The following is a 279,293-nucleotide window of genomic DNA, read 5'->3' on the forward strand; positions in this document are numbered from 1 at the left end:
ACAAGCTAGATGCCCAGCCAGAGGGGATCGGTTTTAAAAATTACTGTATGTCCAGGGAATTTCAAACAGCCAAATCCTGTTGCTGAAATGTGATGTGGCAGGAAAATGTGCATGCTCAGCCCGCATCCCACAAACAAGTGAAGTAGGTTCCACAAGAGTGTACCTGGTTCTGGGTTTTGAAAAATGAGAAACAGAAAAAAAGGAGTTAGGTAGAGCAAAACGCCAACCCTGGGGATCAGATGATGGGTGATTTTTAACTTTATTTATGGGACCTTTTGGTTGTCTTGAACTTTTCTATGATCATCAGAATATCGTGAGGGATGGAGAGGGGGGCATTCTGGGAGGGATGTGAGCAGAGTGGCAGGGGGGCATGTAGGGCAGGGGCTGCGAGGAGCTGGAGGCATGGCAAGGCCCACGCCCTGGAGGACTCTAGGGCCTTGTTGACCGAGGATCTCCTCAGGTCCTCCGTGATGCCTGGCTCAGAGCCAGCCCACAGGGTTCGGTTATTATTCAGCAGGTGTTCACTGGGCCCCTACAGCATGCCAGGCGCTGTGTCAGGCCCCGGGAATCACCCTGGCAGAGGAAGCCAGAGGATTTCAGGGGAGGTGGGAATCAGCATGGGCTAGGAGGGTTGGGAGAGGCTCCCTGGAGGAGGTGACCCAAGCTGGGGCTGGAAGGACGAAACCTGGCTTTGCATCCCCACCTCTGCCCCATTATACCCCTCCAAGGTCTCCACCTGCCAGCACAGGTCTGTCTGGATACTGACACAGCCTAGAGGCAGGTCAGTTTCAATGCAGTCATCTGGCATGGGCCTTACCCAGGTCTTCCTATCGGCCCAGCGCCCAGGGTAGAAAAGCCACACCCTGTCAGGGACCCCAGGCCCTGCCCACCTCTGGTGAGGCTCAGGTACAGCCTATAATGACTGCCCCAACTACTGAACCACTGGTCCAAATCCTGCCTCTGCCACTTATAGCTTGTGACTCTGAACCTCAGTCTCTTCTTTTTTATGATTGTAAAGCTGGTACAATAATTTCTAACTTGAGGGCAGTGCCCATAGGGCACCCTGTACACAGGTGGCACTCAGCAGGTGGAGGCTGTTAACGCTGTCACAGTTCTTGGTACCAAGTCTGGGGATCTGGATTCTAACGCAGTTCTGCCACTAGCTTGCTTGGGACCTCGGGACATCCTCCTGTTTCTCCAAGCCTCAGTTTTTTCAACCCGAGGAGAAAAGTGAGGTAACAGCTTGCTCCCGGGCTTGCTCCAAGATGAATGGCAAAATGTGGAAAGACCTCAGGAGTCCCCTCCTGCCCCTGGCTGAGGATCTGGCCAGGCTGTTGCCCAAATGAATCCTCCGCCCTGTTCCAGGGCGCTCCCCGCATATGACCCTCGGGCCATCGCCCAGAAAGCCAGGTGCAGAGACGGGCCTTGTATAACGTGAGCTCCGGGCACCTAGCTGATCATTCCACAGGGGTCGGCCCCTGGCGGATCGGCCTGGAGGGTGAGGCCTTTGTCACTGGACAGCTGGCCCAAGACATGTTCAGGAATGACGTTCCTGGTCCCAGGTGTTGCTGCTCCAGGATTGGAGTCCCCAGGAGCTGGGCAGAGGCCAAGCCCAGGGAGGGCCGTCCCCTCCCTAAAGGCTGTGGTAGCCAGGGGGATGCTACAGCCCACAGGCCTCCCGAGGGAGGTTTCAGCTCCTGGTGCCACTCCCAGTCTCCACTGTTGTGGGCAGCCTAGGTCCCAGGACCCATGACTCCGCCCCTCACCTGCTGCCTGTGAGCCCTTTGTTGTTTCTAGAGAATTTTGCCAGATTCCTATGACTGGTTCATTTCTCACAACAGCCTGGCTGGGATCTCAGCTAGGGGCAACCTTCCCTGTGAAGGGAAATCTGAAGGCCCATTTTACAGATGAAGAAACTGAGATTCCAAGAGATTTATTTGAGACCTGTCCAGTTAGTATAGGGTAAAGTTGGGACGGCAAGGCCAATCTTCAAACTCCAGAACACCTGTTCTCCCCTCCACCCACCTTGCTCCCCCCAGGTGCCAGGTCAGCTCCTTTCAACCCTGCTAAAGGCCCCTAACACATGTAGGTACCACCCCAGCACTGCCAGGGGTTGCTGAGCTCTGCTGAGCTGTCCAAGGTCCTGGCCAAGCCCAGTCCTGCCCTGCAGCTTTCTCCGGTCCTTCCCTGGCTGCCACCTCTTCTGACCTCCTAGATATTGAAGAAGTGGGAACAGGTGAAGCTGGGCCTGCCCAGGGCCCCCATCCCTGCAGTGCCTGGACTCCCTGTGGGCCCTTGGATACCACACTTCAACTCTCAAAGCTTTGGTTTCCTTTTCTGAAAAATGGGTGCAACGTAGGGCAGGCCAGGAGGTGATTCATATTCGATAAACTTCCAGAGATATCCCGGCCACCTCCTCAGGGCCAAGCACAGCCAGTGACGTAGAGGGGCTTGGCACTGGCCCCGCCCTTGAGGGTACGGGTCCCAGCTACACACAATGGCTACACACTGCTGAGCACAGGGGGACACAGGCTGGGGGCTCACAGGGGACCTCTCATCCCTCTTGGGGACAGAGAAGGGGAGGTGCTCAGACAGTGCCTGGTGACAAGGGCAGAGGAAGGAGGGCATTGGGGAGGAAGGGCCAAGTAAGCAAAGGCCTAGAGGCAGGAACCAAAGGCAACCCTGGGGTGGAGGAAGGCGGGGCTCAGACAGAGGAAGAGACAGAGGTGGCACCCCTCCCAGCACACCTGTAAGCCCAGAGCTGAGCCCAGGGAAGGGCGGGCAGAGCCTGGCCAGATCCCTCAGCAGTGAATGATGTGAAAAGGGGACAGGGGGATGGTGAAGAGGGGCCCTGCAGACAGAACACCCAGGGCTCCATGACTCACAGGTAATAGTAAGTCACAGGCACTTTACATATGTGCCCTTGTTCAATCCTCACAACTCGTGCACCAGCTCAGGGTGGAGTGGGGGGCGATGGTGGTAGGAAGTGAGACACAGTGGGGCCCACAGGCTGCCAGTATCCCCCTCCAGCGAGCTTGTGATTTCCTCAATGTCCCCGAGTTCTGCATCCCCCTCCGAAAAACAGGTGAAAGTACCGCCTGCCTCCTGGGGTGCTGGTGGGGTCAGGTGAAGCACAGACTTCAGTGGGCCCTGAAAACCGGGCCCCTGGGGACACTTGGCTCTACTGCTCGAGCTCACCGGACCTCTCCAGGCGGCTCTGGCCATCGCTGGATGCCCTGCCGTCTAAGAGGTGCTCCACCCCGATAACCCTGCCCAAAAGCAGGTTGGGCGCCAGGACATGTGTGACCCCATTTCTCACAAGAACCCCACTGAGGGCCCAGGTGCCATGGCCAGTAGTGGGAGCACCGGGTTCAAGTCAGGCTGTCTGACCCCAGAGCCGGGTCAATGGTGGTGCCGGAGGCGAACATGAAGAAAGAAGGTAGAAAGCGGGGTTTGCTCCTGTGACCCAGGAAAGGACCGAGAGAGAGAGAGAGAGAGAGAGATCCTGGCCCAGACCCAGCCCTCTGCCGCTCCCACCCACACCAGGAAGCCTGTGGGAGGCTCGGATAAGATGCTTGGGACACAGGCCTGGTCCTGGCACAGGTGTCCTGGCCAGGACCATGCAGAGAGCAGGGCCCCCAGGCTGGTCCAGACCCTGGGCAGTAGAGAGCTGGGAGGTGAAGGCACCAGGCACCAGCTCAGAGCGGGCACCTCCTTCAAAGGCAGCAGGACCTGAAAGCTGGGCATCCGCGTGCCCACCTCCTGCCCCTCACTCCTGTGTCTGGTGGCTCCCCCAGTCCTGGCCACCTGCTCCTGAATCCAAGCCCCCCATCCTCATGGCCTTCCCTGGGCTCCCTGCTCCCCACACTGCAGTCAGGGCACCTCCCCTGCTTGGGAGCCTCAGTGGCTCCCTAATGCTATTTAGTCTGCATTCTGTGGAGGAGGGGGTGGGGAGACCTCTGCCCATCCCTCTCAGGACTCGGTTCCCCAGGCACCCCACCCTTCCTGGGCCCACCATGGTACTGTAACTGCTCTGCCCTCTACTCGCTACCACGGCCAGCGACAGGGTCCTGAGCCTGGGAACGCCGGCTGGGATCAAGAGGCAGGGGGGCATCTGAGCAGGCCTGGAGGCCAGCAGCCGGTGAGGCTGGGGCTTCCTGCCACCCTCCCATCACCCTATTTCTCTCCACTGGAAGTCCCCCTCTCCGGTCACCCCTCACCCGCGAGAGGCTGTGCTGGAGAGGAGAGCACAGTCCGAGGTGTCAGACAGGCCTGGGCCTGCCACTGGCATCCTGGGCAGGGCGCTTGACCTGTTCCCTCACCTGTAAAACGAGAGTAAAGATACCTGCCTCGTTAGGTTGTTCCGGTCACGTGGGGTAAGGGCTGTGACTCGCAGCACGTGCACATCAGTGACGGGCCCCAGGAGACGCGGCCCCAACCCCTCCTTGATCACTGGTGTCCCCATGCTGTTCACTGCCGGACACGCAGCTCTAGCAGGTCCTCAGCAGACACACTGTGCACCAGGTGTATTAGGCAGAGAAGCCCCGGGAAGCACTCCCGCTTTTGCTGATGCCTGAAAGCCCCACCCTGGGCAGCTGTTGGCAAAAGGCAGAGTCCCCGGGAGGTATTGCGGTGGGGGCGGGGTGCCAGCCTCCCACGCAGATGGCCCCCCCACGCCCCTCCCTCGGGAAGGAAGCTTCTCCCCCGCATTCCTGAAAAGGCCCTCATGCCTCTACTTGTAGGTCCCCCAAGCCCATTGCTCCCCACTTCCCCAGGGACCTGTTCCATCTCTGAGGTCTTCTTACCTGTCAGAAGGTTCTTCCTTCCGTTGAGCTCGTTGCTTCTTCCCCCCTTGTTCCCCACCCATCTCCGGGACTGCACTCTCAGCTCCCTCCAGGATGGCCCTGAGAAGCCCTAGGGCCATCAGCAGAACTCCCTGTGTCCGCTCCTCCCAGACTCAGCCCCATCCCGCAGCTGTCCCTCGGCTAACCTGGCCACATACCCCCTGCTCATCTTGGTCCGCTTCTCTGGACGAGCCCCAGGCTTTCCCTTCCCACAAGCTGTGGCACCCAGACCAGCACTGAGACCAAATGCAGCTCTTGGACGGGCATGGGGCGAGGGAAGAAGCCAGCAAAGTACTGTTGTGCTGCGGCGGCGGCAGTCATTCACACCCTAGTCTGAATGTTTCCAGCCCTTTCCTAACAGCAGTTTTGATCAGAATCCTCAAAGTAGGGAGAGAGCTCAGTGCCCTTCTATTCCAACCTCACCCTATTCCTGTACTGTACAAAGAGGAAAGTAAGGACAAATTGGGAAAGAAACATAGGAGAGGGGAAACTCTGTCCTCAGATTAGAGGGAAGGATAAACAGTTTCTGAAGAGGAGGGTCAAGGGTGGAGGGGAGGGAGCTGAAAACAGACTTTTGTGACTTCTCCATCCAGGGTGGTTGATGCCGGAGGCCACGGGGCTGCTGATAAATCTTACTGATCTAATCCACCAGGATAACCCCCTATTTCAACTTATTTTATTTTAAAGTGAGGCTGGCGCTGTTGGTGACCTGGCCAAAAGGCGCACTGCAACTGCGCAGATCTTCATGACCCCAGCCTCCACGTGCTTCCATCTCTGACGATGCTCTGCACATGGCCAAGGGGCAGAGAAAGATGCATGTGCGTGTGCCCCAGGCCAACACCCCAGTGAAACATCCCTCATTCAGCATCCCTCCTGACTCCCATTCCCAGGCTTCCCAACACCACCCTGCTGCTGCAGTCCATCACAGATATGACAAAGGCTGCTGTGTTTGAGCACACACATTATGCTTTTAATTCTCGTGATCACCTGGAAAAGTGGCATTATTATTTCCAGTTTACAAATGACAGACTGGGGCTGAGAGAAAGGACTTGCCCAAGGTCACACCTTGAGTCCCTGGTAGGGCTGGAGTGATACCAGTTCTGGCACCATTCCATCCCTGGCCGCTGGCTCTCTGTTGCTGCCTGGGGCCAGAGGGGCGGCACAGAAACAGCTCAAGCCTTAAACCTTCCACTGTGTGCTCTGAGCAGACATCACTAATCAATGGCAGTGCTCTTTCTTCTTAGCCAGAATGCCACCTCAGAATCCTTACACAGGGCTCCAGGCAGCCACTGTGAAGTGTTGGCCCTACAAACATCATCTACCTGCCTTTCCCAAAGGACCCGCTGGACCCGCTGAGCTCCTCCCTGCCCACGGCCTCGGCCGGCAGCTCTGCCCTTCCCTGTGTAACAGAGGCAGTCGCTTCCCTACAGGGTGGGGTCTGGAGCTGATCCGGGACTCACCATGGTCCAGCAGAGCTCCCCAACCCTCCACCGTGCCCTATCCCCAGAGACGTGGCCCCTCTCCACAGCTCTCTGGAGCCTCTACCTCCCCACCCAGAAGATGGCCAGTCTTCGTACCCCACGGAGCCACAGAAACTGCCCCCGGCCTAAGCCCAAAGCTGCAGCCCTTCCCAAAGCCCCTCTCCAGGGCTGCCCCTCCAGCTCTGCCTCGTTCAGGGACCCCTCTAGCCAGTACCTCCTTTTCTACATCTTCAGGCAGCCCCAGTGGACCAGCACCTCTCTACCTGCATTTATACCTTCTCATGTCTCCTGACCTAAGAAATAAGACCTCTGTCCCTCCCATATCACCCTCCGGCCACTGCCCATCTCCTTCGTCTTCTCGACCAAGTTTCCTAAAAAGGCCTCCACACATGCTGCCTCTGCTTCCCTGGCTCCCCCGCCCTCTTCTTAGGCCAGACAGGGTCACCAGCGGCCTCCTGGTGTCCATCCCTGTTCTGCTCACCCCCAGCCATCTGGGCCTTTCCCCCTGCTCTCAGGACAAAGTCCAGCCACCTGGCCACGGCCCTTGTGTCTGCATGTCCTAGGCCCGGGCACATCTCCAGTCTTGTTCGATGCCCCACCCCACCCTACTCTCCAAATACACCTACCAACTTCCTTCTCATTGGCTCTGGGATTCCATGCTAGCTTAGCCCTCTGCCCCTGGTTAAAAACAAAAACACAAACAAAACCCACAAAGCTATTGCTTATCTAGAACTGCCATGTGCCAGGCGTTGTGCTAAGCATGGGTTAGCCAATCCCATCCTCCACCCTCCCATATTTATTCATTAACTCCAAAACTATTTACTGAGCACCTACTTTGTACCACACCCTGTTGCAAACACTAGGGTTCAGAGGTGAACTGTGATGTAGGTATTATTGTTCCAACTGAACAGGTGTGGAAACTGAGGCTCAGAGAGGCTAACTGACCCGCCTGGGCTCACGCAGCCGTGAGGTGGGCTCCACATCTGGCACCCACACACCCCTCCACGCCATGGTCTTCCTGTGGGTCCCCCACTCCAAGTCAGCCCCAGAACCCTGACCAACCCCCACCTCCCGCCTTCTTCAGTTGCCCCTGGAGCCCAGCACCCACAGTGCTTTGTTCTCCTCCCCCGGAGCCCCCTCCCCCTCCCTCCTGCCAGGCCACCAGCCTAGCTGCTGCCTTCCCTGGGAGCCGCTGCCGAGCCGTCAGCCCCTTCCGGCGCCCCGAGGCAGCCAGAGGCAGTGAAGGCGGCAGCCTTGGCACGCACCCGCCTCCGGCCGCTCCCCACGTGGTCTCAGGCACAGACACCAGGCCCGCAGGATGGGAACCCAGCCCCAGGCCCACAGCTTCAGAAGGCAGGGGAGGGTCAGAGCTGGGGAGTCCAGCCCTCCCCATTACAAATCAGGACACCGAGGCTGGGGATCAACCAGGCCTCCTTTGAAATTGTCTAAATTAGTTAAACCAACCCATCAGGGCTTCCCTGGTGGCGCAGTGGTTAAGAATCCACCTGCCAATGCAGGGGACACGGGTTCGAGCCCTGGTCTGGGAAGATCCCACGTGCCACGGAGCAACTAAGCCCGGGCGCCACAGCTACTGACCCTGCGCTCTGGAGCCCGCGAGCCACAACTACTGAAGCCCGTGCGCCTAGAGCCCGTGCTCCGCAACAAGAGAAGCCACCGCAACGAGAAGCCCGCGCACCACAACCAAGAGTAGCCCCTGCTCTCCGCAGCTAGAGAAATCCTTTGCACAACAACAAAGACCCAAAGCAGCCAAAAATAAATGAATTGATTAATTTTTAAAAATATATATATATTGATAAAAAGTTCAACGCATCAGAGTGAGAATCAGATGTCTGGAGCAGGTAGTTCCCTCTACTGGAAGGCTTTTCATTCAACTCCTCACCGGCCCCTCAGAATGCAGCGAGAACAGCCCTTTCCCCAGAGGAGGGCCCTGACCGTCAGCCGCCTCAAAGCCCTCTCAGCGCTCACAGCACTCACCCCGGATGCCAGCCAACACCAGCCCAGATGGGCCCCTGATGGCTAAGGAAGCTGAGGGGTGGGAGACGGGGCCTCCTGGGCTCCATGTTAGTCCACCTGGCAGGCGGCTTCTCCCCACGCGTGGACACCTGGCCGGCCCTCCAGGACGGCTGTGTCTGGCCCCCAGAGGCAGCTGAGGGCTGCACAGGGGGACACCTGATTTCACAGAGACACCAAGGGCCTCAGGAAACTGTCCCTTGCCCTTGGCTTCAAGGTGAGGATAAGAGAGCCCAGCCCTGGCTCCAGGCTCACCTCCGTGGAGACCTTCCTGGTTCTCTGAGCCTTCACTTCCCCCTCTGCCAAACTGATTCTGATTCTTCCTGGTCAGCCTGGTGACAGGTGAAAGGAGGTGATGGGCACGGACCACTGCCCTTCCCCATCCTCCTGCTGCCCTCTTTTCACAGTGAAAAAGTTCTGAGCGGCAGGAGGGCCCCTGGAGACAGCAAATGCAGCCGACCCGCCCTGTCTGGGGCCTCCCTCTGCCACTTCAGGGCCCCTGAGGATACCTGCTGAGACAGGGGTCTCGGGCTGCCACACTGGCCGGGAAGCAGCGAGGGGGAAGGGTGTCTGCAACAGGAAGCATGCCTGGGGAGCGAAAGGATAAAGGCTATAATCTGGGAGGGCAGTGAGTTGAAGGAAGGGTTGAGAAACAAGCATGCGGAGGGAGAGACCCACATAGCCCTGTGGCCGTCAGTACCCACCCCGCCGTCCCACTTCCAGGTTCCGGGTCTACCTGTTCTGGCTTCAGATTCACGGGAGAGGATCCCATTGGGCCGCAGTTGGGTCAGGTGTTCAGCCTGGACCAATCAGTTATAACGGGGGCGGAGTCTCATAGCACAGAGTAGGTCTGGCTGATCCCAGAGAGGGGAGGAGCTGTGAGCCGGGCGGCCGCTCACAGGTGGTTTCTCAGTTACAGGTGGGAGGTTGCCAGGCTCCCGGGACAAGATGTCCCTCAGTAGTGCACCCCAGCACCCTTGGACCAGCCCCAAGGCCCTGTGGTGGGAGGGAGACAGGCGTCTTCCAGGAAAAAAGGAGGGAGAGGAGTGGGACAGGGGCCCAGTGGTAAGGATCCTCAGGGAAGGTGGGCAGACTTCAGGGCATGCGGCAGGACAAGCAGGACGACCTCCCTATTTGGGGCAATAAGACTGGTAATGAGGGCCAGGCGGTGATCCCAGAGAGGGAGGGAGTGGATGAGGGACAGAGTTAGGAGGGGAAACGCATGATCCAAGTCACTGGGGGCAGGTGGAGGGAAAGGAGGCCACTGGCCAGGGCTCCGGGACGCACGATAGTGCCTGCTGGGCCACATGGAGGCTCACGGGAGGGAAGCCAGCGAAGGGGAGGACGAAGAGTTGTTTGAAACATCATGAGCCCGAGGTTCTGGGCCCACTCAGGAGAGCAGGGGAGAGGGTGGTGGCCCACTCAGGGCAGACAGGCTTAGGGGTCACTGGCACGACAGATGTGGCCTGTGAAGTCAGGAGAGTGGTCAGGACCTCCTGGAAGAGACCTAGAAAAGGACGGAGACCGGGGCTGAGTCCTGAGGACCCCAGCATCCAAGAGAGGAGTGCAGGGAGAGGAGCCGGCAGAGAAAACGGGGAGGAGCTGCTGGGGAAGTGGGCGAGCAGAGGATGAACCCCAGTCTGAGAGGGACGGTCAGGAGGCCCCAGGAAGAGAACTTGGATTCAACAACCAGAAAGTCATAAGAGACCCTGAGGACAGGACCCCCACAGGGGCTGGGGTGATGGAAGTGAGAAGGCGAGACACCCCCTCTGGACAGGGCATCTCACTGAACCCCTGCTTCTCCATACTTGGGAGCAATTCTCCGTTATGTTGAGAACAATGACCCCAATGTCCATCATGGGCAGAGATTTCTTTGGCTAGAAGGAGCCAGTGTCTGCTCCTTCTAATAGAATAGCTGCATTCTATTCCCAGCCTCCTCCCCACCCCCAGCAAAGGTTATCCCCATTTTACAGATGGGAAAACAAGTGGAAGCAGCTTACCTAAGGGCACACAGCACATCAGAGGCAGAGCTGGCACCAGGACTAGGGACCCGGGTGCCAAGCCCAGCACTCTCTCTTCCTGCCTCTGTCCATGCTCCAAAAGATGTTACGAGTGAAAGTCATGGCCCTGAGGCAGAGTGGGGAGCTCTGGCTAGGCTTCCCCTCCCCAGACGTCTGCCCCTCCATCTAGGGGCCCGATCCGGGCCTCTGCTTGACCATGATGCCTTCTCTCGATCTCCCTGGTGAGGCCAGGAAAAGCCCCGTCCTGCAAGTACTCCCACCTCATGGCGAGGCCCCATAGGTAAGAGGCCTGTGAGGCCTGGGATGGCCTGGTTGACGCCTACCCTGCTCGGTCACCTGTGTCTAGACTCCAGGGAACAGCCTCCACACACTAGCAACTTCAGGAAGGAGGCATGAGGGCAGATGGGTTCTCAGATTCCAGTGGTGGCATGGCTTCCTGGGGCCAGGTTCAGATCCTGGCTCTGTCACTTGCTACCTGAGTGACCTTGGGCAGGTCTGGACCCCATGTGAGAGCCTTAGTTTCCTCATCTGTAAAATGGCCTTTATATACCATCTCCCAGGGCCACTGTAAGGCTCGATTTGCCCTTCCAACAGGTGCCCGGCACAGAGAGGGAGGAGCCCCATTTATGTTGGATGTTGTCCAGAAAGACCCAGCCAGAGAGAGAAAGATGGACCCAGGGAGGATCTGCCCTCACGTAGCTGACGGGAGAGAGCACACGGGAACGCACACACGCTGATACAACAGTGAGCCGGGGGTGGTGGGACCTCCAGGGTCCCCGTGTTTCCCATAAACACGATCCAGTACTTCCCACTTCCTTGCCTTTGCCTGTGCCCTTGCTTGGTGTGCCTGGGTCGTACTCGTCCTTCTAGGTCCGTATCTGCATCCTCTGGCCTGACTTGTCTTAACCTGGAGCTGGTCACATTGTCCCTCTCTTTAACATCGGTCACTGAGGGACTTCCCTGGTGGTCCAGTGGTTAAGACTCCACACTTCCACTGCAGGGGGCGCGGGTTCAATCTCTGGTCAGGGGACTAAGATCTGCCTGCTGCACGATGCAGCCAAAATAATAATAATAATAATAAATAAATACATTTTAAAAATCCATCGGTCATTGGTACCACTCAGACGGCCCCTTGGAAGATCGTGTTCGAAACATCCAGCCACCCGTGAGCCCAGGAGGCCCGAGGAAGCCAAGGGGACCCCCTACCGCTCTCCCCTGGCACCGAGGGAGGGCGGGCAGGACTGGGCAGCCACGAGCAGGAAGCTGGGTGTTTACATTGCAAACAGAGGCTGAGGGGAGATTGGGCTGTGGCAGGGAGGTGCAGACGCCCAGGTGCCAAGCTGCATGTTTGCCCTGGTCCCAGGGGCTCTCAGTGCCCCCAGCAGCCCCGCGTGCAGCGTGCACCACGTGTGGGTGGAGGGCCACGCTCTATCTCCACGCTGTTGGGGAAGCAGCCCGCGTGTGCTGTCCCTCCCCGCACCCAGCCCCGCCCCAGCCTCATCAGGCCCCACTTCCTGCGCCTGGAGTGGCCTCCTGCCTCCAGCATCAACCCTCTGACCCGCTGTCAACACCCTGCCCGGGCAAACTTCACTCCCTCCCTCATCTCTTTAACAGGCAGCCCTCATGCCAAGCCCTGTGTTTGAGCTGGGCTCCCGCCCAGGGGGAAACAGGAGCCGGGTGAAGAAGCCAGGAGCCCACTGGCTCAGACCCTCAACCCTGCCACTCACCAGCTGGGTGACCTCGCCCAAATCAGTGCGCTGCTCTGGGCCTCTTTTCTTTGGCTGTAAAATGGGACAATGCCACTCATAACCTCCACCTCGTAGCACGATCACAAGTATTTAATAAGTCAGGACAGGTAAAGTGTTTAGAAAGCGCCTGGCACAGCACGAGCTCAGCAGACGTCACCGCTGGTACCGCCGCGGTCATCATCGGTGCTGGCAACCGTGGGTCCAGAGGAGGGGGCAACGGTTCTTTATACTCATTACCTCCATCCTCGTGAAAGCCCTGCTAGGTGGCCATCGTCAGACCCATAAAATAGAAGAGGGAAGCGAGGTTACGCCAAAGCCACCAGGTGTGTGTGTGTGTGGAGCCTGGATTGACCCAGGCAGCCCGATGGAAACCACTGAGCAGGGACTTCCCTGGTTGTCCAGTGGGTAAGACTCCGCGCTCCCAATGCAGGGGGCCCGGGTTCGATCCCTGGTCAGGGAACTAGATCCCGCATGCATGCGGGATCAACAAAGAAGTCCACGTGCTGCAACTAAAAGATCCCACATGCCAAAACTAAAGATCCCGCATGCAGCAACTAAGACCTGGCGCAGCCAAAATAAATAAATATTTAAAAAAAAAAAAAAACTACTGGCAGGAGTTGGGGAGAAACGTGCAGGGCTATGTCAGACTCCCAGGGCTCCCCAGGAGCCAACCCCTGTGTCCATGTGCCCCAGGAGGCCAGCAGCCCTGCAGCCACATCTCAGGTGGGGCCAGGGCAGCCCTCCCTCCCACCCACCCGCCCAGCGGCCCCCTCTTCCTCAAAGAGTTCTTCAAGCTTCCCCTTCCCGAGGCTGCAGCCCCACAGGGCGCCCTCCAGGGCCTTCCTCCTAGGCTGGCGGAAGGCGATCTGCACCAAGGTCACGTCCGCATCATTCACACAGGGCAAGTGGGGCGGAAAGCGGCCTCGAGAAATTTCTGTCCTCTCCCAGAGCCCCCTTCCAGGGGTCTCCTGCCCAGAAATCCCCTTAGGCCCGTCTTGCATCCCCTCAAATGTCTGGAGCCCAGGCGCCAGCAGGATGGCGTCTCGTGAACAAACAACAGTCCTGGTAGAAGCCCAGGCACCTGCTGGCCAAGGCTGCCCCGAGGTGGGGAGTGGCCAGGACCAGCCTCGCTCCCTGTCTGCGTGCTGAGAGCCAGGGGTCAGGCAGACATGGGTTCAAGTGCTGACTCCATCACGTAAGAGCTGGGTGGCCTTGGTCATGTCAGTTAACCTCTCTGAGCCTCTTGGCAAGGATGAAATGGGAAAAGGTCCAGGAGGTATCTAGGAGCTTGGCACACAGTAGGAGCTGAATTAATGTCAGTCTCATTTACACTTCCCTCCTGGAACTTGTGAAGAGTTGGGAAAAGATGTTCAGTCACTCATTTATGCTCCCTTCCTCTCTCTCTTTCTCTGTCTCTTTCATACACACACACACACACACACACACACACACACACACACACACACACACACACACACACACACACACACACACACCAGTTCCCTCCATGCTGGGGAAGACACAGGGTCAGTGTCCATTAAGTGGCTTCCACTACCAAGGCCCTGAGACACTGCGAGGCCACACACAGGCCTGGATCCACCCGGCAGGAGGGGGGGGACACACTGGCTCCTGTGAGCCCCTGGAGAGGCTTGGGTTCAGGTGGGAGCAGGGTGAGGTGCTGAGATCCTAGAAGAGAAAAACCTTGGGACCCAGGGGTGCCTCACAGCCAGAGGCCAGCACGCTAGCACAGGGGGTGACCTGGGTAGGTCTTTCCCGCTTCTGGGCCTCAGACTTCCTTCAATGCAACAGCAAGAGCCCCCTGGCTGGCCACCAGGGATGGTTACCAGGTTAAATACTGGTACTAAAACCCTGACACTCCACCACAATACATGGGGCCCTTCATGCACAACCCCAACATTTAACAGTGGGTCTGCAGGGGAAAAGCCTGACGTGTAGCCTTGCTAATTTCCGTGGTGTAGATCTCCCACAGCTGTCCGTTTCAAGCTACTAACCTACACACCCAGACGGGAAGGGTCGTGTGCCGATGGCCCTCGGGAGCGGATGAGAGCCGTCACGACACCACAGCTTCCCTTTCGTCTCCTTCTCCCACCGCCCCCCCTTCTGCCGCACTAGCCATGCTTCTAATCTCCACATACACCAGGTGTGTTCCTGCCCCAGGGCCCTTGCACTTATCATTGTGTCCTCTGCCTGGAACGTTCCTCCTCCAGTTGTGGCACAGCTGGCCATGTCTTGCTTTCCAAGTCTCAGCTCAAATGTCACCTCCTCCAGGTAGCCTGCCCTGACCACCTGGGTAATATTGCTCCCTTGCCCGACCCACACACCCCTGACTCTCTCCGATTTCCTGCTGTTTTATTTCCCTCATGGCACTTGACTCTATTTGAAAGTGTGGCGCACGTTTTATCCGTCACGTGCATTTATCTGTCTATCGTCTGTCTCACCTACCAGTGTTTGCTGTCAGAGCCGGGCCTCATCTGCTGGGTCACGGCTGGGTCCCTGGTGTTTAGCACGCAGTAGGTGCTCAGACACTATTAACGTGAATGAATGTGTGAATGGTGAATGAACGAATGAAGGTCGGAACCTACCTGCCCTGATGACCCTGGGCCCTGCCTGGCCCGCTGCGCCCTCCGCCGTCCCCCAAGCACCCTCCCCCACCCAGCAGCGGCTCTAATTGGCGGAGGCCCCTTGACGGTACCCCATTGTGGAACCTGTGATTCCCAGCTCCGGCCTCTCCCCCCACCCCAAATCTCCCTCTTCAGCAGAAAGACAGACCCCGGCCCTATTGTGCGGTTCCTGCTGACAGGGATGACCTCACCGGGGGCCTCCTGAGATGGGGCCCAGGGAGGGGCGGGCCCAGGTTGGGAAAGCCTGGAGGCCTGTGGCCTGGGACAAAGGGCCAGAGGGGAGTGAAGCCCTTCCTGAGAGAGAGGGTTGCCAGGGGAAAGACAAGGGCGCTTTTCATTAGGGGAAATGATTGCTGGTAGTGGTGGGAGTTAATCCACAAGAAAGGACGCCGAGGGGAGGCTGGGCGGAGAGGCCGTGAGCCTGAGGGGCTTTGGGGACACAGAGAGACAGGCAGACAGACCTGGGCCTGAAACCTGCTCATTGTGTGGCCTTGGACCAGGGGCCTCCTCACCCTGGGCCTGTATCTTCATGTATAAAGTGGACAAACTTTACACATGGTGACCCTGCATGGGGTTGTTACAGGCCTGTATTGGATGCCAGCTGTCAGGTGGCAGGCACACAGTAAGTGCTCAATAAACAGTCATCGCCCCCCACCCTCTTCCCTGGACTCTCCTCATTCCTCACCTTCCCATCTCCCGGACTCAGCTGACCGTCCCCCAAGCTGCTCACCTAGGAACCCAGAGCTTGGCAGTCCCCCTCCCCCAGGGCCGCCAGGCTGGGCCAGGTCCCCAGCACAACTCCTGCTCCAGGCTCCTGAGCTCAGGACCAGGCGGTCCCAGAAGAACCTTCATTTTCACGGGCGAGCCCAGAGCCGGCCCGTCTGGTCTCTGCACCGGAACCTCTGCCTCGGGGCCCTGTCATCACCCCAGCCCTGAGCACCCTCCCTGCGTGGTCACCCTACCTGAGGATCCCTAGCAAAGGAGCACCTACCCCACAGGGCCTGGGGAGCCCTGGTGGTGTGCTTCCCGTCCCTGGGAAGGGGGACAGTGCGGGGTCGGGACCTCTGTGGGATGGAGAGACCAAGCCTGCTGGGGGAAGAGCACGGCGCTTGCTGGGGCAGAGTGCGATGTCTGGTCCAACCTTCTGACTCCTTGCTATGAATAACAAACATTTTCATCAAATTCTATCAGCACTGTGTCATTTTCAAGAGCAAGATTTTCCGGATTGAAGCGCCGTATGTTAACTTAGTTTCTTGGCCAGGCTTCTATCCAGTGAGGTTAACCTGTTTCTAGCTTATTATTATTATTATTATTTTGCAGTACGCGGGCCTCTCACTGCTGTGACCTCTCCCGTTGCGGAGCACAGGCTCCGGACGCGCAGGCTCAGCGGCCATGGCTCACGGGCCCAGCCGCTCCGCGGCACGTGGGATCTTCCCGGACCGGGGCACGAACCCGCGTCCCCTGCATCGGCAGGCGGACTCCCAACCACTGCGCCACCAGGGAAGCCCCTAGTTTATTATTTTTACTTTCATTTTATGGAACTCGTTTTCATTGGGATCAATGTTTTCCCATGTGACGTTTGCACTGACAATTTCATCTTCCCAACAGCTTTTCAGCCGTGTCACACTTTGTCCCTCATAGCTTGTGCCACTGTGGGTTTTCCTTTGTGGTAATTTTTTTTCCACCAAGTTCAATGTTTCAGAGACACATGTTGCACGTTCTGAAATTGGTTGAGGTTTGATTCTTCCATCAATCCCTAAATCAATAAGTTTTTCTGTGTCGGGGTTTGAGTTGGGGTTGTTTATTCTTCCAGTGAGATTTCTCCTGCACTGGGTAGAGGGCTTGGGGTTTGTGTTGACTCCTGGCAGCAAAAAGCTTTAGAGATGGGTGCACATGGTAGGGTTGACACACCCTGAGGGGCAAAGTGCCCTGTGCCTGAAGGTGGCCCTGGTCCTTGACAGCAGAATCGGGATGGGGAAAACTTCCATGGGAAATGACAGCCCGATTCAGACAGGACTACTAATCCAGACCCTTTAGAAATGAAGGTTCAGGTCACTCCACCGCCCGCAGGGCACCACAACCAGCTGACATGCTGGTCCTCTCTGCCTCAGGTCCCAGATTATCGCTGTGGCAGGCAGTTTCTCCAAAGGCCCCCACGATCCCCCTGAGTGCGGGTGGGACCTGGGACTTGATTCTAACCCATGGACTATGGCAAAGGTGATGGATGTCACTTCTACGATGAGGTTACACAAGCCCAAGATTATGAGTCTGGTCTTGCTAGCAGACCCCCACCCCTGCTGGTTCTGATGCCGTTGCTGTCATGTTGTGAGAAGCCCACGTGGCAAGGAACTGAGGGTGGCCTCCAGCAAGGAACTGTGTGGAACCAACTACCAAGTGTGCTTGGGAGTAAATCCTTCCCCGGCTGAACCTTCAGGTGCTGGACCGACAGCTTGATTGTAGCCTTGTAAGAGTCTCTGAAGCTGGGGGGACCCAGCTAAGCTCTACCCAGACTCCTGACCCACAGAAACAAAGAAATAATCAATATGTTTGCTTTAAGCCACGAAGTATTGTAAAGGTTTATTACAGACAATTAATATATCAGGCAAACATAATAATGATAAGAAGTAGTAATAGTAGTAAGATATATTTATTTTACTGAGCACCTACTATGTGCCAGGCACCATTTTAAGTGTTTCCCATGCATTGTCTTATTTATTCCTCAAATTCACCATAACCATTTTATAGTTACCATTCACAGATGAAAAAACAGAGAGGTTAACATGATAGAGCAAGGCCCAAATCCCAGAGCCTGGCTGTGTGCTAAGGTGAGTAGCCCAGGGGCAACCACCTGGGTCCCTTTTTCCTCCCAGATCCATCCCTTGTCCACACCCTTTTCCTCCTTGGATACAGACACCCTTTATCTTGTCACAAACATGATCATATGGACACAAATGCACCTATGATATCATTCTGCAGACATATTTCCCAGAAACATAATATCAATTTTACCTGAACTTTTAATAAGCATTTAATTCCTTCAACTGTCTGGTGGTCCATTTGCAGGGGAAACTGAGCTACCTGGCTTCCTGAAGATTCTTCAGGAGACTCTCACTTCACCGCCGTACAGGAAATAGATTCAATTAGAAAAATCTATTGCTAATTTGAAAGCTCTGATTCTATAATTTCCTACAGGGAAGACATGTAAATTGCGTGTTACTTAACACCCTTTCATGGCAGGTGAGTTCCATGGGGGGCAATTATAATCCGCTCTCCACTCCTCTTACAGATTCCTGACAAGGGGGGGAAGAGGGAGGAGGGAAAAGGAGGAGGAGGGAGAACAGAAAATATTTTGAAGGCTGGTCTCTAACGGGCTTTAGGAACTGCTAAGCTGGAAGGGCCTGGGTGAGGCCAGCTGGTTTGGTGCCCACCTGATCACCCATCCCTGGGTCAGAGTCCCCAGGTCCTCTGGCCTTTCCCTAACTATCTGGACCTGGAAGATCACTGGGGTCGGGGTGGGAGCAGGGTGGGGGAGTGCAGCCAGGACACTCAGCTCTACACTCCAGTTTCTGTCACCAGCTGTGTGGCATGCAGCTGTCCCTTTACCCCCCGGCCCTGGTCTCCACCTGTGCAACGGGGAAAGTTAATACTCCCCAAGCTGAGCTGTCGGGAACCCCAAACCCAATATCGAGTGTGAAATTAAAAGGGGGGCTTTGCAAACTACAATGCACTGTCCTTCGTGAAGGGTGCTAATATTGGGAGTCAGACCTTGAAGCACCCACTCAGGGTCTGATTTCCATCCTCTTCCCCACCTCCACGAACCGCCAAGAAGGTCTTTCTATAGTTGGACCCAAATATTTCTGGCTAAGGGGTTTTTCAAGATAAGCCTGTCTCTTTCCGTACAGTGTGTATCTGGCATCCCCCTTCCACCCACACACTCTCTCTCTCTCTCTCTCTCTCTCTCTCTCTCACACACACACACACACACACACACACACACACAAGTGTGGGTAGAGGTCTCTGGAAGAATCTTCAGGAAGCCAAGACCACAGAGGGCCTCTAGGCTGGAGAGCTGGGTGTGGAGTGCGGGATGGAAGGACCTAATTTTTACTCCCTCCCTCCCTCCCTTCCTCCCCCCCTCCTTTCCTCCCCTCCCCCCTCCCCTCCTTCCTTCAATTCTTTTTATATTCACCCATTACCTACTCAAACACGTGATTTTATACATTTAAACATTTATTCATTTTAAACAAACGAGACCTGGGGCCCAGGGCTCCTCCTTTCTCCCCTTCCCCTCCTCCCCGCCCCGACCGGAGCCCTCCTTTCTGACCCTCTGACCCGCCTCAATCCATCCTTCAGGTCACAACATTTGAGCACCTTCCCCAGACAGACGCCGGGCTGGGCGCCGAGGAAGGGTCGCTTCTACCTGGAGTCGCCCCCTGAGCTGGGCCTTGAAGAATGCACAAAAGTCCTCTGCTCCCCGCAAGGAGCTGTGAGCAGACCCACCCCGAAAACCAATACCCTGCCACGGGGCGCCCTAACAACCCGCCGCAAGCAGCCAGACTTCCACGGGCCTGCGGGCGGGGGCGGGCGCCACCTGCTGGGCACAGGTGAGAAGTGCGCCCGGTGCCCGCTTTTGGCCTTGGTCCCAGAATGAGGCGGTTGTCAGCGCCGGGCAGGTTTGTCCTGGGCTCCCCTTGCGGGGGAGGTGGGACGCTGCATCTTCCTCCCCACAAGTTTCTCCAAACAGCTGCTCCGTGTGGTTTTCGTAGATGGGAAGTTTTTTACACGTCAGAGGTGTGTCAGACACTATAAATCTTCATTAACTCCCCAAATGTGTACCAAGGGCCAGCCCCTGTGATCGGCACCGGTGACGTAGTGACCTGTGGGCTCTGAGGGCAGGAGGCCGAGATTAAACAATTCGTTACTCAGGAGCCATTTAATTACAAGCATAATCATGTTCAGTGGGGAAGGAGAGAGTGCAACATTGCTTCAGCTGCCCTCCAGGAGTTCTGCAACGTAGGAAGGATGTGACCAATATTTTACAAATGAGGCTCAGAGAGGTGGAGGGGCTCCCCCAACGTCACACAGCAGGAGGAGATGGAGCTCAGATAGGGAGCTAGGTCTGCCAGGCCCCAGGAGGTGGGAGGCTGCTGGGTCCCTGCAGATCCACTGCCGAGCTGCAGGAACAACCCCCAACTCCCTCCCTTACAAGGTCCCAGGGAGCAGCTATTTCTCCAAAGGCCAGTTTCGGCGGGCTTCCGCCATTGCTAGGAATCAGACCAGACCCCCTACAAGAGCCGCCCTTCTCCATCTAACGGGATCAGCAGACAGAACACCAAATCATCAAACGTCATCTGCCAGAGACCGTCTTCCCCACCCTTACCAAACCCCTTCTCCCTGAATGAGCCCACCATCCTTCAGGAGAGAAGAGGCCCTGCAGTAAGACGTGCCGGTCCCTGGGGCACCTGGGAATTACTGTCTCCTCCCGGCCTCAGTTTCCCTCCAGTCTAGGTTGATCTGAAGTATTAGAATCCTCTTCACCCACCTCCCTCATTAGCGCGTGCAGAGATGCACAGACCCTTCAGCGGTGCTGGGCGTCCTCAGTTTCCCCAAGGTGACCTGTCTTTGGGACACTAAAACCAAGATTGTTTGGAGACTGTGAAGGCAAGCAGGACTCCCTGGCCACGTGGCAGCTCAGGGATCTGCAGCCAGGACAGGCCCACTTCCCTTGGGGACACCAATGCAACACAATGGCAGCTGAGGGGCTCCGTGGACCGGACCCTGGGGGGGGGTCCCCTCCGTCTCCAAGTTTTGGCCCCTCCCTGTATCTGCAGCGGCTCCTGGAGCCGGTATCCTAAGGCCCCTTGTGGGTAAATCGTGCACTTTTATAAACGTGGTGGAAGAGGGGCTGGAACCCAGCTCTCGTTCTGGCACCGCTGTTTTAGGAGTCACTGGGGCGGTTACCTACCCCATCCATGGTGTCCCATCTCATCATCGGTCAGTGAGGATGCTGACAGGCCCTGTCTCCTAGACGGTGGAAGGATCAGTGCAGATGACCCTCTACACAGAGGGCAGAGCACGGGGGCGCCATTGGCACACAAGAAGAGTTGACCTGATGGTGAGTGTTGCCTAGGCCTCCCTGAATGTGGAGTGAAGAACGCTGGCTGTGCACACACCAATCCCCTCACCAGTACTTGGCCCGCTTACACCCATTATGTCACTTTACCCTCAGAAAACCCCTGCCCCCAATGCCATTTTTCAACTGAGGAAACGGAGGCCCAAAGAGGGCTATTCCCAGCGTCACGCTGTGCTGGGGCCGCACTGCATACACACCAGGCAGGTCTGGAACCAAACCCTGGTCTCCGGGGAATGTCAGCCTTAACTCCTCAGGGGAGCAGCCTGGACCCTGGACCCTGGACCCTGGACCCTGGTCCTTGTAGAAAATCACAGACCCCTTTCTCCCCATCACAGCCGGCACCTCCCCATTTTAGCCACAGGGGGGCAGCAGCGACCCAGCCATCTCAGGGCTGCGCAGTGGGGCTGCTCTCCCATCCTTGCTGGCCCAGGACCCGTGGCCAGTGGGAAGGGGCCCCCAGGAATTGTGGCACGGCCAAGCACAGAGAGAGAAGTATACAGTTCTGTTCACTCTACAAAGTTTTTCAAACACTCATAATTAGTTGTCAGCATTTAGAAATCAGATTTCATACCCAAATCCAGAGTTTTAGGCTTTCTTGAAAACCAGAGAATCAGGCAGCCAGAACTGGTGCCCACAAGTTCCTGCTGGACTGGATGGCTTCATCCCCTTCAACACCACTGTCCCCTCCGCCATCACATTTTTGCGGCCCTTGGGCCTCAGAAGACATCTGCATTTGAGACCAGGAGGGCTCCCTGGCAGCCGTGCCCTGCGAAGCGGGGTTTCTCAACCGTCACACCATTGGCATTTCGCATCAGATAATTCTTCGTTGTCTCGGGGCTGCCCTGCACATGGAAGGATGTCAGCAGCACCCCCAGGTTACGACGACCAAAAACATCTCCAGACATCGCCAGATGTCCCCTATGCTACTGCTGTGAGCTATCATGAGTTGCCTACACACACATACAATCAATGAACACTCCCGGAGCCCCTCTGGGCAGGCCCCAGAGCTGCAGGGCTATCCCAGGCATTGAGCTGGACCAACACCTTTCCATCCTCCTAAAGCTGGGGCCTTGGGGGTGGGAGAGACATACACACAGAAATTGCAGCAGAGTGTGACTAATGGTGGCATAGAGGGGCACTCGGCTTGGGGTGGGGGGCACTGAGCAAACCCCTGACCTGAGCAGGAGGCCAGAGCACCATTGTTCCATGATCCAGGCAGAGGTACCAGCTTAGAGCACAGGAGAGAAGCAACAGGGACGTGCCCATAGTTCAGCATAGCTAGGGATGTGCATGGGCTAGAGTGACCCTGATAGTTCTGGGGGGCAGCCTCCCTGACCCAGAACCTTCTCCTGACACACACACACACACACACACACACACACACACACACACACACACACTCACACATACACACACTCACATACACACACACATACACACATACATACACACACATACACACATACACACACATACACACACACCATCACTGCAGGTGACCCCCTCAGCTCCAGCTCACTGACGGCCTAGCACCTTGCCCCAAACCCCTCATATGCCCTGAGCTCCAGGCCAGTCTGGGTCCTGTCCCCCCATAAGGGGACACCATAAATCTGATGGAGGAGCTGGCCTCCCATGGTTCTAGCCCTTCCCTTGTGTCCTAGCCCCCAGGGGAATGCTGCAGAGGTGCAGGGCTGGATCCTATAGCAACAGCTTCCAACAAGCTACCAAATCCCAGCCCCTGGGGCCTAAGGCTGGCCTTTGGGAGCCCAGCTAGGGTCTTCCAGGCTACAGACTCCACATTCCCTAGTGAAAGAGGGGGAGGGGGCAAGGAGTTCTGGGAGGTCCCTTTGCTGGGCCCAGACTGGGGAAACTCAGTGGCCTGGCCATCACGTCCAAGGCCAAGCCGGGAGGTCAAGACCTGGACCCGATCATGGCTGAGGTGTCAGGTAAGGGGACGGACGGATGGATGGTCAGACCACATGCTCCCCCACGGCCCAGGGCTAGAAGGGGAGGTCCACTCGGCCCCAGAGAAATGAGACATAGGCTGTGGATGAGAGCACGGAAGCTCAGAGAAGCCAAGCAATGCAGACGAGGGCACACAGCAAAGAAAATGTTGGTCCCGAGCCAGAACTCCGGTGGGCCCGGCAATGCCAGCTCTAGCCTTCACCATGAGCCCATTTTTTTTATTGGGCCATTTACTTTTTCTTATTGGTTCTCAGGTATTCCGGATGTATTCTGCATAATAGCCCTTTGTTCGTTATATATGTTGCAAACATCTTCTACTACATTTCTTTTCAATCTATAGTCTTTTGATTTTTAAAAAATTTTCATTTTAATGTAGTCAAACATATAAACTTTACTTTTCGACTCAAAATCATAAAGACAACCTCTCTTATTTATTGTCTTCTTACGTAAGCTATCTATTATATGTTAGTGTTAACACGTCAGACCTGATATGGTGTGAGACAGGGACCCAATTTCACTTCTGTTTCCTATGGATACCCAATTACCCAGTGCCATTTCTCGATGTTCTGAAATGCCAGCTTTGCCATAAATCAGGTTTCCACATATGCATGGCTTTGTTTCTGGCTACGTTAGTTACGTTGATCTGTTTGTCTATGTAACAGCACCTTACCTCTCAATTTTTATGTTATATTATGATATCTGATAGAACCGGTCTTTCCCTTGTTCATCTTCAGGAAAGTCTTGGCTACCCCTAGACATTTTTGCTTCTACATTTTAAAAACAGCTTTTCAAAAAGGCAAAAATGTTCTTGGCGTTTTGACTGAAATTGCATTGAACGTGCATATGGTAATTTGGGGAGGATTGAGTCTAAAATATTGAGTCTTCTTATCCATGAACATGACATATCTCTGCATTTATTTAGATTTTCTTTAAAATCTTACCATATAGTTTATAATTTTCTCTGTAAGGTGTTATCACATCCTTTGCTAGATTAATTCCTAGGTAGTTTATTACTATTTTTTTTTACTATTGCTAAATGGCATCTTTTTCTTTTTCAAAATTTTAAAAATTTTTATACAATTTTTAAAGGTTACTTTCCATTTACAGTTATTACAAAATATTGGTTATATTCCTTGAGCTTATTCTTACACCCAATAGTTTATACCTCCCACTATCCCACCCCTGTATTCCCCCCAATGGGTAAGCACTCGTTCGTTCTCTATATCTACAAGTCTGCTTCTTTTTTGTTATATTCACTAGTTTGGTTGGTTGGGTTTTTTTAGATTCCACATGTAAGTGATATACAGTATTTGTGTTTCTCTGACTTATTTCACTTAGCATAATGCCCTCCAAGTTCCATCCATGTTGCTGCAAATGGCAAAATTCGTTCTTTTTTATGGCTGAGTAGTATTCCGCCATATGTGGTATATATACCACATCTTCTTTATCCATTCATCTGTCGATGGACACTTACGTTGCTTCCATACCTTGGCTATTGTAAATACTGCTGCTATGAATGTTGTGGTGCATGTATCTTTTCAAGTTAGTGTTTTGGGGTTTTTTTCAGATATATACCCAGGAGTGGAATTGCTGGGTCATATGGTAGTTCTATTTTTATTTGGGATTGGGGAGGGTAAGCCTCCATAGTGTTTTGCACAGTGGCTCACGAATTTACATTCCCACCAACAGTCCACAAGGGTTCCCTTTTCTCTGCATCCTCGAATGGCAACTTTTTTAGATTGCTTTTTCTAACAGATGGTTGATGGTGTATAAAAATACAGTTGGCTTTTTTGTGTTCTTATACACTGAACAAAATTTCTAGACACTTAATTCTAATAATTTATTGGTAGATTCTTTTGAATTTTCTGAGTAGATGATCATATTACCTATTTCTAGTATTAGTTTCATTTCTTCTTTTCAATCTTTATGTCTTTTATTTATTCTTCTTATATTACAACCCTGGCTACAAGCTAACTTCATGTTGAAAAGAATTAGCATCACTGATTTGTTTCTGGTCTTAAAGGTAATACTTCCATTATTTCATTATTATGTATCATGTCATTTACATCCATTTCCCTTTATCAAGTTAAGGACATTCCTTTCAATTCCTGGTTTGGAAAGAATTTTTATAATGAATGAATGTTAAGTCTTACTGAATAATTTTTTTATCTAATGAAATAATCATATATTTTTCCTTTAAACTGTTAATGTGATGAATTATGTTCATTACTTTCCTAATAATAAGCCAACCTTACCTTCATAAGATAAACACAACTTAAACATGATGTCCTATATTTTTCAATTATTATTGCTGAATTCACTATGCTAACATTTTAAAAGAATTTTTGGATCTATGTTCATGAGTGAAATGAACTTGAGAAGTTTTTTAGTGTACTGCCTTTATCTGATTATCAATCTTAGCTAAACCGATACAGTAAGTTGAAGAGTGTGGACTGTGTTTCTCCACTCCAGAGGAGAAATTTGGGTAAAGCTTGAAGTGGTCTGTTCTTTGACTGCTCAACAGAATTCACCTATAAAGCCACCAGGAGCTGGTGTTTTCTGTATAGGAAGGTTTTAAACTACTAATTTAATTTATTTAATAATTATGGAAACATTCAGGTTTTCTATTACTTCTTGAGTCAATTTTGATAAGTTGTATTTTTCTAGGAATTTGTCAATATCATTTGCAACTTCAAATAAATAAGGTCATTTATAATATTTTTATAGTATCCATTTAGTCTGTGCTTTGTCTATAATCACTCCTTTTCTTTCATTCTTAATACTGACTATGTGTGCTTTTTCTTTTAATTAATCTTGTAAGATATTTGTGTAACATTTTTATTCTTTTCAAAGAATCATCTTTTGTCCTCAGTCATCTTCCTCTCTGTTTGTTTTCTATTTCATTAATTTCTGTGCTTATAATCATTTGATTTCTTCTACTACCTTTGGGTTTATTCTACTGTTCTTATTCTAACTCTTTAAGTTAGATACTTAGCTTATTAGTTTTGACCATTTCTTATTTGCCAATACAAGCACATAAGGTTATAAACTCTTCTGCAAATACCGCTTTGGTGGCATCTCACAAGTCTTGATGCAAATATTGTTATTGGTCAGTACTAAGTATTTTCTAATTTTGGTTATGACTTCTTTCTTGGCCTGTGAGTCATTTAGGTATCTGTTTTCAAGTTTCCAAAAGTATGAGCTTTTTTTCGTTATCTTTTTGGTTATCAACATCTAACTTATTTGGATTATGATCAGAGAATAGAGTCTGTGTACACATTGTGCCAGATGCGGTGATTACCGCTCAGGATCCCTGCAGGAATGAAGAACTTACTCCGCCAGCTGCTAAGGGAGCTACCCAGACGTTGGCCCTCAGCTGTCAGCCTTTGGAGAGCGGTTGCATGGGCTAAAGAAATCGCCCTGCCCAACTGAGGTCATGCCTCCTTCAGGGGGCAGCCTGCATCTAATCAATGTGGGCGAATAAAGGCCTGGGCCCTTCCCCCAACCCAAGAACTCAGAAGGACCATCCGAGCTCCAGAGCTCTCCAGGGAGTTGGTTAAGGCTTCCGTTGATACTGCACTGTGGCTAAATGCCTCCTCCTGTACAAGCCTGCTTCTTCCCCTCCTTCCCACGGATGCCGATCCCAAGAGTGCTCCCTAATAAATTTCCTGCACCCTAATCTCCTTCTCAGAGTCAAGTTCCCAGGAGATTCAAACTGCCTCCCTAATCTTTGAAATTTGTTGAGGTTAGCTTTACAGTCTAGCATCTTCTCTAAACTTCCTGTGCATCCTTGAAAACAATGCGACTGGGGTACCACAGTCTACATATGTCGATTATATTGAACTTGTAACTGTGCTCCTCAAATGTCCTGTATCTTCACTGAGATGACCTAAAAAATACCCCATGATGAGGTGGATATGTCTCTACTCCTGTCCTTCCCATGTTCGTTTATATTTTTGCAGCTATGATATCAGTTATGTATAAATTGAGAACTGTTGAACTTCCCGGCAAATTGAACTTTCCATCATTTACTGACCACCTTATCTCTAAGCATGCTTTTCTCCACAAAACTCTATTTCTGTCTTATGAATACAGCCACAGCAGCTTTCTTTGTGTTAGTATTTGCCTAGTGTATTTTTGCTACACTTGGACTTTCAACAATTCTGGGTCCTTATGTGTGAGGTTTATCTCCTGTTAGAGAACATAATCTGGATGTTTTTAGAATCCAGTCTGAAAATCTTCTTTTAACTGAAGAGTTTGGTCCTTTTACATGTATTACTGATAGTTTATATTCTAGATGAAAGTCTATAGTCTTCCAATGTATTTTCTATTCATTCCAGATTTTCCTGCCCCCAACCTCTTCTTTACCTTCCTTTCAATCATTTGAGACTTTTATCATCTTTTTCTTATCTGAATTTTTCCAATTGTTTGGAAATTGTACATGCTATTACTATTTATTCGTACTCACCCTAGCCCTTCTAACACTGGGCACGTAACTAATAACGTCTAAACTTAATCAATATGTTTGCCCTCTTCTCGAGTACTTGAAGGAATTTGAAAACTTTAATTTTGACCATCCCCTGCAAAATTATATGGTGTTGTTCAGTATTTTAGTAGCAGCCTGTACTTCTCCTACCATAAATGAGACATTATTGTTGTGGAGTCATACAGTTCTTTTTGTTTGTTTGTTTGTTTCCAAATATTTGCCCATATCTTTGCCCATTTTTCCTTCTTATGTATCTGGCCTTTCCTCTGGAATAATTTTTATTCTGCCTGAAGTACATTACATTTAGAATTTTCTTTAGTGAGGCCTTTCAGTAGTAGGATCACACTGCTTTTACTTGTCTGCATATGTCTTAATTTCTCCCTTACTCTTTTTTTTTTTTTTTTTTTTTTGTGGTACGCGGGCCTCTCACTGTTGTGGCCTCTCCCGTTGCAGAGCACAGGCTCCGGACTCGCAAGCTCAGCGGCCGTGGCTCACAGGCCCAGCTGCTCCGCAGCATGTGGGATCTTCCGGACTGGGGCACAAACCCGTGTCCCCTGCATCAGCAGGAGGACTCTCAACCACTGGGCCACCAGGGAAGCCCTCTCCCTTACTCTTAAAGGATAGTATAGAGCTCTAAGCTGACGGGTTTTTTCTCAGCACATAGAAGATATAATCCCACCATCTCCTGGCTTCCATTGAAGACAGTGAGAAGTCAGCTGTCACTCCAACAACAGACCCTTTGGTGATCATCTTTTTTTCTCTGGTGCTCTTAGTCTCTTCTCTCTGATGTTCCACAGTCTTACTATCATGTGTCTAGACAGGAATTTCTTTTTATTTACCTTACTTGGGATTCACTAGGCTTCCTGAATCTGAAGTTTTGTATCTATAACAATTTTACCAAATTGCCAGGCATATGTCCTCATATATTGCCTGTCCCTCCATCCTATCATCTCCTTCTAGAACTCTGAATAGATGTACCCTAGGCCTTGTCACTCTATTCTTCTGGATAATTCCTGTGACTGATGGGTTTACTAATCCTGTCTTTGGCTGTAGCTAATCTGTCGTTCAACCTGTCTGTTGAGTTTCAAATTATAAGTCTTATATTTCTCATTCCCGTCAGTTTTCTTGGGTTCATTTTTGAATCTGGTTGCTCATGACAGTCTCTTATTCTCTGCTCATGCTGTCAAATTTCTCTTTTATTTCTTTAGAAACACAAAAATAGCTGTTTAAACTTGTTTTAGTCTGCATAGGATAATTTCAAATCTCAAGTCTTAAAGGATCTGTTTCTACTACTTCTTGTTCCTGCTGGTTGTCTTTTTCTCCTTGTGAAGTTTATTATTTTTCACTGTGAGCTGCTCCCTTTCTCTGGAACTGTATTTGTGGACATTCTAGAAGGCTGACACTTATTAGTTGAATTCTTCAAAGGAGGCGTAGAGTTTGCTTCTGCCAGTTGACTGGGGACACAACCAAGCAGGGGCCATTTTAAATTCTCCAGTTGAGTTTGTTTGAACCACACAAGCAGTGTGAATTCAAACTGAAAAGCATGTGAGGACCAGCTTGTGGTTGCAAATTCTCAAGTGAGATTTTTTTTTTCCTCTCAACCCAATGTCAAGGTCAGAACAGGCAGGTTTCCTTTCTGTTCTCTTCTGCAGGATGAGATTTACTTTTCATTCTTTCCTTACCCTCTGGACATAGCCCTTTGGACTCTAACTTTGAAGGGAGTCTCCCATGAAATCCTCCCCTTGAGTGGTGTCCCGTGTTTATCTCCTGTTCCTTGCATCCATCTCACACAACTACAGAAACAGAAGGTCAAAGGCTCCCACCTCCACTTCATTTCAGACATCCATCATTTCCCTACTTTCCTGCCAACTCAGCAATGTGTCAGAAATAAGTTAAAAAAATATTTTATCCAGCCTGTTAATTATAACCAGGGGAGCTGTTAAAGGGATCTAATCTGGCTGAGTGCCAGGAACAGAAGTTCTCTCTGAGAACTTTCCAGAACTTGCTTTGGCCTTAAGCCTGTTTGCCACTGTTAACACACACTACCTCATCCCGTGATTACCCGTAGGCTTGTTTTTGTGGTTGTGGTTTTGGTTGTGTTGTTTTCCCCTCGAGACCATGGGCTCCTCAAGGACCAGGAGGAAGGGGAGTCCAGTGTTCTCACTGGATGAAATAACGAAGGCACCAGAGAAACGTGTGCTGGAAGTTGAATGAATGAATGAACAAACCAGTCCTCATTACGACGCCCACCCTGCTTCATCTGCACCATCTATTAATTTCAAGTCCAACCAGCGCCTTGACTTACACTTTCTCTTAGGTGTCGGGAGAAAGGATGGTAATTGTGCAAGACATTTGCACGTCACTCACTGTTCATCACAGCTGCACCCTGGTGCTTAGAACCGCACTTCAACCAGGATATGGTCACAGAAAGCTTCAAAACTAACCAATTAAAAAAAAAAAAGGTTTCGTGCCACAAAATGAAAATACTTCTTGCCAGCTGGAATCAAACCAACCAAATGTGGGACCTGTGGGTTTCAGTAACCCTAACCAGAAGGCCCAACCCATGGGCATCAGAGCCTGGCAGGGAATAAGCTGGCCTGTCTGACAGCATGGATGTCTCAGCCCTCGTCTTTCTTAAAATGGAACTAATCCTGATACCTAAATATACATGGGTCTTTCAAAACCTTGCTGCTTCTCCCACCTACCTTCACACTTCTGACTCAAGGGGGAAAAATAACCCACCAGCAATTCATCTTCTTCAAAGGCTGCCACAAGCTTATATTTTTTCTCTTTTCACAGCTGAGTTATTTCTGATCTCGGTCCTGGCAAAAAGCAACATAGAGCAACCGTGGCTGGGAGACTTCTGGAAGCTGTGCCAAGCCAAACAGTGTCTCAGAGTCCACATCGGACCCGCCAGCCTCGCCAAAGTGTATTTTAACTTGACGGAAAAACACCTTGAAATGCTCGCGATGTAAAACCGGTGAAAATGAGGGTCAGAAAGGAGACGCTCCCAAGTTGTAATGTGAGGCGGTCTCTCGGCCCCTGAACACGTGGCCTCGGGGCTTGCGAAGAATCATGAAAACACGAGCGCTAGGGAGGCCCCAGAGGCTCCAGGGACAGCAAAGTTCAGAGGTAAAAGGCAGGCTTGTGAGTCGGACAAAACCAGGTTTGCGGGCTTCCCGACCTCTCCTCAGCTTCGTGACCCTGAGCTAGTCACTTCCCCAGTCTCCATTTTCTGAACCTAAGAGAGAGGTGATGCTAATATACCTACCTCATAAGGTTGTCGTGACAGTCAAATAAAAGTATATACGTAATTATATATAATCACAGTGGTTATCGAGTTCAGAGCAGACTGAGTGTTCGTCGTACGACAGATGCTGCATTTTTACTGTGTATCGACACTTGTGAGATGGTGATCATGATGGTGGGGGACAAGAAATTGAACTGAGAGGGAAACAGACACGTTCAAAGTTATTTTTAGAAGCAGGGGCAGGGACTTCCCTGGTGGCACAGTAGATAAGACTCTGCCCTTCCTAATTTCTTTTTTTTTTTTTTTTTTTTGCCGTATGCGGGCCTCTCACTGTTGTGGGCTCTCCCGTTGCGGAGCATAGACTCCGGACACGCAGGCTCAGCAGCCATGGCTCACGGGCCCAGCCGCTCCGCGGCATGTGGGATCTTCCCAGACCTGGGCACGAACCCTTGTCCCCTGCATCGGCAGGCGGACTCTCAACCACTGCGCCACCAGGGAAGCCCCAAGACTCTGCCCTTCCATTGCAGGGGGCAAGGGTTTGATCCCTGGTTGGGGAAATAAGATCCCCACATGCCATGAGGCCAAAAAATTAATTAATTTAAAAAAAACTGTATGGGCAGAAGCAGAATGACAGCCCAGGAGAGCTAAGGAACTCTCATACCTCCATTTACACCTTTGTTCTTTTGCTCTACTTTCTAGAATATTTCTTCAAACTTATAAGATTGGAAGGGTTCAAATTTATAAAATTTACAGATTTCCAATCCTGCATTTTTTTCACATTGCCCATTTCTAATATTGTGGTCATACTTTTCCTAATACTTACTATTAGGTAAATATCTAACCTGGTCTCATGCTCACTAAGTGCCCTCATATATACCTTCTGGTTTCTGTTTTAGATCGACTTTGTGAGGTAATGTAGGTATACCCATTGCGCAGATGAAGAAACTGAGGCACAGAGAAACAAAATGACTTGTCCAATGCCAGGAAGTCCGTAGGGATTTGAAGTCAAACCTCCCGGCTTGAGATCTGCCTCCCTTGTGGGAAAGCAACCCCGCTTTTCTCTTCTAAATAATCAAGTTCACATTTGCTGAGGTCTGCTCCTGTGCTCACTCAGGGGACTCAGCAAGGAATTGGACACACTCCTTTTCTTGAGGAAGCTCACAGGCTAATGGGCCAGAGAGACACTAAGGAAATAAACAGGGGGCTTCCAATAGAGATGACAGATTCAACAGCTGCATCAAATTTTTCCCTCTTCATACCTTATTAAAAATATAGCAAAGGGATTTTCAAAAGCCAGAAACCAAAGAGAATGGAAAGGATGGGGGAGGAGACAGCAACAACTACATTCAGGTGAGGAAACTGAATGCTAAGCTGGTCGTGAGGCACGTTAAGACCAACTGGACTTCATGATGAATCCCCAGAGGGCTTGGGGCCCGGCAGTGCCAGGAAGTGAGTGGGGCTCAGCTAAAATGAGGAAGAGGACGCGTCGGTCATCTGTTCAAGGAATAGTTAATAAAACAGAGTCTTCTCCTCAATTCCAGGCCACCAAGGACAAGCCTCCACAACCACTCCTTGGCAGAAGCCTGGGCTTTACACGCTTGTTATGGGGGTGGGGCTGGGGGGGGCGTAGGACAGAGGCCCTCTGGACAGGTATATACAGGATTTGGAGAATCCTCTCATTTTCCCACCCATGTCCTAGAGCACTAGCAGCCTGGCCCTCACTCTCCAAGCAAGAGATTGGGAGAGACTTCTCTGGGGAATTTGACCAGACCAAGAGGAAACGTCTTTAGATACAGGTACTAACATTTCCCAAACTGAATATCCCAGACACATGACTCAGAGAAGCTCACATCACCAGATCCCACCCACACACTCAGGAAGACCAGCCAGCTCCTAGTCCCACAGGCAGACAACCAAAGACAATCAGACGCGGAAGGAGAGCAAGGCACATGAGCAGTGAAGACAGACAACAAACAGAGAAAAGCAACTTGGAAGAAATAGAGACTATTTGAGGGGAGAAAAACTTGGATAAAAAAGCTACCAGTGACATTCTTTGAGAAAGAAGAGAAGAACATATGGTATCCATGAAACAAGAACAGGACACTACCAAAAAAGGAACATTCAGAGAATTTAAAAAGAGCTCTTGGACAGTGTCTTCAGCAACTGGTGGTGGGAAAGCTGCAGAGCCACATGTGAATCACTGCAGTTAGAACACACCCTCACACCACACACAGAAGTAAACTCAAAATGGCTTAAAGACTTAAATATAAGATGTGACACCATAAAACTCCTAGAAGAGAACATACGCAAAACATTCTCTGACATAAATCATACCAATGGTTTCTTAGGTCAGTCTCCCAAGGCAATAGAAATAAAAGCAAGAATAAACAAATGGGCCCTAATCAAACTTACAAGCTTTTGCACAGCAAAGGAAACCATAAACAAAATGAAAAGACAACTGGAATTGGAGAGAAAATATTTGCATACAATGTGGCTGACAAGGGATTAATTTCCAAAATATTCAAACAGCTCATTCAACTCAATATCAAAAAAACAAACAACCCAATCAAAAAATGGATAGGCAGAAGACCTAAATAGACATTTCTCCAAAGAATACATACAGATGGCCAATAGGCACATAAAAAGATGTTCAACACTGCTAATTATTAGAAAAATGCAAATCAGACCCACAACGAGGTATCACCTCACACTGGCCAGAATGGCCATCATTAAAAAGTCTACAAATAAAAATGCTGGAGGCAGGCTTCCCTGGTGGCGCAGTGGTTGAGAGGCCGCCTGCCGATGCCGGGGACACGGGTTCTTGCCCCGGTCCAGGAGGATACCACATGCCGCGGAGCGGCTGGGCCTGTGAGCCATGGTTGCTGAGCGTGCGCGTCTGGAACCTGTGCTCCGCAACGGGAGAGGCCACCACAGTGAGAGGCCCGCATACCGCAAAAAAAAAAAAAAAATGCTGGAGAGGGTGTGGAGAAAAGGGAACCCTCCTACACTGTTGGTGGGAATGTAAATTGGTGCAGCCACTATGGAAAACAGCATGGAGGGTCCTCAAAAAGCTAAAACTAGAGTTGCCATGTGATCCAGCAATCCCACTCCTGGGCATATATCTGGAGAAAACTGTAATTCGAAAAGATACATGCACCCAATATTCATAGCAGCACTATTTACAATAACCAAGACATGGAAGCAACCTAACTGTCCATCGACAGGTGAATGGATAAAGAAGATGTGGTGTATGTATACAATGAAATACTACTCAGCCATAAAAAAGAACGGAATAATGCCATTTGCAGCAACATGGATGGACCTAGAGATTATCATACTAAGTGAAGTAAGTCAGAAAGAGAAAGACAAATACCATATGATATCACTTATATGTGGAATCTAAAATATGACACAAATGAACTTGTTGATGAAACAGAAACAGACTCACGTACATAGAAAACAAACTTATGGTTACCAAAGGGGAGAGGGAGTGGGGGGCGGATAAATTAGGAGTTTGGGATTAGCAGATCTAAACTACTGTGCATAAAATAGATAAACAACAAGGTCCTATTGTATGGCACAGGGAACTACATTCAATATCCTGTAATAAACCATAAAGGAAAAGAATACGGAAAAGAATATGTATTCTACATATATGTATAACTGAATCACTTTGCTGTACACTGGAAACTAATACAACATTGTAAATCAACGATACTTCAATTTAAAAAAAGAACTCTTGAAAATTAAAATATAGCAGAGATTTAAACACTCAAGGAGAAGAGGTGGATTATAAATTTGAAGGAATATTCTAGAAAGTAGAGCAAAAGAACAAATATGCAGCCAGTATAGGAGGTGTGATGGTTCATTTCATGTGTCAACTTGAGTGGATCACAGGGTGCCCAATATTTGGCTAAACATTATTTCTGTGTCTGTGAGGGTGTTTCCAAGATGAGATTAGTATTTGAATCTGTAGACTGAGTAAAGCACGTTGCTCTTCCCAATGGGGGTGGGTCTCATCTAATCCTCTGAGGGCCTGAATAGAACAAAAAGGTGGAGGAAGGGAGAATTTGCTCTCTCTGCCTAACTGCTGGAGCTGAGTTATCAATCTTCTCCCATCCTTGGACTGGAACTTACACCGTCAGCCTCTGGCGCTACATCACTGGCTTTCCTGGGTCTCCAACTTGCAGACAGTAGATTGTGCAACTTAGCCTCTATAATTTCATGAGTATAAATAGATAGATGGATAGATAGACAGACAGATATAGAACCAACAAGATGTACAGATATAGATATAGATGTAGAACCAATAGGATATAGAGAAAGAGATAAAATAAAGATAGATCCCCTTGGTTCTCTTTCTCTGGAGAACCCTGACTAACACAGGAGGAAAAACAGTGCAGGAGTCCAAGAAGAATGACATCCAATTAACAGAAGTTCCAGAAACAGACCAGAGAAAATGGTGGGAAGGAACTCATCAACATTTCGGAGAATTTTTTTAAACAAAAGGGTCTAGATGTATAGATTACAAGGACCCACTAAGTAACCCCCTGGGCAAAGCATGAAAATAGACTCATACCAGGGCACATCGTCATGAAACTTGAGATGCCTGGACAAACAGAAGATCCCACAAGCATACAAGGTAAGGAAGAGGGTCACACATGAGGGTCCAAGATAGCTTTAGACTTCTCGACAACACCAGCAGCTAGCAGGCACAGGAGCAATGCCTGTGAGATGCAGAAGGAGAAGTATTCCTGGTGGTCCAGTGGTAAAGAATCCGCCTTCCAATGCAAGGGACGCAGGTTCGATCCCTTGTCGTGGAACTAAGATCCCACATGCCACAGGGCAACTAAGCCTGCGCTCCACAACTGCTGAGCTCGTGCGCCTATGGGAGAGCCTGCATGCCACAAACTACAGGGCCCATGCGCTCTGGAGCCCGCGCGCCACAACTAGGTAGAAAAAACCCACATGCGACAACTAGAGAGAAGCCTGCACAGTGCAGTGAAGAGCCCGCATGCCTCAACAAAGATCTCACGTGCCGCAACTAAGACCCACGCAGCCAAAAAAGAAAACGAAAAAGAAAGAAGTATTCCCAAGCTAGATTTCTTTACCCAGACAAGCTATCAATCCAACGTGAGGATAAAGTGAAACTATTTGTAGACATGCAAAGTCTTGAAACATTTACAGTCCATCCTCATTTTTCACGGACCCCTTGTTTGCAAATTCAGCTACTCACTAAAATGTATCTGCAACCTCAGCATCGATACTTGTGGTGCATTTATGGTCATTCACAGACATGCACAGAGTAGCAAAAAAATTGGGGCTCTGACTCAGCACTCACACTGTAAACGTGTCCTTTTTGCAATCTATTTAGCGCCACATTTCTCACTTTTTGTGCTTTCTGCTGGTGGTTTCGCTGTTTAAAGTGGTTCCAAGCAGAGTGCGTAAGGGTTGTCTAGTGTTCCGAAGTGCAAGAAAACTGGGAGGTGCCCTGATGGAGAAAATCCGTGTGTCAGATGAGCTTCGTTCAGGCATGCGTCACAGGGCTGCTGGCCGTGAGTTCAACGTTAGTGAATGAGCAACACGTTAAATATGGTGTCTTTAAACAGAAAATACAGATAAAGCACCCAGAAAGCAAGGTTAGGGGTTGATCAGTTGATGAAAATGCTGTGGGAGTTCCCTGGTGGTCTAGTGGTTAGGATTCCAGGCTTTCACTGCCACGGCCTGAGTTCAATCGCTGGTCGAGGAGCTGAGATCCCGCAAATCGCGTGGGATGCTGGGACCACAGACTCGCAGGAACCTAACCTCGTATTTCCCCTGGGAGCAATAGCTCAGTATTGTCTAGTTCAGTGTTTGCAGTGACTTCATAGAATGTAACTCCCTCGAATAATGAGAACGGACTGTACTTTCCTTATACTCTTTCCCAGGACATTACTTGTCAAGATACTTCACCAGAATATGGGGGTAAATCAAGAAAGAGGAAAGGGACTTCCCTGGCGGTCCAGTGGTTAAGACTCCATGCTGCCACTGCAGGGGGCACAGGTTCGATCCCTGGTTGGAGAACTAAGATCCCATATGCCATGCAGTGAGGCCAAATAGATAAATTGTTTAAAAAAAAAAAGAGGAAAATATAGGATACAGGAAACTGGAAGAGGCAAGATGAATCCCCAGGACCGCAGCCTGGCCCCAGCCTGGGGAGCTACAGCTCACCAAGCCCAGGCTCCAGGAGTGGAGAAGGCCTGGTGCATCCGACAGTCCTGTGAGGCAAGTTCCGGACTGAATTAGCAACAGCTGCATAGAAAACTAAACAAAGGAGGGCTTCCCTGGTGACGCAGTGGTTGAGACTCTGCCTGACAATGCAGGGGACACGGGTTCGAGCCCTGGTCTGGGAAGATCCCACGTGCCGTGGAGCAACTGGGCCCGTGAGCCACAACTACTGAGCCTGCGCGTCTGGAGCCTGTGCTCCGCAACAAGAGAGGCCGTGATAATGAGAGGCCCGCGCACCGTGATGAAGAGTGGCCCCCTGCTTGCCGCAACTAGAGAAAGCCCTCGCACAGAAACGAAGACCCAACACAGCTAAAAATTAATTAATTTTTTAAAAAAAACTAAGCAAAGGAGAAACAACACAATTATTAGCTGGGATGGGGTAGCACTGAGCCTCAAAGGTTGTCACAGGTATGGCCTTTGCTTCATCTTAACACTTGTGAGCATGTGCTCTATTGAGCCCTGTTTGAAGCAAGCATTTTACATGAATGAACTCATTTTTTTAATTTTATTTTTTTATTTTTATACAAGTTTTAAAGGTTACACTCCATTTACAGTTATTACAAAAGATTTGCTATATTCCTTATGTTGTACAATACATTCCTGTAACCTCTCTTACACCCAATAGTTTGTACCTCCCACTCTCCACCCCATGTTGCCCCTCCCCCCCACACTGGTAACCACTAGCTTGTTCTCTATATCTGTGAGTCTGCTTCTTTGTTTTTTCGGTTTTTTTGCGGTACGCAGGCCTCTCACTGTTGTGGCCTCTCCCATTGCGGAGCACAGGCTCTGGACGCGCAGGCCCAGTGGCCACGGCTCACAGGCCCTGCTGCTCCGTGGCATGTGGGATCCTCCCAGACCAGGGCATGAACCCACGTCCCCTGCATCGGCAGGCAGACTCTCAACCACTGCGCCACCAGGGAAGCCTTGCTTCTTTGTTATACTCATCAGTTTGTTGTATTTTTTAGATTCCACATATAAGTGATATACAGTATTTGTTTTTCCCTGCCTGACTTATTTCACTTAGCATAATACCCTCCAAGTCCTTCCATGTTGCTGCAAAACGCAAAATTGTGTTCTTTTTTATGGCTGCATAATATTTCACTGTGTGTGTGTGAGTGTGTGTGTGTGTACACACACCACATCTTCTTTATCCACTCATCTGTTGATGGACACTTAGGGTGCTTCCATATCTTGGCAATTGTAAATGATGCTGCTGTGAACACTGGGGTGCGTGTATCTTCTCAAATTCGTGTTTTTGGTATTTTCGGATATATACCCTGCAGTGCAATTGCTGGGTCATATGGTAGTTCTATTTTTAGTTTTTTGAGAAACCTCCGTATTGTTTTCCACAGTGGCTGCACCAATTTACATTCCCACCAACACTGAACGAAGTTTCCCTTTTCTCCACCGCCTCGCCAACATGTGTTATTTGTGTTCTATTTGATGATGGCTGTTCTGACAGGTGTGAGGTGACATCTCACTGTGGTTTTGATTTGCTTTTCCCTAATAATTAGTGATGTTGAGCCTCTTTTCATGTGCCTGTTGGCCACCTGCATCTCCTCTTTGGAAAATTGTCTATTCCGTTCTTCTGCCCACTTTTTAATTGGGTGAACTAACTCATTTAAAGCTGCAGCCCAGCAAGGCCTGGTGGATGGCTATCAACCAGGAGGCTGGGTAACTTGTCTAGGATCACACAGCTAGTAAGTGGTGGAAGGAAGATTGGAACCCGGGCGGGCGGCTCCAGAGGCCATGCCCTTAATTACTGAAAACAAAGGTGGCCAGCGTTCTAAGACTATACGCAGAGGTCTGAGGACATGGGAAGGTGTGTGTAGCGGGGGTGAGGTGGGGAACGGCGAACTCCTCGCCTTCCAGAGTAAGTCAGCCGATAAAGCTGAAACTACAGAAATCAAGATGCAGTTCCAAAGGCAGGGCGGTAAAAACCAAAATCATTAGTTAAAGGAGGTGAAAGAGTTACCTCTGGGAAGGGTCTATGGGAAAGAGTGGGGGACAGCGGCAGGAAACTGCTGTTTTTCTTAACAAACCTTGTAGAACTGTTTGCCCGTATAAGTCTGATAAAAATAAAAGCTAAAAATAAAGGAAAGAAATAAACAACATCCCCCTGATCCTAGACAGAGCCTGCCAGCCAGTGCTGCCAGGGCAGGGCCTGGGCAGGGAGTCTTGTTTCCCCTGTGACTCTGCCTTTGACCTGGTAGACACCCCCCGACCCTCTACAATCACCAGGGCCATTTCCACCGGGTGAGTTATGGCCCCGGATTGGTTGAAGGTTCCTGCTGAGACCCCATCTGCATCAACCCTCCAGCTCATTCAGGGGCTGCTGGTATTGACATCTCATCTCAGAACCACGCTTCCTGAAAGAAGCCGGGCTGCCAAGGGCTGTCACCACACACACTAATGACACAGACACAGGCTGACACATGGGCTCTCCAGAGACACTCCCAGCACCTGAGGTCACAGGGACAAAGTAGAATCCATCCGGGAGGTTGCCTCAGGCATGCGGAAAACCTCTATCGCATCTCATGCCCCCAGCCCAGCCCAGATGGGGCTCCCTGCCCCTTTCTCCTGATGCTCCAACACTGACTCATAGCTGTGGGTGGCAGCTTTACTGAAGATTCCCAGCTGGCAGCCCCCTGATCAATGAGGGTGAGTATTAGACGCCTGCTGCATACACATCCCCACCTCTTCTTCTAAGTGTCAAACTCAACAACCAAAGGTGCTGCTGGCCACACAATTCCCTTCCTCCAGGGAATTCCAGACCCTAAAGGAACACTTTTGTTCCCTCGGGGCTGTGACAACCATGTTTCTGCTAATCTGTCCCTTAGCCCCAAGGGGACACTCAGTTAATGGAATTAATGCTTCTAGCCTCTTTCACAGGGCTCTTATGAGGGCCAAATGAATCACGCAGGCTGGGGTATTTGGGGAAACAGAAGGGTGAGAAATCCAAAAAATATTTTGAGAAACATAAGCAATCAGCCCTCTAGGATGTTAAAATAGATGATTACGCCCTGGATTAAATAGCAGAGCAGGCACGGATGAAACGGAATGGCGGGAGAGAAGCTTTCTCATGTAAGAGAATTTAAGATATGATAAAGTTGTCTTGAGCAGACAAAGAACAATGGAAGCGGTAGCACCTAAAAAAATCAGTTTAGATGTATTCTTCCCATCTTTCACGGATGCTGGCAACAAAAATGGCTTATAAAGCAAAGCAAATCTTAGGAAGACTGGCCAAAAATATAAATGAATATTGACCAGATCTCTGGAGGAATGGGATGTTTCCAAGCTTTTAAAATTTGGGGGTATTTTTTTACAAGGAGAGGGGAAAGGATTGGACTATATAAAGACAAAAAAATCTTCTGTATCACAGAAAAAGTTAGCAGGGAGAAAAATGAACCAACAAAGGGTTAATAACAGTAATCTGTTGAGGGGGAAAGAACTATACCCACTGGTAAGGAAGGCCTTAAACCAACAGGGTTTTTATTTTCTTTTATTTTTTGGGAACTTGACAGAATGATACCAAATTTCATCTGGAAAAATAAACACGTGAGACCAGCCAGGGAAATTCTAAGGAAAAACAAAACTAATGAAGGAGAGCTGGCTTTACCAGATGTTAAAACGTATTATGAAAGTACAATAATTTTTTAAGTTTAGTACTAGAAAAGAAGTCAACACTCAATCCAACCCAGAGTACAGAAATCTGTGGGAATTCAGCACATGGAAAAAAAGGAGGCATTTCATATCAGAGGGAAGAGACCTATTAATCAAAGCAGGGCATTGAGATAACTGGGTAGTCACCCATCTGGAAAAAATAAAATTGAATCCCTACCTCACCCCTTATACCAAAATAAATTCCAGATGGATCCAAGATTTAAACAAAAAATATTGAACCATAAAAATTCTAAAAGAAAACATAAGTGAAGTTATTTATAATCTTGGAAAGGAAAGCTCTTTCTAAGCAGGATACCCAGAAGCCATAAGAAAATTCATTTGAGGAAATAAATGAGTGAGAAATCCAAAGAGATGAGGAATAATCCCTCTTTGATATTAGAATCCATGATTAATGGAGAGCAGAGAAACACTCTTTCCTATATAAAATAACTCAAACCATAACGGCAGTGTCTTCTCCAACGAATGAATGTTGAATAAATGTGAGACCGTGTGAGGAAAAATACAAGCTTAAATCCATTTCCATATACTGAAGAATAAATTATTTATAAAGCAAATCAAATCCTAGAAGGACTGGCCAAAAATATAAGTAATATTGACCAAGTCTCTGGAGGGATGAGAACCTTCCAGACTTTAAAATGATTGAGGAAATCAAAAAAGAAAGGAGAACTGATTCAACTGTTTTAAAAAATATATGTTCTGTACCCCCCAAAAATCAAAGTTTAAAAAATATGACTTACATACAATTTTTAAATGTCTAGGTGAAAAAACAGTATAAGCAAAGTCATGACAGAAACCAAACAGGCTCATACAAGTGAGAAAAAGACTTAAAACTATCAGAAAAACAGGCAAAAGCTGTATATGAAAAAGAAATTCACAGAAAAAAGAATTTAAAATGAACAATAACTGTATGAAAAATTTCAACCTTGCTCATAATTTAAGGAATGTAAGTAAAAGCAATAAAATACCCTTTTTTTACCTATCAAATCGGCCAAAATTTTAAAGTTTGAAAATACCTAAGTTTATAGAGAAATAGTCATTCTCAAACACTGTTAGTGGGAGTATAAAATGATCTACCCCATTCCTTTTCGTGGCTGTATAATACTGTGTGTGGATGTCGAAAAGTTTAGTTAACAAGTCACCATTTACAGACATTTAGAGTTGCTGGTTCTTTTTTCTTACGGTTTTAGGTATAAAAATCAGTACCGTGGTGAACATCTTTGTACATACACCTTTGCATACATATGTGAATATATTTGTAGGAGTAATTCTAGGCAATGAGATTGCTCATTGAATGGACCTTTGCATTAAAAGTTTTGAGAGATATGGCCAAACTCTTGGCCTTCCCACGAGGTTACAGCAATTTACACTGGGATCAATTTGTGTGTGTCCCTGTACCTTTTCCAGCAGCAAAATTATAACAGCAATATTGTTTTGTTAAGTATGTTTTTTAAAAAAAAAAAAAAAAAAAGAAAGTGAGGAACAGGGCAGGAATGGACAGGAATTAACAAATTGTGGTACAAAAGTTTAAAATGTTTCTTAGTTCTGCCTTTGCCATTTACCTGACGTATCCCTTCCCCACTCTGAGCTTCAGTTTCCCCATCTGCAAAATAAGAGGAATAAAATGGATTGACCCTGGGGCTTCCCTGGTGGCACAGTGGTTATGAATCCGCCTGCCAGTGCAGGGGACACGGGTTCAAGCCCTGGTCCGGGAAGATCCCACATGCCGCGGAGCAACTAAGCCCGTGCGCCACAACTACTGAGCCTGCGCTCTACAGCCCACGAGCCACAACTACTGAGCCCTTGTGCCACAACTACTGAAGCCCGCGGGCCTAGAGCCCGTGCTCCGCAACAAGAGAAGCCACCGCAATGAGAAGCCTGCGCACCACAAAAAAGAGTAGCCCCTGCTTGCCGCAGCTAGAGAAAGCCCGCACGCAGCAACAAAGACCCAACGCAGCCAAAAATAAATTAGTTAATAAATAAATATATTTTTTAAAAAATGAATTGACCCTTCTTCAACCTACTCACCTAATAACAAAGAGTGAATGGGTCTTACCTGTGAGTGTCGGGGTGGCAGCAGCAGGTGAGAGGCCATCCCTGCCCACCCTTCCCTCCCACACACCAGAGACACAGATATATCAGGGGCTCCAGCATGGCCCAGCCCAGGCAGACAAGACTGGGTCTCATTCCCCGACCGTGGCTGGGGAAGGTTGGGAAGCCAGCTTCTACTCTGTTGGAGCAGTCATTGTTTTTCTGTCAGGATGCAGAAAGCTGGACCTCAGGGCTGCCTCTCCTGGTGTCTTAGGTGTGGGCCATTGACTTGGTCACAGCCCTTGCTCAAAGACCAGCAGTAGCTCCCCACTGCCTGCAGGAGTAAAGCTAAGCCTCTTACTGCGTCTGGCCTTGAGGCTTCAGATTCTGGCTCCACCTCCCTCTATGGTCTGGCCAGACACATGGTCTCCGATTCCCAAACTGAGCCCTGAATATACACCTTATCTGGGGACTTTCCCTCCTCCTGTGCTTTGTTCACCTGCAAAGTTCTCCCATGCATCTCTAACGACTTCCTTTGCACAATTGTTTTGCTCATAATCAGCAGTGTGTAATCCAAGGGCATCGGGTCCACAGGGAAATTCCACAAGCCTTTATCACAGCTTTCTGGCTTGATGAATCTCAGGAAAAAAAGCATGCATATTCCAAACAGTGCATAGTATAATTAAGATCAAGACTGGGGATGTTTAGATATACGGAAAAAAGACTGGGAGGAAACTACACCACAATGCTCTCATCTCCAGTACCTTCATCAGGGTAACACGGATGATGAAGGTGATGATGACAGCTTACACAGACTGGGTGCTCGCGCCACACCAAGCAGCACCCTAAACCTTTAACAGGTCCTTCTTTATTCATTTTTATATTTTTCAAGGTCTCCACCATTGACATGTATGACTTTTATAGTCAGAAAAACAACTGCTGTTTCTTAGCTCATTAGAGTTAAGTCATAATAGATACAGAATTATTTTCATACAGTTGAATTATTCTCATCCATTCAGGACTCAGATGGATGAGGTCAGAACACCACCATCCCCTTCCCCATGGCCCCCTCCTCTGCTGCTCACTCCCCCCACCCCTGCAGTCTCCCAGGAAACTGGGCCCTCTAAGTGCCCATGGCCAGAGGCACCAAGCTAGAACCGGTTCCCAGGAGTCCCCTCCCCTGGCCTGTTCAAGTTTCCATGGCTACCTGGCGGCAGGTGGTGGTTAAGAGTCTAGACCCTGGAAATCAGACCAGCCCTGACCCTGCTCTATGCACCCCCCGCGTGAACTTGGCCGACTTGACTCCTTCCTCCGTGCCTGTGTCCCGGTTGTAAAGTGGCCATCACAGTAGTGCCACCTCCTTTGTGGACGAGAATGAAATGGGATGAGGGCAGAAGAGTGCCTAACCCAAGGTCTGGCGCACAGTAGGCGCTCACTACATAGGTGCTCTGGTCGTACTAATTATTACTATTTGTCACTAATTTGCTGGGGCTGCCCGAAGGCAGCAGACAGGCAGTCCCCTCAAATAAGTACTTATTTAGGAGCTCTCTGAACAGAGGCCTAGAAAACCATAATCTTGACGATAAATAGTCTCCACGAGCTGGGCAAAGTCTGACACCGCTGTGTGTGGCGTCGTGGCGGGGAGGATCCGGCGCAGAGAAGGGTTTAAGCCTCGGACAATGGGCGCCGTCTGAACTAACCAGGGCCGCTTCTTTGAGTCGTGAGAAGAGCTATTTTCTTGTTTAAAGCCTTAAAGAGCTATTAGGTTGGGCAAATCACTGGTAGAACAGCTGGAAACTTAAGTAGCAATTTAAACAGCCCATTGCCCTTCCAGCCGGGGGTGGAATGCGAGCCGCCGGCCGGCCAGTCTCCGGCCCTACATTGTCTGAACTAAGAGGATTGAGCCGGGACCTCTCCGCAGGCTCTGAATGCGGCCCTGAGCTTTATTTAGCAAATCCACAATTTCTACCCCACCCCCTCCTCTTTTTTTTTTTTTTTTTTTTAAGTGAGCAGACCGAACTCTAATTTTCCCTTTTCTCTCCCAAGCCCGTTGAATCGGCCCATTCTTTCATTATCTGGAACTAATGAAGGCCTTGCAGAGTCCCCGCCCGGGAATAGGCCTGTATGTAAAACATGTTTCATTGATCAACTTCAAAAAGTCTTCGGCGGGGTAGGGGGTGACGGGGGAGGGTCTCCCGGCCGCTTGGCAGGGGAGGGGGCGGCGCAGAAGCTGAGTGACAGCGCGGGAGGAGGGGCCGCGCAGAAAGTGTTTCTGTCCCCGTGATCCGTGTGTTTGTTTTGTGGCCGGCGATTCTGCCGGCGCCGGGGCGCCCGAAGCCCCACCGTTCACCCGCAGTGGACTTGGAAAGGAGGGCTGGGTTGCTTTAAATGTTTTATTTTATTTTTCTTAATCTCCCCACAAATAAAAATTGGGGCCAACCAAGCAGAGCTCTGGCCCTAGAGCAGTGCCCCCAGGGAAGTGTGGCCACTGGCTTTAAGCTTCCCTTAACATCCGTTCCAGCAACATCCCAAGGCCCTGAGAGCCGGTGGCGGGGTTGGGGGGACGGGACGTGGTGGGGGCTTAGCACCCAGACAGGATCAGGCGTGTCGGGCCCACCCGGGTGGGAGCGGACAGTCTGAGCAGGAAGGCACCACAGCCCAAGGACAGTTGAAGCCCTTCCTTCAACAGATATTTAGTGAGCACCTACTACGTGCCAGGCGCCTCTACTGATTGATTTTATTTTTAAGGGGTTTTTTTTTTTAATTGCAAAAGCAGTGAATGCCAATTGCAAAACAACTCCATGACACGTGACGGATACACAGGAAGAAGTAAAGGTTCCCAGTGGCACCTCCCAATCCCACTCCCTGGAGGAAACTGCTGTTCACATTTGGATGTCACTTTTTGAGACTTTAAAGGTACACACACAAACAGAAAGGGGTTTTTAGTTGCTGTGCTTTCGCAAACGCAGGATCACAGATCTTGTTTTCAAACTTGCTTTTGTCACAATGTAGCTGGAACGTTTTTTTCCGAGATGCTCTTGAATGGCTGCATATCACTATTCTGTTGTGTTTGTTCCATAATTTACTCCACCCTTCCCCTACTGAAAGGCATTTGGGTTGTTTTCAAGTTTTCCTTGTTACTAATGATTGTATCCTGAGCATCCTTGAATAGCTATCTCCATCCATGAGCAAATATTTCTGCAGAGCTTCCTGGATGGGCAATTGTTGATCAAAGGTAGTTTTGCATTTTAGTTTGTTTTTCCTTTTTATACAATACATGGAGTGATGTGTGTAATATGCACTAATCTTTATTCAGCTCAGTACATTTGACACAGGTATATATCTCTGTAGTCCCACCCAGACCAAAATATAGAACATTTCAGCACCCCAGCATGCTCCCGTGTGTGCCCTCCCACTCAATCCCCCACCCTAGAGGTAAGGAAAGAGCATTCGAAATTTTGACGGCGAAGCCTTCCGTAAGCTCTGCTCCAACTTACCTCCCACCATAGTGTCCAAGGCTATCTCCCGACAGCCTCTCCAGCATGGGTGTTACTGATCTTTGTCTGTTTTTGCCAATCCCATTGACCTAGTTGGCCCCTTTGATAGGAGTGAAGCTACACTTTTTTTTTTTTTTTCTGGAAATACTGTGTCCTTTAGGAGTTCCTCCTCTGTCAATTGCCTATTCACATCCTTTGCCCATTTACTCTAGTCCATTAAGAATTCATTCTCTTGGCCACAAGGAGCTTGGGATTGGTCTGAGCCCCTTCCCCTCCCTACACCCCGCTTCTGAACTCCTCACTTCACCTCTCCAAGCCTCGGTTTTGCCATCTGTAAAATGAGGATAGTCACGCCTTCCTGGCAAGGGTGTTTTGTGAATGAAGCAAGGTTGTGAACAGCTGGCTGGTTTTAAGAACTTAGTGAATGGTACCCACAGAAAGCGTGACCAACCCTAGTCCTCATTGCATTCTCCCAGCTCTTTCTCCGGTTTCAAAGGGGAGCCCCTGGAATTGGATTTCTGTTACCTAAGGCAAGGGAGGAGCAGGTATTAGAGGCTCTGGGGTCCACAGTGGTGAGGCCCCCAAGGTTTACTTGAAACCAGTTTTTCAAATCCTTGGAATCAGGAAGGGTCTAGGCTGTTTCTCAAAGAGTGTTGCAAAGAATCTTAACAGTTGCTGCATGACTAATATAAAGGAGGTGAGGGAATGTGATCAAATCAATGTGGGGCACACCGGGCCAAGCAAAGACATGGGACGGCTCTGCTGCAGGATCTCCCAGAGACTTCAATATGCTAAGAGCTGGGACAACTCTCCAAGAGGATGGGGTGTATGTACAGTGAGGTAGTTCCCAAGTGGATTTGACCCTGGGCTCCCAGAGTAGCAGGCTTTTGCTCTAAGAGAAAGCCACCTGCAGGGAAGACTCTGGGTGGGGTGAAACAAATGCCGTAACCCTATTCACAGCGTCGCACCCAGGCCAGAGGGATCTTTCTAGAACACAAATCTGCCATGTCATTCCCTTGCCTTGAACCCTCCCGTGGTGCCCCACCGCCTCCAGGATAAACTCATAGCCTGGGCAACCTGACTGGCCTCCCTCTGCTCCACACCTTTGCCTCCAGGCCTACCAAACTTGTTGCAGTTTCCTCTGCTTCCCAGGATGTTTTGCCCCTGTTCCTCTATTTGGAAAGCTCTTTGTGTGCCAGCCACCTGTTGGACTCCTATTCATCCTACAAAAACCTACTTACCTCTTCTGTGAAATTTTACCCTCACACATGCCCTTGCCTCACCCAACCAGACCTGCTGAGTTGATGTCTACCCCCCTCTTATCTTAAAATAGCACCTTGTACAGATCTCAGATGTCTCTCTGAGAAGTAACTATCTACTCACTTCTATCCCCGACTGGACTCTAAGCTCCTGCTAGGTAGAAGCTGTGCCCAGAATAGCACTCTGCATATAATGGGTGCTTTGTGAATGTTTGTTGAATGCCTGAGAGCATGTCGCTCTAACACAATGTCACCCAAACAAAAGCAGTGGTTTGATGGTAATTACAGGACTTTCTTCTCACTGAGTTCTATGGGATTGATTATTCAGGACCAGAATCCCAAAGAGGAAGTTAACGCCCAGTCATTGGTTTGGCAGGGAAAGCACTGCCCAAAATGCCACTGTCTCTTAAGCTCAGGTGAGGTGGCATCCTTCAGCAAGTCCTTCCTGGGTACACCATGATGGCAGAGAACAGCATCGCTTCCCCTAACCCCCATGCCCTTGGAGGGTGGCATTCTTCTTGCTCTTCTAGGCCTAGTGTCAATGTCACCTCCTCCAAGAAGCCCTCCTGGAGACACACAGGAGGTTCTCAGCATAGTTTTCCTTTATTCTTCCTTCTCTCCTAGAGCAGACATCTGCTGTGCCTGCAATCTGGCTAGGGCATCTCCTTTGGAAACTCCCCAACCTCTTGTAGCCTACAGTCTAGTGGGCTCATCAGAGCAGGCATCCAAACCACCCCAGCCAAGGTGGGCACACTACCCTAGCTTGACCCACTGGACTCACTCCTGGGAACTTGAACCTTGACTCAGGGACAGAGACTCATTGAAGCTGATTCATCCTGGACTTGGAGAGCATAGCCCCAGCTCCTGCTACCTGAATCCCGAAGCTGCCTTGGTCCTGTTTCTTCTGAGGCTACGTTTTAGGTTGTCCTTTCTTTTTTTCAGTAAGGTAGCCACCTCTTTCCAATAGAGCTTGTGTGGTTTAAGTTATCCAGAGCCCCCTTCTGTCCCAACCAACAAACTCTGAGCCATGCTCCTCATTCTGCCAAGCTAGCACTCCCTACACTTTGCTCTATATATGTCTCTTGACTGTTACTTTACCCTAAAGTTTATATCAGGTTTTTTTTGTTTGTTTTTTGTTTTTGTGGTACGCGGGTCTCTCACTGCTGTGGCCTCTCCCGTTGTGGAGCACAGGCTCCGGACGCGCAGGCTCAGTGGCCATGGCTCACGGGCCCAGCCGCTCCGCGGCATGTGGGATCCTCCCGGACCAGGGCACAAACCCGTGTCCCCTGCATCGGCAGGCGGACTCTCAACCACTGCGCCACCAGGGAAGCCCAAGAGCTTCTTATTCTCATTTTACATACGGGGAAGCTGAAACTCAGAGAGACTGAGGAACTTCCCTGAGGACACACAGCTGGTTACATAGCTGTGTCCACTCAGGTCTAAAAGCAGTTTGTGTGGTCGGTTGCAGGAGACTTGCAGTACAGCAAAGAGGAACAAGGGTGGATATGAGAGGCAGGGCCCTCTGGCTGGAATCTTGCCTGCTTCCTGCGGAATTCATGTGCCAGGGTCTCCCTCTCCAGCCTGAGCTTGTCATGAGCAGGGGCCAGGTCTCTTCCTGTGTCCCTAGTGTCCAGCACCAGGAGTCATTGCTTAGTAAATTCTTTTCTTTCTTTCATTTTGTTTGTGTTTTTTTGTTGTTGTTTTGTTTGTGTGTTTGTTTGTTTTGGCCATGCCACGTGACTTGCGGGATCTTAGTTCCCTCACCAGGGATCGAACCCAGGCCCTCAACAGTGAAAGCGTGGAGTCCTAACCACTGGACCACCAGGGAATCCCCAGTAAATTTCTTTCTAAAGGAAATAACTCCTCCTTTGTCTCTTTTGGGCAATAGCACAGCAACTAAATAACTCTTTTCCTTTCTCTAACAATTTAGGTGGGACCAAGGCAAGTCTACAGCAGGGGGTACTTTCTTTTCTTGGACTCAGGTTCTCCACCTACAAAACAGAGGTTATGAGACATGTGACCTCAGCCTCTGAGGGTCAAACAAAATGATGGGTGTGAATGAGTCTGGGAAAGTCCTGCACAAATGCCCATTGTCAATACCGCCCTGCTTTGCCCAGGGATGCTAGCTATCAAAGAGCATTGCTGACCTTGGGGCAGAGCCAGAGAGCCCAAACTCCCTGGTCAAGCTCTTTCTCTCTCGGGCCAGTGTCCCTCACTCCCCCAACAGTCCTAGAAGATAAGGGTGTCAGGCAAGAAAACCACAATGGCTCATTGTGCGTGGGAGCTGCGTCCGTCTGCAGCCTGGTGTGGGTGGCTGTGAGGAGACCTTTATCATGGTGACACAAGCCCTTCCTCCTTTGTGTTGGGGACATTCTTGGAGTTGAACTAGACTAGGTCTAGGTCCAGAGAAGGGCTGGCATGTTCCACTGAAATGGCAAACTGGGTCAAGTCCCCAGAGGATGGGAAAGCCCTGGGTCTCTGGGCCAAGAGCCCTTGACTTCTTTCGGGATCCTGGGAGACCCTCTCTGGGATGTCGCTGACCAGCATCATCGCCTCCTGACTGTCTGTTATCTCTGCCACCAATTAGCCCATGAGAAAATGTGTGAGGGGATTCCAGGCAAATGTCTCCACTGCCATGCCTATTTTCAGTGCCTTCCCTGCCAGACCACTTGCTGGGCACTGAGAACAGAAGGGAGGGAAGAGAACAAGTGACCCCCTAACTCATTCACGGAGCCCCCGCTCTGTACCTAGTATTAAGGCTCCCGCCCTGTCTGCAGCCGTGAATCCCTTGCCTGGTTTCCTGATGGTTCTGCCTCCTTGGAGGACTGTGTTGGGCTTAGGTTTTAGAGATGCTTGCAGCTCAGGCAGGTGGCCTCCGTGGGCAGTGTCACTGGGAAGAATGCCAGGTAGTGACCCTAAAGGGCTGAGGAGATTGAGGAGGTGGAGAGGGGTCCACAGATTCAAGAGATACTTAAGAGGTGAAGTTGATAGTACACGGTAACACCTTTCTGAGAAGCAATTTGGCAATGGGTATAAGAAGACAAAAACTGTTGGTTCCCTTCTACCCCGTTACTCCACCTCTGTGGATTTTTTGCAAAGCAATGATCAGAGAAGCAAGCAAAGGTTTAGGTACAAGGATGTTCCACTCAGTGCCGTTTATAACAGCAAAAAATTAGAATCAGCTTAGACTGGTTAAATAAATTATGTTGAAACTCTGCAATGGAATACTACATAGCTTATTAAAAAGTCAATCCTAAAAGAAGATGTAATTCTTATTAATTTGAATGAGATGAGAGAAGGCAGGTTGCAGAGCTGAATGTGTTGAATAAAACTTGAAAAGTATGCTGAACAAAAGAAGTCAGACAAAAGAGTACGTCATTAGGCGTGATTCCATTCATATAAAGTTTTAGAATAGGAAAAATTAATCCATAGGCAGAGACATCAGATCAGTGATTGCCTGAGCTGGAGGGGGGTTTGGGGCAATTGATAAGAATAGCAAGTGGAAATTTGGGGAGTGCTGTAAATGTTCTCTACCTTGATTTGTGGTGGAAGTTACACAGTTGTGTGCATCTGTCAAAACTCATTCAATGGTGCAGCAACTGTGGAAAACAGTACGGCAGTTTCTCAAAAAATTAAACATAGAATTACAATATGATTCAGCAATTCCACTTATAGGTATACAGTCCAAAGAGCTGAAGTTAGGGACTCGAACCCATAATTCTATACTGATGTCACAGCAGCATTATTCACAATAGTCAAAAGTGGAAACCCAAATGTCCATCCACAGATGAATAGATAAACAAAATGTGATCTGTACATGGAATAGAATATCATTCAGCCTTATATAGGAATAAAATTGTGATACATATTACAACAGGGGGTGAACTTTGAAAAAATTGTGCTAAGTGAAATAAGCTAGACACAAAAGGACCGATATTGTATAATCCCACTTATATGAGGTACCAAATCCATAGAGACAGAAAGTATGAATGGTGGTTCCCAGGGGCTGGGGAGAGGGGAGAATTGGGAGTTAAGAGTTCAATGGGTACAGAGTTACAGTTGGGGATGATGAAAGCATTCTGGAGATGGATGGTGGTGATAGATGTACAACAATGTGAATGGACTTAATGAATGTCACTGAACTGCACACTTGAAAATGGCTAAAATGGTAAATTTTATGTTATGTGTATTTTACCACTAACAAAACTTTTTTAAAAACTCAATGAACCATGCGCTTAAAATGGTGCATTTTGTTGTATGTAAAGTATGCCTCTATAAAAATAATTAAAGGAAAATTTAAAAACAAACATAGAGGTCAGAAAAATGTGCTGTATGTGTAACATGATCTTAATTTTATAAATAAAATTTAAATTTTAAATTAAAATTAAAAAGATAAAATTCTGTGTGTATGCTCATAGAAAAAAGGCTGGAAGGAAATACAGCAGAAAGTTAATTGTCACCCTTTCAGGACTTGTTTTCTGTATTGAGCAGATATGACTTTTCAAATTGGAAAAGATGTTAATTTTTGTCTAAGGCGTTCTTGCACAAATCAGCCTTCGCAGGGCATGTGGTGAGGGCACACTCGGGCCTGCATTTGGGGCACACGCCCCGCATTCCTACCCGCCCCCCCACCTCCACGTGCCCATGATGCTTGTTAAGTCATCCTGGTGCAGGGGACTTGGAATAAGCTCCACTGTAGCTTAAAAAAAAAAAGATTCTAAGAGCTTTTGGAGATCAGGTCCACTCCATGACTCTCTAAGACAGACTTCCAACCACTCTCCCACACCCCCGCTCCCATCTTGGCACCTTTGATATTCAGGTCCTGATACAGGTACCAGCTCTGGGAGATCCTGGCTGATCGCCCCCATCTGCACGGCCCCCGCACCTCTCCATCAGCTGATCCTACCGCCCTCTTCAGTTCTCTGCACTGCCTTCTTCACCACCTTAGGCTTTTCTTTCTTGTTTCTTATTGTCTGCGCCCTTGAATGGGCTGTGAGCTCCCCGAAGGCAGAGAATGTCTGGCCTACTCACTGCTGTATCCCCAACACCTAGAACAGAGTCTGGCATGAAGAAGTTGCTCAGTAAACATCCTCTGAATGAATGAACTGCCTGGCTGCTATGGGTGGCAATGCCCACTCTGTGCCCAGCACTATACACGTGTGATCTTATGAGATTCACATGCCTACTCTGTGAGGTAGGCATGCTAAGCTCAACTTTAAGGGTGAAGATACTGAGTCACAGAGAGGTGCAGTGTCTTGCCCAAGGCCACAGAGCAGGTAAGTGGCAGAGCATGGATTTAGGTCCCGATTTGCCAAGCCTCTGTTCTGTCCCTCTACCCCATCACTGAGCACCTAAAACTACAGGACAGAGGGAGGATCAGGGAAGCCTGGACAGGGAATCAAGAGCACACAGCTGCTCTCATCCTGATTCTGATTGGCTGGGTGACCAAGGGTAATACTTTCCATTCATTCATTCATTCATTCATTCCTGGCTCTGCTGTATGACCTTGGGCGAGTCACTTAACCGCTCTGTGTTACGTTCCACACCTGTAAATGAGGATAATAACACCTACCTCATGGGGTGGTTGTAAGATTTCATGAATTAATATATGTAGTGTTTAGAACAAGGCCTGGCACACCTATTTGTAAATGGTGTCATATCATGGGGACACCCCCCAACCCTGTGCTTTGATTCAGCAGGACGATTTTGTTTGGAAGAGACAGAAGCCAGCACAACTGTCTTAAGAGCAGAAGGGATCACGCAGCCAGCCTTGAACACTGTCAGGTGTCTCCTTTCCCTCCCCTCTTTTTCTCTTCCCTCTCTCTCTTCTCTTTCCTTCCCCATATCTTCCCTCTGCTTCTCTCTGACTGATCCATTCTCTCAGGCCAGCTGTCCACGCCATGATAGAACCACAGCGACAGGCAATTCTGACATCCGTCCTTACTGCCCCATGCCCACATAGGAAAGTAGACACACTCCACCAGCCCCACTTAGAGAATCCCAGGGAAGACATCTGATTGGCTAGGCTTAGTCACATGCCCTTGCCTGGACCAATTGGCCAGGGGCCATGAAATACAATGAATGGCCAAGCCAGCGCCACCTGTTCACCACTGAAGCCTTGGGTTGAGGTCTGGAAGGGAGACTCGGTGACCAGGAAGTCTAACTAACCTTCACACCGCAACATCTGACCTAAGTGAAAGACAGATCTACTAACCAAAAGATCTGCTAAGTTCCAGGTTTCAAAGCTGAACCGGTGCCCCTGGTGGGGGGGATCACGCAGGATCAAGGGCCCCAGGTCACCCATTCTGGGCACCTGAGGATGGCAGTCCTGCTGGCTGGCCCAGCTTCCCCTCGGGGCAGAGGATGGAGGTGTCCAGGAGAAAGTGGGCAGCTGGATTCACTCCCCAAGGCCCTGAGCAAGAGGTGGGCTGTGAGGACAGAGCTCCTGAGCCTTGAGTGTGGTCTGCCAGGCACAGGGATGGGGAAGGGCATTGTGAGAGAAGGGAACGGAGTGAGCTGTGGCTCAGAGGTGTGAGGCAGCATGGAGCAGAGGGGAAGCGTGGGGCTTTACCAGGCAGAGGGTGGACCCATCTCTCACGGTCCCGAGTGGACTTTGTCCTGTAGGCAGCAAGGACGGGAGAGGTCAGGTCTGTCTTTGAGCACCGACTCCAGCTACCCTGGTGGGTATGGGTTTGAGCCTCTGTGGAGTCATGTGGGTGAGAGCTGGTGTCATCTCAACCAAGTCAGCGGCCCAGGGAATGGAGAGGAGAGCTTATGTGGCATTGACACGGCTTGGTGGGTGGGGAGGGGAGGGGGCGAGATGCCAGCCCCAAGGCAGGGGGCCCTCAGAGGAGCAGGCTTGGGCAGAAGGAGCTGAGGGCCCAGCTGGTGAGTTTGAGGTGCCTGAGGGGCTCCGGTGGACGCGTCCATGGGGCAGCAGACCTGCGGGGCTGTGCTGAGGCTTCCGCCTCTGTGAAGCCGGGATGTCTCCAGGATTCACTTGCAGCTTTTGCTGTGGATGTGTCTATGGCCTTGCTGCTTGAGTCAGTTCCACACATACACCCCTGAGGGGATGGGTAGGGGTACGTGTGTGTGTCACGTCCTTCCCGCTTCCCACTTCTACACAGCCCCTCCCAGTATCCCAGAGTGAAGTATTGCCATGCTAGATGGGTTGGGGGGGGTGGACCTCTTAGAAAGATGGGGAGCATAAAACTGGGTAGTACCTCAAATCAAACATATGAATTGCGAACGGTTACAATTTGGCCACTATGTGAAGACCACTCTTCTCAATATCAAAACCAAAAAAGTAACACTTTGTGATTACAGGTAGGAGCACCCTAACTCCCTTCAAGTGGGTTTTATTAGCCGTAATGGCTTGGAGCATGTCTTTGGGAGTCGCACAGACCTGGGTTCGGATCCCACGTCTGCCACTGGCTGGCTCTGTGGTCCCAGCAAGTGGCTTGTGGGTCTCCGTTTTTTCAGGTGTAAGGTGGGGGCGGTAGCAGTTTCTACCTCTCAGGATAAATGATGTAACGCACAGGACGTCTGAGCACAGTGTCGGGTACACAGGGACACTCCATACGTGGTACCTGTTGTTATAATTGGGGAAAGAGGCAGGCGGTAGGTCAGAATCCCTTGAGTGCTGAATCTCAGGAGGGTTGTTTCAGAGGAGTCTGGAACGTGAGCTGGAGATGTCCAGGGCTCCTGGGGACTGAGACCCTCATTTGACAAGTAGGGGCTTGAACCAAGGAACCTGACCTGTGGGGCCCATGGTCACCCAGCGATCACAAAAAAACAAACTAGCCTTGGAGGTCTTTGTGAGCAAACACGAAGCAGTATTATTACGAAGGTTCATTTTCAATAAGAGGATGACAGAAGCATCTAAAATCACCAAGATCAAGCCTTCACATCCCTGTAATGACATTTCATGCCTGCAGAGAACTTTATTTTCTCAAAGAAATTTCTGTTTTTAAAGAACAACTGTCTTTAATCAAGAGAATTCTTCCTGAAGAAATAAAAAAAAAGTAAGTTCTTCTTATGCTGAAGACTGGGGTCAGCAGGCTGGAGTCGGGGTGGCAGTGGCTGTGTGCCTGGAAGGAACAGAAGCGCTCCTTTCCTCCTCTCCCCTCTGCTGCTCCTCAGACCTCTGTGAGGTGTCAGCAGGGGGACCCAAAGGGCCCCAGAGGACAGTGGTCCTGCTGGCCAACTCAGAGGCACAGAGGATGGAGGTGCCCAGGAGAGAGTGGGCAGCTGGATTCATTCCCCAAGGTCGCATCAAATAGCCAAAGAATCTTTACCGCTCCCTGGAATAATACGAATTCTCAGTTAAGTGATGTCTGTCTTGCTTCTTTGTCCGTTCATTCATTTATTCAACAATCATTTCTTAGGCCCCAGCTGGGAGCTGTGACTCCAGACGTGGATCAGCTGTGAGCCCCACTTTCGGGAACCCCCAGTCTGGGAAGAAACGATGTGAAACCCAGGGTGAGCTGGACTCTGATGGGGAAGCCCCAGGGTCTGTCGGAGCCCGGGGGAGACCCTACACCCTGCCTGGAGGCAGGGGTGGGCAGAAGAGGAGGGGTGAGCCTCGTGAAGGAGGGAAGTAAGGGCGATCCTGGCAGAGGGAGGCACGTGGGCAAAGGCTTGGAGGTGTGAAAGCAAGGTGTCTGTGAGGCCATCTTTGCCAGTGGTTTGTCAAGGAGAGGACTGCCGGGGAGGGCAAAGGGTGTCCCACAAAATGTTCACAGGTTGTTTGGAAAGTGATGGGGAGCCATGGAATGTTCCCTCCCAAAGTGACTGTCTGATTCATGCCTGGGCCTCCACTCGCTTAGCTCAGTTTCCAGAGGCTGCGAGACATCCCTGGCTGGAGTCCAGACAAACGGGATCTCACCCCACCAGCCCATCCTGGCTGCACAGACACCACAGTCTCAGTGAGCAGCTGTCCTCCATGCCACCGTCACCCACGTGCAGCACTTAACAGTTTGCGAGGTGCTTGGAGGATATCCACTCCTAGGCCCCCACCTTCTCTCCCTCACACCTTGCACGTGGTTTTGTCCATTTCGGAAACCTCCTACTCATACTTGGTGCCCAATTCTAGGGTCATGTGCCCTGGGAGGCCTTCCTGACCACCCCTGGGGCAGAAGTGACCACCTCTTTCTCTGCCACTTCCTTCAGTGCATACCTGGGGGGCTTCTGAGTGTGTGTCTCCAGCCCCCTCCTCCTCTGCTCCCTGACTCCTAAGCCCAGACCATGATCTCCTCCTGGAAGGAACCACTTTTTCTCTGCACACCCTGAAGGGGCAGGCTAGGGACTGGACTTGGTGTGAGTGAGTGAGTACTGCCTCCGGGATCTGGGGGGTCACAGTCTAACAGGCCACCACCCTGCTTCCATTTCCTCCTTGATCTGGGGGGACAGAGCCTGGAAGAAGAATCCCCTGCTACTGTCAAGCTTGGGAGGCACCTGGCCAGGGGTGAGGGGCCCCCTGACGAACAAGCACATTAAAGGGCATTGTTTCTAGTTGGTTAGAGCCCCTGAAAGGACCTGCCCTCCTGCCCCAACTCACCTTTCTTGTCCTGTTACCTAACGCACAAGAACTTTCTCCCCCAGAAACCCGAAGCCACGCCACTGGGAGGAGGGCAAAATAAAGCCTGACAGCAGGGTCTCCCACATTGAGCCACCAGCTGGAGCAACCACATGGAAGGAAGTGTCTGGCGTGATGGGGGGTAAGGCTGGCCTTCTCTGCACGTGGGGGACCCCTTGCCTCAGCCAGCAGGCCAGTGCCAAGCTGTTTGTGATATGAAGTCAGATTGGGAGCAAGGTGGCTGGACAGATTCAACTTTCCAGGGCTGCGGAGACTGCCTACAGAAGGTTGTGTGAGTGTGTGTGTGGTCACGTGTCTGTGTGTGAGAGGCTGCGTGCTTGAAGTGTGTGTGACGGTATGTGCCTGTGAGGATGTATATGAGTGTGTGTATGAGTGAGAGCATGTATGCCTGAGGGTGTGTGTTGGAGGGTGTATGTGAGTGTGTGTGTGTGTGTGTGTGTGTGTGTGTGTGTTGGGGGCAGGATGGGAGCTGGTGGGGAGAGGAAAGTTGGGTGTGGACTGGTGCAAGCAGAGTGGACAAAAAGAGGAAAGTCTTGTCTTTCAGGCAGGCCTGGAGAGCAGGAGAAGAAAAAAGGAGCTCTTATTGGTGGTTGTCAAGGAGATGGGCCTTGGGGTTTGCTGAACTTTCTTCCCTTAAAGCGTCCTGCCTGGGGCTGAGAAGGGCCATTTATTTCCAGCCTCACCTCCCAGGCGGGGGTCTCAGGTCTGAGTCCCAAAGGAGTCAGGTGTAGACTCCAGGCCAGGCCAGAGCAATTCTTGGGTGGAAAGACCTGAGGCTTGCTCTGCCTGCCCCCAGCCCACCATCCCGTGGGCTCTGGCACTCGGAGGCCCTAGGCCTTGCATTCTGGGGCTGGGGCGTGGCGGGGGGGGGGGGCGGTGGTGGTGGGCATCAAACTTTGCTGGGTAAGAGGTCAGCCCCGAGATGGGCTGCGCTGGCCAGGACTGACCGCAAAGCAGACACGGAGTTTTCCTGGCGTCCCTCCAGACGTGGATCCTGCGGCAGTCCTACGACAAGCACGTTTACAGGCCATTGTCCTTTGGGGAGTGGCAAATAGTTCATTTGTGGGTTTTTTGTTTGTTTTTTTAACATCTTTATTGGAATATAATTGCTTTACAATGTTTTGAACGTAAATTTTTAAACCGATCGTCAGGATTTTTTCCTGTCTGGCTTCTTCGCCGCTGCATTGCCAGAGACTGGCACACAGTAGGTGCTCAATAAACATTACCGAATGGACAAACGGGCAATTCTAATGTGAGCGATTTGCGTTTCTTTCACTACAAATGGATGCCGCTGGGCCTTTCTCGACCTCCGAGGGAGGGTTGGCAGGCCCCCTCCTCGTGTGTGTGTGTGTGTGTGTGTGTGTGTGTGTGTGTGTGTGTGTGTGTGTTAGCGCGCGCGCGCGCTGGTGGGTTGATGGGTACTGCCCCCAAAGGAGCGGCCACCCTCGACGACAGGGGCTGGGGGGCGCGGGTGGGGGGGGCGGTGATCCAGGGACAGAGGGAGGGAGAAGCTTCAGAGGCAGCTCCAGCCTGGCCTAGACCGCGTACCCCACGGTCGAGCGATCCGGCCCCTAGCCCCCACCTGCCGCCCGCCCCGAGGGGAGGGGGCGCCCCCAGATGCCCGGTCCGACCCCCCCCGCCCCGCCCCGCCCCTCCCTTCCCCTCCCCCCGCTGCCTGGGGGCCTGCCCCCATTGGCCGGCCTCTCACGGAGCCCTGCCCCCGGCAGCAGCGGGCCAATGAGCGCGCGGCTGTCAGCTCGTCAGCCGCGCCGGCTCGGAGACTGTGAGCCCGAGCGTTGGCCGCGGAACCAGCAGCTACGAGCGCTCGCCGAGCGGCCGGTCGGCGGGGTCCTCGCGCCCCGCACGCCCGCACGCACGGCCCGGCCCGCAGTGAGCATGGGCGCGGCGGCCGTGCGCTGGCACTTGTGTGTGCTGCTCGTCCTGGGCGCGCGCGGGCGGCTGGCGGGGGGCAGCGGGCTCCCAGGTAAGCCCTGAGCCGGTGGGCGGCGGGCGCTCGGCGGCGGCGGCGGCAGGGTCCCGGCCGGGCCCCCAGCCCCGCGCCGTCGGGAGGGCCACAGCCCGCGCGGCCCCGCGCCCCGCCCTGCCTTTTTGCAAAGTAACTTCTGCGGCCGGCGCGGGGCGCCCCTCCCCGCAGCCCGGGCGGAGCGAGGCTCCCGGAGCCCGGCGGGGCCGCAGCATGGGGCGGGGTGGGCTGAAGCCCCGTGGGTGGGGGGAGTGTGAGGGCGGGAGGAAGAAAGAAAGCACGACGGCCCGCCGAGGGCCCCCCTTCGTCCCCCGCTCCCCGCCTGAAGGCGGGAGGGAGTGGGGACCCCGGAGCCAGACGGGCTCTCCCCCAGGGGAGACGGGAGCGCGGGCGGCAGGAGGCCCAGAGGGGAGACCCGGAGGAGGTGAGCAAGGGGAAAAGGACGGACGCAGAGAGAAAGAGAAGGGGGAGGTGTTAGATGGAGAGACAGACGGACAGAAAAGGAGGCACACAAAAGGACACAGGAAAAAAAACCCAGAGAAAGACAGACTGGAAGAGTGGAGACCAGAAAGACCAAAGAGGGAAAGGAGGGAACCGAAGGGAGTAAGGAGGCAAATGAGTAGCAGGAAGGAAAAGGCTCAGAAGAGGGAGGTGTGAGGGCAGGACTAAGGGATGGGAAGGAAGAGAGAGGAGGAGAGGTGCAAGCGGAGAGGCACCGGAGAAAGAGGGGGGAGGACTGGGGGAGGGAGGAGGCAGCGAGACAGAGGGAAAGAGAGGAGGATGGAGATGGCTGGAAAGCCATGGACAGATGGACAGACAGGAGGGGGAGGGCTGAGGGAAGACACAGACGAAAGGAGATGCATGGGAACCAGAGGGAGGGGAGCCCAGACATCGGACACGGTGAGGGGGTCCAGGAGAGAGAGGCAGGAGACACAGGAGAAGGGAACCAGCATCGAGCATCAGGCATGGGACATGGTTAGGGCAGGCAGCAGAGGCGAGGTGGGAGCTCCCCACGGATTTCGCAGGGACCCCGGCACTCCACCCCTTCCCCTCCTGCTCCCTCGGGTGTCTGGAGGGGGCTGTCCCGCAGAGCTGAAGACACATCCTCTCCTCCCACATCTGCCCCTGTCCCATAGAGGAGCTTCCTTCCTTTCCCTCCTTGAAGGGAGGGGAGAGACCCTGCTGCGCTCTCCCTGGCTTCTCTGAGCTCCCCTGGCTGCTGCGTGGGGCTCCCTGAGGTCTGCGTTTGGTGGCAGGAGGTCTATTCCTGGGAGTTACACCCTGAGTGAGGATGCCGGGCCATTTAAACTATTCCACAATTGGAGCCGAGCTGTCTTTCCTGTGGCCCCAAGGGAAACTGGGCCCTACTGCCACACCCCCACGTGTCTGTGGGTGTCTCTCCTGGGCTTTGAGGTCCCTCAGCCCTGTTTGATTGTTCCTGTATGCGCCTGTCTCCCTCTGTCTTGGTCTCTCTGCTGTGTCTGTCTGCACTCCCCAGCCCCAGCCCCACCCCATGGAAGCCTTGTGCTATGAAACCACTAATGTCAAACAAGCACCTGTGATGGGAGGACTGGGCTGGGCTGTCCAGGCCAGGACTGTGGCCAGGGAACCTGCAAGAACCCATGGCCTGTGTTTCCTCTCCCTCTGTCCTCGAACTCGCGTGCCCTCTCCCCAGCACTCACTGAAAGACATGTTTAAAAGGTGTGTTGGAAGGTTGCCCCCACTGCCTCCTGGCTAACATCCATCCATTTCCATCCCACGAAGACACGTACCTACGTGTGAGACTGGGGGCACAAGGGGCTCCAGAGCCCCAGGCAGTTTACCTCCCTCATCACCGTGCACTGACCCTTGGGAAGTGGGAAGAGCTGTATCTGTGATCCATTGCCCCTGCTGGTCCTGTCTCAGAAGCGGCCCCAGTCCTCTCCCCCTAGAAGGGTGCCCATTGACCCCCTCTGGTCTCTGGCTTCCTGCCCTTGAGGCTGTGCCACCCCTCTCGGGGGTCCCTCTGGGGTCGCTTCTCCAGAGGGGGATGTTCTGCTGGCCCGATGTTCCTGCTGGCCCCTGGCCATGTGATGGCTGGCTCTGGTCTCCTACACAGACTGCCTCCTGGCCCCCGTTCCACCTTCCTCTGGGCAGCTGTAGAGGATGGGCTGCTCACCTGAGCAGATACGACCACCCTGAGAAGGGATGCCACCTTGTGCGTGTGTGTGTGTGTGTGTGCGCGCTTGTGTGTGTGCGTGTGCGCGCACGTGTATGTGCGTGCACGAGCATGCAGGGAGGTGATTCTGTTGTGTTTCTTTTTGATGCCTCTCTTCTTTTAGGGGCAGACTGGGGCCTTGGGGACTAGGGCACGGGGGAAGAGTCCTGGGCGGGGGGCAGTGGTTCTCTCACAGAGGCCCCCATGCAGATTTAGAGCCCAGAGGCTATTCAGGGGAATAATTCAGAGTGGACAGTCTTGAGGGCCAGACAGGCTAGGGAGTGGCCAGAGGGGTGAAGAGAGGAGGACATTCCAGGACTTCCCCAGGCTTGCCCCTGGGGGACTGCCCTCAGGGTGGCTACTGAGAGTTCCTTGTGCTCCCCTCTGGGTCCTTCTGTCTGTCTGTCATCCATCTGTATTCTGTTCTTGGCTGGCTGGAAGCAACACGGCATGTAGCAAAGCTCTGGACCTGCTTCCCTGAGGCGGAGTCCAGGCTCTGCTCCTAATGAGCTACCGACCTGCAACAGGCTTCTCTGGGCCTCAGTTTCCTCATTTATAACCCAAGGAATGAACCTAGGTTACAGCTACGGTTTTCTGGCTGTGTTGTTCCGTGCTCTGAGGGTCCTCTCCCTGTCTGAGCTGCGGGGCGGGGGGAGGTGTATACACAGATACACAGGATCTATTCTATGTTATTTGCCCAACAGCTGTTCCAACTGAAGGTGTATACGGGTTGTTGCGGGCAGGAGGTGGGGAGTGCCAGGAACCCTCACAACCTAACTTTAACTTGGGTTTGGAAGTTGGAATAAGAGAACCAGGACTGAACCTAGATTTCCAGGGTGGGGAGGCTGGGGAGACCGGAACCGTTCCTTGAGGCCCGTTAGCCCCGTCGAGGGTATGGGTCTGTGGAGGCCAGGTGAAGAATCCTTTATTTCCACAGCCTAGGGGCTGGGTGGGGCCCCCGTTCAGATCTCCTTCGCGGGCCTGCTGGCCTCTGCTTCGTGGCCTCTGCTCGGTGCGCCGTGCTAGCCTCCATTTCCCCATCTGTAACCCAAAGGGGATGGATTTAAATTCCTCCGAGGACGCTTCTGGCTCTAAATTCTAGAATAAGGAGAGTGGAGGAGGGATGGAGAGATGCTTTGTGAGGAGAGCAAGACATACAGAGAGGCTTCTCCTCCTTCTGTTCCTAAGCCTCCGTTTGCTCATCTTTTTAGTGGGAAGAATAGCTCTACTTACTGGAATTGTTGTGACACTAAATAAGAGCCGGCACTTTGGTGACGTTGTGCCTGGCACAGAGTAGCCACCCCAAGATGCTACCCATCACTGCCTGTCACACCAGGTGGCCACATGAAGGCTGTTACTGTTAATTACCCCGGTGATCAAAGGAAGGGCGAGGGACAGAAGGAACTCCCTGCCCCGCGCTAGCTGCCCACTTCTTCAGGCCACACCTCACTCGTGGTTCCCCCTCCAACAGGGGCCGTCGACGTGGACGAATGCTCGGAGGGCACAGACGACTGCCACATCGATGCCATCTGCCAGAACACGCCCAAGTCCTACAAATGCCTCTGCAAGCCAGGCTACAAGGGGGAAGGCAGGCAGTGTGAAGGTGAGCCCAGCCCTCCAGCCAGACCCGTGGGCGCCACCGTCATTGCAGGCGGCCTCTGTCAGCCTTGGGAGGGAGGCTGCGGGCTTCCCCGGGAACCTGTGCTGCTTCCTTGGAGGAGATATTTGGAGTCGTGGGGTGCTTAACTCTCCCTGGGTTTGAAACTTTGGTTTTTTTTTTTTTTTTTTAAAGAAATTGAAATGGAGCACTGAGTGATATATTTGTCCATCTGTCCCTGACTGGATGTGTGTGGGGTAAAGGCCTGGGGTGACCCCACCAAGGTCCCTAGTTTCAAATCTGAAGCTACCCGTGTACCCTGTGTAGCTTCCCCAAGGGAGCTGCGCCGTAGCAGCCACAGCGTCTGTGGGGCTGGCTCAGGTCTTCTGTCTTGAGGATGAGAGCTTGGGCAGAGACTGGTGGCTGTGTGATGTCCGTCTGTCTGTCCAGCCTTCCTTCCCTGTACCTGGGGTGCTGGTTTGACCGTGTGGCCTTCGAAACCTCCTCCCTAGCAGGCTGAAGGTTGGAGGGAAGAGCAGCCTCAGCTGTCTTTGGAGCCAGGACTTTCCAAGCCGGACAGAACCTTTGGGAACATTTGTCCAGGAGGGTCTGTGTGGTCATTCTGCCTCCGAGGGTCCGGGGCAGGGCCCAGCATCAGGGGGCTGGAGACAGCTCTCTACATGACTGCTGTGCACCCCTGGGTGAGAATCAGGATTCAAATCTTCCCTGTCTGCCCCCACTTCACAGATGAGGAAAACTGAGGCTCAGATTGGAGAAGCCTCTCCCGCAGGGTGCCCATGTTTCACAGTGGCATGGCCAGTACTCGAACCCAGGTCTCTTAATTCCCACCCAAGGCTCTCTCGCATCTCCTTATCTTCTCTCTGAGCCCTGCCAGCTTCCTTTTTCAAAGTGTGAGATTCGTGTTAGGAAGGTGGCACCTGGGAACAAGGTGGGTGCCTCTTCCTTCTGCATATAGCTTTACAGGAGCTGGGTTTCGTAGGAGACGCGGCTCTGCCTCCTTGGGATGCTGACGTTGTTTATCCATCTCATTTGTTGGGCATCTGCTTAAGGCTGAGTGCTGGACAGATGACACTGTCCTGGATCGCGCCTGGTTTGGCCACATCCCTGGCCTTGCTTAGGGCCCAGAAGCCGGAGTGGGGAGCTGGCGCCTACCCACGGACCTCTGGAAAGGGGCCAGGCTGGAGGCAGGCAGATAGAGCAGGCTGGCTGCTGGCAGGACCCGGACGTTAGCTTGGTGGCTCCAACTGACACATGTGAGGCTCTGTGCAACTGTTTTCTGACCTTCTGCTCTGCCCCCTGGCCAGGGAGGGCCCAGGGTGACCCCCATCTCTTCCGGTTTAAGCCCCTGGCCCAGCCTGTTCCTTCTCCAGCCCAGCTCCTTAGGTCGCCTCCTGCTGTCCCCTGCCCAGGACGCCCATGCTTTGTGTCCTACCTGTTGCCCGGAAGTCCTGCAGAGTCCAGTTCCAGCTTTCCAGTCTGCTTGAGCCCAGGTTGGGGGTCACACTCACTGGCTCCGGGGGCCTGATGTCCTCAGTGTGAGGACAGAAGAGAGCGCGGCTTGTGACTGCTCCAGGAACTGCCAGGAGCCCTGTCTCTCCAGCCTGGCTCTGGCCTCTGCCTCACTTCCTGAAGCGCAGAAGGCCCTGTGCCCTGGCCACACGTATATATACCAGGCCAGTCCGTGTTTCTGAGACCCAGCTCAGGTTTTCCCCCTTCTGGGAGCTCCTTTCCCTCCCTTTATGTCCTGGCTAATTCCTAATGAATCTTCAGGGCATCCTGAAGATTGAATGACACACTGTGTAGCATCCCAGGGCCCTGGCAGCCTCAGTGCCTGGCTCACAGTAGGTACTCAGTATACAGCACGTGCTCAGCATACAGGGGAAGGTACCATTACCTGCACTGTCATCATCTCTTCTCACCGCCTCTCACAGCGGTTTTAGGCTCAGATGACATCACGTATGGTGAAGACCTTTGAAAATCGCCCACTGCTGTATACCTCAGAGGTGATAGCTATGGTGCAACCTGGTCCCTCCCCTAAAGGACCTTCAAGCCTAGTTGGGGTGCGTGAGCTGAAATTATGTACCAGTGGAAATTCTTAAAGAACCGGTGAGGATTGCACGGGCGGTAATTCAGCAGCTGTTGGGCTGCCGTGTGGACAGCCCGGAGAGCAACCGTCAGGCGCCGAAGGAGGGGCCGTTTGGCCACTTGCTCCCGAAGCGCTCTGTGAATGAGCGCTGCTGTGCGTTCCGGGGACCTGAGTGGACACTGTCCCACTTGCACTGAGGTTTTCTCATCCTGGGGGACCCACCTACAGTCGTCGGTCCGAACCGGTGGAGCCTCTGGAGGGCTCACCCGTGGGCCATCAGACCCCCACTGGCTTCCCCAGGAGGACCTTGCAGAGATTTCTGGAGGCCGTGGAATCTGGAGGGACTTGCAGGCCCTGGGCAGTAGTTGCCTAAAGGGCCTTGGGGGTCATCCAGGTGTTCACTTCCTGGCTCACAGGTGGAGAAATGGAGGCCTGAGAAGGCAGGGGTCTTGTCTGAGTTGGGACTAGAGCCCAAGTTTGGTGGGCCCGTTTCTCCATGCTGCCATTTCTGCACACAGTTATTGCTATCTGGGGCTCTCTGTTCCGAGAAGAGGGAATGAACGGTCAGTATTCAGTTGAACATAGTGGTTAAAGCGTGGCCTTTGGAGCCAGACTGCTTGGGTTTAAATCCCGCCTGTGTAGCCTGGACAAGTTACTAGACCTTCTTTTGTTTACTTGTGAAATAGAGATAATAATAGTCCTACCTCATAAAGATGGTGTGAGGATTAAGTGAATTAATGTGTATAAAGCATGTGAACAGAGCCTGACACAGAGGACACGCCGCATAAGCATCATCACCTGTTACCGTGGTGATGATGGCGGTGATGGTGGTACTAACGGTGATGTTAACAGTGATGACGCTGATGATAGTGATATTGATGATGAAGATGAAGTTGTTGATGATATCGATGATCATAATGTTGTCCAGTATATGAAAGGGGTGAAGCCTTGTCTTTCCAACAACTCCCAGCTGGGAAATGGGGTGTTCTGGTTCATTGACTATTCGGATAAACCGTATGCATATATCCATATCCCCACAGAGACACACAGACGTGTGTGCCATTCACAGATGACCATTTACCAAGAATGTGCAGTAAAAGGTACGAGTGACAGAAGGCTTTCCTTTGTTCTACTAACCCTACCCCAGGACTGGCAAATACTGTGCTGCCACCTTCTCCCCTAGCAGACATCAATAATCAATCACCAGACACTCCAGACAGCCATTTCTACTTTAGATGAAACCTGCTTTCCCTCCCTGGGCCCCTTTATCTGCAGGTCCTGAGCTGGTGTGGGTTTTGCAGAGCGTGGGGTTGGAGTCTGGGGGGAAATGAGCTGCCTTGTCCTAGAGATCTGATAGAATTTGCTGTTTACCGTGGTACACGCAGAGGACAGATTCTCAGCAAAGCAGGTCCAGAGAATGTGGCTGCCACAGCCTCCCTAGCTCTCCCCAGGATGAAATCAGCCTATGGCTCCACCATGTGGGACCGAGTGAGCCTTTCGTACCCTTCACTGTGTTGCCTTGAAACTCCCACTGCTTGAGGAAAACCCTTTAGGAAACCTGGCACCTGAAGCAGCCGGAACCCCCTTCCGGGGATGGTTTCTCACACGCCTTCAAGGCCATCTTGCCATGTGGCCAGTTCACGTGTGATGGTGATGATGGGGCTTCCACGTGTGCAGCCACTGTGTGTCCAGGGAGCAGCCTGGGGCCACATGTGGTCAGCTTAACGCTGGCAGGGGGCTTGCTGTAGCCAGAACGAGGTGCCTCAGACATTGCGAAAGACGCTGAGCAAAGCTGAGGATAAATCAGTGTTTTCTTGATGATCTGCATTTTGACAGGATCTGAAGTTGCTTGAGGTAAACTCATGGATGTGCAGAGCTGGAGTGAACTCTACCGGGCCTCCAGGGCAGCCCCCGGGTTTTACAGATGACCGCCCCATTTGTTGCCCTCCCCAGGCCCATACAGCCCTCGTTTAGCCCACGTCACACTACGTTGATGTTTCCCATGTGTGGGCTTCTCCAAGGCAGGGTCTGTCAGCTCTGACCCCTAGAACCCAGCACCAGGCCTGGCACAGGGCTTAGAAGGCCTCTGTTGGGTGAAAGGGTGGATGGATGAGTCCCAGCAGTCACCTCCTCCAGGAAGCCTTCCCTGATGCCCCAGACAGGTCAGCTGTCACCTGTGAGCATCCTTCCTTCAGAGCTCCTGTCACACTGGGTTGTGATGACCCATGTGACTTCACTCAGGGTTGGTGGGCAGTGAATGACCCTTATCAATCTCTGGGTTATCAGGAAAGGCCTCCCAGAGCCTCCCAAGCTTTGTGGGGCTTTTTGTTTTGTTTTTAATTAATTAATTAATTTTATTTTTGGCGGTGTTGTGTCTTCGTTGCTGCGCGCGGGCTTTCTCTAGTTGCAGCGACCCCGGGCTACTCTTTGTTGTGATACAGGGGCTTCTCACTGTGGTGGCTTCTCTTGTTGCGGAGCACGGGCTCTAGGCGCGCGGGCTTCAGTAGTTGTGGCACGAGGGCTCTGTCGTTGTGGCTTGTGGGCTCTAGAGCACAGGCTTAGTAGTTGTGGCGCACAGGCTTAGTTGCTCCATGGTATGTGGGATCTTCCCGGACCAGGGCTCAAACCCGTGTCCCCTTCATTGGCAGGCAGATTCTTAACCGCTGCGCCACCAGGGAAGTCCAAGCCTCCCAAACTTTGAAGGTTTTGTAGATGAGGAAGCTGAGGCCTGAGAGGGGAAAGGGTTAGTCCAAGGATATCTGGCGGGGACCAGTGGCAGAATTAGGTTGAGGAAATTGGGCCCAGGGAGGTCAGTCTCTAACCACGTCACCCAGCTGAGAGACGGCAGGGCCTGGATTCCAACCCAGGTCAGCGGTCTAGGCCCCCATAAGCCTGTTTGAATGCAGTGGAAGGAGTTCCCAGCAGTGTCCCAGCAGTGGTCTAGGCCCCCATAAGCCTGTTTGAATGCAGTGGAAGGAGTTCCTTAGCTATGGAGTGTTAGAGGGGGCTGGGGAGACCCTTTCACACCTCCCCTCACTGCCATCAGCTCATCTAAGCCAGGCCCTATGAGCCCTGATAGCTGGGAGATACCCCCTCAGCTAACCACTTCGAACTGCTGTCATTCTCTATCCTTTCCTCTCTAACCACACCCCAGCATCACTGTCTTTATTTAGCTCCTCAAACTTGCCAGCTCCTTCCTACCCCAGGCCCTTTGCACATTCTGTTTCCCCATCCCTCTTCATTTAGCTCAGCTGCTATATCCCCCCTCACCAGGCGCCTTGTGCATGGGCCTTTAGGGGGCCGCCAGGGCCAGCTCTGTGCTGGCCTCCTGGTCTGAATTAGTTGGTCCTGTGTGTACTCTTTCCGCCGAGGGGGCAGACCGGGGACAAGGAAGGGGCATTTCATCCCCTTTAAATGCTTCAACTCATTTAACCTTAATTGCTTTGTTTTCATAGACATTCGCTAAGGAAAAGGACCAAATTATAGCCTGAATTGGGTCTTACTAATCTTAATTAAAAGCTCTCATTTATAATCAGGACCAGACCCCAAACGTGGAGACAACCGTCCTCATATGGCTTGTTTAAATAACTGAGGCCCTCTTGATAATCACTGTTTAGTCTGAACCAGCAGTGCACATCACCCCTTCTATATCCACTTAATTTTTTAGACCATTTATTCAAGTGGTTTATTCCACTTGCATGTTCCAACTCGGGCCTTTTCCAAAATGTTATAATGAAAACTCTGGAGGGAAATAACTTTTTGTTTTGGCCACAGTATATCAAATATATTACTGTTTTCCCTTTTTTGTGAAAAGGAAAAAAATGACAACCTTATGGGCATCAGAGATCACAAAATTAGCATGTATGTAATGAATGTAAGTAGTCACTTCCTGAATTTTATGTCCCCAGGGTCTGCTTGTCAGTCACTGAAGTTAGGTAGATTACAGGGCATGCTATTAAGTGTTTTAACAAAACTCCTAATAACGCATACCGTGATCCATTTAGTTTAACATCAGAAAAAAAATCTTAAGACCAATTGGCCTTCTGAGGGAATAATGTCTATGACCTTATTCAGTCATTTTCATCATCATTATTACACACTTTATTGAGGCTCCAGATAAAATTCTGCTTTCTGGGAGTCCAGGAAAGGGCAGTAGGAGGTGGGCTGGGAGCGGGGAGGAGGGGAAATTCTCCTTCAAGTCTTAAAACGTGCAATTATGCATGCTAATGTGCGCCCTGCTGAAGATGAAAGCGCTCCGGTCCAGCAGACCAGCGGGCAGGAAGAAATTGGATGTGACTTAAAATTCCAAGTTGCTGTCAGCTAGCAATTAGGCAGCGCTGCTTACAACTGGTCCCAGATCTGCTGCAGAGTTTAGGCTTCTCGGAGTCCACGTCCATTTCTGGAAGGAAAAATTGAAAGCTCGAATCGTTGGCGTTTAAGCATTGGAGGTGATTGGCTCCCTCAGCCTCAGTTTGCCCGTGTGTAAAATGTGTCCACTGGACTAGATACAGTTTAGTGTCAAGAATGTTCACTGAGTACCTACTCTGTGCCAAGCCTGGTGCTGGGGCCAAGACGTTTTCCTGACCTCCCCGGTTAGGGGAGAGACAGATTGGGAAAGATGTGATCATAACAGCGTGTGGAAAGTACAGCAATGGAAATACAGACCAGACTCAGTGGGGGTGCGGACGAGAGAGGGCGCATATCTCTGCCTGGGGAGGGGGGAGTTTGAGAGGGCTCCCTGGAGAGGTGTCGTCTGGGCTAAGTTAGGAAAGCAGAGCGGGTCTCTGACGTTCCTCCCAGCTCTGCTGCTCCACGGGAGTGTCTGTAGCAAGGATGCAGAGGCCTGTTTTTGTCCTTGCCGACTCAGTGAGTCCAGCAAGTGACCTGACCTTCCTGAGACCTGGTTCCTTACCCATCAAACGGGAGCAACGGCACCTGCCTCCCAGAATGTGCGCTGCAGTGGGCTTGGGGGAGGGAAAACCACCTCGCCATATGTGAGAGTGCGCTGAAGACAGCACCAGGGCCTGCACGTCGGGCTTTCTTTCTTCTCTAAATCCCCATTTCTCCTAGGGTTAGCGGGCCTCTGCCCCCACCCCTCCCCTCGTCTCCAGGCTCCCCAGGCAGCAGGCCTCTTCGGCCCCTTCCTCCAGGCCCTCCAGCTTCCTCTTGGCCGCTCCTTGTTACAGTGGCTGGATTTGTTTTTCCATTGGAGGAATGCTAACCAGAGAAAACCATTATTTCTAAGAAAATAAACTACGGGCCTGTTGGCCTTTGAATGCTACTGAAGTGGATGGCAGCCTTCCCCAAAGGCCTTGAGACAAAGAGTGCCAGAGGGCTTGTGTGTGCCGGCAAGGTCAGGGGGTCTCGGAGGGTACTTGGAGGGGGTCCTCCAGATGCGCCAGGGCTGCAGCCCCTGGGAGGAGAGAGTGGAAAATCCCATCCGGCCAGCTTGGACTTCTGGCTGCTGCTGTGGCTCAGCCCCGCTCCCTCCGTGGGCTCCAAGATGCACCCTCTGTCCCGGAGCCACCCTGCCTCTGTCTGGGCCTCCTGCCCCTTGAGTCGAGGGGAGTAGAGCTGGGTGTAGGTCCGTGGAGGCCTGGGTGCCAACCTGTGTGACCTTGGGCAGGTCTGTGGACCTCTTGGGCCTTAGTGTGCTGACTGCAGAGTTCAGGGCTGGGGCCAGGATACCCCAGGCCCCTTTGGACCCCTGCAGCGGGCAGCTCTGTCTCCAGTGTGCTCCTTGCCATGGTGGCGCACAGTGCGGCCTAAGTCTGTAGGGGTTCCAGGTGGGCTCCAGCTGGACTGTGAACCGCCTGTCCCTTCCCACTGACAGCCCCAAAGGCAGGCCTGGCCCAGCCGGAGCGCTGGCGGCAAGGCTGTCCCCACGTGAGATGTTCGTCTGTCTCTGGGTCACCCTCCCCCTCTAGGCTGGCAGCTCCTCGTGGCCAGGGTCTGGGCTGAGGGCCAGGGGCCAGGACGGGGAAGGTGCTGGTATAGGAGGGAAGAAGTCGGGGAGGTGGCTTGATCCTCCACGAGGACCGTGGGCCCTGGCTCCCTGTTCACGGAGACGTGGGGAATTCTTCAGGTGATTGTGTCAAGGTTAGGACGGTGGAGTCTGGAACCAGCCTGCCTGGCTTCTTCCAGTTTTGGCTTTGCCACTTACTAGCTGGGCGGTCTTGCGCGAGTCACTTCAGCTCTATGAGCCTCAGTTTCTCTTTCTGTGATGAGAGAAGTTAAGCCCTTCCTACTTGGCCTATAGTAAGGGTTTAGCCACCTGCCATTAGAAGGTGGGGGTGGGGAGTTGTTCCCGATCTTATTGTCATTAGAGAGAAACTCCACTGGGGATTTGGAGAGAAAGAGAATGAAATCAAACTGCACCAGGGCAGCTCCGGCCCTTGCTGCTGGAGCACAGAGGGCGGCCTGTGAGGTTAGGGGAAGACGCCTGGGCTGGGAGTCTTGGTTCAAGTTGCTGTCGGCCTCGACCTGCTGATAGGTTAGCTCCGCAGCTTCCCTCTCTGGGCTCGGTTACCCCTTTATCAAATCCAGGGGCGCATCGGTGGAGCTCTAGGACCCCAGCTTCCCCATTCCAAGCGGCGGCTCAGGCTTTCAGGCAACTTCCAATGATCCTCTTGTTGAGTTCCAAGGGGGTTGGGCCCGTGGAACAGCCCCCCTGAGCCTGCAGTTTGCTCAGCGGGTGGGAGAATGACCATGCCTCTGACTGGTGGGAGAGTAGTGGGAGCCTCAGCTCTGGGCTAGCAGCCTCCTAGGGCCCCTCCTTACTTCCATCCTGAACACTTGGATAGGTGAGCTCTCTGCCAGCCAGGGTGCTTCGGCGCCCACCAGGCCCGATGTCGGAGCCCCCAGTGAAGGGTCCAGGGTGCTTTGGAGGGAGAGAAGGAGTAATTAACTGGTCCTTTGGGTTTGCTAGGCCAGTCCTGCCTGTTACTTGGGAACCACAAAGCCCACCTTGAGCCCGTGCTGGACAGGTGGCATTCGAGGTCAGTCCAAGGTGAGCATCTGCACCCCAGCAGATGCACCCCAGAGACTCGCCAGCACGGTGGATGCGAGTGCCGAGAGCATTAACTTAGAAAAACATACCATACAATGCACCCGCTTAAAGTATACGATTCAGGGCTTCCCTGGTGGCGCAGTGGTTAAAAATCTGCCTGCCAATGCAGGGGACACGGGTTTGAGCCCTGGTCCGGGAAGATCCCACATGCCGTGGAGCAACTAGGCCCGTGAGCCACAACTACTGAGCCTGCGCGTCTGGAGCCTGTGCTCCGCAACAAGAGAGGCCGCGATGGTGAGAGGCCCGCGCACCGCGATGAAGAGTGGCCCCCGCTTGCCACAACTAGAGAAAGCCCTCGCACAGAAACGAAGACCCAACACAGCCATAAATAAAGAAATTAATTAATTAAAAATAAATAAATAAATAAAGTATACGATTCAGTATTTACAGAGCTGTGTATCCATCACCGAAATCAACTTTAGACCCTTTTCATTACAACAGAAAGAAGCCCTGTACCCCTTAGCCATCACTCCCCAGCCCCCCAGTCCCCGGAAACCACTAATCTGCTTTCTGTCTCAATAGTTGTGGCCTTTCTGGAGACTTCATGTAAATGGAATCCTACAAAACGTGGCCCTTTGTGACTGAGATGGCGTCCTCCGAAGTCAGGTAGCCTGGCTCACTTCCTGGCTCCACGTGTATTAGCTGTGTGACCTTGGGCAGGGCAGGTAACACCTACGAGCCTTGGTTTCCCTTGCTGTCAGAAAAAGATGTTGGTACCCACTTCTCAGGGTGCTCGTAGCAAAGGGCCTGCATACGGCCTCACACGTCCACGGAGGCTCCAGTCAAGAGGGCTACTCACTCGTTCAATGCCGAGCAGACCTTTGAGGAGACACCATGCTACTGCTGAACCTGCAGCTGAACAGGACACAGTTCTTTCCCCATGGAACTCACAGCCTCGAAGGACACATACATCGCAAGTGAGAGTAGCGATAGTGTCCATTCAAGGAGCTGTGGCGTCCAGAGGGTGGGGAAGAGCCCCGTCTGCCAGGGGATCTGCAAGAGCTTCAGGGAGGAGCTGATGCTGGGGCTCAGTCTGCAGAAGGGCGTAGGTGTCTGTGAAGAGGAAGGAGCTCCGGGCAGCACAAGCAGAAGCGTGGAGGAGGCCCGAAGCCGTCCGGGCCACTGGGAGAGGTCAGCCAGCAGCTCAGACCCCATGGTTACCTTGGATCATGGGTTGGCTGGGGGGAGGACCTTCCCACCCTCTGGCTGAGCCATGGTCATTGTGTGCAGTTAGGAATGAAAAAGTATATAGATTTGTGTTGGTTTTGCATGACCTTTGACCTTTCCCATAATTAACTGCTGGGCCCACTTCTGGCATTGTCTCAGCAGAAGGGAAACCTGATCGATGGATGCCAGGGGTCCACCGAGAGCGGGTCTCATTACTCAGTCATTACAAACCCAGAGCTTAACCCTGTGGCACCGGCAACGGGGGGGAGGCTTAATCCTTCCTGCTAGGCGGCTCTGCGAAACTACCTTCCCGCGAATGTAATTAGCCAACAAACTGGATTAAGATTTATTCACCAATGAGGACTCAACTTCCTAAGCCATACATCTCTCCCAGAATGGTTGCCTGATCTAAGGAGTGCGCGGTTTTTCCTAAAGCCCCCAGACAAAGGAGAAGACATGCAAACGCCCAGCCAGGGAAGAGTTCTTTGTTAGAGCGTTCGGTCTCCACTGTCTGCAAGGAATTTTGAGAAAAATGCCAATTTCAAGGGGAAACGCCAAGGTATTTTCGGTAGTGATCTCTGAGAGTGGAGAGTGAGATGCTTTCAAAAGCCTTATTTTGAGACCCTTCCCGGTCAGTCTGATTTTTAGGACTAAAATGCCCTAAGTAGTATTAAAATGAGAAGCATCTCTGACTCGTTGTGGTAGAATCTCTTATAGGCACTACAGAGTAGATGTATATTTTATGGGGCAGCGAGAATCAGTTTTGAGTTAGATGAAGGAAACCGTACTCATCCCACTCGAGTCCTTACCAGCGTTGCTGGTACATAACCACAGCTGTGGGATCGTGTGTGCCTACTGCCGTTTTACTGTAGGAAAAGTGGAACTGCGTGACCTTTTAGAATCCCATGAGCAGCACCCCGTGCTGTTTTTCTCTGCTCTATTGGATGTTGGAAGCTGTTTTCTGTTGGGAATTGAGTTCTCATTAAAAAAAAAAAAATCCAGGCTGGAGAAGGAGCAGGGATGTTTAAGGCGAGCCGTTGAGACTTCTCATCCTTAACATTCAGGTCAGCTTTTTTGTCCTGCCCACTTTCTCTGGGATGAACCATCTCTGTCACTGCCCCTCAACCTCAAGAGCAGGTACAGACCTCGGAAATAAAAGCAATGATGCACGTGACACCTCCTCCCCACCTTTCTCCTTGATAACTTTTTGGAGCATGAAGCACTTTTTATAAGTATTCATCTCATGCAGCCCGAGGACGCGGCTCCAGCGGGAGTAGAGCCTGCGTCTGAACGCAGCCCCTGGCTGGAGGCCTGCAGACAAGGTCCTCAGCCATGCTGGGCCTCGTTTCTCGGCATCAGTAAAATGGAATCAGCAGTCACACCTGCTTTCCACACAGCTTCATCACTCCGATCTCTGCTGCTGTGGTCCTGTGGCCGTCTTCCCTCTGTATGTCTGTGTTTTCACATGGTTTTCTCCTTCCTGTCCTAACATCCTCTCTGTGCGTCTATATCCAAATTCCCTTCTTATAAGAACACCAGTCACTGGTTTAGGCCCACCCTACTCCACTGCAGCCTTACCTAAAATTTGCAAAGATCCTATTTCCAAATCAAGTCCCATTCACAAGTCCTGAGGGTTAGGACATCAACACTTCTTTTCGGGGGACACAGTCCAACTCACAACAGTCCTTTAAGAGTAAATATCTAGATCAGTCTCCCAAGGCAAAAGAAATGAAAGCAAAACTAAACAAATGAGACCTAATCCAACTTAAAAGCTCTTACACAGCAAAGGAAACCATAAACAAAACGAAAAGACAATGTATGGAATGGGAGAAAATATTTGCAAATGATGTGACCAACAAGGGCTTAATTTCCAAACTATACAAACAGCTCATACAACTCAGTATCAAAAAAACAAAACAAAACAAAAAACCAAAAAACCCAATCAAAAAATGGGCAGAAGATCTAAATAGACATTTCCCCAAAGAAGACATACAGATGGCCAACAGGCACAAGAAAAGATGCTCAACATCACTAATTATCAGAAATGCAAATCAAAACCACAATGAGGTAGCACCTCACACCAGTCAGAATGGCCATCATCAAAAAGTCTACAAGTAATAAACGCTGGAGAGGGTGTGGAGAAAGGGGACGCTCCTACACTGTTGGTAGGAATGTAAGTTGGTGCAGCCACTATGGAAAACAGTATGGAGGTTCCTTAAAAAACTAAAAATAGAGCTATTATATGATCTAGCAATCCCACTCCTGGGCATATATCCAGAAAAGATGAAAACTCTAATTCAAAAAGATACATGCACCCTAATGTTCATAGCAGCACTATGTACAATAGCCACGACGTGGAGACAACTCAAGTACCCGCCAACAGACAGTTGGTTTAGAAGATGTGAGATACACACACACACACACACACACACACAATGGAATATTACTCAGCCATAAAAAGAATGAAATAATGCCATTTGCAGCAACATGGATGGACCTAGAGAATATCCTACTAAGTGAAGTGAGTCAGACAGAGAAAGACAAATATTATATGATATCACTTACATGTGGAATCTGAAAAATAATACAAATGGTTCTATACGCAGAGCAGAAGCAGACTCACATACATAGAAAACAAATTTATAGTTATCAAAGGGGAAAAGGAGTGTGGGAGGAATAAATTAGGAGTATGGGATTTACAGATACAAACTACTAAGCATAAACTAGATAAGCAACAGGGATTTACCATATAGCACAGGGGACTATATTCAATATCTTGTAATAACCTATAATGGAAAATAATCTGAAAATATGTAACTGAATCACTTGGCGGTACAGCAGAAACTAACACAATATTGTAAATCAACTATACTTCAAAGTTTAAGAAAAGAGTAAAGATCTAGAGAGCTTGGCTCTGCCCCCCTCCATTCCTTCACCCTCTCCGCTCTCCAACCGCCTGTTCCTCATTCTCTGACCTTAACAGTCCTTAAAACGTGGTCCAACATAGAGAACAGACTGGTGGCTGCCAGAGGGAGGGGTTTGGGGGAGGGATGGCGCGGGAGATAGGGGTTAGCAGATGTAAACTAGTGTATATGGGATGGATAAACAACAAGATCCTACTGTATAGCTCAGAGAACTATATTCAGTATCCTATCATAAACCATAATGGAAAAGACTATTTTAAAAAAGAATATATATATATAACTGAATCACTTTGTTGTACAGAAGACGTTAATACAACATTGTAAATCAACTATACTTCAATAAAAAAATTTTTTTTGAGGTGGTCTGAGACTGATGGGCATCTTGGAGGCCTGCAGGACCTCCTCTGGGGCTGATGGCTCTTTGATGAGTTTTTTACAATAATAAATCTACTAGCTTTGGCAGGGATTTATTTTTTGGTTGATTTGTTTATGTGTTTATCTCTTATGTATTAAAGGAGGAGGCTCACACGATTTTAAAGAACAAAAATTCAAGGCACATACACAGAACATCAGGGAAGGTTTGGTTTGTGAGCAGACGTTCTCCATTCGGGACGGATGCTGTGTGGGTGGGTAAAGCAGGTTGGCCTCGGAAGCCTGTGAGAGCACTTCAGGCCTGGGGATTGGAGAGGAACTGATAATTCTAAGGGGTGCTCAGATCTGGGGGAATTCTCTGGGACTGGATTAAGGGAAGAAACGTGAGCAGCAAACGTTCCTGCACTCTTCAGCCCAGCAGCGCCCACTGTGGCCTACGTTATGGGGAGTCAGAGGAAGGAAAAGGCTAGAGTTGTTTTGTGGACTCTCCAGCAATCTCTTTATAACGTCTTTTGTGCATGGTGATCTAGTAGTTTATCATTTTGATAGTGAAAATGTTGCTGTTAAAAATTATACCCAGACAACAGCATAAACTGGAACTATGCCAGGCTAATATGGGTGTATGATTATCCTAATTGGGGAAAGACGATTTTCTCAGACCTTATCACCCTCAAAGCAGCTTGTTCAATGGAATTTTATGGATGTGGTGACTCTATAACTGATCGTGTTTCCTTCCTTGCCTTGGTTTCTAGGAAACTCAAAGTCCTATTTGAGGCCTTCCTTTTGTCATCGTGCTGGAATTACCAAGTGTATTTCTGCATACACTGCCCAGCTTTCCCTTGTTCCGCAACCCTCATTTCTCTTTCTTCATCCTAACATCTGTTCTTTTTGAAAACCTTTTTGTGTGTATTTTGTAGGCTGTTTAGATGCAGGATGTTTGAAGTCACTGATGGATGGATGAATAGGTGTTTGGTTGGATGGATGGGTGAATGTTGAGCTGGATAGATGGATGAACAAGTAGGGGTGCGTGTGTGTGTGTGTGTGTGTGTGTGTGTGTGTGTTTGGATAGATGGGTGGGTGTTTGGATCAATGAATAGATGGATAGATGGTTAGACATTTAGACGGATAAGTATTTAGATAAATAGATGCTTAGGTGAATGGAAGGATGGGTGTCTGGCTGAATATTTAGATGGACGGATGCACGTTTGTACGGGTGGATGTTTGACTGGATAAGTAGATGGGGAATAGGTGATTGGATAAATGGAAGGGTGGTCAGCTGACTGGATGTTTAGATGGATAGATTTTAGCATGCATAGGCAGATGGAAGGATGGTTGGGGTGGGTGTCTGAATGAATAGCTTATTGGAGGGACTAGATGGATGGATAGTGGGGGGGTGGGTGGATGTTTGGATGAGTGGATGCGTGACTGACTGGCTGGCTATTTGGGTCGATGGGTAGGTGCACACACGAGTGTGTGTGTGTATGGATGTGGCGCAGGTGGAAGGATGAGGTGTGAATGGATGTTTTGATGATTAGATTACACTTTCTTGGTACATAGGGTAAATGTGCCAAGAGTGAAATAACATATATAAAGTGCTTTGCCTGTCAGTGCCTGGCATGTCATGGGCATTCTAACTTACCAGAAAGGACATGGGCTTTGTAAACCGAAAGACACGTGTTTTGATCCTTGCCCTACCACTTACTATGTGACCTTGAGCAATTACCTCTCTGCCCTTTATTTTGCTTAACCATAAAATGGAGTTAAAATACCTACTCCAGAGGGTTGCTGTGAAAATTAAATAAGCTGGTATATGTTTCAGGAGTAGATACCTGCATCCTGAGGTACAGCATGAGAGAGAGAGAATTCTTCTGCCCAAGCATGGAATAAAAGTCCTTCCCCTCGGTCTGACTGATCCAGCCTGAGTCATGTGCCCACCCTGGGACCCATAGCAGTTGCTATGCCATCTACTCTCTGAGTTAGACTGATCAGGCTCCACCCCCACAGGTGGAATCAGGCCCTCTTCTTTTTTTTTATTTTTATTTTTGGCTGTGTTGGGTCTTCGTTGCTGTGCGCGGGCTTTCTCTAGTTGTGGTGAGCAGGGGCTACTCTTTGTTGCGGTGCGCAGGCTTCTCATTGCAGTGGCTTCTCTTGTTGGGAGCACGGGCTCTAGGCGCGCAGGCTTCAGTAGTTGTGGCACGTGGGCTCAGTAGTTGTGGCTTGCGGGCTCTAGAGCTCAGGCTCAGTAGTTGTGGTGCACGGGCTTAGTTGCTCCGCGGCATGTGGGATCTTCCCGGGCCAGGGCTCGAACCCCTGTCCCTTGCATTGGTAGGCAGATTCTTAACCACTGCGCCACCAGGGAAGCCGTCTTCTTTTGAGTCACCTGCTTGAATGAAGGAAAGGCGGGAGACAGCAGTTCGCGAGCTGCTGATTCGGATCAGATGAGAGATGACGCTCACGCGTACAGGCGGTGGAAACGGGCGACCAGTCAGCAGACTGTACCCACGTTAAGAGTGTAGAAAATTCACGTGTTGGTAGCTGATAGGTGTCAGCGGAGAGGTGGAAGGATAACAGGATTCACTGGGATGGGGAACCCCAGGGAAGTGCAGATGGATGAGTTAAAGTTGGGCCGTGTTGCCTTTGGCGTGAGTGTGGATGATCTAGGGGGAGAGGTGGTTGGATCGGTGTATCTGGGGCTCTAGCAAAAGGTCGGAGCTGCAGAGATTGGGAAGTAATCAATATCTGTCTTTATAAATCCATGTGCCCTTTCAAACACAGAATCTTACATCCTGCTTTAATGTTATTTAAAACGTCTAAGTGCATTAAGTATAATGGTTAAAAACAATTCAAATGACTTACAGAATTGAGCCAGCTTCCCAGCTGACACTGATGGCCTCTGCAGCAGGAAACCCCCTGTCTCTTGCACCTTTGGGGATCCAGGCAACCTTATTCTTCCCTCATCGTGGCAGGGTGGGTGGGCACCAGGAGGAGGCTGCGCAGCTCAGACCCTGTATTCTAGCACTTTCAGTGCTGCAGTTTCCAATGAAGTTATTCCCTCTGCTGGCAGTGTCCCAGACAGTGCTTGATCACCTCCAGAGTCAGGGAGCTCACTACCTCCTGAGACAGGCCCTGTCCTCCAGATGGACATACCTGCCCGTGAACATCAGTTGGCCCCCTTGGCTTTCCCCGGCTGTGAGTAGCTCTGCCCTCTGGACCGCTTGGAGAGAGCATGGAGCTGGATGTCTCCCTGTGCCAGCTCCTCAGGCATTTGCAGGAACGGCCAGGGTTGCTTTCAGTTCCCTCTCTTCAGGCTGGCCCCTTCCTGGCTTTCACAGCTGGAGCCGGGCCTCGAAAATCCCTCTTCGACCAGGTAGAGGAGAGACTGCTTCTTCCCACGTGGTAGCCTCTTGCAAAGCACTTCTAGTACTGCTGAGACGGGGCAGTACTGCTTCTGGTTTGGCTGTGGGAACACTTCCGGTTCCACTGGGGAACTTCTGGTTCCACTGTGGGACACTTCTGGCTGCCCCCTTTCCTGCTTCTCTGCAGAGCCTGTGGAGGTCTGGGTGGGTAGATTGAACACCCGCTCCCCTCTGCTGCCTTGGGGGGTTGCACTGGTCGAATCCCACTTACAGCCCTTCTAGGTGTGTGACCGTGGCAAGGGTGTGGCCTTCTTGTGCCTCGGCTTCTCCGATGCGCTTGTAAAATTGGAATAACAACGATGGTGCCTATGTTTCAGAGTTAGCATGGGGACTGGGTCCGTGATGGCGCGTGGTGTCGCCCCCCCGGGACTCGGGCATAGAAGCAGCTCATTGAATGTTAACTAGACTCGCTTCTGTTGCTCTCCAGGGTCTCTCCGATCTCTCTGGAACTTCAGAACCGATAGCTCTTTGACCCCTGATGGGAAATGTTGAGAAAGACTTAAAACAGGAAAAAGGGTGACCTTTACAAAGGCTATTGGCCACTGTTTATGAGGCAGAAGGCTTTGTTGTGACAAGGAAACTGGAGCAGTAGAAATTCAGACTTCAGACGCTGATCTGGAAGGAAACTCTGGGGGGAGTGTGTGGACTTTTCTCTCATTCCAGAAGCTACATTTTTTGGTGGTGTGCAAAGTTCATTTATCCCATACCCCCTACCTCACAAGTAATGAGGTCTCCACCTCTGGGAAGCTTTCAGATATCCTGAAAAGAGGCAGTTTGGGGGGATTTTAGACAGGATCCCTGCGTGCTGTTAGTGTTGAGAGGGCTTCAAAGGGGGAAGATAGGGGTGGGAATCTCGCCTGCTTCTCTGTAGGGGGGATCTGAAAATCACCCCAAACATGCCTGGCACGTGGCCCTGCTCCCCAAGGCGGTGGCCAACCTCGTGGCATCTCTGTAACCTTTGGGCCCCCCGCCCCCAGCAAGGACTTTAGTGAACACCTGTTGAGTCATCCCCTAACCACTCAAGTCCCGGTGACTTCAGCAGTGGGGGGAGAGGGGACCCCCAGGCTCTTCCTCTGATACCTGTCGTGCACCTCATTTTGCAGACATCGACGAGTGTGAGAACGACTACTACAACGGGGGCTGTGTCCACGAGTGCATCAACATCCCGGGGAACTACAGGTGCACCTGCTTTGACGGCTTCATGCTGGCACACGACGGACACAACTGCCTGGGTGAGTGAAGCAGCTGTGCCCTGCCCGCGGGGCACACCCTGCCTGTTTCTCAGCTCCAGCTGGCAGTGCGGGGGGTCGTGGGAAGGACTGCCCTCTTTTGGTTCCTTGTCTTAGTCTGCTACGGCTGCCGTAACAAAAGAGCACAGCTTGAGGGGCTTCAACAACAAGAATTTATTTTCTCACAGTCCTGGAGGCTAGAAGTCCGAGGTCACGGTGTTGATGTGTCTCTTTCTATTCTGAGGCTTCTCTCCCTGGCTTGCAGCTGGCCCCCTTCTCGCTGGGTGTTCACATGGTCTTCTCTCTGCGTGCAGGTACCTGATGCCTGTCTCTCTCTCTCTGTCCTAATCTCCTCTTCCTATAAGGACACCAGTCATATCGGAGTAGAAGCTATCCTCACGACTCATTTTCAACGTAATTACCTCTTTAAAGGTCCCGTCTTAAATACAGTCACATTCTGAGGTACTGGGGCTTAGACCTTCAACATACGAATTTGGGGGAAACCACAGTTCAGCCCATAACAAGGATTCTTACACACCTCCAGATTCTCCTGGTTCAAATACATATATTTTTAAAACAGTTGTGTAAAACTTATGAGTAACGCAAACTTTCTGGGTCAAATTGGGGAAACGTAGGAGCACAAGATAAAACTGGAAAGTATCTTGGTTACTCTGGTGTGTTTGCCTTCAGGCGTCTCTCTGCAGCCAGGTGTGGTTACACTGTAGTTGTGGCCCCTGTTATCACCCTTTTCCTAGTTGCCTCATAGTTTGATAAGTGACTAACAACCCGGGGCTGCTGTAACAAAGTAACAGCTGAGTGGCTTAAGCTACAGAAATGTATCCTGTCACAGTTCTAGAGGCTAAAATCTGAAGTTGTGGCGTCAACAGCGTTGGTTCCTTCTGGGGGCTTTGAGGGAGGACCTGTTTCATGCCTCTCTCCTAGCTTCTGGTAGCCTCAGGCTTTCCTTTGCTCGTAGATCACATTCTCCCTCTGTTTTCACATTGTCTTTGCTCTCTGCATGCCTGTCTCTGGCCAAATGTCCCCTCTTTCTAAGGACACGGTCATATTGGATTAGGGTGTACCCTACTGACCTCATCTTAACTTGGTCATCTGCCAGTCACCTATCTCCGGAAGGGGTTACTTTCATCGGCACTGGGAGTCAGGACTTCGCCATCTTTGGAGGGATGTAATTCAACCCATAATAGAGGTGGTTTGCAGCCTGTGGCAGGAGGAACGTCTCCTGGTAGAAACCACGTGGTCCCAAAGCAGATGCCCCGGTCCCCCAAGCCCTCTTCTGCTACCGGCTGCTGAGTGACCTGGGGAACGGTGGCTGGAGCTTAGAGGGTAAGACCGTGGACTTGGCCGGAGTGTGGTGTGGCTGTGAACCCATTCTTAACATCTCTGAGCCTCAGTCACTTGTTGGTAAAGGGAGGGTGTGAAGAGCAGCTGTGTCACACGCTGCTGTGAGCAGAAATTGCGATCGTGCCCAGACGGCTGAGAAGTGTGCCTGTCCCAGGGCTCTCAGTCCTCAGAGTGGTTCCTGTCACCATGACTGCAACAGGGGTAACACGCTGTCTGCCTCACTAGGTTGTGTGTGAGGATAAAATGGTGCAGTGAAGTGGCTGGCACTTGGCGAGTATAAATTGTCAACAAACAAGCATTAGTATTACCGTAGGTGACTCAGCCACCCTTTTGTGGTTGGACGTTGAAATTCCTTGCTTGTTTTGTTTGTTTTTACCATCAGAATCCAGAGGTGATTCTGGGCATAAAACTTTTTTTCTTGTTTCCCCAACTGTTTCCTTAGCAAGTCTTCCTGGAACTACTGGGTCAAAAGGATTATTTGGACTTTTTTTTATGGCTTTCGATGCCGTGCTTCCTGGAAGGGCTCAGTAAACCTTCCATTGTGGCAGCTGGTTTTTTGGTGTATGGCATAGAAGCTGGACATCCCAAGTGCTCCGAAACTTCCAGAGTTAGTGGTGTATTCGTCTTCAGTTCCTCTGCCTGTTTCTGTTGAATGCATATTGGATCTCAGATGAGCTTGTTATGGGAAACAGATCCATAAACATGTAATTACACCCCCAAATAAGTGCCAAAACGGAGGTCTGGACTGTTAAAGCCCAGAGGGGTCTGCGAAGAGCTATCCCTGCATGGGGTTGGGGGGTGGCGGGGCCTGACTCCTCAGGGGGACTGCATCCAACAGGATCTCCAAAGGTAGGCGAGCAGTTTACTGGGTCGAGGGCAGAGCCTGCGTGGAGAGCTGTGGGTGGCCCCTTGAGGCTGGGCTGGGGGGGGCGGGGTGGGGGGGGTGCTGGGAGGAAGAGCGGGAGGTGGGGCTGCCACGGCAGGCAGAGCCTTTGGTGAGATCGCGGAGAACCGAGGCTGCACAGCGTTCATTGTGCCGGACGCCAAGTTCAGTGCTGTTCAAGATTTCTCTCCTTTAATCCTCCCAAGAGCATAAGCATTTAACTTTCCTAGTTGCTCGCCCCTTTTTTCAGATGATAGAGCACATTTCAGAAACTGATTAGTCCGTGAAGGCAGAGCTGACGGTCTCTATGGAGCAGCAGGCAGTATCCCCAGTGGTCAGGAAGACGGACCTTGGGAACTGCCAGTTCTGGGCTCAGATCCTGGTTCTGCCGGTTATCAGCTGCGTGACCTTTGGCCTGGAGGTGATACTCGCCTCCAGGCCTAGTTTCATCACCTGTAAGACAGAATTCGCAGTCCTCTGTCTGGCACGGCTCTTGCGAGGACTGAGTGGGATCGTGGATGTCAAGCATCTTGAGAGTGCCTGGCACCGAGCACACAGACGTGATGGGCACCAGGCTGGTCATCGGCTTGCGGACCAGATGTATTGCGGTGGGCTGGTCTGACGCCCCCGAGGCCTTGTGGGGGCCCGGCCTGCCGTCTGCAGCCCCCGGGCAGTCACCTGTTTGTAAACACCCTTGTTCTTTTTTTTTTTTTTTTTTTTTTTCCGGTACGCGGGCCTCTCACTGTTGTGGCCTCTCCCGTTGCGGAGCACAGGCTCCGGACGCGCAGGCTCAGCGGCCATGGCTCACGGGCCCAGCCGCTCCGCGGCATGTGGGATCTTCCCGGACCGGGGCACGAACCCGCGTCCCCTGCATCGGCAGGCGGACGCTCAACCACTGCGCCACCAGGGAAGCCCATCACCCTTGTTCTTGGCTACGGCAGGTGTACCCAACGCCTCCAAACTAATGGAGTCTGTGCAGGTCTTTGTTTCAACAGGATTTTCACGGTGGATTCTTTTTACACTCATCAATTTAAGGAACTGGGTAAGACTCCACCCACCCCCGCCTCCGAGCACAGACTGCAACTTCCTACAGCTCTAACTCACACATACGGCAGCCGACAAAAGGCTCTCTCTGTTGCTCCTCTGCTTTTAGCTGGGGCAGACGCTTCCCGACAGACCTCCTTATGTTTGGGCTTTTTCCTTCTCAAGACAAAACTCCGGCTCTAGAGAAGACAGGCCTTGGCTCCCACTGGCTCCAGCCCCGCCTGACCGCGTAAGCTCTCAGAGCCGCAACTCCCTCACCCATAAAACGCTGAAAAAGTACCCAGCACAGTGTCAGGATCGTGGAGGCTTATAGACACTGGCTGAAACAAGTAACACTGTACGAGGAAGCTGGACTTGCAGTTGGAAGATGTGACCCACATTCTGTCACCACCACTCATGCGTTCTATGTTGGAGACCAGTTACTGACTCTCCATGTGTCAGTGCCCCTAACTGCAGAGCGGGTCAGAAATGCCTGTCTTGGTGTCACTGTGACAATTAAATATGAAAGTAGACCTGGAGAGCTGAACGTACTGATGTGAAATTCTCCGCGGGTGCTGGGTGTTGCAGAGGTTTCAAGCCGGCAGCCCACAGCCCTCCTCCAGCCTGTAAACATGTTTGGTCTCTCCCCACCATGTTGATGATGTGACCGTGACGATGGTGGTGGTGATTGAATTATTTGTCAACATTTATAAATCAAGGGGGTGTCACATAAAAATCAATATTTCCAGCACCGTTCCTGCTTGGCCATAGTCACCCAGCCCCTGACTTTGTGGGACTTGGGCAGGGGTGCATATCCCATGTGCTCCAACGTGGAAGTCATCACGAAGCTTCAAACTAGAATATGTTCAATCTTTTCTACCTTGACAAGTGTTCCTAATGACTTGGAAGGCTAGACTGGAATTGAGAAATCTAGGACTCCTTGGAGTTTTGTGCCAGAAAGTGGTAGCATGGGCAGTGCCTGCTCTCCGCCCCTTCTTCTCACCCCTGGCTCCGTCCTAACCTGAATGTGTAAGCTCTGACCATTTGCCCCCAGACCACCTTCCCTTTGGCTTGGTCCTGTTATTTGTCCCTCTGAGAAGAGACAGACTTGGGCCATGTGGACAGGGAATTTTGGGGTCTCAAACAGGTGTTTGTGTTCCAGGTGCCATGACCCCCTGTGGACTCCTTACTGTATTGGAAGGGCTGCAGCCACAGGAGGGGCAGCACAGGGACCCTCAAGGCATTGAGCCAAGAGCAGGGGCACCTCTTGCCCACGTCTCAGTGTGGTACCAGCAGCAGCCGGCAGGAGCCGCACCATGGCTGCCGCCTTTGGAGGGTGTGTGTACGTTCCCGATTGCTGCACTCCCCGCCATTCCCTATTGTTCACAACCTGTTGGTCATTTAACTGCCTGCTCTGTCTCAGTAGGACTTGTGTTCACGCTGCCTGATGAAGCTTCCAGCACGGGGCCTGCCCTCAGTGGGTGTTCGGTAGGGGTGAGAAGCGGACTGAGTGGTGGCAAGGTTCTGTGTTCTGCATTCTCGCTGCCTTGCGCGGTCCTGACCGTCTCTGGCCAGTCACTCTGAGCCCCACTCCACAACCCATCACCCGTCAGGGACAGTTAGGCCTGTTTGCGTCTCCCGTTGTTTTGTCTCCAAGTCTGGGTCAAAAGTCTCGTCCGGTTGTAACATTCCGCTCTCAACCACCACTGAATTCCTTCGGGATGGTGGCTGGAACCGAGCCTGGTCAGCACAGTCTGAAAAGCATTCTGAGCTAACTAGGAGAAATGAGGCTGATGGCTGAAGGGTTATTTTCTTGCCTGGGTTTTCACAGTCGAACCTTTTCTCTTTTTTTGAGCAAATGAGGTTATTTTCTTGTGGAGATGGCTTGCCTGGGACTGTGTCCTGGAGGATGGCCAAATCTGTCCTCTGGGGAGTAAAACCCTGTTTCTATTTGACATCTTTATTGAGGAATTTCTCAAATATAACAGAAAATGACACCAGAGGGAATTGAAACCATGATGAGATCCTTGCTCAACCCCAGATGACTGCTTTTAGCATTGTAATTACTTGAAATAGCAGTAGTTCTGTTTGAAAAATATTATTCCAAACTCCACGCAATTGGACATAAGAGCAACATTTAGGCTAATAGAATAAGATTTTTTTCATCTTAAATTAAAACCAGCAGTGGGTAATTTTTTCCCGACTCCACAAAGCAAGGCTCCTTTCTCCCTAAAGCCATTAGTTCACTTAGCCAGATGTTTTCTGCGACCCCAGTCTTTATCTTGACTTACTGAAAAATACGGTTCTCACGTTGCCCACAGTCTGAATTTCGGACTTGCTTCTCAGCACTTTTTCCCCTGATGAAGAGGAGTCATCTGGAGCCAGGTTCAACAGAACAGTTGTTTTGTTAACCGGATCGCTACGTTCCCGTTAACACTTAGGGAGCACCTACCGTACGCCCGGCCTTGTGCTAGGTAGTCAGCTTCTCTTAGGTGAGATGAGGAACTTCGGCCGCACCTCTGCCGTGCACCTGGAGTCGCCCAGGATGTCGTGCTCACGTGCCGTCGTTCAGTTCTCACAGCATCCACAGGCAGAAGCCATTAGTATCCCCTCTTTACAAATGAGGAAACTGAGGCTCAGAGAGGGAAAGTGACCTGTGTAGGGTCACACAGCCAGGAAGTGGTAGGGCTGGGACCAGAGCCCAGGTCTGTGCGTTTGCCAGTTCAAGCCTGTAAGCCGCTGCCCGCCCCTTGCCTCATGGCACCCCGAACAGAACCAGCTCCGGGAGGCTGGTCCGGATCAGGGAGGGGCTTCCTTCACTGGGGGTTAGATGTGCCCTGCTCTGAGTTTGAGAGTCGCTGAGAAACCCTGGCGTCTGCCAAGCCAGGCTGGTGGGCGGCGTGCTGGAGGGCGTGAGGGCGACCCCTGCCCCAGAGGCTTCCCCCAGGTCTGCCCTGCCTCCCGGGCCGAGGCAGGATCCGCTCACCCCTGAGCTGCTTTGGGGCACTGTCTCACCCCGTGTGAGCGCGCGGAGCCCTGTTGTTACTGAGCCCGCTCGTGTGGCTCCCATCACTTTCACGGGAGCACCCAGTTCTTCTGCCCGCCGGCTCACGAAGCCCTCAGGCCAGGGTGCTTGCTGCCAGCCTCCTCTCCTCACCTCTCATCCTTGCCCACCTGCACCCTCTGGCCCGGGCTTCCTTAAATCCACACGGTCCTCCTACCCTTCCCTGCTGTTCAGGGCTGCTCCCTGAGACCCCTCCCCCAGCATGACCTGCTGAGGTCCTACTTGTCATTCGAGACCCAACCTCCACCTCCCTTTGCTCCAGAGTCTTCTGTGAGCACGTGGTACACACCTGCACTGTGGCTCTGCGCTGGGGTCCTCCCTTCTTCCCCTGCAGGCAGAAGCTATCTTGTTTATCTCGTCTTCCTCCTCTGAACCTAGTGTGGTGTCTGGCATATCACAGGCACATAATAAACATTTGCAGAATGAATGAATGAATGAGTTTGAAGAGGGCCCTCAAGCTCAGCACACTTCTGTGCTGGGCACATAGCAGAGATCCAAGTGAATTAGATGGAGCATGTGGCACAGGACTCCCAGGTTCACGAGAAACACAGAAATGTTCACGCTTCTAATGACAGGTAGAAAGGGCTATATTCGCAGTGACACAAGCCTCCAACCTAGTATTCATCCATTTGTTTATTCAGAAACATTGTTCTGAGCACCTGCCGTGTGCCAGACCTGGTTTTAAGTGCTGAAGACACAGTGAGTGGCGACCAAAAGCACCCAAGCACCCGCCCTAGGGAGGGGGGAAGACAGTGCACAGGTAAACCCATAACTCAGTAGAGTAAGCTCAGTCAGGTCAACTCCAGTGAAAAACAATAAAATAAGGTGATAGAAAGTGATGGAGGCAGGATGACAGTGTTGGAGAGGGTGGCGTTCCTGTTACTGTTGCTGCATAAAAACCACCCCACACTTAGTGGCATAAAACACCCTTTGACTCTGCTTGCAGGTTCCGTGGGTCAGGAATTCAGACAGGACGCAGCAGGGACGGCTCTCTGAGCTGCACGGTGTCTGGGGCCTCAGCTGGGAAGACGTGAGGCCAGAGCTGACTTGATGGGGGCTGGACTCATCTGGGGCTTCTCTGCTGGCGTCTAACGGTCGATGTTGGTTGCCAGGCAGAACACTTACGGGCAGCCTCTTGCGGTCTTTCCACATGGGCTGGTGTGGGCTTCCTCACAGCATGGCCGCTGGGTCCCAAGAGAATAAGACACAAGTGCATGGAAGCTTTCCAGTCTAGTCTCAGAAGTCACTTTCACCCAGCTCTACCTGTCAAGGCAGTTACAAAGGTCCATCCACGTTCTTGGGGGGTGGGCACTTGGGGAAGGGGGCCTCAGAGAGGAGGAGGAAGCTGCCCTGTGACGATCTTGGGAAGACCTTCCCTCCAGGCAGAAGGGGAGGACAGAGGCGGCGGCCCGAGGTGGGGACAAGCTGCGTGAGTTTGGGCACAGGTCACTGTGCCTGGAGGATCTGGAGGGAGGGAGAGGGTCTGGAGACGAGGTCGGGAGCGGGCAGGGCCAGGTCATGTGCAGCCTTGTGGGCCCTAGAAGGGAGTTGGGATTTTATTCTAAATTAGTTGGGAAACCACGGGACATTTTAACCAGGGACTGACATTTTAATTAAGAGATTTGCTTTCTGACTGCTCAGTAGAGAATGTGTTACCTGGAGTAAGAGGCAGAGACCCCTGTGGCGATTTGGGTCAGAGATGTTGGTTGACCAGGTGACAGTGGTGGCAGTAATGAGAAGTGGTTGAATTCATGTATGTTTTGAAAACAGGGCCAAAATGAATTGATGATGGACTAGATGTAAGAAGTGAGGGGAAAAGAGGAATCGAGACGGACTACTAGGTTTTGTTTGTTTGTTTGTTTTGTTTTATTTTGTTTTGTTTTTGCGGTACGCGGGCCTCTCACTGTTGTGGCCTCTCCCGTTGCGGAGCACAGGCTCCAGACGCGCAAGCTCAGTGGCCACGGCTCACGGGCCCAGCCGCTCCGCAGCATGTGGGATCTTCCTGGACCGGGACACGAACCCGTGTCCCCTGCATCGGCAGGCGGACTCCCAACCACTGCGCCACCAGGGAAGCCCTGGACTACTAGTTTTTTGCTCGGAGTTACTGTGTAGCTGTGCTGCTGCGGCTGAGACGGGGAAGACTGGGGGGTAGGACGGATTTTGGGATGGGGAGCGGGGTGGGCTAAGAGTCTGTTTGGCCAAGTTCAATTTGAGATAATCAGTAGTCATCTGAATGGACATGGTACACAAGTTCAGAGGTCTGTGGGGTAGTCAGGTCTGGGGTTCGGGGAGAACGTGAGAGCCTAGAGCTTCTAAACGGCGTCAAAATCCAGAGCTCTTAACGTTCATTCGTTTCATAAGATTCCACGAGCACCTGCCCGGTGCCACGTCCTGGGCTGGGGGCTCGCAGTTGGGAGATGGATGACGTAGTCCCGGCCCTCAGGAAGCATCGGGACTCGGCCTCCCCAGCTTTGAGTCCTGGATCTGTCACTTAACTGTGTGACCGTGAGCAGGTAACGTCACGTCTCTGGGCCTCTGTATCCTCGTCTGTATGGCGTGGCTAACAGCAGCGCTTATTCGACGGGGGTGACGCAGAGACCAAATGAGATAAGCTTTGCAAGGTACATGCCTGGCACATGACGAGGGCTCAGCAGATGTGAATTACCTAAGTATCACTCATTCCTGGTGTGCAAAGTCAGAATACTTTTTAAAGAAAGTGGACGTCCTTTCTGAGCTGGTGAAGAGGCGGGGGGACGAGCCTCGTCTCCGAGCTGGGGGTGAAGCTCAGGGGACCGTTGGGGACTGTTCCTTGTGTTCCACACGGTGCTCACCACCCTCCCGGCTCAGAACCCTCTCCTTCCTCCTGCACTGGTTCCTGTGCACTCATGCGTCGGCATGGGTCACGTGGCATCAGGGCTTCCGATCCCAGCTCTGCCACATACTCATTTTGTGACCTTGGACCCTTGCCCCCTCTTTCTCAGTCTCAGTTTTGTTTTCTACAAAATGAACATGATCCCTGCCTGGTAGGATCAGATGTGCAGGTGACACCACAGGGCACCAGGCAGAGGGAGAAGAGGAGGAGAGGATCCTGGGAGGCGGCAGCCGGGCCCAGGGGCCGGGCTGCACACGTGGGAGGGAAGCACCGCAGAGGCCCAGATGCTCCGCGTCGGCGCAGCGGTCACAGCTCTCCCTGCGCCGGGCTGGTCCCTGGCAGGATGAAAGGGCCGCGCTCCAGGCCTTTTGAAGGCGCCCTCTCTCATCCTGGAGGGCAGCTGGAGACAATGTGTTGCTGCCTTGAACCCCTAACGCAGGCTCGAGTTGCCTCTGTTTATTTGTCTTCATACTTCAGCAGCTCAAATGCATTTCTTGCTGGGAAAAAAAAAATGCGGAACATTTTAATGTAAAACTAAACAGCTTCGGACAGTCCTATACTTACTCCATAAACGCCAGTATTTTTCAAGGTAAACTGGAGAGGTTTCTTCCTGTTCTATTTACGCCCTCCCCTCCCTGCTTTTCCCTAGTCTGGCCCACATTCAGGTGGTCTAAACACGCTTGGTTGGAGGGATTTGCTGTCCGAGGACAAGTTGGATTCAGACTTGCTTCTCCTCCCAGCTTTTTACAACTGTTGATCTGATGGAAATTCTTTGGCTTGAAGAAAAGAAACACACGGGACAACAGTGTGCATCTTGGTAAATGGGCTTCCTTCCTTCCCCAAATCACCACAGAACCAGGGAGATCCCGGAGCAGGGAGGGAGGTGGATGGATTGAGACCCAGGTTTTGTTTTGGGGGGTGGAGTGGCCTCCTCCAGCCTCATGCCTGCAGCCAGCTCGGGACCGGGGGCCGGGGGAAGGGGTGGGGCAGAGCAGCTTCTGTAAGAAGCAGGCGAGTGCTGGGGGGAAAGGGCAGTGGGCCAGGAATCAGGCTCTGCGGGCCATGGACTTGCTGGGGGACCTTGGGAAACTCCCTACCTCTCTGTGCCTCAGTTTCCCCATCATCTGTGAAATAGGGATGGGATTTGACCAATGGTTTTGAGATTTCATGGGGTTTTGTTTCCAGCAGCAGAACCATTTGTTTCAAGCAGAATCATACGGTGGTCACACTACTCTGCTGAAATGGGAGGCAGGACTGGCAGGGATGAGAGCCCTGCGCTCCATGGAGCCCCTCCCTACTTCTGCAAGGTCCCTGGGGCCAGGAGCACTGTTTGGAACCCCTGTTTGGCCTGGCTGCTGTGTCAGAGCCCTCCTCCCTCCAACATCTTGTGATTCGATGACTTGGTGGCCTGGAGTGTCCTCAGGGACAATGGCCAAGCTCCTCGCCCCTACCAGCTGCAGTCCCTGTCTACTTCTTTCTCAGAACTGTAATCTCCAGCATGGCAGACAGCTTGCGTTTCCCTAAATGGTACCCCGCTTTCCTGCTCTGGCGTATCCTTACACCTGCTCTTCCTTCTGCCCGAATCACCCCTCTCCGTGCTCTTCATTAGTGCTTTTTCTTTGGCTGACGCCTACTTGTCACAACTCAGCTCGGGCATCAGCCCCTCCAGAAAGCTTTCCCTGAGTTGCATACCCTTCCCCTGGGGGCCTACAGCCCCCTCAGGCTGCCTTCTGCCTCAGCACTGAGCTCCTAGCTTGTCCCTGGACACCAGGGGCGGGTCTCTGCTGCCCCGGGAGGTCCCGGAGAGCCCTGCTTCAGAGTGACTTAGCCCTGCGTTCCTGGGCCCAGTGCAGGCTGCTTGGTGTGATGGCAGGATGGGTGGTTGGCCGGTGAAGCGGGCAGAAGGTTGGATTCTGACTCTCCAGGAGAGCGCGGTTTGACGGTGGGGCGTGCACAAGCCTGGCACGGGGGCAGAGCTTCAGCGCTCTCAGAACTTCTGAGATCTGCGTGGCGGTAGCAGGGGCGGGCAGTGGGGGGCTCTTAGCAGCCCGCGTGACTGCAGCCCCCCGTGGCTGGCTGAGCTTAGGACTCCCCTGTCCCTGTCCTCACGTCCAGGCCCAGCTCCTTCTAGCCTCTGCTGTAGATGAGGGGAGAGCAGGGACTTGGAAGCAGACGCATCAGCCTTGGCTCCCAGCTCCCTTCCTAGCCATGCTTCGGGGCCAGCACTTCACTGTTCTTACCCCGAAAAGAGGAGTGATGATGTTCCTGGGAGGGAGCTGTAGACATCAAGCAAGGTGGTCCGTGTGGCTGCAGGGAGGCACCCAGCGGGCGTCAGGAGCCTCCCCTTCCTGCTCTCCCTTTGGTTGCATGTTCAGGTCAGAGACCACATCACAATACGAGGCGGCCCTTCCCACTGGTAGGACTGTGTTGAAATGTGCCGTCAGTCGCCCTGTGGCAGCCTCACCTTTGAATAGATCTCAGTTTGGTGACCTGGGGAAGAAGTCCTGCTCTGTCCCAGGGCAGAGAATGCCAAGTCCATAAACAGCAAAGAAAAACACCCAGTTGCAGAGCACAGGCCAGGCGAGCAGACACGTTCCTTCATCTTTGTTTGCAGTTCATATGCCAAGGGCTGGGTCAGAACTCAGAGAAATAAACAGAAAATAAGTGTCTTGTGAAGGCTCTTTAAAAATACTTCACCACCAAAACATATGCCCCAAAGCAGCACTGAACCGTGTGCCTAAAAAGGGGCATTGTCGACGAATACGTGTGCCCCAGCGTGTGCAGTGCGGTCCTTCCTCTGCCAGTAACCTTGCTGACTTTGGAGCAGTCTGTGCCCTGGCTGGTGGTGGGGTCACCCCGGACGTTGGCCGGGCCTGGCTGCCTCTGCACAGATGCTGCAGCGACCGTCCTTCCCCACCGCCGACAGGCTGTTTATAGTGGCCATTCGCCACCCCCACGCCTCGCCTGCTCCAGCCCCCTCCCTGGATCTGCCTCATCCCAACCACATGCAGCTGGAAATAGACGGGCGGGCAGTGAGGGCTTGCACCCGGCTGGCACTCCTTGTTTGTTGGAAGTAGGTGGCCATGGTGGCAGCCTCCCAGCTGCTTGGTATGGGGTCTTTTTTTTGTTTTGGTTTGGTTTGGGGTTTTTTGTGTTTTTTTTTTTTTGCAGTACGCAGGCCTCTCACTGTTGTGGCCTCTCCCGTTGTGGAGCACAGGCTCCGGACGCGCAGGCTCAGCGGCCATAGCTCACGGGCCCAGCCGCTCCGCGGCATGTGGGATCTTCCCGGACCGGGGCACGAACCCGTGTCCCCTGCATCAGCAGGCAGACTCCCAACCACTGCGCCACCAGGGAAGCCCGGTCTGGGGTCTTTAGTAACCCCTCAGGTGTTACCTTAATGGTGGGAGAGGATCCCACAGGCCGACTTGCCCTGCCCTGGCTTACGTGCTGGCCGCCAAGGGGTCAGATGCCGGTGAAGTCGTCTGGATGAGCCTTGGTGGAGGCCTCTCTGAGTGGGATCCTCCTGGGGCCCCTCTTGCCATTGGAGGAGTCTGGGGTCCTCAGCCTGGCAGCTGGCTTCTCGGGCTCTGGGCTCCGCCTGCCACTCCAGCCTTGCCTTCTCTCCCTGTGAATACGAAGCCTGTCCCCCTGCGCTCTTGCTTCCTCCCACCTGGAGAACGTCTTCCCTTGCCTGTCCCGAGTGCTCTAGTCCATCCTTCTGCACCTCTTCCCCGGCCTTCCCGGCAGCCTGACTGGGTCCCACCCCCGCCCTTGGACCGACCAGAGTCACGGTGCTCGTCACGCAGAGTTGAAAAGGTCTGTTTGCTTATCCATCTTCCACAAGTGTAATAATCACACAGAAACACTCAGAGAAATCGATAGAAAAGACAGAAAATAATCCCCCCATTAGCTCGCCACCGCAACAGGTCAACAGCCTTCGTGTCCTCATGTTCTTGCCCGATACCATCTGTGTGTAGAGCTGACTGTATGGTTATGATTGTGCATTGGTGTTTGTACGCCGCTTCCCCCCGCCCCAGAAGACTTTTTCCCTCTTGGTGTGTAATCACGTGGCTGGGGTGTGGGACTGGAGTCAAGAGTCCAGGATGTGGAGGGCCTGGCGGCCTGTAGGCGCTGAGTGAGCGCTGCTGGTGCTGTGGCCGTCCGGATGGGGGAAGGATCTGTAACCTCGGGGTCAGCAGCTGACCCCCTGAGTGCCCGTATCTGCCAGGTCAGGGGGTCCAGAGACGACTTAGCTGTGCCTGGCACTCTCAGGGAGGTCTAGGCTCTGTGCAGAAGTACTCCCAGAGCGGCATCCTTGTTGTGATGAACACTGCACCGAGTCCTGGGGGGAGGGGGGAGGGAGGGGGACCATCTCACCCTGCCAGCAGTAAGTGAAAGGTCACCAGGTGGGGGCGGAGGTGGGGTGAGGGCAGCAGGGAACAGCCGCCGCAAAGCCTAGAGGTGAAAAGCCTCGGTCGGGTGGGAGAGTGGGCTCGGGCGTGGACAGTGGTGTGGGAGGTGGAAAAGCCTCGGTCGGGTGGGAGAGTGGGCTCGGGCGTGGACAGTGGTGTGGGCGATGGAAAAGCCTCGGTCGGGTGGGAGAGTGGGCTCGGGCGTGGACAGTGGTGTGGGCGATGGAAAAGCCTCGGTCGGGTGGGAGAGTGGGCTCGGGCGTGGACAGTGGTGTGGGCGATGGAAAAGCCTCGGTCGGGTGGGAGAGTGGGCTCGGGCGTGGACAGTGGTGTGGGCGATGGAAAAGCCTCGGTCGGGTGGGAGAGTGGGCTCGGGCGTGGACAGTGGTGTGGGCGATGGAAAAGCCTCGGTCGGGTGGGAGAGTGGGCTCGGGCGTGGACAGTGGTGTGGGCGATGGAAAAGCCTCGGTCGGGTGGGAGAGTGGGCTCGGGCGTGGACAGTGGTGTGGGCGATGGAAAAGCCTCGGTCGGGTGGGAGAGTGGGCTCGGGCGTGGACAGTGGTGTGGGCGATGGAAAAGCCTCGGTCGGGTGGGAGAGTGGGCTCGGGCGTGGACAGTGGTGTGGGCGATGGAAAAGCCTCGGTCGGGTGGGAGAGTGGGCTCGGGCGTGGACAGTGGTGTGGGCGATGGAAAAGCCTCGGTCGGGTGGGAGAGTGGGCTCGGGCGTGGACAGTGGTGTGGGAGGTGGTGGCCTGTCAGCAGAGCCACGCGTCCCCATTGCTCTCTGAGCCTGAGATCTGGAGATTGAAACCTGCAGATGTAGGAGCGGCAGGGAATCACCTCTGGCTGCATCTTAGGCACGTCAGGTGCGAGCCTGGTTCCTAGCCCCTCCTTCGACAGCCACCAGGGCCCTACGTGCTACTCCAGCTTCACCAAACCCGTGCAGGCGCACACACACACACACACACACACACACACACACACACACGGCAGGCATCCCACGCCCAGACACACCTCTCCCCGCGCTGGTCCTCGTGCAGTTTAGGGAGAGGCTCCCCTGCCTCTCAGCTTGGTTCCTGATCCCTGGTCTTACCTGGTCTTACCACTTCTCTCCCCCTGGTCGGGCGGCTCCCTGAGGCCAGGCCTTGGCCTCATGCCCACTGCCTATCCCCTGCCTTGTTGAGTGAGTGAATGAATGGACAGGCACACGTGGCTAATCCCAGTTCTCTCGGGGAAGACGTGGGCATTAGAGAGATGACTTCAGATGAGACGGCTGCTCGTGCAGATACACTCTAGGGCGGGGAAGTCAGCAAACCGTGTGCAGAGTCACAGGGGACTGACGGGGAACGATGAGAAGTAAAAAAGCTTGTGGCCTTTGCCCCGGAATACCACTTCTGGGAATCCATCTGGAGGAAAAATCCCGAAAATAAAAAGGGCTACGGCTACCCAGACATGTCCCTCGCAGGGGAGTTTACTAATGGGGTGGAAGAGAGACAGCACACCGAGGTGGGAGGGGGGTCCCTTACGGCCTGGACAGCGGCAGGTGAGAAGGGCGGCCAGGACTGAGCCCCAGCATGACAAGGGCACTAACTCAGCTTTCAGTGAAGAAGGGTGGGACGGTCACGTACAGAGTGATCTGTTAGCACTAGCAGAAACTCAGGACGTGAAAAAAGGCCGAAGTACAATATGTTCATGATTGGGGTTGTAGCTAGAGTGTAAATTTGTTGATCTTTTGTTTTCTGCTGTTTTTCAAAATTCCTTGTGAACTCAAATTTTGGAATAATAAAAGTCTTATTGGACAAGTGATAGGGACCCACGCTAAGTTCTCGAGGGCAGGAATGCTATGGAAAGGTCATGTCACAACCTGGGCTGGAAAGGGGCGGGGTAGGGTGGGGCCAGCCATGGGGAGGCACACGGTCCTTCCGGGGCTTCAGCCAGCCCGGTGCTGCCTTTTCCACGCAGCTCCCTGGTGCCCACGTCAGCCTCCACCTCTGCCCTCTTCCAGCCCCTCTGCCTGCTACTTTCTTGAACGTGTCAACTCTATTGGCATAAAATCATTTCGCAGTCTTGCTGTGGCTGCCTGACCTACCCAGTGCCTGACAATGAGGGACTGCTGAGCGTGGGAAGAGCAGGCCGCCTCGCAGACAGCCAGGTGAAGGAGCCATGGCAGGCTGGGGCGGGAGCCCTGCCACTCACGGAGAGCTCCCAGAGCCACCAGTGGAGGCCACTGGCGGGAAGGAGGACGGGAACGGGCCTCCAGGAAGCACCCACAGTAGCCCGGTAAGTGGAAAGGCCCGGATTTTATACTCAGCAGCTTTGGAAGGTGGAAGGAAATGCTGAGTTTCGTTGGGAAGATGTGATGCTTGAAGGTATTCAGAATTCCAGGCAGAACCAGTGGTGAGAGATTTGTGCTGGTAGCAAGGCATTCGACGTGGCCAGAGTCAGGCGTGATGGACCAGCCAGAGGACCTGTGTCCATCGGGGCGGCACGGGGAGCTCCTGGGCCCATCTTGAGTCTGTGGCGTTTTTCCCAAGGCAGTGGGAAAGACGTGCCCTCCGCCTGCCCCACCCACAGGCCCGCGGGGGCCATCACAGCCAGCTGGGCCTGTTTCGTTTCTGAGGATGTTCTCTAAGAATCCTGGCAGAGCATTTCCCCTTCTTTTCTTAGAGCGTCTTGCTTTGGTTCCAGGGTTTGGTTGGTTGGTTGGCTTTTGTCCCCTTCCCTCTTTCCAGTCCTGCATTCTTATCCCCATCAAAAGAAATTTTTAAAAACTCCAGTGCCTCCCATAGGTGTCCAACCAGGATCGTGTTTACAGCTGTGCTGTCAGAGGCCCGAGGGCGGGCGGACAAAAGCGTCCTGTTCCCGTGCTGGCTCCGTCACCCACACGCTGGTGACAGACGGCAGGCCGCTCACTGCTTGGCGCTCCTGGTTATAACGCTGCTGCTACTGCCCCGGGCTGAGGCCGAATGGGACACTGTAATGAGAGTGCCTGCACAGCAGGGGCTCCAGGAACGGGGGTTCCCTTCCATCTGCTGCAGCCTCCTCTCCTGCCCATGCTAGAGAGATTAAAGGAGGAGCTGGTCTTGCCATAGACAAAGGGCAATGAAGAGGCATTCAGCAGGGCATTCCACTGCCTTCAAACCCCCGCCCCCTCCACCCGCCCCTGAAGCACTACCCGGTCAGAATGGCTTTTCTTCAGCTGAAGACTTTGGTCCTCATACTGGTGAAAGCGCCCACAAAGCAGGAAGACACTTTGGGCTGTGCTGACTTACCAGGAGCCCCACGTGGCTCCGTTCGTTCACTGAGCCCCAAAGCTCACGGGCTGGCAGTGTTTGAGGGCATCTGTTCCCGCTCCACCCTGATCCTGCCACGAGCTGCCCACAGGCGGGGCTGTGCCCACCGCCACGATGGGGCTCACTGCTGGGCGAGACTGAGGCAGGCAGGCCCACGAGCACAGCTCTTCTCCTACCAGCTCTCACTCTACGCCCCAAGGACCCACCAGCCGGCACTCAGTGCCATCAGTCATCTAGAGCTGCCTCACTGGGCAGCCCCTCCGGGGCCACACAGCCCATCCCTGTGGGACAGGCCTGCAGTCAGGGCCTCGGGGCCAGAGCTGCCTCTCCCAGCCAGTTCTCGGTCAGTCACTCGGTCCGCAAACACGGATCATGTGCCCCGTGCACTGTTTAAAACCCTGAGGTACAGCCACACTCAAGATGTACCTGTTCTCAAAGACTCTGTATTCCCCGGGGAGACAGAGAAACAATCACAAGGCAGACGCCGTACATGGACGTACCCGGTGACTAGCAGGTGTTCTGGCTGAAGCCGCTGTGGGTTGCGCTGCCATTTGCCGAGATGCAGAAGGCTGAGGGTGGGACCGGGCTGTGCTTTGTTCTGCTCTGTTTTCTGTTGTGGGAAGTGGAGTTAGGAGTTCGCCGTGGGCCGTGTTCGGTGTGTCCTGCCTGTTGGACAACCAAGTACAGGCGCTGATCTCTGAGTCTGGAGGATGGTGGAGCAGGCAGGCCTAGAGGTTTGGGCAGTGTTGGCACGTTAAGTGGCTGGAAAAGCCATGGGACAGGGTGACATCTTCCAGGAACGGAGCCCAAGAGGAGCCCAGGCCTTGTGGATGTGGCCCCCATAGGTGCACTGACCTCCTGGGGCCTGGGGCCACCCAAGGCTCCTTTAAAGGAGGGATTGTCCATGAAGTCGGAAAAAGCGATCCCACAAGGGTCTAGTATCGAGAATTATATATCTTATATAGAACTCTTACAACTCAACAGTGAAAAGGCAAACAACCCCGTTTAAAAGTGGGCAGAAGATTTGAATAGGCATCTCTCCACTGTTAAGCAGCTGGTGGGCGTGTTCCCCCAAGAAGGGCGACTCAGGCGGTGAGCAGGCCAGAACCTACGTCAGGAGGGAGAAACTCCAGGAGCTGAGGCTGCTCTGCTGGGAGGCCGGAAGGCCGAGGCAAGACTGACCTGCCGTCTAAATAAATCAATTCAAAAAAAAAAAAAAGACTGAGCGCTCCCTTCGGATGCGCTTTGTTGTCGGTTTTCCAACTTGGGGGGGACTTTGCCATCCCCCAGAGGGTATTCCCGCCTGTGACCCCTGGAGCACTCGTGCTGGCTTTGCTCAACAGTTGTTAACGTGTCGGTGGCCTGCGTGCGCCAGACACTGTGCTAAGTGCTTTACCTCCGTTATCTTCTTAATTCCCAAAACAACTCCAGTTACTGTTATCCCTGTTTTATAGGGAAGGAAACCAGGGCCCAGAATGGTTAAGCACCGTGCCGAAGGCCACACAGCAAGTTACTTACTGAATCTTGTACCCCAGCTGGTGTGACCTGGGGGCCAAGAGCCAGGACCCGCAGGTAGTGGTTGCACGGGGACACCATGTAGGTTATTATAAGGTGGAGCGGCCGTCAGCTGGAGTTAGGCAGCAAACTCCTGGTCCTTCGATGTTCGTTGCTGCTCAGCCGTCACTGGGAGACCACAGGCAGCAGCTGGGATTGAAGGTGAGGCCCAGATGAGGGATGCAGTGACCAGACCCCACAGGCCAGCACAGCAGTCTCAACAGAGCTCTGGCCCGCCCTGGGCTGGCTCCTTGCGTCTGGGTGTGAGCAATGGGCTTGCTGGTCTGGAAAGCTGACCCCACCAGTCATGTGCCTCATCTCCCAGCGCTGAGCCGGGACAGGCCCAGCCCAAGGGGCTCGGCATCAGAGCAGGGCTACGGCAGGAGACCCTGTGTCTCCCACACACAGCCGACCTGCTGGGGGGCCAGGAGCCCCAGAGAAGGCCCCAGCGGATGCCCGGACCAGGAGGTAGGCGGGTCCCAGGAGACTCAAGTCACACCTCCTGCCTGCCGTGCCAGCACCTCTGACAGCTCGGGGAGCGCCCTGGATCTGGGAGAACCCAGGCCCCAAAGCTCTAAGACCCATGTGTATTTCACCCGAAATCTAATCCATCTGGTTCTCATTTATTTACACTTACCCCATCAAATGCAATTTTGCAAGAGCCGCTCGATGGCCAAGGGGACTTTCCGCCTAAGCCTCCCTTCTGAAAGGAGCCTCAGGAGGGGGAGGGCTGGGGCCTCAGCCCCCGGGGGCCAGGAGGGCGTTCTCAGGGTTGGAGGTTGAGTTCGGTTTCTGAGATGGGCCAGTGCCTCTGCCTCTGTTCCCGGACCCGTGCTGGGAGCTGGGGTGCTGGGGCCGGGCACAGGGCCTGACACACAGTAGGCTCTTGGCAGCCAGGAGAACATGGGTGGGGTTCAGGCAGAACACAGAGTCTCTGTTTCAAATTGTGAGGCGTTCGTGGGAAGCACAAAGCAACCAAAGCTGTATCCAGGTGTAATTTTTAGTTGTTACAAATAGCTGCAAACCTGGATTCTGGGCCCAAAATAGGACAGACAGTCAGCTATTAATAAAAACAAACACCGGCACCTTGGGCCAAGAAGCAGACCTCCTGGGCAAACCACAGGCCTGCCTGCAGAGGCCTTTCAGAAGCAGGCCGACCCGCGGCCCGTCGGTGCCGGCTCTGGGATGCCTTCTTGCTGGAAAACAGCCTCGTCCGTCCCACACACGGGCCCATCCCAGATAGGACCCTTCAGCAGCTGGCGGGAGTGGAGGCGGCCTTCTCCCTGTGAGTGGTGGGCACTGAACAGAAGTGGGCAGAAACCACAGCTGAGGTCCGTCTCTCCCGACCCCGGTGCCCGGACCTATGCTCGTGCAGGGCAGAGTGAGGCAGGGGGCACCTGACCCCGGACCCCTTGTTTGGACTTGATCTTTGGTGCCGGGGTGCTGTGTCTTGTTCCGACTAGAGTCGCCACAGTGGGCCCTGGGATTGCGAGGGAGAGACGAGAGGCCGGGCGATCCAGGAGCGTGTGGACGCCTGTAGGGAGAGGCTGAGGCCCGAGGCAAGGCTGTGCCCTGGGAGTAGAGGCAGGACAGACGGGCAAGGCGGAGAGGGAGAGTCACCAGGCTTGGTGACTGCTTGGGTGTGGGGCAAGCCCCCGGAGGGAGGGGGCTTCTTGGGCCAGGGTGGCTGGGAGGGGGGCGGGCAGAGCCAGAACGAGGCCCCTCTTTGGCCCTCCTGGGCGCCCTTGTCCCCCTCCCTCGCTCCCTCCCACCTTCCGTGTCCTCACTGTGCACCCGGCGTGGGGCCTCGGGCTGGGGAGCAGCCTCCCAGGAGCCCAGGCCATATGTCTTCACCCCAGACCACATGGGACGATCTGTTGCAGAGGGTGTCCCCAGCGCCACCAGCTGGGGCCCCCAAGGCAGCGACTGGCTGCCGTTCAGCTTCCTCCCCCTGTCAGCACCCTGGCCTGCCACCAGCAGCCCGACCCAGAAGGGCGGGGGCTGCAGCAGTCCCGGACGCAGCTGAAGACAGGTCTGTGGGAGACGTGGAAGGGAGAACGTTCTCCTGGGGAGGCTGCAGGCCGGGACCTTCCCAGAGGGTGACCTGGCTGGACCAGGCAGCCCACGATGAGCTCTGTGCCAGACCCTCACAGCGCTGGAGCCTTTGGGGTCCTTTCTCCACACTCTGTCCATCTCTTCTGCTGCCCGTTAAAAGGGTTTCCCGAGAGGAGCCTCCTAGAGTCTGCCCCAGAACCCCCGGGGCCTCCTCTCTGCTTTGTAGCCAAGTCCCTGTGCCGAGGAGCTCCCTGCCTTTTGGGAACGTTCAGCTGTGGTCATAAATAATGACGAAGGACCACGAGCTGCCAGCAAGATTCAGAGGTGGAGCGCTCCCCCGTCCCGTCCCACCCAGAGCTCGCTCAGGGAGCGTGGATCGTGGATCAGAAACAGGCTCAGCCTCCACCCGAGGCCTTGGTGGTTGGTGACACTCTGTCTTCCCCAGGGACTGTCCCCTCTGCCAGCAGGACTGGTGGGAGGGGGCCAGGAGGACCCAGACAGGGCTGGCTTTGCGAGAGCCCTGGGGGAATCTTCTTGAGGAGGGATGTGCAGGCCACAAAGCTTCCAGAACTCCTCTCCTGCCCAAGTAGCTGCAGCCCTTCCCCACCTGTGCCCCGCTCTGCACCTTCCACGAGACTTTGCTTCCGCATCTCTCACTTCTTGTTCTCCAGCCTCGGCTCCCATCACTTCCTCCACAAAGCCTCCGCCTCCACGCTTGGGTCCCACACGCCGCCGGCGGCTCGCCGAGCAGGGGCTTAACCAGTGGTATCACTTCGGGGAGTGGAGCACGTAGCGGGTACTCAGTGTCTGCGGAGGGAATGAGCAAAAGTGCTTCCAGTGGATTTCAAAGGCGAGAAGAACTTCTGCCTGGACCAGGAGGGAGAGGGCGTCCCAGGGAGAGGTGCACATGTGCGCGTGAAGGCATGTGTGATTGACGGGGGGGTTTCAGAGAACAGCGGGTGTCGGTGGGGCGGGCGGAGAGGTGGGCAGGCTATGGAGAGCCGTGAATGAGCCCCTCGGCCTGCCCAGAAGGAACCGCAACGGCGCCCTGCTCCAGGGGACTGGCCTTGTATGGTAGAGCTCCCTGTCACTGGTGTGTGCAGCACATGTGTGCCCTTCAGTCTATCCCGCTCACTCCTGAGCACCCACTCAGCCCGACCCTCTGCTGGGTGCAGGGATGTGCAGGAGACTCCGGGCTGACAACAGCCCAGAGCAGAGACAGCATGGCCAAGCCCGAGGTCCGGGGCAGAGGAAGAAGGTTGTGAACGAAGGTCTGCTTGGTCTGGGAGCCAGCGGTCAGCAAATTCTGCCCGGCACCAGGAAGACTTTGGAGAGGAGGGAGCTCTTGCCCTGGGTTTTAGAGACGTGAGCACGTGGGCCGGGGGACGATTGTAAGAACAGATGCCCAGGGAGCTTACACTCGCCTCAAAGCATCCTCACTCAGAGAAGCACGTCATGGAAGAGTAGAGTAAGGGCTTTGGGTCCAGTCTCGCTGGGCTTCCCATCCCCCTCCACCGGTTCTAGAGCACTGGGCAAGTCTCTTCCCCTCTCAGCTTCTCATGTGAGAATTGGCTTGATAAGAATAATGCCCCCTGTGTGGAGCTGTTGTGCAGACGTATTAAGACAGTGCCTGAGCTCCCCAGCCGGGCCCTGGCCAGCAGTGAGAGCTATTATTTATGATGACGAGGCTGCCAGCCCCACCAGTCAACGTGAATACTCATGTAGGAGGTGGGGGGCTCCCACATAGGGGCCCAGCAGAGCATGGAGCAGTCAGTTCCCCAGGAGAGAAGGAAGAGGACCGCGTGTATCTCAAGCACTCCAGGAGGGCTTCCTGGAGGACACAGTCTGGGTCCTTCCTGTGGACGAGACCTGGGCACCCTCCACGGGCCAAGAGGCCGGGGGCGGAACTCAGGTTGCCCGACTCCCAGATGTAGGCTGTCTCCTTGCCACGGGGCACCTCGTATACCAGAATGTGCCAAGTCCGTGGGGACCAAGGAGCAGTGTGCGCCGGGCTTGCCCCAGTCAGGAGGGCCAAGGAGCTAATTGTTTCCCACAGTGCCTGCCGGGCCTGCTCCGGGCCTCCAGGGGAACCCAGTCTGTCCTAGGCCGGCGGGCAGGCATCTCAAGGACCCAACTGCTTCCGTTGGTACCGTTCAGACCTCACCGTGGGTCCCATGTGGAGGGCTGGGGACGCAGGGGTGTGAGGGGTATGAGGCCAGTCCTCAGCCAGTCTCTAGAGAAGGTGGTGATGACTGCAGGCTACCCCAAGGAATTCTGAGACTGATTTCCTGCCCAGCTTGGGGGAGGCCTGTGTTTGGGCCACAGTGGAAAAAGGGTGCAGAGCGGGCGGCCCCCTCTTCCCTCCTGCTTAATCTTAGGGCTTTATCATTTGGGAGCGAGGGTGCGGGGTTGGGGGGGGGAGAATGTTTACATGGCTTCGCATTTGTTTCAAATTATTCGTCAGCGTTGGAGTCATTGTTCCCCGCTAGTGTAAACAGTGGCAAGGCCCAGCCACCCTGCCAGCTCGCTGAGGCTTTGTAGGTGTGTGACGTCAGTGCCCTTTGGTTCCTAGCTTCCAGTGAGGTGACGGGGTGGGCCAGGCCAGATGGGGGGAACCAGGGAGTTCACTGATGATGGGGTGGAAGTAGTGTTTCCACACTGTGAATTCAGCGTTTGAGGGCCTGTATCTGTGGCTTGTTTTACCAATTGAACCTTTGCGAGGGCTGGGGAAGCCGAGGTACAGAGCAAAGGATCTGAGAGCCATGGGAAGAACCTCAAAGAGCGTGACTCAGTCTGCACGCGTCCCAGGAGCGGCTCCCCGTGTTCAAATCTTATCCTTATGTGTGTGCCGGCACGTGGGCCTCGGAGCCCCTGGCGGGTGTTATTGGAACAGAAACGGGGCTGAGCCGGTGTGCTGGGACTCTCCTGAGTTACTCATGCAGGCTGGCCCCAGCTTCGTGTTTGCAGATACTTTCAAGGTGACACCCAGCTTGAGTTCGTTTCAAGAGCAGCCGGTTCTTCATCACCTTAGTCTGAACGCACTTGCTGGTGTGGCCAGCCTAGCAGGGGCTCCAAAGGCACGTGCTCAGGAGCTGGACAGCAGGTCTGAGTCCTGCCTCTGCTCCAGGCAGCTCTGTGGCTTTGCCCAGGTTACTTCAACTCTCAGATGTCTTCATCTGTAAAATGGAGTCGGTAACACGGCCTATCACTCAGTGTTGCCGCAAGGATTGGGTGTGTGGGTGGAGTGAGGCCCTGTGCCTGACACACGACGAGCACTCCAGGAAGGTTAGCGTTATGTTATTAATAGGATGAACAGGACACAGTGCCTGGCTCAGAGCTGTTCATGGTCTGGTGCAGGCGGGGGCAGACCCCCAGAGGCAGACGCTGCTGGGGTGTGGAGGGGAGATGCCCCCAGCAAAGGTGACCCTGGCACTGGGCCTTTAGGGAACCATCAGTAAGACTCGTTGAGTGTAGAAAGGTCTTCCGAAAAATCCCTCTCTATCCTTCCCAGCTTCCCCCGGAACCCCCTGTCAGTCTCCTCTCAGCAAGAGCCACCTTTACCGTTTTAGCTCTAATTGTTGGTGGCTTTTATAGTTCAGAGCTCTGCCTCCGTCCTGGCTGCCACAGGGCTGACATTTGAGCTTGCAGGAGAATAATGACCTGCCTCGCCGTCAGCCTCAAAGGCAGCAGTGTGGTCTCATGGGTGGGGAAGTGGTCTGTTGTCCCTGAGCCGAAGTAGGACCCAGCTGACATAGCGCCAGCACTGAGTCCTCCTCGGGTTCAGTGCAGGTCAGTCTGCCTGAGTCTACCTTTTCACATCCTTTTGGTGCCAGTACTTAAAGGTGGTTGTGTTAAAAAGAACTGTTTAGGGGGCTTCCCCGGTGGCGCAGTGGTTGAGAGTCCGCCTGCCGATGCAGGGGACACGGGTTCGTGCCCCGGTCCGGGAGGATCCCACGTGCCGTGGAGCGGCTGGGCCCGTGAGCCATGGCCGCTGAGCCTGCGCGTCCGGAGCCTGTGCTCCGCAACGGGAGAGGCCACAACGGTGAGAGGCCCGCGCACCGCAAAAAAAAAGAACTGTTTAAAAAGTTCAGTGCCAAAGCTAGTGAGTGTGTGTGTGTGCACGCCCGTGTGTTGGGGGTCGTGGGATTGGCTCAAAGCAGCCAGTAGCTCACGTTGCCTTTGTGGTTTCATATATTTGCCTATTAAAATGACAATACAGACACGGCACATTAAGGTTTAAGAAGCCGTTCTTTCATTAAACAAGCTGACAGTGTAGGGGGTTATGACTTGGGTAATTGAAACATGCTGTTCTGTTCAAGACCAGAACTTCATAAAGACTCCTTTCAGCCAATAGCACCCTTTGTGCCAGCAGCCTCTGGTCAAAAATGAGTGTCGGCCCCGAGGTCTGTCTCTCCCGGAGAGTGGGAAAGACCGCTCAGCAGCTCTCCGTAGCAGTCTCGGCAGCCAGAGGTCAGGGCCTTTTAAAAACCTCCCCTTCTCAGGGCTTTTGAAATCAGTTTTCGAGGCAGAAAGCAGGCTGCCCTGGCCTCCAGCCTCTCCCTTGCTGCAAGGTCTGTCCTGCTGGTTGCAGATCTGAGGTGTGACTGAAGAAAGGGGACGGTGGGATTGGGTTCGTGAGGCTCTTCGAGCCGGGGGTAGATGGTGTTAGTTGCAGGTCTTCCTGGAGAGGGAGGGTTAGGTGACATCAGTGAGAGCCCAGGTTTGGGAGGCGGACCACCAGGCTTGATTCCTGCCTCCGTGGGACCTTGGATAAGTAACTTGGCCTCTCTGTACCTCAGTTTACTCATCTGTAAAATAGACCCAGACCTAGATCTGATGTATAGGGTTTCTGTGAAAATTAAAGGTGTTAATGCAGGTAAGACGCTTAGAGTAGCGCTGGCCACACAGGAAAGCCAGGGCCAGCTAGCACTGCAGCCTTTGTAAGTGTCTACCTCTGTGGAGTAACTCCATGAAGTACTGTTGGAGGGTACCACCGTGGCGTACCACCGAGCGGTACCTCTGTGCTATCGCTCTGCAGCCAGGAGAGCTGATGGCATCCGTGTCCTTCCAGGTGACCACGCCTCACTTGTAGCTCCAGGTGTGATCTCTCTTGTCCCCTGCTCTTCCTTTTCTCACAGATGTGGACGAGTGTCAGGACAACAACGGCGGCTGCCAGCAGATCTGTGTCAATGCCATGGGCAGCTACGAGTGTCAGTGCCACAGCGGCTTTTTCCTCAGCGACAACCAGCACACCTGTATCCACCGCTCCAATGGTGAGTACTGGCTCGCGCTGCCCCGTCACGCCCCCTCCCCTGTGGAAACAGGTGGCCTCTGGGAACCCCCTCTCCGCATCTTGATCCTGGGGGCCTCAGGGTCAAGGCAGGGAACTCTGGTGCGGGCCTGCATGGCTGTTGTGTGCTTCTGGTGTCGGTTCTGCAGGGACACCTCCCAGCTCCCGCCCTCTGCCCCTACAGCAGGGCTGTCGGTGTTTCTGGTGTTCTTATGTGGGGACGAGATGGGGCCGCAGATGGGCAGATGTGTCTGGAGAAGCTATTTTCCGTTCTGGGCTGGGGGCTGGATGTGGCTAGGAAGAGTGGGGCCCCATTCCCGACGGTCCCCTTTCCCTGAGGGGGGCTCGAGGTCTGACCGGGCCGAGGGCTCGTTTCTCAGTCTCTTGCGTGTTCACTGGGTCACCAGCCAGCAGAGGGCCTTTGGGGTCAGGAGCCGGCTGCTCTCTGTAGGCCGGGTGGGATGGCAGGCCAGCTCGGGGCAGTGCAGAGGGTCAGAGGAGGAAGACTCCAGCCAACTGGAGTGCCTGGGGAGCCTGGGGACAGCCCCAGGCTGGGACAGAGCCTGGCCTCCAGCTGAGCCCAGCAAATGAAGGCCCTTGGTGTCAGGGCAGTGGTGGTCAGTTTGGGCCCAAAGCAGCAGGGCTGTGAAATGGGACAGCTGGCCAGAAGCCAGGACCCACGTGGCTTCCAGGCAGAGGAAGCAGCATTCTGGAAGGCGTGGAGGCGCATCCTGGCTAAGATAATGGCAAGGCCCAGAATCTCCAGGCGGGCTGTGTGCTGCAGCAGAGCGGCTGCGCTCTCCTGTGGCCTGCTGTGCTGTACCTTCAAGAGAGTAGATGCGGAAGGAGGACCGGGCAGCCCCACGGTTCCAGCCTCAGCCCCTCGCCGTTCGCTGACCCTAGACAAGGAGGAGGTGCTGGAGGAGCCCTGTAGGGCCTCATCTCTGGTCTGTGGCACGGTTCACACCGAGAGGCAGGGAATAAAAAGGGCGGGCGCTGGGCTGCGGGTCCGACAGGGTGTGAATCCAGCTCCGCCACTCCCTAGCTGGGAGCCCTTCCTCAGGCGGCTCTGCAGCTCCGAACCTCAACTTCCTCATCTGCAAAATGGGGCCGTGGTGTTGACCCGGCAGGGTGTTTGGAGGCTAGGACCAGATCCTGGGAGTAAAGTGCTGGCGTGCGCTAAAGCTAACAGAGGCTGTGAGGTGAGACTTGGGGGCCCTGGGCATGATCTTTATTTGAAAACAGTTCCTGAGATAGAAAAGCAAAAAAAACATTTAAGAAGTACAAATCCCAGGGTAATTAAGCAGAACTACCCTACTGGACTCCTTAGAATTCTTAGTGTTTGTTTAGGCGGTTTCCTCAAAGACAAGATGGCCCGATAATCCCCATCCCTGCCGGGTCCCCAGAAGGACGGAAAGGCCGAGCTCCGAGGTCCCTGGGCACCTGCTCCGGGCGCGTTGTCCAGACGTCCGCGGCACTGTAGAAGACCTCCCAGCTGTGGGGCTGTGGGGTCGAGCTGCCCAAAGCAAGGACCCTGGCTCCACACTGAGTTTTATAAAAAGCAGATTTATGAGGAAGAGTGTGAGTGTTGGGGGTGGGACGGGAGTCCTGCTCTCATCGGGGAGAGGGGTTTACCGGGCGGCGGCTGCTCTGAGCGAGCTGTAACGTCCCCGACGCCGGGACGGCCGGAGCCCCTGTCAGCCGGGCTGTGTGTGCCCTGCTCCCTTGAAGAGCAGTTTTCCCGTGGAGCTGTGCCCGCCCCCCCCCCCGTTGAAAAGAGGGTGAACGGGAAGGGGGAAAGAGCGTGATGCAAGACAGTGGCCGGTGTGGAACCAGGTCCTGGTTTGGCCTGTGAGCATGGGTTGTTCTAAGGACGTTACAAAGCAAACCTCAGCATCAGCTGGCGGTGGGGGGCGCGATGATGTGGGGGACAGCGACAGTGGCTGCTGTGAGGTCACACGCTTACTCTGAGCTGGGCCCTCACAGCAGCCTGGCGAGGCCGGGGTGTTATGACCCTGCGACAGGTGAGGTCCCTGCCCTCACCTGTCAAGTTAGGGGACCTGCCGGAGGTCATACCTTAGGGACACGGCAGTCAGGATTCCAGCCCAGGTCGCTAGCTGTGACATGATGAGGCTGGTAAGGAAAGAAACCAGGGGGAGGAATAGTCAGAAATAGGCAGGCGCTGAAGGCCTCTTTGAGGAAGCCACGTGTGAGCTGAAATGGAACGAGGAGGGAGAGCAACTGTGAGGCCAGGTGGGGTGTGTGTAAAGGCCCCGAGGTGGGAATGGACCAGACTCCCGGGAAACGCAGAATGAAGGGCGGGATGGTGGGCACAGTGATCCCAGGATGAGGGGAGCTTGGCAGGGGCCAGACCATGAGGCTGGTGGAATGTGGGCGGGAGTTTGGATTTCATGCAGGGAGCAGCCATGGGAAGCTGGGTAAGCAGAGGCGGGGAAATGATGCTGGAGGGGAAGGGCGCGGGACGTCTAGGGAAACCAGATGCTTCAGGGGCTGGGCCTCAAACTAATCGTGCAGTGGAGCCTGGAGTCTACGTGCCTCACCCCACCCAAAGGCCTGGGTGGCCAGATCTGGATTTATAGGTGAAGCCAGGAATCTAGATGTAACCAGAATACAGGTTTGGGGGACTAACCCCAATCTACATTAACTGACATATTGGTTAAAGAAGAGTCCCTTTTCTCATTAGGACTTTTGTGTCAGTCTCCTAATTTTTAAATCTGGGTAATGCATCAATCTAAAAAACAGGAGACAACTTCTTGGATAGCCGCTGAAGGACCAGCGGCAGCATTTCCAGGGCTCCCGAAGGCTCTGTGGAAGGTCCCAAGAGGACAGGACAAGTGCGCAGGACGTTGGCCAGCCGCGCGGTCGTGCCTGTGGGTGGGGACGGGCCTGGGTGACTGGCCACGCTGCTCCCTCCTGAGCCTCTGTTGGTTGTCAGGACAGTTGCTCATCGTGATTGTGTGCTACCTTCAGTGACGATTGTCAGAGCTCAGAAGAGCATGTTCACGGTGCTGAGACCCAGCTTGGTTTGTACCTAAGTGGCCTCTGTTCCCCAGATCAGATTCCTCATGCCACCTGACTCTTCCTAATGCCTGTCAGCCCCTTGGAGCCTCCCCTGAGCTGGGTTTGATTAGAGGGGACCAGACACGTGAGCAGGGTCTGCTCCAGGCTCCCGGCCGAGAAACAAGGCCATGGGGCTCAGACCTTCTGAGCGGCCCCACCTCCCAGGCGATGACACAAACCCTGGCCGGAGGCGTGTGGATCTGGCCAGGCTGGGGTTGCGGGTTTTAGGTTCTCAGCCATTCTCACCTCCACTGGTCACATGGCCTCTGCAGTTACTCCTGCCTCTCTGGGTCTCCTTGTCTATAAATTGGGACCAGCAATCCCTCCCAGGCAAGTGAGGGCTCCGTTAGGGGAAATGCTTTGAAGGGGTCAAGTGCAGTGCCTGCCCTAGGAGTGGCAACTCACATAGACAGCTTCTTTAGGCCTTTAGAACTCATGCTTGATTTGGGGACACAGGCTGTTCCTCTCTCCCAGCTCTGGGTGGGAGGGGACCCACAGCTGTTGAGAGCTGTGGCCTGTCTGTCTCTGCTCAGCACTTCTTTGAGCTGGTTCTGGCTCCATCACAGCCCACACTCACTTCCCACTCAGCCTCTGGTCCAGCAAGCCGTTAAGTCCCTCTTCCACCCCACAGCCTGGGGGAAGCCGGGCCAGGCCACTCCCAGCCTCCACCTCTCCATTGTAGTCATGCTCCCGGGGGACCTCCCGGGTCCCAGAGTAGACGGGCCACCAAGCAGCTAGCACGTTCGAGCTCCCTCCCTCTCCCGTACCTCCTCTTTTTTTAAAAAGACTTATGTCATATCTATGCTCCAAGAAGGTGTTGACTCCTGGATGAACTTTTCCCTTTCCTTCCAGTGATGAATCCTTTCTTTCAGTCTGAGCAAAATTGATTTAGGGAGACAAAGGAGCTCCAAAAGCTCTGACGAGCTGCGCGATGGCAGGTCACTCTTCCGTTCATTCACGTGCCAGGCGCTGGCTGGTCCCCGGGATCCCCGTGTGGGTAAAAGCAGGCATGATCCCTGTGAAGCTCTGCACCCAGAAAGGGGATGAAATGCTAAGTAAGGGCCCTAGGAGTTACCTCATGATAGTGAGCTGAGAAAACCACTCTGGAGGGAGGGACCTAGGGGCTCCAGTGTGGTCGTCTGAACAGCAGAGACAGTAATGAGAATGGTCTCCTGGCCGGCCTGGTGGAGGATTGCTCTCTCCCTGGCACCGATCCTGGGCCACCACTGTTGCCGATGGTAGTGGGTTTGAGACATGTGTGCCCTCTCCCCGACGCAGGAAGCTGTCCTGCACGGCCGGGCTCTGAAGCCTCACCAGGTGCCTGCAGTGGTCCAGTCTGTGGTGGTGGTGGAAGGCCCCAGAGCGAGAGGACGTGTCACATCGTCCCCACAGCTGTAGGCAGCAGGACAGGCTGGCAGGGGCGCTTAAGGGGCTGTACCTGTCAAAGTTCATCCCCGAGGGCCCTTTGGCACAGAGGAGACCTGTCATCTCTGTGTTATGCCATGACTAGGAGCACAGGTTCCAGGGCCCCACAGCCTAGGCTGGAATCCCAGCTCCAGCACCTGTCATCTGTGTGACCTTGAGCAAGTCACTTAACCTCTCTGTGCCTGGTCTGTACAATGGGGATAGTCAAAGTCCCTACTTCATAGAGTTAAAAAGATACTGAAAAGAAAGTCTCAATAAAGGTGGGCTCTTATTATCGTTATTTATCACAGATGAGGAAACAGGCCCCGAGAGGGCAGGGCCTCACCCTCTCTGGGCCAGTTTCCCGAGCCAGCAGCAGAGTCGGGGCCCGGGTGCACGCTGAGCAAGGCTCTGCTGCGTGCTGGCTGCTGGCTGAAGCCTGAGCGTCAGCCGAGGGTGAAGAGGCGATCAGGAGTCAGGCCTCCTCCTCAAGGAACTCCCTTCCGAGGGGTGAGCCGGTGGCCCTGGCACCTGGCTTTGTCTGTGCTCAGGGCAGGACACGCCCATCAAGACAGCCGTGCATCCAGCACTAGCTCGCTTGCTGCTTGACCCGCCCAGGGCTGCAGAGGTCAGACCAGCCCCTGCCCTCCAGGAGCGTCCAGCCCCGTCCTCCCTGTGGAGGTCTGAGCAGCGCGCCAGGCCCCTGCTAGGCACGGGCAGTCAGGAACCCAGACGTAAAGAGGACATTGGGCCTCTGTCTGCCCCTGCTGCTCCCCGGGCCACCCTGTCTACTGACTGGTGCCCCACTCAGCCCTGGTGAGAGCGCCCAGTCACTGCACAGCCTGTCCTGAGCCGGCCCAGGAATCACTGTCAGGCTCTGCCTCGTCTGTGCTCAGAGGACTGCCTGTCTCCCACCCCCCACCGTTGCTGGCCACCGAAGGCAGTTTTCTACCTGCCGCCTGCGTCCCTGCAGCCTGGGAGCTCCCTGTGGGCGGGGACCGTGTTCCCCACCCCTCTGTGTCCTGTGCTGCCTGGGGCCCATGGCAAAGGCCTGAGGGAGGGAGGAGAGTGACGCTCAGTTCTGGGCGGCTCCCTGGGCCCGGACGCTCCGCATCCTCAGGTTGTGCAGGTAGGTTCCTGGTCAGCACGTGCTAGTGGACGCTGTGGTCCGCGCAGGCTCTGGACCAAGTGGTAGGGGCCCAGAGGCTCTGAGAGGCCGTTGCACAGTTGACTGCACGCCGGAGCCCTGCCGTGCTGCCTCCTTTCCCACGGTGGAGGCACTGGAACTGGCCACGGGGCAGCTGAGCATCCGTGTCCCTGAAGGCTGAGGCCCGTGCAGAGCGGACGCCAGGCTGGCATTCTCTCAGCAGGGGCGTCACGGGTTTACCTGAGTGCGTTTCATGTTCTGTTTAATATCCTTCTGAGCCTGTTCAAATGCACATATAAACATGGGTAGGAAATGGCACTGCCCGCCCACCACCGGCATTCCTGGTGACACTCAGGGCCGCGTTTTCACAAAGCTTAAGATTTGGCATCAGGGGTAATCGTGGCTCCAGCCAAAATCAGAGGTGGGAGCCAGGAATAGGGAGTCTTGGCTTCTTCTGCATTCGGCGATGATGGTGACAGTGAGAGCCGCACGTCCTGGGGGCTTCCTGCATGCCAGTCACTGTGACGAGCGCTTGTCACGCACTAGCGTGTTGCATGCTTACAGACTAGGAACCGAGGCACGGAGAGGATAGGAAACTCACCCAAGGATGCAGCCAGGGGCACGGCAGGACCCCGTGCTCTGGCGGGCTGGCCTCTGAGCCTGGGCAGCCTGTGTGGAGGGTTCCGATGAGGCTTGCGGCCGGCCCAGGCAGGGTGAGGCCTGCGAGAAGCAGAGACGTTTCTCAAGCGTGAGCATCCCAGGTACCAAGTGTGCCTCTTCAAGCACCAGGAGTTCAAAAACATTGCGTAGTGGAGACCTCCTGAGATGGCCCACCCAATCCCTTCTCTCTTCAGAGGAACAGCCTAAGTTGGCCCGGCCTCTTTTCCCTACAATTCACAATTTTTGTTACAAACTCAGTGACTGAGACAGCCACTCCTCTGAAGGCCAGAGAATGCTTGTTAATGTCTGTCGCCGTGCTGAGTGGCCCAGCTTCTGGGCTGGAGGTAGCTCTTCTGATACTGCCGTTCCGCACCCCTGTCTGTAGGGGGTCTTGATGTGAAGCCAGCAGCCCTGGGTCCACACACAGAGGCGGAGACTGTGTGAGCCTGAGGGCTCCTGGCTTCTCGGGAAGGGCCTTGGGCTCTGCCGCAGCTGTTAGCTCACAGGAGCCGTTTTCACCTGTTTCCGAGTTTGCAGGTATACTCTGGGAGCTCTCTGAGAGTTCATCCTTTTGTGTATGAGACGCCTGCGTGAAGTATTTTTAGGATCTGTTCATTTTGTCTGTAAGTTTGTACTCAACTGTAGCTAGGCACCAAACAATAGGGTTGGAAGTTTGAAACTTTTTATTTTGAAGTAATTGTAGAGTCATAAGGAAATGCAAAAATAGTAAGGCAAGATCCTGCATACCCTTCACTCAGTTCCCCCCGACGGTCACATCTTACATCACTAGAGAACAGTATCGAGTCCAGGAAGCTGGCGTTAGAACGGTGTGCGAGTCTGCTTCTCGGCCACTTTATTGCACGTGGCTCTGTGTAACCGCCTCGGCAACCAGGAATTAGCATTTTAATGATAATTGAGTAGCTGATACTCGTCCAGGCACGTTATGAGCACTTTGCCTGTCTTAACCAGGGGGCTATATAAGTTAACGTTCAAACCGGTACACTTTTGAGAGTGAAAGGAGGCGCTATTAATTGTGACAGGGCGGCAGGTACACACTGGGACTGTCCCACGCAGACCAAGGCATATTGTCACGCTAAAATTACCTCATTCATAACCCCTGGAGCCCTACGGGGTAGGTACTGTTACTTCCCACGTGCAGATGGCAAATAACAAGGCAGGTATTGCGCCTGGGGTCACGTGGATCCTAGGAGTAGTACCAGGACTGGCACCTAGGCAGTGTGGGTTCAAATCATGACCACCTTCTGTGGCTGCCTCCCAGTGTTTAAAGAGACTACAGCTATCCCGTGGTTCACCCCTTCTTTGGTCAGGCATGGAAATTGGGTTCTAAGGAGAAGAGGGACTTCCTCACCCAGTGTGCCGGTCAACCTGGATTGGGGCTGTGGTGCTCAAGTCTGCGCCCAGGGCGTGGCGTGGCGTGGCCTGGCGTGGCATCACGTACTGGGTGGTCAGTTCGGGCCCTGGGCCACAGTGCTGAGGGGCTCGGCCAGCAGCCTGTTAGGGTCACAGGGAACTTAGTTCTGCCTGAGGGCTGGGAGCCTGGGGGAGGTGGAGAGGGATCGAAGAAGCCCCTGCGGGTGGGTGGCCTCTGAAGGAGCTGAAGAGTGGAGAGTGGGCGGCACTTTTGGGGGGCTTTTGGGGGGCCGGGGGCTTTGGGGGGATTCGCGGCAGTGATGGGAAGGAGAGGGCGAGAAGCTGGCGGGGCCCCCTGGGTCCAGACCTGGGTTGAGAGTAATGGAAGCAGCTGACATTGGAAAGCAACTTGGAGCAGGGCTCTGAAGATGGAGAGGCAGAGACCCTAGACAGACGTGCAGTCACAGCCCGCGCTGGGCCTGAGTTCTGGGATGGCGTCTGAGCAGGGAGGGCCCTCAGACACTGGTCACCCTCCAGCACTGTCTGGCTGAGGACGTGATTCTGTGGTAGAGCCTGGTGGGCTGGGTGCCAGCGCTGGTCCTGACCTCAGGTCATTTCTATAAGCCACGCAGCCTCAATGGAGAGGAAGGGGGACTCGGATATGAGCCCCTTCCCTGTACCTGATACTTTTCTCACGGGGTCACGTGTAGATTCCGGGTCCTGCCGCTCCCGCCCCCGGCGCCCTTCCTGTTTTTCCACCCTGTGGTCGTCCAGCTGGGCCCTTCGTTCAGGCCGGCCTGGCCTCTCGCCTCTGGCCGGGGGTTCTCTGCCGTCTAAGGTTCCAGCTTTATTCTGGAAGAGTCAGTGCGCCTGCAGCCTTCCTTGCCCATCGGAGAGAGTGGGTCCTAGAGCCTGAAACCAGACCTGGCTGCCAGAAGTGAGAGGGGCAGGAAACCGTGTGTGGCAGGGGTTTGAACTTTGCTGTGACAGTGACGGGGCCCCTGTCAGCCCCAGGGGTGGGCGTATGATCCACATTTGGGGAAGATCGCTACCCACTGTGGGCTGGGAAGGGAGATGAAGCGATTTTCTGGGAGGTGGCCCTGGTGGCCGTCAGGGTCAGGACCTCACTGGGGGCAGTGTGGGTGGACGGGACAGTAGCTGAGCAGAAGGCGAGCGGCAGGGCAGGCAGACCCTTCCGCAGAGAGGCGCGGCCCCACTCCGTAGGTGCGGAGTACTTCAGTGGCGGTTTGAAGGAGGGTCCGGTGGCTCTGGTCCGCGTGGGGCCTTGTTCTTGCTGGAGTCCGGAACCCTGGAGGGGAGCCTGGGGCCCACAGCGGGACCGGCCAGTCTCTGCTTCTCATGAGGCTGAATGAAGCCCGGGTCCCGCTCAGCCTCTGGCTCGGCGTCCTAACCGCAGGTGCCCGGGGCAGCTCATGCACGGTGCGGGCGCCCACACTGTCTCCTCGCCCACGGCCTGGGACCCGAGCAGGTGGCCGGGATGGTGGGTGTGAGCTCAGGAACCGGGCTTGGTTGGGGAGGCAGGGGCTCGGGAGTTTTCTGAGCTCCCCGCAGGGGCCATGGGGACAGCCTTGCTCTGCATTCTGGGCTGCACTTCACCGCCCCGGGGCCAGGCCGGGAAGGGGGCTGGGCTCCCCTGTGGCACTTGCAGGAGAGCCCTCCTTCCAGCCGCACTCAGACCCTGAAGTGGAGCCCAGGCCCCGCAGCCTCAGCCGCTCCGGGTCAGCCGCCGCCGGGAGCCTCGCCCTGAGCCCGCCGCCCAAAGCCCACACCGCCACAGGACCGGCTGGGGACCCCTCGGCAGAGGTCCCCGGGCAGTTTTCGGGCACGGGTCCCTGGGGACGGGTCAGGGCAGAGGGCCGGGGCCGGTGGTTCTCAGGGGAGATGGCCGCCCTTGCCGCCCCGTCCCGGCGCTCATCCCGGGCCCTCCCCTCAGGCTCCTCCAGGCTGGTCCTTGACCCTCCTCTGGACTTTGCCTCCTGTCGGGCCGCTCCCGCCTCTCCTCCTGTCCCAGCCAGCAGGGGTCCTCGCCCGGCCGGGCCCCACCCTCCGCAGCTCACGGTGCAAGAGCACCGTGACCGCTGTGATGCTCGCAGCTACCCCGGGAAGAACTTCGGGTGAGCACTGGCACCCCAGCGCGGGAGGGAACCCCAGCTGGGCCACAGCACAAGGCGGCCCTCAGGATGGGAGGCCAGCTTTCTGACGCCCAAGGTAGTTTTTCTTCTCCTGTTCCACCCCCATCTCCGGACTCAAATGCCCGCGGACAAAGGCTCGCGGTCCCTCCCGAGCCACCCCAGCCGAACGCCAGCTTAGGGTCCTATCAGTGTGCCTGGCTGGCCGGCTCCCATTGCTTCCCGGGGCGTGACTCCCACGTGATGGGGTGTGGGCCAGGCCTTGACCTAAGAGGCCCCAGCGTGCTTCCTGTCGGACCAGGGACATCCCCTGCCCTGTGCCAGGGCTTTCTGTCATCAGCTGTGGGTTCTAGGTTCCCCGTGGGTGTGTGTGGCTGGGAATTTTCTGTTTTAAAAGCGGGGAAACGGTGGCCATGCCGGAGAATACCCCACCCCAGCCTCAGGGCTGCCCCTCTGGCTGCTCGTCGGGGCAGAGCGTGGGGCAGGTTCTTCCCCCCGCCCCGGCCTACAGACCAGGTGGGCGGGAGGACAAACAGCTCTCGCACTTAGTGGGCAGATTTATGGTGCTGCCGGAGGAGGCCTGTCCCGGCCCTTTGCAGCCCAGAACGGCCCTTGAGGCGGGGACGATAAATCCAGCCCGTTACTTTTTACGCGCCTCCCATCCCATAAACAACCCGTTTGGCTGGTGTGCCCAGCCTCACGCCCTGGCCTCCTGGCCTGGCCTCCGGCCAGCCCCTGCCAGGCAGCCCTGCAGAGACCCCAGTACTTAGTGGCGTTGGCGGTGGGCTTTCCTCCACGGCGGCAGGACCTCGGCCTCCTCGTGTGGACGGCGCAGGGGTAGCTGGCCCTGGCCCTGGCTCCCTTCTCGGCTGCACGTCCTGGGGCCTCAGTTTCTCATCTGTGAAATGGGACAAACATTAGTGTTCATTATAGAAATTTTTATGAGGACCAAAATGAGAGAATAGGTGTATACTCTGTCCCCTGGCGGAGTGCCTGGACCTGAAATTGGTAAAACTGTCGCCTGTCACTGGGCATCACTGTGTGCCAAGCACTGTGCCCAGACTGTGACGGGAGTGACCAGATGTGCCGTGTAGCTGTGTTACCCCATTCTGCTGGTGAGAAAGCCAAGAGATTTGTCCACAGTAAGTAGCACAGGCAAGATTTGAACCCACATCTTAGCAACTCCTGAGACCAACGATACTGAATGAACAAATGGATAGAGGGGAGGGAGCAGGACTTGCCCACTGCCCGGAGCCCCATGCAGCCCCGGGGCCCTGCCTCTCCACCCTCCTCCCGGGGCCAGGCTTCACCCTTCCGCTCAGTTAACTGTTTCCCCGGCCCCCCTGTCCCATCCGCCTTCTGACAGCAGTGGGAGCCACTGTTCCGCGTGACCCTCTGGGCATGTCATTCCCCACCGAGGACCTTCTTGTGCCTCCTTTCCCTGCTGTGCATGTCATGAAGCTGCCACAACGAACCCTTGTCTCTCCTGCACCAGGAGCTCGGCCTTCACCGCCTTCCAAGGCCTTCCAGAGCGCGGCCCCTCGCCCATCCCCCACCTGCCTTCTGTTCTCCCCGTGACCGGGGGGCTCTTTACCGGTCGTGGGCCTTGCTGTGTGCTATTTTCTCTGCCTCAAGTGCCATTCCCCATCCCCCTCACCTCCTGGAGAACTCTTCGTCATCCTTCAAAGCCTATCTCGCTTCACCTCCTCTTGTGAAGCCGTCTGTGACTTCGAGGCAAGCGTGGCAGCCTCTCTGCACGAGCTGATTCCTCTCCTGGAGCACTGATCCTCCCTACTGCCCCAGACTCGACCCCTTGTCCCCCAGGCCCACACGGTGGCTGACCCAGTGCATGCCCAGGTATCTGTTTACCGAGTGAAGTGACCATTCGGCAGTCTGTTCAAGTTAGAATAAATGGTGGGAATCGGCGTAAGTTGCCAAAGTTCATGCCCTTGATACGATCCCTGGGGAAAGGGAAAAGTGCTCAACATTTATTGAGTTCCTACTGTGTACCAAGTCCTTGGTGCCCTTTAATCCTCAAAGGACCCTGGGAAGTAACAGCTGCCACCCTGTTGTGCAGGGGAGGGAACGGAGATGCAGGCAGGGACAGCGGGCACAGCTGGTTTGGGACGAGCCAGCCCAGAGCCCAGGTGTTGGCGACTCCAAAGCCCAGCACGTGGCGGGCAGTGGAGGTGAGGCACCGGCTGAGGCGCCTGGGAGCTGCTCGTGTCCTTAGGGAGTCTCCTGCTGCCACACCCCCAGCGTTCTTGTAGCTTCTCTTCCAGGGCTCCCCAGAGCTGCTGGGGGATCACTCGCTCAGCCGCCACGTTGGCCTTTCCTGCACCTGGGCTACGTTCGTCTGGTCACCTGTCAGGAGAGAGAAACAGACCTGCTCCCTGGTCACAGCCAGGCCATGGCCTGGGGCCTGTGTGAGCTGACTGACCCCCCATGGCTCCCTTTAGGGTCCCTGTGGAGGGAGGGATAAGGTTGCCAGATAAAATACAGGACACCCATTTAAATTTGGATTTCACGTAAATAATGAATGCTTTTTTTGGTGTAAATATGACCCATGCAATACTTGGGATATGCTTCTACTCAGGAAATACTTGTTTATCTGAGATCTGGACTTAACCAGGCATCCTGTGTTTTTATTTGCTGTGTCTGGCAACCCTGGGGAAGGAAGGGGGCACCCCTAGCCTCAGGAGCCCAAGCAGAGTGAAAACCCAGGAGGCAAGTCTCACAGGCCTGTGGTCCCAGCCACCTGGGCCTCAGAGAGGCTTGGATGTGCTCGTGGTGACGCCTAGCGATCAGCCAGGGAACTTCAGGGGACGGTTAGCCCTGGGAGGGGATGGAGGGGGCAGGGGTCCAGGGTGAGGGGCGGCTCAGAGGGGACAGGCACTGCAGAGCTGGCCACACGGGGCCGGGGTAGGGGGTGGGCAGGGACCCTGAGCTGGGGCCATCACCTCTTTAGGGCCCTTTAATGACCTCCCTTCTCCACTTCACAGAGGAGGAAACCGAGCGAGTTCCAGGCCACATACCTTAGAAAGGGCTGGAATAGGCATGGGAAGTAGATCTGGTAAAAAGCAGGCCCGCCCCACCTCAGCGATGCCGACCTTCTGTGGCAGCTGCAGCTCTGCAAACGTTTGTCCACGTGTGTCTGCACGCACTGCTGCGTGGTCCTCACAGCCACCAGGCAGGCTCCCTCCCATCTCACAGACGAGGCTTTCCAGGGGCTCCCAGGGCCAGGACTGGTCAAGGCACCAGAGGTGAGGGGCTGAAGAGAGGCTGGGGTCCGTCCCTGCTCTCCGAGAAGGCCAGCCCTGCCCCTCTGCTCTCATCTGGCTCTCCAGGAGCCAGCCACAGTCTCAGCTGGCCATCCGTCCATCTGTCCACCTGTCCATGTACACAGAATCTGCCCACTCAGTGAGCAGCTGCGGCAGAGGACTTGGGCTTAGCTGAAAACGCCCCTGTGACGTGTGTGCATCCTGGCTGGCTCTGCCGGCGGCCTCAGCACACGGCCTGCACGCGGGCGGTGCTCAGCAAAGGCGTACAATGAGGGAGGGAGGGAGAGGGTGAGCCCAAAGGCTGGCCGACAGCCCTGAGCCAGCAGTGCCTCGTGAGCCACCTCCTGCTGTGATGGAAGGAACACTGAACTCGGACTTCCCTGGCTGTCCAGTGGCTAAGACTCTGCGCTCCCAATGCAGGGGGCCCGGGTTCGATCCCTGGTCAGGGAACTAGATCCCACATGCTGCACCTAAGGGTTTGCCTGCCGCAACTAAAGATCCCGCGTCCCGCAACTAAGACCCAGTGCAGCCGAACAAATTAAAATAAAATAAATTTTAAAAAAAGGAAAACTGAACTTGAGTGTCAAGGCATGGGGAGTCAGGGGAGCCACCGGGAGTCAGGAGGTTCCACGTGGACGCTGTGCTAACTGCTGCATGGCTCAGGGCAAGTCCTGTCCGGTGGGCTGCAGCCTCCTCAGTGGGAAAGGAGAGGCTTCCTCTGGGTGCTCCAGAAAACCAGTCCATTCTGCCTGTTTGCGTGTTTGTAAACTCAAAGCAGGATGGCTTGGTTTCAGAGACGGGCCTCTGTCTGTACGTGAGCAGGCGCTTCGGGGCCAGCCACGCTGTGGGTGTCGGTGGCACACCTACAACGGGCTCAGCTGTGGTCCAGCCACTGGGAGAGCAGAGCAGGATGAGAGGCACAGACAAGAAGCGGGCTGGTCCTGCAGAAGGAAGGGCCTGGTGTCCGGGAGACCCTACCTAAATATTTGTGGAAGGAAAGCACGTAGGCAGGTGAGCAGATAAACATGGAGGGCGTCGGGGGTCAAATCACACAAGGGCTGGACTGCCGAGGCTGCACCAGCTGGGCAGCAGGTGCTGCGGGGGAGGCAGGGTGCACAGACAAGGGCCAGTCCCCCCGGGGCCCTGGCAGGGGGCCTCCAGCCTGAAGGCAGGGGTGGAGGTGGTGGGACGGCCCAAGGGTCTGTGTGCGGGGAGTGGGCAGTGGGGAGCAGCGAGGAAAGGATCGGGCTGATGAAAACAACGAGGCGCTGGAGGAAGAGCAGAGCAGCGTCCCCTCGAGGGCCAGCGAGGCAGCCAAGTGAGCACAGGGCTGCTGGGGTGTGAAGTGAGCGCTTGGCCGGGGGTCGCGTCCCTGCGCCACCGCACAAGGTGGGGGAGCCCTCTCCAAGCCTCACATCGTCACCTGTCTGGTGAGCCTGCTGACGGTACCTGGCACTCAGCATCGTGGAGATAGTCCATTAGGGAAGCTTGCAAAGAGCCTGGCATGGGGTCTGGCATTGAGGCGCTCTGGGCAAGTGGAAGCCCACAGACTTACTCCTGGTTCCCAGGTGGGGCCACCCCTAGGGATGCAGCCTGGGGTGGGCTGGGCTCGTGGTCAGCTGCGGGTCTAGTCTGGGGCAGCCGGCTGCTGGCGCCCCGGCCGGGCCTGGAATTGGCCGGGAGGATGTAATTTCAGGGGCACAGGGTGGGAGACAGAGCCCTGCATTCTGCTAAGCCCAGGCCCCGTAATGAGGGGCTCTCCCAGCACCATCCAGGCACAGATGCTGTTGGAGTGTAATTAGGGGATCGAGGTGGAGCCGGACCGGCGGGCGGGCGGGCAGGCGGCACAGGCTTGGGGCCAGCACTGCACTGCAGGCAGCAGCCGGGCCTGGGCCTGCAGACAGACACGTCCTGTTGCCGGGGTACTGGCCGCTGTTCTGATGCAGAGTCCAAAGCCCAGAGTGGCTGAGCCCAGGCCCCTCGCCAGTGTAGCCAGGTTTAGCGAACATCTCTCAGGCCTGAAATGGGCACTGTGCGGTGGCCGGGGGGTGGGGGGAGGGCAAAGGGATGACTCAGGCTTGGGCCCTGCCTCTCAAGGACCCCCCCCCAGTCTGGTGGGGGGAGTCCAGCAAACCCAGAAGTTACAGTTCGTGTGGCGGGTGTTATGAGAGAGGGGAGTCCAGAGGGCTGTGGAAGCCCAGGCCCCTAATCCATCCGAGGGACTTGAGGGGAGGGTGGAAGCAAGGAGGGCTTCCTAGGGGAGGTGACACCCAAGCAGGACCTCAAATTGCTGGCCGACAGCCAAGTGTCCCTGTTCCCTAGAGCCGTGGCAGGCAGAGCATGGGGAGGACCTAGAGTGCTACACTGAGAACTTTCAGCCTAACCCTGGGCCCCGGCTGGGGTGGGAGCATCGACGGGTTTTTAGCAACAGGAAGATACAGTCAGGTTTATGCTCTGTAAAGTTCCTTCTGTAGCTGGAGAAGGGCAGGTCTTCAAGTCAGACAGGACAGGGTTCAAGTTTCAGCTCTACCACATCCTACCCAAGTGACCAAGGGCAAATTGCTCAGTCTCTCTGAATGGTTCTGTAAAATGATGACAGAACTACTCACCTTGCAGAGCGAGATGGTAGGGGCCCGTGTTCTCACGTCTGCCTCTGTGCGGCGTGAAAAATCAGGCATCCTGGAGAAGTTGGCATTTGATATGGGCTTGGAGAGACAGAATGTGGAAAAGTGGACGCAGCCAGGGAGGGCGGGGCTGGGTCGTTTCCGTGCTCACACCCTGGGGAAAGGTAAGGAAGAGAAGGGGACAGCTCGGGTTTCCCTGCCCCTCCCCTGGCCGTGAATGCTCCATTGCCTCCTAGAAGGCCACGGGGAACGCAGGTTTTGAAGTGAAACACGGTATGCCTGTCTCGTCCGTGTCCCTTGGGCAAGTTACCAAGCCTTTCTTGGGTCCTACTCTCCTCACTGGCACAGTGGGGATAATAGCATCTACTCTGAAAAATGGTCCTGAGACTTAAAGGTGGTTATTCACGTAAAGTGCTTAGGGCACAGAAGGCGCTCCACAGTGGTAGCTGCGGTGGGTCGTCATCCGTCTGCAGCGAGTTTCAGTTTCCTGTTTTGCAGCCCAGAGCTGCCCCCATTCTGTCTTGCTTCAGGGCTGCCCCTAGATCCAGCCCCCTCACCTCAGTTATTAAGCTGTCGGTGCTTCAGTGTTCCCATCCGTTAAGTGGGCCAGTACGGGACAGAAGCGCCCTGCTGAGGTGGTGGGGAGAATTCGTGAGATAACATATGTAAAGCATGTGGCTCAGCCTGGCACACAGGCGGCTCTGGGCGGACGGGCACAGCTGTTGTCCTCGTCACCTCTCCCACGGTCCCATCCTTGCTGCCGCCCCTGCCTTTCCCCCGGCGGCAGGACCTTGCTAGCGTTCCCTTCGGCGCCCCCATTCAAAGCACGTGGGGGCCCACATTTGTTTCTCCCTGCCTGGCTCGGCCAACTTGCCGAGTCTGGGCTGGGGAAGGCAGCAGCCTCTTCCTGTCACCCCCCCACCCCCAAGGCTCCAGCTTCTTCCTGGGCTCCGTAATTTTCTACTGATGAGGTGGAAGGGGAGGAAAATCCCTTCCTCCCGAGTTGGGGGAGGACGTAACAAGGTGATTGTTCTCTTCTCCCCGCTCTGCCGTTCCCAGCTTGCCTTCCCTTCCTGCGTGTTTAAGGGACAGGGATGCGGAAAATGATGTTATTGATGAAGTCGCCATAGCAACGACCCCTGAGAGGCACACATTCCAGCTTTGTTATTCTGGGCCGGGGGCTACGAGAAAGGCTGCCCCTAAGTACAAACAGATTGGCCCCCAGCCCCACTGCCCTGCTTTAGATGCATCCGTGAACTTTGCTCTACAGAAGGCGCGATGTACGCACTGGTTTGGGGCAGGCAGAGTCCGCCGTCGTTTACCTCTGTGCACACTCCTGTAGAGCCTCAAAAAATGATAGGAGGCCTTTGGGAAAATAGGCCCTGGTGGGAAAGGGCTGCGGGGGCCTGTCACCGGGCCTAGAGAGTGCAGGAACCTGGGGAGGGGCCCGTCAGAAGGAAGCTCGGGGCGCTTGGGAGAGGAAGGTGCAGCCCGGAGTTCTTGTGCACGGTGTGGCCCTGGCACGTCTTTCCCCAACCCTGATCCAGCCTCACGGTCATACCCACTTCTCAGGCTTACGGTGAGGGTTACATTAAATGAAAGTACAGTCAGAGCCCGAGTCCCTACATCACGTCTTCTGGAAAACTGAGAGAAAGGGGCTCTGACGTGTGTCCCAGATCCAGCCTTTGTCCCTGTCCGCACACACGCTGCCGCCCCTCCAGGCTGCTCCGTCCCTTTCAGGGTGATAACAGTAGCCTCCCACCTGCTTCTGGCCCGCACTCCTGCCCCAGCAGGTTGCCTCCATACAGCATCCAGAGATCTTTCTAACACAAAGTGCATCGCTGCCCAGTTGACAACCTTTCAATGGCTCCCCCTGCCCAGGATGAAGTCCCTCGGGTCCTTACCTGCACCCTTAGCCAGCCTCACTGGCCCAGAGGGCCCTGCACCTTGAGTGAGTGCCTGGGAGGCAGGTCCGACAACTATTCACTTTTCACAGATGAAAACTAAGGCTCAGAGAGGTGCAGGGATTGCCCAAGGTCATGCAGCGAGCGTCAGAGTCTGAATGTGGACCTGGCGACGTGTCAGCAAAGCTTCTGTGTCCTCATTGCTCCCCGCCCCACCCTGGGCACCGAGGAGACACTCGGTCCGAGTTTGCAGAACGTAATTGGATTTGGATGGATTGGATCAAATTAGATTCGACCTGGCGGGCAGCCTGGCCTGACTGGCACCAGGCCCCTGAAGACCAGGATTTCTGGGAACAACTCTGAAATTATATCTCACTTCCCCTCGAGGAGGGGAGGTGAACAGGGCTTTCTGCTGAACTCAGCACTGCATGGTATCACGATGGGGAGTGAGGCCGAGGGAGTGGCTGCGCCTGGCCCCGAGGCAGCTGTCTGGTGGTCCAGCTCCCAAGAGTAGACACGGTACAAAGCAGGGGCCCACAGGAGGACAGAGGGAGACAGGGCCTTTCGGTCCCGCAGGCTCGCAGAAGCCTGCTCTGTGCCCAGTTCTGGGCTCCGCCCTTGTTCTGGAGAAGCCCGTGGAGACGGTGTGCCAGCCAGAGCTGGCGGGAACGGGCCGGGCTGCCTCAGAGGAGCTGGGATGGGGCTGCAGCAGGGTGGGGGACCTGCAGTCCCTTCCAGTGTGGAGCCCAGGGCCATTCTCCTGCAGCAGAAGTGCTTGGCAACACGCACCTTGCATGCCCCCGCCCCGGGGTTCACCTTTCACATCCAAACTTCCACTTGGCCCCATGGCCCTCAGCAGTAGCCCTCCCAGTACTACCCCTGTTAGCTCGCAGTGCTCAGGACCGCCTTCCTGGGCGGACAAGAAGGGAGAGCCGTCCGCTCTACCCCTGAGGCTCTGAGGCACAGAGGAAGCCACGCCAGGCTCCACGTGTTCCCTGCCCCGCCCTGCGCCTCCACAGTGCCTCTGCCACGGTGGCTTCATCTGTAAGGTGAGGGGCTGAAGTGGGCCACCCTGGGGTCTCTAAGCCTGTAACCCAGAGCCTCCCAGAGGGGCTGGGGCAGAGCTCCCCAGGATACTGTGTTAAGTGAGGGGGAGGGGGCTATCCACGAGTGCCTGCAGGACTTCTCAGAGCCTTTAACGTGCGTTGTGAATTCCCTACCTCAGGCGACCTGGGATGCTGTGTTTCACAGAACACACAGCAGCGAATGCCACAATAGTGCTTTCCAAATGCTCTATGCCTCTCGCCTTGTCCCCTAAATAATAGGCAATGGGTTTAATCTGCTCTGAGGTAAGAAGGGCTTCATTTCTCTCTCCTCTCCCTCCCTCCTTCTCTCTTCTTCCTCCCTTCTCTCTCTTTCTCGCCCCCATTCTTCTTTGCTTTCTTTCAGTTACTGTTTGCTGACCCCTAGCTCGGGGCAGGCCCCGTGCTGGGTACTTGGGATACAGAAAAGAGTAAAGGTCAGGCCTCCCCTCAAATTACCCACGGTCGGCAGGAGAGCGCAACTTAGCAGCTACACGCATTTTACACAAGGCAGGATGAAGCAGCAGCAGTGTAGAAAAGCTCTAGGAACAGCCCTCCTTCCTTAGGAACCCGCTCTGTGCCACACACGTTGCACGGTCTTCTCATTTGAGCCTCACGGCAACCCTCGGAGGTACACGGTCTGACAACCCATTTGTCAGCTGAGAAAAGGGAAGAAGGTATCTGACCAGAGGCTCAGGTACGAGCAGGGGAGCCCTGGCCCCGGCCCCTCCTGCACGAGGCTCAGCCTTCCTCGGAGTATTTTGATGGTGTGAGCACGTGGCCAGGCTGGCCTGCCGGCCTGGGGGCTGGACTCTCCCTCTGGCGCCTTTGCATCCGCTCCCCAGTAAGATCTCCTGAGCATCTGCCGTGTGCAGCCAGGGTTCTGGGCGCGGGACACAGCAGGGACAAGACACGGCCTCTCGGAGCTCACTGGCTGGTGGGCAGGGCGGCCGCAGGTAGACAGGCACGGGAGAAGCGCAGAGCCGGCCCTTAGCGTTGCGCCAGCTGGAAGGAAGAGACAAAGCCAGGACCCGCGGTGTGCGGGACAGAGCTTGAGCCGCGCCCAGAGAGTGAAGGAAGGCATCGGTTAGCCGCCAAGGGGAGCCACTCAGCTGCCCTGAGGCGTGGGTCTCACAGGCCAGCCTTTTAGCGCTCCCCTTGCTTAGGACGCCGCCAGAGTGACCTTGCTCGTAAGAGCCCGTCACCTTTCACGGAGCAGCTGCAGAGGGCGTGGGCCAGGCCTGCCCGAGGCCGCTCTGCTATACGTCCAGCCCAGTGGGAAGGCCGGTGGTGGCTGCAGAGGGAGAGCGGGGACTCAGAGGACAAGCAGGTGAGAGGTCGGGACCCCAGCTGCCGTAAAGCACGGCCGCTCGAGGAACGCCACGCTGTGTGGAAAGGCTAGAGAGGTGACACCAGCAGGAGAGACGAGGCTTCGTGATGGTTCTGCAGGTGAGCTGAGGCTCCGCCCTCGTGCTCAGCGGCAGCCGGGTGAAGGTCAGAGAGGAGCGAGGGGTTCTGCGCTTCGTTGAGGGGCTGCCGGGAGAGCTTCACAGTCTGAATTTGCCTTGAATTTTCATAGGCTCTTAATTCTGAGGGCAACAAATAGTAACAGGTACCATTTGTTAGCCCAGCTCTGTGCCGGGTTCCTAGTTCTGTTCACCCCCCAGCAAATGCATGCTGCCTGTCCGTCATCTGAGTCCCACAAGGGTCGCTCAGTGACCCCCAGACCAGGAGAGCCACGGCTGGGAGCCCAGCGGCCTGGGTTCCAGGGCTGCCGTATGATCTGGGACAGCCACCCCTGCCTCGAGGCCCCGTTTTCCCCATTTGGAAGATGGATGGCAAGGAGCCGTCCAGCCCTGACCATCTGTGGTCCTGCCAGCCATGAAGCCAAGCTGCTCGTGGCCCGCGGAAGCCAGTGCCGCCCCAGAGTGGAGGGGAAGGTCACGCAGTTCCCGCGTCCACGGCTGGGCAAGGGGCTGAGTCACCCGCACAGAGGAAGCCGTACCCCCGGCCCCTAGCTAGGCCGTTGTGGCCTTCTTTGGGGTGGTTGCTAGGGTCATTTTAAATATGATGGCAATGCTCTCACGACCACCACGTCAGGAGCGTCCAGAAGCGCTCGAGCTGAGCAGGGTGTTTGTGTTTTCAAACATCTGTCAGTTCTCAGTTGCCCCCTGCCCATGCTTCAAGTGGCCGAGGTCAAGATTGAGCTAGTTAGTCCTCACCTCGAACAGGAGGCCAGTGAGTCACCTGGGGGAGGAGGTCTCAGGGCCGTGTGGGCGGACAGCAGCCCTTCCTTTCATCTGCACTTAGCCTCTTGATGGACTTGTGACCTCTAACCTCTCACTTGACCCCTGACCTCATAAATTCTGGAAACTCCTCACAAATCACCAGGAAGATAAACATCAACCGGGGTCAACTGAAGGGGGTTCCGAGCCGCTGCAGGCAGACAGGGAGGGGGATCAAGTCTTCTGGGGTGGAGGGGATTTCCCCAAAACTGTGGGCGACTCAGGAGAGGGGCCAAACGGCCCACCCCAGGGAACCCTTCTTCTCCGTGATCACACCAGGGCCCTCAGAGTGCGTTTTGGCGAGATGCTTGGCGGGCGCTGACTGGGTGGTGTGTAGACGCCAGGCCTCCGGAGGTGGATGGGCCATAGTTCCTGCCCTCGAAGCCCGTGGGCAGCCCAGCTCTGCACTCAGCGAGGCCTCTGGGAGGGGAGAGGACAGGGAACCTGGCTGGCCTTGGGAGGGACAGGGCTTCCGCGTCGGCCAGAGGACGAGCTGCAAGGGCCTGCCGGGCAGGGCCAACGTGGACAGGCTCCAGATAAAAAAGCCCGCTGCAGCTAGGGCGTGGGGGTGCCGGGGCAGGCAGTGGCGTGGCCCAGCCTGAGTCGCTGCCACAGCCTCCCATTTCTGAAGTTTCCCAGCCAGCAGGGGAGTCCATTGCGAACTGCCCTTTTAAGTTGAGGCCTCGAAGGAAAAGGTGCCTGAGGTTTGCACACATATTTGCTTTAAAGAGGAACATCTGCCGAGCAGCAGGACTCTCAGGCTGCCATTAGGAGCACAGTGCCGTGTGTGGCCTGGACCCGGAATAAGCACGGAGGGCGGAGGGACGCCTGCTCGGGGCTCCGGGCCTGCAGGGCTCTGCACTGAGGCTGGGGGTTCCATGGGTCCGGGGAGCACTGCAGCTGGAGGCCGGCCGGGGCGTGTCGGCATCCTGACCCGTCAGCACTCCTCCGTGTGCCCAGCCTGACATGCAAGTCTCCACCTGCCCCACGGGGGCTTGTGGCATCCCCGTACAAACTGAAAAGTGCTGCGCACCGCCATCGTTTTAAATGCCACCCACGTCTGCTTTCGTGGGGAAACCATCTAAACCCCTGACCTGGGAAGCATCCTGCAGCCCATGCCCTGTAATCTGACCCAGGCCAGGAGCGTTTCCTCCGTGGGTCCTGCAAGCTCATTTCCGGCCTCCGAGCAAGGCCTGGCTCTAGACCTGGGCACCGTGTCCTCAGTTTACCCCAGGGGATCGCCATCTGGATGACTAGGTGCACCCTCCGTGTGCATGCCATGCACGTGCCAACGGCAGCCCAAGAACACTACGTTTGTTTGTGACATTTCGCCGGTTATCTCTTCTAAGCCTGAAATTTTCTCTCTCCCTGGTCCCCAACCCCTCTCTTGTCTGTCTCTTCCCAGAGGGTATGAACTGCATGAACAAAGACCATGGCTGTGCCCACATCTGCCGGGAGACGCCCAAAGGTGGGGTGGCTTGTGACTGCAGGCCTGGCTTTGACCTTGCCCACAACCAGAAGGACTGCACACGTAGGTAGATGGAGGCGAAGGGGTCAGACATTCCCACGCGTCTCCTGCCGCTGCTTTGTGGGGGGTCTGTCCAGTCTGCTGGACGTTGCCTGAGAAGGGCACTCAGTCCCCTGGGGGGAGAGGAGGGCAGGGCCCCCCCCCGAAGGGGCCTGGGAGGCATGAGACAAGGGCCGTAAGCCCCAGGCTCGGGGTTTCCCTGGCATAGTACCACTGACACAGCCCCAGACCTGGGCTGGATCTTATGCAGGGCCCTGCGTGACAACCCTGCCAGTGCTCATCGTAACCTCCTCCTTCCCCCCCGCCCCCGACCCGAGAGACCCATTGGCCCTGTGCTCGAGCTCTCCAGCAGGAACGGAGGGACTGTGGGTTCGCAGTGGGCCAGGGCAGCCCTTGGTAACAGAATGGTATAAAGAAGGCAAGGAGGGGACTTCCCTGGTGGCGCAGTGGTTGAGAATCCGCCTGCCAATGCAGGGGACACGGGTTCGAGCCCTGGTCGGGGAAGATCCCACATGCCACAGAGCAGCTAAGCCCGCACACCACAACTACTGAGCCTGTGCTCTAGAGCCCGTGCTCTGCAACAGGAGAGGCCACTGCAATGAGAAGCCCACGCACCGCAACGAAGAGTAGACCCCGCTCACCGCAACTAGAAGAAGCCCGCGCTCAGCAACGAAAACCCAATGCAGCCAAAATATAAATAAATAAATTTACTTTTTTAAAAAAAAGAAGGCAAGGAGCTTGGTTCTGGGGGGGGGGGGGTCCCAGCGCAGACTGCACTGAGCTTGTTTCCAGGATCAAAGACCAGAGCTCATAGCCTAGCCCTGAAAGGCCCACTATAGACGATGATACCCTGGGGAATCTGGATTGAATGAGGCCTCTGGTCAAAGGTGCCGTTTCAGGACCAGCTTGGAGGTCAGCCTGCAGGACGCAGGCGTAATCCAGCCTCTTAATGTGGTCACTCGGCACTTCCCAGTAGGAATGGGAGCCAGCAAACGAAGTGAGACGGTGGCTGAACACACTGAGTCCTCAAAGCTTCGAACGCAGTGCATCCTCCCGGCACTGCGTGGGGAGTGGCAGGACGTGGCCTCTGCTCGCCGGGCAGCCAGGACGCCCAGATTGATGTGATGTTTGCTGTGTGTCTGAAAAGAGTGGAGGGTGGCTGGTGTGACTGCTGCCCGTCTCTGGCCAGAGACAAGCACTTCATACCAGGCCCACCTTGTGCTGCAGAAAAATGGTATGAAGGAGTCTGAGTCCAACTCCCAGGCTGGCCACTGAACCAGGACACAGACGCTGACCAGCTCTCCTAAAGAAAATGGGCTTTCTTTCCATTCTTCATTCTGTGGAGAAGACAGCTGGCCTTTGCCAGCCCGTCGTCCTTAGTCATCGTGACTCTTCCAGTTCTCCTCCACTCTCCTCAGTCATCGAGATCTCGGGGACCCACACGCCTCAGACGTAGTCCCTGTCACCAAGGGAGCTCGTGCTCCAGCCCCCACGCCTGATTCGTCCGTTTCCCAAGGTGAAGACACTTCCTCCTGCCCAGGTTGGTCCCCGATGTGGACCAGCCTTCCTCTTCTAGTCATTCCTGCGGGATCGCAGTGATCAATAGGTACACTGTCACCAAGGGGAGGACCAATCAGGGACGCTGTTGACGGGGAAATGCCCAGCTCTAACTCAGGCCCTCCTGTCCTCTACAGCAGATGGATCCCTTTAGCTACAGAGAAACCTCCTGCCACCTGGCAACCTTCAGAACAGAGAAGGAATAACTCCAGCTTCCCAGTCCTCCCCGTGGGGTAATCTGAGCTTCCTCAGGACACAGGCCAGGGACCAGCATATGTGGCGTGGGCAGGCTTGTTGACAGGCTCGGCCAGGAGGAAAGCGCATTCCTTCAGTCCGCAAGCCTGGCTGACGCCTGCCCTGGCCAAGCCCTGAGCTAGGTGCCCGAGAGAGAGCCGTGGGTCCCAGGAAGTGGCTGGGACTGACTCACAGGCTGCCTAATCCTATGATTCCGTGTGGGGCGAGTGCTACAAGTGCTACAAGGGGACGGTTTGCTCAGAGAGCATCTCCTGAGGGACCAGCCTGGTCTGAGAGGTCAGGGATAAGGAGAGCTCTGTGCACGGCCAAGACTCCCCCGCCCCACCCGGACAGAGAAGAGCTAAGCCCGTGCCCCGAACTTTTGGTCAAGCAGATAGAGTCCCACCCTCTCTGCTCAGCGGCTGGGTGTTGCCAAGGTGTGTGGAGAGTCCAGTACCCATCCTGGGGCCCAGGAGTGGGTGACTGCCCTGCGGCCCTCCTGCCGAGGGACGGCACCCCTGGCTGTCCACCCCGTCAGCTTTGGTTTCTTCTGTGTGGTTAATGTGGATTAGCGTAAAGTTAGCTCTGAGACTTCCCTCTAGCCCTTGAGCTCACTTGAGGCCCAGGAAATTCTAGATCTGGAGTTGGGTCGGGGGCTGAGGCCTGGCCTAGGCAGCCGCTGTGAACGAGTGGGACCACAGGGGACTCTGCCCAAACTTTCCTCCCTCCAGAGCCCAGGACTCACTCCAGGGCCAGAGGAGGTTTTCTCCATCCTTCTCTGGGTCTTTCCGGAGCTCAGGCCTCCAGTATTTACTTCCGTGTACGTGCTGTAGGCTCTCTACGTGCTCACAGCTCGGCCCGTGTGGTCTGGGAGATGCACGCGGGCCTGCAGAGAGGGAGCGAGAAAGTGGCCCTCGCTCCGGTTGCCTCAGACAGGCCCGTGTCCTCCGTAGAGCCACTTGCAGGGTGCCGTCCGTCTCCTGGAGCCCAGAGCCTGGAAAGAACTGTCCCCTCACTGTCCACCCCTGCCCACCCTGAATGGGGCTTTTCTCAGTCCAGAAAGGCACGTGATGTTCAGCCCAAGGTGGGGCTCTCCCCTCACCTGAGATCCGTGCTCAGCGGCAGCCCCCTGGGACCTTGGCTTCCCTGAGGCTCCTCCTGTGCAGAGAGATGAGAGACCCTGACTCGAGGCTGCCGGGCACCCAGAAATGCTGGGAGAAGAGACACTCCCACACAGAGGGGCCAGAGGGCTTGGTGGCAAAGCCCCAGCTGTTTCCTGAAGCAGTTCTGCATGTCCTTGAAATGTCGCCCCGGAAGCTGGGTCCCTCCTTCGGATGGTCATGAGCTCCCTGTGGAAGAGGCAGCCCGCCAGCCGCTGGTCGCTGAGGACAGCGTCTGGGACAGTGAGCAGGACCCATTCTCCTCGCGCCCTCCTCACCTGGCAGGGAGACTGCGTGTGGCCAGGTCGGCAGGGCCAGCGTCGCTCAGGCTGGAAACCCCAGAGCCTCCGTGCTGTTCTCTGGGTGGAAGGAGGAGTACCCGGGAAACGCAGCTGCAGAACTCAGCTCTGAAACACCTGGAATCCTTCACCGGGGAGTTGCCACCACGTGACCTCCCTCTGGCCCCAGCCCTGCTCACGGGTCACCTGTTACAACATCATTCAGGCTGTGCCAGTTGGGAGTTTTCTGCCCCTCTGACTGTGGTTGGTCTGAGACTCACTTCTGCATACCTGATCATCATTAGGGTTTTCAGATAAATTCAGAGTGTGGATAGAATTCTGGACAAATGGGTAAGGTCTCCAGGAAGACACCCTGTCCTCAAGGCCCCGGTGTACCGTTTGCACACAGATGACGGGCGCCCTGTCATCTTACAGCGGAGTAAAGCAGGGGCAGCCGGAAGCCCTGCCGTGGAGACCTTGGATCTCCTTTCGCGACATCCCTCACCCTGGGAAGAGAGAACAATGTGTATTCTTTCCAATCAACTTGAATTTCTCCTTTTCCCTGCTTCACACGGGCTCCTGCTTGTTCAGCCCCCTTTTCAGCGCCTGGGTTGCTGATGCTGTGAAACATTTTAAGATCCTGGTCTGAAGGGCAGCAGCTCCTCCAGGCCGTAGGCCCTGCGCACTGTGTAACACGTTTAAATAAAAGGTCATTTTCAAACCTGCATCTGAGATGACGTTAATTTGCATATGTTCTGTCTGTTTGGACATTTCCTTGGGAGGATTAGGGCTTAGAGTGGATAGAGATTGAGGTGGCTGCTGGGACTTGGAGGGAATAGGCATCCATGGGGACATCCTTCCACGTGCCCCAGGACATAAGCAAAAGAAAGAAAGGTCTACGAGAGCGAAGGAAATGAGCGCCACCCCTCCCATGGGCCTGCCCCCTCCCACCGCCTTGAAGAGTATGTCTGGTATTCACAGACATTTGCCCCATCGGGACAGGCTGTTGTAAAGTGTCTTTTGCAACCTAGGAAGGATAAAGTCGTCTAGCTTATCCCTTTCTTCAACTAACACCATCTGAGCGCGTCAGCTGTGTGCCAGCTCTGTTCGAAGCCCAGACGACCCAAAGTCCATTCTCTGTCCCACCCCAGTTCGCCTCTAGGGAGGGAGCGATTCCACCCAAGACCCCAGAGGGGCTGATGTCCAGGGAGATGTGTGCCTCTGCGCTGACTGTCTCATGTCCCCACTTTCCTCCCCCATCCCTTAAAGAAACAACCAACGGCGATAAACTAATCGTTTTTGTTGTCATTCTGTTCACATACACGTGTGTACACTTTGGGCCTAACTAGTAACCTGTAACTATGGAAACGGAGGCTGCCAGCACAGCTGTGAGGACACGGACACAGGCCCTGTGTGCGGCTGCCACCAGAAGTACGCCCTGCACTCAGACGGCCGGACATGCATCGGTGAGTAAGCGCTTCGGCCAAGCAGCAGCGCTCTGCGCCACCCTGCCCCCCGAAAGTGGCCACACCCCACTGCATCCTGGTTTCCAAGAAGGAAGCTTAGGGGGAAAAATAAAGGGAGCGCCCACGATACTGATGGGGCTGGCGGGCGACCCCAAGGGGAGCTTTCTGTGCACACTTCCCAGGGTCGCCCATCCACCCAGACCAAGCGCCTCTGCTTTGTGTCACTGCGGGTTTTCTGAGGGGCCTCGTCCTCCGCGTGCAGGTGGTTCCAGGCAGGTGATCTGTGGGGAGGAGGGTGGTGTGTGCGCCTCTGGAGGGCAGCTTCTGTTCCTGAAGCACAGGGGTTTCCTCCCCTAACGTGGAGACACACCGGAGACTCGGCCAGCCTGCATCACCACCTCCTTGGCGGTGTGAGCTGCCCACAGCATCTGGAAAACCAAGAGCTTTTCTCAGAAAACTGCTTTCAGTCTTGGTTGTCTAGAACAGCAGGGGAGAGGGCCGGTGTGAATCCCGGGTCAGGTCTGGGTGTCTTTAACTGCTCTCCACTCCCGAGCTACGGGGCCTCTCGCCGGACCTCCTCTCCCACCTAGAGCCCCTTCTTCTCGGGTGCCCCCTCCTGACACCCCTCGGGTGTCACCTCACCTTGCAAGAGTGTCAGTTTCAGTCTCTGTCACCTCCGTCCTCCTGGTCCTTAGTTGCAAGGGGAAGCTGGAGTATTTGTGATTATCTCAACTTATAATCACTAGTAAGTTCTTTCCCCACTCAAAACTAACAGCCTACTTTTTAACTGAGAAAAAGAGGAATTTCAAAGTTGGTGCCCAGAGTTCACCCTCCTCTTTCTCTACAACACTGGCAAAGTTCAGCACCCCCTCGCAAGTCAGTTATCATATTCATTTTTTGTAAAAATGCCCTGTTTTTTTATTATCGACTCAGAAGATATTTCTTGAGGGACTTCCAAGTAACAGAAAAGGGTTGGCAAGCAAGCAAAGCCATGAAGCCCGGAGTCCGCTGTCACCTTCTGTCCCCCGTGGCTCTGCTCCCTTGTGCCCCGGGGGAGTCGGGCGGAGGGGCCGGGCCGGGCAGCAGCGGTCGCGTCCCAGTCCCGGGCTGTCGTCCCAGGTGCTGCCTGCGTGGTTCTCCCTTCCTCTGTGTGGTCTCTCCTCTCAGACAGCCATTTTGGGTTTCATTTTATCTCATTCCTCCTGCTTTTCTGGTGATGGTCCCTGATTGCCTGTCTTGTCTGATAACTGACGTTCGTTAATGATTTTCAGAGCCAAAAGCCAAACCAAACCAAAGAACCAAAAAAAAAAAAAAAATCAAAGCAGAACCCGGTCTCAGACCAGACCAGTGTCTCTATTGCAGCCTGATCCCATCTAGAACTCCCTCTCCCACCTCTCTCCCTGTCTCCACTGGCCCCGGGGGCTCTCCCGGCCCGCCGGCCTCCTTCCTGTCTCGTCTGCTGGGGTCTCCCACAGCGTTTGCGTCTGCAGTGGAGCTGCCTCCTCCAGCCCCTGGAGCAGCGCAGACAGCTGCCGGCCAGACACACGCCCAGCCTCGTCTAACACTCCTTGTCTTTGTGCACCTGGCTCATCCTCTCTTATTTTTTTATCCTTTAGTGTCTGCTGCACGTGAAGGTCCCTGCTTGGATCTGCTGTCTAACGTAGCTTCCCTCACCCTGCCCCTTCCCCTCCCCTCTCCTTAGAAATCCTTTCCCAGACCCAGCTCCTGGGCGCTGGGCCGTTACTCCCTGCTGGCCCAGAGAACCTTTCATCTGCCTTTGCTCACTGCTCCCAGGGCTCCCCCGGGAGCAAATGTCCCCACACATCTCCCACTGAGCAAAGAAACGCGAGCCAGCTAAGCTCACGTGCTCCTCTACGGGGACCACGCCGGCAGCTCCCGGCCGCCCGGCCGCTGTCTCTCTGTGCACGCTCCTAAAACGGCCGCCCCTCTTTGCAGCCTCTCGTTGAGCACTTGAGTGTCTCGCTCCAGTCCTCCATAGACAAGCAGGCAACCAGCGCTGCCCAAATCGACCCCCTGGCTTCTCTGTGTCTGTTCGGTTGGATCCCCTGTTGAGTGTACGCGTGTTTGTCCCTCTGTATGTTTTGTTCTTAATTCTGCATGAGTGCTGGACGCATTTTCACGCCCTTGAGACAGGGCGTCTGCTGTCCAGGCGTATCCATCACCGGACCTCGCGGGTCCTGTCCCCCCTTGTCCTGGGCCTTGTCCTGTGCCTGCGTCTTCAGCCTGAGCCGGGGTGTCTGTAGCTGCCTGGGTCTTCGCGAGCTCCGCGGGGGTGCTGTCCACCTCCCCAGCTCTCCGCACGCGGGTCCTGTCTGTTCTGACCTCAGCCTCCTCCTGTGTTTGTTTGCAGATGGGCCCTGTGTCCCCCCCACCGTGTCCTCTTGTGGTCATATCCCTCTTCTGCCCCCCTCCCCCGCTCTGCCGCCTCTTCGCTCTGCCCTGAACACGCCATCTGGAGGTTCCTGGGATTAGCCCCTTGGCGAGGACGCCGCGCTGGCCCGGCATGCGCCACGCCAAGAGGCTGACTGTCTTGGGCCGCGGGAAGTGGGCTCTCATTAACCACCGGCTCCGTGTTTGTCCCTTACTTGTGTTTTAGAAAAGGATGAGGCTGCAATTGAGCGCTCTCAGTGCAATGCCACGTCAGTAGCTGATGTGGACAAGCGGGGGAAACGGCGGCTACTCATGGGTAACACTTTTCTTCCACTTCCTTTGTTGTACTTGCACCTTTGTTCGTGTGTGTGTGTGTGTGTGTGTGTGTGTGTGTGTGTGTGTGTGGTGTGTGCTGGCGTGTGGGGTGTCTGTATGCGTACTTGTATGTCAGGCTGTGAGAGCTGTGCTGGCGTGTGGGGTGAGCGTGTGTGGGGACTGTTTATCTGTGCGGTGTGCCCACGTGTGTGTGATCGTGCGTGCCGTGGGTGAGTGTGAGGGGCTCTGCTCCAGATGTGAACTCACTTTTTCCTTTTTAAGGTTTTTACCCCTCATCGAATACATGTATTTCTCTGTGTGTTTGTAGCAAAGAATCCAGAGGCAGTGTCTCGTGGCTTCTGCGTGTAAGGACATGTGCTCTGTAAACCCCCTCTACTCGCAGTAATGCCCACATGTGCAGTTAGGGTTCCAGGGTCAGCAAAGCAACGCTGAGACGCAGAAGCAAAGCGGGTGTTAGTGTAGAACAGGGGTTCAGGCAGCACGTCCTTATCTGTCTCCTCGCCAGAGAGGAGCCACGTGCAGGGGGAAAAAAACTACATCTAAATGCGGGGCAGCAGGGTCTCGGGGTGTCCAGTCCACCCTGCTTGCTTTATAGTTGGGAAATCTGCTACCCAGAGAGGGGAGGACCGATCAGGGTCACCTGGCAGCCCCTTCTGGCCCCAAAGCTCCCCAGTCCATGAATGACCCCAGCCCAAGCCCACTTTTCCCCAGCCCGCCCCCCTCGGGCCCCCGCCCCCCTCGGGGGTCCATGTGATGTCAGCTGCGCTCTGAGCCCTGCCCTGGGCTGGATGCAGACTCTAGGGAAGCTTGCCCAGAAACACCTGGGGCCGCTCCGGGCGGCTGGAGGCCTGCTGGTGTAGCTGATCCCGGGCAGGGTGAGGAAAACGGAGAAAAGAACTGCTCTGCACCTGAGCTCGGTCTGCAGAACAGAAGAGCCATCTGTCTCCACATTCACTCGTTCCTCTGCCCCTCAGCCAGTGCCAGTTCTGGGGTCGCTGGCCCCTGGGTGGCACTAGCCGTCAGGCCTCTGGAGCACAGCTATCGGGTCACCTGGGATTGTCACGACCTTCTTTGTGGCACTCCTGTTAGGTCACACCAGCCTTGGGAGCTGTGAGGTCAGGTGGTGCATTTCTCACATCTCGGAGGAGGAAACTGAGGCTCACTGGGGTGCCCTGGCTTGCCCAAGGTCACACGTAAGTTACCCTGCACAGCTGAGCTTAACCCAGAGGTCATGGCCACGTGGGCCATCTTAAGTGTCGGCGTCACAGGACCGTGGAGGTCAGAGCCTAAAGGTCCCAGAGAGGTCAGTCAGTGTTGTGGTCCTCGTAGGGACCTCAAAGGAGCCGAGGCATCTGGGGAGGAGTCTGAGTGGGGCTGAGGGAGGGATGTGGCCTTGAGTGCCAGGGAGTAGGCTTGAGGTCTCCCCCAGTGAGGAAGCCGTGGGCTGGCCGACAGCTCTGTGAACCCCCGGTCCGTGCTGGGCAGGACAGATGTAGCCCTGTTCTCAGACGAGAGCGCTACAGGCCAGAGAGGCCAGAGGACTCACTCTGGTTACACAGGGACAGGCTCAGGCTAGAAGCCCGCTCTCTGCAAGTTCTCTGTACGAGGCTGTCTCGTTGACTTGGGCCATCGGGCTTGGCCTGGAAACCACGAAGGGGTGGGCTTAGAGGCTCCAGCAATCAGGTGTGTCCACTGCCCTGCACAAAAGGCTGAGTCAGTACTAAGGACTTTCTGAAGAGGTGGCTGGCAGCGGGTGATGGGAACCTACGAGCTTCTGGTGCTCTGATGGCCCCTGGGGACACAGTGCAGGGCCTTGCGCAGAGCAGGACCTCAGGAAAAGCTGGTTGCCTCGGAGCAGGAACGAAGGCTTCCTGGAGGAGGTGCCCAGGGATGCGTAGGGCCTCACTGCTCACTCTTCACGCAGGCAGGTGTCTGGCGAGGAGAGAAAGGGCGGGGCCTGGAGCCTGGATGAGCCTGGCAATGGGAAGGGTAGATCTGAGGCAAGGTGGGTGACGACACGGGGCAGTTCTCCAGGTCAGGCTCAGCAGGAAGGCCAGCTGGAGGGAGAGGGCGGGTGAACCTTGCGGCCCGGGGAAGGCCCCTTCCCCTCCAGCCACAGCCTCCCTGCCAACAGGGCTGAGCGCAGGCACGGAGCTCGTGTTCAGCAAGAACCGGGGTGGTCAGACTTCACCCCGTCACTGAACGGGTCCCACGTGCGGCTGGTCTCTGGTCAGCTGGGGTCCCTGGCTGAGGCTCTGAGCTCCTGTCCTCAGTCTAGTCACACACACGTCCTCAGTCTCTCTCTCTCACACACGCACCATGGGCTGGTGGAAGGAGGTGGGACCTGGTGACTTAGCTGTGTCGGGGGGTCGAACTTGGGGGAGAGGGAGGGTGCCAGGCGGGGCTTGTCAGAGAAAAGTAGGGGAGGCAGGGCACTGGCTGGCCCCGGGTGGGCGGACCGAGGCTCGGAGAGGATGGGACTCACCCACAGCCCCCCTGTGAGTTGGGCAGAACCAGGCATCCTGGCACCTGGGCCCTGGCACTCTGGGGACCAAGTGTGGCTAGAGGGAGCAGTCCAGCCCCTGTCCTGAGAAGGCGCAGAGCAGCCAGCCGGAAGTCCTTGGCTTCCTGTCGAGCCTGAGGCCTTAGAGCTTTCGCCTCCATCTGGGCCTCAGACGAAATTTGATTCTGATTCTAGCCAGTCTGTAGGCTCATCTCATCAAGTGTGAAAGCCGTGGGAGGCTTCACCTCCACAGGCAGCTGACACACAGCATGCTTCTGACTGCCACTTTCCCAGCCCCCAGAAATGAGAGTGGGGCGAGGGCAGGGTCCCGGGAGTGGTGGGTGTGAGCACGCCCTCCCCGAGACCCTGAGGGCGGCTTCTGTGAGGTGGGACTGCAGGTGGAAGGGGTCCCTGCAGCTGTGTGGGCAGTGGGCTCAGAGCGCACCTACCGGGAAGCCTGGGCTGGGACACACCTGAGCCCTCCGCACTCCTTCCGGGCCTGACTCACCTACGAGACCGTGTTCCCCAGCCGCCCCACCCCGTCCGCCGGCCCCCTCTCCTCTGTCCTGCTTTAACTCTTTCATTGAGGATTCGGTCCACGTGGGTCCCCAGTCCCTTCAGGGATATACCTCAGTGTCCCTGGCTGCCTGGTCGCCCCTCCCCATGCCCACTTCCTGATGTTTTTGCTGGTCAGCGTGGCTCCCCTGCCCAGCCACACTCAGGGGGGCCCTGGAGTGGTAATACTGATTGTCCACCAGAGCCACGAATGGAAGGCACCCCAAAGAGGCCAAGGCACCTCTTTTTTTCTCCGTACAGTTTTCAGAGGAGCCCCAGAGTATAGAAACAGATGACAATGACCAAGCGCCTCGGTACCCCTGCCCACTGGTTCCCGTCCCACCCACCTGGGTAGGGCCTGCCCCTCAAGCCCACGCTTGCCTCCATGTGGGCGTCTCTAGCTGGCTCCAGCCAAGGGCAGGCCAGGTGGCGGCCGCTGACTATTGACCGACGCGTCGCCGGAGCTCAGGGCTTTCCATGGCGGGATTTCCTGGTCTGTCCCAAGGAAGTTGGGGCGCTTTGGGGTTGCTCAGCCGGGCTGTATCTTTCTTTGAAGAGCTGTGTGTTTGTCCTCAGAGCAGGGACACTTGATGGGAGTGGCGCCAACCGTGACTCCTCTTTCTGGTTTGTGCTCCTGGCCCAGGCTCTGGAGCCAGATCTGGGCTCTGCGCCCCCATCGCCGCACTCACGTCTCTCAGCCTCGGCTTTCTCTTTTGCAGAAAGAGGGCTGTGGTCCCTCCTCTGAAGCAGGCTGGCGAGAGCCTTGGCATGCGGCACCTGGCCGTGTGTGTGGCAGGCGCCAGGTGCTCGGTCACATCCCATTCTTCCCCTGGCCGTTAGCATTTTACTGCCAGCAAGGAATACAGCCTCGAGATGGCGAGGCCCAGGCAGTGAGGCGGGAAGCCCAGGGCCTGCCTGACCTTGGTCAGGTCGTAGGTGGGCTGACGCAGTCAGAAGGGGGACCTGGAGAACGAGAAGGGTGAATAAGCACCTCTCAGAGGCCAGCCAGGTGCCCAGAATCTGGACCCTTCCAGGAGGCCCGCCCAGCTCACAGACTGGAACTGTGAAAAGAAAGGGCAGATGCAGACCCCGAGGGCCAGCTTCGCTCTGCCCTGCCCCCGGCCCTGGCCCCAAGAAGTCACGGGGGGGGGGGGGCGTGGGGGGCATACACCAGGGCTGAAGGCCGCACCCGGAAGCAGGGAGGTTTGTGCACGGGGGCTGGGCCCTGTCTTCCTCAGCCCCAGGCTGTCATCTCGCCTGTCCTTCCCCCTGTCCCGTGTCCCCGGGGCAGCCCTCAGGAACCTGGAACGAGGCTTCCCGTCTGTTGAGCAGGCTTGGGGCTAAGTGCTTGTGTGCCTAGACATATTCAGTGTTCCCAGGACCTGCAAGGATGCCATTCAGCATTTCGGATGAGGAAACTGAGGCCCAGGGAGGTGAGTGGCTGGCCCAGCCCCACACCATCCTGCCCTACCCCCACAGCACAGCGCACTCCCTCCAGGGCAGGGGGGCTGATGACGGGCCTGTCTCCCCGCACTTTGCCCAGGGCTGGCGCTAAGAGCTCGGAGAGTGCTGGCAGCTGTTGGTGGGTGTTCCGGGGAGGAGGGTCTAACACCCAAACCTCCCCGCTCACACACCGCTGGAGGGGCGGCGTAGCACCAAGGAAAGGTCACCGGCCAGGTGACCTTTCTCAGGCTGCTTCTGCCCACCAAGCCTCCTGCACCTCCTGTGGAACGGGTTTGTGATGCTGTGCCCGCACTCCTGAGGATGGCCTCGCGGGAGAGGCTGCCCTCAGCGCACGTCCACTTAACTGTCAGAAAAGGCGAGAGGCAGAGGCCAGGGGAGAGGCTGAGGATGGCCTCACGGGAGAGGCTGCCCGCAGCCCCCGTCCACTTACCTGTCAGAAAAGGCGAGAGGCAGAGGCCAGGGGTGAGGTTTGCTGCCGGGGCCCTGCTCTGCCGCCTGCTCCAGTGTAAAACCTCTGTGTCCTCTGAGCCATTCGAGATCCCCCCAGAGCGTACAAAGAAACCTCCCCCCGGGGTCAGCTCACCTCTCCCCTGCGGCTCTCGCCGCAGACCACAGGGCACCGTCCTCAGGTCCGGGAGGTTCTGCTCTCCGAGCACTAGTGTGAAAACAGCCCTCACCGGGCAGGCCTGTGACAAGGCCTTGCCCTGAAATCCCAAGCCCCCTGGTGTCTGCAGGAGACAGTTCTCCGGACAGAAACCGACCCCACAGCGAGCGGCCCTGCACAGGACCGAGTTCCCCGGCAGGTGGAGCCCCGAGGGCTGGCGTGGACCCACTGGCCTATTACCTCCTCGTGGCCGGGCTGCAGTCAGCACAGGGCCGAGGGGAACTCACAGTCACCGGGCCGCGTGCTCCAAGGCCAGGCCAGCCCCTCGAGGACTGAGAAGTGGCCTCAGGCGGAGGGCGGGGCTGGGGGCCAGGTGGGGCCTGGCGAGGCCTCCTTTCCTACTTGCCCTCACGCTCAGGCTTGGGAGGCCTCTGCTCGTCGGGCTGCAGTCCTGGCCTCCACGACCGCCTGCCCCCAGCCACCTCCTCCGCCCAGGACCTCCACACGCACTGTCACCATCCCAGCGGCCACCAGCCTGCACCCCAGGGCCCAGCTCCACTCAGAGGCCCAGGCGCTCTGGGGTGGCTTTGTCCAGCACCATGGGTTAGAGCGCCCCCTGCAGGTGTTGCTCAGAAGCGGACGCGACCCAGGTGGAGCAGGGGCTTCTGGGCAGACGTGGAGAGGCGGGGACCCAGAGGCAGAGTGGATGGGAGCAGGGCGCGGGCACGCGGCAGGCTGGCCGGGTGGCCGGGGAAGCCACTTCTGTCGGCCTGACTCTCCACTTTCCAGAGGGACCCCATGAGGAAGATGGACCTCACTGTGGGGCTCGGTGAGGGACTCAAGCCTGTGGACACTGCTCATGACGGGCTGCAGGGTGATCCAGAGGTCGGGGGGCCAGCATGTAGAGACTGGGCAGCCGGGGAGACCGGGACCACTGTGTAAGGGCCTTGCCGGGGAGCGTGGCCTTTATCCCAAAGTGATGGGAATCCTAGAAGGCTCAGGAGTCAACTGAGGGGAAAGGGTCAGAGGTCAGGGTGTCCGCGGCTGGGCCAGGAGAGCTGGTAGCCGACCCCTCTTCGCAGCGGGCTGCAGGTGGTCTTGGCAGCAGAAAGGCCGGTGGACCAGCCCCGACTGAGGCCTGACAGATCTCGGCAGGGGACTCGGGCTACTCCCGCCACCAGGGTGGTGCCACGTCAAGGGGCAGGGCAGACCCTGGGCTCGCGGGGTCTCTGCAGGTCGCTGCGCCCACACCTGGGCCACCGCTCAGAGCCTCTGGGGGCGGGGCCAGAAACCTGCGCGGTCGACGAGCTGCAGGTGGAAGACCCTCTGCCCAAAGCCCCACAGCTTGTCAGGAGCTGAGTGTGGCCCTCTGGACCCGCGGCTCACCACAGGCGGCTCACCTTGGCGCCCTGTGGTCAGCGTGTCGTGCTGTTTGCAGACGGTCTCCGAGGCCTGAGCTCCCTCCCACCCTCTCGCCCTTCAGTCCAGCCCACTTCCACCTCAGCGTCACCTTCCAGTGCCCGTGACTGTGGCTGCTGCCGGTAGACTCATGGTCCCCTGTGCTGTCGGGTTCATCTCCGACACTGTCCCCCACCAGGCCCGGCAGGGGACAGGGGCTCGGTCACCTCGCATCCTCTCATTCTTCATGGGGCCTCCAGAGTCCTGTTCTTTCATCTGCTGGTTCAGCAGAAATCAGGCCCCTCGCCGTGCCGCTCCTGCACTGGGTGCTGGGCACTGGGGTCACCCGGAGAGCGAGTAGTCACTGGGGGAGACCACCGCCCAGATGCAAGCCCAGGGCCTGGGGGAGCCGGGGGTGCAGGCGCCAGGAGAGCTCGGGAGGGGCCTCCTGAGTCGTGACAAAGGCGCGAGGCTGAGCCATGGCAGCCACCCTGCTCGGGGCAGGTGGGCTGAGCGCTGGGGGTGAGCCGAGGGATAAACCACTAACCCCTGAGGCCTGGGTCGGTGCCGGGTTCATCTCCAGCTCCTCTCTCACGGCCACCCAGCACCAAAGGAGTCGATCCCAGACTGTTGGTTGCACAGAGGAGGGAACCGTCCGCTGCCCCGCTAGGCTGAGACCTCCAGAGGCCAGGGACTGGGCGTGAGGCACGTCTGCCCAGCGCAGAGCAGGGGTCAGGTGAATCAGCGGCTGACTTGGGTACTGAGGCTCCACAGGCGGAGGTCCTAAGGGTGGCACCAGGAGTGCGCGTGCGGTCACCACTGTGACAGCTCACCAAGCACCGTCACGCGCGCACCTTGTCTGGGCCTCGCGACCGAGCACCGGCACGCGCGCACCTTGTCTGGGCCTTGCGAGGACCAGGTGGCAGGTGTTCCATCTCCACGACACGCGGCCAGAAGCTCAGGCTCTGAGACGTGAAGGGACTTGCCCGACCCTGCGGGGCAGCATTCCGAGCAGTGTTTTCTGCCCCTGTGGCTCCTGCGTCAGCCACTACACTGTGACTGAGACTGTCCTTCAGGCCGGACCTCGCCCCAGACCTAGGGTGGTGCAAGCACCCAGTGCCAACTCAAGGGGCATCCTGCTGCCGTCCGAGCCCCGGCCGGGCTGCACGGCACATCCTGCTGAGTGGCTGCCCGTGCCACCGCTCCCCTCCCCCCCAACCCCGCCCGGCGTGGCCCAAAGCAGAATTCCCCCAGGGAAACACTAAAGATTGGCCTTTTAACACATCTGGGGTTTTCCCATCTGCTGAAAAGGGGCTCACTCCCAAGCCCCTCCCCACTTTAGTCCCCCGATGCCGTGCCCCGCCTTCCCCCCTTCGCCAGCCCAGCCTTGTGGGTGAGAGTTCTCCCCTCTCGCTGGGTGAGGAGGCCCGTGGGCGCACCTCGCTGCCCCCTCAGGCCACTGGCTCTGCTGCCCCACTGCAGGCCGCCCCCGAGGATCCCCCCCGGAGGCCTGGCTCACTCAACAGCTTGGAGTCTCACAGTCTTGGGTTCCAGTACTGGCTTCTCCCAGTGGCTGTGTGACCTGTGCGCTCACCCGGGGCCCTGCCCTTAGAAGGGCCCACAGTTGGCTGAGTGCTCGGCTATCTGTTGGAAAATTCTTAACAATTTTTGAACAAGGGCCCTTCACTTTTATTTCACACTGGGTCCCACAAATCGTGTAGCTAATCCTGCCTAGAAAAGGTCCTTTACTCCTCTGAGCCTCGGTTTCTCCACCTGCAAAGGGCCCATGGTGGGGGAAGGCACATCCTGGGAAGCGTCCTTGGGGCAGATGGAGTAGCATTCGTGCAGACGGGGCGCACTGGGCGGGAGCTAGAGAGCCAGGTACGCGCTTGGCCGTGCGGGCCCCAGCTGGGGCTGGCTGGGGCTGGCTTGGATGGAGATCTGAGCCTGCTGGTGGGTTAGAGTGCACCCACCGGGTCCCACCAGCCCTGCCCCTTACCAGCCACGCTGCTCTGCGCCGATTCCCAGTGTTCGGCACCAGTTCTGCACCTGGGAGGCGAGGGGCCGTCCACAGAGCTGCTGTAGCGTGGGGGAGCCTAGTGCAGCGATGCCTGTGGGATGGGCTGGCCAGCACCCAGGGGAGCCCAAAGAGCTCTTGTACCAAACATTGTCTAGGGTAACACAGGAGACTGAAAGGGTGCTCGCTACAGGGGAGAGACCTGCCCTGAGGGCGCAGAGAGCGGGTGACCATCCAGGCTTGACCCCGGCCCCAGCTCGGCCTCCTTCTCCTACCCAGAGGGCAGGTGCGGCCAGCAGGTCTCCAGGGCCCCGGTCGCTCGGGAGGCCCAAGATTCCGAGTCCCATCAGGGCCTCCAGAGACAGGAAGGGCCTGCAAGCCCCCTGGAGCCTGGTTGGCCGGGTCCATTTTTCAGGGACACAGTCCCTGGTGCCCACGCCACGTCCCACCTCCACCACCATGGAGAGACCCAGTGGTCATCCCGCTGTCGCCAAGTAAGGCCACCCAGCTGTGCCCCAGCCCAAGCTCTCGACACCTTCTGCTGCCCGCCCCCTGCTCTCGGGCCTTCCCCCTGCCTCTCCAAGGCCTGAGCCTTAACTACCTGCACCTGGAAAACAGGCAGGTTCTCTGCCCCCTCTCCAGAGAGGGGCTCTCCCACGTAAAAGGCTGGAAAGGCACATGGGGGTACCTTGGCTCTGGAGTTGAGGGCCGGAGGCGGGATTTCCCTCTCTGGTTGTAACCTCAGGGTAGGAAGCTAACATTGTTGAGCAGCTACTCCAGGCTGGGCCCTGGGCCAGACGCTGTTGAGTGTGGGGTGTCTTTGATCCTCCCCTCAGCCCTGGGAGGGAAGGCTTGCCGTCCTCACCTGCCAGGTGTAGGTGCTGAGGTCGAGCCCCGAGGGGCGGACTCGCTGGGTCACTCAGTGAGCGACAGAGCCAGAGTCACACCCTGGCCTCCCCACCTCCACTGCCCCAGGAGACGGGCGGCGGGGGAGACAAGAGGGCCTGCGCAGGCGTGTGCGGGTCAGAGCTTGGCCCACGCGCACGTGGAGGCCAGCCCGCACGCGCACACGGAGGGCGGAGGCCTCCTTTCTGCGTCTGGAGGCTGCTCGTGGAGGTCTCTGCGCTGACCTTGACCCATGAGCAGGCAGGAGGCCTCCCAGCCACTGGGCAACATGCCCCACAGCAGGCAGACAGAAGCTGGAGGGCTAGAGTATGGGGAGACACGCTGAAAGCCTGGGAAGAGGCAGGGGCGAGGAGACTGGCCTTGCGGTAGCGGTTACAGCTTGTCCTACCGCGGTGAAGGCTTCAACCTCGAGAAAACGGGCAGCGGCCCCGGGCAGCAGGCAGCCCCCGAGTTCAGGGTGTTAAGGACAACCGCCATCGTGGTCACCCCACAGAATCTCACACACACACACACACACACACGCACACACACACAGAGGGAAAGCCCAGTTTCCTCCTCTCCCTGCTCCGTCCACCCCCTACAAGTTGAAGTTCAAAGGAAAGACATTAGCAGCAGAGACTCCTAGCAACTGGGGTATGTATTCATTTAGTCATCACTCCTGCGTTCATCCCCAAACTCCCGGAGAAAACAGAATGCACCTTGCAGGAATGCAGACACCACAGAAGGACAGACAGAATAAATGGGGTAGGGGGAAAGTTCTGGGGAGAGACCCGCTGGGGCCAGGCAGCCAGGGGCAGCCACGGTAGACAGGCAGGGGATTTCAGGTTATAAGAGGTGGGGGCCCTTGGCGCTTCCCTTCCTAGCAGCAAAGGGGAGAGGGAAGTTCCCACAACACCAAAGCACGCCAGATGCTCAGGAAGAAACCCAGGTTGAAAGGCTCAGAGGCCCGGGAACTAGGCTCCTCCACGTGCCCCGGTGACCCAGGTGTGCCAGCCCCTCTCCGGGCCTGGGGAGGATCATTCTCACCGCACGACGAGCTCAGTGACCTTAGTTATGCCCCAGCCACTCCAGCCCTTTGAATTTGCAAGAGGAAAAAAAAAAAGCACTAGACTAGCTTCAAGTGGACAAAAAACAGACGCCTTTGGCTTATCGTTCAGCGAGAACAGATGTTGGGCTGAGAGCCTCATCAAGGTGATGGATGGTGCGCGGGCTCTGGGAACCTCCCCTTGCAACTCCACGGCCAGGGCCACAAGCCATTCCGCGCTGAGACGAGTTTGGGAGCCCCAGTAACTGCCTGTCTGGGTTTGGAGTCCAAGCCCAGGCAAGGCAAGGGTTTAGGAATCTGTCCCTGGGTGGTTAAATACCAGCCCAGCACTGGCCCTGGTGGTGGTGTCGACCCTGTTGGCACCGCTCCCTGCGGTTTGCAAACAGTTTTCCCATCCATCATCATCAGAGGGGAAACAGTGTCATTCTCCCATTTTACAGATGGGGAGCCTGAGGTTCAGAGAGGCCCCACAGCTAGAGTGTATCAGAGTCAGAATTTGCATTGGAAACATTCATTTATTTATTTATTTTTGGCCACACCACGCGGTACGTGGGATCTTAGTTCACCAGCCAGGGATCGAATCCGCATCCCTTGCATTGGAAGCACGGAGTCTTAACCACTGGACCGCCAGGGAAGTCCCCAGAGCCAGAATTTGAACTCAGGTCTCCTGTCTCAGGAGATTCCCCCCACAGGTGGGGAAAGGTGGTGGCTTCTGTCCAAGGAGACTGAGAGTGTCTTTTTCTCTTTCCCTCCTCAGAGACGTGTGCAGTAAATAACGGAGGCTGTGACCGGACGTGCAAGGACACGGCCACCGGCGTGCGATGCAGCTGCCCGGTTGGATTCACACTGCAGCCGGATGGGAAGACGTGCAAAGGTCAGTGCACACCACCTCCCTCGCCGGGCCCCGGGTGGTGCAGGCAGGGCAGGAGCAGGGCGGCACACTTGGGCTGGGTGTGCGACCACACATGGCTTCAGGGGCGAGGGTGGTCAGCTGCCACGTGCATTTCTGTTGGAGAAGCTAAGAAGAGGGAGAGTCAGCACCAGCGCTCCCCAGCAAGGCTCAAGGGAGCCCCAGTTCCACTGTATATTGACAGGTTCAAGCGGGGCTCTGATATCGAAGAATGTGGCTTCACCCTGGGTTGAACAAACGGGGTACCTTTTCTTTGGGCTTCCTAGGCCGGCAGAGGTTCCTTGTGGCCTCCCAGGGGGCAGGGCCAGGCTGGTTCCTGTGCTCACTCACCTTGGCGGGGGTGCGTTCTGCAGAGCTGGGGGCAGCAGGGCACAGGGCTCAGACCAGGCCAGGATGGTCTTCTTGTCGGCGTTAGCAAACTGAGGACACTGTGTGTCCTCGTCACTGGAAGAGGGAAGGTGTGCAGGGGGATCTCAACCGGAGGACTAAAGATGCAAAATTAGAAATAGGGATTGGGAAGGTCAGGAATGGGCCGGTCTGCCGGCTGCTGGAAGCCAGAGAAGGGTGAGCTTTCTCTGCCCACTGTCCCCGGCTCACTCCGAGGTTCCTGAGGGCCCGCGGGGGCTCAGCCGTGTTGGGGACCCCTCAGGAAACAGGAAGCAGAGGGGCTGGGAAGCCAGAGCTGTCTGAGCCCTAGGACTGAAGGGGCCAGCCCTACAGCACGGGGGCACCAGCCCTACAGCACAGGGGCACCAGCCCTACAGCACGGGGGCACCAGCCCAGGCAAAGACCTGCGGGCCTTGGGCCGGGAGGCAGCCCTTGCGAGGAGTGAGGTGCAGCCCCTCAGCACTCCCAGACCAGCGCTCAGATCCCTGCCCAGGCTGGCTGCCCTCCTCCCATCACTCTGCCTGGAAGCGGGCAGGCCCGGAGGCCAGCATGGAAGGGCAAAGGAGCCAGAACTTCCAAAGCCCAGTGGGTGAGAAGATTGACAGCGGAGGCTCAGGTGATTTTGAATAGTCTGAGATGGGCTTCTGAAGCCTGTAAAAATAGAGAGCATGTGACTTCTCCGCAGCCGCTCTGCTGGGAAGAACCTAGTGATTATTGACAGAAATAACCATTCTCCCACCTGTTTATTTGAAAATAAAGTCCTTTTGTAGCCTCCGCTCAGCCCACTTAGAGCGAGGGGTGTTCCGGGTGGGCGGGGGCTCTCTGAGGCCTTGCCACGTGGGCTTAATGCCAGGAGGGCTGGCCAGGGTCCACCGCAGACCCAGCCGTCCTCATAGCCCAGCAATGTCACAGCAGGTCCAGCCAGTTGCCCTTGGAGCCAGGACAGAAGAAGGTAGAATCGGGCCACCCACACCCCGTCCAAGGCACAGCGCTGACGCAGGACCGGAGGGGTAGGGCAGGGCTTAATTCCGGACTCGAGGCCAGGAGCTCGCCGCTGGGAGCCGACCTTTCTGGGCTGGAAAGGGGCCTCAGCAGTCACATGGCCCACAAGCAGCACCTAAGGGGACGCTGACTGCTGCCCCCTGCCCATCCTTGCTGGCGAGAGGGGCATCCATCCTCACCCCACCTTGAGTCTGGGGTAGGGGGAGATGTTGAAGGGAGCTGTCCACACAGCCCCAGGCCCGCCAGTCTGAGCCTCCGACCATGTTTCCTGTGTTGAAACAACTGGACCCTTTACCCAGAGCTGCTCATCTGCCTTTAGCCAACCCTCCTCACTCCCACTGCCCTGGAGTCAGGAAGTCCTTTCGTTCACGCATGCACCAGATGGGTTTTCTGGGCTCCTCCTGTGTGCAAGTGCAGGGGAGACCAGGGAATGAAACAGAAATTCCTTGTGCCCAGAGATCTTCTATTGAGTAAAGAAGACAGACTTTAAAAATTAAAGTCTGGGCAGGGGGTAGGAGAGCGGGGAGGATGGAGGAAGAGGCTCTAATCCAGGCAACATGACTGCTGTGCAGAGGCCTGGGGTTCCAGGACCCAAAGCAGCCAGGGTGCCCAGATCTGGGGAAGGTTCAGGGGAGGTTCAGGAGAAGGGGTTGGCCCTTCATCCTGTGAGCCTCGGCCAGGCCCCAGACACTCTTGGGCAAGGAGGCACAGGCCAGATTTTCGTTTGGAGACAGTCCCTGCCACTGTTGGGACGGGTTTCTAGGCAGGGTCGGGAAGAACAGGCTCGAGGTGACAATGGTTTGGGCCCGGGGTGGCAGCAGAGGTGGAGAAGAACTGTCTGAATGTTGTTATACGTAGAATTTGAGGATCGTGGGACTGGTCCAGAACTATATAGTAGGAACATCAGAGCGTCTCCAAATCAGGGAACCCTGGAAACCAAATGTTGACCTCGAGACCCCCGGGTTTGGAGTCTTAGAGCCTTGGGCTTACAGTCTGAGTTTCCCGGGGCCTGGCTGGAGGGGCGCAGGGCAGGGTGCGGGGGCTCGGGGCGGGGGGCAAGCCAGCTGGGGATCCCCGACAAACCGAGGCCCTGGCCCTGGGGTGCTGGCTCCTCGGTCAGCATGCACGCCCTGGTCTTGGCAGGGCCCAGAGGAGGATATTGAAGGTTCAGTGTTTTCTGGAAGCCAGAAGGTCATTGCTAAGCAAGACCAGTGGCTGGAGGTCTGGGAAAATCCAGAGCTGAAAACCCAGGATGGCCGGGGATCACGTGGGCAGGTGGAGGCCTGCCCCAAAACATCAGGGCCGTGGGGGGCTCTGCAGGATCTGCCCCGTGCCCTTGCTTTGTCTCAAGAGTGTGGACAGCCCAGTCGCAGGGCTCCCTGGTTGGCGCTGTCCTGCTCGATACTGGGAAGCGGGCACCTTGCTAATTGGCCCTTCTGAGAGGAGGGAGGTCTGGGGCCTCAACTTCCTGAGCCAGAGCCTGGATTTCCTCAGGGACACCAGCCCCTCCTCCCAGCACCAGTCTGGGAGGACCGCCCCCAGCCCTGCCTGTTGGCCCTCTTCCCTCACCTGCCCTGTGCCCGGCCAGCCCAGCCCAGCAGCCTGCCCTCCCCCTAGGCTGCTCCAGAGTGATGCCAGCCCACTCCCACAGGCCCAAAACCCGCATCCACGTGGCCTCTGCGTTGCCAGGCTGCGCCCCCTCAGTGGGGTGGGCAGAGGGGGACAGGAGCAACCAACCTACTGCGTGCTCCCATAGCTCACCCCACACCTTTCCCCCCAACACGCACTGATGTTCAAACATTGGGTGACGCATCGAATGTTCCACTAACCTCTCAGCCCCCCGACTCGCTTATTCACGCATTCATTCATCCATTCGTTCAGTGCCCCATCCTGCTGTGCAGGCCTCATGCTGGGCCCTGGGGCTCCAGGTGGGAGCCCGTCTGTCATCCCGCTGAAGGCAGGTCCCATGACAAGGGAGCAGCTAACTCTGGAGAGAACGTCAGGGAAGGCTTTCCAGGGGGTGCTTGTTCCCCAGGCAGGGTGGGGTGAGGGCTGCCGAGACAGGATCCAAGCGTGCAGAGAAGAGGAGGGCGGGGCCGCCGGGCTGGGCCAGGGTGTGGAGGGGAGACCGTGAGCCTCTGTAACCAGGTAGGGGACTGCTGGCCGCTGGTGGGGCCCGGTGGGAGCACAGTAGAGAAGGAGGGGGGTCTTGGAAGGGTGGGAGGTGGAAAGGCGGCAGAGGCTCATCAGAATGAAGGCCGAGGGGCCGTGCGAGCCCACTGCCCCCTCACTACAGCTGAGGCTAGAGCCTGGGACGGGGCCTCCCCGACTCTGACCCCCAGGCAGCCCGCTACACCAGCTTGGGCCTCAAGCGAACAGCGCCTCGCACCTCCTGTCTAGCTGCCATGACAGCCCCTGAGCCGACAGGCCCAGATGGGGTAGGGGATGGGATTGGGGGTTCCAGAGGCCTGAGGCATTCCCGAGGAGGCGAGCCCTGAGCCGACAGGCCCAGATGGGGTAGGGGATGGGATTAGGGGGTTCCAGAAGGCCTGAGGCACTCCCAAGGAGGCGAGCCCCGAGCCGACAGGCCCAGATGGGGTAGGGGATGGGATTGGGGGTTCCAGGAGGCCTGAGGCATTCCCAAGGAGGCGAGCCCTGAGCCGACAGGCCCAGATGGGGTAGGGGATGGGATTAGGGGGTTCCAGAAGGCCTGAGGCATTCCCGAGGAGGCGAGCCCCGTCTGCATGTTCAGTCGTAGTGAAGGATGCTGGACAGGTGCCTGCTATTAGCCCAGTTTGCAGATGGGGAGCCTGAGGCTCAGAGAGGGGCCTTGCCCTGCCCAGGGTCACGGAGCTGAGCGGGCCCTCCGTTCTTCTGTCAGAGGCTTTTAGCCAGAATCTCCCCTGTCTTCCTGTAACCCCCGGGGGAGGGGGCGACGGAGAGCCCCAGCCTCTGTCCTGGACAGGCCCTCGCTGCACTCGAGGTCTACTTCCTCTGAAGGCCGCAGGGCCAGCGTGCCGCACTGACGGGGCCGTCTCTGGAGACACCTGGGGCTGGGCTCAAGTCGGCCTCCTGCGTGGAGCTGTGACCTCCCCCGGAAAGTGGGAGATCTGGCCTCGGGTTGTTTTGACCGTCACACGAGACCTTGCCAGAAAGTGCTTGGCCTGGTCGCCAGCACGAGGTGATGCCCGCCCAGCAGGTACCGTGACCCCCAGAGGGTCCTGCTACTTCCTCTGGGGCATGGGCTCATCCTGAGGCCGCTTTGTTCCTGAAACACAGGCTTCGGGGCGCAGGCAGAGTTCGCAGTGCTGAGCGGTCTGTGTTTTTAGCCATCATTTTGGTGCACACGTAGAGCACCTCCTGTGTGCAGAGAGGTGAAGGCCCAGCCCGTGAGAGGCGGAGCCAGGGTCACACACGCCCTAGCGGCCTCCCTTAGTAGGGCCACCTCGGATTCCCCGCCCTTCCCATCTTCCTGGCACCAAAATCGTCAGCATACGCAAACAGAATGGGTCCTTGGGGCAGAGGGACCTCGGGGAGGCTGGCCGAGGGCAAGGAGGTGGCGGGCACAGCCCCTGAGTGTCCTGTGTTCCCCAGAGCCCAGCCCCACCCGGGCCTCCGCAGGAAAGCAGCTCTGGGTCTGCCCGCCCGACTCGCTGTGCCTGTTCCCCTCGCGAAGGCTCCGAGCATTGCCCACCCAGGGGTCTCAGCCCTGCTCTCTTTAACGCCCCCGCCGTTCTCCTGACGTTTGGGGGTTTGTTGGGGTGAAGAGCATTCTGTGGGGCTGCTGCCAGAGGACTTTTCAGCAGGTGTCAAGTCCAGCCTGTTCGATCTGAGGAAAAGAGCTGGGAGCAGCGTGGTGAGAGGCTGCGCCTGAGACCGGAGTCTTTGGAATAGGACCAAGTCTCCTCCGCGGGGCTCGGGGAAATGGAGACAGATTGACCTTGACAACTGGCCGTGCCAGTTACACGGGACAGGGGTGTCCGGGCCTCACACACAGGCCAGGCTCAGCGGGTGCTGGAGTCTGAGTCAGCAGCTCTGTTAAGAAGTGGCCAGTGACCAGCACAGAAAGTCCTCTCTCTGCCGGGGGCGGGGGGATGCCTCTTTCACCGCTTCCTTTTGTGCCCTCCTCCAATCAGGGTGGGGACACCTTCCTGGACATCATCTCCTACTTCTGTTCCCAATTGCTGGGCTAGGTCTGGGGGGCCGGCGGGGGGCGACCAGCGTGGGGGGCCCGGGAGCCGGAGCCCAAGAGGAACTTCAGAGTGAGAAGAGGTACCTCAGGGACAGGGTCTCTGACAGCTCAGTCTGCCAGATGGACCGGGAGCCCGGGGAACAAGCCCAGGGAAGCAGGGCAAGGAGGGTGGGAGGGAGCTCATGGGGGTGGGGGGAGCTCGTGCGGGAAGGAGCTCCCATCACTAGAGGTGTGCAAGCCGAGGCCCACCGGTGGGGTGCTTGGGGGCGTCACGCTGGGGGGCCTTCAGGGTGCAGCCGCAACTCGTGACATGCCCAGTGAAGAAACAGCTCAAATTCACCTGCAGGCATGGGGAAGGGGGAGCGGCAGGAGCCAGGCTGGGAAGGGAGGCGGCCCAGGAGCGCCCGTTCCCGCCACCAGCCGCGGCACCTGGAGCCAGTTACCCTCCCGGCCTCAGTCTCCCCGTCAGTAAAGCAGGAGCAATAAACCTACTTTGTAAAGAGTTGTTTGGGCCCTGGCTGAGCACCGTCGCCTTAGGGATGTTATTTCATTTCATCCTCGTGACGTCCTTCCACGTAGGGGCGCCTCTGATCCTTATTTTAACAGACAGGGAGCCGAGGCCCCAGGGGTCCAGTAGCTCGCCCAGCCCAGAGTCACAGCCTCCGGGAAGCAGCCCCCTGCTCCCGGCCTCCCCGCCTCCCTGGCACCTCCCCGGGGATGAAAGGGCGTGGGAGCGTCCTGGTCCCTGTTGTTTGGCCGGCACCGCAGACACCAGTTCCCTCCCTTCGGTGCACAAACGCCAGGCTCGCCAGGTCCTGGGGGCAGCAGTGTCTCCCGTCCTCCCACCCCCACGGCTGTGAGCCAGCCCCCCTTCCTGGGCTCAGCCGGGGGACCCGAGGCGGCCCGGGCAGTGCAGCCCAGCCCACTCTCTTCGCCTCGTCCTGCCGCCCGGCTCCGCAGACATCAACGAGTGCCTGGTCAACAACGGAGGCTGCGACCACTTCTGCCGCAACACCGTGGGCAGCTTCGAGTGCGGCTGCCGGAAGGGGTACAAGCTGCTGACGGACGAGCGGACGTGCCAAGGTGAGCCGCCCTGGTCCTCGTGGGGTCCCGCCCCTCTCAGGCCACACAGGCTCCCAGGAGGGTAGGCGAGCCTGGGGTGGGCGTGTCCGCCGGCCGGGCCGGGCCTGAGGGGCCGGGGGTAGTTTTTGTGTCCCTAGCCTGTGCGCTTGCCCTCCTGTCTTCCCGTCCTTTATGATTCTAGGGGCCCTGAGAAGCCATCCAGCCCCACCTCTCCCTGATATAGAGGGGACCTGAGGCCCAGGGAGGGGTCGGCCCGTGTCCCAGGTGGCGCCGGCTCCTCCCTCCAGAGGGGGCCTCCCAGGCCACCGGCAGTGGCTTCAGAGGCCAGGTGGATGCTGCCACCTGGTGGAAGCTGTAGCACGTGGCAGGCGTGCTCCAGCAGCCCTTCCTCAGGGTCCCTGGGCACCTGCCAGGAGCAGGGGTAATGGGAAGAGAGACCTGGGCAGAAGCCAAGCATCATAGCCCGGGACAAGTCCCGCAGACATCCTGGATGCAGTGAGAGCCCAGAGGATGGGCAGTGGAGAGACGGGTCAGGGAAGGCTTTGGGGGAGGGGACACTGGGGAAGTGCTTGAAGGATGAATAGGCATCTTCCAGGAGGAGCCAGGGAGGCAAACCCGACCAGGAAGTGGCGCTGTTGGGCTGAGGGGGTGTGAGGAACCAGAAGGAGCCCCGTGGAGCTAGATGAGGCCATTGAGAAGGAGCCGGCTTCGGGGATACGCGCAGAGGGTGGGGCCGGGGGGTGGGGGGCCGGCTCAGCTCCATCGCTGTTACCCTGTTGCCGTCCGTCGTTTCATCTCCACGAGGTCCCAGGAACCACAGGCTGCACCGGGCCGCATCTGGCTTGCGGTTGCAGCATCTGCCTCGTAGCGGTGCTCAGAGGCCGGCCTGGGGCAGCGCGAGGCCCCGAGGGCCCCGAGGAAGGCGAGAGCAGAGGCTGGTAAGGGAGGGTCCAGGGCCAGCCCGTCCTGGGGCTCAGCACGTGACCTGAGCCCGTCGCTTCCCCTCCCTGGGCTCGGCCTCCACCTCGCTGCTCGGGCGACCTGGCCCTGTCTTCCTCTCGGGGCACAGGGGCCCGCTGGGAGCACGGCACCCGTCTGGGCTCCGATCGAGGCTCCTCTGCACTTTGGCTTTGTCTCTCCGTCTGCCTTGCCGCGTTCTGTGGACGGCTGAGGGAGGGCCGTTGGCTTTGCATCCCCAGCTGCCCTGGGAGAGGGGCGGGCAGCTGCGGCCGCGGAGGAGGCGAAGGCTGGACTGCTCCGGGCTCTGGCTGAGTCTCCTCCCCCCTCTTCCTGACTCAGCTCTGCAAGGCCCTGGGGCTCCGGCCCACCCCTGCTCCAGCACAGCCCCTGGGTCCCCAGCTCCAGCAGGCATGCAGGGCCCTTGGGATGGGGACCCCAGACACCTCCCCAGCCCCCCTGAGCTCCACACAATCCCTGAGGATCCAGTGCTGTCACCTCCCAGCCTTTGCCCGGAGTGCCCTTCCCCCACTCTCACTCCTGCATTCCGGGCTAGCCCCATCCTTCAGGGTCTAGCCCAGGTGCCACAGCAGCAGGAGATCTTCCCAGATCCACCCCCCGGGAGGAATCACATCTTCCTTTGAGCATTCGCAGTGATTCCTTCCTCGTGCTCGTGTTATTACAAACACATATGCTATGAGTGCGTCTGTAGGCACGTGAGCAAATGTATTCAAAGAACAGATTCCAGCCGCAGTGCCCAAGGAGAGGCAGGTCAGTGTCTGCCTTGCCCTCGGGACCCCCATCAGCTGTCCCATGGGGGCCACCCTGCTCAGAACTTACGGCCAGGATAGATTGGTCTCCTGCAAACACGTAGTTCATTTCCTCCTTTCCAGCAGCAGGCAGTCTGTGGCCCGCCCTCGTTCCCTTTTTACCCTGGCTGCCAGGGTGGTCAGAATCAAGTGTCACATACTGTCAAGGCTACTTTGTTATTCCCCATGGGTGGCACCATCCCTACCCCCACCCCCCTTTCTGTCTGTGCTGTTTTCCCCATTTTCTCCAGAGACATCTTGGGGTGATGGGGGAACACACTTTGGTCGGCAGTCAAGTGGTCTGTTTTCACGTCCCAGTTCAGCCCCTTCCCCAGGCAAGCCCGTTGGTTTCCTGCAGGTGTGGATTAAATACCTACCCTAATCCCACTGGAATGGGAGATATCAAAATGGCAGGGATTCGTAATAATCCCTTCTACTCAAAATATTTCTACCCTGCCCACCTCCAGAAAAAGATGTGAGGCAGCTTCTCACCCAGACACATGAGGCTAATGGAGACAGAATGGAAAATTGGGCAGCGACACGAAGTCTGACGTTTGCTGTGCGTCGGCTGTGCGCTGAGCCTGGGGCCCCAGGACTGTCGGGCACAGAGGTCTGTTGAGTGACTGAGCGAGGGGCAGGCCGTGCCATCCACCACACCCTGAACCTCCTCCCACATTTTGTCTCCCTGTGGCCACACAGACGTCGACGAGTGCTCCTTCGAGCGGACCTGTGACCACATCTGCATCAACTCCCCGGGCAGCTTCCAGTGCCTGTGCCGCCGCGGCTACACACTCTATGGGACAACCCACTGCGGAGGTCTGCAGCTCGCCCGCCAGGGCCACCTCCCCCCAGAGGCACGCGCCCGGCCGCACGGCCACCTGCACTGCACCCCACACCCCGACCTTGACCTTGACTCTGACGGGCCTGGGAGGGACTGGTGGGCAGAGGGGTCAGCCAAGGGTAAGGCGGGAGGGTGGGGGAGGGGCAGCAAGCACCCACTGGGTGCCAGGCCTCAGCCAGGCTGTGGACACGGGCCTGGAAACAGCAGTTTCTGGGAAACCCCAGTCCGGAAGCGAGGATGGCTGCACAGAGGATCCCACAAACAGTTCATTCCGGTGGAGGGGTTAACAACAGAGAAGGGCAGAGGGTGGGGACAATGGGGGGCTCCTAAAGGAGGAGTGTTAGGGTCATGGTGGGGGAAGCGTGCCAGAGGGGTCAGCGTGTGCAAAAGCACTGAGACAGAGGAGCACCGAGGGACCGAGAGGCAGCCAGTGGGGCTAGAGTCCCATGAGGGAAGGGGCACACGGCGGGAGGTGCAGACAGAGGGGACACAGGGCTTCGTGAGCCCCAGGGGACTTGTGGCTTTATTCCCAGTGCGATGAGAAGCCATTGGAGGGTTTATGCAGGGATGTGACGGGCTCAAGTTCATGTGACGAGATCCCTCCAGCTGCCACGTGTTTAGGAGAGTGGGACCCAGGGCACCAGTGGGGACACGGCTCCAGGCATGGGAGTGAGAGCTACTGGAGCCTGGGCAGGGTGGGGAGGGATGTGGAGAGAGGGAAGGCTCTAGATGCCTTTAGGTGCCACGGATGATGGGACATGGGGATGTACAGGCTTGGGGGGTGAAGCTGGCGGGGGTGTCAAGAATGGCCCTGAGGTCCCTGGTGTCTCTCCCTTTCCTTTGACCTGGTGGTAGCCACACTTCCCCTGCTGGGCAGCTGTGAAGTTTAGGTGGGCTCAGGCACAGCTGGTGCTAGGGGTGTGGCTCGTGGGGTGAGCTGCAGATTCTTCTGCAGGGACTCCCAAAAACCTGGGCACCAGCTTCTGCACACAGGTCTTTGGCCCAAAAGAAGGCGGGGCCTCAGGGGAGACTTCCTGTGCCCAGGTGCCTGTTGTGCAGGAGGGAAACTGGCTGGGAAGGGCACGTCCGAAGTCCCACAGTGAGATACGGCCTCAGGACCCCGGGGCCGTTGCTGATCATTCCGGCCCCACAAGACCTGACTGCAGCTTTATTTTGTGCCATTTCTCTGCCCTCCCCCAAGTCTGGGCTCAGCTGCCCAAGTTCAGCAAACCACTGCGGTTCCTGGAGGGGGGGATGGGTGTTGGTGTCTGCGGGAACCCTGTGCGTGTGCAAGCTCGTGTGTGTGTCGTGTGCAACCACATGTCTGCATCCAGTGACAGTATCAGGCTGGCGTCAGGGTCAGGGGATTCTCGGCCCTCCTGTCCTGGGTGGGTCCTGCCCTGCCAGGCCCAAGGGTGTGGCCTCGGCTGGACCGTCCAGCCCCCCCTCCTGCCCTTACGCCTACCTGTGCTTCCAGATGTGGACGAGTGCAGCATGAACAACGGGAGCTGCGACCAGGGCTGTGTCAACACCAAGGGCAGCTACGAATGCGTCTGCCCCCCGGGGAGGCGTCTCCACTGGAACCGGAAGGACTGCGTGGGTGAGTGCCCTGGGGCGAGCCATCGCGAGGACCCCTGAGAAGGGCCTGGGTGCCAGCACCTCCCCTGGTGCCTGGATGGCTGCGGCTCCCGGGCAGGTGCTCTCTGCTGCTGGGATACGGCTGATGGGAATGAGGGCTGACAGAAGAAGAGGGGATGCAGCGGGGAGAGCACGCTTGGAGGCGCAGAAACGGCTTGGGGCGGGGGCACGGGGAGCACGGAGGTGGAGACCTGGGGGTCAGCGTGTGCAGCCAGAGCTGTGGACTCAGGAGGAGCTGACACTCAGAAGCAGCAGGGCGCGGAGGCCTCAGTAGCCCCAGCTCCCCTTGTCCTGCCAAGGAAGCTGGTGGGAGGGGAGGGGTGGTTACACGGGGTGCAGCAGCAGCAGAGCCTGGACCGGGGAGCGCCTGGGTCTTTGTACACCCGCCGCTGGCCTGGCAAGGGGCGGGCCTCCTAGAGAGCTCAGGGCTCCTGCACCCTCTGCTGCTGGGCTCTGGGGCCTTGGGGCACCTCTCAGCTGAGTGCTGGACGGTCCACGTTCACTGGTTCCATAAACACATACTGACTACCTGCTGTGTGCCGGGCCTGTACTGGGTCCCAGGAACGGCTCTCAGGTCCTTGCCCCGCCGTGCTCCAGCATCCCCAGGGCCTCAAGAGTAAGCCTTCTAGATCTAAGAGTTCATCTCTCTCGGCTCAGAGCCCTCCAGGGAGTCCTCGTCGTGCAGAAGCAAAGTCTGGGTTCCTGGAATGGCCCAAAGGCTGCTACAGCCCGGCCTGCTTGCCCTCCACCCTCACCCCCACCCAGCGCGTGCCAGCCTCCCTGACCTCACAGGTGCAGCCCCCCGACCTCAACATAGCCACGCTCAGGCTCTTCTCTTAGCCTAGAGGACTCGTCACTCTCTGCAGGGGTCTGCTTGGGGTGGGGGGCTTCCTGACCACACACCTGGAGCAGCAGCCGGCCCCCCTCTGCGCGCCCTCCGCCTCTTGGCTGTCCCACGCTCGTCTCCTCCCATCGCAGCCACTGGCTGCCGCGGGGTGTTGTCGGTCTGTCCTCGCTGAACATACACTCTGCACACCCGAGCAGGTATTCCTTGCCTGTCTTGTTCACTGCTGTATCCCCAGCCCCTAGAACAGGCCCAGCAGCCATAGACACTCAGTGAAGGATTTGTTGAATGAACGAATGAAAGTATCAGAGAATGGATACCACCACTTAGTTACCCGAGGTCAGACAGCTGAGTTTATTGCTTACTTGAGCAAGAATTGCTATGCTGCCCCGGCAGTCTGGTTGAGCAAAGCAAACCGCTGGTTTTGCCTAGAGTTTGGGGGAAGAGCTCGTGTGGAGTTGTGCTGGTTAAAGGCAGGTGATGTCAGTCTCAGCAGCATGTCTTTGCGGGGCGCTGAGGGAGACGGGGCTCACACCAGCCTCAGAAGCCTGATCGCTGAGTGAACGGGCCCAGAGCTGGCTAACTTGCCACGCCCACGCCCTTCGATGGGCTTTCCGAGGTGTGTCCACTGATCATTAGGGTCCTGTGAGGTCTGGTATTTACTGCTGACCAGAGCTATCGGGTACAGGCTTTCTCTAGGGATATGAGGACATGTTTCTTTGTTTGTTTGTTAATTCTCAGTCCCCTTTTCGGTCGTCCCTCCTCAGTCAGAGCTGCAGGAGAGGCCACCAGGGCTTGTCCAGATCTTCACCACTGCCACCAAACCAGCCTCCAGGAAGGGTCATCGGTGGAGGTCTGACCGTCAGGTCACAGTCAGTCGGGGAGGTTTTATCCCGTTTTTGTCTCTGAGCCATTTGCTGGGACTATACGCGAAAACAGTTGATATTCTAGACAGTAGATGTGGAAGGATGAGACAGACAAGTGTGACTGCAGGTATTACTAGAAGGTGCTGGAAGGAAGGCCCTCTAGAAGCATGATTCAAGGGTTCCCAGGGCTGACCAGGAAAACCGGCCCCACCTGCTCCCTAAGTCCACAGTATGCAGGTTGCTCTCTCATGTAGCCTTGAAGTAGACAGTTCCACCTCACTTGTACTGTGAATCCAGGTTCCAAATGAAGTATCGGCAGGGCCACAAACTGCCCTGGTTGCCCATGAGATCCAAGGTCATACTATTATCTATAACTACCTGCACTAGGCAGGCAGAGCGCTTTGTCCTGCCCCCCACGCCATGCCCTAGGCTGTATTATTCACTCTATCACCCTAAGTGAGGGACACATGTTTGATGACCACTAAAGCTGTCCAGTCCCTCTGGTTGGGGCCAAGAGCCTCCACCGTCTGCTTCACCAGGTATCATTATGTCCCTCAGAAAGTGTTCTACCGTTAGACGCTTTGAAAAGGGCTCATTCACTGAGGGTACTGGGGACTCGTTCACTTGTTACAGAGACCCACAGGGCAGTTAGCTGAGGTCCTGGGGTAGCACCCATGAATCAGATGTCCATGTGAGACACGGGGTCAACCTCAGTGGAGCTGCAGGTATATTGTCTGTGGGCGGTGTTGTGACGAACAGTCAGATACATTGCAAGACAGCTGAACCGGTCTCTCCTGATGGGAGGGCATTTTCCTTCTTTATGTATCGCCCACAAAGACGATCATAATTACGTCCGTGTAACATACTTTATAACATTTCTAAATGTTGGCTTCCCTAGCGACAGCTTGGGAGAACTGATTTAAAGAATCAGGATGGTAGGGGCTTCCCTGGTGGCGCAGTGGTTAAGAATCCACCTGCCAATGCAGGGGACATGGGTTCGAGCCCTGGTCCGGGAAGATCCCACATGCCGGGGCAACTAAGCCCGTGCGCCACAGCTACTGAACCTGCGCTCTAGAGCCCGCGAGCCACAACTACTGAGCCTGCGTGCCACAACTACTGAAGCCCGAGTGCCACAAGTATTGAAGCCCACGTGCCTAGAGCCCGTGCTCTGCAGCAAGAGAAGCCACCGCAATGAGAAGCCCGCGCACTGCAACAAAGAGTAGCCCCCACTCGCCGCAACTAGAGAAAGCCTGCGTGCAGCAACAAAGACCCAACGCAGCCAAAAAGTAAATAAATAAATTTATTTAAAAAAAAAAAAACGTTAGCAAACGTCTGAGTGAGGTGGTCTGGTGGTCCCAGGAGGCCGCTCTGGCTTCACCAGGCATCGTCCTCATGCCTCTTACAACTAGCTCCCCCCGCTTCTTTACAGAGTAGGAAGCCAAACAGTGTGTGTGTGTGATGGAACCCTTGGGCCCCTCTGTCCTTGCCCCAGGACTTGGGCCAGAGCAGCCTGTTTCACATGATGATCCGGAAACATTGCCACCGACTTGCACCTCTTCTGCTGTGGGCCTCTGTGCTCCCGTTATGCGCAGGAAACCTCTCTGTTTTCAAAGCGTTCTAAGGTTGACTGCTTCCGCTCATGTGCACGTTTACCTTTTATGTTTAGCAATTTAACATGCTAGAGAGAGCCACGGGTGCGGCCCTGGAGCCAACTGGAGCCCCTCCGGGCTTGATTCCGGCCTGGAGGATTCTTGCCTGTCCAGCCTGGTACTATCGCTCTTCCTTTTTTTTTTTTTTTTAAAGTACTATTTTTTTTTTTTTTTGGCTGCGTTGGGTCTTCGTTGCTGTGTGTGGTTTCTCTCTAGTTGCGGCGAGCGGGGGCTACTCTTTGTTGCAGTGCGGAGCACGGGCTCTAGGCACACCGGCTTCAGTAGTTGTAGCTCGCAGGCTCTAGAGCACAGGCTCAGTAGTTGTGGCTCACGGGCTCTAGAGCACAGGCTCAGTAGTTGTGGCTCACGGGCTCTAGAGCGCAGGCTCAGTAGTTGCGGCGCACGGGCTTAGTTGCCCCGCGGCATGTGGGATCTTCCCGGACCAGGGCTCGAACCCGTGTCCCCTGCGTTGGCAGGCGGATTCTAAACCCCTGCGCCACCAGGGAAGCCTCCTGTCTGTCTTCTTTTTGTTTTTTGCTCTTACTAACAGCTTTTTTGAGATATAATCACGTGCCACAAAATTCACCATGTAGTGTACAATTCAGTGTGTTTTAGTATAATTTTAGTGTCATCACAGAGTTGTGCAGCCACAATCCACTCTAGAGCATTTTCATTACTCCCCAAAGAAACCCCGTGCAGTCACTCCCCATTTTCCCTCAAGCCCCCCAGTCCTAGGCAACCATAATCGACTTTTGTCTTTTATGAATTCGCCTACTCCGGACATTTCATGTAAGTGGAATGCGACGTGTGGCCTTCTGTGACTGACCTTTCATTTAGCGTGATGTTTTCAAGGTTCACCCACGTTGTAGCATGTGTCAGTGCTTCATCCCTCTTTATTGCTGCGTTACATTCCACTGTACGGTTATACTGCATTTTGTTTATCCACTCATCAGTCGATGGACATTTGGGTAGTGGCCAGTTTTTGGCTATTATGAATAATGCTGTTATGAATATTCATGGGCAAATTTCTGTATGAACGTATGTTTACAATTTCCTTGGGTATATACCTAGGGGTGGAATCGCTGGGTCATATGGTAACCCTGTGTTTAAATTTCGAGGAACTGCCAGTCTGTTTTCCAAAGTGGCTGCAGGGTTTTCCACTCCCTCCAGCAGTGTGTGAGGGCTCCAGCTTCTCCACGTCATCACCAGCACTTGTTATTAGCTGACTTTCTGATTATAGTCACCTCACTGGGTGTAAAATGGTATCTCATTGTGGTCTGTATTTGTAATTCCCTGATGGCGTTGAGTATCTTTTCATGTATTTATTGGCCATTTGTGTGTCTTCTCTGGAGAAATGTCTATTCAGATCCTTTGCCCATTGTTTGATTGGGTTCTTTGTCTTTATTATTCAGGTGTAAGAATTCTTTATATGTTTATATGTTTTCGATACAAGTCCCTTATTAGACATAAGATTTGCAAAGATTGTTTTCTCATCCTGTGAGCTGTCTTTTCACTTTCTTGATGGTGTCTTTTGAATGACAAAAGTTTTTAATTTTCGTAAAGTTCAGTTTATCTCTTTTTTCCTTTGGTTGCCTGTGTTTTTTATGTCACTTCTAAGAAACTGTTCATTGCCTAATCTAAGTTCCCAAAGACAACACCTGTTTTCTTCTAAAAGCTTTATATTTTTAGCTCTTACATTTAGGTCTTTGATCCATTTTGAATTAATTTTATATGTGTGAGACAGGGGTCCACCTTCATTCTTTTGCATGTGGTTCTTCGAGTGTCACAGCATCATTTGTTGAAGAAAATCCATTCTTTTTCCCCATAGAATTATCTTCACGTCCTCTTGAAATCAGTTGGCCGTAAATGTATGGATTTGTCTCCGGACTCTCAGTTCTGTCCCGTTGATCTATTTGTTTGTCCTCATACCTATACACCACTGTAGCTTTATAGTGTTTTTAAATCATAAAATGTGAGTCCTCCTACTTTGTTTTTCATATTTCAAGATTGATCTAGCTGTTCTCGAACTTCCCTTGAATTTCCATATGGATTTTAGGATCTCTTCATTTTTTAAGATAAGTCCCATCAACAAAACAATATTAAGTTGGGATTTGGTGTAGAGCATCCAAAAGATCTGTTCTGGATATGAACACTTCTGAAGTACAGACACACAGAGACGAGTCCCTCCTTCAGGAAGGGGTAGGAGAGGGGATTCCCCGGCGGTCCAATGGTTAGGACTCGGCACTTTCGTGACTGTGGCCCGGGTTCAATCGCTGGTCCGCGAACTAAGACCCCAAAAGCCACGTGGTGCAGCCAAAAAAAAAAAAGAGGAAGGGGTAGGAGAGTTGCTCGACGGTAGTATGAGAAAGAGAAAGGAGCCAGACACCATGATTAGTTCACTGACAAGCAGAAAAAGTCCTGGGTGTTTTCAGGTCACAGGAGGGATCGTACTGCATGTGGTACCCTCAGATTGAAACGTGCTTCTGGTACAAGATCTGAAGACGTTTCAACGACTTTATCCAAGGCTGTGCTTGCTCTGAGGCAGGAAGGACAAGCCTTGGTCACGGATGCTCCCCGAGTTGTTGAGTTTGCCCCCTGAGAGCCTGGCCTAACCTTTGCATGTTGATACCAAAAAAAAAAAATGATTTCTGGCAATCAGGGAGGATTCAGTCTGGACTCTTCCTGGGCTCTCCTCCAATCGTTCTGCTGATGTCGTGGAAACTTTGCCCCAGGGATTCAGTTTTTTGATCGTACATAATAGAGGTATATTAAGGTTCCCATCGGCTGTCATCTGAATCACGTGTAGGAGAATTTTCTGAGACTTCTAACAATAACGCCGTAGGTGTATTTTAGCTGGTACTTCCATTTGCAGAGGAGCTCCCTCCCCACAATACGTGCAGGGCCTTTGACCTAGAGAAGGGAGGCTTGTTTTCTGATAATGATCCCAAAGGAGCCGTTACAGGCTGGAACTCGGGAAAGAACTGAGGGTTGTTAGAAAGCCCCACTACCTGAGTGGGGTTTTTTCCTTTCTTTTTTTTAACATCTTTATTGGAGTATAATTGCTTTACAATGGTGTGTTAGTTTCTGCTGTATAACAAAGTGAATCAGCTATACATATACATATATCCCCATATCTCCTCCCTCTTGCGTCTCCCTCCCACCCTCCCTATCCCACCCCTCTAGGTGGTCACAAAGCACCGAGCTGATCTCCCTGTGCTATGCGGCTGCTTCCCACTAGCTATCTATTTTACATTTGGTAGTGTATGTATGTCCATGCCACTCTCTCATTTGGTCCCAGCTTACCCTTCCCCCTCCCCGTGTCCTCAAGTCCATTCTCTAGTAAGTCTGCGTCTTTATTCCCGTCCTGCCCCTAGGTTCATCATGACGATTTTTTTTTTTTTTAGATTCCATATATATGTGTTAGCATATGGTATTTGTTTTTCTCTTTCTGACTTACTTCACTCTGGATGACAGACTCTAGGTCCATCCACCTCACTACAAATAACTCAATTTCGTTGCCTTTTATGGCTGAGTAACATTCCATTGTATATATGTGCCACATCTTCTTTATCCATTCATCTGTCGATGGGCGCTTAGGTTGCTTCCGTGTCCTGGCTATTGTAAATAGAGCTGCAGTGAACATTGTGGTACATGACTCCTTTTGAATTATGGTTTTTGTTTTTACTTGAGTGGTTTTAATAAACCAAAGCAAATCAAGTTCATGTCCCCTCAAGCCTTTTACAAATCCCTGACCCTTTTCAAATTTGCTTCTTCTCATCTTCTTGCATATTCTCTCACAACCAGATATGCTTACAATAAGGCAAATGTACTTTTTTCCCCTTTTTTTCCTTACTGCCAGTCGATTGGCCTTCCCTCTTGCTTTTTAGGCGACTTTACACTTTTCTCTGAGGGCTTCGATGTCCTAAGGTGGTAAGATGGCTGGTTTCCACAGCGGAGAGTCAGATCTCCTCTGCATGTGAGCTGAGTAAGCTAGCTTGCCCCTGTTCCGTGGGCGCCGGCAGGACTCGTGGGACCCCCGGGTCAGAGTCCAAGAGCCTCGTAACTCACAGCACAGCCAGCAGCCCCCCAGGTCCCGTCCACCCAGGAGGACGCGCAGACAGGAAATTTGCATCCCGGCTGAAGGACGCCCAGCTTGGGAAACTCACCCCTCGCTTTTGTAGTGAACGGAAGCCAGGCTGCTCTTGTCTGGAGGGAGATGTTACCTCATCCCTAGAAGGTGCTCGCTGTCAACAAAGCCCTGAGAAATGGCTCCGGGAAAGACGCATCAGTGCTCTGCATACCCCACGTCCCCACAAGGACGTGCGGGCACGTGCAGGGCCGGGCGCGCAAGAAAGCTGTGCTGTCCATCTGTAGTTGCGGACAATCCCCTCTAGGAAGTCAGAGGAAGTACGGGGAACTGCTGGGGGCTCACGTCTCCCTTGGAAGGTTGTGGATGGCTGTCCTTCTGTTTCTTAACCAGTGAGAACACGGGCTCTTCAGCGGCCCTTTTGGTTTGTATGATCTGCAGGTGTTTTTGTTCATAGTTTCTTGATCCTTTGGGAACAAAGGCCTTTTGGTCTTGAGTTTGTTTGGGGGCCAGATGTTTCATCTGGAGGGCCATGAGTTTGTTTTCATTTCTAGATTGTGTCCTTTTAAGACGCTTCCTTGAAAGTGTTCAGCCACATGTTTAAGATCATCCAGGCTGGCAGTTCCCCTACTGCAATTGCTTATTCCAGCTGTAAGTCCCCTGTTTCAGCCTGTTCCCTGGGGCGACTCCACATGAGAAACTCTGAAGAGCTCAGTTCTGGACATCGTCAAACACCGAATGGATGTGTCTGGGGGCTGCCCCAGAGAGGGCTTCCCGGTGACCCTCCCGTGCTTGGTCACTGCCAAGAAGCCCATGGCCATTTGCAGCCATTCCTTTCCCCAGATGGGCAGGGACACCTGCTCTGGAGGATCCAGCCCTGCCCTGGGATCGGGGCACAGGGAGTGGACCTTCTCACAGAGAGCCTGGACTGGTGTTGGAGGGAGAAGGGAGCAAACCGCTCCCTGGGCCCAGCGTCCCCCTACGTCCAAACGGATGTGGACCCTACCATCTCCCAGCCCCCTCCCACCAAGACGGTCTGGCCAGGGGATGGACGTGTGGTGGGAGTTCCTATTGGTCCATGCTCAGGGGCCCTGCCGGCTCCAGAAAGCCACCCCTGGCCCCTCAAGCCCCTCTCGTGTCTTCCTTCTCCTCAGAGACGGGCAAGTGCCTTTCTCGGGCCAAGGCCTCACCCCAGGCCCAGCTGTCCTGCGGCACGGTGGGCGGTGTGGAAACCTGCTCCCTGTCCTGCCTGGCCCGCACGCTCTTCACGCCAGGTAACCCAGGGCTGTCCCCGGGATGGCGTGGGGGCGGGGCTCCCTTCCCTGGGGTCCAGCCTCTGCTCCCTGCTGTTCTCCAGGAGAGGAGCCCAACCTAGGAATGAGGACCCCCAGCCCTGGTCACTGAGTGACCCTGGGCAGCTGTCCGGCTCTGTGGGGGCCGCAGTGTCCTTCTCAAAAGTGCAGCGGACGCATTCCTGCCCAGCCACTTAGCCTGTAGTCGTGTAGCAGAAACGGACTGACGTGAGGGTCAGTCCTGACCTTCATTGCATTCAGTGACCCCTTCGAGGCCCCCAGGATGTACGGGTGCTGGAAGGGGGGGCACCCAGGCCCACCTCAGCCCTGGCCTCTCTACAGACTCAGACGACAGCTACAGCCTGAGCTGCGGTGTCCCGGGCCTCCAGGGCAAGATGCTACAGAAACGCAACAGCACCGGCTCCAGCACCGGGCCCAGCTGCTCAGGTAGTCCCTGGCCTGTCCACGCCGCACGCACCTGCGGAACCCCTTGACTTTCCGTCCGGCACCAGGCCAGGGGGAGACAGAGGGGCATGGCCCAGGGAAGGCCTCCTGGCCTGGGGCCTGCCCAGTATGGCTCAGGGTGCCAGGGAGCTAAGAGCAGGGCCAGGACCCAGAAGCAAGCAGGCTGTAAGCTGAGTCCCAGCCCAAGGGCAGTGGACCACGGAAGGGCCCTTCCGGCTCAGGGCCACGGTTCCAGAGTGGTTTAGTGACCCTGAAGTGCTCCCTAAAGTGGTCTATGGATCTCAGATTCCATTTCAGTGAAGGGAGTCACATCTGCTGCGGCCACAAGGTTCTAAAAACTCCCAGAGTCAGAGCTCCCCTGGGAGACCACCCACCCACCCCACCGCCCCCCAGGAACACTGGAGGCACGCACACTCGCACGCACTTTGGGACACAGCCAGCTCCCCTGCCCGCGGGAGGTTGTGCTTCCGCAGCTTCTCCTATTCAAGAGGCTGGATTCAGTGATGTGCTTAATACGTACATGATGTAATCCTAAGCTTCTGTGACTATAGGATTCTTTGGTCCAAGGGTCTGCTCTGCTCTTGGAAGGACCCAGCGGCTCTGGCATCTGTATCATTGCAAATCCCCTTCCCTTCCTTGCTTCCCTCTCTCGTCCGTGCTGCCCCTTTTCCTGAAAGCGCCAGCCGCATAGAGTAGCTCTGGTGATGGGGGAGAGGGCAGGAGGCTTGCCCTTCCTCCTCCACCGACCGCTGGCTGGATGGCCCCTGGGGCGAGCAGGACCCCACCGTCCACCCTTGCACCTTTTTCAGGGAGAGAAACAAGGCGGCAGAGGTCCCCACCCACGGCTCCCAGTGGGTTTGTCCCCCTGGCAGCCCCCTCACGCTCAGGCACTCCCTCCGCAGCCCCCGGCCCCACCACCTCCCTGCCCAAGGGAGAGGCCGCCACCTGGGGGGATTTGGACTTTCCCCAGGTGCCCCTGCCACCCTCATCAGGCAGAAGGCCCGGTTCAAGATTCGAGATGCCAAGTGCCACCTCCGGCCCCGAAGCCGGGAGCCGGCAAAGGAGGCCCTGAGGCAGCTGCTGCTGGGTGAGTGGGCCGCCCTGGCACCGCCCACACGGGGGGCGGGGGGAGGTCCCCAGGCCTGGGGGCTGGGAGCCCAGGGTCCGGCGGGACTGGGTTTCCAGGGGTAGGGGCCTCTCTTCGTCCTCACCACCGTGGTCCCTTAGCCCCAGGAGCCACACCTGGTGGACCATAGACAGTGGTGGTGTCCCTGGGGAAGAAAGCCAGCGTTCGAGTGGAAAAGCATCCCTGGGGTCCATCGGCCCGCCTCACTCAGGGTTAAATGGGCTCCCCCAGAGCCAGGGCTTCCCGCGCAGCGTGGTCGTGTCCAAACGGGAGGAACCCCGGGCTCACGCAGCGGCTCCCTCTAGAATGAGGGTGGCCCAGAAGGGTGTTGCAGCCTGGGGGAGAGCCTGGGGGAACGGACCAGGAGCAACGCATGCCCGCTCTGTTTCCGTGAAGATTCCCGAACACCTTAGGGTTCCTCCTCAAACCTGACAAAGCTCGGCACCCAGCAGGCCTAACCTGGGCCGAGCGGCCCCGAGCTGGAGCCGCACGGCTTTGCTAAGGAAGATACGCAAAGTGCCTCACGTGCGGCGGTGCGATGGCCTCGGGAGGGCTGGGTGCAGGGCCTGGCTCAGCCTGCCCGGCCCCTCCTGAGACCTGGCCTTCTCCAGCCTCAGTTTCCCCGTCTGCACATGAACTCTTCGGCAGGGCGGGACCCTGGCCACCAGCAGTCTGTGTGCAGGGTGAGGTAGGACCGTGCTCCCCGCCCCGTGCCACCTTTGCCACAGTGGCCCCTTCCTTGTCCAGAAAACTGCCACGTGACCTTTGTGACCCTCAAGTGTGACTCCTCCAAGAAGAGACACCGTGGCCGAAAGTCCCCATCCAAGGAGGTGACCCACATCACTGCAGAGTTCGAGGTTGAGACAAAGATGGAAGAGGCCTCAGGTGGGTGAGGAGTCCCCGCAGGAGGTGCTGAGGGCCTCAGCGAGGACAGAGGACTGGGAGGTCTGCTGGGCATGAAGCCAGGCTCCCACCCAAGCCACGGCTACCGGAGATGGAGGCCAGCCAGGCAGGCGGGGCACCTGGCAGGGCTCAGGGCCGGGCCCTCAGAGCAGCTACCCAGCCCAGGGTGGAAGAGGAGGCCCGGGGCCGCGAGAGGAGCGGGGCTGGGGCCCGCAGTGACAGCCACACGCCTCTCTCCACTGCTCCACGCCCTCACCAGGGCCTGGAAGGGCGCATGCCTGCAGCCTCCCCAGGCTTGGACCGTTGGGCCAAGGACCTGTCTTTGCCAGGTTCCAGCAGGGGCCTTGTGGGATGCTGGCTCGTGTTTCACACCAGCAGTTCCCTCTGGGCTGTAAATGAGAGCTGAGGTGAGCTGTGCCCTGGGCAGGGGACGTGTTGCAGTGGCAGAGGCCGGGCTTCTACTCAGACCTGCTGCGGGGCCCTTGAGCGGCTCATGCCTCTCGCAGCCTCGGTCTCCTGGAGCCTCAGTCTCCTGCTGGCAGACATTCGCAGCAAGGGCGCCTCGGCCCGGGGCCGCTGCGGGAAGGCTCTGAGCAGAGGCGCAGCCCAGCGCAGCGCCTAGCAGGGCAGCCTGGCAGAGAGACGGCTCGCAGCGGCGGGGCGGGGGGTCGTGAGCTCGGGTCTCGCCCGCCCCTGCAGACACCTGCGCGGCCGAGTGCGTGCGGAGGCGAGTGGAGCAGAGCCTGCAGGCCGCCGTCAAGACTCTGCGCAAGTCCGTCAGCCGGCAGCACTTCTCCGTCCAGGTCGCAGGCACTGAGTACGAGGTGGCCCAGCGGCCGGCCAAGGCCCTGGAGGGCCAGGGGACGTGTGGCACAGGCCAGGTGCTGCAGGACGGCAAATGCGGTGAGTCCCTGCCCTCAGCCACTCCAGTGTCTCCCTGCAGACTTTCTCTGTCCTTCCTTCCGTGTGGGCCCAGGTAAAGAGCCCACAGGAGACAGACACGTCAGGCCAGGACAGGGGGAGACAAGGAGGCCTGCCGGGGAGAAGCGCCGCGGCACTTAGACGTGACGGCTGGCATTAAAGAGCGTTCCCCTGGCGCCGGGACCGAGTGTACGTGTGACCCTGCCCGCGGTCCTGAGGAGGGGCGGGACAGCAAGGCCCCAGCCGAGGGGTGTGAGGGGCATGGGACCAGTCCGTGTGGCTCGAGAAGCCTTCCCAGCGGAGGCGTGTGGGAGCTGAGGGCAGAGGGGGAGCAGAGTGAAGATGCCCGGGAGGCTGAGGGCCCCCCGGCGGGGTGGGGGGGGTGCTGCCAGGCGCAGGGAAGGCCAGGCCACCGCAGGGGCCGTGGGCAGGGTGGCCAGGTCCAGTGAACGAGGCTGGAGACCTGACCGGCCCCCATCCAGAGGGGACGGGTTTAGAGACAGCCCCCGGTGGCTCAGAGGTGAACGTGACAGAGTCCTGGTTCTAGTGGGGTTGACGGTTACGTGGGAGAGAAGGCAGGCAGCCACCGGGTGAGCGTATCCACAGGCCAGATGAGGGCTTGCTGGCCCCTGGGCGCGCTGGGAAGTACTGGCCCGCGCTGAGCTGGCAGCAGCCTCATTCGCCCTCTGCCGTGGGAAGGCCAAGTGGGGGCAGCAGCAGAGCGGAGACCTAGCCAGAGATGGTAGAGCCTGGAACCAGGGGCAGCAGGAGAGGCGGACAAGGAAGAGAGAAATTGAGAGCACGCTTTGGAGAGGGAGGTGAGGGAGGAGGCTTCAAGGACAACTCCAAGGGTTCCGGCCACTTGGGCAGAGATGGCATTGTTTTCAGATCTGGGAGAAACTTGGGGGAGGGGGCTGGCGGAGGCGGGGGTCCCAGCTGTCCTTGTTAGTCTGAGACGCTCGTTGAGTCGTCCTGGTGAAGGCGCTGACTAGGTTGGAGCCACAGATCTGGAGCACAGAGTGTAGCCTGGGCCGGAGACACAAGCTGGGAGCCGCTGGAGAGGAGGTGGGATTTAGGAGTGGGGGGAGGGGCAGTGGAGTGGGCACAGCGCCGTTTCCCCGCAAGGGGGGAGGGGGAGGGACTCGGGGATGTCATTCTTTTATTTTTAATCACTTATTTTTAATCTGAAAGTTTCAAACTTTCAGAAACACTGCCAGACAGAACAAAGAACTTGCGTATTTTCTTCACGCAGATCCCCCCCCACTGCGGTGTCTGACAGCATTCGCGCCGTCACGCTTTCCCGTGCGTGTGGCGCGCTTGTGTCCCTTTACGTCACCTGCTAAATTCCACCAACTCTTCCGACAGCATCCCTTTCCTCTCCGCGTTGTGTTTAGTGGTCATGTCTCCAGAATCCTTCATCTGGAGCAGTTCCTGGCTCTTCCCCTGCCTCTCCTGTCCTGCCCCCGGCTGGCCCTAAGTTCTGTAAGGTGACCCTCAGCTGCGTCCGGTGTTTCCTGGTGACCAGACTCAGGGCCTGCGTTCTTGGCAGGAAAACCACGCTCCACGTCTGCTCTTCAGCGCCCCCGTCAGGAGGCACAGGGTATTGCCCTGGTCCACCACTGGTTCCTCCACCTTAATTCACCATTTTCCCTCTGCAATCGATTAGGATTTCGTGGGGATGTATTGGAGTGTGCATGACACCCCGCTCCCCATCAAACTACCATCCACTCGCTGACAGCCGCCAAATTAGCCACCTCTACACTTGCTGCCAAGCCGTGTTCTCTACTTCTATCATCCCTCCTACATTTATTAGCATTCTAGTGCAAGAGAGAGCTTTCCCTTCTCCCACGTGTTGGCATGTATCTATATACCTATGCATTTATGTCAGTGTGGACTCACAGATTCCTCACTGGCTTGTAATCCACTCCTAACGTGGCTTAGTTCGGTGCTCAGATGGCCCCCGCTTCAGCCAGTGGGCGCCCCATCAGCTCGGCCCCTGTGTCCTTTGACACGGCTCCGTCACTCACTGAGTGTCCGGCACTAAAGATGTTTCAGACTCAGCTTGTGCTTCCCCTGCCTTGGAATCAGCCAAAACTCCAAGGACCCCTGTTCCTTTTAGAGGAGGAGAGTGTGTAGAAAGCGAGAGCTGAGGTACTCATTGCTACTGGAGTGTCACTGCCCTCTCATTGGACAGAACTAGAAAGTATAGGTAGGCATATATTACCTGGAGACCTATGTACCTATGCTGTTCCTGTAGCTCTGTGTGTGTGTGTGTGTGTGTGTGTGTGTGTGTTTTATAAAACCATGAGTTCATACCAGTACCTCCAATTCAGTACCTCAGTATTCGTTCTAACTTGTTTTTCATGTTATTTTTCCATGTTTCTAAATATCTTGTCCCATGAGGCATTCAGCTCCCTTTCTCCTTAACTTATTTTCTCCGTCAGTTCCCTTACTTACTCATCAGTTTTGCTTACGTGGCCAATGCAGCCAACCACACTGGCTCTCCTCAGCCCAGCATCTCTGTATCCTCAGCCCCCAGGCCCCTGTCGCTCCCCCAGCCCCTCTGCACCTGAGCCCCACGTCCTCAGGTGCCAACTCCGCCTCACGGGGAAGGAAGGGGGAGCCGGCAGGGGAGCGTGGTTTGGATGAAGTTGACTGTGGGGCATCTAGGAGGCCGTTGGTACACAGGCCGAGGGCCCAGGGCTGGAGGGCAGCATGTGGAGCAGAGAGGGGACGAAAGTCCCTGCAGAGACACTTACGAGAGGGCTGAGGCGAGGGATCTGCAGGGGACCCTGAGTGGCAGCAGGCAGGAGGGCGCATGAGACCAGGACAGGGTCCTCACAGATGACCACCGCCTGGCTCCTCTGGGATGGGTCTGGGCCCCTCTGTGCCCCTGGAGCCACAAGGGCGAGAGCTGGGCCCCATGTGGAAGGGCAGAGCCTGGGCTTGAGGCACCAGCAGACAGACGGCCAGACCGCCTGGCTGCATCTCCCCACCTCTGCCCCCAGCAGTCTCTCCACGTTGCCTCCGCAGTGACCTGCGGGCCTGGCACCTACTTCAGCGGAGAGCCAGGCCAGTGTGTGCCGTGCACGCCGGGGACCTACCAGGACGGGAACGGCCAGCTCAGCTGCACGCCGTGCCCCAGCAGCGACGGGCTCGGCCTGGCCGGTGCCCGCAACGTATCCGAGTGTGGAGGCGAGTAGGGGCCCTCCCTGCAAAGAGCAGCCGGGGGTGGGGGAACAGGGCACCTCCTGTCTCCACCTAGGTTCCCAAGGCAAAGGCCCGGGTGCCTTGTGGTCTCTTGTAAAGCTCTTTGCCGTTTCCAGAGCCTGTCAGGACTTCCACGCAGCTGCACTTACAAAGTGCGTCATGTGTCAGAGTGCACGGCGGTGAGCCGGCGCTGGGCTGCACTTGGTGCCCTTTAAAACTGCACCATGCAGGTTGGAAAGGACTTCACAGTTTACCACTTGCTCATTTACAGGTCAGCTTATAGCGGAGGTACGTAGTGCTTTATAGTTGACCAAACACGTGACACGTCACGGGGCACCCATCATTGTCGGAAGCTTTGTGGAGTGCGGCCAGATACTTGGGGAGAATGGGCTCTACACAGAGACCTTTACAGCTGGCCTGTGGACGGTTTGCAGAGCCCTTTTTCAACTTACCGAGCACAATTTGGTTTGCAAAGAGCTTTTCCATTTACTTACCCCACTTAACCTCATCTGTGAAATGGGCTTGTAGCCTTCCCCCCATCAGCCTCCCTTCCCGGGCCATTGTGGGGCTCACCCAAGAGAATGGATGCGGAACGGTGTGCTGGGGAGTGGGACCCTTAGGGTGGCGGAGACCTCCAGCCTTCTCTGGGGGACACAAGAGATCAGAGCCCAGCCCTGAGTCCCTGCAGCCTGGCCCCTGTCCCCTCCAGGAGAGTGTGGTCTGTGCCCCAGGGGAGGTAGTACCTGTCAGAGAGCACAGAGAGGCCACTGGGGGAGCAGAGAATTCCAGGGCACTAAACCCATGCCTTGCTCAGTGCCGGAATACCCTCTACATCCTGACATCTTGCTGGAACGTGTTGTCTCCTCCCTTTGTCCCAGCTGTGCCCTAGGGACCTCACAGAACCCCCTCCCTCCGCTCAGGCCCAGCCAGGCAGATAGGCAAGGCAGCATCAGCCTGGAGCTTAAGAGCCCCAGGTCCTCATGTGAAGACAGTGTGGCCCGCCCCCTGGGCAAAGCCCCCTAAATAAACGGCCTCCATGACCTCCCGCCTCCACATGTGGTGTCCACACTTCTCAGCTCTGGAGCAAGGCCACTTCTCAGCCCACGGCCCTTCTAGCTGGTGGGAGGAGAAAAGCCAGGCCTGACCGAGACCACACAGGGCACTCCTCCCCCACGACCCGCCGCCCCGGTGCCTTGGTGCCTTTCCCAGGACAGGCGAGGGCTGAGCTGAGCGCCGCGCCTGCACCGAGGCGCCCCGCCCCAGAGCCTGAGCCGTGACCTCTGACTTGCAGGCCAGTGCTCTCCAGGCTTCTTCTCCACCGACGGCTTCCGGCCCTGCCAGGCCTGCCCCATGGGCACGTACCAGCCTGAGCCTGGGCGCACAGGCTGCTTCCCCTGCGGAGGGGGACTGCTCACCAAGCATGAGGGCACAGCCGCCTTCCAAGACTGTGAGGCCAAAGGTGAGGACTCCCCACCCACCCCTCCGCTCGGGGTCAGTTTCCCTGGATGCCCCTCATTTCCTGCCCTGGCAAACCTCCACGGTCAGAGGAGGAGCCTGGAGCCTCAAGCAGTGGACGCTGGTGACGAGCTCTGTGCTGCACACGAGGACAGGGACGGCGGGGGTCCAGCACAGGCCTGCCTGAGGGCTCGGATGAGAGAGCCAGGCAGGCGCTGAGGCTCCAGCCCGGAGCTCTGAGCCCCCAGCCGCCAGCTCCTCAAGACAGTGGGGAGGCTTTGAGCTGCACTGGGAGGAAGGTTGGGAGGGGAGGAAGGTGAGGAGGGGCAGTGGGGTGAGGTCAGAGGTCAGAGGTCGTCAGGGCTGCCGGGGCCCTGCAGTGCGGCCCCTCCTCCCCTCCACACCACCGAAGCTGCACCGCCGCCCCAGGCTCGACTCTCTACAGAGGGACAGTCCTCCCCACCCGCTGATGGCCCGACATGCAGACTCTGAACCTTCCCCAGCTCTCCAGCCCACCTCCCCCTGGCTCCTGCCGGGTTTTCCCCCCTTAACCGTTAGCCTCGCAGAAGGAGTGTCTGGACTCCACTTCCTCTCCTCTCATTCTCTCCGAATCCCCGCCAGCCAGTCCGACTGTCACCGCACTACGCCCGCCCAGCATTTGCTCCCATCAAGGCGGCCCACAGGGTCCCTGAGTTGCTGGAGCCCAAGTCAGTTCTGTCCGCGTCTCCCGAGACTGGGACGTGGCCCCCTTGGGGTGCTCTTCCTGCCGCTTCTCCGCCTGGGCCCCAGGCCCCACTCGGCCTCCCGCAGCCCCGCCCCCAAGTGCTGGGCCGTCCCAGGCCCCTTGCACGCGCTGCTCTCGAGTCTGGATAAACTCATCTGCTCGCTTTAGGTAGCATCTCTGCACGGGTGCCGCCAGCTTGTTCCCCGTCCAGCCTCTCCCCTGAACTGGACTCTGCCCTCCCGCCAGGCCACAGCTCCACATCGTATCTAACAAGCATCTCAGATTCCACAGGTCCAGGCTCCCCTCTGGTGCACGGCGGCTCTTCCTGCCAGGTGCTCACGGGAGCCTTGGCGTCACTCTAAGTGCTCTCTCCCCCTCACCTCACACCCAGTCTGTCCGCAGCCCCTGCAGCTCTAGCTTCTAAACAGCCCGACTGCGCCTTCCCTGGCGGTCCGGTGGTTAAGACTCCGCACTCCCACTGCCGGGGACATGGGTTCGATCCCTGGTCGGGGAACTAAGATCCTGCATGCCACGCAGCGCAGCCAAAAATAAAATAAAATAATAAACAGACGCAGAGTGACCCTGACCCAGGCCACCGCCACCCCTCCCCGATGGCCCTGGCCTGGCCTGCCTGGGCCTCCGCTCCCCCCTCCCCCAGAGCCCACTCCCAGTGCGGCAGCCGGGGACACGGGGCAGCTCCAGGTGGCCTTCCTCTCTCAGAGGAAAGCCCAGCGCTCACCGTGGCCCCTGACCTCTGCTCCGGCCACAGCTGGCACAGACACGGCCCACCTCCGGGCCAGCTCCACACTCCTCGGGTCTCCACGTCGGTCCCCTCGATGCCGCCTTCCCTCGCCTCCCTCCACAGCCGGCCCTACGGCATCTCACTTTCCGTTTATTATCCCCAGTGGAGGGACAGACGGGCATCCCACGCAGCCGGAGTACGATGTTGGCCCCAGGGCAGGGCTCTGTCTGCCTGGCTCGCTGCTCAGAACCCGTGGTCCACGGCACACCCTGCACTGTTGCGGGCAGGGGCAGGGAGCAGATGGGTCGGCCACTCAGGGACTGGGCGCGGGTGGTGGAAGGTTACCGGGCAATGGGGAGGGGCCTTGAACTCTGTGCTGAGTCAGCCCTCAAGGGCAGGGAGTCCCGGGGAGAATGCCGCCTGCCCTTTCCCACCGCTCCCCCCCCACCACAGTGCACTGCTCCCCCGGCCACCACTACAATACCACCACCCACCGGTGCATCCGCTGCCCTGTCGGCACCTACCAGCCCGAGTTTGGCCAGAACCACTGCATCACCTGTCCTGGCAACACCAGCACAGACTTCGACGGCTCCACCAACGTCACACACTGCAAAAGTAGGTGCTGCTTTTCCCACGGCCGAGGAGCTGCGGGTGCCGGGAGGGGCTGGGGGCAGGCTGTGAGGGCAGGGTGAGTCCTGACCTCAGGTCGGGTCCGCGGTGACACAGACCGGGAGGCCGGTGACTCCTCCCTGGCCCGTCACATCCGCACATGCACTCGGTGGGACACCCTGTGGTGTGGAAGGTGCGGCCGGCTTGGCCAGCCCCCTGCGCTCCACGGAGCGACCTGATCGCGCCGTCGTTCATCGGTTCCCGTGTCTCACCTGCGCCTCAGTGCCGGGCCAGGCCCCACTCCAGGCTCTGGGTCTGTGGAGGGAAGAGTCAGGGCCCCTGCCAAGGAGGCTTGTGGGGCAGCTGCCCACGCCAGACCCTGCAGCTCTGAAGGCGCAGGATGGTCAGGGTGTACCAAGGGTGCAGGAGGAAGAGGGAGACCAGACGGCCGCCCTGTGTCTGTAGGAAGCCCCGTTTTAGCCAAAAGAAACGTGGCAGCGTAAGACAATCTGGGAAATAGATCTCCGAGCCCCTCACCAGCAAGTCATCTGGGCCTAACCCAGAGGGTGCTGTCTTTAGGGATTTCTCATTCACTTTTCAGAGCCCTTTAGGGCATACGTTCTGGTATTTTACCCTTTCCCTAATCACTTTCCAGCCAGTGACTCCTTTCCTGGGCTGCTGGTCATGTTTGGAACAGCCTAATGGCCCGTGAAGGAGATTTAATCCTCGACGTGGACGCCGTCCCCTCGGCCTGGGCTGCCCCCGCTGGGCTCACGGCCTCCTGCGGCAGCTCAGCGTAGCAGGGTTTTAAGTGTTTAAACGTCCTAATGAGGAAAAGTGGGGGAAAAGTGGGAGGGAAGCTTCTGGAATGATAAGGTGAAAATGAAATGTTTCCCAGAAATTTTGACGTGAGGAGATCTTTAAATGAAAACGTGTGAGAAAATTACGGGTATTTAGCATTTACACTCAGTTTTCTTTGCATAACTTCCTTTATGCAGTTAAGCTAGGAACCGTTTAGCTCATAAAAAAGTCACGTTTGGCCTCTTTGAGGATGCACGGCTTAGCTAGACTTGCAAAGGTGGGGAAGCGTGTCTCTTGCTGGTCCCTGAGCCTGCTGCTCCCTGGGGAGGGCCACACCTGGCACCTGGGGGGCACGCAGGGGATGTGGAACAAAGGGTTGCACAGACGAGTGAGTGGAGAGAAAGGGGGCGTTGGGGCACACTTGGCCTCGGCTGAGACACGGAGGAGAGCACGGGCTGGCGGGGAGCTGGCAGCGGCGGGGACATGGACGCGCCTGCCGGGGGGGCGAGCAGCTCCAGGCAGGAGGCCAGGACGAGGCCCGGCCGCGGAGGTCCAGGTGAGGCAGCCCAGGAAGGAGGCACCCGGGGCTGGGCCTCCGAGAACCAACACGGAACGGGCACCCGCCCCCTGCTGAGGGGTCCCCGAGGGAAGACCGGCCTGGAGCCTGGCCTGCTGGCAGGGAGGACCGGGTAGAGGGGGGCCAAAGAGGGGGCGGAGCACCTACCAGCCCTGCCCTGAGGGCCAGCCGGGCCTGACCAGGGCACGGGCCGTGGTGCCCACAGACCAGCACTGCGGCGGCGAGCTTGGCGACTACACGGGCTACATCGAGTCCCCCAACTACCCTGGCGACTACCCGGCCAACGCCGAGTGCGTGTGGCACATCTCGCCGCCCCCCAAGCGCAGGATCCTCATCGTGGTCCCCGAGATCTTCCTGCCCATCGAGGACGGGTGTGGCGACGTCCTGGTCATGAGGAAGAGCGGTACGTGCCGTCCAGGGGGGAGGCCTCAACCACACGCCCACCCTTCCCCCGCGGCACAGCTCCGCGGGGCACTCACCTCCGACCCCAGGGGCTGGGCTTTCCAGAGCTGTGTGGAAAGGTCCGGAGAGCTTAGGGTGTGTCCTAAGTGTGGGAATCCGGACCTGGTCAGGTGTGGTCTCGATGCTGACCACAAACCTGTCTCTCATCCCATTTCTCCCGCATCCCGCCACACCGCCCAGGGTGAGCCCCCAGGAGCACCCCCTGCCCCGCAGGGCCTCTTCCCCCCTCTGTGCTTGGAGGGGTGGTGAAGGGCCAGCCTGTGCACTCACACAGGGCGCCACTCCCCCGCTCTGTGAGCTGCAGCCTCCCCGCTCCCCACCCCCATGGGGCCTGCGGGTGAGACTTTGAGCGATGGGCCAGCCCCTCAGCAGTGGGTGGGCACGAGCGCCTGCCCAAATGGCCACGGCAGCGAGAAAGGTGGGGATCCCTGAGACTCCCCAGGGACTGGGTAGAACCCCTTACGGCCTGTGCCTCGGCTGGGGACCTCGCTGCTGTGGTAAGGCCACAGTGCCCCCAGGGAGCAAGCCCCAGGTCAGAATGTTAGGGAAGAAGGAGGGGAACGAGACAGACACAAAAATGTGTCCACCCACCGGGGCCTGGGATGTGTCTGATACACAGAGACCAGCCAGAGGAGCAGGAGCGTGGGGGGGACGGGGGAGGGGGTAGGGCCTTGTCCACTGTGTGCTGCATTGTTACCAGGTGCCTGCACCGCCCACTCAGTGCAGCTGATGAGCAGGAAATGGCCCCCAGTGTGTGAATGGGCGGCCTGGGAGGCCAAGAAGGGCAAGGTACCCGGCCAGGGTCCTACAGCCAGTCAGAGCCCAGCCCAGGACCATCCCCCACCCATTCCCATCACCAGCCTCCCTAGTCCACATCTTCCCCTCCACTGTCTGTCCACAGAGCTGAGCTCTAGGGAGGCCAGCCTCTCCCACCTCGAGGACACCTCAGGAAAGCTCCCTCAGGGAGCAGTGAGGAAGTGGGGCACCCTTTGGACAGCCCCAGGCACCCCAGGGGTCAGCAGGCTCACCCTTGTTCATCTGCTCACCGGGAGAGGAGACTGACCCCCCACCCAAGCCCTGGCTCTGTGCTGGGTGCAGGCGTGAGCCCTGTCCTTGAGGAGCAGTTGGCAGGGAGACAGTGACAACCCTATAGAGAAGGGCTGTAGTACAGTGTTCACAGAGCAGAGAGGAGACAGAGTAGGGTGGGGGTGGAGCAGTCAGGGAGGCTTCCTGGAGGAGGAGGCACAGAAACTTGTCTCAGAGGGACAAGTAGGAACTGCGGCTGAGGGTCGGGAAGGGCGTTTGGGGCCGAGGGAACAAGTGCGGGGACTGGAGAGCTGGAGTGTTTGGGGGACTGGGTGCTGTGGGTGCTGGATGGCTGACTGAGTGGGGAGGCCAGAGGCCTGTGGCAGGAGGTCAGGGACCGGGTAAGGAGCTGTGGATCTGGGGCAGCTCAACCGTGACGTGCCTCCACCCCCTGCCCCACCCCCAGCCTCACCCACCTCTATCACCACCTATGAGACCTGCCAGACCTACGAGAGGCCCATCGCCTTCACCTCCCGCTCCAGGAAGCTCTGGATCCAGTTCAAATCCAATGAAGGCAACAGCGGCAAAGGGTTCCAAGTACCTTATGTCACCTACGACGGTGAGTGTGGCCCCACTGCGCACCCAGGCTGGCCCTGGGGACACGAAACAAATCACACCTCCCCGGCCTCAGGGAGCTCCAGCCTTGGGGGACTGTGGGGTCCAGACAGGCCCATAAGGGGGACAGGGTGGTGCAGATGAGGGAGCTATTAGTGGTGTCTGTGGGCCTCAGAGGGAGGTGCTACCCAAGCAGGGTTTTGAGGGTTGTATAGGGGTTTTCCAGCTAATCAAACCTGGAGGAGACCAGTGTGGGTGGAGGAGACAAAGGCACGCAGTCTGAAGCCCTGGGGGAGGGCCGAGGCTAACGGGAGCAGGAGGCAGGAGGGACTTTCGCCTTCAGCCTCTACCCTCACCTTCCTCCCTTCCCCACCGGCGGCCTTCGCAGAGGACTACCAGAAGTTAATAGAAGATATCGTCCGCGATGGACGGCTCTACGCCTCGGAGAATCACCAGGAAATTTTGAAAGTGAGTGAGCGTCCCTGTGGGAAGGGATCATATAATCCTGCGATGGTGGCCTGTGATGATGCAGGGCCATCCCTGCCCCCAGCCCCAACCCCAGCCCTGCACAGAAGCGAGGAGAGGAGAGTGATAACAGGAGAAGAGAAGGTGATGGGAGCAGGCGGCCAGGGGCAGGGCTGGTCCAGTGCATGTGTCCTTCTAGCCCAGGACCTGCTGACGTGCCCGTGGGCAGGTTCCTTATGAGCTCTTGGCCTCACTTTCCTCATCTGTGAAATGGGGAGAGCTCGACAGCGTGGTCTCTTAAAATCAGGAGAATCCTCCGCTGCCTCTGGGACTCACTCCCTCCTCATCCCGCCCACGTCCTGAGAAGCAGAGCCACCTAGTCATCTGGGGGCTGTGGCCGTCACACGGCGGGCACAGGCCGGGTCAGGGCCCAGGTTGTCACCATGAGGAGCCAGACTCAGGGATCGGCTTGGGCTCTGGCCCCGGCCCAGCCCTGGGCAGACAGCACCCCCAGCCTGGGAGCCGAGGGTGGCGTGGAGGGTAAGAGCGGGGCCGGCCAGTCCCTCGCTAACTTCTGCTCCAGCTGCCACCTCCCAGCTGGGTGTCTGAGGCAAGCTGTCTGAGCCCCGCCTCACGTCTGAGAAACTGGGATGGCTCACAGAGTCTCCGAGCCCAGGCCTGGAGCACTCCTGCACACAGTAGGCAGTTTGTAAGCCAAGAGGTTTGCCCCCTGCTGCCCTACCCGGATGAGACCTGGGGGTCTCGGGGCACGAAGCCCCTCGTCGCCCTCCTCAGGCACCTGTCTGTTTAGTGGGAACCAGAGGGTCGTCCTGGCCTCTCCGACTCTGTCCTGCCCCGGCCCTCTCTCGTCCTCGCCCCGGCCCTCTGTCCTCAGCTCCACCCTGCAGCTGGGAGCATCTTTTCAGAGCTAGAAGTGTTCCCATCTCTCAGGACCAAGCCTTGGCCAGCGAGGCCCAGCCTGGCACAGCTACCACCTGCCTCCACGGCGGCTCTCAGGCCTCCGCTCCCCACCTCACTGGCCACGGCCTCCCAGGAACGCTCGCCCCATCCTCTCCTCAGTGGACGTCCTCCCGTCCCTGCTGCTCTCAGCCCAGGCGTCCTATCCTCTGGACCTCCCGAGCCAGGTTGCGCTCTGAGGGCCCCAGGTGGCCCCCCTTCTTGGCCGTCAGGCCTGCAGTTTAGGTCTGTCCTGTGATTATTTGGGCCCCGTCCCCCCCACATGGGGAAGGAACCACAGGGCTGCCCCCTCAACACTCTCCCCGGCACCTGGCACTGCACCCAACACATGGGAGGAACTCCACCAGTGTCTCCAAGGGCGTGGGTGCATGTGTACACAGGGGAGAGGGAGTGTGTGTGTGTGTGTGTGTGTGTGTGTGTGTGTGTGTCTGCGCGTGTGCACGTGTGCGTGCGTGTGCCCGCTCACACATGCCGGGACGAGTCACACCCCAAGACGGCCGCTTGAGATGATGAGCTCGTGGGGCAGGAAGCACGCGGTGCGGTGGCTGCCGGTCACTGGAGGTTCTCCTCCAGGTGGCATCGCCCCACTTTACAGATGATGACGCTGGGCTCTGAGAGGGTGCCCAGCTGGTGAGTGACGGCGCCTGAGCGTGGGCCGCCTGGACCCTCGCGGCACACCTGTGCCGAGCACCCCTGGGCCAGGCCCTTGGCTCTCAAGACTCCATTTCCTCTTCCGCCCAGCCCTAAGAGGAGGGGTCATCACCCCGTCATTCAGATGAATAATTCAAGTTCAGAGCAGCAGGGCCGTTTTCCCAGGGCTAAGGCACTAGGGAGGAGATGGTGCAGCTGCGGTTTCCAGTCCGGCCTATCGGCCTCCAAAGCCTTGCTGTCTACTCCGTGTGCTCTGGTTTTCAACCTGGGGGGTTTGGCTGTTGTGTTTTTGCAGCGCACCCTTTTAAGATAAAATGTGACTGGAACTCCAAGAGTTAAAACGAATAGACTATTAAAAAACCAATTAGGCTATTAAAACCGAAAAGCTATTCGTGGCAAAGAGTCTGTAGGGTCCTGAAACACACCAGCCAGCCCAGCCTCTTCCCCCTTCCGCCATCCCTGCAGACACCCTCAGGCCCCTCCAGGGCGCCGGGCATCGCAGAGGCGAGCGGCCAGGGCCCTCCAGCCTGGCCCCAGGCCCCTCACCCTGGCCTCACGTGTCTTGCAGGACAAGAAGCTGATCAAGGCCCTCTTCGACGTGTTGGCGCATCCCCAGAACTACTTCAAGTACACAGCCCAGGAGTCCAAGGAGATGTTCCCACGGTCCTTCATCAAACTGCTGCGCTCCAAGGTGTCCCGGTTCCTGCGACCCTACAAATAACACTGGTGCAGCTGCCCTGCTTGGGGTGCCGGCTACCCGGGGAGGAGAGAGCTCCTCCCCTCCACAGTCGAAGCTAAAGGCGGCTCCGTGGGCCTCCACGCTGCCTTGGGAATCGCCGTGGCGTCTGCCCTTCAGGAATCGCTGGCCAGCCCGTGGCGGGCGAGACCACATATGCAGGCAGAGACCCCAGCCCGGCTGCACTCCTCTGATGCCGCCCCCGTGGGAAAACGTTGCTTAAGGCAGCCTTTCTTGCTCCTTCCAGGACACCAATAGCGCCCTCTCCTGAGCTGGCACCAGCGGACGCCACCCGGACCCAGGACGCTCGGCCACCACCCAGGCGGGTCCCGGGCAGAGCTGACCTCTGGAGGTTGCACGTGCCCTTTGCCTGGTGCTTCAGGGGAGAGAGGGGCATGGCTGCCATGTCTCAGGGGGGCTCTCAGAGGCAGAATCCAAGACAGGAGGCCAGGCCGTGGAAGCAGGGGTGGTGAAGGCTCGTCGGGGGGCTATGATAAGCCAGTGTCGATGCTGGCAGGGCGTCCACACCCGCCAGCTCCTCTGGCCGTGGGCCCAGGACACGGACGAGTTGCGGTTGGGCTCTCAGGGTTCTGTGATGGGACAGAAAAGAGGTGCTGGGAGAGGAAACCGTAGACTGCTGCTTTCCCGTGATAGAGCATCTAATTAAGTACTATGTGTACATGAATCTAAAGATAAAGATATACGTACTTCTATTTGTGGGTACTTTAGGAGAATTCTCTTTAGCAGCTGTAAATATTAATCGCCCCGTCTTCTCCCAGCTGTCGCTGGCTTCCCTGACCGATTAAACTGCTCCTCCAAGCACTTGCCACGTCTGTTTACAAAGGCCAGGAGCCTCCAAGACCGGGGGTGAGGCAGGTCGGCCCTGGACACGTGGTGGAGTACAAACGCTTGGGGGACTGGGCTCCACGCTCCGCCAGCATGTTGCCCTCCAGTGGAATGCAGTGGAAAGCAGTGTCCCTTGGGACCCCTTCCTGGGGTCACGGGGCCCAGTGGTAAACTTTAGAAGGGGCCTGTGTCTGACCCGAGGCCGTGACCGTGGAGTTCGAGCTGAGGAGCCTTGCCACCGGAAGGCAAGGCTTTGCCCCGTGAGCACAGGCTGTGCTGAGCACCGGGGCCCAGGGAGGAAAACGGGCCCCGGGACGGGGGGGGCCGCCCCCGGCAGAGGCAGCCCGGCTGTCGGAGGCCCGGCTTCCGGTGCCGTCTTCTTTCTGCTGCACCCTGTGGCCTCCCTCACAGAGTCTCTCTGTAAAGAAGCAAAGTCTGGAGTGTGACCGGGCTGCGCCGTGTCCCGCTCAGCCAGGAGCCAGGGCCTGGGGTGGAGCTAGCGAGGACCTCCGACAGGCCGCGGCCTCGCCCACTGCCACGCTGCTGCTGCCACCAGCCGCGGGACACGCAGGTGCTCTGTGGCTTTAGGGTTAACAGACATTTAGAATCCCAAGAACACGGGCGAATCCTCACACGAACTCCCGTCACCCATCCTGGTCGCCTCTAGGTGGTTTCCTCCTCGCCCCAGACCCACGCGTGCCGCTAGGGATGAGCACGCCCTTGAGAATGGCTGTGGCGCTGAGGGCGTGAGGCCTGGAGGTCCCGGGCTGGGTGGTGAACAGGTCAGGGCGGATCTTACAGTCCACAGCGGGGCTCGGCGCTCTGGAGTTCCTCACCGCCGTTACCTGCGTCCTCAGCGGCGGGTCCCCAGCTTGACTAATGCTGCCGTCAGCACCTTCTCTTCCAAAATCCAACTCAAGTGGGGAGGGCGCTGCACTTGGTCGGTAGCGCAGTGTCAGCTGGGGAGCCCCGTCCAGGCCACACTGCCCCTCCCCTGGTCACGGTCCTTGAAGGCCAGTCACAGTTTCCAGAAAGAGGCCTGTCCTCCGCGTCAAGCCCCTGGTCCTCCCCAGAAATTAGGTGTGTCCTCCGGAATCGGCCCCCAGCAATAGCTACCCAGGGGAGGGCACTGGGAAGGGTTTTTGGTTTTGGGGGTGGTTTTTAATGCTCTCAAAAAGGATGTTTCTGATCCAGAGGGGACCAGAAAGAGCTCTCATCTCTCTTGAACACTTCCTGCTGCTCCTTTGGGTGGTTTCCGGCAGTTGCCACCCACATACCCACTAACCTACCCACCCTTTCGGTGGCTCCACCCCGATCCACGGCTCTCACCACCACTGTGGTCAGACCGTGCCCCGTGTCTCCCGGGCAGAGCAGGACGGGGCAGTGCAGACGTGGGCCCCGCACCGTCTCGAGTGCCAGGGAGCCCGCAATCCAAATTCGCCAGCCACCCGCTGTCACCATCCAGCCCTCCCTCCCCAGTAAAACCACCTGCCGCGCCATCAGGGGACTCAGAGTCCAGGGGTGGGGTCTTTCCTGAACCTCGTCAGCCCTCAGCCCCATGCTAGGAACCCTGGGGGTCCCACTTACTAAACGCAGAGCTGTCGCCACACTTTGGGGCCTGGTGGTCCCAGGAGATCTACCCGGGCAACAAAGCTTGTTTCTTCGTGTTTCCGTGTCGTGGACGCAGGTGGTAGATTGGCTGACACAAGGTGGCTATTCCACCTGGCTCCAGGTGGAGGTGGAGAGAAAAGGGAAGGCGGACAAGGACTGGCCCAGGTAGGGCCGTTATGCGGTGAGTCCTGAGGAAGGACAGAAGCCGAGACAGGAGTGCAGAAGGCCTGAGCTGCCAGGGGCTGAGCCAGAAGGAGCACAGCCCACTCCGGGATGGGACGTTGGCCTTGAGCAGCCGCAGACCCATCCCAGCCAGGGCCTGCCTGGCACGGACCCTCAGGGGCCAGCCCGTTGAGAAACGCCAAGGAGAGGAGCTAAGCAACACATCGCTGGAAGCAAAAGCCTGCCCGCTGGCCAGGGCGGAAAGCAGGGGCCAAGGCCTGGCGATTCTGATGAGCTTGGTTCTGGCCCAGCAGAGCATCAGGCTGGGGCGACCGGAGCAGCTCTGCAGGGATGGCAGTGGAGACTGAGGGACCTCTGCCCCATGGGCTGGGCACTTCCTGGCACACTCTGCTTCCATGGAAATGCGCCCAGGAAAGGGAAGGCATCTGCTCAGGTCTAGTGGCCAAGCCCTCAGCGAGGGAGTGTTGAAGTCGCCTCATCTGCTTCCCCGAACTAGGCTCCTTTTTCCCGATTGTGCCTTGCAGCTGCTGCGCGGGGCTGGCCCCCCTCCTCCCCCCGGGGCTCTCCGTTTAGGGTCAGACAGCAGGTCGCACCTGCCAGGGCTGGTGGCCTCTTTCCTCAGTCCCGCCCAGCTCTTCGCCTCTGTGGTGACAGGCTGGAGGGGGCCGTGGGGCCCGAGGTGGTGGCCTCGGGCAGCTTTCCCTCCTGCCATCCATGGGTTTGGGACACGCAGATAGAGTAGAACTGAGACCCCAGGCCAAGAAGTTTCCAGAGAGCGATGGCCCACGGAGACCCTCTTCCCCACACCGCTTACAAACCCACCTCTCCTACCTGAACCCTCATTCTCCCAGAAGAACAGCCAAGGTCACCCCTCTTCCACGACAAGAGCCCCCCCCCCCCCCCGCCTGCTGGAGCTGGAGCAGGGGCCTAAGTGACATTTCAGGGGCTGAATAAGACTTCCAGCACCTCTGCCGCCCCAGCTGAAAACTAAGAGACTGAACTAAGTTGGGTCATTTAGCAAAAGTTTGCTGAGCACCTACTGTGTGCTAGGCTCCTAGAAAAGCAGAGAGACCATAGCCCAGGGGCTGACAGGATGCCCTGAAAAGCCCTCTGGTCACAGAGATAAAGGTGATGGAGGCCTGGGTGGCAGAGCCCAGCACTCCCGTCAGAAGGCCATCCCTCCCTCCCGCGCCTCCCAGGACCCCGGGTGGGGTGCAGGGCACCTGCAGGAGGGGCAGAGCAGAGCCTGGTCACCAAGCTACACTTCAAGAAAGACACCTCGAAGGAGAAGCTGCAGCCGGCCGGGCAGAGAGAGAAGCACACAAGCCAGGACTGCGGACCCCGGGAGCCCAGCCAACACGCCCAGGACACCGGTCTCCGCCCCGACGCCTCGCCCGCTGCCAGCACCCAGCACGGTCAGTGCTCCGGAAGGGGGCTCCTTTCTCTTCACCCAGGGACCGTGGCTGCGTTTGCCTCCTCTACTGCATGCCTGGGGGGTTGTCAGCCTGGCAAACTGCATCTTATACCAGGGACCCCTTTCCTCGCCAGAGATCCACGTGGTGGCAGCTCAGCCCTTCTGACAAGAGCAACAGCGCCGAGCCGACGTCATTCAGGCCAAAGGCAGAGGGACTCGATGTCTGGGACACAGCCCGTCGCACAGGTGGAGACCGAGCACGTATCTGCTGCTCTCCCGGGCTGCCCTTGCCCCTCAGCGCCCGCACGTCACCTGCAGCAGTGAGTCCTGAGCACTCACTATGTGCCAGCCACAGGGCCGGCCCGCCTGGCTCCATGGAGACCAGCAGGGGCCCAGGCGACATGGGCGTGGCCACACACCCCCTCCTAGCAGCCTGCACGGATGGCCCCCCAGAGCAGGACCCTTTGTTTCCCTGAGGCCTCCCAGCCCCTGGATGGAGTCTCTGAAATTGTCTGTCCCCCCAAGTCTCAACAGGAAGCAATGAAGGGCCAGAGTCGCCTCCCTCCCCCCCCGCCCCCCGCCAAACCCCCGGGGCTCAGCCCCATAACATGTGCACGTGCTCAGTGCTCTTCAGGCTGGGAGGCCCGGCGACAGGCCCAAGGCGAATTGTTAGGAACTCATGGAATCGGGAATCAAACCCAAGCCCGTCTAATCCCGAAGTAGGAAACGTCCCCCTGTGAAATGCTGATCACTGAATGTTACAGATGGGGAAACTCAGCAGGGCAGCCTGGCAGTGGAGGGCCCGGGCTGGGGGGACATGAAGGAGAGGGCAAGAGGGAGGAGGGGGTGTGGACCTAGTGACCTCCCCCCTCTGGAACAAGTGCTAAAAGCTCATTCAGAGAAAGACGGCCTTCTGCCTTCTCCCCGGGTGGACAGGTCACTTCCATTCAAACTGAGCCTGCCCGGTACGCCGGGCCATGGCTCGGCGCTCACCCTGGGGGGCTCTGGGTGCCTTGAGCCGAGGCCGGCGCACAGCCCTGCAAGATGCCAAGTGCCCCTCCCCTACCTGCCCTTCTGCCAGCTCGTCAGCGGACAGGCGTGGGGAAAAGTAGGGGAAAAAAGGGAAAGCTGGCTGATGGCAGGTATTTTGTATTTCAGTCCAGAGGCCACGTAGATCTGCAGGGAAACTTCTTATTCCACTGAGCTCAAAACCTTAAACAGTCTGAGTGAGCAGACCCAGCCCATGCGGCTCCTGAAACAGGCTGTCTGAACACCACTGGGGGCGGTGCGGGGCTGGGTGGGGGACCGCAGAGCTGACCCTCGTCCTCGCAGCCTTCAGTTTGGGCTTCTGCGAAGGCGCTGGCGGTACTGTACAGGCGCTTTGGCGATCTCTCTGCCTGCAAGGGTGACAAATATCAATGTAACCACATTTCTCTTTTAGTTGCCTCAAATATTCCAAGTTTTGTTTTCTCCATCATGTTCATACATATGCATGTAATTAAACATTTGTGAAAAATCACTTTAATAATAAACAGGAAATGAACTTAAATACTGCCCCTTCCTCTCGTTCATCAGTGGTTAGGACAGAGGCGGTAGGGGGCGCGGAGGCCGGTGGAAAAGGTAACTGGAATCAGACCGTTTTTTCAGAAATTCCCTGGCTGTATTGAAGACTGAAAGTAAAGGAGCTACAGAAAGCTTCCGGCACACAAAGCAGCAGTTGGAGACGTGCGTGTGGAGGACACCCAAAGTTAGGAAACGTGCTCCTAAATGAGCCCCCAGAAAGTGAAACTTGCGCGTTTCAAATCCCATTTCTCCTCATGACGGTCATCATGAAAGGAGAGATGTTCCTTTACACAGGGGTCACGGTCAGTGAGCACCAGGGCATCTGGGACCCCTGAAATTAGATGCATAATCAGTGTTCTGTGTGTGTGTGCATGCACGTGCCTGTGAGCACACATGCATGCGTTTCTCTGGGAATGTGGCCCATGGCTTTCATCAGATTCTCAAAGAAATCTAGAACCACAAAAAGGCTAATAGCCACTGTTCTCAGTAATGTGGAGACCCTCTGGTACCATGCACTCGACAGGAGAAAGAACAATTTTATAAATGACATTAATATACCAAATTACACAATAAACACCAGATTTCTTTCTTGGTTTAATGAAGTGATTTAAAAGCCTAAGGAAACTTCTGGGAACGTACCCAAAAGAACTGAAAGCAGTCTCGAAGAGATATTTGTACACCCGTGTTCATAGGGGCATTATTCCCGATAGTCAAAAAGTAGAAACGGGGCTTCCCTGGTGGTGCAGTGGTTGAGAGTCCGCCTGCCGATGCAGGGGACATGGGTTCGTGCCCCGGTCCGGGAAGATCCCACATGCCGCGGAGCGGCTGGGCCCGTGAGCCATGGCCGCTGAGCCTGCGCGTTCGGAACCTGTGCTCCGCAACGGGAGAGGCCACAACAGCGAGAGGCCCGCGTACCGCAAAAAAAGAAAAAAAGTAGAAACGACCCAAGTGTCCATCGATGGATGAAGAGATAAATAAAACAGCGTCTATCCATACGATGGAATATGATTCAGCCTTAAAAAGGAGTGAAGTTCTGACACGTGCTACAACATGGATGAACTTTAAAGACATTACGCTGAGGGAAATACGCCAATCACAAAAGGACAAACACCGTATGATTCCACTTATATGAGTCCCTGGAGGAGTCAAATCCACAGAGGCAGAAAGTAGAATGGGGGTCGCCAGGGGCTGGGGAGGAAGGAGAAACAGGGAGTTGGCGTCTAATGGGTACAGCGTTTCAGTCTGGGAAGATGAAATGGCTGGAGGTGATGGTTACACGAGAATGTGAATGTAGTTAATGCCACTTAACTATATATATATATATATATATATATATATATACTTTTTTTTTTTTTTTTTTTTTTTTTGCGGTACACAGGCCTCTCACTGTTGTGGCCTCTCCCGTTGCGGAGCACAGGCTCCGGACGCGCAGGCTCAGCGGCCATGGCTCACGGGCCCAGCCGCTCCGCGGCATGTGGGATCTTCCCGGACTGGGGCACGAACCCGTGTCCCCTGCATCGGCAGGCGGACTCTCAACCACTGCGCCACCAGGGAAGCCCAACTATATTTTTTTTAATTAACTTTTATTGGAGTATAATTTCTTTACAGTGTTGTGTCAGTTTCTGCTGTACAGCAAAGCGAATCAGCCACACGCACACACACATCCCCTCTTTTTTGGATTTCCTTCCCATTTAGGTCACCACAGAGCACTGAGTAGAGTTCCCAGCGCTATACAGTAGGTTCTCATTAGTCGTCTATTTTATACATAGTAGTGTATATATGTCAATCCCCATCTCCCAGTTCATCCCACCCACCTCTTCCCCTCTTGGTGTCCATATGTTTGTTCTCTACGTCTATGTCTATATTTCTGCTTTGCAAATAAGTTCATCTGTATCATTTTTCTAGATTCCACACATAAGCGATATTATATGATATTTGTTTTTCTCTTTCTGACTTACTTCACTCTGTATGACAGTCTCCAGGTCCATCCACATCTCCGCAAATAGCACAATTTCGTTCCTTTTTATGGCTGAGTAATATTCCATTGCATATATGTGCCACATCTTCTTTATCCATTCTTCTGTTGATGGACATTTAGGTTGCTTCCATGTCCTGGCTATTGTAAATAGTGCTGCAATGAATATTGGGGTGCATGTATCTTTTGATTAACTGTATTTTTTTAAAGGGCTTAAATAGTAAATGTTATATTATGTATCTTTTACCACAGTTTTTTTTTTTTAATTTTAAGGAAAAAACAATGATAACATCCTCTGAGCACACAACACACGATATTTCTACCAAAACTCCCATGAAGACACGATCAAAAGATACGGGCTCTTTGGACTGGAAAATGAGCTGAGAAGCAGGGCAGCCCACAAATGCAAGAGAAATGGGGTGGTGAGCGTGGACTTACCTATTCTCCAGATTCCAAAATCCAAGGTGAATTCCAGATTCTAAGAGAGCAGAAGGCCCACAGTCCAGCTTGTTCCGGCCTTGCTCTGTGAGCTGTGGTGACTGGGGAGGAGATTCCAGCTCTGCCTCAGTCTGGAACTGGCCTGGTCCACAGTACGCTGCTCCCAGACTCTCCAAACTCTAAGAGAGCATCTTGGCATATAAAGTGTAGATGCCATCTGTTGCTTTTCCTTTCCATTTTAGGATTAAGAGATTAAATACATAATATATTTGCACAAATGAAATTCACATTTTAAAGCAGTTCTGGGAGGGTCAGTATATATAATATTTTGCCAATAGATTGAAAATTTAGATACCAAAGGAAATTCCCTGGTGGTCCAGGGGTTAGGACACTGCGCTTTCACTGCTGAGGACGCAGGTTCGATCCCTGGTTGGGGAACTAAGATGCCGCATGCCACACAGTGAGGCCAAAAAAATTTTTTAATTAAAAAATGTTTAAAAAAAGAAAATTTAGATACCATGGATAAATTCCTAGAAAAACCCTAACTTAACCAAATGACACAGAAGAAATAGAAAATTAGAATCATCTTACCACTAATGACTGAATCTGTAATTTAAAACTTTCCCAAAAGTGTGTATGGAAAAGCAAATGGCTAAAAATGGCCAAGACCCTTCTGCAGAAGAAGGATAATTTGAGAGAACTAACCCAAGCCAAAATCAAGTGCTACTAAAATCGAGAGAAACGAAAATTGGATGAATTTCATATAGAGATGAGCACACGGACCAGCTGACGATCACTGAGCCTGAAGGAAACCTGCACACGTTTGGGATGACAGCGGTACATGACGTGTCACTGGGGAAGAGTTGACTTTTCAGTAAACAATGATGGGAAAATTGCTTATCCATATGTTAAAAAAAAAAGAAATTGGGTCCCTATCCCATACCTCACCCCAAAAAATCAATTTCAGATGCATTAAGACTTAAATACGAAAGGAAAACTTGACAACTTGTAGATCTGGAAAATATATATTTCTGAACTTAAGAGGGAAAGATTTCTTAAACAAGACATTAAAAGTACCAACAATTAAACAAAAGATAGGGGCTTCCCTGGTGGCGCGGTGGTTAAGAATCCGCCTGCCAATGCAGGGGACATGGGTTCTATCCCTGGTCTGGGAAGATCCCACGTGCCGCGGAGCAACTAAGCCCGTGCGCCACAACTACTGAGCCTGCGTGCCACAACTACTGAAGCCTGTGCACCTAGAGCCCGTGCCCCGCAGCAAGAGAAGCCACCGCATTGAGAAGCCCGCGCACCGCAACAAAGAGTAGCCCCCACTCGCCACAACTAGAGACAGCCCGCGCACAGCAACGAAAACCCAACACAGCCAAAAAAAATTAATAAAGTAAATAAATGTATTAAAAATAATAATAATGAAGAAGATGAACAAGTTTTACTACATTACAATTAGAAAGTTCTGGGACTTCCCTGGTGGTCCAGTAGGTAAGACTCAGTGCTCCCAATGCAGGGGGCCTGGGTTCAATCCCTGGTCAGGGAACTAGATCCCACATTCATGCCACAACTAAGAAACCCATATGCTGCAACTAAAAAGATCCTGCATGCCGCCATGAAGATCCCACATCCCGCAACTAAGACTGGGAGCAGCCTAAATAAATAAATATTAAAAAATGTTTTTTGAAAGTTCTCTCCTTTTTTAAAAATGTTTATTTATTTATTTTTGGCTGTGTCGGGCCTTAGCTGCAGCACACAAGGTCTTTCGTTGCAGTGTGCGGGCTTCTCCCTAGTTGCAGCATGCAGGCTCAGTAGTTGCGGCGCACAGGCTTAGTTGCCCCAAGGTGTGGGAGATCTTAGTTCCCCAACCAGGGATCGAACCAGCGACCCCACATTGTAAGGCGGATTCTTAACCACTGGACTTCCAGGAAAGTCCTGAAAGTTCTCTTCTTGAAAAGATACCATACAGAAGAGGCCAGACAGGAGAAGGCATTTGCAACATGTTTAGCTTACAAAGGATTAGTATCCAGATTATGTAAAGAAACGCTACAAGCAATAAGAAGAAAAGGCCAGCACCTCAACTTTAAAAAAGAGAGAGCGCGAAAGAAGAAACGGGAGGGCCAATTAGCAGTTGAAAAGATACTCAACCTCATTAATAAAAATAGAAATACAGGGCTTCCCTGGTGGCGCAGTGGTTGAGAGTCCGCCTGCCAATGCAGGGGACACGGGTTCGTGCCTCAGTCCAGGAAGATCCCACATGCCGCGGAGCGGCTGGGCCCATGAGCCATGGCCGCTGAGCCTGCACGTCCTCAGCCTGTGCTCCGCAGCGGGAGAGTCCACAACAGTGAGAGGCCCGCGTACCGAAAAAAAAAAAAAAAAAAGAAAAAGAAATATAAATGAAGACAACAAGGTCATACCACTGTGACACGAGGCTGGCAAAAATTCAGTCTGATAAGAGTAGTAAGAGTCAGAGAGGATATGGATCAACTCTGCTAGGTATAAATGGAGGAGCTCTTACACATGTGTTCCAGGAAACATACAAGAATATTCATATCCTCGTGTTTACAAGAGCAAAAAGCTGCAGGTAACCTAAACGTCAATCAGTGGAAGATTGCAGTAGTCACACAATTAAATATTATATAACAGTGAAATTAATTATTACCTCATGCAACAATAGGGATATATGTTTAAAACATAATGTTCAGGTACAAGACCAGGATGTCTGCTCCCAGCATTGCAGTGGAGGTTCTAGCCGGGACAGTTAGGCAAGAAAAAGAAATCAAAGGCACCCAGGTTGGAAAGGAAGTAAAACTATCTCTATTTGCAGATGGCCTGAGGTTGTATATAGAAAATCCTAAGGAATCCACAAAAAAGCTGTTAGAACTAATAAATAAAATCAGCAAGATTACAGAGTATAAGATGAATATGCAAAAATCAGTTCTATTTCTACACATCAACAATGAATAATCTGAAAATGAAATTAAGAAAAATTCCATTTACAATAGTATTAAAAAGAATAAAATAATTAGCAATAAATTTAACCAAAGAAGTGCAAAACTGGGGAGTCCCCTGGTGGTCTAGTGGTTAGGATTCAGCACTTTCCCTGCTGTGGCCTGGGTTCCATCCCTGGTTGGGGAACTGAGATCCTGCAAGCCGCTCGGTGCAGGCAAAAAAAAAAAAAGTACAAAACTTGTACAAAAACAGGCCGGTGTTTCCTCAGATAGTTAAACTGAAAACACATATTCACACAAAAATTTATACATGAATGTTCATAGCAGCATTATTCATAATAGCCAAAAAGTAGAAACAGCCCAAATGCCCATCAATTTATCAATGGACAAACCAAATGTGGTACACCCCTACAATGGAATACTATTCAGCCATATAAATGAAGTACATGCTAAAATACGAATGAACCTTGAAAACATTATGCTGAGTGAAAGAAGCCAGTCACAAAAGCCACGTGTTGTATGGTTCCATTTTTGTGAATGTCCAAAATAGACAAATCCAGAGACAGAAAGTAGATTCGTGGTTTCCAAGGGCTGAGGGGGAGGGGGATGGAGGATGGGGGATGGGAGATGAGGAGTGACTGCTGACGCCCATGTGTGATGGAAATGTTCTGGAATCAGACCACGGTGATGTTTGCACACCATGCAAGCTTGTGACTACACTAAAACCCACTGAATTGTATACTTTAAAAGTGTGGACTGTCAAGGTTGGTGCGATTCAATAAGAAATACGTATTTGGTCTTTGAGCTCCATTTGGAGTCTCCAGAGTGCTGTATCTCTCGTATGCTAATGAGATGTCTGGGGGCTCGGGGCCCCTAGATGGCTTCAGGAGAGGGGCTGGTCACCAGAAAGACCACAGTGTAATTAGAGTGTTGGAACTTGCAGCTCCACCACCTGACTTATGGCCAACGATTTATTCAATCACGCCTACGTCATGAAACCTCCATAAAAACCCCCAAACAATGAGGTTCAGAGAGCTTCCTAGTTGGTGAACGTGAGGAGGTGCCGGGAGGGTGGTACACGCAGGAGGGCTCGGAAGCTCCTCTCCTACACCTGGCCCTATGCATCTTGTCCATCTGCCTGTTCCTGAGTTATATCCTTTATAACAAACCAGTAACAGTAAGCAAAGCTCTTTCCTGAATTCTGTGAACCATCCTAGCAAATTATCGAACCCAAGAAGGGGGTCATGGGATCCCCCCTGTATTTATAGCAGGTTGGTTAGAAGCACAGGTGACAACCTGGGACACGTGACTTGCATCTGTAGCAGGGGAGTCTTGTGGGACTGAGCCCTTAACCTGTCTAACTCCAGGAAGATAGTGTCAGAACTGAATTGAATTATAAATTATAAAGAGTTGGAGAAATGTTTGGTGTGGCGGAAAAAGCACACACATTTGGTGTCAGAAATGTTGTGAGTGGGAATTCCCTGGCGGTCCGGTGGTTAGGACTCCACACTTTCACTGCCGAGGACACAGGTTTGATCCCTGGTCAGGGAACTAAGATCCCTCAAGCTGCACAGCATGTCCAAAAATAAATAAATAAATACAAATTTAAAATGTTGTGAGTGAAAACTGTCTGAACAAAATAAAACACCATAACACTGAATGGAAAAGAATATCCCATGGACTTCCCTGGTGGCACAGTGGTTAAGAATCCGCCTGCCAATGCAGGGGACACGGGTTCGATCCCTGGTCTGGGAAGATCCCACATGCTGCAGAGCAACTAAGCCCGTGCACCACAACTACTGAGCCTGCGCTCTAGAGCCCGCGAGTCACAACTACCGAAGCCCGCGTGCCTAGAGCCCGTGCTCCGCAACAAGAGAAGCCACCACAATGAGAAGCCCGCGCACCGCAACAAAGAGTAGCCCCCGCTCGACACAACTAGAGAAAGCCCACGCGCAGCAATGAAGACGCAACACAGCCAAAAATACATAAAGCTATTAAATCTGGTCAAAAGTATGGACCATTTAAAAAAAAAAAGAATATCACATAAATCATAACTCCATATCTTTAATCTCAAAAACCAACAAAACTAAGCAGTGTACTGTTTAATTAAACACACAATCATATGTAATGAAAGAATTTTTAAAGCATGGAAATAATAAACCTCTAATCCAGTACAATGACTCCCCTTGCCAGGGGATAGAAGGTAAATTAGTGGAGGAAAGCAGAGCAGGGTTGTTGGTTAATAACCTACGTAGGGTTTCAACTATAATCTTGTACGCATTAACTATTTAAAAGGATAACAAAGGGAGAGGCATGGTTTTAACACATTTTCTTAGGAAGATGCCATTGGGAGACAAGCCCACGGTCTCTTGGTCAGCGGTCAGCGCAACCAGCCAACTCGTTCCCCTAGCGTGGAAGCAGATCACTGCCTCTTTGGTTGAGAACAGGCTCCATGGTGCAAGAAAAACACATTTTCTACAAGCACCCTCAGCACAGCTCCTAGCAGGAGAAGCTTTCAGGACCAAAGGTCACCTTGTGCCTTGGTCATTCTTTCTCCCCCAAACGCTCTCTTTTCCTCTCTTCTTATCCCTGGGTGGGGGGGGGTGGGGGGAGTGGTGAGTGAAGCAGAGACGTGACTCTATGTTGCTTAGATTGCATATTCATATGATATTTGTCTTTCTCTGTCTGACTTACTTCAGTATGAGAATCTCTAGGTCCATCCATGTTGCTGCAAATGGCATTATTTTGTTCTTTTTTATGGCCGAGTAATATTCCATTGTATATATGTACCACATCTTCTTTATGCATTCATCTGTTGATGGACATTTAGGTTGCTTCCATGTCTTGGCTATTGTAAACAGTGCTGCAGTGAACATTGGGGTGCATGTACCTTTTTGTATTATAGTTTTCTCTAGATATATGCCCAGGATCGCTTATATGTGGAATCTAAAAAAATGAAACAAATGAACTTATTTACAAAACAGGAATAGAGTCACAGATGTAGAAAATATACTTACGGTTACCGGGGGGAAAGTCAGGGGGAGGAATAAATTGGGAGATTGGGATTGACATATACACACTACTCTATATAAAATAAGTAACTAATAAGGACCTATTGTATAGCACAGGGAACTCTACTCAATATTCTGTAATGACCTATATAGGGAAAGAATCTAAAAAAGAGTGGATATATGTATATGTATAACTGATTCACTTTGTTGCACACCTGAAACTAACACAACATTGTAAATCAACTATACTCCAATAAAAAAAATTTTGTTGTTGTTTCAGGAACTTCCCTGGTGGTCCAGCGGTTAAGACTCCCAATGCAGGGGGCCTGGGTTCAATCCCTGGTCAGGAAACTAGATCCTGTACGCCACAACTAAAGATCCCTCATGCTGCAACTAAAATCCCGCAAGTGGCAACAAAGATCCCTCATGCCACAAGACCCAGCACAGCCAAATAAATAAATAAATAAATTTTAAAACTGCATATTCAGAGGCCCCCTGTGGAGGCAACATTTCAGCTGAGACCTGCAGAATGAGTTGGAATTAACAAGGTTGGAAGAGGGCAAGGGCTCCCAGGCCGAAGGAACAGCACGTGAAAACCCTGGAGGCAATGGTGAGGCATTGCAGTCCTAAAGCTGAATAAGGCCAGCAAGGTGGGGCTCAAAACTGAGGAGAAGAGTGTGTGCTGAAAGGAGGCGAAAGAGGTCAGCAGAGCTGGACCATGCAGGACTTTTGAGGTCACATGAAGGGCTGAGTTTTTATTCCTGGGCACTGGGTAATCACAAAAGATTTCAAGTAGGGATCTGATTCGATTGGGTTTGCATCTGGGGAGGAGAATGAGAAACAGGCCTGCCCTGTCAAAGGGATGGGTCAGAGACATTCACAGGACCTGACCAGTGTGAGAGAAAATCTGTGAGACTCAGGCTCCCTTTCCCAGTGGGACTGGATCCCTGGCAGGATGTAGCCTGGAGCTATTGCAGCTACTTCATCACACAAGAGGGTAGCCTATCAGAGAGGGAAGCCAATGCATAGAAGAGCAGAGCTGAGACAAGGACAGAAAACGTAGATCCTGGTGATGTTTGTGCTCCTTGATCAAGTTGAACCTGAAGTCCACTGAACTCCTTTGCTATGTGTTATGTGATAGTTCTGGCTGCCATAACAAAATACCACAGACGGGGCAGCTTAAACAACAGAAATGTATCTTCTGGAGACTAGGAAGTCCAAGATCAAGGTGCAGGTTAGGGTTCTCTTCCTGGCTTGCAGATAGCCACCTTCTCACTCTGTCCTCACTAGGTGAAGAGAGAGAATGCTCTGGTATCTATTCCTCTCCTTTGAAGGACACCAGACTTATTGGTTTAGGACCCCACCCTTATGGCCTCCTTTAACTTTTATCACCTCCTCACAGGCCCTATTTACAAATTCAGTCACATTGGGGGTTAGGGCATCAACATATGAATTTCGGAAGAACACAATCATCCAGTCCATAACTCTGTGGAAGCCAATAAATACCCTTTTTCCTTAAGCCAGTTTGAGTTGGATTTACTGTCCCATGGAGTGGGTAAACTACAGACTGATACGGAGGGCGAGGAAGATGCAGACGCTAAGACAACAGATAGGTTTTCAGCCAGTGCAACATATATTTGCTCATAACAAAATAATTATTGTAAGTGTGATATATATCTGTATAGGCACAGACTATAAGGCAAGATAAACGATATAACATAGTTGCTATTAGTGATCAGGCCTGTGAAGTACACAGTCATTCTTACCTAGTTATAATATTATGTACTAACTATTCACCGTGAGGTCCTGCTGCCCCTGCCTACCTACCACCTGAGCTGTGCCTGTTCTGTGGCCTCCAAGATGCATGAAGCCTCCGGGAAATTACGGAGTTTGTGTGCATGAGTCCCATGTAAGAGTCAGAGGCTGAGTGGTCCTGCTGCAGATTGAATAGAGAAGTCTGGACACTTTTGCTATTCTGAGGGTTTTGTGCCCTCTTGCACGGTATAAATCCACAGCTTTTTATTTATATTTTGTTTACTAGTATTTTTTGTCTTATTGTGCAATAAACCTTTTCAGGAGCAATAAACGTTTTTTAAAGTCCACATTTAATTTAAAATTAAATTTTATATTTCCATTTTTCAGAGTCGATTATGAAATTGAAACTTCGACAGAATGTCTGTGGACATTTACATCTCACCCCGGGCGCCAAAGAGATATTAACTGAAAACCAAACCAGATGACACAATTCTCATTCAGAAGTATCACATTGACTTCAAAAGTTAGTAATTATTTTAAGAAGGCTGTGCCCCAAAATGAATTAACATGTGAAGCTGCAGAAGCGGGTTGACATTTCATTCTGTAAATCATGACTCTTCATTTAGATCAAATGACTTTTTATACATTAGCTTCACTCGTTTTTCTAATTCCAAGTTTTCTTGTGCTCATTCCACTGTTAATGTGTTGGCTCCACTGGCTGAGGAATTATTCCACTGTGGATGCCATATTGTTATCAGAGTCATTAGATGCTGCCATTTCTTGCCTCCGATTCATGGAATCAAAATTAAGCTTTTGGAAGTTCATTCTCTCCAAAGTGCAAAACTAACATCATTGTGAATGCTACTCAGCTAATATAAGTTGAACACCAAAGACATTTTTTTCTTGCGGTGATAATACTCACATAACGTTCAACAGGCACAGCATAGGGGGACTAACATTCTTACTAAATTAAGAACCCCTCAGGAATTCCCTGGCGGTCCAGTGGTTAGGACTCTGTGCTTTCACTGCTGAGGGCCTGGGTTCAATCCCTGGTCGGGGAACTAAGATCCCGAGTGCCGAGCTGCACGGCCATTAAAAAAAAAAAAGAACCCCATGAAGCAGAAATACACCTGGAATTGGATGTGGTGAAGAATTACATCCAAACAAGCTGTAAAACTGAATTAGAAATCATAGTTGTCAAAAATTTACAAATATTTTTTCACAGAGTAACTGAACGGCAAAATTTTCGTGACAAAGCTGACATTAAATGGAAAAAAACACTTCAGCATGGTAGTAACATGTTTTTCCCTGTAACATGTCTCTTCACCATGTCAATGAAAAAAATTAATCAGTCGATCTAAGAAAGAAATGGAAAATTTTATTTGAGCCAAATTGAGGATTATTACCTGGGAAGTCTTTCAGAGAGCTCTAAGGACTGTCCTGCCTGTTAGAGGTCAAAGCACAGGGATATAAGTTTTTGAGACAGAGGGCTATATGTTAAATGACAGTTTACACAATCCAGATCTACGTGTACAAAACAAGTAGTAGGTCATGGGTCACGGCTGCCTCTTCTAAGATTAAAAAGGAAGGTCATCTCCTAAGGAGTAATGATCCTTGATGAGATTAAGAAAGAAGGTTATCTCCCAAGGAGGTCGGGTAAATGTGGATGCACAATATACACTAAAGGGCAGGGAGAGGGACTTCCCTGACCGGTCCAGTGGTTAAGACCCCGTGCTTCCAATCCAGCAGGTGGGGGATCAGTCCCTGGTCAGGGAACTAAGACCCCACATGCCATGCGGCGTGGGCAAAAAAAAAGTAAAACAATTTAAAAATAAATTAAAAAGTGGGGGAAGGGAGCAGGGAGGAGGACCAAACAAGCAGATAAGTTTTATGTTTTTCTTATCTCGCCATAAAATATGAATTTTATTTCATCATCATCAACTGGAGTTTGGAAGTTTGAGCTTTTGCATAACAACTTAAGTGTCCTAGTCACACTGAACGAGTCCTCTACATTGGTGCATTTTGTTCAAATTCAGCTTAAAAGGTTTAATCAAGGACTTCCCTGGTGGCGCAGTGGTTAAGAATCCGCCTGCCAATTCAGGGTGACACGGGTTTGAGCCCTGGTCCGGGAAGCTCCCACATGCCATGGAGCAACTAAGCCCATGCGCCACAACTACTGAGCCTGTGCTCTAGAGCCCGCGAGCCACAACTACGGAGCCTGTGTGCCACAACTACTGACGCCCACGTGCCTAGAGCCTGTGCACCACAACGAAGAGTAACCCCCAGCTCACCACAACTAGAGAAAGCCCTTGTGCAGCAACGAAGACCCAATGCAGCCATAAATAAATAAATAAATAAGTTTTAATCAAAATATTCAGTAACTGAAGCACAAAAAAAACCCTTTAGTCTTTGAGCTTTCCAGCAAATTACAATTACTGAGAAGTTGCAAATGGGAAAATAACGAAACGCACCCCTATGGAAGCAACAGAACTTGGAACAACTAGGACGATCAAAGAATGATTTTTGAAATTCTGTAACTTCACTCTGCGCTTGGGAAGATGTCGGTGTGGTCGGTGCGGGACACCGATGGTCGGTGCGGGACACCAGTGTCTCTGGGCCTCGGTTTCCCCTTCTGGGCACTCCCTGGAATCCCTTCCGGTTCCGACCGCGTGGAGTCTGGAAGGCCTCACTCCCGGCATCCCCCGGGGTAGCCACGGGCTGAAAGAGAAAACACCGCCCCGACCAGGCGCGCGTGCGCACACGCCGGCCGCCCCAGGCCACAAACGCACCACCCCCGCGCGCTCACGCACGCGCAGTGGCGCGCGCATACCCTTCGGAAGGCCCGGCCTTTGCGTTCCCCGGGTCCAGCGCCTCAGCTTTGCGCCCCGGCTGCCTTCGGCGAGCCTGGAGGCCAGGAGTGTGGGCGGGCTTGCGGGCGGTGGTGGGCGGGGAGCCCAGAGGAGGGCGGGGCGGGCTGGCGGGCGGGCGGGCGGAGTCGAGAGGGCCGGGCCTGCGGGCTGCGGCGGCGCTGGACTTGGCGCTGGCGCTGGTGGAGGCGACATGCAGGCCGACGCGAGGCTGGAGCGTGGCAGCCGGGTCCTGACGCCGCAGTCGGCGCCGAGCTTGGAGGCGGACCCGGAGCTGGGCACGGACCCGGAGGAGGACGCGCGGGCCCGGGCCAAGTTCGCGGCGCTGCACGGCCCGGCGCTCCGCGCGTCGGGGGTCCCCGAGCGGTACTGGGGCCGCCTCCTGCACAAGCTGGAGCACGAGGTGCGGGCTGGGGTGACGCGAGGAGGGCGACGCGCCGGCCGGGGAGAACCGGGGTGCAGGGCGCGCCCGGAGCGCCCCGGGATCCCTTTGAGAGGTGCCAGTGAAGCTGGGATGCGGGTCCTCGAGGCGCGCATCCTCCAGTCCTGGTCAGCGCGAGCCCGGGGAGCGCCGGGGGTGGGTCGCTCTGGACCCTTCTACCAGGAAGGGTGTGGTCTGCGGGCCGGCTCTTGGCCGAGAGCTGCTGGGGTGGGGCGGCCGAGGGCCTCCTGGAGGACGCGTGCGGAGGAGGTTGGGAGGGCGCCTGGGGGAGTTGGTGGCTGGGAGAAGGAGAGCGAGCGCGTTCCGGGGCGGGGCGGGCTTCGGTGAGACGCGCAGCGGAGAGTTGGGGGGCGGCGTTAACGGACGATGCAGGGAAAACGGCTGGTGGTTTGAGGATGAAGAGCCACGAATGCCTTAACGACCGACTTAGACTTTAACTCCATGGCGGTTTGTGGCCTAGGAGTGGCGGCCAGAGCCTGTACCTGTGTCCCTGGTCCTGCCAGCATCTGGGGCTGGGCCAGGGCCGCGGCGAGAACTGGAACTGAAATGAACTTTGGCTCCCGTTGTGTGCCAGGCCCTGTGCTGCGTCCTCCACACATCCGAGCCCAGAGCAGTCCTGGGGCGGGGGGTGGTAAGATTCATCACCCACACTTTATACAGTGCAGAAAACTGAGGCTCAGGAAGAGGAAGTGACACTCCCAAGGTCTGCCAGACTTCAGAACTAGAAGCTTGCTTTCAGCCACTGCCTGCCTCAGGGAAAACAGACGTCCAGTGAGTTTGTGTGGCTTTAACTGTTTAGGTCACAGAGTTCTTTCGTGTTTCTTCATTTGATTTGAGCCCCGGGTCACCTTTATTTTGCATATCAACGAAGACAGGCTGTGGGAGGTGGAGACAGAATCTAAACAAAAGTGAAAAGAGGGCTTCCCTGGTGGCGCACTGGTTGAGAGTCCGCCTGCCGATACAGGGGACACGGGTTCGTGCCCCGGTCCGGGAAGATCCCACATGCCGCAGAGCGGCTGGGCCCGTGAGCCATAGGCCCGCGTACCGCAAAAAAAAAAAAAAAAAAGTGAAAAGAGCTCCCATGCTTCAAGGGTCTCCCTTTTTGTGGGGTCGGCTCTTTTCTGCTGGCCTGTGCTCTAGCCTGTGTCTCCAAAGGGCCTCCGCAGGGTCCTGGCTGAGGGGTGGGCCTTGGGTTTTGGTGGTTTGCCCACGTGTTGAAGCCAGAGCACGTTCACGGGCGCTCTGTTGGGGCCTTCTGAGCTGGAACCAGATTCCTGCAGGGGCTGCCTCCTGGGCCGAGACAGACTGAGCAGTGCAGGTGGCGAGGTGGGACCCTGGAGCCAGGAAAAGGCTGCTGGACAAACTGCACCCTTTCAGCCAGTCTCTCTGCCTCTAAAATCAGGGTTGGACCAGGTACCTTCCTGCCCAAAACACAAGTAGTTGCTATAAAAAAAGGTGCAGTGTTATTGGTACCTACCTTTTGTAACAGTGAATTCCCTTCCCCCTCATGACTTGCCCTCAATTCGCCAGCATTTCCTGAGCACTTACCCTAGTCCCAGGCCTGTGCTGGGCAGGAGGGGACCCCAGCGGTTTGTTAGGATAAAAAGGTCCTCGTGTACTGGGTGAAAGGAGCACGAGGTGGAAACACCCTGGCTCCGGCCCTGCCAGCCTCTGCGGGCAGTGAACTCACCTGGGCAAGTCAGTTGCCCGTCTGAGTCCATGTCTCCCCCTGGAAAGTGAAGACCAGGAAACATGGCTCCGACTTCCACAGTCTTGGTGGGGGACTGGGTGGAGAGGCATGCCCAGCTCATAGCCACCAGAGTGTAATGTCCCCTCCATCCTGGCTGCAAGATCTGCAGGCCGCCTGGCCACCGTCGCTCTGCGGAGGGACAGCCAGTACTTTTCCGTGACCCTCCCTTGCCCTTATGGGTTATGGGCAGAGCTGTGAGTCACCACGGCCAGACCCAGACCTGCAGCCATTCTTCTGCCGAGCCTGCTGTGCGCCCAGGTGTGGGGGAGGGCCACAGGCATCTGCTGACCCAGGAATGGGGCCCCCCAGCCCCCCGCGAGCCGGGGACCCCGGTGCCTTGGAAAGGATGCGGAGTGTTTTACAGTAAATTTCAGCTCTTTTCTGTCTGCAGGAACTTCCCAGCTGCAAAACCATTCCCCTTCCTTACCTCGTTAGGGCCTCCTCCAGTCCCTCTGTGAGGCGGGAGTGGTCATCCCCATTTCACAGCTGGGCGAAGGCACGCCCTGTACTGTCCCCTCCCTCCTGTCAGGTTTGGGGGTAGAGGGCTGGGATACGGGGTTCTGGGTGGAAGCCCAAGGTGTGAGTCCCAGCCTCTGAGCTGCTCTCTTCTCATCTCCAAACTGGAGGGAGGATAGTGGCTTCACCCTGGGATCGGGGGCTGGTGGGGGGGTTAAAGGCGCCGTCCCAAAAAGTGCCCGAGCTCCCCTGTGGATGGACCTGGTCGGCTCCACAGCCCTTCCCGCCCCAGCTTCTCTGCCTGGAGTCCTTGCACCACCACGGCATGGCCACACGTTTAAATCTTCCCCTTCCTTCACCGCTCACCTCAGGTGACGGCTTCCCCGTAAAGTCTTATCCGGCCCTCCAGGCCCCCGCACCGCTTACCTGGTCCTCTCAGATGGCCCCTCTGCCACTCGGGGCAAGGTCATGAGCGATTCATCCTCACACCCCCAAGTGCCTGTCCTGCGCAGCACATCCAAGCTGCTGGTGCCTGAACAGATGGCTGATTTCCAACTACTGGGATGAGTTTCTCTTCTGTTTTTAATAGAGTCGTGAGAAAGGTTTTAGGGGCAGCTGGCCTTCGCTGAGTCCCTGCTCTATGCCACGGACTCTCTGTGTACTGTTTGGTTGACGTATCGCTCTCAGCTCTGCTGGAAGGTGGCTGATGCCCCCTTCCCAGGTGAGAGACTAGTCTCAAAAGTGTCGTGATGGTAGCAAGTGCTTACAGAGGGTTTGCCAAGCTTAGTTTCTTCTGAGCTCTTCACGTGTGTTAATCATTTAATCCTCCCAACAAGCCCCTCAGGTAGGTTCTCGTATTCCCATTGTATGGATGGGGAAACTGAGGCACGGAGTAGTTCAGTGTCTTGTTCAAGGTCACATAGCCTGGCTGCAGAATCTGCCCTAAGGCCCCTTGCCGACTTGTGGCAGGTACCAGGTACATGAGTGGCTGTATGGGGACCGACTGGCTTGTCACCTTCACCAGCTGCATGTGGTTGGCATTGCCCTTTGCCAGGGAAACTCAAGGAGCAAGGCCCTTACCTTCTGTCCCATCCTGGCCCAGGACCTCAGGACACTAGACCCAGGCCATGGTTTGTGCAGACCTGGGCTGGCGTGGTGGCGTCAGGAGGCTCTTGGGCCCCTGTTTCCTTCTGGGTCACCTCCGCTGCCCTGGTGTTGGGTTGGTGGTGCTGGTGAGAACAAAGTTGGGGTGCAGTCCCTAGCCACCAGGATCCTCACTCTTCCAGTCATTTCCAGCGTGACCGGAGCCACCCGCTCTGCCCTTTGAGCCGCATTTTCCCTATAATGCAAGAGGCCAGACTAGATATCATGGGACACATGCATGTAGTCCCACCTCCAGGCTTGGGTCCCACGGGCTGAGGGGCCTTGGACGATAGCGCCAGCGATAGTGGGGGAGGTTAGGGCCTCATTCTCACTGATTAGGAACCCATCTCCCCACCTATAAAATGGGTAGCTGGGCAGTAAAGAGGTCCTGCTTCTCCTAGGGGCTCAGTTTGTCCTCGAGGCCGGGGTGTGGCGGAAGGAACGGGTCAGGAATGGGGTCTCCTGCCAACACCCCCTCCTGTGGCCCCCAGGTTTTCGACGCTGGGGAGATGTTCGGGATAATGCAAGTGCAGGAAGTGGAGGAGGATGAGAGTGAGGACGAGGCGGCCCGGGAAGCACGGAAGAAGCCCAACCCAGGCGGCCAGCTCTGCTACAAGGTCATCGTGACCAATGAGAATGGGCTCCAGGCGGCGGACCCCAACAGGTAGGAGCCGTAGGCCGACGCCTTTCACCCGCACCGTGGCCGTCAGGGCCGGGCTCCCTTTTACAAAGGTGTCACCGAGGCCGTGGCCGCTAGGGAGAAGCTGTCATCGCGAGCACACGTGCTCCTGGGTGCCAGGCGCTGGCCCCTTAGCCCTGAGACAAGGTTCTGTCAGCCCCGACACTGGCGACGCTCCTGCGTTAGTTGTGTTTCATGCTGTCCTGAGAGCAGCGTCCCTCCCACACGCCTCTTAACTGTCCCAGCGGTCCCTCCATGGAGGTGTGACAAGTTCCCGTTTTGCCGATGAGGAAACAATGGGGAAGGACTTGCCTAGGGTCACACAGCTAGTTAAGATCGTGGGTGTCGACCCCAGGGCAGCCTGGACTCGTGAGCCCGGGCTTTTCCAGGGCGCCCGGGCCTCGCCCCGGTCCTGCTGAACCTCAGTCTCTGGGTGGAGCCCTGCGCTTTGCACCCCGGCTTGTGAGGAGTGTGGCCTGACTGGTTCCTCGCGTGAGGACGCCGAGGCTGGGAGTGGGCCTGGGCCTGGCACGAGGCCACAGGGTAGAAAGGCCAGAGCCGATCCTGGCCCCCAGGCTTCCTGCCTCCCAGGGGCCAAGAGGGGCTGCCCTCCGCCAGGAGAGGCCCACAGGCCCCTCGGCCCGACGTCGCCGGAACCCTGAGGGAGAAACTCGCTGGCCTCTGGGGGTTTCCGGGCCCCTGTGACCGTAGCTTCTCCAGGAAGTCTGGCTCCTTCACCAGCCCCTGGTGGGGTGGGAGGGCCCCCAGGGTCATGACAGCAGCCAAGCTCCTCCACCCCCGTGCCCTCCGACTCAGAAACTTGCAGGCTCCCCTTTCTCGTTAAGTTCAGTACAGCGGACCCGCGCGGGCGCCTGCTCTGCTGCCGCCTGTGCCAGCCGTGGGGCTCGGGCCCAGCGGCCACCTCGAGCAGTTCCCGGCCTCTGCCCCCTCCACGCACACCACCAGGCAGGTTTGGGGAGGGATGGGGCCGGTGTCTGGGCTGGAGCCCGGCTCCGCCGTCCTTCCTGCTCCTGGGCCTTTCTTCCCTCCAGACCTCTGTGAGTCCGCCCCACCCCACCCCAACGGCCAGGCCCCAGGCTCCATCCTCCCCCGCCCCCGCCATGTCCAGCAGCCATTGTGTGCGTCTGCCCAGGTCACCCCCAGACGCTCCACTTTGAAGGCCTGGCCGTGTCTCACACGGTCATAAACTCTACGCACGAGGACGGGAATAAATCCTTTGTTTCAGGATATGCGAACAAAAAATAACGTAAGTGCAGTAATAACTACTGCTGAGCTTGACCCCTAACCTAAGAACCAGAGCGGTGGCTGTGCCTCCCTGTTAGCAGGGCGCCGGGCCAGGGCTGCTTCCCCAGCAGGCAGAACCCCGTGCGCTCAGAGCCTCCGAGTCCAGCAGGGCTTGGATGGTGTCCGGGCAGCCTGGCCTGTGGGCTGGGGGCAGTCATGTCCTTGGGCCTGCAGTGGGGACACCCTACGCTCCACCACGCTGGTGTGAGAGCCGTGCAGCTGGCCCACCGGGCCCCTGCAGAGAGACCAGACTGTGTGGACTGCAGGTGTCCGCACACGGGGGGACTTGAAGCCTCTCCCGCAGAAGTCCCTGGCGCTTCCCAAGAATTGCCCGGAAGTCCCGGGCAAGCGCGAGTGAGCTCTGAGTGCGGCTCCTTTGCGTGTCTGCCTGCAGGTAGCAAGGCTGGGGGCCGTGGGCCTGCCCTCCAGCAGTTCAAAATCCAGTTGAGGACAGTTAACTGTCGCGGTGATCGCCGTAGTGATCACTGAATCCGTGAGGATTCAGTGTACGGTCAGCATGCTGTTTTGTCTCATTTGATGCTCACGTCAGCCCGGTGATAGCGGGTAGGGACCGTGTTGCCCTGTTTTAGAAACTGGAAAAGGGAGAGGAACTGTCCCAGGCCCGCATAGCGGGTGGTCGGCAGAGCCAGGACCCCCACCCAGGCCTGGTGCGGCGTCCAGGCCTCAGCCCGGCCTCTTCCTCAGGCGGATCCCGCCTGCTGGCCCTCTTTCCACCCTCCCTCTTGCCCTGCCTGCGTGGTAGCCTCGCGCTCACCTGTAACCTGTGCCCGCAGCATCTTCCTTATCGACCACGCCTGGACGTGCCGCGTTGCGCACGCCCGCCAGCAGCTGCAGCAGGTGCCCGGGCTGCTGCACCGTATGGCCAACCTGATGGGCATCGAGTTCCACGGCGAGCTGCCCAGCACCGAGGCCGTGGACCTGGTGCTGGAGGAGATGTGGAAGTTCAACCAGACCTACCAGCTGGCCCACGGGGTGAGCGGGCAGCCGGGCCCCAGGGGAGGCAAACAGGCCTTCGCTGCCCTGTGCCGTCAGGGCTAGCGGGAGGCGTCCTCTTACCCCGCAAGCGAGTAGACCCATCTTCTGTGGCCAGTGGAAACTACCCTGGTTCCCCGTGGCTCTGTCACGCGCCTGTTACTCTTTGCCTCGGGCCAGCCGGTGCCGGGGACCCAGGTGTCCATGCGACCTTTGGGCTTACGGTACACAAGCCTCTCCCGGACCCCAGTGACCTGGCTGCCTCTCTCCTGGCCTCTTCTGGTTCCGTCACCCTCCTAAAAGCCCTTAGTGATACCCTGCTGCTTTCGGGAGTAGAGCTGAGTCCCTTCAGCATATCCTTGGGCTTACATCACCACCCCCGCTCCCCGGCCTCCCCAGGCCCACCCTTACGTTCCAGCCCCTCACCACCTTCAGTCCGGGAAAAGGCAAAAGTTGCTTCTCCTGATCTCAGCTTAGCTGTTGCCTCCTCCAGGAAGCCTTCCCTGAACTCAGAAGTCTCCCCCCTCCTCCGCCTGCACACAGAACCAGACCATCCATGTAGCTACTAGGCTAAGTGCCCTCTTTCCGTACACCTTTGCCACACACGTGATCACACCGCAGCCCGCTGGCCTGTTGTCCTTGTCTGCCAGGGCAGGGCCGCCGGCCCGGAGGCCACAGGTTCAAGGGACTGGAGGCGTGTGTGGTAGGTGCTCCAGGCTCTGAGAGGTGGGCATAGACGGGCCAGTGGTAGGTGTTTGGGGCGGGGATGCGTGGAAAGGCGTGCGGACGGGAGGGGCGGGGAGGCGGAGCAGTGGGCGAGGGTGGCGTGTGCTCTGCCCGCAGACGGCCGAGGAGAAGGTGCCGGTGTGGTACATCATGGACGAGTTCGGCTCGCGCATCCAGCACGCGGACGTGCCCAGCTTCGCCACCGCGCCCTTCTTCTACATGCCCCAGCGGGTGGCCTACACGCTGCTGTGGCCCCTGAGGGACCTGGACACGGGCGGTAAGTCAAAGCCCGCCCACCCCAAGGAAGGGCCGGTGCTTTTCTGCCACTCCCTGACTGCCCGCGTGTCCTGGTGCAGAGGAGGTGACCCGGGACTTTGCCTACGGAGAGGCCGACCCTCTGATCCGGAGGTGCGTGCTGCTGCCCTGGGCGCCCGCCGACCTGCTGGACCTCAGCTCCTCCACGCCCGAGCCAGCCGACGAGCACTACCAGGTGTGGCCTCCAGCCCGACCCCGGGCCCGTTTGCCTGGTGGCTCCTGGACCTGTCTTCACCCGGTCACCACATGTTGCTGAGCACCAGCTGCCGTGGGGGGGAGAGGAGAGTCTGGGGGTGTCTGAGAGACAAGGGGCTCAGAGCCCAGGGAGCAGACGTGAGCTGCCTGGGGCCCAGACCCCGGGGTCCCGATGCTGGGAACCGTCCTTCCCGAGGGTTGAGTAGAGCTGGGGGACTGGAGGTCAGGGCTGCTGTTCCCTGTTTTCAGGGGCTGGGGCTGGGGGACTGTTGTTCCACTTCTTTCTATTCGTTATGAACAACTCATTCAGCCCAGCCCACGCTCAAGGGGAGATGAATGACCTCTGCCTTTCAAAAGGAATGTAGAGGAGTTTATGGACACGTTTTATTTTATTTTATTTGGCTGCGCCGGGCGTTAGTTGCAGCACATGAGATCTTTGTTGCCACTTGTGGGATCTTTAGTTGCAGCATGCGGGCTCTTGTTTGCAGCATGTGGGATCTAGTTCCCTGACCAGGGATCGAACCCAGGCCCCCTGCACTAGGAGCGTGGAGTCTTCACCGGGGGACCACCTGGGAAGTCCCTATGGGCATGGTTTAAACCATCACACCGCTTAAGCTCAGAGCAGCGTTTGGGGGCTCCCCGAGGACCAGGTAGCCCCCTCCCAGGACAGGCGGGGCACCTTCTGGGCTGCTTGTGACTTGGAGGAAGCATTTAGAGCAACGAGCAGATGTAGAGCAGTGTGTACGCTGTTCTTTTGACACAGAACAGGCTGTCCGGCACCCGAGGGGCCTTGAGCCCCGGAGTCCTGGGATGGGCGTGGTCAGAGGGCTCTGGGCGCTGCGGTGCCTGCGAAGGGCTCTACCTGAGGTCCAGGTGTGCCCCCTGGGATCCCAAAACCCTGATGTACAGGATGGGGAGGCGTGTGCTCCTTTCTTTGAAGGTCTGTTTCTACCTCCAGTGTTTTCCTTCTAGGCCATTTTGGAGGAAAACAAGGAGAAGCTGCCACTGGCCATCAAGCCGGCGGTGTATCCCTGCGACCACGTCTTCAAGTGCGTAGCCCACCCTGCCCCCAGCCTGTGCTGAGCCTTTGCCTCGGTCCCTTTCCTCATACTCGCCTCACAGTCCCCACAACTCCTGGAACAGTGCTCGGTACAGGGCAGCCTCAGTAAGTCCTCTGCCCCCTGGCAGCACAGCAGTGACGGAAACGCCACGGGCGGGGTCTCAGGCTCACAGAGAGAGCGCCCGAGAAGTGAGGGTGAGCTGGGGTGCGCGCGGCCTCTGGAAGCAGGGAGCCGGTGCCGACAGTGACGGTGCTGGGCACCCAGGAGAGCCACCCAGATTGCCAGGGGGGCCGCGCCCAGGTGTCTGCAGGTGTGGGCTGGCAGCTTAACGTAAGGCCGGGCAGGCCAGCAAGCCCAGGCTGGACCCGGGGTGGAAGCAGATGCTCCCTTTTTACGGGTGAGGAAGCGGAGGTCCTGGGTGACGCCCACCAGGCGTCCAGCTGGCTCGGCGACGGGTCCTGGGTCAGCCAGGGGCAGGTTGGCCTCTGTTTCCAGGGGGAGGCCCTCCCTCTGGCTGCCCACACCTGCTCCAGCTGGAACGGACACCATGCTCCACTGACCCCTTCCCCCAGGTTCTGGGGTCTCCTCCCACTGGCCCGCAGCCTGGCCCTCCTCCCCTTACCTGAGTTCACCGCCTAGCATCCCTCCACCCCCTCAGGTCGGAGGCTTCACGGAGGCCCCCTTAGCCTCGCCCCCTCCCCACAGCTGTGCTCCACGCCCCAACCACGGACTAAGCGCCCCGTGCCGGCCCCACCCGAGCAGCCAGCCCCTCGCCTCTCTTCCTCCCTGGATCGCCGTCCAGGGCCAGGCCTCCCTCCCGCCTTGAAACTCCACAGTGTGGCCGCATCCACCACCCCCGGCAGACAGGCTCCCAGGCCCTGTCCTCTCCTCCCCCCGGGGCCGGTGTGGAATGAGGCCTTATCGGAGGCGGGGGCGCGTGTCTTGGCCACACGCTCACCTGCAGGCCCCCGGGGCGCCGGCTCCCTTCTCTGAGGGCAGAGGTCCCAGCGTGTGGACCCGTCCCGTCTCCACGTGGGCGGAGGGAGCCCCTGCCTGACGAAACGCTCAGGTTCTCCTGGTTCGTCCTTGGGAGGAGCGTGAGGTGGCTCTGTGGTGCCATCTCACAGGTGGGGGTCCCGGGGTCGCCAGGGTCCCAGTGGCCCCGTCGCTGGGCAGACAGGCGGAGGCCGTGGGGCGGAGCCCGGCCGCCGACCTCCGCCCGCCCCGCCCCCCCCAGGGTCTACACGGACGTCCAGCAGGTGCTCGGCCACCTCAGCCACCCGCGCTTCACCTTCACCGAGAGCGAGGCGGACGCCCACATCCTCTACCACTTCTCGCACTTAAAGGACTACAGGTGAGGCGCCTCCCAGCCCGGTCCCCGCCGCCGCCCCCGGGGCCCCCGCCCCCGCTGACCGGTGGCACCTGCTTGGGCCCCACAGAAGGCTGAGCCGGGAGAGGCCCAGCGTGCTGCTGAACCAGTTCCCCTGCGAGAACCTGCTGACGGTGAAGGACTGCCTGGCCTCCGTCGCGCGCCGGGCCGGCGGTCCCGAGGGCCCGGCCTGGCTGCCCCGCACCTTCAACCTGCGCACCGAGCTGCCCCAGTTCGTCAGCTGCTTCCAGCAGCGGGAGAGGCGGTGAGGACCCCCGCCCGCCCCCCCGGAGCCGCGGCAGCCGAGACCCTACGCCCATCAGGCTCCCGTGGTCCCCGCCCCTGGCTGAGCGCCTGCCGTGCGGCGGCCACGGTTCCACTGCTGCTCGGCGGCCCTTCCTCCCGGAGGGCGGCTCCTCACTCCCGAGGCCCGGCCCCTAAGGTCTCCTCTGGGACCCCTCCCTCAGCCCCTGCTCTGCTGCCACAGTACTGGGGACACAGTGCCCAGGAGGGTGGGCCCAGGGCACAGCCTGGTCATCCCCTCTGCTCCCAGGGGCGAGGACAACCACTGGATCTGCAAGCCCTGGAACCTGGCCCGCAGCCTGGACACCCACATCACCAAGAACCTGCACAGCATCATCCGGCACCGCGAGAGCTCCCCCAAGGTGGGCCCCTGGGGCGCCGGGAGGGGGGGCTCTGCGAGGACCTCTGTGGGTAGGTCCCGGCGTCAGCGTTCTTCAGCTCACAGGAGTCTCACCACCCCCACTCCTTCCCCTGCCCTTGCCAGTTGGGGGAAGGGGCTGTGTGACAGTCGGGTGAGAGGAAGGAGCCTCCCTGGGTGTGTCTGAACTGCATTCCCGCGCGCACCGCGCCTCACAGGACCACGCGGCAGGAGGGAGGTGGCCAGGCCAGGGAGCCCCACGGGGCCCTGGACGAAAGCGCTGTAGTGGCATGGGGCCCATCAGTGGGGGAATTGAAGGGCACAAGGTTCTGCACCTGGACAGAGGCCCGAGAGAAAATGCCACTGCGATGACCCTTGTGAAGTTTTCCAATGGTGGGATGGGGAGTCAGTGGATTTATGGCTGAGAATCTGAATCCAGTTTTCAAAGCTAAAAACTGGTGGCATCTTTTTCTTCAATTAAAGATGAAGATAAAGAACTCATTGCAGCTAAGACACAGGTTTGAAAAGACAGGAAGACGCGGAGTGCAGGGAGCAGGTCCCTTCGTGGCACCGGGGCGGGAGGTGGGCTCAGGAGTGAGTGTTCCTCCAGATGCGGTGACAGCACTTGGAGGTCCCACGAGTGGGAGCCACAGCTGGGGAGGTCGGGGTGCTCTGTCCTGGCCCAGGTGTAACAGGCCGCCTGTGAGCCTGCATCTGTGTCCTCAGGTTGTCTCCAAATACATTGAAAGTCCCGTCTTGTTCCTCCGAGAAGATGTGGGGAGGGTCAAGTTCGACATCCGCTACATCGTGCTCCTGCGGTCGGTGAAGCCCCTGACGTTGTTCGTCTATGACGTGTTCTGGCTGCGGTTCTCCAACCGGTAACTGGGGAGACTGGGCTGGGGCTGGGGGCTGGGCGACAGGGCCCCTCTTTACTCGGGATGAGAACGCCTGCACAGGGGCTCCTTTACCACCAAGCACCCAGCAGGGACCCCGCTGAGCCCGTTTCTGTTAAATGGCAGTAATTCTCACCCTGCGTGTGTCACCACCACCTTGCGGAACAGGCACCTGCTCCCTCAGACCACGACGATGTTTACCGGCCTAGTGGGGATCTTCGTGGTTAACCCCTGGCCGGGGGGGCGGGGGCAGTGTAGGGCCGCCCCACTCTTGGGGGAACCGGCGCCCGGCCAGGGGGCTCTGAGCATCTGCACGCCCGGGACCCACTCGAGCGTCCGTCCGCTTGTCCTGCAGGCCCTTCGCACTCAACGACCTGGACGACTACGAGAAGCATTTCACTGTCATGAACTACGACCCGGAATTGGTGCTGAAGCAGGTAGGGGCCTGGCGCCGCCTGGGGAGGGGTTCCCGTGGAGGCTGGCCCGGACAGGACCCGACACCCGTCAGCTTGTCTTCCGGCAGCTTGCGTAACAGTCAGGGGAGCTGCCTTCTTGTACCTGCGTCCCCTCCCACAGCTGCCCCCGCAGCTCTGAGGGGCACTTGCTTGGCTCGAGGGGGCCCTTGAGGCTTCCCGGTCCCCTGGCAAGTCTGAGCAGAGCAGGGTCTCAGCCGGGAGGCGCAGGCCGCCTTCTGTTCAGCACCTGCTGAGCATGAGGACGCTGGTAGGGGTGGGGAGGCGCACAGGTTCGCGTCCCACGGCCCCCAGGGCGGGTGGCTCTGCTGGCCTGTGACCCTGTCTGGACCCTGGGCCCTCTGTCTTCCCCGTGCTCTCTGGGCACCGCAAGCAAAGGGCGTCAGCACAGCTCCTTTCGAGGTGAGGGCGTGATCCCCCAGCTGGCCAGTGGTGCACCTGGGACAGGTGGGGGAGGCACAGCCTGGGTAGAGGCAGAGGCCGGCTCTGGGTGGAGGCAGAAGGGAAGGAGAAACAGGCCCCCCGACGTGTGGTCCACGAGGTCCTCTTGGACCAGCAGGTTGGTTATGGCTGTTCTGGGCAGACCGGAAGTAGGGCACAGGCACTCTCCCGCCCCGCTCCACACAAGGCCTGCAGGTGGCCTCTGGCCCCGCCTCCCTCGAAGCAGCCGCTCCTGAATGTGGGGTTGTGTTTCCGCGGTGATTTGTTAGTAAATGTCCTGCCCCGAGCTCTCACTGTGCCACGTCTGAGACGTCCCTCTAGGGGGCGCTGCGCCGTCCGAGTGGCCAGGCCACGTGCACGGCCGGCAGGGCTGCTGCTGGTCCTTCCTCCTCTTGTCCTGGGCTGTGTTGACAGCTGGTCCCTAGGAGCCCGAGCCCTTGCCGGGGTCCCGGGATGTTGCTGAGGTTGTCTCTGAGGACCTGAGTGCCTTTCCTCTACATAGCAGGTGTCGTCCCGAGGGTCACGTTTCCTCTGAAGCCCCCGCGTGTGGGGATGCGTGTCCAGCAGGGCGAGAACGTTGGGCTTCCATAGGGAGCCCGTCCTGGTCCTCTCTGGGAGAAACCTGAGCTGCCGGCCAGCTTGCTCAGGTGTGTTTTGGGTGACGTCTTGGCCTGAGAAGCCCCTGCTGTCCTCAGGCACTTAGAGCCGGGCCGGGCAGTGAGCTCAGGCCTGGGCCCTGCAGACTTGGGTCCGAGCTCTGTGTCCAGTGACCATCGTGAGATGGACGTGGTGACACGTTGGCCCGGGCCTCCCAACGTTCAGTGCCTCACTGGAGCCTCACGGCAGCCGTGCCAAGTGGGTTTGCTGGGCGGGAAGCGTCCCGTTTTACAGATGGAGACACTGAGACTCCGAGAAGTGAATGTGTCCAGAGCTCAGACCCCGTGTCCTGCCTCCCATTTGTGCCTTGCGGGGGTGGAGCTGGAGAGGCTGCTGGCGCCAACCTGGGGCCCCGGCGAGTATCAGGGCTCCACGTGAAAGCGGGGCAGGCCAGGCCTCCCCCGCCCCTGCCCAGAGGAGGCCCCGGGCAGAGCTCGACGGGCCCTGTGTCTGTTGCAGATGCACTACGACGAGTTCGTCCCGGAGTTTGAGAAGCAATACCCAGAATTCCCCTGGAAGAGCGTCCAGGTGAGTCCTGGCAGAGCTGGAGGGGCGGGGCTTGCCTTGTGGACCAGCGTGGTGGGGGGGCGCCTTTGCCTTCTCTGGTTGGTCCTGCTCTTCCCACCAGGGCTGGTGAGGGAGACGGTGTGGGCTGAGACCCCTCCTCCCCTCTGGCCTGGGTGGGGTGTTGTGAGGGTTCTGGCGGGGTATTCAGGACACCCTTGGGACAGCCAGAGAGCAAAGGGCTCTGTGTGTGCCAGGAATTGCACACCTGAGGGCACACGGGGACGTGCTTCGAGACACAAGCTGGCCGCCACTTGCTGGAGGGAGCGTTTCGGGATCTGCGCTGCCTGGCTCGGTGCAGAAGGGGCCGTGGGCTCCAGGGCGGGGGACCCAGGCAGCTCTGCAGGAGGTGGATGCCAGGAGTGAGGGAGCAGGGCACAGGTGGCTGTGGCCAGGTCTGGAGTCACAAAGGATGTCGGAGGAGGTGACTTGGCCGTTTGGGGACCAGGGCTCAGGAAGGGGCTGTGAACCCCATGTGGAGAGGCTGCCCTGAAGGGCTGGACCCAGTGTCAGCCGTGTGGGCCCCTGACCCTGCCTCCCCCGGCCCCCAGGCTGAAATCTTCCAGGCCTTCACGGAGCTGTTCCAGGTGGCGTGTGCCAGGCCGCCCCCGCTGGGCCTCTGCGACTACCCCTCATCCCGAGCCATGTATGCCATTGACCTCATGCTGAAGTGGGACAGCCGTCCAGATGGTGAGGGGGCTCCCCTGCCCCGTAATCCAAAGTGCCCTCCCCACTTACCCAAAGGTGGTCATTCAACCCTCCCCACCCAGCCCACACGGGGACAGAGGGAGGGCGTCGCTGCTCCCTCGCCACGGTCAGCACTTGCCTCGTTCAGAGTTTCAGAGGTTCAGAGTTCAGAGGTTCAGAGATCTGGGTCAGAGGAGGCCTACCTTTCGGCGCCACGGCCTGCAGGGCAGAGCACGAGCGGGGAAGGCAAGTGGGCGGCAGTGGTGTCGGGAGAGAGCTCACAAGGGGAGGGGCCCCACGTGAAGGGCAGGGGGAGCAGCAGCCCTGGCCGCGCACCTTCCTTCCAGAGTCCCCGGGATGTGGTGGCTCGCGTCGCTCCTGGGGCTGCAGGTGGCTCCAGGCTTCCCCCTGGGCAAGCAGGCCTCGGGCCGGGCCCCCCAGCCCACCTCCCGGGAGTGAGGTGCCCGTGCTTTTGCGCATCAGGGAAGCAAGTGATGCAGCCGCAGCTCCTAGAGGTGAACTTCAACCCAGACTGTGAGCGGGCCTGCAGGTGCCACCCGACCTTCTTCAACGACGTCTTCAGCACCTTGTACCTGGATGAGCCTGACAGCTGCCCCGTCACCCGCCTCGTCTAGGCGCCCGCGGGCCCTGCTGTGGGTGCTCGTGGGCAGATCGCAGCCTCTGTTCCCGGAGCTGCTTCTGCACCGTGCCCCCGCCCCCCGCCCCCACTCCTCCTGCCCCCACCCTGTGAGCCGCAGTGGCCCCAGCCTCACACCCTGGCGGCTCGGGACCCCTCCCCCGTCGGTCAGGAGCAGGCCCAGCCGTGCTGCCCCCGGGGCTGAGCGCTAGGCCCCTGCTCACACCCCCCTTACTGCCGTCTGTGTCTGTTTGGTGATTGGTCTCAGCTCAGCCACGGGCTTTATTCCGGAGAGTTCGCTTCCTGGGGTGCTGTGCTTCCAGAGGGCGTTAGTGAAAGGGGTCTGGGGAACACGACATGGTGTTGTCAGAAACAAGCTTCCCTAGGAGCACCCATGGGAGCCCAGCGGTCAACAGGCCCAGCCTGGCTGCTTCCCACGCTCTACCCCAGGCCCTGTGACAGGCGTCCCCAGGTCCCCCCTAGGAGCCTGCTTCTCAGACCCAACCTTCTCCCCCTTCACCAGCAACCTCCCTTGAAGCTCCGGGGCAGGACAGCCACTGCCTTTGGTTGCTGTTGCCTTTCCATTTGGCCCCGTGGAAAGGGCCAGATGTGGCACCAGCACCTCCCTGCCCGCTGGGCACTGCAGTGTTTCCAGCCTCGCCTGAGTCTGGCTGGGACGCTCCAGTGAGGGGACTCGGGGACAGGTGTGGGCAGCAGAGCACCAGGCAGTGGGCGGCTGAGAAGGATGCTTCCAGAGAGAATGCCATCTCCCACCAGCTAGAGTCAGAATGTGGAGGTTTTGTAACTTTTTCATTTATGGGAAGAAAATACAAAATTTTTGTTCTTTCCTTAATTTTGTTTCTGAAATCTTGAGTCAGTTTCCAGGGTAGTTTGTGTTGCCACAGTGTACCCAGCCCAGCTAACCAGACGGCGGGTGTGACTTTCACGGAGGAGCTGCCTGCAGAGCTTTCATGTGTGTGTACGTGTGTGCGTGCGTGTCGTGTGTGTGTGCGCGTGCATGCATGCGTGTGTTGGGAGGTGCTTGTTTCATTCTGAAGCCAAGGGTGATCCTTGTGGCAAAACTGGACTCGACTGCGCCTCCCGCTTCGTGTCTTTTGGGGAGTGTCCGTCCACTGTCTCTGCTAACCAGAAGTTCAGCCTGTGTTCTGGAAAACACCCTTTCCTCCAGCCAAGGAGAGGTTCAGAGGGCAGGACACCTCATCTCTGGTTTTCTCCGTGGGAGAGCTGCTGCGTCCTGTCCCCTCCTGGACGTGATTTGTACCGCAATAAAGTACGCCTTCTCTACTCTTGCCTCCCTTCCTCTCTGGGGGCCCTGGAACCACAGCCCTGTGTGGTGTATCAGTTGTTTTCCTTGTTCATTGTCAAAGAAAACCAAAATATCAAGACGTATGCTTTGAGAAACAGAAGAAATGGGATAGTATTTAGGCCTCCAAGTCCCTGTCTTTGTTTGGGCTGCTCTTAACAAAATATCATAAACTGGGTGATTTAAACAACGGAGGTCTCTTTCTCACTGTTCTAGAGGCTGGGATGTCCTAAAGTCGCAGGGGTGGCAGATTTGCTGCCTGAGGTGGGACGCTCTCCCTGGTTCATAATCAGCTGTATTCTCACTGTGTCCTCGTGAGGTGGGAGGAGCGAGGGAGCTTTCTGGGGCCTCTTTTAAAGGCATTAATCCCATATGTGGGGGCCCCACCCTCATGACCTAATCACTCACTTCCCAAAAGCCCCACCAACTAACCATCACACTGGGGGTTAGGATTTCAGCATGAATTTGAGGGTATAAATAGGCAATAGTTCCTGACCCAAAGCTTGGTTTCCTAGCACTGGATCCATTTCAGAATGGGTTGCGGTAGGGACAGATGTGGAGCTGAGGCCCATCTCCGCATCATGACCAACACCCAGGAGCCTCGGTCCCCCTGTGAGTCCTGAATCCGGGCTCCGTGCTTACACCTGGGGGCCTCGGGGATGGAGTTCCCTCCTGCCTGATTCCTCATCCTGGGGGTGGGGATGACAGGAGACTCTGCCCACAGGGCAGCGGGGGATGGTCCATGGGCCCTGTCAGCCGGCACAGTGGCTCCCCTGGTGGTTTTGAAGGTTAAAACGAAAGCAGAGGGCCCCTGACAACCAGGCCAGGGTCCTTCCCGTGCCCCTCAGAACAGGTGCTCACACCAGGCTGTTCATCAGATGCCTCCCATGATGCTCCTGCTGGTTCCCAGTGAACTTGGGACCTGGTTGCCCAGTGCAATCCCAGTGGAATCAGCATAGTCACGGATCCGAGGGCCACGTGATCCAGGTTTTCCATAATTATAAATGCTTTTCCCCGATTCCAGAGGTCCTTACACCTCTGATCAGTGAAAATCAGACAACCCCCAGGAAGACCATCAAGCTGGGCTTCCAGGGTCCCAGAAGACTCGTTGCTGTGGAGACAGTTCGTATCCCTCTAGATTCTTTCTGGTACCCATCTTCACCTGAGTCAGTTTCTCTGGGTTAAGAATTCATCAGAAGCCAGACTCTGACGTTTGGGCTTGACAGGAGAGTCCCACTAGCAGTGATGATTGTACCAAAGTTCTACAGGGCGACACAGAAGAAATCCAAAAGGTGAAGCTTGAGATGCTGACGGTGACATTTAGAAAACGTCCCCAGTGATGACCTATGGCCGATAAACACGGCAGCTCTTTCATGGACACAGAATAGGACCTCTTGCTACAGGAGAGGCAGGCTTTCATCTTGCAGGGTCCAGAGCAGGAACCATAACATCAAAACGCCCGGCAAACAGAGTTGCTGTCGCTTCCCTGCTGACCACCGGCCAGCCGAGCCCTCTTGGGCTGTGTGAACTCTTGCTCGCATCCTTTATGGCTAGTCGGACCGAGAAGGGTTCAGACACACGGATTTAAGGAGATCTCAATTGAATGAAGCAGCTCCAGGAGAGACGCAGACCAGAAGGACCTGACAGATCTGCGTGCTGTGGATTTTCCCATTAAACCAACACAGAGGGAGGGTGGGAGGGAGGGAGACGCGGGAGGGAAGAGATATGGGAACATATGTATATGTGTAACTGATTCACTTTGTTATAAAGCAGAAACTAACACACCATTGTAAAGCAATTATACCCCAATAAAGATGTTAAAAAAAAAAAAAAAACCAACACAGAGACTGTCAGAACCCTGAAGTCCCTCGTGGGTGGCGACAGCTCAGAAATGCATCTAATCATGAAGCACGGGGAAAGCATCGTGAGAAAGTAGCAAACAAAACAGCAAGACGCACCCTCCTCTCGCCCGTTTTCCCGGGTGTTTCTATGGCCGTGTGTGTTTTTGTGGCCAGGAGAAGGGATGTGGGATGTTGCTAGAGATGAACAAACCCACGAATGTACGGAATGGAAAAAAGGGCTCTGCGTGGGCACCACTGAGAAGATTCCAGAAGCCTCAGGTACACTCAATGTGCTAAGTCTGGCAGGCACACGGTGCCCACGATGCTCCACGGAGCACCCCCGACCGTCTCGGAGAACTTCAGAAATAAACTAGTGAAAAGGATGTGCAGAGTCCCCCATCTGACGCTTCTGCTCTAATGAGCATCAGAAGAACTGGGGAGGGGATTCCCGGGTGGGGCAGTGGGTAAGACTCTGCACTCCCAATGCAGGGGGCCCGGGTTCGATCCCTGGTTGGGGAGCTAGATCCCGAATGCTGCAGTGAAGATCCCGCATGCCACAACTAAGACCCAGCACAGCCAAAAATAAATGTTTTTTTTTTTTAAAAGAAGAAGAACTGGGGAGCTGGCCGAGGGCTCAGCTACGTGCTCGTGGCTACCAAGCTGCTGGATTCCTGAGCACAGTCTGTGGGGCGTGAAATTCCACCAGGGTTGAGTGTGGGCGAAGTGACAGCCACTGAAAGAGCTGCCCCCTTCTCTCAGAAGAATGCTGTCAGCTGTCCCGGAGCGTTCCGTACTGTGTGGTCACGTCCGGATGTGAGGACGGAAGAGGCAAGGTGAGAGGGAGGAGCGGCAGAAGCCACCGGCTGCCAAAATGAGTGTGAGCTCTAGATACGGAAATTGTATTTTTACTTAATTTGAATTAACTTATTCAATGACCGAAACCAAACAGACAAGCAACAAAAAGGCCAGCAGCTTGGACCAGCCCTGGTCCTAGGAGTCTGCTGCCGGGCGCAGCACAGGTTGTAGGAACTCAGAGGGCGAGGAGTCGGCGCTCCAGCAGCAGCCTGGGTAAGAGGCTCTGCCCGGCCCCACTCCCAACAGCTGCCCGCACAGGTCATGGGTCCCCCAATTCGAAGCCGGGAGTGACACCTCCAAATCTGGGTGGACCTGGGCCAGGGAGGAGCTGTCTGCTAGGTTGGGGCATGGCCAATACTGCCTCTGACCTCCCCTCCCAGATGGAGTGTTTGCGAGGCTGTCCCTGACGGGGTGAGGCTGGCATGAGTCCCAGCACCCCAGGGACAGGTTGGTCGGTGTCCCCTGCTCTGGGCCCAACCCCATCCTGGCTGAGGCCAGCAGAGGACCACTCTTGGCGCCCGAGCAGAGTCAGGCATTGGACCAGGCAGGCTGTGGGCCTGTGCCCTTCAAGTGGCTGGGTTGGGCTTCCTGGACGTGAAGGAGGTGGGCAGGGCCTCCTTCCTCAGCTGCAGCTATGCCAGTGTCTGCTGCTCCACCCTGGACGGGCCACCTCCGCTCCTGGAAGGGTCCCGAGAATTGTGGCGAAGCCCCGGCCGGGCCCAGCGTCATCTGGATGGTACAACCCGGACACATCCAGCGAGAGGACGAGCCCCTCGCCCTCCCCACGGCCAAGGGTCCCCCCCAAGTAAAAAGGCCACTGCCAGGAGGTTGAAAAACTTTATTTGGCTTATAAAATTCCACATTCTGACAGCGAGCTTCGAGCAGTGCAGAAAGCACAGGATTCTGTTTCTGGGGTGGGGGCTCGGCCTGGAGCACCTCTGAAACTGCTGGTGACCCCTGGGCTGAGACCGGACACACAGGCAGCCTGGCGGCCAGGAGAGCCCGGGGGCCACCACCACCAGCAACGCCTGACCCGCAGTGGCTGCAGTCCTCGGAGGACGGGGCGCCTTCATTCCGAGAGCCGACGGCCACGGCTGTGGTCCTGGTTGTCCCGCCAGACGCAGTAGTTGAGCGTGGCCGCAAAGGCCAGCCAGGCCAGGTACGGGTAGAGCAGGCAGGCGGCCGGTGGGCTCACGTGGTGCCAGACCACGGCCGTGGCTGCCGCCACTCCACCCATCAGCAGGAGGTCCACCAGGGCCTGCACAGACACAGAGGGACGACAGGGAGGCCTGAGGCTCCACGTACCCATGGGGCTGTGTGTCCCAGCTGCCCACCACCACAATGCCTGAGGGAACTCTCCATCTGCCTCTCAGTGACCTGGCCAAGCCCCTCCCCCTTTTCTGCCTCGGTTTCCTCATCTGTAAAATGGGAACAATTGCCTTCCCTGACTATGTCATGTGTGGGGTGCACAGCACCAGGTGTAATGTGGGTTCTCCTATACCAACGGCCCCTAAACCCATCAGAGCCCCACAAGGCTTCCTGCATTGGAAGAAGAGCAGCTGAGGGGCCCTGGTCCCCTAAGAGCTTCTGAGGAGACGTGAACCAGCAGCCAAGTGCCTCCCCTGCCCCCGCCCTTAGACTCTGACCCTGGGAGTCTGGGATGTGATGCCCCATGTCCCCCAAGGGAGGGGCCGTCTCCAGGGACCAGGGAGACAAGCCAAGGTCACACTTACCCAACCCATTTGTCGGGCACCGAAGAAGAGGGGAGGCCATGCCCAGTTCAGAGCCAGCTGCCCAGCGTAGAGGCCCAGGGGAACCACAGCCTCCTTCGAGAAGCCCCCCAGCTCTTTCCAGATCATGTAGGAGCCATACCTGAAAGAGAGGCTGCCGGTCAGGGCACCAACAGGGAAGAGGCCATGAGCCTCCCTGCAGGGCTAGAAGCCAAGCTCACTTCTGGGACCACACACTGATGGCTCAGGCATGCCCTGCCACTGACTGCTGTGTGGCCTCTGGGAAGTTGCTTAACCTCTCTGGGCCTTTGTTTCTCACGGGGTTGCTGTGGAGATTCTACTTAATACACTGGCAGTGCGTAGGGCAGTACCTGGCACATGGGACACTCAATAAATATTTGACATTATTATCTTCATCAGTTCTATAAAGGGGGAAGCACGTAAGGCATGCAAGTAAACAGGATGGGACTTTTGGGCTGGGCCTTAGAGGATGAGTATGAGTTTGCCAGGGGGAGGCAACGAGGATATGCAAAGGCTTAGAGGCATGCACGAGACCCCTGAGTGAGCCTATGTTACTGGTGAAGTCTGGGGGGCACTGGGGAGGTGAAGCAGAAGAAGGCCTGGTCATGGGGCTCTTAGGGCCACAAGGACAACAATAACACCACCAATAATAATAGCTAATGCCCTCCAGCATTTACACACGCAGGCACCGCTCCTTCCGAGCATTAGCTCATTCATTCTCATGGTAACGTCATGAGATGGGCAGTACTACCACTCCCATGTTACAGGTGCAGAAACTGTGGCACAGACAGTCAAAGCGCTAAGGGCTCGTGGCAGGCAATCAGTAGGTGAGTCAGCATTTGAACCCGGGTGGTCTGAGGCCAGAGCCTGGGCTTTTTATTCTGTGAGGGGTTGGACCTTATCTGGGCCACAAGGAGTTTCCACGGGGTTCCACAAGAGAGGTGCCAGATTTATGCTCCATCAGGATGTTGATGGCGGTGGGAGGCCTGGAGGCTGGAGCAAGTTAAGGCAGAAACAGTGGTGCCTGGGCCGGGACTGGGAGGAGAAAGCAGGATGCAGGAGGGCCTGGGGCTGGCAGAGGGTGTGGCCCAGGTGACACCCAGGTTTCCAGGACTATCTTACTCCCATCAGAACCCTGGGGCGGACTTCCCTGGTGGCCCAGTGGTTAAAAGTCTGCCTGCCGATGCAGGGGACACGGGTTCAATCCCTGGTCCGGGAAGATCCCACATGCCACAGAGCAACTGAGCTTGTGAGCCACAACTACTGAAGCCCGCGCGCCTAGAGCCCGTGCTCCACAACAAGAGAAGCCACCGCAATGAGAAGCCCGCGCCCCGTAAAGGAGAGTAGGCCCCGCTTGACGTAACTAGAGAAAGCCTGCGTGCAGCAACGCAGCCAAAAATAAATAAATAATTTTTTAAATTAAAAAAAAAAAGAACCCTGGGGCATCAGCCTGGTCTCTGCTACCTGCCCTCTGCAGCCCCACCCTGCACTGGGCTGGCACAGAACCAGTATGCAGGGAACCTTCCAGAGAAGGGTAGGAAGCCGACCAGTCTCCTGGGTGCGGTTCCCACTGGAGCCACCGGGGGGTGGCGTGGGGGGGCACTCCCCCATCCAGTCCTGCTTTGCCTGGTGGCAGTTCCTGGGTCTAGTCCAGGAAATCCTGTAGGGTTTCGACTCCAAAGCCCTGTGTCTGTGGGAGGTCCCTTGTCGAATGGGGGGGTCGTGAAAATTAACCGAGACGAAGCCTGTCACCGGGCAGGTGCTCGACAGATGGCTACTATTACTGCTGTTCTTACTGCTACCGACCTTGGAAGCATCCACATGCCCACGTCTGAACTTTGCACACTGAGCCGGCCTCAGCCTGCTGTTGTGAAAACAGCCAGAATGCCAGTACGGGGTTGCCCGCCCCTCCCAAAAGGCCCCAGAGGAAAAAGTTCAGTTGTGCAACCAACAGGCCCCATAGTTTTCTCCACCCTCACTTGCCAAACGAGGCCAGGAAGTGGTACCCACTGCCCCGGGAACACCTGCACAGCTCCCGCTCTGGAGGAGAAGCTCTGCCCTCGGGCCTGGGCCTCGCCCTGCCCTGCCTGCCCCGGCAGGTGGACAGGCCCAGCTGCCAGGCCAGCACCCATGCCCACCTACCCCATGGCCGAGTACAGCGTGCCCCAGATGGGAGCCAGCGTCCAGCGGGGCGGGTGCCACGAGGGCTTCTGCAGGCCGGCGTACCAGCGGAGACTCTCCCCGCGGACATAGTGGGAGCCCAGGAAGCCCCCCAGACTGGGCACCAGCGTGAAGCCCACGGCGGGCACCCAGGGCGGGGCCATTGCTGCTGCAGCTGCTGTTCCGGAAAGTTCTGAAAGAGAAGACAGGGCTGGGGTGAGAGGCGGCGATGCTCCAGAGCTGGGGCGGGGCCTCCCCTGGCGTCTCCTGAGGACCTACTGTGCACAAACCCGGGGTGGGTCTGTTACCAGCCCCTCATCACTCATGGATCAACCAGTCAACTGATGGAACAGCAGGAGGTGCAGAAAAGATGTGTGAGGTTGGGGGGCCGGTGCTGAGTCCGCCCTGCAGCCCCACCCAGCCCAAGGGCCCCAGGGAGTGCGCTTCCACCCCCACCCCCACCCACGAGGCTGCCCTGTCGGCTGCACGTCCACCCCTGCCAGGCTCCTGTGCGCTCTCACCCTCACCCTTGACCTTGGGTCTCCTGGCAAGTGCCCCCTCCTCTCTGCTGCCTCAATCACGGCCAGTTTGGGTCCCCTCCACCAAGAAGGCTGCCCAGCCCCCCTCCCCAGGCGGTATGCGATGCCGCCTCGGTCCACACCCTGCGCCTGACGCTCCAATACTTCTCATTCAGTCATTCGTCATTCATGCAACAACAGGTAGCAGACAGAGCTTGGCTCGAATGCCCGCTCCCCGCCAACATACCGTGGCCTCCGGCAAATGAACAGGACATCAACGTGGCCGACCTGGGTCCAGCCCAGTGTAGGGGGGTCTCTTTGTACATCATCCCACGGGCCCACCCTGAAATCACCTCCCCTTCCCTGTGTTCCAGGGAGGGAAAACAGCCTCCCTGGGGTCACACAGCACTCTGGGGTCAGGCTCTGCCCAGGTCGAAAAGCTGCTGGGCCCTGACGCCCAGGGCCATGGACGTGGTGGGTGGAAAGGGACAGAGTTTAAGGCTGGTGAGGGCCCCTCAGCAGCCCTGAGAGGCTGACGGGGCTCAGGGCAAGGAAGGCCTGGATGCTGTCACCACCACCTCCAGGGCTGGAGGCCCCCAGGCAGGGACAGAGGGGACCCAATCTTCAGGTCTCTCCGTTCTGCTCGTCAAACACTCCCCCTTGCCCAGCAGCCCCCAGGTCTGCGCTGAGGACCTATTAGGCGCCCCGCAGTGCTCAAGGCTCCCGGGGAGCTGAGCTCATTGGGGCTGAGAGTCCAGCCAGACAGCAAGCGGGGCCCTGGGCTGGGGTCGGGGGCCAGCTCTGCCTAACCTGCTGTGGGACCCCAAGCCTATCAGCACCCCCAACTGGGCCTCGGTTTCCCCACCACAAAATGAAGGGGCTGAGCTCCTGCTAACACGCCCTGACTCTAGTTGGAGAAGCCGGAGTGTCTGTAGGAGATAAGAAGCCACACAGATGGATTACGTTCAGCAAACTTGCAGGACGGCCTGCTGGGGTGGGGGCTGGGCACCCACGGCGGATGAAGCGGAAGAGGCCCAGACCTCAGACAGGGCACCCCGACCCGGGATCAGAGAGAAGATGGTGCTGGAAGGGCACGGAGCACTTTCTCCCAGGACACGGGAGGGGACTGCGGCGGGGGAGGAGAGAGGCACGAGGCAGACAGGGCAGCAGGTACCCGGAACAGGCCGTGCGTATCCGGAGGCAGTGGGGAGCCATCGGGGCTTCCGGGTGGAGGGCGAAGGCTGCCCAGGGCAGAAGGGGCAGCGGTTGGCCTGGGGCGGCACAAAGCTCCGTGAGATGCAGAAGCAACCTCAGTGCCCAACACCGGGGACTGTTAAGGATGGGTCAACCCCCAAGTCCAGCTTGGAGGACTCTTTAATGATGTGAAAACTGTCCTCAACATAACATTAAGTGCAGAAAGCAGAATATAAAATTGATACAGAATTATCCCAATTTTAGCAAAAAATGGATATGCATTTTAAAAACGGTAACAAGTGCGTGAAGACGTTAGCAGCCATCACCCTCATAAAACAAACACCTCCTGGGGAACGGCTGTGAGCCTGGCCCAGGCCCAGGCCCGACCCAAACACTGTCTTTCTGTCCTCACCCTTTGAGGGTCCCACACCATCTTATCCCACCTGCCGACGGACCCATGGTGCAGAGCGGCGGGGGCGTTTGCCCAGGGCCCCTCCACAAGCGGGTAGCTTGGGAGTCTAAGGCCCACACTCAGCAGAGGGATTTACGACGCTTTGTTATTGCTTTCCGAAATGTCTATAATGAGCATAATTTTAAAAGGAACAGTCGGAGAGTGTCAGGCATCCAGCAGAATCCGGCTCTGCCATCTAGTGACTCTGATTCCTCCCCCCCTGGGCCTCAGTTTTCTCGCCTGTCGAGTGGGGACAGCGAGCTCATTCCCCACGATCACTGCACAGATGAGCCGTGAGGACGAACACTGCCCAGGGCTGGCTGGTGACAAGTAAAGGTTCCTGTGCTTCTCCCCCCGCCCCTCTCACCCCACCCCCCGGCCCTCTGGTTTCCAGGGTGCACACAAGTGTTCCTGGGGTGGGGGCGAGGGTCTGATCTCACCACAGTACGAAGGCCCACCTCTCCCGGGGCCAGGAGAGCACTGGCCCTGTGCTGCTGCCAGGTGGATGTGGAGCCCTGGGACCCAGCCACCACTGTGTCGTCTTGGGGGAGCCCAGGCCACCTCAGCCGGCTTTCTCACCTACGCCATGGGGCACAGCCCTGCTCAGCCTGCTTAATAAACGTGTTGAACCCGCAGCCAAGTGACAGCCCTTCGGCAGCGCTAACAAGCTGTGTTCAGTGCCTGAGGGCTCCCCTGGACCGTGACCTGAGCTGGGCAGGTGGGAGGGCTTCACCTCGCACTGACTCTCACACACAGGTAGGGACACGGAGGCCCAGGGGGTCGGGGGCTGAACTGTGCCTTTTCCCAGGAAGGTCCCAATTTATGCCCACTTTGTCCCAAAAGAATGGCCCCCCTCCCTCTCAGCAGTGCTCCTTTTACAGGTGACCAAGGTTAATGCCACCAGTGTAAGACACATGACACGGTTCACAGAGGTGGACACACTCGCTCTGGTATTCGTGCCCCAAACACAAACCCCAGTCCAATCATGAGAAAACGTCACAATCCCAGACGGAGGAACATTCGACCAAGTACCTGGCCTGCGCTCTAGCACTCTTGAAAAGGGTCAAGGTCACGAAAGGCAAGGAAAGACGGAGGGAAATGTCACCGACTAAGGACAAATAACAGCTAAACGCAATGTGGGATCCCAGACAGATGGGGTCCTGGGCCAGCTGAGCACGTTAGCAGGGTTACCGGCACGGTGTGAATTTCCTGGTTCCACTAGGGGAAGCTGGGTGAAGGGTACGCAGCAACTCTCTGCACTACCACTGTAACTTTACTGCAAGTCTAAAATTAGTTCAAAATGAAACATTAAAAAGAAAAGAAGGGGCTTCCCTGGTGGAGCAGTGGTTGAGAGTCCGCCTGCCGATGCAGGGGACGTGGGTTCGTGCCCCGGTCCGGGAAGATCCCACATGCCGCGGAGCAGCTGGGCCCGTGAGCCATGGCCGCTGAGCCTGCGCGTCCGGAGCCTGTGCTCCGCAACGGGAGAGGCCACAGCAGTGAGAGGCCCGCGTACCGCAAAAAAAAAAAAACAAAAAAAAAAGAAAAGAAGGACCCTGGTTTGGACACTAACACGCACAGTCTCTGCTTCGGTCCCTAAGCCCCACCCCTGACCCACCTGCCATCAAGACCCCTCAGAGTTTGCTGATCATTTATTTGTTTTCTATTTCTTATTGCTTTTGGTTAATGGAAATGAGAGTCATATAACATAAAATGAACCATTTTAAAGTGCACAGGTCAGTGGCATTTGGTACATTTCCCAATGTCGTGCAACCATCTCTACCAAGTTCCACCCCAAAAGACGCCCACCCATCAGCTCACTCCCCGTTCCTCCCTCCCCCGGCCCCTGGCAACCACCATCTGCCTTCCGTCCCTGTGGATTTTCCTTTTCCACACGTTTCACACAAATGGGATCACACCTTATGTGGACTTTGGGGTCCGGCTTCTCTCACTGAGCGTGTGTTCGAGGCTCACCCACGTTGTAGCCTGGGTCCCTACTTCTCCCCACGGCGTTGTGGGCAGGGGCACTCGTGTCACCCTGCCACGGCACCCAGCCGGTGCCCGGGAAATCCCCAGCGTGCCAGCCGACGGGGCTGGAGAGCCCACCACCCTGGTCCCTTGCTGTGCAGAACAAACACACCCAGGAAGAGGTGGTGGCTCTCCCCTCTGCGGTGACAGAGTAAGGCCTGAGCCCACGCTTCTGCTCAGCCTTCCAGGCTGCTGTGTTTATGCACCACTGGGCCAAGGGGATTAAAGGGTCTGCCCAGCCTGAGGGTCAGAAAACAGGTAGGTCAAATGCCCCACAAGGAGAGAGCCCAGGCAAAGAGCTTCCTGGGGCCTCACAGGGACTGCCAGGCTCTTGAATCACCCGATTAGGGGACCCACCAAGCTGAGTCATGCTGGGTGGGGCAGGGCGGGGCAGCTGGCCCAAGCAGGCCTGAGGGAGATCCATCCCGTGATGGGGTTAGGGTTAGGGTTAGGGTTTGGGTTAGAGCCACTCCAGTGGCCAGGAGGGGGCGCAGGGCTCAGGCAGAGACGCAAAGCCACCCACCCGCCCTTCATCTGTTTCCGTCAGAAGGTGACTAAGCGCCCACCTCGGCCCTGCCTGCAGTTCTCTTGGTGAAGCCGAGCCAAAGCTCCTCTCTGGGCCTCGGTTTCCCCTTACATCAGGTGGGTGTAACCTGCACTGTGTGCCTCGTGGGGCTGTGGGCAGGCTCAAGGGAGGTCCGGATAAGCCAGGGGATGTGGGGGTCAGTGCTGGGGACCACTCATGCCTCCAGGAGAAGAAGCCACATGGCGCAGACCCAAGGCTGAGAAAACGTCAGCCGGTTGGTCACCCAACGCTCAGTGGGTGAAAATGCTTCCAAAAGGCCCCGCCCTCAAGGCCTGGGGCCACTGAAACTACGGCCAAGAAGGGCAAAGCAGAGAGCGGAGGCCCTGGGGTCAGGAGACCGTGCAAGGCCTTCGGGAGGGGTGGGGGGCGGAGCCTGGTGCAGGGCCCGGCTGTATTCATCCTGGGTCATCGCGGCTTCACAACAGCCGCAGGGGTGAGGCCAGCTGCTTCTCTTCTCAGGCCCCGAGTTCCACATCTCTCGGCCTCCATAGTGGGCTCCACTTTCCAGATGAGGAAACCGAGGCACAGGGAGTCACAGAACTTTCCAGGTCTGGGTGACTCTGAGACTTCCTGAAACACCCCTCCAGCTCCTGATCTGGAAGTCTGCTGGCCTCAGCTCTGGGCCACACAGCCAGTCACAACGATGGGCTGTGTCACCTCCCCTCTTCAGCTTCCTCCTCCATCGTGACAAGGCCCTTAAGCCCTGCCCCAGAAACCTGCGGGGGGCCCAGGGCTCATCTCAGGCCACTCCCACCCCACCTCAGCCATTCCACCCCCTGCCTGGGTGCCAGAGGATCCTCTCAGGACCAACAGCCTCACTCTCCCTCCCCAGCACCAGGGCCAGGGTCCCAGCCCCGCCGAGGCCTCAGGTCCCAGCTGGGCCCGTGGACAGCAGTTTCAGGATCGGAATCCTCCCTGCCCCTGGGGTGAGACTAGGATCTCTCTCCTAGCGATGCTTCACTCCTGGGCCTCTGCGGCCCCGTCTGTGAAGGGGAGGTGGCGGCAGTGGGCCTCGGGAGGAGCTTTCTGTTCTCTGAGGCCTCCCTATAGAAGGTGACAGGAACTGCTGCTCAGAAACAGAACAGAGTTTTGCCCTTTCTCTGGTCCCCACCTCCTGGGCTGTACCCAGCCCCTCCTGGGTCCTGTGTCTCCTTCAAGCCACCACCGATGGTCTCAGGGACCTGTTTTAAGGCTCCTTTTTTTTTTTTTTTAAATGACTCACAGCTAATCGTCTTCATTATAACCTCTGTTAATCTTTTTCATTATGAAAGTATCCAATGTAACAGACAGCAGGTCTGGAAGCCCAGCTGGTCTGGGATGGGGTAGGGCTGGGGGTGACAAAGGGGAATCTGCTTTCCAGAGAATGACTATTGAGACAGAGAGCACGCTCAGGCATTGCTTGCACAATCAAAGATAAGTAAAAGAAAATATAAATAAGAGACAGATTCAGAAATGAAGTAATGAAAAGTCAAAAGTGTATACGGCACAAAGTACGCTCGCCCCCTGTCAGCACCTCCCCTACCCCCGCTCAGCGATCCACTGTCAGCGGTTTCTGGTTTCTGGCTGAACCAGCTGGACACCATTCAGTCATGGCCAGGCAGATACACACACACACACACACACACACACACACACACACACACACACACACACACACAAACACACACACATTCCAGGCACACACTCCTCTGGGCATGCACTGTGGAGGAAGCAGGGCTTTGAAATCAGACCACGAGCATTTGAACCCCAGCTGCATTGCTCTGTGCCCCTGGGCAGTTTCTTGGGTGAGCGTCAGTTTCCCCCCAGTTCAGAGGCTCCCTTGGAGGCCCAGGGCTCTGTCTGAGGCTCCCAATGCGGAAGCTGAGCAGCCTGTCTCCTTGCTCCCCGAAGAGCCTTTCTCCTCAGCCCTTTCCCGACCAGTGGACAAGAGATACTGCTTCCTGGGAGCGGCCCCTGGCCTCCCGCTGCCCTGTGTCGGGCTCCCCACGCCACTCCCCAGAGAGACACTGGGGCCTTCGGCCCACATCCAAGCAGCCTGGCCTTTGGGCCGTGGGCCTGCTGTGCACCAGGCACTCTGGGCCGTGCTCCTCGTACACAGCCTCATCCTTGGCCGTGACCCTTTGGGACACCCTCAGTTACACATCCTTAGGGGAGGCTCGAGTCCTGCCCCTGCCCCTGCCGTCCACCCTGCAGCATGTGGCTGGTACCAGGTACCATCGTGCCCTAGCAGGCCAGCCCGAGAGGCTCCCAATCCGGGCCAGGCCACAGGCCTCGGCAAGGCTGGCTCTGGCACTCAGCCATGTGTTCACAGCTGGAAGCCCCCCTGTAAGCAGATAGGGTCGAGTGCCCCCCAAGGAAGAGAACCGTGCATGGCTTTCTTGACACAAGAGAAGCCATTTTAGGCCTAAGCCGTTTTGTGATCGAAGCCTGGCCACAGGGCTTGCCCTTGAACAGGCCTCTAATAATCTTAAGGGAATGAAAGAACAGACAACTGTTATCAGGCAAGAGAAATAACAATAGCAAAGATAATAAGTCAGTTGTAAAGACTCCCAGTTCTGTCTCAGTGGTAAAGGTTACCCCGAAACACGTTTTTGAGCTGTTTTGCAGAATTTAAACACATCTCCCTACCCCCACCCCAAGTGCTCAGCTACCAGATCAGCTGGAATCTAAGGGACAAAAAGCTGACCTTTGCTGACCCGTCGTAACTTCAATCAACTAAAGCTTGGACTCTATAGACCTCTGCCCCAATTCTATGTTGAATTCTCCTCTGCTCAAGCCCCTTCATGAATAGGCAGCTTAAAACTTCCCCAGTTTGGCTGTTTGGGGAGACACTTTTTTGGGAAAGCTCCGAGGCGCTCTCCTTACTTGTTGGAAGGAATAAATCCTGCTTGCTTGTGCCTTTTGGACCCAGTTTTCCAGGAACAACACGACCCCTCCCACCTGGGCTCCCAGCTCCTTTGCAGGAGGGACAGGGGACAGGCAAGTCCCAGCGGATGCCCAGCCCACACCGGGACGTGTAGGTTACAGTGCATCTGAGCACTTGACGGGGATCTAGGGACCCGGTCCTAAGGCTCCGCGGGGCCTTCACTGGCTTTGGACAAATAACTTCCCCTTCTCTGGCCTGGGTTTCCTCCCTAGAAATGGGGTGTCTCAAGTGGATCAGGAGCCCGAGGTCTCCCAGGCACTTTGTGATCCTCAAGGTATCCCGCTCCTCCACTCCCGCCCTCTGCCGGCCGCGGCTGCTCAACTACCGGATTGGGCGGGAAGCGGGGGTGCCTGGTCCCTCCCGCGGCTCCGCTTCCCGCGGGACCCGAGGGCCCAGCGGGGTGCGGCGGGGCGGGGGTGCCCAAGTTCCCCCTTCCGCGCCCCCAATCCCGCCGGAACCCGGCCGCGCAGGAGCGCCGACCGCTGAGGCCAGGGCCGGGGGGAGGGGTGTCACCGCCCCCCTCCCGCCGGCCGACCCAATGGCCGGGTCCCTAGTGCTGCTCCCCGGCCGCCCCCTGGGTCCCCGCCACCTCCCGCCGCAGTTTCCCCTCGGGCCCCGCGCCGGCGGGCGGGCGGGCGCTGTCGTGGGTCGCTGCCGCACGGGGCCCCCTTCCCGCCGCCCCTTCGAAGCCCCGAACCCACTCACCGGCGACGACGACTCGCTAGGGGAACGGCACTGCGCGGCGGGAGGTGGGGGCCGGGCCCGAACCCGGACCCGCCCGCGAGGCCCCGCCCACCCCGGCCCCGCCCGGCTTGGCTGGAAACCCGGGCGGCGGCCGCCGACAACCTCGCGGCTTGGGGCGCTCCCTCCTCTGGCCGCCCTGCCAGAAAGACGCGCCTCCGCCTCCCCCGGGCACGAGCGCGCCTCCCGGCCGCTTCTCCTTCCCACCGTGACCGCCCCGCCGCGCAGACACTGCCGGCTCTGCGGGCAGGTCGCGTCTCTTCCTGTGCCTCATTTCTCCTATCTGTAAAGTGGGCCGATAGAGATCACCGATCTCAGAGAGGGCAATTACGTCGCCTGACGGCAGAGCCCTGAACATCCTTCTACACAGCAACCCTGGCCACCATCTCCGGAGGAGAGCCCCAGTTCCTTTAGCTGTTGCCCCAGGACAGGAGGCAGCCCTGGCCCAGCCTCTCTGCGGCTGGCTCCCTCCGCCTCCATCTCCTCATCGGTAAAATGGGCACAGCATGGTGGGACTAAGGAGGATGCCACATGGTAACGCAGGAGACCACAGGCGCTTGGCATTCAGTGACCATCACAGCCCAGAGGTGGCCTCCAGTTGGCCAGGGTCACCCTGATGGGACAGCGTGTCCAGGCCCAGGCCTTGAGCACTTCACCGCCTCATCTGCATGCATTGCTTTATTACTGCAGCCCAGGGCCTGTCACTGCCCCCTTGACTAACTTGGCCTGGCGGGGCCCGCAGACTGCCAGAACCACAATTGCCCGAACTGGACACTTGGGGTGGGGGTCGGGAGGCCCAGGTGAACCCTGCCTGCTGCTCCTGGGCTGAAGTCTGACTTCCCGAGGCCCTGCCTTTTTTGCCTTCATGGACCTCTTCTACCTTTGACTGCGTTTGTATAAAGGCAGGTATAATCCAGGCTGGGTTCTTTTCACGTTTTTCTTCTGATTTTAAAAGAAATGAAAATATTTTCCTGGATCCCTCAAGGTACCACGGGCCCACACGTTGTGGCTACTGTTCCTCATGAAGTTGGTCTGGCCACGCCTCCCAGCAAGCGGCCAGCCCTCACCCGCTTCCTGTAAGGAGGTGCCCAGTGGCTCGGCTGAACGGCAAACCCGCCTGCCCCGGAAGACCCGGGGCGGGGAGGCAATGCAGCTTCCCTCCCGCCTCTCCCCTCCCGCTTGCAGGGCTCAAGGCCCACGGGGCATCCTGGGAGGCAGCGATTTCTGGTCCCAAATACTTGCTGGGCCCGGTGCAGGGGGCGGGCAGAGAACAAACACACTAGGCCCGCCCTTTTCACGGGTGAGCCCCTGCAGTTCAGAGGGCCAGTGGCTGCCATAGGGATTAACACTGCAGGTCTAGATGAGATGTGGATGCCCCTCCTGGGGTGCTGGGAAGCCTCCCGTTACTTGTGCCCCCCTCTGCCCAACCCCACACACCCCACCTAAGCCTGGGGCAGCGGCCATCATCCTCCCTAGCTGGCCCCCAGGGAGCCCCTTCCATGCCCCTCCTCTGCTCGGGACCCTCTGTGGCTCTCTTAGGATACAGTCCAAGCCTTTTACCCGGCACTCAAGGCCCTGACTGCCTGACCCTATCCGACCTCCGTGCCTTTGCATACACTGTTCCCCCTGCACAGAGGATCCTTCACTCCCACCCTGGGCCACTCCATGTGTCCAAGTCTGACTGCTCCCCAGTGTCACCCCAGGAAGCTCTTCCAGAACCCTGACTCTGTACCACCCCCACTCTAATCGGGCAGTGACCTCTGAACTTCACAGCACTGAGCATAGGAGCCTCTCCTGGGCATTTGGCACGTGCCAAGCTCAAGGGATGTATATATTGAGCATCACAGGTTGCCCAGCTCTGGACTCAACCCTGGAGGGTACAACACAAGCAAACCCAGCCCCCGGCCTCAGTCGGTCGAGGAAGGAGACATGGAAAACACCCTCCCAATCCCCAGAGAATACTCAGAGAGGTGACAAGGTCACACAGCTTGTCAGTGATGCAGTCAGGATTTATAGCCCTGCAGTCCAGGGCCTGAGCTCTTAACTATTGTGTCATTCATTAGGCTTCTCAATTCTAAGTGTGATCTGAGTACAGTATTTTCTTATATTTTGTGTGTTTACTTTCTTACATGAATAATTCATATTTATTGTAAGGAAATTGCAAAATACAGGCAAAAAGAAAAAAGTCACCCTCTCTCCCATTACCCAAGCACAGTCAACACTGTGAGTTTTTCTATGCCTTTTTCTAAGCATGTGCACGTTTCTTTACAAGAATGCCTTCATGAATAATTGGTTTTGTAATTTGTTTTCTTCCCCTTACAGTAAATCAGAAACCTCTTTCTACATTATCAAAAATTTGTCTGCATTTAACACATGTGCGCTCTAGAATAATAACAAGATGCCGTCTGTCCACCCCCAGGTTAATAAGAAGAAGATTCCTAGTGCCCTAGGAACCTCCTGGCGCTCTCTCTGGGGATTGCTTCTGCCACTCCAGAGGTCACCTCTGTCTTGGCTTTTGGGTTAAACACGCCCTTACTCTCCTTTAGAGTTTTATTAAGACCCTTAGGTATGTCTCCCTGAGCCCTATATTGATTCGCTTCAAACAGCTGAGGGGCAGCATGCAGCTGGCTGGAGAGAGTGGACACGATGGCCGGGGCAGAGGAAGACCCCTACGAAGGTGAAACTGAACTGAACCGCTGGGGCACAGACTGGCCTCAGCCTCCCTGAGCATTGACAGGAGTCCCTCTGGGGCAGCTGGTGGGTAAGGCTGGGTGTGCAGCTCCCCTGTCGGCCCATCCCGCCAGGCTGTGGTGTGGACATTCAATATGAAATAGAGGCATGGGCTGTGTGTCTTCTTGCTTCTGAGCTCACTGCACCTGTGTCCAGACCTCAGGAGCGGGGGTGGACACTTCCGTGAGACGGAACAGTGTCCTTCACTGAGCCAGGCAGCAGAACGTGGAAGGGAGAACAGGGTCTCATCAGCCTGTGATCAAGACAGCCAAGTGTGGACGGGAATCTGGGCCAGGCTCACCAGACATTTCAGTTCCTAAACAGGCAGGACAGTGACAGGTGGCAACTTGGTGATGACAGCCCTCTGTGCATCTCTGATGTACCGGCTGCTCGAAGGCCTGGTGCACAGGTCATCCTGGGATCTCTCTTCACCACCAGCCTGGGGGTGGCCTTGACCCCTCTGTGGTAGCTGGCTTCTCATTTCCTGGACAGCACATCTCGCCCTTCCTGGTCCCCCTGTGTTGGCGATGAGCCCATCCTCCAAGAATGCAGTCTTTTTTTTTTTTTTTAATGTATTTTTTTTGACTGCGTTGGGTCTTCGTTGCTGCGCGTGAGCTTTCTCTAGTTGCGGTGAGCGGGGTCTACTTTTCATTGCAGTGCAGGCTTCTCTTGCTGCGCAGCACGGGCTCGAGGCGCATGGACTTCAGTAGTTGTGACGTGTGGGCTTAGTTGCTCCGCAGCATGTGGGATCTTCCCGGACCAGGGCTTGAACCCATGTCCCCTGCACTGGCAGGCGGATTCCTAACCACTGCGCCACCAGGGAAGTCCCCAAGGATGCAGTCTTAAGAAAGGCTACGTAGGAGGTATCTTTTTTGAGATCTTGCACTCTGTCCTGTGGTTGACTGATGTTTGACTGAGTAAAAATTCAAAGTCGGAAATCATTGTCCTTCAGCATCGTGGAGACACGCCGTTTTCCAGCTGCCATGGTGCGATGAGCAGACTGAAGCCATTCTGTGTTCTGAGCCTTTGTGTGCAACCCCCTTTGTTCTTCCTGGAAGATTTTAAGCTTTTCGTCCCCAGAGTCCTGGAATTCCATGCTGATATTCCTCGATGTGGGTCTAATTTCATCCAATGTTCCAGCTCTCAGGAAACTCATATCTTTTATTTTTCAGAAACTGGATTTTTAGAGGGGATGATTTCCTTCCCTCCATGTTCTCGCTTCTCTTTCTGGAATCCCTATTACTCAGAACCCTGGACTTCCTGGACTTGTCTTCTAACTTCCCTTCCTCTCCTGCTTCTCATGGTTTGCTTTCTTCTTTTTCTGTAAACTTCTGTGATGTTTCCTCAACTTTCTCTTCTTGGCCCTCTATTGATTTTTTAAAATTCAGCTATCTTATTTTTTTATTTCCAAGGGATTTTTGTTGTTGTTGTTTTCTCAAGGTTCTTTTGTTTAAAAAAAATAACTTCCTGGACTTCCCTGGTGGTCCAGTGGTTAAGACTCCATGCTCCCACTGCAGGGGACACAGGTTCAATCCCTGGTTGGGGAAGATCTGGAACGCTGCACAGCGTGGCCAAAAAAAAACTATAAAAAAAAATTAAAACTTCCTGTACATTTTTCACTGATGCAATGTCTTCTCTTACCTCTCAACTCTCAAGGATAATTTTCTTAAAACAATTATTTTCTTCTCTCATCATAGTCTCTGATTCCTATGCATTGTAGTTATTTTATTTTATTTTTTTCTGTATGTAAGAGGCTTTCCTCAGATGCTTGGGCATCCTTGCCTGGCTGCTCATGATAAGAAGAAAAAAGGAAAATAAGTCTTTGGATGGTATTTGTTGAATTAGCTTCACTGTAAGTTGAACTTGTTGGTCATTTGGTAACTTCCTGGACTGTCAATATCTTCAGCATTTTCCTCTTGTACTGGTCAGATTCCCCAAGGCCCTCCAGTTCTTGCCTGGAGGGTAGGGGTCTGGTGGCACATTTCTGGGAGCATGGGAGGAGATCTCTGCATTCAGCAGTCAGTATCCACCTGTTTCAGCAGAGAACCCACATTCACCATGATCCTTGGCCTGCCCAGCCCTTTCCAGAGCTAAGCATTTGCCAGAATGAGGGAGGGGTATCACCCAGGGGCTAAAGAGAGGGAAGACATCTAAAGAGCTAACTGTTCTTCAAAGACACCTTCAAATAGTTCTCTTAATTTCAGCCTTTTTTTTTTTTTTTTTTTTTTTTTGCGGTACGCATGCCTCTCACTGTTGTGGCCTCTCCCGTTGCGGAGCACAGGCTCCGGATGCGCAGGCTCAGCGGCCATGGCTCACGGGCCCAGCCGCTCCGCGGCATGTGGGATCTTCCCGGACCGGGGCACGAACCCGCATCCCCTGCATCGGCAGGCGGACTCTCAACCACTGCGCCACCAGGGAAGCCCAGTTTCAGCCTTTTTTAAGGCCCTTAGATCTAGAAGTGCCTAGGGCTACCAGTTCCTAAGCATTTAAGGATTCTGTTGTATGAATAAGGGTTGGTTCTCAGCTTCGGCCGTCTGGAGTCTGCTGAATCAGATAATACTGTTCATCCTGGTTTCCAGCTTGAAGAGATTCTGTTGCTGTTCCTGTTCTCCCTGTCCTTGTGTTTTATGTCTTTAAAAGATTCCTTTCCTCTGGGTTTATGTGCTTCTGGAGGCAGCGTGTGCTCTGTTCATGTCTTAACCTGAAAACCTCCTCCATATCTTTTATCACCACAGCATTGTATAGATTTGCCATCATTTATTTAACTAATCTCCTCTTGCTGGATATGCACCTCACTTCCTCCTTTTCCGTGTCAAAAGCAAGGCTGCTGAGGATGACCTGAGAGCTCATCTGATTCTTTTCTCAGGACAAGCTCACTGTAGTAGACTTGATGATGTAAGTCTGATCTCGGAGAGACAGCAGTGAGCAGTCCTGAAGAGACTGTAGTTCCCTGCCCAGGAGTCGAACCTGGATAGCCTAGATGAAAACCAGGAATCGTAGCTGCTAGACCACGAGGGGCTAGAGACTAGAAGCAAAGGGGCCCTAGCTCTTTCCCCCATTTTAAAGCAAGAGTGTTTCAAGGAGGCAAAAACTGTAAAATCAGGTACAAAGTTTATTATTAGAGACACAGCATAACATGTGGGAGAGCACACAGACAAACAGTTTGTTTAAGACAGAAGCAGGGCAGAAATGCACACCTGGAGGGAAAGGCTACCAGCCTCCTCTCTAATGAGGGGGGGCCAGTCAGTCAGAAGCTAGCCAGAAATATACCCACAGAGAGGAGTGTGGGAGTCCTGAATGAGGAGCTCAGTAAAGAGGTGATTTAAATCACGTATATAGGACAGTTCTTCGGGTCTTGGTTTACATTTGGCCAATTATCTCGTTTCTTTTTTCACAGCTGATGGGTCCCAGGACCCTCCCCAACATGCATGTGCAACATTTTGCTAAGATGGATCCCACTGCAGAGGCCATCTAGCTGGGTGTATGTCCACACATACTGTGGGGTGGCGGCTGCTCCCTTTCTGACCCCCAAGGAGCCTTCCTGCGCATGTGCAGACAGGGAAGTTTTTATTGACCTCAGGAGTGGGCGCCTTATCTCTTTACCTTAGCAGAGCTCAGCTTCTGCCACTAGCTTTGTCCTTGGAGTGCCTGGGTGAGAACAAAGCTTCAATTTTACTCCACTTGACAAACCCCAGTTGTGCAGCCCAGCGGCCCATCTATCTCCTACCTCAGGTCTACCTAGATCTTCCTCATTCTGAGGTGTGGAGTGAGGTTGTGTGTGTGTGTGTGTGTGTGTGTGTGTGTGTGTGTGTCCTGCGCTCCTTAGAAGAGGTTGGCAGGGAATGAAAGAGGAGCAGGGGGCGTAAAGGGATGTAGTTAGAGATGAGGTCAGAATTAGACTCTCTCTGACCCAGCCTTGCACCCCCAATTTCCAGTCCTCCTTTTGTCACTAACCACCTGTCTTTGAGCCCTTGTCTACTCATGTGTAAACTAAGGATAATAATAGCACCTATTCGTCACAGCGTTGCTGTGAGGAATTAAACAGACTAATGTCTGAAAAATATCCAGGGCTTTGTTCAACGGGACAAGTATTAATTGGACGATTATTTTGTGCCTGGCACCGTGTCTGGTTTGTAGGAAACATCAAAGAGGACAGTGCTGGGAAAATCAGATGCAAGAAAGAATGTGGAAGCGTTTCAAGTACTTTTCCCATGCTAGGTTGAATATTACATTGCACTGAGTTGTTTACTTAATAAATATGTTTGAGGGCTCATTGTGGTGCGGTGTCGTGTTTTATTTTTTCCTGCAGAGGTTTAGGTAAGCGTGTGGTCACCCGACGCACAGCCGACAGTTTCAGAGCAGGGACGGAAGCGGTAACAGCGGAACCTTTCTTCCCGCCCAGCGGTGCCTCTGCCCGCCGGCAGGAAATGCGTCAAGGACCGCGCCGCGCTGCGCTGCGCCGCGCCGCCGCAGTCGGGCCTCGGTCGCCCTGGTAACGCGCGTGGGGCCGGTTCCTCAGCATGAACGTACGGGTCGCGCGGGCTGCGTGGGCCTGGGGCCGGGGCGTGCGCTGCCGCCGCGGCGCCTCGAGCTTCCTGCTGCCTCCCCCGGGCGCGGTGGACGTGGAGGAGCTGCTGCGAGATGCGACAGCGGCGGTGGAAGGGCCCCGGGAGGCCTCGGTGCGGCGGTTGCCGGGCCAGTGCTCGGTGCTGCTCTTCCCCGGCCAGGGCAGCCAGGTGGTGGGCATGGGCCGCGGTCTGCTCCGCTACCCGCGCGTCCGCGAGCTCTACGCCGCCGCCCACCGCGTGCTGGGCTACGACTTGCTGGAGCTGAGCCTGCATGGGCCGCAGGAGGCCCTGGACCGCACCGTGCACTGCCAGCCCGCCGTTTTCGTGGCTTCGCTGGCCGCCGTCGAGAAACTGCATCACCTGCAGCCCGCGGTGAGGCCCGAGGCCCGGTGGCAGGCCGGGGAGAATGGGCTCTGCCCGAGCTCTCACAGCTAGGTCGCGGTCCAGCCGAGGCTCCAGCCTGCCAGGCCGGCGTGCTCCAACGTCTGATCTGTTCGGCAGATCCTTACTGAGTTCCCACCGTGCCGGGCACTGTTGTAGGCCCAGGGGATACAGCCTACAACAAACAAAACAAGGATCCCTGCGCTTGGGGCGCTTGCATGTTAGGGCAAGGAGATAGATAATAGAGAATAAATATGCTATGTAAATTACGTAGTGTGTTAAAGATAAGTGTTTCAGAAAGAAGAATAGAGCAGGGAAAGGGGCCAGGGAGTGGAGGGCCGGGTTGCTATTTTAAATGATCCTTAATCATTTAATTAATTACTAAATGATTTTAGAAGGATTAAGCTTCACCCTTAAAGGAAGGGTCATTGAGAAGGTGATACCTGAAAGTATCAGTTCACTTGAAGTTGTGAAATGATTGCTATTAATATTTATTATCACAACAGTAAATGTTAAGCTCGTACTTTACCCCCATTTCATCCTCACAACAGCCTTGTGAGGTAAGTACTGTTACTTAGTGGGTAAGGAAAGAAGACTCAGAGATATTAAAGGAATTAGTTTAAGTGGTCATGTCGAGTCATGATAATAACATTCATCCAGTGCCTGTCCTGGGCCAGGTCTGTGCTGAGCGATTTAGGGGTGTTATCTCCATGTAATTCTCTCAGCAGCCCTGTGAGGTCGGTCCTGCTGCTCTCCCCATTTCACAGATGAGATAACTGAGGCGCAGACGTTAGGGAACTCTCCCAGGCTAAAAATCAAATCCAGAGGTGACTCTGAAGGTCATGCTCTTAACTTCTGTACTTAGCGTCCTCTGTCTCCATCTGCCTGAGGGGCAGCACCAGGGCAGAAGCAAGAGAATCCAGAGCCCTGGGTTGGCATCACAGCTCAACCAAGGAGTCCGCGAGTAGGCTTTAACTTGCCTTGCCAGTTAAAGTTCCTCATCAGTAAAGGGCTGGATCAGTGATAGTCAAGGCCACTTCTGTGTGTTGTCTTCTAGCTGGAGCCAGCAGAACCTGGCTCACTGAACTGCTGAACCCCTGTCAGCTTGAAAGTGCAGAGCCCCGGACTGAACTCGCCTGAGAACTTGGCCTCATGTTCTTCTGCATGTGTCACTGCAGGTTATTGAGAACTGTGTTGCTGCTGCTGGATTCAGTGTGGGAGAATTTGCAGCCCTAGTGTTTGCTGGAGCCATGGAATTTTGTGAAGGTACATAGGAAGAGGTTTGGTTTTTTTTTTTTTTTAATATTTATTTATTTGGCTACATCGAGTCTTAGTTGTGGCATGGGGGATCTTTCGTTGCGGAGCGTGGGCTCCAGAGCGCATGGGCTTAGTTGCCCTGTGGCATGTGGGATCTTAGTTCTGTGACCAGGGATCGAACGCACGTCCCTGCATTGGAAGGCGGATTCTTAACCATTAGAACACCAGGGAAGTCCCAAGGTTCGGTTTTATGCATGGGGTATTGTCTTGCTGGGCTTACTGAGGACAAGGGGCACTACCAAAAATAATTCTGGACCTACCCAGGGGTAATAGAGAAGGGAGCCATGGGTGGGGGTGACAATGGGACCTGAGGACCAGACTTCACCTTGATTCCCTTTTAAGCTTGGAGGGTTCATCAGGGAATTTCTTTCTTCTTGTAGTCTTGTGAAATCTTCTTGCTTTAGTGTCTCCCACTACTTATGTGCATTCTTAGTCCACTCGTGTACCTCCAGTGCCTGTCGTGTGGTAGATCATCAATAGATTCTCATTAAGTGAAAAAAGAATAAATCAGTGTTTGATCTTGAGCCATATCAGTTCCACTTCTTAAGATTTTTGTGTATAAACATGTAAACATTTTTGCTTATAGCTAAATACAAAGGACTTGAATAGACATTTCTCCAAAGAAGATATACGAAGGACCAATAAGCACATGAAAAGATGTGCAACATCACCAATCATTAGGGAAATGCAAATCAAAACCGCAGTGGGGTACCACTTCATACCCACTGGGGTGGCTTTAATTTAAAAACCAAAAGAGGAAAATAGTAAGTGTTGACAAGGATGTAGGAACCTCACACATCGTTGGTGAAATGTAAAGTGGTGCAGCCATTGTGGAAAACAAGTTAAGCATAGAATTACCATGTGACCCAGTAGTTCTACTCACAGGTCTATACCTAAGAAATGAAAACATATGTCCACACAGAAAAACTTGTACACAGATGTTTATAACAGCATTAGTCATAATAGCCAAAAGGTGGGAATGATCCAAATGTCCATAACCAGATGAATGGATAAACAAATTGTAGTCGATCCATCCAGTGGAATATTATTCAGCCATAAAAAGAAATGAAATACTGATGTTACAGTGTGGATGAACATCAAAAACATGCTACGTGAAAGGAGCCAGACACAAAAATCACATATTTTTATATGAAATGTCCAGAATACATAAATCCAGAGAGACAACAGATTAGAGGTTACCGGGGATGGAGGGAAGGAGAAATGAGGTGTTTTATGGGCTGATGGAAAGTTTTGAAACTAGAGCTGGTGGTTGTACAACATGAACAAAACAAATACCACTGAATTATACACTTGAAACTGGTTATATTTTATGTGAAATTCACCTCATTGTTTTTTAAAAAAGCATTATAGGAAGGAAGCATTATCAAGGAAGTGGAAAAAAATTTTCATATTTCCACATCCTAATAAAACTGTTTTATACAAATGCAGTTTTATGTGTATGTAATTTGCAGGATTATTGACATTCTGTGTTTTTTCACTTGACAATTTGCATAGTTATTTAATGCCTGCCTGGGAGGGTTTCCACGTTCCTGTGGGTTCTCTCCTGCCTGTTAACACAGGCTTTTAATGTATTTGCTCCACAGTTCTGCTTGTGTAAGGGCTAAAAGTCCAGTACAGACATAATACGGTGCCGGGTGAACGAAGGTGTGTTAGAGAGAAAGGGTGCAGGGTTTGTTCCTCAGACTTCGTTGTCCCATCAAACCCTGGATTGGTCCCTTAACCGCTCCTTGGTCTGGCCCAGGACCAGGATGATAGCTGTCCAGTAATTGCAGTCCATTCTTTTTTGTTTTGTTTTTAAATTTTATTGAAGTATAGTTGATTTACAATGTTGTGCTAATTTCTGCTGTACAGAAAAGTGATTCAGTTATACATATATGCTTTTTCATATTCTTTTCCATTATGGTTTATCACAGGATATTGGATGTATATCCCTGTGCTCTACAGTAGGACCTTGTTGTTTATCCTGTATATAATAGTTTGCATGTGCTAATCCCCAACTCCCAATCCTTCCCCCCCCCCGACGTTCCCTCCCCCTTGGCAGCCACGAGTCTGTTCTCTATATCTCAGTCTGTTTCTGTTTCGTAGATATGTTCGTTTGTGTCGTATTTTATTTTCCACATATAAGTGATACATGGTGTTTGTCTCTCTAACTTCACTTAGTATGATAATCTCTAGGTCCAGCCATGTTGCTGCAAGTGGCATTATTCCATTCTTTTTTAGACTAATATTCCATCATATATATGTACCACGTCTTCTTTATCCATCTGTCAGTGGACACTGAGGTTGTGCCAGGGACAGCACCCTGCCTTTTGATGATGGTGGTACCATATATGTATGGTTTCAGATACGTAGAACTGCGGCTTGTAGACTGGTGATGGATACCAATATCAGGGTCTCCAGCACACAGTGTGGAATTTGTGCTTTGCTTTTTGGGTCTGGGCTTCTCTTCTCCATTACGTGCCTTGATTTTTCCAAATGCACTTCTCTCTGGGTAGGTTTGTATGCAGTGAAAATCCGAGCTGAGGCCATGCAGGAAGCCTCGGAAGCTGTCCCCAGTGGGATGTTGTCTGTCGTCGGCCAGCCTCAGTCCAAGTTCACCTTTGCCTGTCTGGAGGCCCAGGAGCACTGCAGGACTTTGGGCATAGAGAACCCCGTGTGCGAGGTGTCCAGCTACCTCTTTCCCGACTGCAGGGTGATCTCAGGACACCTGGAGGTGGGTGTTCACGGGAGCAACCTTCCTAGACCCCCGTCCAGTCCAGAAGGTTGGAATTATTCCACACCTGGGAGCGCACAGAGCGTAACAGGTGCTCTGCCCAGCCCTGGTCCTTGGGAGGCATCTGGGGGCCAGGGGGGTGTGTGGTGGAGCGAGCACTGCAGGGAGAGGCAGGAGGCTGGGGTACTGTCTCCGCTCCACCACGTACAGACCTTGGGCAAATTTCCAGCCCACGTGGAAAGTAAAGGGGCTGGGCCAGATGATCTCCAGGGCCTTCCTGTGATACGTTCTGGGCTTCTCACAGCCTATGATCCAGTTGCTTCTTTGGAGAGAGAAGCTGTTTCCTGCTGGGTTACTCTGCCCTGCTCTACTTTTTCTTAGGTGTCTGTTTTTGCAGCCTTTCCTTCGGTCCATCCTTCCACTCACTGCTGCCCCAGACATCCTTTCTCGGGCAGCTCCTGTGTGGCAAGCACTGAGGACACACGGACGGATCAGCCGGGGTTCCTGCTGTCAAAGGAAGGCTGGCTGTGAATGGATGACTCCAGGTTTCAGGGCACAGTAAGGGTCAGGCTGACTACCAGGGTGCCAGGAGGCGGTGCCTGGAGGATGAGGTTGCCAAGAGCAGGGGCATCCCAGGCAGACAGGAGCGCCTGACGGAAGGGGCAGTTCTGTACCGTGTGCCTGGCTGGGGAGTGTTGAGTGCAGACCGGATGGGTGCTTCCCCATCTTGTCTCCTCCGGTCCTCCGTCTGGTCCTGTGCTCTGTGGACGGGAGCTCTACACCGGGAAGGTGAGGCAGAGGGCCAAGGGCTTAGTGGTGGTGGAGGCAGGGTGAGAGCTCCCGTCCACGTCCGTCTGAAGTCCAAGTTTCCTCCACTTGACCATGCTGGTTCATCTCCCTGTTAAGGCCTTGCCAGTACGCCGGTGTCCTTACGTATCTCCTCTGAATCAGTGAGAGCCTCTGGGGCAGTTCTGAGATGACGGGAAGACCAGCTACGGTGGCCCCAAGCGAATCACGGAGCTGGTTGCTTATTCCCGTTAATAGCCTTGGAAGGAAGCCCATAAGTGGGCCAGGAGGGGCCCCCCAGTCAAGGCAGGAGTCTCCCAGGCTCCCAGACAGATGGGCATCCAGTGCAGGTGGCGATTCCTGGGATTCCCAGGTTTGGCTTTTGGTGCTGTTGGAAGTGCTACAGCAAAGAGCTTAGGTGCGGGCAGAGTCCTCTGAGCAGGTGAGTCCCTTTCCCAACAGTGGATGTGAAAAAACTCCTTGCCCTTTGCTAGACCCATGCCTGGCCTGAGAGCCAGCCACAGGAGCCTCTGGACCCCGAGGCTGTGTCCTTGACTCCTGTGGCCCTGACCTGGGACTTGAGTTGGATGAATCTAGAGGCTTCCCATGGAAAGCACTTAGAGACCGTGGCAGTGGTGCAGAAGTGCCCCCGAGCAGCTGTCTCCGTAGACGGTGATCAGAAGTGTCCAGGCGTGGTGGGAAAGGCTTGGGCTGTGAAGCCCAAGAGTCTCCTGTTCAGAGGGGCTCTGGGGGCGCATCCCTCAGTGAGGTGGGGATGGATGGAGCGTGGAATTGGGTGTGAAGCACCAGGTCAGTCAGGTCAGGCTAGACTCTGCTGCAGTGACAGCCCAGACCCCTCCGTGCTTCCCAGACGCATGGTTCACACTCCATGACAGTTCGCTGTGCTGGGCTCTGCTCCACTTGGATTTCGCCCCAAGGCTCAGGCGGCTGAGCAGCCTCGGGGTGGAACAGATGGACTCACTCACGGCAGAGGGAAGTGACACGTGATGAGCCTCGGGCTGAACTGGCCCTGCCTGGGCAGCAGGCTAAGCTCCTGCAGGGCGGGGCCCACAGAGAGGGACGAACGAGCACCATCCAACCAGAGATATTCATCCCTCCCCTTTTGGGGCACAAATAGCTTCCCCGCTGTATTTTTTTTTTTTTTTTTTTTTTTTTGGCCGTGCCGCACAGCTTGCAGGATCTCAGTTCCTCAATCAGGGATTGAACCTGGGCCACAGTAGTGAAAGCCTGGAATCCTAACCACTAGGCCACCAGGGAACTCCAGACCCTGCTGTATTTTTTCCGGTGGACATGGATGGGCTTGGTAACAAGTTAATAATCACCGCCCCTCTATAGGGTTTGTATACTGAGCATAGTTCTTCATAGCCCTGTGACGTAACTGTTGTTATCGCCATTTTACAGGTGAGGAAACTAAGGCACTGACAGGTAAAGTGCCCAAGGTCACGCAGCTGCCACGACTTACCTTGAGTCGTCAGGAGCAGCTGGCCCAGCTTCTGAGCAGGCCGTGGATGGTGTCAGGTTGGAGGGACGTGGCAGATGGTTTAGTGCATGGGAAGGCCTTTGGTGGATCCCAGTGAAGGGCTGTCAGGGTGGTAGGCCTTGGGCTGTGTCCCGAGGGCACAGGGTCTCTATATACTGTTCTAAAGATGTTTGCAAGTGGTTCTAAGTTGGGGCCTGTTAGTCCCAGAGGCCCCTTATAATCAAGCTCTTGTCTTCTCTAGAGGAGCCCAGATGAGGGGTTTCAGACCTTAGATTGTGAAGTGAGGCTGGAATCTTGTGAATTTTCATCTTGAAGGTTATGGAGTAACAAGAAAACAGGCTTAAAAAAATTATGAAGAGTAGCAGAATTCTAATTGAAAACTGACACTTACTAGATACTGCTTTTTCATTCATCAGATACCTCCTATTTGATCACTTCCCAGCAATCTTACGAAGTAGGTGAAATTGTGCTCATTTTATGGATGGACTAAAAGAAGTTCAAAGAGGCTGCCTGGGGCCACCGGGCTGGTGAGGGCTTCTGGGACACTGACTTGGCAGCCGTGCAGGATGGAATAACCGGTGCTGGTGTGTAGAGATAAGCAGATCCTATACGTAGGACTGTGACATCAGCCAGTGGTGACTGCCTCTCTGTTTCTTCCCCTAAGATTTGCTTGGCTTAAACGTCAACGTCCCTTCTTTTGCTTCCAGGCTCTGCAGTTTCTCCAGAAGAATTCCTCCAGGTATCACTTCAGACGCACCAAGATGTTGCCGGTTAGCGGTGGCTTCCACACCAGCCTCATGGAGCCAGCTTTGGAGCCCCTGGCACAAGTTTTAAAGGCAATTGATGTCAGGAAGCCTCTGGTGTCCGTCCACTCAAACGTTAACGGCAGTAGATACACGCATCCAGAACACATCCGGAAACTGCTGGTCCGGCAGGTGGTCTCCCCGGTGAAGTGGGAGCAGACGATGCACGCCGTATATGAGAGGAAGAAAGGCACCAAGTTCCCCAAAACTTTTGAAGTAGGACCTGGGAAGCAGCTGGGAACCATCCTGAAGAGCTGTAACCTGCAGGCCTGGAGGTCCTACAGTCACGTGGAGGTGCAGGAGGCTGACGAGGACCTGCACTAGAACCTGTAGGGGCCTCCCGCGGACCTTGGCGTGGAGGGCGCGTGGCTGAGGAGGCCGAAGGGGCTCCAGTGGGCAGAGCCCAGCCAGGCCGCCGCCTGCACGTGATCGGGAGGGATTGTTTGCAGAGTGCTTTGAGCGCCACATAGAAAGCACTGAAAACGAGTATTTCTTTACATGACACTGTCCATTTCTCCCCCCTTGAAACACGTTCGAGTGCCGGGGAGAGATGCAGCCGTGACGGTTCTGTGAAGACTGGTGAGTTCCTGCCCTGCCTCTTGAGCAGGCCCCTCCGCCTCTCGGGGGCTCAGGGGCTCCTCTGGACAAGGGGCGGGAACGACCTGGCTGGCAGGTGTGTTCTGAGGACTGGGAAGGCCTGGCCTGCTGCCGTGTGGGTGCCGTGGGCAGGTGGCATGGCCACAAGGCTGACCAGTGGCAGACGGGCTCCTCTGCTGCCCCAGCATCCTCGGGCCACACACGGCCAAAGCCTTAGCTCCTTCGTCACTGAGGTTGAAGGGCTTTAGGACCCAGTGGGCTTTGGCAGCCATCTGTCCACCCCTTCACTCAACAGTTGGGAGACCCAGGGCCCCATCTGTTTACTTACCGCACAGAAAGTATTGAGTGCCTGCTGTATGCCAGGGAGTGAGTGGCCTCTGCCTTGGTAGGGAAGAGGGTCCTTTAGCAAGGCGGGACTGGTGCGGGGAGGGCAGCTGAGGGCCCTGTTTCCTCCCCCACCCCCAGTCATCCCTTTAGACTGCAGTCGTGGAGTGCCTGCTGTGTGCCCGGGGCCTGGTTCGGCTCAGGCCCACCCGCAGAGCTTGTCCTCAGCTGCTCCACACCAGGAGCAGGGCGCAGACTCTCTGCTCCTAATATCAATATTAAATACGAGTCATTCTAAACTTCTTGGGGGATTTTTTTCATTATTCAGCAATAGTAGGAAAACCATATTGGGAATGAAACCCCTGAGCTTGTTTTTTAATTTATTTTTTATTTTTGGCTGCGTTGGGTCTTCGTTGCCGCACGTGGGCTTTCTCTAGTTGCGGCGAGCAGGGGCTACTCTTCATTGCGGTGCGCGGGCTTCTCTCGTGGAATGCGGGCTCTAGGCATGCGGGCTTCAGTAGTTGCAGCTCACGGGCTCAGTAGTTGTGGCTTGTGGGCTCTAGAGCGCAGGCTCAGTAGCTGTGGCACACGGGCTTCGTTGCTCTGCGGCATGTGGGATCTTCCCGGACCAGCGCTTGAACCCATGTCCCCTGCATTGGCAGGCAGACTCTTAACCACTGCGCCTCCAGGGAAGCCCTTTTTTATGTTTTTTTGATGTGGACCATTTTTAAAGTCTTTATTGCTTCTGTTTTGCTTTGGTTTTTTGGCCTCGAGGCACGTGGGATCTTAGCTCCCGGACCAGGGATTGAACCTGCACCCCGTGCATTGGAAGGGGAACTCTTAACCACTGGACCACCAGGGAAGTCCCCTGAGCTTGTCTTTAAATGTTGCTGTTGTGTAGGCACATGTCAAACCCTGGGTAGGGTTTCTCTTTTTTAATTGCAGTCTAGTTGATTTACAGTGTTGTGTCAGTTTCTGGTGTACAGCAAAGTGATTCAAACTCAAACCCCAAACTCCTAAGGGTTTCTCATTTTTAGTTCTGTGTTTCTCACCTGGGGCCCTGTTGGCCTTTGAGCAGAACTGGTCTTCATTGTATGGGACTGTCCCGCGCTTGTGGGCAGCTGTCCTGGCCCCTAGCCATTACATGCCAGTAGCATTTCCGGGCATTGTGACCCCAAACATGCCCACACGTTCCCACAGCCCTTCCACGCTGAGAACCACTGCATATATTGCCACATAACCCAATTTTCAGCAGGGCCTGGGTTTGCGTGCTCTTTGGAGCACAATGAAGAAAGAACTATTATATTTCTTCAAACTTAGTTTTAGAAAATTTCAAACCTTCACAGAGAACTTTGTTATTGTTTTTGAACAATGCTGAGGCTGTTGGAATCCCCTTTGCTGAGAGCTCTGAGAAAGCAAGCTCCCTGCACGGCCCAGGCTGTGGGTGTCTGGCTCGTCTGCGGGCAGCTCTGGGTACAGCCCCACGCAAGGGAGCCGGAGGAGCGGTGGAGGGCCGGTCTGCAGGCCTTACTGCTCCTCTGGACATAGCTCTTTGCCTCAAGGGCTGCCCAGTAGGAGGGAACTCAGGGACGCAGGTGGGCAGGGCTGCATCTCTACTTCAGGAGCCCTGGAGGGTTGGGTGGGCAGGCCCTTGCCCTGCCCCTGCTGACCCTGAATCTGGACAAGTGACAGAGGCGGGGGATTGTGAAGGGAGCTTTGGGAGGAGTCCTAGGGTGAGGGCCTGGGGGCCATGGTGGACCCTACAGCCTGTTCCTTGGCAGGACCTTGGACAGTTCCTGTGCCCTTGGGGAAGACACCAGTGCTGTCCTCGGTCCGCAGGAGCTGGGACTCGCACCTGCCACCACATCTCTGGTTCCATGTCCGTGGAGAACCTTGGCCTGCTTCTTTCCAGCCACTTGACTCCCCAGGTCTACCTGGAACTGGGCACCGCTCCCCTCCCGTGGTCTGTGTGTCCACTGCGTGCGGCAGTGCCCCGGGGCCTGCCACAGAACTGCTGCAGGAGGTCGGGGGGCATTGTGTGGAAATTCTCTAGGAATCATGAGGCCAGTGGGTGGCCCCTGCCCTCTGCCTGAGAGGGACAGGCCTCTGGCTCTTCCTTTTAGGGACTGGAGAGTGCTTTCTGGTACTGCTGTTGACTCAGACTGAAGCCACTCTCAGCTCCTAAGGGCTGAGCGTCTTTCCGCTACTGTGGAAACTGCCATGTGGAGCAGCCGGAGCGGGTTTGACTGGATCCCAATCTGATTGGGGTGGGAGGACCCTGGTGTGACGGAAGCCTGGGTCCCCTTGGTCAAGTCCCCTACCTCTGGGCCTCAGTTTGCCCCTAGTCGGGTGGGCTTGTCTGGAGCAGATGAGAGTGAAGTGCTGGCCCAAACGGCCAGAACCGCATCTGCTCAGGAGGTCGAGCACCGCGTGGGAGCTAAAGTTGTAGCAAGCTAGCAAGGCCCCAGGGTTGTGTGAACTGGGAGACACAGTGGGTCAGACGCTGCCCCGAGCTGGCCAGTCTGCCTCCATGCCCAGGCCTGTCTCCCAGCCCAGGGCCTTTGTACTGCAGTCCGGATCCCCCAGCCCCTCCTCAGAGAGGACTTTCTCACCCACCGCAGGCCCCGTCATTTTCTCTGTCCTTTGGGGCCCTCAGAACACATCCGACAATACTCTTGGCTGATTTATGTGCATTTTTTCCTTCCCTAAAATGAGTGTGAGATCTGAGGCAGGCACCCATGCTGTCTTCACATCCCCAGAACCTGCCCCAGAGCTGATGTAGAACAGTGGGGGCTCCTGATACCCATGGGTGGGAAGAATGTTGCAAACCCCAGGACAGGATGACCCTGGGGAATGTATCCCCAGGCTCCTGCAGGGAGAGGCCACTGCCCAGCCAGCATCAGCTGCCACCTGGGGGCCCCATGTAGTGTTTCCAGTCTGTCTCTTCCCTGAGGAGCCCCACACTCCTGGAGAAGCCACAGGCAACCCTGGCCGCAACCACGTGGGTACATGGTTGGGTGGGCAGTTTGTCCTGAGAGCTCAGGATGGAGCAAGCTGGGTGGTCAGGGAGGACTTCCTGGAAGAGGTACCTCTGGCTTTAGCCTTGCCACATCCTTGGCCACTCTGATTCTACAGTGGGTGCCCGGGCCTTGGAGTTAGTACACCCACACAGGGTGAGGCCTGGGATCACTTCCAGGTCTATAAGCTTGGTGGGGATGGGGTACTTGTCTGGGATAGAAAGTGACCTTTCCAGATGAAACAGCCTGCCACAGATGGGGCATCTGAGCAATTGCCTGGGAATTGGGAGATTCTGGGCTCACCCTGTGAGGTTCTGAGGGCCTGACATAGTGACACCTTACACAGGAAAGGGAGTGAAGTTAGGCCTTAAAGCTGCGAAGGGCCAGACGTTGGGGAGCTGTGGCATAAGGCCTGGGAGCCGCGTGGTCCCTTCAGTCATGAGGATTGGAAGGTGCTGGGGGAGTGGGCAGGATGCATCTCCTGCGGGGTCTGGAGTGGGGCAGGGTCTGACCAGCCTGGCTGGAAGGTGGAGAGGCAGCTGCATCTGCTGGATCAGCTCCGGGGCTGAGTGGAGGGCAGGGAAGGCTCCCCAGCCCTGGGCTCAGGAGGGGGCAGGAAGACGAGGCTGCAGGAGGTGCTGGGTTGGGGGAGTGGAATGTGGGTGGGGGAGCTGGAAGAAGGTGGCTCACCCCAGCCCACGGTTGGCATGAGGTAGGGGACTGGGGGCGGGGAGAGGCAAAATGGCCTGGCAGGATCTAGAAACAGCACTGGGTCCAGGTCTGGGGTGGGCCGAGCCCGCAGGGTGGGAGGCCTGGCATCCTGCCCCTGGTGCCCCCTGCCCAGCCCCCTCTCCGCACCATACCGCTGCGAGAATCCCCACAGACTGCACTGCTCCAGAAGGAAGCGCTGGCTAAGCAGATGGGGGGAGAGCAGGCAGCCCATTTACAGGAGGCACTGACAGCCTAAAGGAAATAATCCCTAATGGCAGACTTCAGGCACTAAGGCATGACAAGGAGGGATGAACCAGCTTGTGTTGGGCCAGACACGCCAGCATTTGCAGGTGCAGGAAGGAGCCAGGAGGCTGTGTGGTACACGTGGGTGCACAGGTGGCCAGGAGCACGCCCTGCCCTCCCCCAACCCACAGGCAAAATGCAGCCCACCCTGCAAACCCCCGGAGAGGACCAGAGGCTGTCTGGAAACCAACATTTTATTGAGCTCTCCTCACCCCACAGAAATCTATTCCAGCAGATTCTTTTTGCCACGGGCATCACGGATACGGGGGTGTGGCCAGCACTCCCCCCGCTGCGCACTATTTGACCGACCCCAGAGAGGGAGGCTCCTCCTCAGGACAGGCCCCCGCAGAGCAGGCTGGGGCCAGGAGAGCAGGTCATTAACCAGTAATGACCCCAGAGGTAAAATAAATTCATTTCTCTTACAAAAACAAGGGAAAAACTAGTATGAACCTCAGTGTCCCAGCACTCGGAGTTTAAATATAAAAAAGGGGCAACAGAAAACAGTTAAAAGCCAGCCAAACCGACAAGGCCACCTCCAGGGTGGTGGCAGAGCGGGCGGGGGGCCAGCCCCACCCCACGCGGGCCAGCAGCGGGTCAGTGGAGGCGGCGCCCCCAGCTGAGCGTCACCACCAGCAGCAGGGACAGCGCCAGCTCGGGCCACGGGCTGGGGGACACCTGCGGGATGAAGGTGGGGACGAGTGAGGACCTCCAGCCTGCAACAGGCCTGCTCGCTCCACACCCAGCAGGGACAAGGCAGGCGAGGGCGGGGCGGGGGAGCGCTCCGCTCAGAACTGGGGCGGGGGGGGGGGGGGTCTGGGGCGAGGTGACCAGAAAGCCGAGGGGCACAGGAGGGGTAGGAGAGGCCAGTGGCCCTGAGGACACGGCAGGAGCGGAGGCCAGCCCACCAGGGGCTGCCTTGTCTGCCGGGAACTGGTGTGGGGGCCGTTCTGCTGTGCTGGCGGGGAGGGAAGGGGAGCAGTCAGGGAAGCTGCTCAGGACAAGGAGCCGCTGTGAGCCACCAGTCTGCCGCATGGAGGCGATTCCTGGCAGAGGGAGAAGCACGGCTCAGGTGTGGAAGCAGGCAAGGATTCGTGCATCTGGTCCACAAGCCAGAGTCTCAAACCCAGAGGCCTTTGGGACCAGGCAGCAGTAGAAACGGGGCAAGCAGGCAGGACCGGGTAGTAGGGAGTGGTGCGGACTGTGGCATCCAGAGAGGGTATGCCCCGTGGAGCAGCGGCACCACTGGCAGGAATGTAAGTCAAGGTCATGGAATCAAGGCTTACCCTGTCCCTGAGGGTCAGGAAGCTCCAGAGGCTTCTGTTCTCCCTGAGGTTAGTGAAAGCCACCATAAAACTTCTAAGAACGTCCCTCAGTCCTATGTGGCTGTAGGGAAAAACAAGCTGTAAGACAAAGGGGGGCAGGGCCATTACGCAGGAACAGGGGCAGAGACGGCCTTGACTGGAGGTGACAACTGTCACCCTATCCCCCTTCCCTGGGCGCCTCCACCAATGAGAGGCCTCTCTCCATGGGCTGTTGGTGGTCCTGTAGTCATCCTGCTAGGGGTCTGGACTTGCGTCCCGGAGCCGGACCCAGGGCAACGCCCTGCTGCCCACCGGCCCAGAGGCAGGTCCAGGGGAGGAGGAGCCGTGTTCTGAGAGGCCCGGGCTCCTCAGAGGAAGGCTGCCTCCCCGGAGACCAAGGGACCGTGTCAGCTTGCATCCTGGTCTTTTGTGGTAGGGTCTCTCTGTCCCCACCTGGGCAATTCTGTGAGGTTCCGAGAACCTGCAAGGAAGCCGGCGATTCCCGGAAGCTGAGTCCTCCTCACGCGAGAGCCCGTCCCATGCAGAAGGCTCCGCCCACACGGCTGGGCACAGAGCTCCGTCTTGGCTCACTCAGCAATTCCTGTCATTTTAAGTCAAGGCTCTGCTGGAAAGGGGCTACCTCGGCTCGATGAGGGGAGGACAGAAAGGCGCCGGGGTCTGTGGCCCAGGCCAGCTCCAGGAGCTGGGGACCCAGCGGGGGAAGGGGGAGCTGCGGGCTTCAGGGCTGCCCAGGAGCGGAGCCACCGGGGGCCAGCCCTGGTCTGTGGGGGTCCTGGGCCGGGCAGGGGCTCGTCACCTGTACACGGTCATCCGGATGGGCTCGACGAACTGGGGTAGCAGCAGCCTCAGTTCCATCTCGTCAGCAATGGAGGCCAGCTGCATGGCCAAGTAATGGGGGCCGTCACTGCAGGGAGGCCACAGGGAGCTAGCTGTTGCGCTGGTGACCCACAGCCCCAGACCGACAGGTTCGTCGCGAGGTTCGGGGGCAGGGAACCTTCACACACCCCTCCTCTGGCTCCCACTTTGCTTCAGAAGAAGCCCGTGGGGTCCCCTCCCCTGGAGTGCAAGTCCTAGACCCCGGGGAGAGGGCCACCCAGGAGAAGCCTGTGCCCACCGCCCCCCCTTGTGGGAGTGCAGGGAGACACTGAGAGCCTGTGACAGCAGTCAGCTTCCCTTTCCCCTCCCAGGATGACTGAGTGCCCCAGAGAACCCTGGGAGGGACCCTGGCACATGTCCCCTGGACCCCAATCCTGAGATTACCTCTGATGGTACCACCCCTTCTCAGAAAGGGGGGGCTACCTGGCCCCTGTCTAGGCCCCCCCATTCTCACTGAATGAGTCCCTGATGGAAGCGGGGCCGTGCACACGCCCACCGGGCACCTGGGCCAGCTTCAGCTCTGGTCTCAGCGGGCTGCCCACATTCCATCCCAGTGACTTGGCTGGGAATTCCCAGGACCCTGAGCCCCTCCCAGCCTAGCCTTGGCCATCTGCCCAGTCTGGGGTAGGGGTTTGCTAGGGAGGGCTGGCCGGCAATCAGGTAGTGGGTTGGGTTCAAGTCAGGACAACACTGCCCCGGGCTCCATCTACAGATGCAGCGTGGAAGGGCAGGTGGCAGATTTTCAGGTCCCTCCAGCCCTAAAGTCCCGACCAGTCCCAAACCCCAAGTCCAGGACCTCACGGCTAAGCGATTCCTGAGGCCTAAAGCGGGGGGAAGCATCCAGAACCCTGGTGCTGATGCTGGGACAATCTCTTCCTGGCTGCCCTGACAACTAGGTCAGGTCTGCATCTGAAGTGGCCTCCTTCTGACTTTCTAAAACTGAATCCATCTCTTAAGAGGCCTTGAGGTGACTGTGGTCCTGAGGGCCAGGAGGCACCCTGTCTTAAGGCCACAAGCTTGAGTCATTTTGATGGCCAGTGCCATCCTGGGACTATGAATATGTTGGGTGCTCTGAGGGGCCCCTCTGTGAGCTGCTGTCAGAGCACAGCTGCCTTACCCAGGGCACCTGCCTGCGTGACCACGCCCAGGGAATTTCCACTCTGCAGCCCTGTCTGGAGAACCCAGAAGGCTCTGCTAACCACCCGGCCACGGTCACTGACCAGGAATGGGGATGGGCAGGGCCCAGAGGCAATTGGGACCTACCTGTAGGGGGAGACAGGGTGGAACTCCAAGATATTGGTCACGCCGGGTAGCCCCTCACGTTGGTCATCCAGGAAGCCAGGGCCATGGTTTTGCAGGAAGGTGTACAAAAAGAGGTTCCTAGAGAGGGGTCTTGCTTGATACATTTCTTCTCTGGAGAAAAAAGAAGTAGACTGGATGCTTTGGGGTGTCACTCACTAGTCACCTTACCTCTACCCTAGCTTCCCCGGCGTGAATCCTGCTGTGTATGCTTGCTGTGTGCCTCTGGGCAAGTCACCGTGCCTCTCTGTTCTGTCATACACCCCTCAGGGATTTGGAGAAGACTCATAAGCGCCCTTGCCTTTTTCTCTTTTTTTTTTTGTGAAAAGAGAATCAGGGAATTCCCTGGCGGTCCAGTGGTTAGGACTTGGTCGGGGAACTAAGATCCGGAAAGCCGTGGGGCACGGCCAAAAAAAAAAAGAGCAAATCAGACTACAAACGTATGTTTCTAATACGGGCCCCCAAGAGGCCTGTAGTCAAACTAAAAAACCCAAGTGTCTGGTGTCACAGTGGCCTAAGGCTGGGCTCCAGCAGGAGAGCCAATTCGTTGGGTTCTGCCAGCTTCCAATTGCTACGCCCCTCGAGCAGAAAAAGCAAATGCAAGCTACACGAGGAAAAGTCACCCACAATCCCAACTCCCAGAGGGATATTGCCAGTTTCTAAACACATTCGCAGCACACATATTTTCAAAAATGGGATCACTCCTGGGGCAGGGAGCGGGGCAGAACGAATTGGGAGATTGGGATTGACATATATACACTACTGTGTATAAAGTAGATAACTAATGAGAACCTAAAAGAAAAAAAAAGGGATCACTCCTTACATAGTATTTTATAACCTCCTTTCTTCGCTTGATGTCTCACCTCTCCACTCCCCTGGCTCCTTGCTAATAGAACTAGTTTTGGGGGTGGCCCTGATCTGTGTTCATCTAAGGCTGACACTCCTGTTCTCACTTTCCCGGCATGCCTTGCAGCTAGTGGTGGGCATGTCACCCAGTTCTGGTCAATGAGGTCTCAGAAGTCTGACATGGGGGCCGAAAGGGAGCAGACACAGCCTGGGCAGCTGTGTTTACATGTTCACATCATCGCTTGTGATAGCCGGTGAGGCCTGTGACCGTGTTCACCAGAATCTACCCCACACTGTATCAAACAGCCTTCAGTCCGGAATATAGTGAATGAAGAACCAAAGGGCCTGAGTTCAAATCCCAGCTCTTCCACTCAGCAGCTGGGTGATGTCACAGTTTTCTCATCTGTAAGGTACCCCCACACACACTGGGCTGTTGGGGAATGAAGGAGTCTCCTTTAAGTACTTTGAGCAGAGCCTGGAACACGGGGGGAACAGGCACTGTTATGACCTCTGTACTTCAGTCCATTATTCTTATAATAATAATAAATTGTAGGGAATTCCCTGGCAGTCCAGTGGTTAGGATTCCCCGCTTCCACTGCAGGGGGCACGGGTTCGATCCCTGGTCGGGGAACTAAGATCCCACGTGCCGCGGGGCACGGCCAAAAAAAATTAATTGTATTAATAACTAATGGGCTTACACCCAAGTCTCCTGCTCCCCAGGCCAGAGTGGGCCAGCGTTCATCCCTGAAGTGGACTGCAGGCAGGACGTGCACGGGCACAGAGACACGGAGCTAAACAAGCACGCGTGCGCTTACCACGTGCTTTCAGCATTAAAGGGTGACGGCTGGAAATGCAAAGAAAGACAGGGCAGGGGCTCGTGGGCACACAGGTTAAGGTTCCTGGGTCCTCCAGGTGTCTCGGGGCAAGTCTAGACAAGTTATTCTCCACAGTGCATCCAAACTGCATGCAGAGATGGACATGATGTCATCAAGGGCGCAGACAGGTATCTGGGGGGTCTGGGGCACTCTGGCCTTTGAGAAAGAAAACCACATAAGGACAGCATTGTTCCAGAGAGAATAAATGCCCAGAATCTGTATCAAAGAGAGATGGCTGTTTCAGTTTCCTGAGAGGGAAACAGTTTTACATCTGTTCAGATGCAAGCTCAGTGTGAAAGGCAGGTCCGCAGGAGCTGGGGCTGGAGAGACCAGACGTGTAAACACAGCCACAAAGGCCACAAAAGAGCCCCGGCCTGACATATGCCACCCGCACCTGTCAGGACAGCCCCTTCCCCTGTGGGCTGAAAGGAGCTGTCAGGTCAGATCTGGTGGGTGGAGGGAGGGTGGCCCCCGGCAGGGCTGGGGGAAGGGTGCTGCCACCTGCTGAGGGCACCTGCAGGCAAAGTATTAAGAGGGCCTGACCCAGCGACTCCCCCAAACCAGCAGGGAGGGTCACGGGGACTTTCCTAAGACCCCACACCCAGCAGAGGTACCACTCCGGGTGCCTAAATCTTCACACGTTTGTTCTAGAGACTGCTGGGTATCGGTGAAAAGCCATGAGGTGAATCTAGATCCACCGGCCATCCTTGAGGAAAAAGCAGACGACAAAACTAGTATGGTTTGAAGCCACTTCTGTAGCCAGGGGTGACTTTCATCCCTTCCCCTTTTGATTAGGGGAGGCTGAACCAAGGTCACAAATCCTACTCCCAGGCCCCGGACCCCCGCGGGGTTGGGGCGGTGCATGGACACCACTTTGGGGCGGGGTGGGCTCAACTAAGTTAGGTTTACCTTAAGAAAACTGTAAATGAGTCTTAACAAGCTAGATCAACATACAAAAAACAGCATTCCTACAAGGCAACTAGAAAATATTATAGACAATAAATACATCTACAGAAATATAAGGGTTTTGATCAGGAATGAATTTAAGAAAGGATGCTTAAAATCTTTATGGACAAAAATTTTAAATTCCATTAACGGACTTAAAAGACCCAGATAGGGCTTCCCTGGTGGCGCAGTGGTTGAGAGTCCGCCTGCCGATGCAGGGGACACGGGTTCGTGCCCCGGTCTGGGAAGATCCCACATGCCGTGGAGCGTCTGGGCCCGTGAGCCATGGCCGCTGAGCCTGCGCTTCCGGAGCCTGTGCTCCGCAACGGGAGAGGCCACAACAGTGAGAGGCCCGCATACCGCAAAAAAAAAAAAAAGACCCAGATAAATGGAGACAGGTTTTAACACTGCACAGGTTGTAAGCCCTGTGAACTTGACCTTGTGTTAGGCTGGCATTTCAGGAATTGGGACCAGGAGCTCTTGCTGCCTTCAGGCCCCAGGCCCCAGGCCCCAGGGTGTCTATGCAAATGGCTATTTTCCAGGGAAAGCTACCCCATCAGGGAGATGACGTCATTTGCATCAGTCTCCCTGATCCCTCACCCCTCCCCCCCTCCCCAGCCCCCTGAGCACAGGGCTCTTCTCTTCCCAGGGATGGCTTATGGTCCCGTGGACACCCCTTCCCAAGGGGTCACAAGGGGACTTCACTGGGCACATGGCCTGAACCTCACCTTGACCCACCTTCTCAATATCCCTCGTCCCCAGTAGATGCCTAGAATCCCGGGCACCTTGTGTACCAAATGGGATGAGGGGCCCTACCAGGCAGGTGCCTGACCAGGGACAGTGGCTACTGGCAGCTTGGCCAGGCTGGGGGTGAGGCCTGTGCTGTGTCTGACCAGCTCCACGGATGGCTGAGCAACGGAGTGGTGCCTCCCCAACCAGACTGAACTGTTTGGGGGCAGGACCCACGTCTGCACCTTCATGTGGGTCCCCAGACCCCTCCGGACCTCTCTTGGGCTGGCCTGGGAAGAGAACAAAGACACCAGACTCTCTTCTTCCCTTGCTCATCATCTGAGCCCTGCACGGATGCTCCAGGACAGGTGGGGGGATCTTGGGTTAACGTCCTAACCCACCCACTCGCCTGCAGTGAGATCTTGGGCCAGACCCTCAATTTCCTTATCTGTTAAATGGGGATAATGGTCCCAAGATAATAGGGTTCCTCTTCCAGGCAAGAACAAGCACTAATTGTCTTATAATTCTGGCTCATGTCTGGGTATCTACTATTGTCAGGCAGTGATTTAAGCCCTCCCTGTACATGGATTAACTCTAAAATGCTCCCCACTTAATCCCGTATCTAAGTCAGAGAAGTGAAGATTGAATCCAAGTCCTCTGCCCTCTTGCTTCTAGCCAATGCAAAGGTTCTGGCTGGTATCAATGGAGGAGAATCAGCAGTCAGGCCTAGGCTGTCCTTGGGCCTCTAGATCTGAGCGAGAGAACAGTGTGGCCAGAGGGCTGGGGGCAGGGTCCCTACGGCAGCCTGCCAGCTCTGGTCCCTCCCAGCTACCGCATCACCCCAGTGGAGGCCCAGGGCCGGTCCCTCCTGTCTGGCCCTGCTCCTGCTGGGGTCTCCGATCTGATCTCCACTCAGCAGCCTCAAATCTGACCCTGCCACCCCCTCTTAGCTCCCCAGTCCCCTCGGGAGACATGCTACACCATTACCAGGGCCCTCTTCTCCCCCTGGTCGCCTTAGCCCTGCCACCCCAATCCTGGACCTGGTTCCCACCACACTACAGAGCACGTACCCAGACGTGCCAAGCCTCTAGTCTTTGCCTGGGCAGTGCCACTGGCCATCCTCAGTCTCCTTTTGACATCCCTGTTGGTCCCTGCTGGGTGTCCTTGGGTAAGTCAACCTCTGTGCCAAGCTTACTCACTCCTCAATGAGGACACTAGCAATAGCCATTTCACGGGGGACAAACAGAAGCTGGGACTTCCCTGGAGGTCCAGTGGTTAGGACTCCCGAGCTTCCTCTGCAGGGGGCCCGGGTTCGATCCCTGGTGGGGGAACTAAGATACCGCAAGCCACATGGTGTGGCCAAAAAAAAAAAAAAAAAAAACACGTAAAAAGAAGCTGCCCTTACTGTTAATCTCTGCTTCCTGGCACACAACACAGAGCAGATAAATGCTTGTCGAATGACTAAACAAAGCCAAGTACTGAGGTCACTGCAGCTGCAGATCCAGGAGCCTGGACTGGTTTCAAGCATCTATTTTTTTCCAGCATATTTGCAAATGAGTAGTTTAAAACCCTTCTTTGGTGAAAGGAAGGCACACCCACCCAGGCTGCAGCCCACACATACCCTCCTGCACACTCAGTGGAAACCCATCTTCCTCCAGAGCTCCAGATGCAAACTGCTGTCCCCACAGCCATGAGGACACCTGCAGGGCTTGGAAGGGAGGGCAGGCTCTGGACCAGCCAGCCTGCAGTGTCACTGGCTGTGTCTCTTCCACACACACACTGAGATGGGAACAGCTGCCCCCTCTTTGGAGGGGGGACCCTCAGTTGCCCGAAGCCCAGCCTTCCCCCTGTCCCTGCAGGCCTTGCAGCAAAGCAGGAACAGGTGATGACCCCTCTGGGACCACATCAGAGCCATCTGGTAAATGCAGTCCTGGGTGCCAGGCCAGTGGCTGCTGGGTGGATCCAGCTGGAAAGCCCTGGTCCCCAGTCTTTTCCTTTGGGGCTTCCCGCCCCCTCCATGAGCAGGGCAATGCCCTGGCTTACAGAGCACCCAATGCTCAAAGCATCAAGTGGAAAAGCCCTGACCTCAGCAAGACAGACCCAGCTTCCAGTCCCAGCTCTGCCACGGCTGTGTGACCAGAACCAGAGAGGGCTCTCCAGCACAGAAGCGGCACAGCCTCCAGGACTGTTCAGAGGAATAAAAGATACCACTGTTGCCCATTTTCTGCCACCTAGCAGGGGCTCCACAGCTGGTTAAGAAATCAACAGACCCAGAAGGGAACGGGAAACAGCTAGCCCCTACTTCTCTGGGGGCCAGTTTGACAGTCTCTACCAAAGTCACAAATGCACACAACCCTTTAATTTCTGGAAATGTGTCCTCCAGTGAGGCCGGCCTGTACCTGGCAGGATCTTGCTGGGCCAAGATCCTGAAGGTGCATGCACACAGCAGGGGGCACGACTTAACTGTGCTGCCACAGGGGTAAGAAGAAAAGACAAACACCTCCACCTGCGTGAGTGCATCTCCTGAAGGAGAAAGGCGATTAGTAAAGAGGGGAAGGGGCCTCTCTGGGACAAAGGTAGGAAGGAGACTGAATTTTTACTATAAATGTTTTCCTCTTCCTGAACATATGCTGGTATCACTGATTCAGAAAATAAAGCAAAAGCAACTGTTTCAAGTTCGTAGCTTTAATTTGCGGTCTCAGATACTGATGTTTGTCTTAAAGGTCTGTTTCAGGAATCAGGCATCCAACCCCTCCCAGCCCCACTCCCCGCCCCTGCACCACCGCTCCCTCCCCACCTGGCAGGAGAGGTCCAGACTTATGAACCTGCAGACGTCCCAAGCAGCTGGTCTGACGTGGGTGGGGCTCACTTCCCTTAAGTGAAGGAGAAATACCTGGGGGACAAGGAGAGAGGGAAGAAAGGAGGGAGAGGAAAGAAAGGAGAGGGGAAGGTTATCTCAAGCAGAAGGTTGGAAATTCACCTGTGGGGCGGGCAGGAGTTAGAAAGCTGCAGCTTGGACGGGACCCCCCTCAAGTCCTACTGCCGCAGCAGCACCGGAGCCCTCCTTCCACCTGGAACCCCAGCACAGGTGCTGGCCTGAGCCACCTGGGACCAGGCGCAAACACTGCCAGCCACCGAGCAAGAGGCTGGGGTGGCCTCAGGCAAAGGCTGCCCACTCTGGGCCCGGTGCTTCTCGCTCAGTAACCCCACACCCTTTTTATTTGCATCTAGAGTCCAGCCTCCGTCAGGACTCAGGGTTGGAACCGGGAAGGGCTTGTCACACACATACGTGGGAGGAGCTGCATTAAATCTGGCCTCAACCCCAGGACACACCCTTGGCCGCAGTTTAAGGTCACAGTTTGGCTGGAGTTGCTCAGGGCTGACTGGGCTCCAGGTCCCCAGCACCTGACCCGATGAGCTCCGGAATGTCAGCGGGAAGAACGATGCAAGACCAGCGCCCTCTTCTCCTCCCCACCTGGGCAGGTTGGCCCCGCACAAATGGAAGGAGCTGGGGCCTCTGGGTAGCGTGGAAAGAAGTCACGATTAGCTGTGAGTGACAAGAGCAAGCTAAGGACCTGCTGTTTATGCAGATGTTGATTTCTCACTGCTTACACAGTATTTATGAATGGAAACGCTGTAGCAAAGGGGCCCTGGGCTGGGCGCACACCTGGGTTCTGCTCCAGCTTGGCTGTGCTACTCTGGACAAATTCCTTAGCCCCTCTGGACCCCTAATTCTTCACTTGTAAAACAAGCACTGGGGACAGATTCTTTTCTGTCCTTCCCTGCTCAAATATCCATTAAAAAAACAAACAAACTGTAGAGAAAGTGTAAAAGATTAATAATTCTCTTGACAACTAATTTTGAAATGGTTTTCAACCAGTTTGCTGAGGTCTGAAAGTTTCTGTCCCGCCCCAAATTCCTCAGTTGAAAACCTAATGCCCAGTAATGGGAAAAGGAGGTGGGGCCGCTGGGAGGCAAACAGATCATGAGGGCTCTGCTAGTGGGTTTCGTCTCTTCTAAACGAGGCCCAGGAGAGCTCCCTTCCCCATCCTCCACTGAGGGTACAGGAAGTCTGGGGCACCCTGACCTTGGACTTCCAGAATCCAGAACTGTGAGAAATAAATGTCTGTGGCTTATGAACCGTCCAGCTTGTGGTATTTTGTAAGAATACACACTTCAATGAATTGAACAGAAAAAAGGCAGGGGAAACATGGTGAGGAGACCCTGGCAGGCCAGGTCGGAGGGGATCCCAGTCAACCAAGTCCTGTTGACACCCCTGTGCTTCTCCATCACCATTAGAAAGGAAAGGTGCCAAGATACCGCCTGGGTCTGCAGTTTAAGGAGCATGTATTTCAAACAGTAAATGCCGAAGAGGGTGTGGAGAAAAGGGAACCCTCCTACACTGTTTTTGGGAATGTAAACTGATGCAGTCACTATGGAAAACAGTGTGGAGTTTCCTTAAAAAACTAAAAATAGAGCTTCCATAGAATCCAGCAATCCCAATCCTAGGCATGTATCTACAAAAGGTGAAAACTCAAATTCAAAAAGATGCATGCACCCTCAATGTTCATAGCAGTGTTATTCACAATTGCCAAGACATGGAAACAACCCAAGTGCCCATCAACACATGATTGGTTTTAAGACGTGGTGTGTGTGTGTACACAATGAAATATTACTCAGCCATAAAAACGAATGAAGTATTGCCATTTGGAGCAACATGCAGTATGTATGAACCTAGAGATCATCACACTCAAACAGAGAAAGACAAATACTACATGATATCAGTTATATGTGGGATCTAAAACAGCACAAATGAATTTATTTACAAAACAGACTCAGACACAGAAAACTTCTGGTTACAAAAGGGGAAGGGGGGGATAAATTAGGAGTATCAGATTAACAGATCCACACTATCATATACTATTTTTTTTTTTGGCCGCGCCAGGCGGCATGCGGGATATCTTAGTTCCCCGACCAGGGATTGAACCCGCTACCCCGCTGAGTCTTCAACACTGGACCACCAGGGAAGTCCTCACACCATCATATATAAAATAAACAAGGATTTACTGTATAGCACAGGAAACTACATTCAGTGTCTTGTGATAATCTATAATGGAAAAAAAATTTTTTAAATATATATTGTTTCTGAATCACTTTGCTGTACACCTGGAACTAACACAATACTGTAAATCAACTATACTTCAATTAAAGTACCTAAGAAGAATTTAAGTGAAGGACTACGCCCTGCTTTCTTCAGGTCTGGGTCTCCCTCCAGCGCTGTGGCGTCTCAACCACTCACGAGGTCCTGTCACGGAGCGCTCCAGTCAGCAGCCTTGGGGGCTCCCATTTCCTCCCTGGGACAGATCTCAGCTCCCCACTCCCACCTTTTCACACCCTCAACCCCACCTTTACACCCTCCTTCTGCCTTCCCCAGGTTGGCATCAGGGACCTGCTTCTTCCTCCAGGCCCAGCCCAGAACCCACCTCGTTCCAGGACAGAATTATCTGTTCCGTACCCAGCATCCTGCGTAAACAGACCTGGATTAGGCACTTAGCCCATGACGGGTCTCATTAAATGTTTACCTGTCTATCTGCCCTGGCTCAGAGCAGGAACCCTGTGAGCGGGGACAGCCCAGTGGGAACCAGACAGTACAATGTCCAATAGAATGAGGGAACTGGGCTCACAGGACAGTCGGCTCCTGGCTGGGGCACCCTGGACTGGACAGCCTCACCTTTTGAGAGGAGGCAGAGGCTGCACGCATGGTATACGGTCAGCGCTCACTAATGGGAAGCTCTCGTCTGGTGAGTCTGGAGCTCAGGAGAGGCGCATGCCCACCCTGTGTCAGAGCTGGGATTTCCCGGATGCGTCATTGTTGGCACACGGGAAATCCGGCCCATCTCCCTGCCGGGACTCAGAGCCTCCTCTGAGGTCCAAGCCAGACACAAGTGACCCTCCCCAGATAGCCACGTGGGGCTGCCCGCTCCGGCCCAGAGCTTGCATCTCCTGTCAGACTCTGGGCGACCCCGTGTCTTCTCCCACCTCCAGAAAAACAGGTTTACCAAGCAGTGCCTGACAAGGCCCAGCGGGTGTTTTGTGTCGTCACATCCTAATGTTGACACTAGGATAATCAGCTGCCCTCCGTGAGCCGCCCCAGTGCCCTGACCACCAGGCCTGGCCTCTCCTGCCTGCCTCAGGGCCCACGAGGGACTTGGACCGGGGACTTATTTGCTTACATCCAGGGCCCGGCCCCAACCAACCCGCGGCAGGACAAAGCCACGACTGCACACGTCCACTCCAGACCCGCTGCAGGCTTCCTGGTGGCCGCCGACAACAAAATCCCGAGCGTGCCGGGAACTTCCTTGAAACCCCTTGGAATTGTTCTGAGCCAAGAAAAAACAGCCGGACTCTCGTGGGATCCACTATGTCCACGGCAGGGGAAGCAAGAAGCCATTAATTGTCTACAAACTTAATGGGTTCACTAAAAACAGGATGCTTTCCAGGGAGAGGGGAAAACACCTCCGAGGTCAGGGTCAAGACCCACCGATGGATGGAGCCCTTCGCGGTGTGCCCCCTTCCATTTACTAGAGGACTGGACGTGAAAAAATGGACTATAACACTGCTCTCTGCTTTCTTTGCAGCTCAGTTTTTATACCTACTAACCACTTAAGAAAATTTACAATAAACACACATACAACCGTCTAACCAGCTTCTTCCCAGAGTGCCCAGGCTGTGACGGGCACTGGAGATGCTCTACTGAGTGTGACCTTTCTAAATTCCTCTTCTAATGGAACTACAGGCTAGTGTAAATCACACGAAGTGAGCACACATAATTCCCACACTGTCTTGAGTGTCCTGAAGACAGTATAGTCAAGTCTTAGGCCAGCCCACACTCTGGAGTGTTTCTCCCAAGACTGTTCCTTACTTTCTGAGACAGACCGCATGCTGTCTATGTAATGTGTATGTCTCTAAATAAATCCACTTCTTACCTATCCAAAAAAAAGGTACTAGGCCAGAGGGACCGCTGGGAAGAGTGGGAGGGCTGTGGCTTTAGATCAGGTAGTCAGGGAAGACTTCTCAGAGAAGGAAGCAACTGAGTTGAGATGATGAGTCTGACATGCACAAAGACCGTGCTGCTAAGTACATCACTCCATCCCTCCCATGCAAGGCCACACAGAATCCCTGATGCTTGGAGAAATATTCCTGCTGACATAGTTCCACCAAAAAAAGAAAAAGAAAGACCACCTGGCAGCCATCTTAGAAGGTAGATTAAATATGTTGCCCACCCTTGCAGTGGTTAAGAATCCGCCTGCCAATGCAGGGAACACGGGTTCCATCCCTGGTCTGGGAAGATTCCACATGCTGAGGAGCAACTAAGCCCGTGTGCCACAACTACTGAGCCTGCGTGCCACAACTACTAAAGCCCGCGCACCTAGAGCCCATGCTCCGCAACAAGAGAAGCCACTGCAATGAGAAGCCTGCGCACCGCAACGAAGAGTAGCCCCCGCTCGCCGCAACTAGAGAAAGCCCGCGCGCAGCAACACAACAAAGACCCAGCACAGCCAAAAAGAAATTAAAAAAAAAAGTTCCCCACGCTAAAGGACATTTTGAGGCACTCCCTGAAAGCTCACACTCTGGAAGCCACCCTCTCCAGACCCCTCAGGCATTTTAAACCAAACCCAAGCAAAAATAAACTTGTACAGTCTAATGTTGGTAAGGCTGAAGAAGCCACAGTGACCTTGAGGTTAAAACGGTGGGAAATCCCCAAATCCTGGAATGAGAAGGGAGGGGAGATGGGGGGGTACACAGACAAGCAGCACCAGCAGCCAGGTGCTAAGACTGGAATCCGGGCCATTTAGGGACCAGGTGCAAATCACCCAAAAAGTGCTGTTCCTAAGGACCCATTCCAAGGGCATGTCCAAAATAAGTAGAAATAAGATTAAAGTGTTAACTCCAGAGAAGTCAGTAACAGCCACCAACACTTGGGGGTGGTGTTCCTCCGTCCCTGTTGGGAAACCTCACGGACCCATTTTACAGAATGAGCAAACTGAGGCTCAGAGGTGGAGTAGCCCGTCTAAGACAACACAGCTGGAAAGTGGCTGCGTGGAGAGTTTGGCCTGGCTTCTAGGAAACGGCTCATAATGCCTCCTGAACTATGTCTCAGTTTCTCCATCTGTAAAATGAGGCCTACCATCCTTGGAGGCTGGCCAGCGCAGAGCCCTCCCTAGCGTAGTAAGGATAAAACCGATAACCCTCCCTTCCTCCCTTCCTCCCTTCCTGGGCAGCTGGAGCAAAGCCTGCGCAGAAAACCAAGCCACATGGGTGCTTGAAAAATGTTACAACAGCAGCGGCAGCAAGAGCAACAGCAGCAACACCCGGCCCCCAGGGTGGCTCCTTCTGGCGAAAATTACAGTAACAATGAACGGTTTACAAAACGACTCACACCCAGGAGGTAACGAGCCCGGGGAACCCCACCCCCACCCCCAGGGCTGGTTGGGGCCGCGCGGGGCTTGCGGCTGGACCCCTCTTGGTCACCGGATAGAACGCGCCCGGCGGCCCCTCCAGCGCCGCGGCGCCCGGCGGTCCCCGGTTTACACAAGCGAGCCGGGCGCCTTCCCCGCGCGGCGCACCTGCACTGGGCGTGGGTAGGAGGAGGGCGCCGCGCCCGCTCGGCGCGCAGTTCCTGTTCCGGACTTCCCCGCGTCCCGAGTCCGGCCGGTTTCGGGCCCCTCGAAGGTGCGCGGCTCCGGGGCGCCCCGGGGTCAGCGGGGACCGGTGCTCGACGCCATCTTCCGTTTATTGGTGGCCGCGCGGCTGTACCGTCTCGGCCCTGGGCCTCGGCCCTGGGCTGGCAGCCCCGCTCTCTGGCCCGTCCCCCGAGGACGTGGGAGCCCGGCCCCGGAGGCCGCGCAGGAGGGAGGAGCGGGGCGATGCGGCGCCGGGTTCCCGGGGCGCGGCGCAGAGGGGCCGCCCCATTGCACAGATGCGGAGACTGAGGCCCGCAGAGGCCCCGGCTGCCACGGTCGCCAACCGGGAACTGGAGCCCCCGCCAGCGAGGAGGTGTTTCGGAGCCGGGGTCCCCAGACGTCGCCCGCGAGTAACACCCGGGACAAGGAAACCTGGGTACGGGTCCCCCACCTTCCAGCCGGCGCCCAGGGCAGCCCCCGGGCGCTTACCTGCCGGGCTCGGGCTGGGCAGAGGGGCGGACGCCAGCGGAGTTAGGGTCACAGCAGGGGGGGCAGGGCTCGGACTCACCTCGCGTCGGCGGTGGCAATGGCGGTGACGGTGCCGGCAGCCGCAGCGCTCGACCCGGGAGGCGTATTGTCTACGGCTAGGGGCCCGCGCGCGCGACCATATAAAACGCCGGGCCCCGCCCCGGCCCGCCCTCAGGGCCGCCTCCCCGGCCAATAGCACGGACTCCAGGACCCAGTCGGGTCCGAATGGCAACAGAGCTGCTACAAGTGTGATCTGTTTACTTGTTTACTGTCTTTCTGCCTCCTGCGGTCTGCAGGTTTGTTTTGTCGCGTGCGCTGGTTTGCTCCGGGGAATATTTGTGGATGAATCCCCTGGCTGCGTTTGGGTGGGTATTCCAGGATCTTTATATCCTCAAAGAACTCCTAGGGGATTGATGCTTTTTTCTTGCCCACGAGGCTCAAAGAGGACTTAATGACCTGCTAAATGACAGCATGAATTCAGCGTTCAAATATTGGCGCTCTTAGTGCTGGCAGCTTCAGGAGTTAGGTTTTGTTTGTTTTTTTTTCCTTCAATTTTTTAAACTGTGGTAAAATGCACATAGCAAAATTTGCCATCTTTACTATTTTTAAGTGTACTGTTCACTGGTATTAAATACATTCATAATGTTGTGCATTCATCTCCATAACTCTCCATCTTTCAAAACAAACTGTAAAAATACACCAGTAAAAAATAACTCCCCATTCCTCCCTCCCCCGGGTCCTGGCAACCATCAGGCTGGCGTCAGGTGTTTTTAAGCCTATTTCACAAATGTGAAAACTAAGACTCAAACTTCTGTAGAAACAGCATCAGCAGCATTCAACCAAAGCCTGGCGTCTTCCTGCCCCACTCCTTCCCACCCCGCATCCTTCCAGCTGCACCATCCATCACACCTCCATTCCCATCGCCGTAGTGGGGGCAGCCCGCCCTGCCCTGGTGCTCCTGGGCCTAGGGGGAGATGAGTGGCAGAGAAGGGCCCCCAAAGCCTCGGGGGAGGGAGGAGAAATCAGAAAAGGTCCAGGCAGGGTGGTACCCAGCCCTGGGGTGGGCTAAGGAGGTGTAGGGTCTCGAGTCCCCAACCTGTTATTGCTGGGGTGTGTTGAGGTGGAGGAATGCAGAGCAGAGCACTGGGGTTACAAAGTAGCTGTTGTCCCAGGAACAAAACAAAGCTTGTTTACCTCAGTCCTGCTGCCTATTGGAACGGAGAAACAGCAGGGTCCGGGGAGCTCCCCTTGCCTTAGTTCTGCCATTTGCTACCTGTTGGAGATCCCCTCACCCCTTCTTCCCACCTCTGGAGTGATGACACTGATATGGATTTTTCCTTCATTGTTCTCATCTGTGAAATGGGATGACGGCATGCCCCCTCCCCCCACCACCACCCTATAGGGTTATAGGGAGGATCAGAGGAGATAATCATCAAATGTTTAGTAAACTCCCAGCAGAGTTTAAGCTTCAAGGCCCCTCCCACCCTCTCTTCTGGCCTCTTCTGATTTTGTAATCCTTTCTTTGAGCGCCTCCCAAATCACATTGACTCCAAGCCCTACAAAGCCTGGATTTCCCTGGGCTGCTAATAGCCACAGGGTGCTTTACAGGCGGAGGGAGGAGCCCTCCAAAATAGGGACCTCTCTCCAAAAGCAACTCTTCAGATGAGAAAACAGACTCAGAGGGGAAGCAATGGCATGGTCTCATCTATGTGTGTAAGAATGCTTCCAGAGGGGTCTCAAGGCTGAAGCCATGGTGCCAGGTACAGAGTAAGCATTCAGTAAACATTAGCGGAACAGCTGGAGGAAGGAGGACAGTTTAGGGACAGATGGGGGATAGAAGTGCCCAAGGAGGGGGTGGGTGAAAATATTTGCCTTGCAACGTCCCCAAATAATATGCAGATCAAACGGACAGGAGGAAGAAAAGCCTTTTGGATGGGAATTGAGCCTGTAGAAGGCCTTGCCTTCCTATCAGTCCAGAAGAGATTAGATGGCAAATGATAATAGCAGTAACAATAACAATAGGAGCTGCCAGGATCTCCTCAGATCCCTCAACCCCAGGGCTAAGCACTTTCTATTATCACCTGTAATTCTTACCACTGTCCCATGTTACAGACACCCGTATACCCACAAAGGGTCCATGTACAGGCAAGAGAGACCTTGTGGACCCATTTTACAGATCAGGAAACTGAGGCTCTGAAAAAGGAGGCCAGCCACTTGCCGGAGACCACCCAGCCCTTGAGCAGCAGAAGCAGATTGAAGCCTGGGTCTCCCTACTCCTGCTGCAGTGTCCTTTCCACCCTCCATGGCTGGCCTCCAAACCTCCTGGGCCTCACCTTCCCCTTCCCCATCGGGATTTGCTGGCCTGTCCCAAGGCCATCAGGCTGTGGATCCTGCGTCATAAAACACCACGATCCCGTGGGCAGTCCCTTCCTTCCCTGGGGGCCTCCTTCCTGAAGAGCTGCCTGCTCTGGAGCCTCCGGATTCTCCGAGCCCCAGGCAAGCCCCTGCTGCTGAGGCCATGACCATGTCTCTCCGCAGTTCAGGGATCCATGACCCAGCAGACCCTCTGCTCCAACTTAGGGTTGAGTTTTGTCCTTACTGTGACTTTCTTTGATCATCCATTTAACAAATATTGACACCTACCATATGCCAGGCAGGGGGGTAGGTGATGGGGATCTAGAGACGACATATTCATGGCATTAATACAGGGCCCACATCCAAGTGGAGGAGAAACCAGTGACAGGAGAATAGAGCTCTGGGCAGCTGGGCACACAGCGTGCACTCAAGGAGGGAGAGTAAAGCCAGGCAGTGTGTGAAGAGTGGGGGCGGGGTGGGTCTTTTAACCAGGGTGTCAAGGGAAGCCTCGGTGAGGACGCAACCTTCCTGCAAAGGCTTGAGAGAAGTGAGGACGCCTTGCAGAGAGATGAGAACATTCCTATGAGAACATTCCTCCAAGGCCCAGGAGGGGAGGAGAGGGCAGGTGGGAGCCCCAGGGAGAGGGCTGGCCAAGCACGTTTGCCGAGTGCTGGCCTTGGCATCCAGGACCCACCTGTGGAGCCAGACGCCAGAGCAGGTTTTAAATGGCTGTCTTTCCACGTGCCATCCCAGACTATTGTCCCAGCCTTGGGACACCTTATCTGGAAAATCCTCCAGCTTTGACAGGGACTTTGTAATATCAGGAGGGACCCATCAAAGGGCTTCGAGGTTCTCTCCTGAGCTGGGCCTGAGCTTCTTGCCAGGAGCTAGAGCAACCTCACGGTGACATTCCACCCACGCCCACCTGGTGGACACCTTGTGGGGATACCTTCCCAGGACAAGAGGCTGTGTGGCCTCCTGAAGGGTAGATCTCCTCACTTCACGGATGAAGAAACCGAGCCTCGGAGATGGGTCCTAAGAGGTCCGTGACCACACAGCCAAGAGATTGCAGGGCTAGGGCTTGAACCCAGGTCTCTCTGACCTGTCTGATTTGGGGGTCTGTGAACCCCCTGAAGTGAAACAAAATGGCAATTGGGGTAAAAGCATTTTCTGGGGAGGGAACCTGCAGCCTGGTGGGTGAGGGCTGGGACTTCGGGGCCACACAGCCCTGAGTTAGAATCCCGACTCTGCACCTAAAACTCGTGTGGCGTCAGGTAGGTGCTTGGGCCTCTCTGAGCCTCAGTCCCATCCTCTGTGAAATTTCCCACCTCCCAGGGCTGCTGTGAGGATGAACACACAGGAAGCCCTCAGCGTGATGCCTGGTACCCAGTAGGTGATGGGTAAACCCAGAGGCTCTTATTGCAGACAGGATTAAAAACTGCTGAAGAGTTTGAGGGAATTCCCTGTCAGTCCAATGGTTAGGACTCCGTGCTTTCACTTCCGAGGGTGTGGGTTCAATCCCCGGTCAGGGAACTAAGACCCTGCAAGCCGTGCAGTGCAGTCAAATTAAAAAAAAAAAAAAAAGAAAGAAAGAACTGGTGAAGAGTTTGACATATTCACAAAAGAAACTGTATCTTGGAGATGCGTCATTTATTAAATGAAATACACTTTACAGATCAGTGTGTCCAGTACAATCCCACATTAAAAAAAAAATCCATATAGAAAAGTCTGGAAGGAAATACAGCCCTGCAAAATGGGAATAGTGATCATCTCTGGGCATAAGGTTGATAGGCGGTTTAATGTTTGGCCTTGTGTTCTTCTGTATCTTCCCGGTTTTCTATACAGAAGTACATTAACTTATGCTAGTATCAGAAATACATCACTTTTTATTCTAAGAAGAGGAAGAAAAGTATGTTTGGTCTCGTCCCAGGCCAGAGCTGAGCCAGAGACAGCAGCAAGCGCCTTTTGCTCCAAGTGAGACAGAACCAGGATAGAGTTCACAGTGGGTCTTAGGCAGGAAGTACAGGAGCTCAGGAGAGGGAAAACTAAGAGCTGGGATCCTAGAGAGGAGGCAAGCATATCAGGAAAGGCTTCCTGGAGGAGGAGGTATTTGAGGGCACCCTGGAAAGGGGCTGGATTCCAACTGGAACAGAAAAATGGGTTTGGCCTTATTGCCCTGTGGGTACCTGGGAGCCATGGAAGGCCTCTGAGCAGAAGAGGGAATAGACATTTGGGAATTGGAATCTGGCAGCCATGTGGGGAGGTATTAGAGAGGAAATGATGCCTCAGAGTCTCTGAGAATGCCCAGGGCTCCTGAACGGAACGCCCCAGCCTCCATCCAACTGATAACAGTGCCCAGGTTGCCCCTCCCCCAAAGCTCTGCCTCCTTTATTTTGTGTTCCACACCCAGCCATACTCACTGTCCTCCAGTTAGTGAGGCCCTCTGTGGACAGAGCTGTTGTGAAGCCTCTGGGAACCTTATTACATCCCCATTTTACAGGTAAGAAGACTGAGGCTCAGAGAGGCCAGCTGAGCTGCAGGGTAGAGAGGTGTGGATGCTGAGGGATGAGAGACGGGACCTTCCCTTCCCTGGCCTAATGCATCAGAGCTCCACTTTCCCTCACTTTCTGGGGAACGGGGATGGTGACACCCAACTCATACATCACGACTGTTCCCGTCACCCAGTGGTCGGTGGGGCTACTGCTCCCCTTCTTCCCCCCTCGCTTTATCTTCCTTCACAGCACCTTCTGCTCTTCGCATATGTATTTACCTGTTTACTTGTCTATTGCCTGGCTCCCTGCCCCCCAGTGAGACTAAGCCAGACTTGGCTTGTTCACAGCTCGTGTAGTAGGTGCTCCGTAAATACCTGCAGAGCAAGCGAATGCGTGAGGGTGAGCATTCTGGGGCCAACACGCTCGTCTATTTTTGGTCTGTTTCCTCCCTCTGTCCCTCCCTCGGTTTTCAGACGCGCAGACAGTTCTTCCCCTTGAACGACATTTTTTTTTTTTAACATCTTTATTGGGGTATAATTGCTTTACAGTGGTGTGTTAGTTTCTGCTTTCTGAACGACATTTTAAAATTGCTCACGGCCTCCTTCTCTTCCTTAGCAAGGCGTGTGAGGGGAGGGTGAGGCTTCTCCTTGTAGGACCCCAGGTAGGGGGTGAGGATGCATATTTACACGGTTGTCCCTGGAGCTGTGAGGGAAGGTGGGGGGATTCACAAGGAGCCCATGGGCGTTGGTCCCTCTCCGAGTCTGGTGATGGTGGTCCCGGGCGGGGGAGTTGAACCTTTGCACGGCTCAGTTTCCCCTGGGCATTGGGTTCAGAGACCTGGATCAGGCCAGCCCTGCCTAGACTTGCTGCCAGGCAGGTGTAGACTGACTCTACACAGGGCCAGGCAAGGCTGTGTGACCGGTGTAGCCACGAGGACCCCAGGCTTCAGGGTCCGGAGTCCAGGCTGTGTGACAGCTGAGGGCACTCGGCCTCTCCGAGAACTCCCAGGGACTGCAGGGGTGACCGAGGTCAAGGCCAAGGACTGGCGCCTGGTGTGTGGTGGGTCTCCGGCCGAGGGCCAGTGGAGATGGAGAGGAAGTCATCGGAGTGGGGTGGGGTCCCTGGGTGCCACCTGGGGAGGCCCCTGGGGACAAGAATCGATGGCACTAAGATGATTTTTGAAAGTCAAGGCTGGTTCTTGGCAGCTTGAATAACATCTTGGAAACCCAGAGAAGAGAGTTACCCCAGCCACGTCTTTGGGGGGACTCAATTTCCCCCCCAAAGCTTTGGCAGGTGCCTCCTCACAGCCATGAATAGGCAGATGGATTTCTGCCCCTCTGGTCCCTTAAAATTTTCTGCTTGTTGCAAACCCCTTGTAATGAGCTGGCCCAAGGCCAGCAGCGCCGCCCAAGCTCCAGGCAGCTGAACTCCTGGGCCCCTTCTAGCCTCCAGCCAGCTCAGAGGGCCTCTGAACTCGAGGAGCTGGTGGGGGCGCCTAATGAAGGAGAGCCTCCGGCCTTGGAGGGAGGCCACAGCCGGCCAGGAGCAGAGTGCCACCAGGAGCGGGGACCAAGGGGCCTGGAAGCAGATGGCTAAGGCCCCCAGGAAAGCAGTGGAGAACAGAAGTGGACACCCAGTAGACTTCACAGAAGCTTCTCCATCTCCCTTCCTGATATGTAAGAGGCACTTCAGGCCAATGCAGCCAAATTAAACTCGTCTCCCCCAAACTTACCTCTCGCACAGTCTCCCCGTCTCAGCTGATGGCAGCTCTGTTCTCCTTGAATGTGGGTCAGATCTGGGGACTCTTCTTTTTTTTTTTTTTTGGCCATACCACACGGCTTGCAGGATCTTAGTTCCCCAACCAGGGATCGAACCCGTGCCCTCCGCAGTGGAAGCACAGAGTCTTAATCACCGGACCACCAGGGAATTCCCTGGGGACTCGTTTCTAATGAATATAACGTGCAAGTCTGAGGTAGACCCACATGTACTAACACGGAAAGACATCTGTACCTGTGCTGTGTTAAATGAGATAAAAACACTGTAGAATAAGTATAATGTGAATTGACTTACGTAGAAGAGTATTTTTCATTTGCCTTGAAAGTTCTGTAAGGAACACACTAGAAGGTCAAGGTTGGGTAACAGGTGTGGATATCACTCACTGGTCTTTTCTTTCTCTTGTACATTACTTGTAACTTTTGCCATAAACATGTATTATGTTTCTGGTCATAAAACAGTAACTTTTTTTTTTTTTTAATTTTTAGCCTTGCCGTGCGGCTTACGGTATCTTAGTTCCCCAACCAGGGATCGAACCCGTGCCCTCGGCAGTGAAATCGTCGAATCCTAACCACTGGACCGCCAGGGAATTCCCAAAACAGTAACTTTTTAACAGTGAAAGAAGCCAGACACAAGAGAGAACATACCGTATGAATCCATTTATATGAAGTTCAAGAACAGGCGAAACTAATCTACAGGATGGAGGTGAGACTAGTGGGCACCTCCCGAGGTGGGATGGGTATTAACTGGAAAGGGGCATGAGGGAACTTTCTGGACTGATATGCATGGTGGTCGCAGGGGTACCTGCACCTGTAGATATGCACTGAGGTGAATGCTTCAGATTTGTGCACTTTTGGGTACGTGAATGAAAACTTGACACTACAAAGCACAATGATCAGACCTGAGACGGCCAAGAGCGAGGGTTTTAATCAAGACCCAGGTTTACAGCTCCCAGGGGTGCTTGGCAGGCTGAGCCCGCGGTGGAGCCAGAGGGGCCAGCTGTGCTGGTGACAAGGGGACTATCGCAATTGAAAACAGAACCAGCACGTTTCAGAGCAGATTATGAGGCTTAACCAGCCAGGTCGCTCAGCTCAGAGCCACGACAATTTAATAGACACGCGCTAGGACCAAAAGACTAAATGGCCCGTGTGACCAAAATAACCTAATCTCATGCAACCTGTCAGGGGGACAGAGAACAGCCTCCACTCGGTCAGACAATTCCAGGAATCCGGGGTCAGGGAGGGGGTGATATCTGCTCCTGAAGCATTGTAGAGGCCCTGGACAGCAGGCTGTGGACATCCTGCAGTGACGGCCACCACCGTCCTCTGCCAGGAGCAGACTCAAGGCCCCAGGTTATCGCTCAAGTTGGGTCTGGCAGGAGGGACGAGGCCCACGTGGGTGCCGGCAGGAAGGAGCCCCAGTCCTGCAGAATCTCCTTTCACCCAGAAATAACATCCCTTCTGACAGCCGAGTTTATCAGCATGATAGCAGATTTTTTCAAAACAATAACAGCAGCCCTAGCAGCTCCCTCAGCCGGCACTCAGCAGGGACGGCTGGCCATGGTGTCAGCGGCAGCTGCTGTCCACACCTCTGCTCTGGGGGAGGAAGCCCCTAGGAAGACCTGGTCTGTACCCCGAGACGGGAGGCCGTGTACCCCACATGCTGGGCCCTCAGTAGCCATCTGTCTCACAGATAAGTGAATTTCCCCTTTGCCATCCCGTTTCATCTTCACAACAACCCTCCAGGCTAAGAACTGAAGGTCCCACTTTACAGAGGAGGAAACTGAGGCCAGGCAGGTGAAATGGTGCACCCGACTCAGGAGCCAGTTTCTCATTCCAGGTCCTGGGTTTCCCTGTCTCATGACTGTTAATTACCACTCTCTCAACTCCGCTTCTCCTGCCTGGAAGAGCAAGGAGGACCTGGGAGACAGCATTTGGGGATGGTTTCTCTCACAGGAAATCATTTCTTTCTTTCTTTTCTTTTCTTTTTTTTTTTGGCCTCACTGTGCTGTGCGGCTTGTGGGATTTTAGTTCCCCGACCAGGGATGGAACCTGGGTTCTTGGCAGTGAGAGCGTGGAGTCCTAACCGCTGGACTGCTAA

At 55.5% G+C, this 279,293-nt stretch overlaps 5 protein-coding genes across 15 annotated transcripts; 3 read left to right on the forward strand and 2 right to left on the reverse strand.

The window, feature by feature from the left end:
- The first annotated feature begins 58,772 nt into the window (after positions 1-58,772).
- On the forward strand, positions 58,773-189,839 carry SCUBE1 (signal peptide, CUB domain and EGF like domain containing 1). Of its 5 annotated transcripts, XR_009565479.2 has the most exons (24): positions 58,773-58,918; positions 62,587-62,718; positions 80,871-80,999; positions 106,653-106,787; positions 129,199-129,324; positions 133,900-134,016; positions 136,634-136,723; positions 147,993-148,109; positions 154,687-154,809; positions 157,275-157,391; positions 158,894-159,016; positions 167,655-167,774; positions 168,135-168,239; positions 169,228-169,344; positions 170,131-170,268; positions 170,986-171,189; positions 174,241-174,402; positions 175,709-175,876; positions 177,792-177,953; positions 179,531-179,728; positions 181,280-181,432; positions 181,817-181,896; positions 184,091-188,313; positions 188,447-189,839. XR_009565479.2 is itself a non-coding variant. In XM_030855708.3 (23 exons), the coding sequence occupies exons 1-23, from the start codon at positions 58,831-58,833 to the stop codon at positions 184,241-184,243; spliced, it is 3,057 nt and encodes a 1,018-aa protein (XP_030711568.2). In that variant the 5' UTR covers positions 58,773-58,830; the 3' UTR covers positions 184,244-189,839. The 5 variants fall into 5 exon arrangements, 4 of the variants coding, with proteins under 4 accessions (XP_030711568.2, XP_060162253.1, XP_060162255.1 ...); XM_030855708.3 differs by having other exon boundaries at positions 184,091-189,839; XM_060306270.1 differs by having other exon boundaries at positions 129,199-129,261; positions 184,091-189,839.
- A 13,162-nt stretch (positions 189,840-203,001) lies between these two features.
- TTLL12 (tubulin tyrosine ligase like 12) lies at positions 203,002-219,630 on the forward strand. Of its 3 annotated transcripts, none has more exons than XM_030855709.2 (14): positions 203,002-203,281; positions 207,161-207,333; positions 209,448-209,646; positions 210,490-210,649; positions 210,729-210,862; positions 211,855-211,931; positions 213,181-213,297; positions 213,383-213,577; positions 213,866-213,977; positions 214,700-214,851; positions 215,222-215,303; positions 216,897-216,965; positions 217,553-217,691; positions 218,172-219,630. In XM_030855709.2, the coding sequence occupies exons 1-14, from the start codon at positions 203,072-203,074 to the stop codon at positions 218,321-218,323; spliced, it is 1,971 nt and encodes a 656-aa protein (XP_030711569.1). In that variant the 5' UTR covers positions 203,002-203,071; the 3' UTR covers positions 218,324-219,630. The 3 variants fall into 3 exon arrangements, with proteins under 3 accessions (XP_030711569.1, XP_030711570.1, XP_060161810.1); XM_030855710.3 differs by lacking the exon at positions 203,002-203,281 and adding an exon at positions 203,304-204,091; XM_060305827.2 differs by lacking the exon at positions 203,002-203,281 and adding an exon at positions 204,137-206,247.
- Positions 219,631-223,269: 3,639 nt separating this feature from the next.
- Positions 223,270-234,780, reverse strand: TSPO (translocator protein). 2 transcript variants are annotated; one of them, XM_030855713.2, is made up of 4 exons: positions 234,662-234,780; positions 226,239-226,449; positions 224,079-224,217; positions 223,270-223,603 (listed from the first exon to the last, which is right to left on the reverse strand). In XM_030855713.2, the coding sequence occupies exons 2-4, from the start codon at positions 226,418-226,420 to the stop codon at positions 223,415-223,417; spliced, it is 510 nt and encodes a 169-aa protein (XP_030711573.1). In that variant the 5' UTR covers positions 226,421-226,449; positions 234,662-234,780; the 3' UTR covers positions 223,270-223,414. The 2 variants fall into 2 exon arrangements, with proteins under 2 accessions (XP_030711573.1, XP_069902551.1); XM_070046450.1 differs by having other exon boundaries at positions 224,079-224,229.
- Positions 234,781-241,914: 7,134 nt separating this feature from the next.
- Positions 241,915-255,231, forward strand: MCAT (malonyl-CoA-acyl carrier protein transacylase). The gene is made up of 4 exons (XM_030855714.2): positions 241,915-242,367; positions 243,555-243,642; positions 246,210-246,427; positions 249,422-255,231. Exons 1-4 carry the CDS (start codon positions 241,948-241,950, stop codon positions 249,839-249,841), a joined length of 1,146 nt encoding a protein of 381 aa, XP_030711574.1. The 5' UTR covers positions 241,915-241,947; the 3' UTR covers positions 249,842-255,231.
- BIK (BCL2 interacting killer) lies at positions 254,628-270,682 on the reverse strand. 4 transcript variants are annotated; one of them, XR_009565634.1, is made up of 6 exons: positions 270,614-270,682; positions 264,159-264,254; positions 257,931-258,080; positions 256,588-256,695; positions 255,753-256,371; positions 254,628-255,144 (listed from the first exon to the last, which is right to left on the reverse strand). XR_009565634.1 is itself a non-coding variant. In XM_060306952.1 (6 exons), exons 3-6 carry the CDS (start codon positions 258,071-258,073, stop codon positions 255,064-255,066), a joined length of 432 nt encoding a protein of 143 aa, XP_060162935.1. In that variant the 5' UTR covers positions 258,074-258,080; positions 264,159-264,254; positions 270,614-270,682; the 3' UTR covers positions 254,629-255,063. The 4 variants fall into 4 exon arrangements, 2 of the variants coding, with proteins under 2 accessions (XP_060162935.1, XP_060162936.1); XM_060306952.1 differs by having other exon boundaries at positions 254,629-255,144; positions 255,753-255,852; XM_060306953.1 differs by lacking the exon at positions 254,628-255,144 and adding an exon at positions 255,293-255,512 and having other exon boundaries at positions 255,753-255,852.
- Between the last annotated feature and the right edge of the window lie 8,611 nt (positions 270,683-279,293).

This window comes from Globicephala melas, chromosome 10 (assembly GCF_963455315.2).
Source record: "Globicephala melas chromosome 10, mGloMel1.2, whole genome shotgun sequence".
In the NCBI taxonomy this organism is placed as follows: domain Eukaryota; kingdom Metazoa; phylum Chordata; class Mammalia; order Artiodactyla; family Delphinidae; genus Globicephala; species Globicephala melas.

What these genes read in the sequence shown, in the direction of transcription:
- SCUBE1 (XM_030855708.3), top strand. Translation starts at nt 58,831, where the DNA reads ATGGGCGCGGCGGCCGTGCGCTGGCACTTGTGTGTGCTGCTCGTCCTG. An exon ending in CCTGGTCATGAGGAAGAGCG is followed by an intron (nt 179,729 to 181,279) that starts GTACGTGCCGTC and finishes CCCCACCCCCAG; the next exon opens with CCTCACCCACCTCTATCACC. An exon ending in ACCTTATGTCACCTACGACG is followed by an intron (nt 181,433 to 181,816) that starts GTGAGTGTGGCC and finishes CGGCCTTCGCAG; the next exon opens with AGGACTACCAGAAGTTAATA.
- TTLL12 (XM_030855709.2), top strand. Translation starts at nt 203,072, where the DNA reads ATGCAGGCCGACGCGAGGCTGGAGCGTGGCAGCCGGGTCCTGACGCCG. An exon ending in TTCCAGCAGCGGGAGAGGCG is followed by an intron (nt 213,578 to 213,865) that starts GTGAGGACCCCC and finishes CTCTGCTCCCAG; the next exon opens with GGGCGAGGACAACCACTGGA. An exon ending in CGGAATTGGTGCTGAAGCAG is followed by an intron (nt 215,304 to 216,896) that starts GTAGGGGCCTGG and finishes TGTCTGTTGCAG; the next exon opens with ATGCACTACGACGAGTTCGT.
- TSPO (XM_070046450.1), bottom strand. Translation starts at nt 226,420, where the DNA reads ATGGCCCCGCCCTGGGTGCCCGCCGTGGGCTTCACGCTGGTGCCCAGT. An exon ending in ACGCTGTACTCGGCCATGGG is followed by an intron (nt 224,230 to 226,238) that starts GTAGGTGGGCAT and finishes CCTGACCGGCAG; the next exon opens with CCTCTCTTTCAGGTATGGCT. An exon ending in GTGCCCGACAAATGGGTTGG is followed by an intron (nt 223,604 to 224,078) that starts GTAAGTGTGACC and finishes GTGTCTGTGCAG; the next exon opens with GCCCTGGTGGACCTCCTGCT.
- MCAT (XM_030855714.2), top strand. Translation starts at nt 241,948, where the DNA reads ATGAACGTACGGGTCGCGCGGGCTGCGTGGGCCTGGGGCCGGGGCGTG. An exon ending in AGCCATGGAATTTTGTGAAG is followed by an intron (nt 243,643 to 246,209) that starts GTACATAGGAAG and finishes CTCTCTGGGTAG; the next exon opens with GTTTGTATGCAGTGAAAATC. An exon ending in TGATCTCAGGACACCTGGAG is followed by an intron (nt 246,428 to 249,421) that starts GTGGGTGTTCAC and finishes TTTTGCTTCCAG; the next exon opens with GCTCTGCAGTTTCTCCAGAA.
- BIK (XM_060306952.1), bottom strand. Translation starts at nt 258,073, where the DNA reads ATGTATCAAGCAAGACCCCTCTCTAGGAACCTCTTTTTGTACACCTTC. An exon ending in CACCCTGTCTCCCCCTACAG is followed by an intron (nt 256,696 to 257,930) that starts GTAGGTCCCAAT and finishes GCCTCCCTGCAG; the next exon opens with TGACGGCCCCCATTACTTGG. An exon ending in ATCCGGATGACCGTGTACAG is followed by an intron (nt 255,853 to 256,587) that starts GTGACGAGCCCC and finishes TTTTCCCTACAG; the next exon opens with CCACATAGGACTGAGGGACG.